The sequence below is a fragment of the Mustela putorius genome, unplaced genomic scaffold (genome assembly GCF_011764305.1).
Source record: "Mustela putorius furo isolate JIRA1106 unplaced genomic scaffold, ASM1176430v1.1 tig00000224_pilon_pilon_pilon, whole genome shotgun sequence".
NCBI classification, from domain to species: Eukaryota; Metazoa; Chordata; class Mammalia; order Carnivora; family Mustelidae; genus Mustela; species Mustela putorius.
The window spans coordinates 17,298,412-17,586,769 of NW_025421321.1; the positions used below are offsets into that span (position 1 = coordinate 17,298,412).

At 37.7% G+C, this 288,358-nt stretch overlaps 6 protein-coding genes, 2 long non-coding RNA genes and 1 pseudogene across 23 annotated transcripts; 3 read left to right on the forward strand and 6 right to left on the reverse strand.

Moving 5' to 3' along the window:
• Positions 1-2,303: 2,303 nt before the first annotated feature.
• Positions 2,304-153,778, reverse strand: TSGA10 (testis specific 10). Of its 6 annotated transcripts, none has more exons than XM_045077804.1 (20): positions 153,686-153,778; positions 140,098-140,184; positions 129,751-129,966; positions 120,240-120,305; positions 118,485-118,652; positions 117,938-118,093; positions 113,598-113,768; positions 113,431-113,508; positions 111,822-111,973; positions 101,875-101,990; positions 99,379-99,533; positions 95,476-95,531; positions 94,220-94,388; positions 90,539-90,649; positions 78,699-78,884; positions 47,307-47,516; positions 22,132-22,334; positions 16,808-16,912; positions 16,477-16,626; positions 2,304-2,631 (listed from the first exon to the last, which is right to left on the reverse strand). In XM_045077804.1, the coding sequence occupies exons 5-20, from the start codon at positions 118,533-118,535 to the stop codon at positions 2,607-2,609; spliced, it is 2,094 nt and encodes a 697-aa protein (XP_044933739.1). In that variant the 5' UTR covers positions 118,536-118,652; positions 120,240-120,305; positions 129,751-129,966; positions 140,098-140,184; positions 153,686-153,778; the 3' UTR covers positions 2,304-2,606. The 6 variants fall into 6 exon arrangements, 5 of the variants coding, with proteins under 5 accessions (XP_044933739.1, XP_044933738.1, XP_044933736.1 ...); XM_045077803.1 differs by having other exon boundaries at positions 140,056-140,184; XM_045077801.1 differs by lacking the exon at positions 153,686-153,778 and adding an exon at positions 153,423-153,547.
• LOC123391401 lies at positions 103,002-103,139 on the reverse strand (annotated as a pseudogene).
• On the forward strand, positions 153,558-168,516 carry CUNH2orf15. 6 transcript variants are annotated; one of them, XR_006606014.1, is made up of 6 exons: positions 153,558-154,300; positions 154,838-154,953; positions 157,990-158,113; positions 159,525-159,602; positions 160,871-160,940; positions 165,625-168,516. It is a non-coding gene; the product is annotated as a chromosome unknown C2orf15 homolog (long non-coding RNA). The 6 variants fall into 6 exon arrangements; XR_006606016.1 differs by lacking the exon at positions 160,871-160,940; XR_006606018.1 differs by lacking the exon at positions 165,625-168,516 and having other exon boundaries at positions 160,871-161,979.
• Positions 168,517-174,007: 5,491 nt separating this feature from the next.
• Positions 174,008-175,186, forward strand: LIPT1 (lipoyltransferase 1). The gene has a single exon (XM_004752873.3). The coding sequence runs from the start codon at positions 174,008-174,010 to the stop codon at positions 175,127-175,129; it is 1,122 nt and encodes a 373-aa protein (XP_004752930.1). The 3' UTR covers positions 175,130-175,186.
• Positions 174,140-191,322, reverse strand: MITD1 (microtubule interacting and trafficking domain containing 1). 4 transcript variants are annotated; one of them, XM_045077805.1, is made up of 8 exons: positions 191,090-191,322; positions 188,595-188,696; positions 186,702-186,838; positions 186,535-186,621; positions 185,721-185,836; positions 184,779-184,839; positions 183,400-183,585; positions 174,140-174,268 (listed from the first exon to the last, which is right to left on the reverse strand). In XM_045077805.1, exons 1-7 carry the CDS (start codon positions 191,238-191,240, stop codon positions 183,484-183,486), a joined length of 756 nt encoding a protein of 251 aa, XP_044933740.1. In that variant the 5' UTR covers positions 191,241-191,322; the 3' UTR covers positions 174,140-174,268; positions 183,400-183,483. The 4 variants fall into 4 exon arrangements, with proteins under 4 accessions (XP_044933740.1, XP_012911754.1, XP_004752932.2 ...); XM_004752875.3 differs by lacking the exons at positions 174,140-174,268; positions 183,400-183,585 and adding an exon at positions 184,285-184,674; XM_013056300.2 differs by lacking the exons at positions 174,140-174,268; positions 184,779-184,839 and having other exon boundaries at positions 183,424-183,585.
• Positions 191,323-191,341: 19 nt separating this feature from the next.
• MRPL30 (mitochondrial ribosomal protein L30) lies at positions 191,342-207,712 on the forward strand. 3 transcript variants are annotated; one of them, XM_004752870.3, is made up of 6 exons: positions 191,342-191,466; positions 196,229-196,306; positions 204,656-204,736; positions 206,986-207,132; positions 207,362-207,435; positions 207,515-207,712. In XM_004752870.3, exons 2-6 carry the CDS (start codon positions 196,256-196,258, stop codon positions 207,642-207,644), a joined length of 483 nt encoding a protein of 160 aa, XP_004752927.1. In that variant the 5' UTR covers positions 191,342-191,466; positions 196,229-196,255; the 3' UTR covers positions 207,645-207,712. The 3 variants fall into 3 exon arrangements, with proteins under 3 accessions (XP_004752927.1, XP_004752929.1, XP_004752928.1); XM_004752871.3 differs by lacking the exon at positions 191,342-191,466 and adding an exon at positions 191,488-191,775; XM_004752872.3 differs by lacking the exon at positions 204,656-204,736 and having other exon boundaries at positions 191,348-191,466.
• On the reverse strand, positions 199,441-203,369 carry LOC123391365. The gene is made up of 2 exons (XR_006606019.1): positions 203,329-203,369; positions 199,441-199,491 (listed from the first exon to the last, which is right to left on the reverse strand). It is a non-coding gene; the product is annotated as an uncharacterized LOC123391365 (long non-coding RNA).
• A 13,307-nt stretch (positions 207,713-221,019) lies between the features above and the next one.
• On the reverse strand, positions 221,020-230,565 carry LYG2 (lysozyme g2). Its single transcript, XM_004753062.1, has 5 exons — positions 230,523-230,565; positions 224,606-224,746; positions 223,398-223,594; positions 222,488-222,626; positions 221,020-221,138 (listed from the first exon to the last, which is right to left on the reverse strand). Exons 1-5 carry the CDS (start codon positions 230,563-230,565, stop codon positions 221,020-221,022), a joined length of 639 nt encoding a protein of 212 aa, XP_004753119.1.
• Positions 230,566-266,323: 35,758 nt separating this feature from the next.
• On the reverse strand, positions 266,324-271,680 carry LYG1 (lysozyme g1). The gene is made up of 5 exons (XM_004752869.2): positions 271,614-271,680; positions 269,525-269,629; positions 268,407-268,600; positions 266,790-266,922; positions 266,324-266,594 (listed from the first exon to the last, which is right to left on the reverse strand). The coding sequence occupies exons 1-5, from the start codon at positions 271,654-271,656 to the stop codon at positions 266,476-266,478; spliced, it is 594 nt and encodes a 197-aa protein (XP_004752926.1). The 5' UTR covers positions 271,657-271,680; the 3' UTR covers positions 266,324-266,475.
• Between the last annotated feature and the right edge of the window lie 16,678 nt (positions 271,681-288,358).

A 288,358-nucleotide genomic window follows, 5' to 3' on the forward strand; every position in this document is an offset into this window, starting at 1 on the left:
TCAGCTTTGTATTAACTTTTGAAATTGGGAAATATGGATCCTTCAACTTTGTTCTTCTATTTCAAGACTTTTTAGCCTATTCTGGGTCCCTTGCAATTCCACATAAATTTTCTGATTGGCTTTTCCATTTCTACAGCAAACAAACAAACAAAAAACACAAAACAAACAACAACAAAACTCCACTGGTATTTTGATAAGGATTATATTTAAACTGGAGATGGTTTGGGGGAATACTGCCATCTTAACAATATTAAGCCTTGTAATCCATGAATGTGGGAAGCCTTTTCACTTAATTAGGTCTTTCAGCAATTAATTTCTTTCAGCAATATTGTGTAGTAGGAAATGACATTTAAAGTTGACTGAGTGTGTGGAGTGAGAGGGGAATGGAGTGGCCTGAGATGGCATGTGGGCAAGGGCTCAGGCTTCTGACGTGGTAGCTGATGACACTCTACTGTGGGAAACAAAGGCAGAGAATGCAAGGGGGAGACATAGTTGAATTTAGTTGAGGTCTACTGAAACACAACACCCATGAGATATTTAACTTGGAGGGTTAACAATCTTTTTCTAAAATACCCTTACTTCAGTAAGAGTGGAAGCTTTGTTTTGAACATGACATTTCAAAGCTGAGAGCTCTTTTTCATATTTTTTTGTCATCAAGAAAAGAATATGTCTCATATAGTTTCTGCATTATGTATTTTACAGTCTCTACCATATCGATGGGCTATTACATATTTATCTGAAGTGATTAGAATCTTGTTTAAAATGATATGTGTTCTTAAATACTACCATAGAAAAAAATCCTTTCTTTGAGTTTTAACATAGAATACAGTTGCAGTTTCCCAACCTTTGGATAAATTGACCCCTTCATACTTAACATACAATTTTCCTTTAAATATTCTGTAATTAACAGCACAAATACAGTATACTTTGTATCAAATACAGAAATATTTTCTCATGTAGTTCATTCCTATTCTCTCACGCTCCTTTTCCCACATACTGCCCTCCACATATAACATATGTTAAATGCAAATGACAGGTGACACTCAGCTCCTTGTCAGCTCTTCTAGGAGGTAGATAGACTAAAGTTAATGCTATGGTGATCTAGTGCTTAGGCCACTGTATCACCTATCGAAGGTTAATTTTTCATATTTATCAGTATATTACTTAATAATAGCAAGAACAATTTTTTGTATATTATTCTCTAAAATGTTTATAAAAAGGATGTCTTATTTTAAATTATTCAATTTTTAAAAAGATTTTATTTATTATTTATTTGACAGACAGAAATCACAAGTAGGCGGAGAGGCAGGCAGAGAGAAAAAGAAGCAGGCTCCCCACTGAGCAGAGAGCCCAATGCAGGGCTCGATCCCAGGATCCTGGGATCATGACCTGAGTCAAAGGCAGAGGCTTTAACCCACTAAGCCACCCAGGTGCCCCTAAATTATTCAGTTTTTAAAACCAAGCTGTAATGACTGTCTTGAACTAGATGAGTAAACCTCAAGGTTTTTAAAACTCAAACTAAAGTCAATATATAGCATGGATTTATAGTAAAATATTAGAGTGCTAGTGATTAAACAAGACCTAAATCATTGCACTGTTCTATTGTAGTGATACTGTATAGTAACTACATAAAATGAGAAATTGTCTACTTCATATGAATATTATTAATGACAGGACTTTTTTTTATTAAAATGGAAAGAATACAAATAGCTCATATCAATCAGTAAAATACAGTAGTGTTCAGGCTTTAATATCAACATTAAATCAAAGCCTATGGATAGAAAAGGGAAGAGATTTAAGAAATTTTAGGAGAAATAAGAAAACATCACTAAACTTGTTACTCTAAGTTACAGACACCTGCCACAGGCAAAAAAGTTAAATGAATAAAATGGCAATTAAGTTGATTGCAGTACTTTAATATGGTAAAGAAAACTTATTAAAATACAGATTTTTAAAAAAATCTTACATTCTTGACAATATAGCATCACCTACCTTTCTAAAAATAGTATGGGTAAACACAATTGCAGAAAATGTATGTTAATTAGTGGTACAATACTATGGATTTAAAAACTCTGAAACACTCCTACTATCTGCTGCTTTGAAATCAGATTATGGCCTGGAAATTATGTCAGGTTGGTTCCCAAATGGAATATTAGGTTCCAGGCCAGTATTAGTAAACTTTGCCTATTTTGACACAACTTCTCCATCAATGAAAGCACAAATCACAAAGAAAAATTTAACCAACCAATTATTTGAGATATCAAGAAAGGAAAGCAAATCAGTTTTGTAAAAACACTTTTCCCTCTTTTTATAAGCTTCTTTATTTACTCCGGATAGTTAACATAACAGTGTTCAATAGTGAAGTAAGCAGATTTTACACTCACTATTACTGCACGGATAGAAAGCCATATGCATTTTTGTTTTTATAAGTCATCTCAGATCACTGCAATATGGCACATGAGAACAGAGATTCAGAGGCACAAAGTTAATAAATACATTTAACATTGTCAAGCATTCAAAAGATAAATGCAATCATGTAGCAAAAAAAAAAAAAATCAGTTTGTAACTTTGACCTTTCCCAAGGATGTGAAGAATCTTTTCCTGTGTCAGAAATCTCTATAGCAAAGATTCCTATGAGAGAGAAAAAAATTGCAGATTAATAAATTTAATAAATTTAAGATTTCACTGATGTACAACATGTATTCTGACATTACTTTATTAATACTTAAAAATATTTTCCCAGCCTCTGTGAAGGAAAACATAGACAATGTATTTTTTTATTCAGCTTTCATAAACTGTGATATATCCATAACATGGAATAATATTCAACAATAAAAAGAAATGAACTATCTTTTTCAAATTTAAATTCAATTTAGTTAACATATAGTATATTATTAGTTTCAGGGGTAGAGTTTAGTGATTGATCAGCTGCATATAGCAACCACTACTCATTGCATCAAGTGCCCTCCTTAATGTCCTTCATCCACTTACCCCATCCCCCTACCCAGAGCCCCTCCAGCGACCCTCAGTTTGTTCCCTATAGTTAAGAGTCTTTTATGGTTGTAAATACAACTTGGATGGATCTCAAGGGCATTGTGCTAAATGAAAAAATCCAATCTCAAAATGTTATACACTGTGTGTGATTTCATTTATATCACATTCTCAAAATGACAGAATTAAAGATATGAAGAACATATTAGTGTTTTCCAGGGAGGAGGAGGGGAGGGCTGTGACTTATAAAAAGGTTATCACAAGAGGGAGCAAATTCCTTGGTTCTGATGGACAATATAGTATGGTACTCCACTTGTAACTGTGGTAGATGAGTCTTATTTAAAAACAAACAAACAAACAAACAAACAAAACAAAACCGGGACGCCTGGGTGGCTCAGTTGGTTAAGCCACTGCCTTCAGCTCAGGTCATGATCCCAGGGTCCTGGGATCAAATCCCACATCAGGCTCCTTGCTCAGCAGAGAGCTTGCTTCTCTCACTGCCTCTGCCTGCCTCTCTGCCTGCTTGTGTGTACTCTCCCTCTGTCTCTGGCAAATAAATAAAAAATCTTAAAAAAAAAAAAAAACAACCAACTGCACCCACACACATATATATGAGTGTATGTAAAAATGAAATCTGAATAAGGCCTATGGCCTAGTTAATCATTTTGTACCAAAATCAATTTCCCAGTTTATAAGATATTGCCATTGGGGAAGTTGGGATAAGGATATGTAAAATTATCTTTTTAAAAAAAAATGTAGTTACATAAAATTTTATTATACATTTATCATATATATATGTGGGATTATCTGTATTATTTTTGCAACTACTTGTGAGAATGTAGTCATTTCAAAATAAAAAGTATAACAAAGCAAACAAAGCTGTGGTGTGGACATACAAGGAAATACTGCTCAGCAGTTAAAAGGAACATGCAACAAAATCTGATCCATTTAACAACCTGGATATATCTCAAATATATTATGCTGCATGAAAGTCAGCCACTAGAGGATATATATGTGATTCCATTTATCGGACAACTTTGAAGAGTTAAAAATATAGGGGTAGTTAACATATCAGCGGTTGGGGAAAGTAAATTAAATACATTGACTGTTAATAGGTGGCAGTCAAAATATACCATTTAAAACTAACAGCAAAAGGCTAAGTAATAAAAAGGAGAATTAATGGCATTCTTTAAATTATTAAGAGGAAGGTGACTACTATAATAAAATACAAGCCTTGAATATCAAAAGAAATGACCAAAAGCGAAGAATAACCAAATTGAGAAATGCAGTAAATGTCACACAATAAACACAGTTATCATATGATAATATGACAGAGTTGAGACCAAATTTTAAAGTCATGTCAATAATGTGAAGAAGCTTACCTCATCCACTATTTTAAAATGGCTCATAAAGCAAAACTTAAATCCATACTATAAATAAGAGAGACACTTAAAATTCAGTGACTCAGAAGAGCTAAAAATAAAGAGATGGACAAAGATTTGCAAGGCAGATGGAGATATTAAGTACCTGTAACTCTAATACTAGATAAGTAGACACCAAGTCCCTCCCAACTCCAAAAAATTAAATGTATTGGAAAGGCACACTTCATAAAATCCACATTCCACAATGAAGATACGGCAGTTCTGAATATCCATGCAGCAAACAAAACAGCAAACTTACATAAAACAAAATTTATAGGAGATAGATAAAGAAATAAAAACAATACTAACAGGAGATTTTAGAGCACCATTCTTAGTAAAACAGGTCAAGTGAATAAAAATTAAGAAATGACATAAAAGAACTAAATAAAATTAAAAAGGTAAATCTTTTATATGTATATACACACACTAGAAATATATATCTTGATAAGAAAGAATACATTTTTTCAGGGGCACATGAACTATCCACACAAATTCATCATGTAGTAAAGTACAAAGAAAACATCAGTAGTCTCCGCAATAGAAACATTATAAACAATACTCTCCAATCACAATGCAATAACACTAGAAATTTAAAAATGAAATGGAAACACAAAAAGCTCTTCTAACTGGAAATTATAAGATTTTCTATCAAATAACTCTTGGGTAAAAGTGAAAACACAAACAGAAATTACAGAACTTCTAAAAAAATGATAATAAAAACAACATATCAGAATCTATGGGATACATTTAAAGTAATGATCACTGGAAAATTCATAGTATTTATATCAATAAGAATGAAAGAATGGCAATAAATGAATTAAATTCCTAACTTAAAATACTGAGGGAACAAAACCAACCAAGTAAATAAAAAGATAGCAGAGGAAAGAAATAAGATAAATGAAACCATAAATTAGTAAGATAAAATAAATCAATAAATCAAAAAGCTATTCTTTGAGGCAATAAACAAAGTAAACAAGTCACTGGCTAAGGTAACAAAGAAATAGAAGAGGAAAGCACATATCTACAATTAAGAAATGCCAATGGGATATAGCTATTTATAAAAAGGAAATTTAAAAATTCACAAGATAAAGCATTGGTTTCTTCTGTGCAAATAAATTCAAAAACTGAGAGGCACCTCATGGCTCAGTTGGTTAAGTATCTGCCTCCAGCTCAGGTCATGATCCCAGGGTCTCGGGATGAGTTCCATCTTGAGACTCCAGTGGGGAGTCTGCTTCTCCCTCTCCCTCTATCCCTCCCCCACTCATGTATACATTCGTGCTCTCTTTCTTTCAGTCTCTCAAATAAATAAAATCTTTTAAAAAAAATTGATCCTATGAGACGCCTGGGTGGCTCAGCTGGTTAAGCAGTGCCTTCGGCTCAGGTCATGATCCCAGCATCCTGGGATCGAGTCCCACATTGGGCTCCTTGCTCTGCAGGGGGCCTGCTTCTCCCTCTGCTTCTGCCTGCCATTCTGTCTGCCTGTGCTCTCTCTCTCTCTCCCTCTCTCTGACAAATAAATAAAATCTTAAAAAAAAAAATTGTTTAAAAATAAATAAATAATTGATCCTAGAGAAAATAGATTATTTTTAGACAAATAGAGATTAAAAGCTTAAAACAACCCCCCCAAACAGAAAAATTTATCAAGGAAATATCACAAAAAAGAAAGAACCAAGACTGTGTGGTTTCAAAGGTGAACCCAAACAAATCCTTAGAGATGATCACAAACTACATAAATTGTTTCAAAGCACTGTAAGTGAAAACTCGCAAATTCCTTTTTTGCAGCAAATATAACACTGATATCTAAACTTGCTAAGAGAGTAGAAAGAAAAAAATTATAGACCAATATCACAAATATTGATACACAAATCTACAATAAAATATGAGTGAACATTAAGAATAGAATACATTAAGACCAAGTAAGGTTTATACCATAAATTCAAAGATGGTTCAATATCTGAAAATCTTTTCAAATAATTCACAAAGTTATAGTTCTAAAGAGAAAAACCATATCTCTACAGATGCTGAAAAAGCCCTTGAAAAAATTAAACACCCATTCCTAATAAAATAGAAAATCTTGAGAAAATAAAAATGGGCAGATATCATAAAACATTTACACCTCAGTCCTAAAGCCAGCATCTTACATTTACTTGACAAACCCTAGAGGCATTTCCACTTAACGTCAGAATCAAAACAAAGGTGCCCATTTTCTCCACTACTGTTTATCACTATTCTGAGGATACTTGCTATTGCAATTAATTAGAGAATACAATTCAAGAGATAAAAATAGGGAAAGAAGAAATAAAATGATCTCTTTTTTGCAGATGACTTGATAACATATCTGGACTCCTCTAATGAATCAATAATAAAACTCAATGAAACAATAAAAAAATCTAGCACAATAATGTGATGATAAATTAACATGCAAAAATAGCATTTTTTGAAGAGAAAATGAATGGGGAGAAAAAACTAAAGATAAACTATTTAGGAATAAACTTAAGAAATGTTCAAAACCTATATAAAGAAAACTGAAACTCATTTTTAATTAAAAAAAGCTTTTGATTTTATTTATTTATTTTTTTAATTATTCTTTTTTTATTAAGATTTTATTTATTTGACAGAGATCATAAGTAGACAGAGAGAGAGGAAGGGAAGCAGGCTTCCCACTGAGCAGGGAGCCTGATGCAGGGCTTGATCCCAGGACCCTGAGATCATGACCTGAGCTGAAGGCAGAGGCTTTAACCCACTGAGCCACCCAGGCGCCCCTATTTTTTATTATTCTTGAATGACACATGTGAGTTTGAAAAAATGGAAGGAAATCCTTGTTTTTTGGTTAGGACAGCTCAACATTACCAAGATGTCAGTTCTCCCCAAGTTAATTTATAAATTTCATGTGATTCTAATAAAAATTCCAATGGGCTTTTTAAATTGGAGCTAGATAAGCTAATGCTACTTTCAGATGCAACATTCTAAGTTTTTGTTGTAGTGTTCAATGATTCATTAGTTGTGTAACATACAAAACAAACTCACATGAAAATATAGGCAAATACTTAAAAGGAAGTGCTCCTATAGGCGGTAGATTATCAGTATGCTGGAGCTGGCTCACAGCTGATTGTAAATATTCAGAAATTTTGTGAGCTGGTGGTTAAACTAGCTTGGTAGCTTGAAACTGTACAATATATTTATAGAATATGTAGAATTGTGTAATCACTATATTGTACACCTGAGACTAAGATAACACTGTATATCAACTACACATTAACATAAAGAAAGAGAAAGAAAAAAAATTATCTTTGAAAAACGGGTTAGTCATTTGGAAAAAAGTAAAATTAGACCCATTTTTCATACCATATATAAAATTAACTTTAAATGAAGCAGAAATCTAAATGTAATAAGTGTTTTATATATATATATAATACTTATTTAAGTACTAAAACATTGAAACTAAAAACACTGATTTTCTCTGTTATGTATCTGGGTATAAGAAAAGATTTTTCTAACTATAAACAGAAAGTGGATGTTTAAAATATATTTAAAAATTTGACTACATAAAAACAGAAACTTTTCCATATAAAAAATAGTTTAAGTAAATTCAAAAGAAAAGTGACAAAATGGAAGAAAATATTTGCAACATATATCAGTAATAAAAAGTTAATTTCCCATTATTCTTTTATAATGTGAAATAAATCTATTGTTGCTCATTAAATATGTTAGCAGAAAGCAATGTGATTCATTTCTCAGCAAAGTCAATGGGGGTGGGGGTGGGAGGATAAAGATAATAGTTTACTTTTTGATAACATTGAAAAATTCATGTACTAAAAGTAAAAGTGAGAAATAAAAACTGCTTTGTAAATAAAAAAAGTTAATTTCCCACATTTACAAAGAAAATTTAACAAAAAGAGAACATTCCATTAGAAAAATGGGCAAAAGAAATGGCTAATTTTAAAAAAAGATATAAAACAGCCCTTAAACATATGAAAAGATATTAAAATTCACTCATAAAAAGAGAAATAAATGCAAATTACAACTACACTGAAATACCATTTCTTACCCACCATACTCACAAAAACTCAAGAACTTGACAGTATACTCTGTTGATGATGCTGTAGAGAAACAGGCACTTTAAACCATAGTTGGTGGGAATGAAAAATACTACAACCCTGGCAGAGGGGGATTTTGGCACTATTTAACCAAACTATATACATACACATTTACCCTTTGACCCAGAAACCCTGCTTCTAGGAATTTATCCTGAAGATACACCTCCACCAATATGAAAATACATTCATTGTAGTCTTATTTGTAATTGCAAATTGTTGAAAACTACCTAAATGTCCAAATACAGGAGGTCAGTTGCATAACTATGGTATGGAATACTATGCAACTATAAAAAGGAACAAGGGGAAACTGTATGAATATAAAGTGACTACTAAAAGAAGTGAGAAAAGAAAAGTGTAAAGAAACATATATAGTATGTGACCTTTTGCATATGAAAAGAAAAATATACCTGAATGTCATTATATAAACCATAAAGCAATATGGGGGACACGGGATGGAGGGTATATAAGAGAAAGTAATACTTCTCTGGTTATTACTTTTTGCAGAGCTTTGACTTTTAAAAGCATATTAATCTACATATTCAAAAATAAAACTAAATCAAGGAAAAAAACTAGGAAGGGGAAAAATGAAAAGTGAAAGCAAATTGAAGTAAATGAAACTAGTGTTATTTTAAATGCATATGATAATCAAGCAAAAGGGGAAAAAAGGAATTAATCTAAGTAATTTATAAAATCAGTATTTGACTGTATGCCCTCAAGTTTTATGCAGAGTAGTATATGGAGACAGGAATTACAGATAGATCATAAACTTTAATATTGGTCTATTTAATGTAGTGATATAGGTGAAGAAATTTCGAACCTATTTTAGATGCACTCTGGGATTGAGCAAAAGAGTAACTGCGTACATATTGTTGATAAACACAATGTTGAGCCAGGGTTCTCACTGTAGAAGAAAGGACATACAAATACAAAATGGAAAAAAGAAAGGAAGATACCTGGGGAGGTACTGGAACTGGAGGTATTTCAGGTTTTTAAAATGTGTGCGTGTGCATGTGCGTGTGTGCACTCATGATGCATGCAAGGAAAGAAAACATATGTAGAAGTGTGAGTAAATAAGACAGCAAATGTGTTATCTCAAACATAGAGAAAGCAAATGGAGTGAATTTTAATGATGAGCATGGGTAAAAGGTATAGAGCTGTGCTGTGCATTACTTTACTATTTTTTTAAATTTTTTATTTTTTTATAAACATATATTTTTATCCCCAGGGGTACAGGTCTATGAATCACCAGGTTTACACACTTCACAGCACTCACCAAAGCACATACCCTCCCCAATGTCCATAATCCCACCCCCTTCTCCCAAACCCCCTCCCCGCAGCAACCCTCAGTTTGTTTTGTGAGATTAAGAGTCACTTATGGTTTGTCTCCCTCCCAATCCCATCTTGTTTCATTGATTCTTCTTCTACCCGCATAAGCCCCCATGTTGCATCACCACTTCCTCATATCAAGGAGATCATATGATAGTTGTCTTTCTCTGCTTGACTTATTTCGCTAAGCATGATACGCTCTAGTTCCATCCGTGTTGTCGCAAATGGCAAGATTTCATTTCTTTTGATGGCTGCATAGTATTCCATTGTGTATATATACCACATCTTCTTGATCCATTCATCTGTTGATGGGCATCTACGTTCTTTCCATAGTTTGGCTATTGTGGACATTGCTGCTATAAACATTTGGGTGCATGTGCCCCTTTGGATCACTATGTTTGTATCTTTAGGGTAAATACCCAGTAGTGCAATTGCTGGGTCATAGGGCAGTTCTATTTTCAACATTTTGAGGAATCTCCATGCTGTTTTCCAGAGTGGCTGCACCAGCTTGCATTCCCACCAACAGTGTAGGAGGGTTCCCCTTTCTCCGCATCCTCGCCAGCATCTGTCATTTCCTGACTTGTTGATTTTAGCCATTCTGACTGGTGTGAGGTGATATCTCATTGTGGTTTTGATTTGTATTTCCCTGATGCCGAGTGATATGGAGCACTTTTTCATGTGTCTGTTGGCCATCTGGATGTCTTCTTTGCAGAAATGTCTGTTCATGTCCTCTGCCCATTTCTTGATTGGATTATTTGTTCTTTGGGTGTTGAGTTTGCTAAGTTCTTTATAGATTTTGGATACTAGTCCTTTATCTGATATGTCGTTTGCAAATATCTTCTCCCATTCTGTCAGTTGTCTTTTGATTTTGTTAACTGTTTCATTTGCTGTGCAAAAGCTTTTGATCTTGATGAAATCCCAATAGTTCATTTTTGCCCTTGCTTCCCTTGCCTTTGGCGTTGTTCCTAGGAAGATGTTGCTGCGGCTGAGGTCAAAGAGGTTGCTGCCTGTGCTCTCCTCAAGGATTTTGATGGATTCCTTTCACACATTGAGGTCCTTCATCCATTTTGAGTCTATTTTCGTGTGTGGTGTAAGGAAATGGTCCAATTTCATTTTTCTTCATGTGGCTGTCCAATTTTCCCAGCACCATTTATTGAAGAGGCTGTCTTTTTTCCATTGCACATTCTTTCCTGCTTTGTCGAAGATTAGTTGACCATAGAGTTGAGGGTCTATTTCTGGGCTCTCTATTCTGTTCCATTGATCTATGTGTCTGTTTTTGTGCCAGTACCATGCAGTCTTGATGATGACAGCTTTGTAATAGAGCTTGAAGTCTGGAATTGTGATGCCACCAACTTTGGCTTTCTTTTTCAATATTCCTTTGGCTATTCGACGTCTTTTCTGGTTCCATATAAATTTTAGAATTATTTGTTCCATTTCTTTGAAAAAGATGGATGGTACTTTGATAGGAATTGCATTGAATGTGTAGATTGCTTTAGGTAGCATAGACATTTTCACAATATTTATTCTTCCAATCCAGGAGCATGGAACATTTTTCCATTTCTTTGCATCTTCCTCAATTTCTTTCATGAGTACTTTATAGTTTTCTGAGTATAGATTCTGTGCCTCTTTGGTTAGGTTTATTCCTAGGTATTTTATGGTTTTGGGTGCAATTGTAAATGGGATTGACTCCTTAATTTCTCTTTCTTCTGTCTTGTTGTTGGTGTAGAGAAATGCAACTGATTTCTGTGCATTGACTTTATATCCTGACACTTTACTGAATTCCTGTACAAGTTCTAGCAGTTTTGGAGTGGAGTCTTTTGGGTTTTCCACATATAGTATCATATCATCTGCGAAGAGTGATAATTTGACTTCTTCTTTGCCGATTTGGATGCCTTTAATTTCCTTTTGTTGTCTGATTGCTGAGGCTAGGACCTCTAGTACTATGTTGAATAGCAGTGGTGATAATGGACATCCCTGCCGTTTTCCTGACCTTAGCGGAAAAGCTTTCAGTTCTTCTCCATTGAGAATGATATTTGCGGTGGGTTTTTCATAGATGGCTTTGATGATATTGAGGTATGTGCCCTCTATCCCTACACTTTGAAGAGTCTGGATCAGGAAGGGGTGTTGTACTTTGTCAAATGCTTTTTCAGCATCTATTGAGAGTATCATATGGTTCTTGTTCTTTCTTTTATTGATGTGTTGTATCACATTGACTGATTTGCGGATGTTGAACCAACCTTGCAGCCCTGGCATAAATCCCACTTGGTCGTGGTGAATAATCCTATTAATGTACTATTATTGAATCCTATTGGCTAGTATTTGGGTGAGAATTTTTGCATCTGTGTTCATCAAGGATATTGGTCTGTAGTTCTCTTTTTTGATGGGATCCTTGTCTGGTTTTGGGATCAAGGTGATGCAGGCCTCATAAAATGAGTTTGGAAGTTTTCCTTCCATTTCTATTTTTTGGAACAGTTTCAGGAGAATAGGAATTAGTTCTTCTTTAAATGTTTGGTAGAATTCCCCTGGGAAGCCGTCTGGCCCTGGGCTTTCGTTTGTTTGGAGATTCTTAATGACTGTTTCAATCTCCTTACTGGTTATGGGTCTGTTCAGGCTTTCTATTTCTTCCTGGTTCAGTTGAGGTAGTTTATATGTCTCTAGGAATGCATCCATTTCTTCCAGATTGTCAAATTTGTTGGCATAGAGTTGCTCATAGTATGTTCTTATAATTGTATTTCTTGGGTGTTAGTTGTGATCTCTCCTCTTTCATTCATGATTTTATTTATTTGGGTCCTTTCTCTTTTCTTTTTGATAAGTCTGGCCAGGGGTTTATCAATCTTATTAATTCTTTCAAAGAACCAGCTCCTAGTTTCGTTGATTTGTTCTATTGTTTTTTCGGTTTCTATTTCATTGATTTCTGCTCTGATCTTTATGATTTCTCTTCTCCTGCTGGGTTTAGGGTTTCTTTCTTGTTCTTTCTCCAGCTCCTTTAGGTGTAGTGATAAGCTGTGTACCTGAGACCTTTCTTGTTTCTTGAGAAAGGCAGCTTGAACCACTATATATTTTCCTCTCAGGACTGCCTTTGTTTTGTCCTACAGATTTTGGACCGTTTTATTTTCATCATCATTTGTTTCCATGATTTTTTTCAATTCTTCTTTAATTTCCCGGTTGACCCATTCATTCTTTAGAACGATGCTGTTTAGTCTCCATGTATTTGGGTTCTTTCCAAACTTCCATTTGTGGTTGAGTTCTAGCTTTAGAGCATTGTGGTCTGAAAATATGCAGGGAATGATTCCAATCTTTTGATACCGGTTGAGTCCTGATTTAGGACCGAGGATGTGATCTATTCTGGAGAATGTTCCATGTACACTAGAGAAGAATGTGTATTCTGTTGCTTTGGGATGAAATGTTCTGAATATACCTGTGATGTCTATCTGGTCCAGTGTGTCATTTAAGGCCTTTATTTCCTTGCTGATCTTTTGCTTGGATGATCTGTCCATTTCAGTGAGAGGAGTGTTAAAGTCCCCTACTATTATTGTATTATTGTTGATGTGTTTCTTTGATTTTGTTATTAATTGGTTTATATAGTTAGCTGCTCCCACGCTGGGGGCATATTTAGAATTGTTAGATCTTCTTGTTGGACAGACCCTTTGAGTATGATATAGTGTCCTTCCTCATCTTTTATTATAGTCTTTGGCTTAAAATCTAATTGATCTGCTATAAGGATTGCCACTCCTGCTTTCTTCTGATGTCCATTAGCATGGGAAATTCTTTTCCACCCCCTCACTTTAAATCTGGAGGTGTCTTCGGGCTTAAAATGAGTTTCTTGGAGGCAACATATTGATGGGTTTTGGTTTTTTATCCATTCGGATACCCTGTGTCTTTTGATTGGGGCATTTAGCCCATTAACATTCAGGGTAACTATTGAGAGATATGAATTTAGTGCCATTGTATTGCCTGTAAGGTGACTGTTACTGTACATGGTCTCTGTTCCTTTCTGATCTACCACTTGTAGGCTCTCTCTTTGCTTAGAGGACCCGTTTCAATATTTCCTGTAGAGCTGGTTTGGTGTTTGCAAATTCTTTCAGTTTTTGTTTGTCCTGGCAGCTTTTAATCTCTCCTTCTATTTTCAATGATAGCCTAGCTGGATATAGTATTCTTGGCTGCATGTTTTTCTTGTTTAGTGCTCTGAAAATATCATGCCAGCTCTTTCTGGCCTGCCAGGTCTCTGTGGATAAGTCAGCTGCCAATCTAATATTTTTACCATTGTATGTTACAGACTTCTTTTCCCGGGCTGCTTTCAGGATTTTCTCTTTGTCACTGAGACTTGTAAATTTTACTATTAGGTGACGGGGTGTGGGCCTATTCTCATTGATTTTGAGGGGCGTTCTCTGAACCTCCTGAATTTTGATGCTCGTTCCCTTTGCCATATTGGGGAAATTCTCCCCAATAATTCTCTCCAGTATACCTTCTGCTCCCCTCTCTCTTTCTTCTTCTTCTGGAATCCCAACTATTCTAATGTTGTTTTGTCTTATGGTGTCACTTATCTCTCGAATTCTCCCCTCATGGTCCAGTAGCTGTTTGTCCCTCTTTTGCTCAGCTTCTTTATTCCCTGTCATTTGGTCTTCTATATCACTAATTCTTTCTTCTGCCTCATTTATCCTAGCAGTGAGAGCCTCCATTTTTGATTGCACCTCATTAATAGCTTTTTTAATTTCAACTGGGTTAGATTTTAGTTCTTTTATTTCTCCAGAAAGGGCTTTTATATCTCTCGAGAGGGTTTCTCTAATATCTTCCATGCCTTTTTTGAGCCCGGCTAGAACCTTGAGAATTGTCATTCTGAACTCTAGATCTGACATATTACCGATGTCTGTATTGATTAGATCCCTAGCCTTCGGTACTGCCTCTTGTTCTTTTTTTCGTGTTGAATTTTTCCGTCTTGTCATTTTGTCCAGATAAGAGTATATGAAGGAGCAAGTAAAATACTAAAAGGGTGGCAACAACCCCAGGAAAATATGCTTTAACCAAATTAGAAGAGATACCAAATAGTGAGGGGGGAGAAAGGGGATAAAAAGAGGTTCAAAAAGGAAGAAAGAAAAAAAAGAAAAAAGAAAGAAAAGAAAAGAATTTTAGAAAACGAATAAAGAAAAATATAAGGAAGAAAAAATATATTTATTAGATAAACTAGTTTAAAAAACGTTAAAAAAGAAAAGGGTAAAAGTTAAAAAAAAATTTACCAGAAGCCGAGAAAAAAAAAAAATGAAAAAGAAAAAAATTAAATTAACTGCAAGACTAAAAAAATCACAGGGAGAAAGCCATGAGTTCCGTGCTTTGCTTTCTCCTCTTCTGGAATTCTGCTGCTCTCCTTGGTATTGAAACCGTACTCCTTGGTAGGTCAACTTGGTCTTGGCTGGATTTCTTGTTGATCTTCTGGGGGAGGGGCCTGGTGTAGTGATTCTCAAGTGTCTTTGCCCCAGGCGGAATTGCACCGCCCTTACCAGGGGCCGGGCTGAGTAATCCACTCGGGTTTGCTTTCAGGAGCTTTTGTTCCCTGAGCACTTTCCGTAGAGTTCCAGAGGACGGGAATACAAATGGCGGCCTCCTGGTCTCCAGCCCAGAGGAGCCGAGAGCCCCGGGCCCCACTTCTCAGTGAGCCCTCAGAGAACAGTGCCCAGTTACTCCCGTCTGCCTGACCTCCGGCCGCGCTCCTAGCTCACCGAGCCTGTGGCTGGTTCAAGGTAACACCGAGCTGTGAGCTTACTGTCAGCTCTGTCTCTGTAGCCAGTTTTCCCGTTCCAATACCCGCAAGCTCTGCAACACTCAGACACCCCCGATACTTCTGTGACCCTGCAGGACCTGAGGCCACGCTGACCGTACATGGGCTTCGCCCCGGTTTAGCCTCTGGAGCAATGTCCCTCAGTGGAACAGACTTTTAAAAGTCCTGATTTTGTGCTCCGTTGCTCCGCCGATTGCTGGGAGCCGGCCCCTCCCCCCGGGGCCTATCTTCCCTTCCCTTTGGATTCACTTCTCCGCCAGTCCTACCTTTCAGAAAGTGGTTTTCTGTTTCCAGAATTGCTGTTCTTCTTCTCTTCGATCTGCCGATGCATTTGCAGGTGTTTGCAATCTTTAGATAAGCTATCTAGCTGATCTCCTGCTAGCTGAAGTAGTCTCAGCCTGCTACTTCTCCGCCATCTTGACTCCTCCCCCGCATTACTTTATTTTTATAACTTTTTATAAGTTTGAATTTATTTCGAAATTCAAGCATTTGTACAAAATTTGTGACACATCAGAATATATCTAAAATATTTTCCTCTGAAAAATAAACTGCTTTCCTAAAGCATAAGCATTTTATAGTGCTGTAATTATCTAATATTTTGTTAACGTGAGCATATGGAAAAATTTAAGTTTTAGAATAAGAATAAAATTACATTTTAAATATATAACTTATATAAACATTAGATAAAGATCTTTTATTTTAGTAAATTTACATAAAACTAATCATCAAAATATTTCAGTTTTATGTCTATATACTTAATGATGTAATTGTGTTTAAATAGCACTATTAATGATAGACTGATTTGAACTTCCTTACTTCCTCAAATTTTATATATGGTCTCCAGAGAATGGATCCTTGAACTACTTACTCTTCTAATGATCGATCTAGGCCTCGGTCAGGAGATCGATGGTGAGCACGTTCTGGTGAATGACATTTTGTATTTGGCTTTATTGTAGAACTCATATGATAAGCATTACTTGAGTAATTCTGGCGGCGAAGTTCTTGTACAGCCCTTTCCCTGAAGCAAAATAGTGAGGCTTTTAAATTTTATATCCAGTGATGTTACTAATACCATCATAAAACTATAGTTCAGTTCATACTTTAAAAGCTGTCATGAAATTATCAAAATCTGTTGTTATGTAAAAACAACAACAACAACAATGCTTTCCAGACTGAACACTGCATAGAGACGAACTTACCTTTCAAAGCGCTCTGTCCCTAGTTGTCGTTTGGTAATGTCTAAATCAGCTTCCAACTGTGTTACAACATTTCTGAACTGGGCCACATCTCTACTCTGGATGGCCCTGTATTAAAAAAAAGTAAGAGTGACAGCTGATTAAATTTAAAATATGGCTAGGACTTACCACATTAAACCATGTTGGCAATGGTTGCTCAGTAGGAACCATGCCAGACTGATTTTTATGGATGTATTAGTACATCTAAAATATGCCAATTTTAGAAGTAGTGAATATGAATATAGCCTACTTGAAAAGGCTAAGCTCTCTCAGTCCCATTCAATTAGTTTTTTCAAATTTTTTATTTCTTTTCAGCATAACAGTATTCATTGTTTTTGCACCACATCCAGTGCTCTGTGCAATCAGTGCCCCCTCTAATAGTCACCACCTGGTTCCCCCAACCTCCCACCCCACGCCCCTTCAAAACTCTCAGATTGTTTTCAGAGTCCATAGTCTCTCATTGTTCACCTCCCCTTCCAATTTCCCTCAACTCCCTTCTCCTCTCCATCTCTCCTTGTCCTCCATGCTATTTGTTATGCTCCACAAATAAGTGAAACCATATGATAATTGACTCTCTCTGCTTGACTTATTTCACTCAGCATATTCTCTTCCAGTCCCGTCCATGTTGCTACAAAAGTGGGTATTCATCCTTTCTGATGGAGGCATACTACTCCATAGTGTATATGGACCACATCTTCCTTACCCATTTGTCTGTTGAAGGGGATCTTGGTTCTTTCTACAGTTTAGCGACTGTGGCCATTGCTGCTATAAACATTGGGGTACAGATAGCCCTTCTTTTCACTACATCTGTATCTTTGCGGTAAATACCCAGGAGTGCAATTGCAGTGTCATAGGGAAGCTCTATTTTTAATTTCTTGAGGAATCTCCACACTGTTCTCCCAAGTTGCTGCACCAACTTGCATTCCCACAAACAGTGTAAGAGGATTCCCCTTTCTCCACATCCTCTCCAACACATGTTGTTTCCTGTCTTGCTAATTTTAGCCATTCTAACTGGTGTAAGGTGATATCTCAATGTGGTTAATTTGAATATCCCTGATGGCTAGTGATGATGAAGAACATTTTTTCATGTGTCTGATAGCCATTTGTATGTCTTTATTGGAGAAGTGTCTGTCCATATCTTCTGCCCCCCCCTTTTAATATGATTGTCTCTTTTGTGTGTTTTGAGTTTGAGGAGTTCTTTATAGATTCTGGATATCAACCTTTTGTCTGTACTGTCATTTGCAAATATCTTCTCCCATTCCATGGGTTCCCTCTTTGTTTTGTTAACTGTTTCCTTTGCTGCGCAGAAGCTTTTGATCTTGATGAAGTCCCAAAAGTTCATTTTCGCTTTTCCTTTGCCTTTGGAGACATATCTTGAAAGAAGTTGCTGTGGCTCATATTCAAGAAGTTACTGCCTATGTTCTCCTCTAGGATTCTGATGGATTCCTATCTCACGTTGAGGTCTTTTATCCATTTTGAGTTTATCTATCTGTACGATGTAAGAGAATGGTCGAGTTTCATTCTTCTACATATAGCTGCCCAGTTTTCCCAGTACCATTTATTGGAGAGACTGTCTTTTTTCCACTGTATATTTTTTCCTGTTTTGTCAAAGATTATTTGCCCATAGAGTTGAGGGTTCATATCTGGGCTCTCTACTCTGTTCCACTGGTCTATGTGTCTGTTTTTATGCCAGTACCATGCTGTCTTGGTGATCACAGCTTTGTAGTAAAGCTTGAAATCAGGTAACATGATGTCCCCAGTTTTATTTTTGTTTTTCAACATTTCCTTAGCTATTCGGGGTCTCTTCTGATTCCATACAAATTTTAGGATTATTTGTTTCAGCTCTTTGAAAAATACTGGTGGAATTTTTATCAGAATGGCATTAAAAGTATAGACATTTTAACAATGTTTATTCTTCCGATCCAAGAGCATGGAATGGTCTTCCATCTTTTTGTGTCTTCTTCAATTTCTTTCACGAGTGTTCTGTAGTTCCTCGAGTACAGTTCCTTTACCTATTTGGTAAGGTTTATTCCCAGGTATCTTATGGTTCTTGGTGCTATAGTAAATGGAATCGATTCTCTAATTTCCCTTTCTGTATTTTCATTGTTAGTGTTTAAGAAAGCCACTGGTTTCTGTACATTGACTTTGTATCCTGCCACATTGTTGAATTGCTGTATGAGTTCTAGTAGTTTGGGGGTGGAGTCTTTTGGGTTTTCCATATAAAGAATCATGTCATCTGCGAAGAAAGAGAGTTTGACTTCTTCATTGCCAATTTGGATACCTTTTATTTCTCTTTGTTGTCTGATTGCTGTTGCCAGGACTTCTAATACTATGTTGAACAAGAGTGGTGAGAGTGGGCATCCTTGTCGTGTTCCTGACCTCAACAGGAAGGCTGCAAGCTTTTTCCCATTGAGGATGATATTTGCTGTGAGTCTTTCATAGATAGATTTTATGAAATTCAGGTATGTTCCCTCTATCCCTATACTTTGAAGCGTTTTAATCAGGAATGGATGCTGGATTTTGTCAAATGCTTTTTCTGCATCAATTGAGAAGACCATGTGGTTCTTCTCTCTTCTCTTATTAATTTGTTCTATCACATCGATTGATTTGCAAAAGTTGAACCATCTTTGTAGCCCAGGGATGAATCCCACCTGGTCATGGTGGATAATCTTTTTGATGTGCTGTTGGATCCTGTTTGCTAGGATCTTGTTGAGAATCTTAGCATCCATATTCATCAGTGATACTGGTCTGAAATTCTCCATTTTGGTAGGGTCTTTGCCTGGTTTGGGGATCAGGGAAAAGCTGGCTTCATAGAAAGAGTCTGGAAGCTTTCCTTCTGCTTCAATTTTTTGAAACAGCTTCAGAAGAATAGGTGTTATTTCTTCTTCGAAAGTTTGGTAGAATTCCCCAGGGAATCCACAAGATCCTGGGCTCTAGTTTTTTGGAGGTTTTTGATCACTGCTTCAATCTCGTTACTAAATATTGGTCTATTCAGGTTGTCAATTTCTTCCTGGTTCAATTTTGGGAGTTTATAGTTTTTCAGGAATGCATCCATTTCATCTAGGTTGCTTAGCTTATTGGCATATAACTGTTGATAATAACTTCTGATGATTGTTTCTACTTCCTTGGTGTTTGTTGTGATCTCTCCCTTTTCATTTATAATTTTATGAATTTGGGGCTTTCTCTCTTTTCTTTTGGATTAGTGTTGCCAATGGTTTATCGATCTTATTGATTCTTTCAAAAAAAACAGCTTCTAGTTTCATTGATACATTCGACTGTATCTCTGGTTTCTACCTCATTGATCTCTGCTCTAATCTTGATTATTTCCCTTCTTATGTGTGGAGTTGGTTTTGATTTGTTGTTGATTATCCAGTTCTTTAAGGTGTAGAGACAGCTGCTGTGTTCTGGATTTTTTAATGTTTTTGAGGGAGGCTTGGATGGCTATGTATTTCCCCCTTAGGACTGCCTTTGCTGTATCCCATAGGTTTTGGACTGAAGTGTCTTCATTGTCATTGGTTTCCATGAATTGTTTCAGTTCTTCTTTGATCTCCTGGTTGATCCAAGCATTCTTAAGCAAGGTGGTCTTTAGCTTCCAGGTGTTTGAGTTCCTTCTAAACTTTTCCTTGTAATTGAGCTCCAGTTTCAAAACATTGTGATCTGAGAATATGCAGGGAATAATCTCAGTCTTTTGGTATCAGTTGAGTCCTGATTTGTGACCCAGTATGTGTTCTATTCTTGAGAAGGTTCCATGTGCACTTGAGAAGAATGAGTATTCTGTTCTTTTAGGGTGGAATGTTCTGTATATATGAGATCCATCTGGTCCAATGTGTCATTCAATGCTCTTGTTTCTTTATCCCATTCAATTAGTTAAACCTTCTCTCTATTAACCCTATGTTTAGATGGGTAATATTATTATTATCTATCTATATTATCTATTTTTTAAAGTACTTTAAGGTATTATATACAAAGTAGTATTAAAACCAAATAATCAATACCATTATTATTCCTACTATGTATATTTATTAAATCAAGTGTCTTGTATATACTTATAATGAAATTTGATTCATGCAATTTATATTTGCATATACAAACTGTAAAAAACAAAATCTCTTCAATTTAACAGGATCCTCCTTAGAGCCAAACAATGCCTCAAAAACTCTGTGATAAGGCACACTATCATAAGGAAGATGGTGAAAGCAATGAATGCTGCTTGCACAGAACATTCTATCCTCTTTGCCTGCCGGACAGCACTGCTGACTGCTGAAATCTAAACTTTAGAGATTAAGAACATAAGAGTTTATTATGCTTACCAGTTCTAAGTGATTATACATTCTAAAACAAAATGCATCCCTAAAGGTAAGGGGGTTGGGCATATTTCACCAAGGTGGATTTCCAAATACCAGCTTGAGAAAGTGATCCTGCAGAACCAGTTGAACATATTACAAAAGCCCAGCTACTGTGACTGAAAAGAATGACTCACAGCTGCCATAACCTGAAAATAGTTTTTCAAGGAAACTGGCCCTGGCTTTGCAACCCTTCCTCAGTCAGGGGGTCCTAGGAGTGACTGATTCCTAAGACCATGATTCCTATCCTCCCCCCGGGTCCCATTCTAGGATGGGAGGACAGAGTTGAGGGGATGAAAAAGTATTATAGATGGGACAGAAAACAATGAGGCTAAGGGTCCCCATTGGTTTTTGTGAGAGGTCACCAGGTTTAATAATAAAACATTCACTGTCCAGGCAGGCATTTCTACTACCTCCTAGCCAAGGGTCTTGTAATAAGATGGTAATGGAGCTAGGAATGCTTAAAAAAAACAAAAAACCCAAAGTCAGTGCTCTAAGGGAAGTCTTCAGTATTCTGTAAATATAAGAGTTCTTCCAGGTACCCAATACTAAGGAAATACTAAGTGACAAGTCTAAATACTCAGCAGCAACCAGGTGCATCCATAAACAGAAAAATTCCTCTGGTTTCAGTAGTGCTCATTTTTTTTCCTAAAAATTTGTTATAATATTTCTAAAAGGTAAGGTTTTAGGTCAGACATTTTATTATATCCAAAGCTCTGTTGGAAATAATCAACAAAGATGGTTCAATTTAAATTTAGATAAACATATAATAGAAACAAGTACTAAATCTTAGGCAAATCACAGTATTTCTGATTCTCAGTTTAATTAATGGCAAAAGATGGGCACTAAATTGTCTAAATTCCAGCTTTTAAATTCTACCAACCTATAAAGTATAAAAAAAATTTAAAATACGAATTCATGCTACTGTATTGCTAACCAACTCACATTTTATTTTCTGCCAAACAAAGGTGTTCTTTAAGAAGCTGAATTTCAGATTCTTTTTCTTGAAGCGCTATCTGAGACTGATATTCTTTGTCTCGATTGGCCACCAGCAAAGCTTCTAGATTCTGCATGGAGATTCTCTCATTTGTCATCTGACTCCTGAGGAGTTCTATTTCAGAGCGAGCAGAATCTAACTCATTCTCCATCTGTATGATAATAGGAAGATATCTATACTTATTCCCATTCATTTAACTGATCTACTATGAGACTCATAAAATTTCTATATAATGCTATAAATTGACAACTTCTTTTTATAAAGATTTTGTTTATTTATTTGACAGACAGAGGTCATAAGCAGGCAGAGATGCAGGCTGGGGGTAAAGGGAGCAGGCTCCCCACTGAGCAGAGAGCCTGATGCGGGGCTCAGTCCTAGAACCCTGAGATCATGACCCAAGCAGAAGGCAGAGGTTTAACCCACTGAGCCACCGGGGGCCCCCTGAAAACTGCTTTTAATTTCTTAATTAGAAATTATGTCTTCCTTCCTACCAAACACACACACACACACACACACACACACACAGTATCATTTTCTTCAATTCTCTGATCATATAAAGAATTCATTAATTTAACACTTACTAATAATCCCAAACTGCAAAGGATTTCCATTCCCAGAAATTTTTTTTTTAATATATTTCTGCAAGACTGACATGGTGCTATACATGACTACTGTTTTGTCCTAAGTTAGGTGAGTTACTAATGGCTAACTACCTTGTAGAATATTATTGTCCCTCATAGTTAAGGAAGATAAGGAGTTGCACATTCTCTCTCTTGCATAAAGCTGTGAAAAGCTTAGTTTTTTTAAGATTTTCTTGAGTCTCAAAAATGCTCTGTAAGCCAAATGTTTCTTCAAAAGGAGGAAAACCAGATATTTTTTTAGAAAAAAAGGTGTTCTTTATCTCATAATACACATTATAATAAATTATAGATGTATTTAAAAAGTTAAATGTGGAAAAAATAGAACCTTAAGAAAAAAGAATTTAATAAAGATGAAATTATGAGGGAGGAGTGAGCAGATAGGGGAAGGACTGTCTATACTAGATACAATTAAGAATGATGTATAACCATATAAAAAATAAACATAGCAATAGTCAATATAAACCTAACCAAAATTTGGAAGGAAACAACTGGAAGAATATAAACTCAGTTTGTATGGTGACAAATGGTAGCTGCAATTGTGGTAAGCACAGCATTTGTATAATCTTATTGAATCATTGCATTGTACACCTGAAACTAATTAAAATTTTGTGTCATCTATACTCAAGGTTTTTTCATTATGTTCAATTAGCCAATATATAGTACATCATAAGTTTTCGCTGTAGTGTTCAATGATTCATGAGTTGCATATAACACCCAGTGCTCATCCCAACACATGTTCACATTTTAAAAAATTTATTTTAAAGAAACTCAATAAGTAAGATGGTTAAATCTTATACAAAAAGGAACTATGTGAATTGATGAGAAATATGAACAAATCATACAAACAGAAGATTTACAAAATACAACTCATTAGAAAACATATGGGGAAAAACTACCCTTACTAATAATCTAATAAATACAAAATGAAACAAGATGCTATTTCTAGTCCATGGTTTCATAATCTTAACACTACTGACCTCTTGGGTTGGAAAATTATTTGGTGTAGGGAGGTGTTTTATGTGCTGTAGGATATTTAGCAGCATACCTGGTCTCAACTCATTAGAGGCCAATAGCATCCTCCTACCCCACTTGTGACAATCAAAACTAACTCCAGGGGCACCTTAGTAGCTCAGTCAGTTAAGTGTCTGACTTAGGATCTGGTCATGATCTTAGGTCTGGGATTGAGCCGTGTTGGGCTCGATGCTCAACAGGGAAACTGCTTCTCTCTCTCCCTCTTCCCTTTCTCCCACTTGTGCTCTCTCTCTCTCTCTTTATCTTTCTGTCTTTATCTCAAATAAATAATAAAATATCTTTTAAAAAAAATCTCCAGACATTGTGGAATGGTCACAGGGGAGCAAAATCTCTTTCAGTTGAACCATTGTCCTAGTTTATCAAATTGGCAAATTTCTTAGTGTGTATTGATTAACATTAAAGTGGGCAATGGCAATTTCATACACTCTGCCAGGAGGAATACAAAATTTTTTTTAGAATCACTTCTTTTGGCAATAGCTTTATTGAGATTATAATTTACATACAACTCATACAACTCACCCAATTTCCATTTACTTACAATTCAACTGTTTTTTTTTTCATTTGTTTGTTTTTATTTAAATTCCAGTTAGTTAAGACATAGTGTAATATTAGTTTCAGGAATAGAATTTAGTGATTCATCACTTATATATAACACCCAGTGGTCATCACAACAAGTGCCCTCCTTTATGCCCATCACCCATTTATCCTATCCCCCACCTACCTGCCCCTTAGCAACCCTCAGTTTGTTTTCTGTAATTAAGAGTCTCTTCTATGCTTTGCCTCTCTCTCTTTTTTCTTTCCCCTATATTAATGTTATGTTTCTTAAATTCTTCATATGAGTGAAATCATAACATATTTGTCTTTCTCTAACTGACTTACTTCATTTAGTATAATACATGCTAGCTCCACCCACGTCATTGCAAGTAGCAAGATTTCATTCTCTTTTATGGCTAAGTAATAACGATGCAGAAAAAAGCATTTGACAAAACACAGCATCCTTTCTTGATAAAAAACCCTCCATAAAGTAGGGATAGAGGGAACATACATCAACATCATAAAGGCCATATATGAAAGACCCACAGCTAATACATCCTCCATGGGTAAAAACAGAGCTTTTCCTCTAAGGTCAGGAATATGACAGGGATGTCCACTCTCACCACTGTTATTCAACATGGTAGTAGAAGTCCTAGCCTCAGCTATCAGACAACAAAAATAAAGTGCACCCAAATTAGCAAAGAAGAACTCAAACGTTCACTCTTTTCAGATGACATGATACCTGTAGAAAACCCAAAAGACTCCACCAAAAAATTGCTAGAACTGATGCAGGAGTTCATCAAAGTTGTAGGATATAAAATCAAAGCACAGAAATCTGCTGCATTTCTATACACCAACAATGAAGCAACAGAAAGAGAAATCAAAAAATTGGTCCCATTTACAATTGCACCAAAACCCGTAATATACATAGGAATAAAACTAACCAAAGAAGTAAAAGATCTGCACTCTGAAAACTATGGAACACTTATGAGAGAAATTGAGGAAGACACAAATAGAACATTCCATGCTCATGTATCAGAAGAGCAAATACTGTTATAATGCCTATAACTACCCAAAGCAATCTATACATTTAATGCAATCCCTATCAAAACACTACCAGCATTTTTCAGAGAGCTAGAACAAATAATCCTAAAATTTGTATGGAACCACAAAAGACCGCAAAGAGCCAAAGAAATCTTGAAAAAGAAAACCAAAGCTGGAGGCATCACAATTCCAGACTTTAAGCTCTATTACAAAGCTGTCACTGGCACAAAGACAGACAGATCAATAGGATGGAATAGAAAACCCAGAAATGGACACTCAACTAATCTTTGACAAAGCAGGAAAGAATATACAATGGAAAAAAAGACAGTCTTTTCAACATATGATGCTGGGAAACTTGAGGAAATCCTTTTAATCTATTTTTTTCTGTTGTGGCTTGTGCTTTTGATGTGGATCTAAGAAAGCATTACCTAACCCAAGGTCACAAAGATTTACTTAATGTTTTCTCATTAAGAGTTTTATAATTTTAGCTCTTACATTCAGGCCTATAATCTATTTTAAGTTAATTTTTGCATATGGTATGTGGTAAGAGTCCAGCATTATTCTTTTCCATGTGGATGTTCAATTGTCCCAGAACCATTCACTGAAGAGACTACTCTTCCCTCATTAAGTTGTATTGGCATCAATTTTCTGAAAATAATTTGAGCACAAACTTAACACTATTTCTAGATTCTCAATTCTGTTCCACTGGCCTGTATGTCTTTCTTCATGCTGGTATTACTCTACCTCGATTACTGTACTTCTGTACCCAGTTTTGAAATTGGGAAGTGTTAGTTCTCTGATTTTATTCTTTTTCTTCTCACTCTACCTCTTTTTAAAAAGATTTTATTTATTTGAGAAAGAGAAAATGAGCAAGGGGGAGGTGGAGAGGGAAAAGCAGACTCCCTGCTGAGCAGGGAGCCCAATGTGGGGCTTGATTCCGGGACCCTGAGATCATAACCAGAGCCAAAGGCAGATGCTCAACCAACTGAGCCACCCAGGCACCCCAGATTTGTTCTTTTTCAGGATTGTTTTGGCTACTCTGGGGCACTTGAACTTCATAGCACCCTGCCAATTTCTATAAAGAAACCAGCTGGGATTCTGATAGGCATTGTATTGAATCTATAGATCAATTTGGGGGTAGTACTGCCTTTTTAACAATGTATAATCTTCTAATCCATGAATACAGAATGTCTTTCCATTTACTTAGGTCCTCTTTAAAATTTTTTAAGCAATGTTTTGTAAAGTACAAATTTTGCACTCCTTTTGTTAAAATTACACCTAAGCATTTTATCTCCTCTTGGTGCAATCCCTTTTGATGCAATCTCATCTGATGGAATTGTTTTATTTTCATTTTTTTGGATTGTACATTGTATATAGAGATGTAATTGATTATTGTATATTGATATACAATATACTTGGCCTGCCAAGTTTCTGTTGACAGATCTGCTGTAAACCTAATTTGTCTTCCCTTATAGGTTAAGGACTTTTTTCCATTGCTGCTTTCAGGATTCTTTCCTTGTCTGTGTATTTGGTGAATTTGAATATGAAATGTCTTGGTGGAGGTCAGCTTTTGTTGAATTTGATCAGAGCTCTCTGTGCTTCTTAGATTTTGATGTCTGTTTTCTTCCCCCAATTAGAGAAGTTTTCAGTTCTAATTTTCTCAAATAATCTTCCTGCCCACTTTTCCCTCTCTTCTTCTGAGACTCCTGATACAAATGTTATTATGCTTTAAGGAGTTACTGAGTTCCCTAAGGCTACATTCATGATTCAATACTTTTCCTCCCCTCTTCTTTTCAGCTTTATTATTTTCCATAATTTCATCTTCTATATCACTGATTTATTCCTATGCTTCAGCCATTCTCATCCTCATTGCATCCAGTCAGTTTTGCATCTCAGTTATAGCACTTTTTTTTATTTTGGACTGACCATTTTTTAGTTCTTTTATCTCCACAGTAAAGGATTCTCTCGTGTCTTTGCCACTTTTCTCAAGCCCAGCTAGTATCCTTATGATTGTTGTTTTAAACTCTGGTTCAAGAATCTCATTTATATCTGTTTTGATTAAATCCCTGGCCATTACTTCTTATTCCTTCTTTTGGGGTGAGTTCCTCAAACCTGTCATTTTGCTTAGGTCACTTTTTTGTGTGTGATTTTTAAGAAAGACTGTTACATTCCTGCTCCTGAGAGTAATAGCTATGTTAAGAAGAGGTCCTATATGTGCTGGGCCTGGTGCTTCAGGAAGTGTTTCAAAGTGTGCACTCTGCTGTTTTATATTGGCTGCTCTTTCCCTCAGGTCAGTCCTCTGCAGAGCTTCTTCTTGCCTGCACTGGGGGAGTGTCTGGACCTTGTCCACTCTGCCAAGTTTTAACTGGGTGTGTTTTGGTCTGCTTGTTAAAAGAAGATGGATTCTATTTTCCTTAGACCTGAAGCTTTGCAACACTCTATGACTTGGTGTGTGCAAGGGGTTTGTGCTGGTCTTTTGGGGGAAAGGCCTGCTGTGCTGATATTCAAGAAGACTTGCCCTATGGAGATGCACCTGCAGGGCACAAAGGGGTGGGTCTTATTTTAAGTAGGGCCAGCATCCACTGGGGGGGTGTTTTGTTGCTGTCAAGTTGGTCAGTGCTGTTGGGTTTGGCAGGGGGTGATGCCATTCTCTCTTGACCCCAGACCAGGGAGTTTGCTCCCACCACTCTTCAAGAAGCCCCCCAGAAGAGCAAACAATCTCTCCCCTTGTGTCCCCAGCTTTCATCAGATTGCTGCCTGTCTGTGTCTGATCTCATGTGTTTTATCTCAGACATGCAGCTAGGTTCAAAACTCCAAATTTTAGGGACCCACACTGATCTGCTGGGGGAGGGTCTTGCCATGCTGTTGCTGGTGCTGGCTTGTCCCTGAAAAGCAGTTGCATGACCACGCAGTGGTTCAGAGTTTATGTTAAAGCACAGTAAAAAGCTAGCACCCAGGTTTGCTGCCCTTAACCAGTTTCTTTGTTCCTATGCCAGTAAGCAGGGCAGCATATTAGTGCCTGCCAGCTCTTTTGTTCCCAGAGAGGCCATGCCACCCTTCCCAAATGCACTCCAAGAAGGGCAAATGTTTCTCCCTGTGGGACCCAGGGGATCCTCAAACCATACTGTCTGCTCCTGATCTCTAGCCTCCTTCCTCACTGGAGCACTGCTAAGCCCACCAGTCATTACTGTGACAATGGCACAGGCTTCTAAAGCTTCAGACTTTGAGCACCACTACTTGTGTAGGCATCCCCTCTCCTTTTCCCAATCAATAGTTTTGAGGAATAGTTTTTCTTGTGCAATCCCTTGTGTGTTGCTTTAACTCTTTCTCTCTCTTTCTCTCTCACCCTTCTCTCTGTGATCAGGGCTCCCACTTTCCTGCAGCACCTGCAGTTCTTTTCTCCCTCAAATCAACTCTCTGTAACTCCTATTTTCTACCTCTACATGTGCAGTTTGTTTTACCAGTCTTCAGGTCAATTTCTTGGGTATTTGGAGTGATTTGATAGTTATCTAGCTGTGTTCGAGAGATGAGACAAACTTATGGCTTCCCTATTCCTCTACCTTAACTCTACAGGAAACCATGTTTAAAGAAGTAAAGGAATGTATGATGACAATGTGTCAGCAGTAGAGATTAATAATAAGGATATGGGAATTATGAACTGTTCTCAAAGGCAGTTTCTTTTGCTTGCTTTATTTACCTGTAGCTGAGTCACACTTTCTTATTTCTTTGAAAGTCAAATTCTTGTCATTGATGAACACTGGGCATTTAAGCTTCTATATTATAACAACTCTGAATACTGACCCTCTCCATGTCAGGACTTACTATAGTCCTTCATTGCTTTCCTTCCTTCCCTACCTTCCTTTCCTTCCTTCTTTCCTTCCTTCCTCCTTGCCTCCTTCCCTCCCTTCCTTTCCCTGGACAGTTCCCATGAAGTCTATTTCCCTTGCAGTGTACAACTTCTGGTGTTATTCCTCAGGGTATATCCATAATCACTCTGACTCATTTACCATCAGCATGTTTACAGTCTCTCTAAAGCTTTCTATTGAGATGACAGTGGATTTAGTCAGGCTATCTTTGATTGTCTCTCTCCTTGATCTTCCTGTTAAGTTTCTAGCTGGTCTGTTTCTATTGCTATCATCTAAATGCTAGTCTCCATTAATTGTTGACTAACTGCTCTATTGATTTCACAATGGCCTATGGGTATAAATTGCTTTACAGTCTGATCCAATTAAATTTGGACTCCTTTGCCAGACGGTAGGGATAAGTCTTTAAGGCTTGCTCTAACTCTAAAGGGGGACTCTTAGCTATCACTTTCCATGGTTCTTTTTTTTTTTTAATTTTTTATTTTTTATAAACATATATTTTTATCCCCAGGGGTACAGGTCTGTGAATCACCAGGTTTACACACTTCACAGCACTCACCAAATCACATACCCTCCCCAATGTCCATAATCCCACCCCCTTCTCCCAAACCCCCTACCCCCGGCAACCCTCAGTTTGTTTTGTGAGATTAAGAGTTCTTTATTAAGCTTCTAAGTAGCATATTGTTTTGCTTCTTATTATCATGAAGTTACTAGTTTTCTTTAAAAAAAAAGTTTTATTGCATGACTAATTGCTGAAATCCTTAGGATGAACTGGATAATGCAACAGCTGCCATTCTGGGTTTAGGTGTTGCTTCTTCATGGAATCCATGCCTGAATCTCTGATATACAACTTTTACATGCCTCATTGAACTGGTCCCAGTGGTATTTCACCGTTTAGACTTTGCACTCAAGTTATACTTTCTGTTCTACTTGGCAGGGCAACAATAATTTGCCACATTGACTTCTAAAAGTGGTAGGCCTTAGAGCCACAGCAGCAGCACATGTGCGTCTCCTTGCTATGATTTCCACATGATGATATTCACTTCATCATCTCAGTTCTATGGCTGATATCAAAGAGAAGACATTTCTGCTACATCATGCTCAGAACATCTGCCCATGAGAGCACCACTAGGTTCTTTGTAATTGTGTTTCATAACTTTCTGAGAGCTTTCTGACTATATATGCCCAAATTCCCACTTCTGGGAATGCATCTTAAGAATATAAAGCAAAATATCTGTGAATTGCCGGTTTACACACTTCACAGCACTCACCATAGCATATAACCTCCCCAATGTCACAGACCTGTACCCCGGGGGATAAAAATATATTACATGTTTATAAAAAATAAAAAATTTAAAAAAGAATATAATGCAAAATGTGATAAAAGTTTTATGTAGCAAAATAATACCATGTTGTTTTATACACACAAAAAATCTGAAAAACCCACCACAAATATCATTCTCAATGGAGAAAAACAGAAAGCTTTTCTGCTAAGGTCAGGAACACGGCAGGGATGTCCATTATCACCACTGCTATTCAACATAGTACTAGAGGTCCTAGCCTCAGCAATCAGACAACAAAAGGAAATTAAAGGCATCCAAATCGGCAAAGAAGAAGTCAAATTATCACTCTTCGCAGATGATATGATACTATATGTGGAAAACCCAAAAGACTCCACTCCAAAACTGCTAGAACTTGTACAGGAATTCAGTAAAGTGTCAGGATATAAAGTCAATGCACAGAAATCAGTTGCATTTCTCTACACCAACAACAAGACAGAAGAAAGAGAAATTAAGGAGTCAATCCCATTTACAATTGCACCCAAAACCATAAGATACCTAGGAATAAACCTAACCAAAGAGGCACAGAATTTATACTCAGAAAACTATAAAGTACTCATGAAAGAAATTGAGGAAGATGCAAAGAAATGGAAAAATGTTCCATGCTCCTGGATTGGAAGAATAAATATTGTGAAAATGTCTATGCTACCTAAAGCAATCTACACATTCAATGCAATTCCTATCAAAGTACCATCCATCTTTTTCAAAAAATGGAACAAATAATTCTAAAATTTATATGGAACCAGAAAAGACGTCGAATAGCCAAAGGAATATTGAAAAAGAAAGCCAAAGTTGGTGGCATCACAATTCCAGACTTCAAGCTCTATTACAAAGCTGTCATCATCAAGACAGCATGGTACTGGCACAAAAACAGACACATAGATCAATGGAACAGAATAGAGAGCCCAGAAATAGACCCTCAACTCTATGGTCAACTAATCTTCGACAAAGCAGGAAAGAATGTGCAATGGAAAAAAGACAGCCTCTTCAATAAATGGTGCTGGGAAAATTGGACAGCCACATGAAGAAAAATGAAATTGGACCATTTCCTTACACCACACACGAAAATAGACTCAAAATGGATGAAGGACCTCAATGTGTGAAAGGAATCCATCAAAATCCTTGAGGAGAGCACAGGCAGCAACCTCTTTGACCTCAGCCGCAGCAACATCTTCCTAGGAACAACGCCAAAGGCAAGGGAAGCAAGGGCAAAAATGAACTATTGGGATTTCATCAAGATCAAAAGCTTTTGCACAGCAAAGGAAACAGTTAACAAAATCAAAAGACAACTGACAGAATGGGAGAAGATATTTGCAAACGACATATCAGATAAAGGACTAGTGTCCAAAATCTATAAAGAACTTAGCAAACTCAACACCCAAAGAACAAATAATCCAATCAAGAAATGGGCAGAGGACATGAACAGACATTTCTGCAAAGAAGACATCCAGATGGCCAACAGACACATGAAAAAAACGCTCCATATCACTCGGCATCAGGGAAATACAAATCAAAACCACAATAAGATATCACCTCACACCAGTCAGAATGGCTAAAATCAACAAGTCAGGAAATGACAGATGCTGGCGAGGATGTGGAGAAAGGGGAACCCTCCTACACTGTTGGTGGGAATGCAAGCTGGAAAACAGCATGGAGATTCCTCAAAATGTTGAAAATAGAACTGCCCTATGACCCAGCAATTGCACTACTGGGTATTTACCCTAAAGATACAAACGTAGTGGTCCAAAGGGGCACGTGCACCCGAATGTTTATAGCAGCAATGTCCACAATAGCCAAACTATGGAAAGAACCTAGATGCCCATCAACAGATGAATGGATCAAGAAGATGTGGTATATATACACAATGGAATACTATGCAGCCATCAAAAGAAATGAAATCTTGCCATTTGCGACAACACGGATGGAACTAGAGCGTATCATGCTTAGCGAAATAAGTCAAGCAGAGAAAGACAACTATCATATGATCTCCCTGATATGAGGAAGTGGTGACACAACATGGGGGCTTAAGTGAGTAGAAGAAGAATCAATGAAACAAGATGGGATTGGGAGGGAGACAAACCATAAGTGACTCTTAATCTCACAAAACAAACTGAGGGTTGCTGGGGGGAGGGGGTTTGGGAGAAGGGGGTGGGATTATGGACATTGGGGAGGGTATGTGCTTTGGTGAGTGCTGTGAAGTGTGTAAACCTGGTGATTCACAGACCTGTACCCCTGGGGATAAAAATATGTTTATAAAAAATAAAAAATTTAAAAAAAATCTGAAAAATTCTTACTGCCCAGCAATAGGGAAGTAGTGAAAAGTAGAATACTAAATTTAATATGCTACTATTGCAAATATGTAAATGAACACAAAAATTTGGCTAGGAAAAGAAAAGAGCTTGAAGAAAATATAGCAAAACATTTATAATAAGAGAATAGTTCTCATTCTAGTTTTAGTTTCTGAAATTCACTGTAGTCTAAGAAGATTATTATACTTTTAAAAATCTTTTGTTTCATTAAAAATTATATGAGATTCTCCAAAGCACATTTCATATTATTCTTTTTTTTTTAAGATTTTATTTATTTATTAACAGACAGAGATCACAGACAGAGAGGCAGGCAGAGAGAGGAGGAAGCAGGCCCCCTGCTGAGCAGAGAGCCCGATGTGGGGCTCGATCCCAGGACCCTGGGATCATGACCTGAGCCAAAGGCAGACGCTTTAACCCACTGAGCCACCCAGGCGCCCCATATTATTCCTAAGAAAATCATCTACAATACAAGTATTAATTAAAGAGCATTAAAGGATGTATATTTGAAATTCATATTCTTGACATTCCTCTTAAGAAGAGTTAGATAAGAGACAGATATACTGTATTTATTTGAAAAATAGAAAACCAAGGCCTGGGTGAATTGGTATGGTTATACATATCTCAGTGTTGGGGAACATCCTCATAAATATGTGACTACCAATTGACCTATGAACTGGACCTAGATACTCAAAGACTCCCTACCCTCTCCCCTATACCTAAAATGTGGGTTCTATTAGTCTTTCCCATTCCCAGAGGCTGCTCCAAAGACACAGAGGTGGTATATTGATACAATGTTGAAAATACTCACACAGTATATGACTGAATTCAGTTAGGACCTCTTTATAAATGTTTAAGATTTGGTAGGTTAGTGCAAAGATCCATTCATCCTTCTTATGTCCAAGACAAGCCTCATATGTAAGTTTCCTTTGCTTAATAATACTACCACCTATCAGTCTGGAGTAGCTTGTCTCTTTTTGTGATCTATCTATCTGCTCTGAGTACAGGGACTATTTTCAAATTACACCCAGAAAGCTTCTAGGTGTGTTACAAACCAAAATGATTTTTTTAAAGAAGAAAAGTAAACTAAGACTGTAAAAGATTCTAAAACCCTTATTTCACTGGAGAATGAACATAGATGTATAGATCTTTTCCCCTTAACCTATACTTCCTTGTTTAAAATCATCTGAGTGATTCCAGGAATGCAAGGCTGGCTCAATTTTCAAACATTAATCAGTATAATCTATCATAACAACAGGCTAAAGAATAAAAATGAGTATATTAATTGATGTAGAAAAAGCATTTAACAAAAATTCAATACTCATTCATGATAAAAACTCTCAGAAATACAGACATAGACAGAAATATCCCCAACTTAATAAAAAGCATCTACAAAATTTGACAGGTAACAGTATGCTTAATGGTAAAAACTGACTCCTGGAATAAAGCAAGAACTTTCACCCCTCTTATTCAACATAGCATTAAAGTACTAACCAGTATAATAAGGCAAGAAATAGCATAAAGATTGAACATGAAGAAATAAAATTCTTATCTTCAGATAACATGCTCATCTATGTAGAAAACTGCAAAGAATCTACAGAAAAACCACTAGAACTAGTAAGTGAATTCAGTAAGGTCACAGAATATAAGATAAACATTCAAAAATCAATACTTACATATATTTGCAATGAACATATTCCTAGCAAAATTAAAACTACAATACCATTTATGGTAACTCAAAAAAAAAAAAAAAGAAGTATTCTACATTTTGTAGTTGTAAATCTCACAAAACAGATACAGAACTTACATGCTGCTACACCAATCTGATAAAAGAAATCAAAGAAGATCTAAATAAAACATGCCATATTCATGGATTGGAAGTCTCAATACAGTAAAGATGTCATTTCTTCCCCAGTTTAATGTGATTCCTATCAAAATCTCAACAAGATTTTTTATGAAAATATATACAATATCCTAATATTTATATGGAAAGGCAAGGAAACTAGAATAGCTAAGAAAATTTTGAAAAAGCAGAGTAAAGTGGACAAAATCAGTCTACTTGAAAAAAATATCAGTCTACTTGATTTAAAGACATTATATAGCTACAGTAATAAAAATTGTGTGGTATTAGGGAAGAGACAGACACATAGATAAATGTAAAAGAATAGAAAAACAAGAAATAGGCCCACTCTGTATGTCCAATGATTTTTCACAAATGTAAAGAATCAATTTAATGGAGGGAGTAATTTTTAGAAAAAATACTATGACAATAGTAAGCTACAAACAAATGGTACTGAAACAATTGGACACCCATAGGCAAAAAAGTGAAGCTTGATGTAAAACTCACACCCTTATGTAGAAACTGACTCAAAATGGATCATAGCATTAAATGTGAAACATAAAATTATAACATTTTTAGAATAAAACCTAGGAAAAACCTTTAGGATTGAGAGCTATGTAAAGAATTTTTAGACTTAAAACCAAAAGCACAATCCATAAAAGGAAACTGATAAACTGCACATTCCCCAAACTTAAACTTTGCTCTTAGAAAGATGCTGATAAGAAGATGAAAACACAAGCTACATACTGGGAGAAAATATCTACAAACCACATATCTGATAAAGGACCAGTATCTAAGATGTATAAAGAATGCTTAATATTCAACATTAAAAAAGTAAATAATTCATTGAAAACATGGGCAAAAGAGAGAGCTGTTTCACCAAAGAAGATATATAAATGGCAAATTATCATATAAAAATATGGTCTGCTTCATTAATTTAGGAAAATGCAACTGGACGATGATATATCACTATACCTATATCAGGATGGTCAAAATAAAAAATAGTGACACCACCAACTATGGACAAAGATGTGGAAAAACTGATCACTCACATATTGTTGGTGGGAATGCAAAACGGTATAGACTGGGGGAAAAAAGTTTGGCACTTTAAAAAAAAATGAATTATGCAACTACCATATAATCCAAAAGCTGCATTTCTGGGCATTTAATGAGAAATGAAGACAGGTTTCACACAAAAACATGTAGACAATGTTTACAATGGTTTTATTTGTATGATCTAAAAACTAGAAATAACCCAGGTATTCAATGCATGAATGGTTAAACAAACTGTGTTATACCCAAAGCACAGAATACTGCTTAACAATGAAAAGGAATGAACTACTAATACATGCAATAACCTAGATGACTCTCCAGAGAATTATGCTGAGTGAAAAAATCCAAGCCCAAAAAGTTACATACCATATGATTCCATTTATGTAACATTCTTGAAGTGATAAAATTAGAGAAAGGAAGACTAGATTAGTGGTTGCTATGGGTTAAGGGGGTGGGTAGGGACAGAAGGGAAGAAGACAGGGCTACAAAAGTGCAACATGATGTATCCTTGATGGAAATGTTCCATATCTTGCCTGATTCAATGTCAACATCCTGGTTGTGATATTATACAATAATTTTACAAGAGGTTATAATTGGGGAGACCAGGTAAATGATACTTTGTATCATTTCTTACAATTGCATGTGAATCTATAATTATCTCAAAATCAAAATTTAATTTACAAAATTATTTGGTTATAGCCTATACACATAGCTGAGGAAATACAAATGTAAATAAGATGGTCCCTGCATTTGAAACTATAGCCTAAAATGGGGGTAAACATATATACATAAATAACTAACTTTTAAGGCAAAAAATTTATGTCAGGAGTATTTTAAAATACAGTTAGACTTAGCCTGACCATTTCACAACCACTAGGATAACTATTATCAAGAACAGGGGAAAAAAGATATAAAATAGGGGTAGGCAGGGGGAGACAAGATGGCGGGGAAGTAGGAGGAGGCGCCTGTTCAACCTGCACCCTAAAGTGAGCTGATTACCTTCCAAAGATCTCCAATCACCCACGAAATCAGCTTGAGATCAGAGTTATACATGTCTGGATCTCTACTGGAGCAGAAGATGCCAGTGGGCAGGTAAAGCAGAGTGAGAAAGTCGGACTGATATTGGAAGATAAACAAAAGGGGGAGGGAGCCACCAGAGGTGACCCTTGGAAAGTAATACCCCAATACGAGAGTGCCCTGTGCCTGGGGACTAGCATTAACTCGGGAGTCTGGTAGAAAGCACTCAAAAAGAGCAAAGGATCACGGGGGGAAATTTCAGGAATAGGGTTGTTTGTGTTGGGGCTTAAGTCCCCATACCCAGGACAGCCACCTCTGGCACAGAGCCTGAGAGAGTGCGGCAGAGAAACCAGGTCAGCGCACCTGAGAGTGCATGGCCCCCAGCTCCCGTGAGAGGCTGGGAGCCTCCCCAGCCAACAGAAGCACAGCCTTTTTGCAGTCCCCACGCAAGTGTCCTGCTGTGCCATCAGAGTCCAAGTCATGCCCAGCGCCCTCCCCTGAGAGAGGTGCACACAAATGCCAGCCCGGTGCTCTCGGACCTGGAAAGACCAGGCACTCTTAGCCCTGGCCAGCGGGAAAATCTCAGTGTGTGATTCCCTGCTTGGAACTTCTCTGGCAGTCTGGAGCTGCCCAGACAGCTGCCGCTGCTGTGGTTTTGGGTACAAGCAAAAAATCCTGAGTCCCCAGGGACGGTGACTGGGAACCTGCTCTGCCAGCAGCCAAGGGGGGATTTATCTGGGCTCTGCAGCCAGACTGAGGCTTCTCTCTGAGAGGGAGGTCAGGGTGCAGTTTGCTTTCCTCTAAACCTACAAAAACCATCAAAAGCTGTCAAGGTGAGAAAGAAAAACAAAAGTGAACAAATATAAAAGCCTCCAGAGAACAAAAGCCTGAAAAAAACCAGTTTCCTCAGAGCCCAACCCCTTGAGGGGGGCGGGAGGACTTAGGTGAGAGAACTTCAGGGACTGAAAACCCACGTGGCAGGCCCCTTCCCCAGAAAACCAACCAGGAAAGGAAAAAAAAAAAAAAAAAGACAACAAGAGAACAACCACCACTACTTCATAGGACAATTTTTATTATTAATTCGATCCCACTATTCTGGCTCATTTTTTTATATAGTTAATTTTTTATTATTATATAGATAATTTTTTAATCTATTTACCATCACAGTGAGATGTCTAGTACATCAAATTCCATAATAACCTTCTAACCTGAACCTGTGTTTTCCTTTTGCATTTCTATTTTTTAAATTTTTTTTTTAAATTTCCTTTTTTTTTTTAAATTTTAGTTTACTTTAGTTTATTCCTTTTTTAATTTTTATTTTCTAATACTCATATAGAGTTAAACTTCAAGGTAATCCCCTTTCCCCAATCATTGCCACCCCTATAGGTAAATCAATTCCTAATCCCCTCTTATCTTAGGAAAGTTGAGTCCTTTAACAAAGATATCAAGATACATCCAGGAAGAAGCAAAACAACCTTCCTCACCCACACTGAGAATTTACAAGCACTCTCCCATCTTTTCCTTCCACCAGTATTTCTGTGTTTTTGTGTTTGTCCTGATAGTATATAAATCTTACACTCAGGGTTCTTTTTGACGAGGTTCTTCCTTTATTTGCATATATATATATGCAAATATATATATATATTTTTTTCTCTTGTCATACACTTTTATCAGTCTTTTTGTTTGTCTGCGTCTGTTTGTATACTTCATAAATCTTACCGTGGGGCCCATTTGGACTAAACCTTCTCTTTTATCTCACCTTTCTTTCCTGTCTCTCTCCCTCTATCTTTTTTTTTCTTTTTCCTCTCATTTGGGTGGGGAACGCTGATTGCTCAGAAGCATTCCAGGGTGCACCTTGACTGCACCACAGTCCATACACCCAGCTACACCCGTTCAGCCATCTCTCACCAAAATGACTAGGAGGAGAAATGCCTAACAAAAAAAAATACAGAGGATGGACCTTCTGCACCAGAGCTAATGGCTATCAACATAGACAATATGTAGGAAAGAGAATTCAGGCTAACAATTATCCAAGCAATAGCTAGGTTGGAGAAAGCCATGGGTGACCAAACGGAATTGATTAGGGCCAAACTGAAAACGACCACAGATCATATTTTCAATATTAGGGAAGAGCTGAAAGCTACCAGGGATGAGCTTCACAATGCTCACAATGAGTTCCAAACTAATCTAAATTCTCTCAACGCTAGAGTAACTGAGACAGAAGATAGAATTAGTGATCTGGAGGACAAACAGATAGAAAGAATCAGGAGGAAGCCTGGAACAAACAGCTTAGAAGCCACGAAAACAGAATCAGGGAAATAAATGACGCCATGAACGGTTCCAACGTCAGAATTATTGGAATCCCTGAAGGGGAGGAGAAAGAAAGAAATCTAGAAGATATAGTGGAACAAGTTCTTCATGAAAATTTTCCAAATCTCGTGAATGGAACCAGCGTTTATGTACTAGAGGCCGAAAGGTTCCCCCCCAGGATTACAGATTCTCAAAAGTCCTCAAGACACCTAATAGTAAGAATGAAGAATTATAATTGTAGGCAGAACCTCTTGAAAGCAGCTAGGACAAAGAAGATCCTTACGTACAGAGGAAAGCCCATCAGAATAACATCAGACCTGTCCACAGAGACCTGGCAAGCCAGAAAGGGCTGGCAAGATATATTCAGGACACTGAATGAGAAGAACATGCAGCCAAGAATACTTTATCCAGAAAGACTGACATTCAAAATGGAGGGAGAGATAAAGAGTTTCCAGGACTGGCAAGGCTTAAAAGACTATGCAACTACCAAGCCTATACTGCAGGAAATATTAAGGGGGCTTCTTTAAAGGAGGAAAAAGCCTAAGAATAGCATTGAACAAAAATATAGAGACAATCTACAGAAAGAAAGTCTTCAAAGGTAACACGATGTCAATAAAAACGTATCTATCAATAATCACCCTCAATGTGAATGGCCTAAATGTGCCCATAAAACAGCACAGGGTTGCAGACTGGATAAAACGACAGGGCCCATCCATATGTTGTCTACAAGAGACCCATTTTGAACCTAAAGGTACACCCAGACTGAAAGTGAAGGGATGGAGAAGCATCTTTCATGCCAATGGGCCTCAAAAAAAAGGCTGGGGTAGCGATTCTCATATCAGACAAATTAGATTTTAAACTAAAGACTGTAGTCAGAGATCCAGAAGGACACTACATCATTCTTAAAGGGACTATCCACCAAGATGATCTAACAATTGTAAATATCTATGCCCCCAATATGGGAGCAGCCAATTACATAAGAAAACTATTAATCAAGATAAAGAGTCATCTTGATATGAATACACTGATCGTTGGAGATCTTAACACACCTCTCTCAGAAATAGACAGATCATCGAAGCAGAAAAATCAATAAAGAAACAAGAGCATTGAATGACACATTGGACCAGATGGACCTCATAGACATATACAGAACATTCCACTCTAAAACAACAGAATACTCATTCTCAAGTGCACATGGAACCTTCTCCAGAATAGACCACATACTGGGTCATAAAACAGGACTCAACCAATACCAAAAGACTGAGATTATTCACTGCACATTCTCAGATCATAACGGTTTGAAACTGGAGCTCAATCACAAGGAAAAGTTCGGAAGGAACTCAAACACCTGGAAGCTAAAGACCACCTTGCTTAAGAATGCTTGGATCAACCAGGAGATCAAGGAAGAACTGAAACAATTCATGGAAACCAATGACAATGAAGACACTTCAGTCCAAAACCTATGGGATACAGCAAAGGTGGTCCTAAGGGGGAAATACATAGCCATCCAAGCCTCCCTCAAAAACATTCAAAAATCCAGAATACAGCAGCTGTCTCTACACCTTAAAGAACTGGGAAATCAACAACAAATCAAACCAACTCCACACATAAGAAGGGAAATAATCAAGATTAGAGCAGAGATCAATGAGGTAGAAACCAGAGATACAGTAGAATGTATCAATGAAACTAGAAGCTGGTTTTTTGAAAGAATCAATAAGATTGATAACCATTGGTACATTAATCCAAAAGAAAAGAGAGAAAGCTCAAATACATAAAATTATAAATGAAAAGGGAGAGATCACAACAAACACCAAGGAAGTAGAAACAATCATCAGAAGTTATTATCAACAGTTATATGCCAATAAGCTAAGCAACCTAGATGAAATGGATGCATTCCTGGAAAACTATAAAATCCCAAAATTGAACCAGGAAGAAATTGACAACATGAATAGACCAATATCTAGTAACGAGATTGAAGCAGTGATCAAAAATCTCCCAAAAAACAAGAGCCCAGGACCTGATGGATTCCCCAGGGAATTCTACCAAACTTTCAAAGAAGAAATAACACCTATTCTCCGGAAGCTGTTTCAAAAAATTGAAGCAGAAGGAAAACTTCATGACTCTTTCTATGAAGCCAGCATTACCCTGATCCCCAAACCCAGCAAAGACTCTACCAAAAAGGAGAATTTCAGACCAATATCTATGATGAATATGGATGCTAAGATTCTCAACAAGATCCTAGCAAACAGGATCCAACAGCACATTAAAAAGATTATCCACCATGACCAGGTGGGATTCATTCCTGGGCTACAAGGATGGTTCAACTTTTGCAAATCAATCAATGTGATAGAACAAATTAATAAGAGAAGAGAGAAGAACCACATGGTCCTCTCAATTGATGCAGAAAAAGCATTTGACAAAATCTAGCATCTGTTCCTGATTAAAACACTTCAAAGTATAGGGATAGAGGGAACATTCCTCAACTTCATCAAATCTATCTATGAAAGACCCACACCAAATATCATCCTCAATGGGAAAAAGCTTGCATCCTTCCCGTTGAGATCAGGAACACAACAAGGATGCCCACACTCACCACTTTTGTTCAACATAGTATTAGAAGTCCTGGCAACAGCAATCAGACAACAAAGGGAAATAAAAGGTATCCAGGTTGCTAATGAAGAAGTCAAACTCTCTCTCTTTGCAGATGACATGATTCTTTATATGGAAAACCCAAAAGACTCCACCCCCAAACTACTAGAACTCATACAGCAATTCTGCAACATGGCAGGAAACAAAGTCTATGTACAGAAATCAGTGGCTTTCTTAAACACTAACAATGAAAATACAGAAAGGGAAATTAGAGAATCGATTCCATTTACTATAGCACCAAGAACCATAAGATACCTGGGAATAAACCTAACCAAAGAGGTAAAGGATCTGTACTCAAGGAACTACAGAACACTCATGAAAGAAATTGAAGAAGACACAAAAAGATGGAAGACCATTCCATGCTCTTGGATCGGAAGAATAAACATTGTTAAAATGTCGATACTGCCTAGAGCAATCTATACTTTTAATGCTATTCCGATCAAAATTCCACCGGTATTCTGCAAAGAGCTAGAGCAAATAATCCTAAAATTTGTATGGAATCAGAAGAGACCCCGAATCGCTAAGGAAATGTTGAAAAACAAAAATAAAACGGGGGGGGGCATTACGTTACCTGATTTCAAGCTTTACTACAAAGCTGTGATCACCAAGACAGCATGGTACTGGCATAAAAACAGACACATAGACCAGTGGAACAGAGTAGAGAGCCCAGATATGGACCCTCAACTCTATGGTCAAATAATCTTCGACAAAACAGGAAAAAATATCCAGTGGAAAAAAGACAGTCTCTTCAATAAATGGTGCTGGGAAAACTGGGCGCTATATGAAGAAGAATGAAACTTGGCCATTCTTTTACACCGTACACATAGATAAACTCAGAATGGATAAAAGACCTCAACGTGAGACAGGAATCCATCAGAATCCTAGAGGAGAACATAGGCAGTAATCTCTTCGATATCAGCCACAGCAACTTCTTTCAAGATATGTCTCCAAAGGCAAAGGAAACAAAAGCGAAAATGAACTTTTGGGACTTCATCAAAATCAAAAGCTTTGGGGCACCTGGGTGGCTCAGTGGGTTAAGCCGCTGCCTTCGGTTCGGGTCATGATCTCGGGGTCCTGGGATCGAGTCCCGCATCGGGCTCTCTGCTCAGCGGGGAGCCTGCTTCCCTCTCTCTCTCTGCCTGCCTCTCTGCCTACTTGTGATCTCTCTCTGTCAAATAAATTAATTAATTAATTTAAAAAAAAATCAAAAGCTTCTGCACAGCCAAGAAAACAAAGAGGCAACTCACAGAATGGGAGAAGATATTTGCAAATAACAGTACAGACAAAAGGTTGATATCCAGGATCTATAATAAACTCCTCAAACTCAACACACACAAAACAGACAATCATATCAAAAAATGGGAAGAAGATATGGACAGACACTTCTCCAATAAAAACATACAAATGGCTATCAGACACATGAAAAAATGTTCATCATCACTAGCCATCAGGGAGATTCAAATTAAAACCACATTGAGATATCACCTTATACCAGTTAGAATGGCCAAAATTAGCAAGACAGGAAACAACATGTGTTGGAGAGGATGTGGAGAAAGGGGAACCCTCTTACACTGTTGGTGGGAATGCAAGTGGTGCAGCCTCTTTGGAGAACAGTGTGGAGATTCCTCAAGAAATTAAAAATAGAACTTCCCTATGATCCTGCAATTGCACTCCTGGGTATTTACCCCAAAGATACAGATGTAGTGAAAAGAAGGGCCATCTGTACCCCAATGTTTATAGCAGCAATGGCCACGGTCACCAAACTGTGGAAAGAACCAAGATGCGCTTCAACAGACGAATGGATAAGGAAGATGTGGTCCATATACACTATGGAGTATTATGCCTCCATCAGAGAGGATGAATACCCAACTTTTGTAGCAACATGGACGGGACTGGAAGAGATTATGCTGAGTGAAATAAGTCAAGCAGAGAAAGTCAATTATCATATGGTTTCACTTATTTGTGGAGCATAACAAAGAACATGGAGGACATGGGGAGTTAGAGAGAAGTGGGTTGGGGTAAATTGGAAGGGGAGGTGAATCATGAGAGCCTATGGACTCTGAAAAACAATCTGAGGGGTTTGAAGTGGTGGGGGGATGGGAGGTTGGGGTACCAGGTGGTGGGTATTGTAGAGGGCACGGATTGCATGGAGCACTGGGTGTGGTGAAAAAATAATGATATTATTATGCTAAAAATAAATAAATTAAAAAAAATTACAGGGTAAAAAAAGCTAAAATATAATAAATGTTGGCAAGGATATAGAGAAACTGGAACCTGTTTGTGCTGTTGTTGGGAATGTAAAATGATGTATTCATTGTAGAAAACAGTACAAAATTCCCTCAAAAAATTAAAAATAGAATTGCCATATGATCCAGAAATCCAGCTTCTGAGTATAAATCCAAAAGAATTGAAAGGCTTGAGGAGCTATTTGTAAACGCATTCATAGCAGCATTATTCACAATAGATAAAACATGGAATCAACCCCAAGTGTCTATGATGAATAAATTTTTTAAAATGTAGTACACTGAGGAATTAACTGAGGATTTTGGAGGCGTGGGAGGTTGGGTGAGCTTGGTGGTGAGTATTGTAGAGGGCACGTACAGCATGGAGCACTGGGTGTGGTGCACAAACAATGAATTCTGGAAAAATGAAAAGAAATTTAAAAAATAAATAAAAATTTTAAAAAAGAAAAAATGTAGTATATTCATATAATGGAATATTATTCGGCCTTAAAAAGAAATTCTGTAATACGTTACAACACTGATAAACCTTGAGGACATCACGCTAAGTGTAAAAAGTAGTCACAAAAAAACAAATACTATATAAATCCACTTACATGAGATACTTAGAGTAGTAAAAACCATAAAGAGAGACAGTATAATGATGGTTTCCAGGGGCTGGGGAAAGGGGAAAATAAGGAGTTATTGTTTAATAGATACAGTTTCAGATTTACAAGATCAAGTGAGTTATGATGGTGAAGGCTGCACAACAATGTGAATGTATGTAATACAAATGAACTGTACACTTAAAAATGGTTAAGATAGAAAAGGTTATATAATATGTATTTTAAAATAAAAGAAAAAATAGAAAAAATACTATGAGAATAGAAAGCTACAAAACTTGAAGTAAACATCCTTAATGGTTAAAAATTCATATAAATCACTTTCAAGTTTATATATTGTCCTTCTACAGGTAATGAATTTAAGGCTTAAAGAAAATTACTGGTACCACTACTGGTATATACGCTACTTGGTCATGGTGTATTATTATCTTAATAAGCTTTGAGATAATATTTCTGGCATTTCATCTTAATATTGTTTCATTTGCAATAACATGTATTACTTTTCCAATTTGAAAACAGCAAGTAAAAAAATATTTTTAAAGAAAAAATTGATGTTTTTTGAATTTTTACAGTGAAAATATATTCATGAGTTACTTCCATCATTAAAAATTCTTGTTAAGCTGCTAAAAAAATTCTTGTTAAAATAAGAAAAATAATTTAAAGGAAGACTCAGAAAATCCTTACATATACCACTTCATTAATAAAATATTAACAGTGGATTCTTATAGAAATCAACAGACTCGTGATTCTTAAATGCATCATATCCTCCTAGCGAATAATAGATTAACAAAATTAAAAAACTGGAAATGTAAAGACCAAAATTTGTTGACTTTAAAAAGTTTTAAAATTCCAGTTAGTTAACATTCAGTGTAATATTAGTTTCAGGTGAATGGTATAGTGATTCAACACTTCCATACAACACCCAGGGCTCATCACAATAAGTGCACTCTTCAATCCCCATTATCTATTTAACCCATCCCCTCACTACCTCCCTTCTGGTAACCATCAGTCTGTTCTTTACAGTTAAGAGTCTGTTTCTTAGTTTGCCTTTTTTCGTTTTTCTTTTTTTCCCCTTTGCTCATCTGTTTTGTTTCTTAAATTCCACATATGAGTGAAATCATGTTGTATTTGTCTTTCTCTGACTTATTTTACTTAGCATAATGCTCTCTAGCTCTATACATGTCATTGCAAATGGCAAGATTTCATTCTTTTTTATGGCTGAGTAATATCCCATTGTGTATATATATTCCATATCTTTATCCATTCATCCAATGGTGGACACTTGGGCTGTTGCCATAATTTGGCTGAGACACATATGGGGGTGCATATATCCCTTTGATTTTTTTTATTATTTTGGGTAAATTCAATTACCCTGTGCAACTTGTACACATATTCCTTTAGGATCCAGGCTCCAATGATCTCTCCAGATACAACTCTAGCCACTTTCACCTGTGCATGCCATTGTAAATCACTTACTATTCACTCGAGAATTCATTTATAACTCCATGCCATCGTCTATGTTGTTCTCTTTGAATAGGATGCCTCCTCTCTTTTGAGCTCAGTAGTACATCCTTATGAAGTCCTCCCTGACACACATAGACTGATTAGGAATTCCCTCTCTCAAGCCTTGAATATTTTTTATTAGTATAACATTCATACCACACAATTTGTATCTCAATACTGGGAGGTCCTCAAGAGCAAGGACCTGTCTTTTTCTTTTTCTCTTTCTTTTTCTTTTTTTCCCTTTCCTTTCCTTTATTCTTTCCCTTCCCCTTTCCTTTCCCTTCCTTTCTTTTCTTCTTTCTTTCTTCCTTTCTTTCTCTCTTCTTCTATTTTTTTGAGTATATATGACACATGATGTTACATTAGCTTCAAGTGTACAACATAGTGGCTCATCAACTCTATTATGTTAGACTATGCTGAGTAGTTACCACCTGTCATCATGCTATCCTATTACAATACCACTAACTACATTCCCTATGCTATAGTTTTTTATCACCATGACTTATTTATTCCATTGCTGGAAGCCTGTATCTCTCACTCTCCTTCACCCATTTTGCCCACCCCCACTCCCACCCTTCCCTTCTGGCAACCATCATTTTGTTCTCTGTATTTATGGGTTGGATTATTCATTTGTTTTGTTTTATAGATTCTACATATAAGTGAAATCATTTGGTATTTGTCTTTCTCTGATATATTTCACTTAGCGTAATATCCACTGGGTCCAACCCTGTTTTGAACATTATGTTCACAGTGGCAAGCACAATGTCAGTATATACAATCAAATGAATTATAGCTTAAAAGAACCCACCCAGTTAAATAAATTTAGGCTAAAAGAATATCATTAAAGTTATAGTTTAGCTGAATAAACCCCAACTTCACAGTTCTTTGCTGATTGCTATGTTAATGTGTTTTATAATTATTCTGGCTATAAGTAAACGTTACATACTCAAAGAAAAAGTTTGTTACTTTCTTTAATTGTTGGAATACAGCTGTCATCAATTTATATTCTGGACTTTAGAAATAAAATCTAAAGTTTATAGACATGGTTTGATATAATATTTTATAAAAAAGAATTTGATTTTCTAAAATTGTAGTAACTTTATAGTAACAATAGTATTTTAAAAAACGATTTAAAAATGTATTACATACCATTTCTATTTCTTGATCTTTGGCAACCAGCTGTCGATTAAGAAGTTCTTTGCTCGAGTCAAGTTTAATACAAAGTTCCCTTGTGGAAGATAAATCTGCAAGGGCAGACACTTTTTCAAACTGAACCTTCTGAAGTTCCTCTTCCATCTTTACAACAGATTTGTGTAAGGTAGAAATCTGGGACTTATAAGACCTTTCTGCATTTAAGTGCTGCAAGGACAAAATTATTATTTTATATATCTGCATACATATATATACATCTTTTTAACTTGAAAAGACTAAAACATGGAAAAGTGGGGAAAATCTTTTGATGGCACACTGAGATTATAAGGAACTTTATACAATATAGGTGGTAATAATATATACAGAAACACCCTGGGAAAAACAAATTCGACTTTCAAACGTCTGTGTATAAAATCCATGAGTAAACTGGTCAACTGGTCATTATTTTAATGTGTTTAGTAAACAACTTCCCCCCCTCATAAAAGTCTCAACCTGAAAGTTAGTTGAGATACATACATGTTTGGTCTGTAGTTCTATTTTTACCACAGTTTCAATTATTCTAAAAGATAAACATTATTGTTGTTAAAGATAAAACATTAGCCACCACTGTTTCACTCACAATACCCACTTTCCAATTCTTAAATGGCATGTTCACCTAAATCATAATATCATAAAATGAGGACTGATATCTCTCTGGTACTTACTAATAACTCTAAGGGAAAAAGACTCTAGACTAGAATAAATTAAGGATTAATCCACATTATGGGAAATAAGAGCATGTTTTAAAAATTGTACAATGAAATTCAAGTTATATAAATGCTTTTAAAAGTTCAAGATAATACCACCCTATTTTTTTGTTTCAGAGAAATATCTTACATAAGTACACTGCCACCTACAGAGAAGTTTTTGCTATTATGTGAAGCTGACAGAACTGAGAGACAAAGAAATTTTTCTGCTTTTAAAAGTACAAAACACCAAAAAAATTGCTCCTAGAAGTTACTTGGCCAAAATTCTGCCCCCCCTTACTTCCTCAGTCATTCTTCAAACAACCTTCTATCCATCTACCCACCCATCCATCTATCCATCCATTTCATATTTTTTAGTATATTCTATGTTCCAGCCAATGTGCTTAGATGCATACCCAGTGATACCAAAATAGTCTCTGTTCTCATGACACTTCCATACTATGAGGGAGCCATACATCAGTCAAATAATCACACAAATGACTATATAAATACATATTAACCAAATACTTCTAGAGAAAAAAAAGTATATAACAAAGTAAAGTGATCCAGACTAGGAGGGTCAGAGAAGTCAGGAAAGTCTTCTCTGAGTAAATGACACATGAGTTGAGATCTGAATGGTGTGTAGATAGATATACAGTGTGGGTTGGGGAAGGTGGTTTTTCAAACTGAAGGAATGCTAAATTCAAAGACCCCAGAGGGAATGTGTTGAGGGAGGGAAAATGACATGCTCCAACAACAAAGAGAAAACTTGTATGGCTAGAACTCAGAGAAGAGTGATAGCATATGTATTAAAAAACTCACAAGACAGAGCCTGATAAGCTGGGTTAAAATTTAAGTCTTTATCCATGGAAAAAAAGAGGGAGGTAATAGGATCAGTTTTGTTCCTTGAAAAGATTAATACTGGATATTTCAGGTTCTAGTAAGATAGCTGATTAAGCTAAGAGGAAAACTTTTTGGTAAAATAGAAAAAAATTTTACAATTCACAGCTGAGCTTGCAGAAAATAAAAATAAATTTTCATATTTGCTGAAGACAATGATAAAACAAATTCAGAGCAGGAAGAAATTTAGAAGGCCTGAAGCTAAAAGTTGGGGGTAGGAAGACACAGTGACAGTGAAAGGCTTGTGTTTAAACACTGAATAAAGGACAGGAGAAAAGAAGTTAGTACTAATGGGTAATTGGAACTAGGTCCTCTTCATAATCCGGAACACTTGAAAAGAGGTTCCAGAGGGAAAATCCACTCACCCTCACAGAGATACTACTGAAAGATTTATCTTCTCCTACTCTCTAAGTAGGGAAAAAAATGTATTCTGTAAGAAACCTTAGGTCTAACTTTATTCAGTTTTGGAATCTGATGCACAGTACTGACTACCAATTCTAAACTTTAACATAAAGTTTGTCCCATTCCAATGATAACACAGAATCCCTTTGTAGAAGCAAACCCATATTCCTGACCATAAAAAATTCTGCAGGAAAATTCTCATTTAAAGGAGTTTACAAACTTGGGGTGACTTAATCCACCATGAGTGAGAGTAGGAGCAACATAACACATAGCAGGAACAGAACTCTAGAACATCAAGTTGTTAAACAAAATATTTTAGAAGACATGAAAAATATGCTTATAAGTATTAAAGACATTAAAGAAGAAACTGCAAAGAATGAGACTTAGGACAAAACAAGAAAATTTGAAGAAGAGCCAATAGAACTTCTGGAAAGAAGGGAAAAGCAGTCAAGAAAATGAAAAACATAATGAATGCATCAACAGACTAGTACAGCTGAAGAGAGAAGAATGAACTAGAAGAGAGATATCAGCACAGAGAGATAAACACATGGAAACTATAATAAAAATATTAACAATCATTTAGACTAGGAGATCCAACAAGCATATTATAAAAGTTGAGGGAAAGAGTAGAGTGAATTTAAAGGTGATAATATTCAAATAAGTAATATCTGAAAATTTCCAGACCTACTAAAAGTATTAATACTCTGACTGAAAACCCTTCCTTTTGATAAACCCCAAAACAATACCTAGACATATATAGTAAAACTACAAAGAGAAAAAAGAAGACTGTAAAAGAAAACAATGGCAAAAGACTTACAAAGAAAAACAATTAGAATGAGAACAGACTTCTCAATAAACTATTTTTGAAAGTTATGAAAGGAAAATAACCCACAACCCAGAATTCTATACTCATCTACACTAATACTCAAGAATAAGGGTAAAATAAATCTATTTTCAGGCAAAGACTGAGAAAATTAACTCATAAATCAAAGAAAGGAAGTAGTCTCAAGAAAGAAATTGAATGTAGAAGTAAGAAATAGAATGCAAGAAGCAATGTTGAAAAATTTTGTAGACATATAAGTGGATACAAATAAGCATTGACTGAAAGAATAAAAACAGGAGTAGTGATTTATTTTTAATGCTATAAAAAGCCAATGTGAATATAAGAGTATGCAACTATATTATAACAGATTGGGGTTGTGTAAGGTGGGAGGGAGAGCATAAGAAAACACATTCATTAGTAAGCAGGATACTGTGTTCAATATTCAAATATTCTTAGGAGCACATATTTTTTAGGAGGAAAGTTGGAAATACTAATAATAGACTTTTAAAAAATATGCATATTACAGATGTAACTTCTAAAAGACTAGGTTGAAAATCTATAGCTTCCAAACCAATAAGTAGCTGGGTAGAAAGTGGGTAAAGAAACAAATATATAAAAGATAAAGGATATGTTTGCCTGTTTTGTGTGTGTTGAGTTTGAGGAGTTCATTATAGATTCTGGATAACAACCTTTTGTCTGTACTGTCATTTGCAAATATCTTCTCCCATTCCGTGGATTGCCTCTTTGTTTTTTTGACTGTTTCCTTTGCTGTGTAGAAGCTTTTGATTTTAATGAAGTCCCAAAAGTTTATTTTTGCTTTTATTTCCTTTGCCTTTGGAGACATATCTTGAAAGAAGTTGCTGTGGCTGATATCAAAGAGATTACTGCCTATGTTTTCTTCTAGGATTCTGATGGATTCCTGTCTCACATTGAGGTCTTTTATCCATTTTGAGTTTATCTTTGTGTACGGTGTAAGAGAATGGTCAAGTTTCATTCTTCTACATATAGCTGTCCAGTTTTCCCAGCACCATTTATTGGATCTATAATGAACTCCTCAAACTCAACACACATGAAACAGACAATCATATCAAAAAATGGGAAGAAGATATGAACAGACACTTCTCCAATAAAAACATACAAATGGCTATCAGACACATGAAAAAATGTTCATCATCACTAGCCATCAGGGAGATTCAAATTAAAACCACATTGAGATATCACCTTATACCAGTTAGAATGGCCAAAATTAGCAAGACAGGAAACAACATGTGTTGGAGAGGATGTGGAGAAAGGGGAACCCTCTTACACTGTTGGTGGGAATGCAAGTGGTGCAGCCTCTTTGGAGAACAGTGTGGAGATTCCTCAAGAAATTAAAAATAGAACTTCCCTATGATCCTGCAATTGCACTCCTGGGTATTTACCCCAGCGATACAGATGTAGTGAAAAGAAGGGCCATCTGTACCCCAATGTTTATAGCAGCAATGGCCACGGTCACCAAACTGTGGAAAGAACCAAGATGCGCTTCAACAGACGAATGGATAAGGAAGATGTGGTCCATATACACTATGGAGTATTATGCCTCCATCAGAGAGGATGAATACCCAACTTTTGTAGCAACATGGACGGGACTGGAAGAGATTATGCTGAGTGAAATAAGTCAAGCAGAGAAAGTCAATTATCATATGGTTTCACTTATTTGTGGAGCATAACAAAGAACATGGAGGACATGGGGAGTTAGAGAGAAGTGGGTTGGGGTAAATTGGAAGGGGAGGTGAATCATGAGAGCCTATGGACTCTGAAAAACAATCTGAGGGGTTTGAAGTGGTGGGGGGATGGGAGGTTGGGGTACCAGGTGGTGGGTATTGTAGAGGGCACGGATTGCATGGAGCACTGGGTGTGGTGAAAAAATAATGAATACTGTTTTTCTGAAAATAAATAAATCAATTTAAAAATAAATAAATAAATAAATAAAACTTTTAAAAAGATAAAGGAAAGAAAGATAAAAGAATCAGGAAAAGAATAAAGAATAGAGAGACTATGGACTCTGAAAAACAATCTGAGGGTTTTGAAGGGGCGGGGGGTGGGAGGTTGGGGGAACCAGGTGGTGGGTATTAGAGAGGGCATGGATTGCATGGAGCACTGGGTGTGGTGCAAAAACAATGAATACTGTTACACTGAAAAGAAATGTAAAAAAAAGAATAGAGTATAAATACAAAAAAATGGAAATAATAAATATAAATGAGTCAGCAATTCAAACACAAATGGTAAATTTACTAGTTAATAAAAAGGTATTCTAATGGGGGAAGGGGGTGGGGTTATGGACATTGGGGAGGGTATGTGCTATGGTGGGTGCTGTGAAGTGTGTAAACCTGGTGATTCACATACCTGTACCCCAGGGGATAAAATATATTATATGCTTATAAAAAAAAAAAAAATAAAAAATTTTTAAAAAAGGTATTCTAAGATAGAATTTTTTAAAAAAATTAGAATATATGATGTTTATTAGAGACAGTTGAAAAGGATTAAGAAAATATAGATTATACTTCTGTTTCCAGCCTTGATAGAATAACTGAGACTGAACTTATCCTCCCACTGCTAATAAGTGTAAAACTAGAAAGGAAGGGAAAGGAAAAGAAATAGGAAGAAAGAAGGAAGGAAGGGAGGGAGGGAAGAAGGAAAGGTGGGGGGATTGCGTCTAGATATTGAACAATAGGCACCACAGGGTTGTGATCTCTGAGAGAAGGAAAACAAACAAGATGAGCAATATGATCATTCCAGCTTTCTGTCAGGAGACGATTTTCCAGTCTTCAGGGAAAGAAACTTCAGTCAGAGCACAGCTGATTTGCAGAGGAGACAGAAATAAGCATCTGAAATATGTGGGATAGAGTTCTAGAAATGAAGGGTCTACACACACAAAAAAAGACAACCAGAAATTTGCCTAGGAGTCTCCTTGAGTCTGTTGCTGAATATTAAGCCTTGAATATATATTGTGAAACTCCAAAAGGCTAGGAAAGAAAACCAGAGAGCTCTAAAATAACCAAAACCACAGCTGATACACAGTTGGAAAAATCCTATGTTCGAACCTGCCAAAGTGGGGTCCTTAATGAACACCCCAGATTGGGCATTTAATAGAGAACAAAGAAAGGTCCCGCCATAGTTGTAGGATTAAACTAGTATTACAGAAGAGGCTACTTTAAGCCTGTGCCATCAAAGCTTAAAGACAATCACAAAAGTATCGGTTTATTTGCAAGTAATTTAACAACCTGCCAGAACAAATACAACACTCTTAAAAGGAAGGCACAAAGTCTGAAATTCAACAAAGTAAAATTCCCAGTCTCCAGAACCCAATTGAAAAAATACCAGACAGGGGCATCTGGGTGACTCAGTGGGTTAAGCATCTGCCTTCGACTCAGGTTGTGATATCTTGGTCCTGAGAAGGAGCCCTGCTTTGGGCTCCCTGCTCAGCAGAATGTCTGCTTCACACTCTCCCTTTGCCGCTCCCACCATCCCACCCTTGCTCATGGCTCATGCTCTCTCTCAAATAAATAAACAAAATATTTTAAAAAAAATACCAGATATGTAGGGGCACCTGCATGGCTCAGTGGGTTAAAGCCTCTGTCTTCAGCTCAGGTCATAATCCCAGGGTCCTGGGATCGAGCCTGCATTAGGCTCTCTGCTCAGAAGGAGCCTGCTTCCCCATCTATCTCTCTGCTTGCCTCTCTGCCTACTTGAGATCTGTCTGTTAAATAAATAAATAAATAAAATCTTTAAAAAATTACCAGATATGTAAAGATGTAGAAATGTGACCTATATCCCTATACTTTGAAGCGCTTTAATCAGGAACAGATCCTAGATTTTGTCAAATGCTTTTTCTGCATCAATTGAGAGGATCATGTGGTTCTTCTCTCTACTCTTATTAATTTGCTCTATCACATTGATTGATTTGCGAATGTTGAACCATCTTTGTAGCCCAGGGATGAATCCCACCTGGTCATGGTGGATAATCTTTTTAATGTGCTGTTGGATCCTGTTTGCTAGGATCTTGTTGAGAATCTTAGCATCCATATTCATCAGAGATATTGGTCTGAAATTCTCCTTTTTGGTAGGGTGTTTTCTTGGTTTGGGGATAAGGGTAATGCTGGCTTCATAGAAAGAGTCTGGTCCGGGGCTCTTGTTTTTTGGAGGTTTTTGATCACTGCTTGAATCTCATTACTAAATATTGGTCTATTCAGGTTGTCAACTTCTTCCTGGTTCAATTTTGGGATTTTATAGTTTTCCAGGAATGCATCCATTTCATCTAGGTTGCTTAGCTTATTGGCATATAACTGTTGATAATAACTTCTGATGATTGTTTCTACTTCCTTGGTGTTTGTTGTGATCTCTCCTTTTTCATTCATAATTTTATGTATTTGAGCTTTCTCTCTTTTCTTTTGGATTAGTGTTGCCAATGGTTATCAATCTTATTGATTCTTTCAAGAAACCAGCTTCTAGTTTCATTGATACATTCTACTGTATCTCTGGTTTCTACCTCATCGATCTCAGCTCTAATCTTGATGATTTCCCTTCTTATGTGTGGAGTTGGTTTGATTTGTTGTTGATTCTCCAGTTCTTTAAGGTGTAGAGACAGCTGCTGTATTCTGGATTTTTGAATGTTTTTGAGGGAGGCTTGGATGGCTATGTATTTCCCCCTTAGGACCACCTTTGCTGTATCCCATAGGTTTTGGACTGAAGTGTCTTCATTGTCATTGGTTTCCATGAATTGTTTCAGTTCTTCCTTGATCTCCTGGTTGATCCAAGCATTCTTAAGCAAGGTGGTCTTTAGCTTCCAGGTGTTTGAGTTCCTTCCGAACTTTTCCTTGTGATTGAGCTCCAGTTTCAAACCGTTGTGATCTGAGAATATGCAGGGAATAATCTCAGTCTTTTGGTATCGGTTGAGTCCTGTTTTATGACCCAGTATGCGGTCTATTCTGGAGAAGGTTCCATGTGCACTTGAGAAGAATGAGTATTCTGTTGTTTTAGAGTGGAATGTTCTGTATATGTCTATGAGGTCCATCTGGTCCAATGTGTCATTCAATGCTCTTGTTTCTTTATTGATTTTTCTGCTTCGATGATCTGTCTATTTCTGAGAGAGCTGTGTTAAGATCTCCAACGATCAGTGTATTCATATCAAGATGACTCTTTATCTTGATTAATAGTTTTCTTATGTAATTGGCTGCTCCCATATTGGGGGCATAGATATTTACAATTGTTAGATCATCTTGGTGGATAGTCCCTTTAAGAATGATGTAGTGTCCTTCTGGATCTCTGACTACAGTCTTTAGTTTAAAATCTAATTTGTCTGATATGAGAATCGCTACCCCAGCCTTTTTTTGAGGCCCATTGGCATGAAAGATGTTTCTCCATCCCTTCACTTTCAGTCTGGGTGTACCTTTAGGTTCAAAATGGGTCTCTTGTAGACAACATATGGATGGGCCCTGTCGTTTTATCCAGTCTGCAACCCTGTGCTGTTTTATGGGCACATTTAGGCCATTCACATTGAGGGTGATTATTGATAGATACGTTTTTATTGACATCGTGTTACCTTTGAAGACTTTCTTTCTGTAGATTGTCTCTATATTTTTGTTCAATGCTATTCTTAGGCTTTTTCCTCCTTTAAAGAAGCCCCCTTAATATTTCCTGCAGTATAGGCTTGGTAGTTGCATAGTCTTTTAAGCCTTGCCAGTCCTGGAAACTCTTTATCTCTCCCTCCATTTTGAATGTCAGTCTTTCTGGATAAAGTATTCTTGGCTGCATGTTCTTCTCATTCAGTGTCCTGAATATATCTTGCCAGCCCTTTCTGGCTTGCCAGGACTCTGTGGACAGGTCTGATGTTATTCTGATGGGCTTTCCTCTGTACGTAAGGATCTTCTTTGTCCTAGCTGCTTTCAAGAGGTTCTGCCTACAATTATAATTCTTCATTCTTACTATTAGGTGTCTCGAGGACTTTTGAGAATCTGTAATCCTGGGGGGGAACCTTTTGGCCTCTAGTACATAAACGCTGGTTCCATTCACGAGATTTGGAAAATTTTCATGAAGAACTTGTTCCACTATATCTTCTAGATTTCTTTCTTTCTCCTCCCCTTCAGGGATTCCAATAATTCTGACGTTGGAACCGTTCATGGCGTCATTTATTTCCCTGATTCTGTTTTCGTGGCTTCTAAGCTGTTTGTTCCAGGCTTCCTCCTGATTCTTTCTATCTGTTTGTCCTCCAGATCACTAATACTATCTTCTGTCTCAGTTACTCTAGCTTTGAGAGAATTTAGATTAGATTGGAACTCATTGAGAGTTCTCATTGAGAGTTCCCTGGTAGCTTTCAGCTCTTCCCTAATATTGAAAACATGATCTGTGGTCATTTTCAGTTTGGCCCTAATCAATTCCGTTTGGTCACTCATGGCTTTCTCCAACCTAGCTATTGCTTGGATAATTGTTAGCCTGAATTCTTTTTCCAACATATTGTCTATGTTGATAGCCATTAGCTCTGTTGCAGAAGGTCCATCCTCTCTTCATCAAATCTATCTATGAAAGACCCACACCAAATATCATCCTCAATGGGAAAAAGCTTGTGTCCTTCCCGTTGAGATCAGGAACACGACAAGGATGCCCAATCTCACCACTCTTGTTCAACATAGTATTAGAAGTCCTGGCAACAGCAATCAGACAACAAAGGGAAATAAAAGGTATCCAAATTGGTAATGAAGAAGTCAAACTTTCTCTCTTTGCAGATGACATGATTCTTTATATGGAAAACCCAAAAGACTCTACCCCCAAACTACTAGAACTCATACAGCAATTCTGCAACATGGCAGGAAACAAAGTCTATGCACAGAAATCAGTGGCTTTCTTAAACACTAACAATGAAAATACAGAAAGGGTTATTAGAGAATCGATTCCATTTACTATAGCACCAAGAACCATAAGATACCTGGGAATAAACCTAACCAAAGAGGTAAAGGATCTGTACTCAAGGAACTACAGAACACTCATGAAAGAAATTGAAGAAGACACAAAAAGATGGAAGACCATTCCATGCTCTTGGATCGGAAGAATAAACATTGTTAAAATGTCGATACTGCCTAGAGCAATCTATACTTTTAATGCTATTCCGATCAAAATTCCACCGGTATTCTGCAAAGAGCTAGAGCAAATAATCCTAAAATTTGTATGAAATCAGAAGAGACCCCGAATCGCTAAGGAAATGTTGAAAAACAAAAATAAAACGGGGGGGGGGGGACATTACGTTACCTGATTTCAAGCTTTACTACAAAGCTGTGATCACCAAGACAGCATGGTACTGGCATAAAAACAGACACATAGACCAGTGGAACAGAGTAGAGAGCCCAGATATGGACCCTCAACTCTATGGTCAAATAATCTTCGACAAAACAGGAAAAAATATCCAGTGGAAAAAAGACAGTCTCTTCAATAAATGGTGCTGGGAAAACTGGGCAGCTATATGTAGAAGAATGAAACTCGGCCATTCTCTTACACCGTACACATAGATAAACTCAGAATGGATAAAAGACCTCAACGTGAGACAGGAATCCATCAGAATCCTAGAGGAGAACATAGGCAGTAATCTCTTCAATATCAGCCACAGCAACTTCTTTCAAGATATGTCTCCAAAGGCAAAGGAAACAAAAGCGAAGATGAAATTTTGGGACTTCATCAAAATCAAAAGCTTCTGCACAGCAAAGGAAACAGTCAACAAAACAAAGAGGCAACCCACAGAATGGGAGAAGATATTTGCAAATAACATTACAGACAAAAGGTTGATATCCAGGATCTATAATAAACTCCTCAAACTTAACACACACAAAACAGACAATCATATCAAAAAATGGGCAGAAGATATGGACAGACACTTCTCCAATAAAGACATACAAATGGCTATCAGACACATGAAAAAATGTTCATCATCACTAGCCATCAGGGAGATTCAAATTAAAACCACATTGAGATATCACCTTACACCAGTTAGAATGGCCAAATTAGCAAGACAGGAAACAACATGTGTTGGAGAGGATGTGGAGAAAGGGGAATCCTCTTACACTGTTGGTGGGAATGCAAGTGGTGCAGCCTCTTTGGCGAACAGTTTGGAGATTCCTCAAGAAATCAAAAATAGAATTTCTCTATGACCTGCCTTTGCACTCCTGGGTATTTACCCCAAAGATACAGATGTAGTGAAAAGAAGGGCCATCTGTACCCCAATGTTTATAGCAGCAATGGCCACGGTTGCCAAACTGTGGAAAAATCCAAGATGCCCTTCAACAGATGAATGGATAAGGAAGATGTGGTCTATATAAACTATGGAGTATTATACCTCCATCAGAAAGGACGAATATCCAACTTTTGTAGCAATATGGACGGGTCTGGAAGAGATTATGCTGAGTGAAATAAGTCAAGCAGAGAGAGTCAATTATCATATGGTTTCACTTATTCGTGGAGTATAACAAATAGCATGGAGGACATGGGGAGTTAGAGAGGAGAAGGGCGCTGAGGGAAATTGGAAGGGGAGGTGAACCATGAGAGCCTATGGACTCTGAAAAAACAATCTGAGGATTTTGAAGGGGCGGGGGGTGGGAGGTCAGGGTACCAGGTGGTGGGTATTCTAGAGGGCACGGATTGCATGGAGCACTGGGTGTGGTGCAAAAATAATGAATACTGTTATGCTGAAAATAAAAAATAAATTAAAAAAAAGAAATGTAGCCTATAGCAGGATAAAAATTTGTCAATATAAGTGGATGCAAAATTCACAAAGACAATGGATATTGGAAACAGTTAACAAAACTAAAAGACAACTACAGAAGGGAGAGAGATATTTGCAAATGTCTTATCAGATAAAGGGCTAGTACACAAAATCTAGAAAGAACTTATCAAACTCAACATGCAAAATAATAATAATAATGTGGGGTATAACAAATAACATGGAGGATATGGGGAGATGGAGAGGAGAAGGGAGTTGAGGGAAATTGGAAGGGGAGATGAACCATGAGAGACTATGGGCTATGAAAAACAATCTGAGGGTTTTGAAGGAGAGGGGGATGGGAGGTCGAGGGAGCCAGGTGGTGAGTATTATGGAGGGCACGTATTGCACAGAGCATTGGGTGTGTTGCATAATCAATGATTCTGTTACATTGAAAAGAAAAAAAAAGTTAAAAAAAATAGTTGATATCCAGGATCTATAATGAACTCAACACACACGAACAGGCAAACATATCAAAAAATGGGAAGAAGATATGAACAGACATTTCTCCCATCAAGACATACAAATGGCTATCAGACACATGAAAAAATGTTCATCATCACTAGCCATCAGGGAGATTCAAATTAAAACCACATTGAGATATCACCTTACACCAGTTAGAATGGCCAAATTAGCAAGACAGGAAACAACATGTGTTGGAGAGGATGTGGAGAAAGGGGAATCCTCTTACACTGTTGGTGGGAATGCAAGTGGTGCAGCCTCTTTGGCGAACAGTTTGGAGATTCCTCAAGAAATCAAAAATAGAATTTCTCTATGACCTGCCTTTGCACTCCTGGGTATTTACCCCAAAGATACAGATGTAGTGAAAAGAAGGGCCATCTGTACCCCAATGTTTATAGCAGCAATGGCCACGGTTGCCAAACTGTGGAAAAATCCAAGATGCCCTTCAACAGATGAATGGATAAGGAAGATGTGGTCTATATAAACTATGGAGTATTATACCTCCATCAGAAAGGACAAATATCCAACTTTTGTAGCAATATGGACGGGTCTGGAAGAGATTATGCTGAGTGAAATAAGTCAAGCAGAGAGAGTCAATTATCATATGGTTTCACTTATTCGTGGAGTATAACAAATAGCATGGAGGACATGGGGAGTTAGAGAGGAGAAGGGCGCTGAGGGAAATTGGAAGGGGAGGTGAACCATGAGAGCCTATGGACTCTGAAAAACAATCTGAGGATTTTGAAGGGGCGGGGGGTGGGAGGTCAGGGTACCAGGTGGTGGGTATTCTAGAGGGCACGGATTGCATGGAGCACTGGGTGTGGTGCAAAAATAATGAATACTGTTATGCTGAAAATAAAAAATAAATTAAAAAAAAGAAATGTAGCCTATAGCAGGATAAAAATTTGTCAATATAAGTGGATGCAAAATTCACAAAGACAATAGATATTGGAAACAGTTAACAAAACTAAAAGACAACTACAGAAGGGAGAGAGATATTTGCAAATGTCTTATCAGATAAAGGGCTAGTACACAAAATCTAGAAAGAACTTATCAAACTCAACATGCAAAATAATAATAATAATGTGGGGTATAACAAATAACATGGAGGACATGGGGAGATGGAGAGGAGAAGGGAGTTGAGGGAAATTGGAAGGGGAGATGAACCATGAGAGACTATGGGCTATGAAAAACAATCTGAGGGTTTTGAAGGAGCGGGGGATGGGAGGTCGAGGGAGCCAGGTGGTGAGTATTATGGAGGGCACGTATTGCACAGAGCATTGGGTGTGTTGCATAATCAATGATTCTGTTACATTGAAAAGAAAAAAAAAGTTAAAAAAAATAGTTGATATCCAGGATCTATAATGAACTCAACACACACGAACAGGCAAACATATCAAAAAATGGGAAGAAGATATGAACAGACATTTCTCCCATCAAGACATACAAATGGCTATCAGACACATGAAAAAATGTTCATCATCATTAGCCATCAGGGAGATTCAAATTAAAACCACATTGAGATATCACCTTACACCAGTTAGAATGGCCAAAATTAACAAAACAGGAAACAACATATGTTGGAGAGGATGTAGAGAAAGGGGAACCCTCTTACACTGTTGGTGGGAATGCAAGTGGTGCAGCCTCTTTGGAGAACAGTGTGGAGATTCCTCAAGAAATTAAAAATAGAACTTCCCTATGACCCTGCAATTGCACTCCTGGGTATTTACCCCAAAGATACAGATATTGTGAAAAGAAGAGCCATCTGTACCCCAATGTTTATAGCAGCAATGGCCAAGGTCGCCAAACTATGGAAAGAACCAAGATGCCCTTCAACGGACGAATGGATAAGGAAGATGTGGTCCATATACACTATGGAGTATTATGCCTCCATCAGAAAGGATGAATACCCAACTTTTGTAGCAACATGGACGGGACTCGAAGAGATTATGCTGAGTGAAATGAGTCAAGCAGAGAGAGTCAATTATCATATGGTTTCACTTATTTGTGGAGTATAACAAATATCATGGGGGACAAGGGGTGTTAGAGAGGAGAAGGGAGTTGGGGTAAATTGGAAGGGGAGGTGAATCATGAGAAACTATGGACTCTGAAAAACAATCTGAGGGGTTTGAAGTCGGGGGGGGTGGGAGGTTGGGGTACCAGGTGGTGGGTATTGTAGAGGGCATGGATTGCATGGAGCACTGGGTGTGGTGAAAAAATAATGAATACTGTTTTTCTGAAAATAACTAAATTTTAAAAAGTTTAAAAAAAAAGCAAAAAAAAAAAAAAAAAAAAAGTTAAAAAAAATAATCCCAGTCAAGTAATGGGCAGACGCCATGTACAGACATTACACCAAAAAGACATACAAATGGCCAACAGACACATGAAAAAATGCTCTACATCACTTGGCATCAGGGAAATACAAATCAAAACTACAGTGAGATACCACCTCACACCAGACAGAATGGCTTGAATTAACAAGTCAGGAAACAACAGGTAGCTATTGGCAAGGATGTGGAAAAAGGCGAACTGTCTTACACTGTTGATGGGAATGCAAACTGGGGAATACAACTGCTCTGGAAAACAGTATGGAGTGTCCTCAAAAAGTTAAAAATATTGCTACCCTAAGACTCAGGAATTGCACTTGTATTTACCCAAAGAATACAAACATAGTGATTCTAAGGGTCACAGGTATTATAATGTTTATAGCAGTGATGTCCACAATAGCCTAACTATGGCAAGAGCCCAGATGTCCCTCGGGAGATGAATGGATAAAGAAGATGTGGTGTGTATATACATACACAATGGAATATGACTCTGCCATCAAAAAGAATGAAATCTTGCTATTTTGCAATGACATGGATGGAACTAGAGGGTATTATGCTAAGTGAAATAAGTCAATCAGAGAAAGACAACTCATATGATTTCACTCATATGTGAAATTTAAGAAACAAAACAGATGAACATAGGTGAAGGGAGGGCAAAATAAAATAAAATGAAATCAGAGAGGAAGACAAACCATAAGAGACTCTTAACTGTAGGAAACAAACCGAAGTAGCGGGAAGGGATATGGGTAGGGGTATGGGGTAACTGGGTGATGGGCATTAAGGAGGGCACTTGATGTAATGAGCACTGAGGTTTTTTTTTTTTTTTTTTTAATAAATCTTTTTTTTTTTTTTTTAATTTGACAGACAGGGATCACAAGCAGGCAGAGAGGCAGGCAGAGACAGAGAGAGGAGGAAGCAGGCTCTCCGCGGAGCAGACAGCCCGATGCGGGGCTTGATCCCAGGACCCTGGGATCATGACCTGAGCTGAAGGCAGAGGCTTTAACCCACTGAGCCACCCAGGCGCCCCTGAACACTGAGTTTTATATGCAGTGCTAAACTCTACTTCTGAAACTAATAATAATACATTATATGTTAATGAACTGATTTTAAGTAAAATGTAAAAAACAGCTATTATCCATGATACAAGAGTCTAAATTACTTCGTTGCCACAAACAGCTAGAAAATTTGACAAAATATAGGAAGGAAAACTTGTTTTCATACATGGATAGCAGGTAGCAGAGAATTCTGATCTCTAAAGGAAAGAAAACAAAGTAAATACAGTTCCTGTAGCATCTTGCTTACATACAAATTCTGGACCATGAGGAAAAGGAACCAGTCTGGTTACCTCAATGAGTTCAAAAGACAATTATCAGCTTTCAGGAAGCTGAAGTGTTTAGAATTTGTGGAGCAGAACACCAGAGAGAAGGGAGCTAAGCAAAGACAGAGTTCCAGAAATCTGCATATACATGGGTGAAACTGTGAAGCCAGGCAAAGAACAACTTCCTAGGAAAAAACAATAACCAAGAAAACTGGGCCAGGCAATTCCTACATCTGATATTGGACCAGGGAGTATATCATCATCCAGAGTGGAGACACTTTGATATGTCACTGACTATACAAGGCATTCAGCAGAAAACTAGGAACTCAATAGAAAACTCTATTGAGAATAGAAGATCACACCTTAGTGGTAGGGATAAGTTAGCCCTAGAATAAAGACTATTCTAGAGCTAACCTGAAGAACTTATAAATAATCCTTGAAAAGATAAAGTGAAAGTCAAGTAACTTAGTTTGACAAGGTAAGATATATCCAACAATTTCAAAATCCAGTTCTCAAGGATATGAAATTAACAATAGCCAGAATACAATTAGAATTTACTAAATGGGCCAAAAGTAGGAAGATGAGATCTATAATAAAAGAAAAATCAGTCATGGTGTGCCTAGGTGGATCAGTCAGTTAGGCATCTGCCTTTAGCTCAGGTCATGATTCCAGGGTCCTGGGATCAAGCCCTGCATTGACCCTGGGGTCAATCTCTGCTCAGCAGAAAGCCTACTTCTCCCTCTCCCTCTGCCTGCTGTTCCCCTTGCTTGTGCTCACTCTCTCTATATCTCTCTCTGATAAATAAGATCTTAAAAGAAGAAAGAGAGAAAAATCAATCAACACAGTCAAATGTGGAAGACATAACGAAATTAGCAAACAAGGACACTGAAATAGCTCTTATAAATGCACTCAATAGGCTCAAGGATTTAGAGGAAAAAATAATGAGGAAAAAATAGACTTCTTAAAGATGAAAATATAATCCACAAAGTAAAAATTTCACTAAATGGAATTAATAGCATATTATATATGTCAGAGGAAAAAAAAAATCACTAGATTTGAAGACACAAAAATGGCAACAATACAAAATGAAGCAAAAAGAAAAAAAGACCAGAAGAAAAATGTAATGTTAATGATTTGTGGAACAATATCAAGTATCTAATGTACTTTGAATTGGAGTTCCAGGAAAATATGAGACAGAGAAAAAGTGAGAAGCCAAAAATATTTGAAGAAATAATGGCCAAGGGGCACCTGGGTGGCTCAGTGGGTTAAAGCCTCTGCCTTCGGCTCAGGTCATGATCTCAGGGTCCTGGGATTGAGCCCCGCATCGGGCTCTCTGCTCAGCAGGGAGCCTGCTTCCCCCTTTCTCTCTGCCTGCCTCTCTGCCTACTTGGGATCTCTCTCTCTGTGTGTCAAATAAGTAAATAAAATCTTTAAAAAAAAAATAATGGCCAAATATTTTCTGAATTTAATGAAATAATGGAGTATAACAAACACAAGGAAAACAACATAATTTCAACTGTGCAAAGTGCTATTGCTAAAAACCAGTGATAAATAGAAAAAAATTAAAAATAGCCAGAGTAACTCAGGTCATGATCTCAGGGTTATGAGATCAAGCGCTGTGTTGGGCTGGCTCCGACTCAGTGTGGAGTCTGCTTGAGATTCTTTCTACCCCCTTTTCCCTCTCCCTCTGCCTCTCCCCCTGCTAATGTGCTCTCTCTCTAAAATAATAAAATATTCAAACAATAAAAATAAAAATAGCCAGAGTAAACAAAAAGAAAGAAAAAAAAGGAACATTTTAGAGAACTAAAAATAAACTTGACTTCAGATTTCTCTCCAGAAACTACATAAGGCAGATAAGCAGAATATTAGGAAAAGAGAAAGAAAGGCAAACCAAGAAAGAGAGACACTTAACTATAGAGAACTGAAGGTTACCAAAAAGGAGGTGGGGGAGATGTGTTAAATAGGTGATGGGGATTAAGGAGTGTACTTGATCAGCACCAGGTGTCGTATAGAAGAATTGAATCTCTATATCAAATTGAATCTCTAAAACTAATATTACACAGTCTGTTAACTAACAGAAATTTAAATAAAAACTTTAAGAAAAAAGAAACAACAATGCTAAAATGCTAAAAAAATTTCTACCAACTTAGAATTCTCAATTCTCTATCCAGCAAATATCTTCTTTAGGAATGAAGGTGAAACAAACACTTTTTAATGCAAATAAGATCCGAGTTTAATGTCAACAAACTGCAAGAAATGTTTAAAGGAAATTCTTCTAGCAAAAAGAAAATAATAATAGATGAAAACTTGGATCCAACCAAAGGAAGGAAAAACATAAAAAATAGTAAATATGTGGGTGAATTTTAAAAAGCCGTTCATTCATCACATATTTTAATTTCTTTAAAGTGAAATAATGAACTTAAAGTGAAAATAATAAAAACACTATGGAGTACACAATAGATGAAGAAATAGGATAGGTGAAGAAGTAGGATAAATGATGGGAGGGAACAAATAGGGAAGAAATAAAAGTGTACTATGTAGTAATATGTTATTTGAAGACAAACTATGACAATCAAAAATGCATGGTATATACTCTTAGAGCAATAAATATAACAAAAAATGATGTATAGTTTATACGAGCATAATAGAAATATAATAGAATATTTCAAGCTCCCTATAAATGAAGGCAGGCAAGATGATTCAGGAACAAAATACCTTGGAACACTCCAAGGCCATATCTGCATTGGCTCCAAAAACCTTGACAAGGTGCCCCAACTACGGAGCACCCAAGAACTCCCCAAATTGCACCCACTTCAGGTTGAGCCATCATATCATAAGGTCCTCTGTTTAGAGAGCTCTGGGTCTCCCTAAGACTTATAGCCACTTCAGCTTCAGCTGTCCTGCCAGAGAGCCCTCTGTGTAGGGAACCCAGGACCTCTCAGGTTTCCACCCACCTCAGCTTCTGCTGTCCAACCAAGCTGCCCTCTGTGCAGAGAATCCAAGGACAGCCCCAACCCATGCCCACTTTAGCTCCATCCATTCCATCAGTCTCAGCACTGAGTGTCCCAGATCCCCTAGCCCATTCAGCCACAGCTCTAGCCAGCCAGAAAAATTTACTAGGCACATTCTACACAGAGAAAGATCACACACAAGAACATTGCATCAAGTTTATGAAAAGTAGCTGTTCTGCCTAATTCATAGAAACAAACACAGAAAGGCAAGGAAAATTAAGACAGAGGAATATGCTCCAGATAAAAGAAAGAGATAAAACCTTAAAGAACAAAATGAAATGGGAGATAACCAATCCATCTGATAAAAAGATCAAAGTAATGATCATAAACATACTCACTGGACTAGAGAGAAGACTGGATGAACTCAGTCAGAACTTCAGCAAAGAAACAGAAAATATAAAAAAGAACCAATTAGTGTTGAAAAATACAATAACCAAAATGAAAAAATACACTAGAAGGAATTAACAATAGACCGGAGGGACACAGAAGAATGAATCAGCAATGTGGAAGACAGGGTAATGGAAAGCACCCAACCAAAACAGAAAAAAAAATTAAAAATGAAGATGGGGTGCCTGGCTGGCTCAGTGGTTTAAACCTCTGCCTTCGGCTCAGTTCATCATCTCAGGGTCCTGGGATTGAGCCCCGCATTGGGCTCTCTGCTCAGCAGGCAGCCTGCTTCACCCCCGCCCCCAACCTGCCTCTCTGCCTGCTTCTGATATCTGTCAAATAAATAAATAAAGTCTTTTTTAAAAAGGAAGATAGGTTAAAGGATCTCTTAGACAACATCAGGTGAACAAATAATCTCATTATAGGGATTGCAGAGGAAATGAGAGGAAGAAAAGGGTAGAAAGCTTTTTTAAAGAAATAATAGCTGAAAATTTCCCTAACTTTGGGAAGGAAATAGACATCCAAGTTCAGGAATCACAGAGAGTTCCAAACAACATGAACCCAAGGAGGTTCACATCACGACATAGTTAAAATGTCAAAGATAAAAGATAAAAAATTTTAAAAGCATCAAGAGAGAACCAATTAGTTATATACAAGGCAAACCCCATGGCATTACCAGCTGATTTTTCAGCAGAAACTTTGCAGAAGAGAACAGAATGATATATTCAAAGTGACAAAAGGAAAAAAAAAAAAACCCTACAACAAAGAACTCTCTACCCAGCAAGGTTATCATTCAGAATTGAAGGAGGGATAAAGAGTTTCTGAGACATACAAAAGTTAAAGTAGTTCATCATTACTAAGCCAGCCTTACAAGAAAAGTTAAAGGGACTTTGATAAGTAGAAAAGGCCATAATTATGCCCACTCTCCCACTCTTGTTCAACATAGTATTAGAAGTCCTAGCAACAGCAATCAGACAACAAAGAGAAATAAAAGGTATTAGGGGTGCCTGGGTGGCTCAGTGGGTTAAAATGTATTCAAATTGGCAATGAAGAAGTCAAACTCTCTCTCTTCACAGATGACATGATATTTTATATGGAAAACCCAAAAGACTCTACCCCCAAACTACTAGAACTCATACAGCAATTCAGTAATGTGGCAGGATATAAAATTAATGTACAGGAATCAGTTGCTTTCTTATACACTAACAATAAAAATACAGAAAGGGAAACTAGAAAATCAATTGCATTTGCTATAGCACCAAGAACCATATGATACCTGGTAATAAACCTAACCAAAGAGGAAAAGTATCTATACTCAAGGAACTACAGAACACTCTTGAAAGAAATTGAAGAAGACACAAAAAGATGGAAGACCATTCCATGCTCATGGATCGGAAGAATAAACATTGTTAAAATGTCTATACTGCCTAGAGCAATCTACACTTTCAATGCCATTCCAATCAAAATTCCACCAGCATTTTTGGGGAGCTAGAGGGGAGAAGGGGGAAATTGGAGGGGGAGACAAACTATGAGACAAACTATGAGAGACTGTGGACTCAGAAACAATCTGAGGGTTTTGGAGGGGAAGGGAGTGGGAGGTTGGGTGAACCTGGTGGTGGGTATTATGGAGGGCACGTATTGCATGGAGCACAGGGTGTGTTGCATAAACAATGGAATTCTGGAGCACTGAAAAGAAACTTAAAAAAATAAAGGTAAAAAAAGGCCATAACTATAAGAAAATTATGAAAGGAAATAATTTCATGAGTAAAAGCAAATATACAGTAAGGTTAATAGATCAGTCACTTATAAAGCTAGCATGAAGGTTAAAAGGCAAAAGTAGTAAAATCAATTATATCTTAAAATATTATTTAAGGCAACTCACAAAATAAAAATATGTAAAACATGACAACAAATTCATAATATATGAATATGGAAGAAGGAGAAAGTAAAAATAAAGTTCTTTTAGAATGCATTAGAAGTTAAGTGACCATTGGGACGCCTGGGTGGCTCAGTTGGTTAAGCAGCTGCCTTCGGCTCAGGTCATGATCCCAGCGTCCTGGGATCGAGTCCCACATCGGGCTCCTTGCTCCGCAGGGAGCCTGCTTCTCCCTCTAACTTTGCCTTCCACTCTGTCTGCCTGTGCTCGCTCTCACTCGCTCTCTCTCTGACAAATAAATAAAATCTTTAAAAAAAAAAAAAAAGAAGAAGAAGTTAAGTGACCATCAATTTAATACAGACTATTTATACTTACAGTGTTATATAGAACCTTATGGTAACCACAAACCAAAAACCTATAAGAAATACACGAAAAAATAAAGAAAAGGAAAGACAAGCATAATACCAATCACAAGGAAAAGGAGCAAAAGGAGAAGAAACAGACAAGAACTACCAAACAACAAGAAAACAATGTATAAAATGGTAGTAAGTACATACCTATCAATAATTACTTTAAATGTAAATGGTCTGAGTGCTCCAATCAAAAGACAATATTAACAGTAATAACCTGGTTATTGAGGTTAATGAAGTACATACCTCATTAATCTGTAAGGCAGATAAACAAAATCTGACAATGATGAAATTGCAGACAAATCCCCATGAAACATATACAAAGATCCACAACAAAATATTATAATTTAACAATTTCTTTAAAATGTTAGCAATCTAATAATTTATTTTAAAATTCTAGCAATATAAAAATTTACTTAAAAAGTAATATATCATGAACAACTGGTATTTATTCCAGGAATAGATTTTTTAAAATCAATCAATGTAGTAACCATTTTAACTGGCAAAAAAAAATTTTTAAAAAGGTATGACTATCTCAATAATTATAGAAAAGGTATTTGATGAAGTTCCATACCCATTCATGATAAGAAACTCTAAATAAATTTATAAGAGGTCTTCAACCTGATCAAATATTTCTACAAGAACATATAGCTAATATCATATTCACAAAAGAAACACTGAATCCTTTCCTCATAAGATGACAAATCAGGCAAAGATGTCCACTCTCACCACTTTTATTCTTACCAGACAGAAATAAAAAGCATTCAGATTGGGAAAAAAGTTAAACTGTATATGTGAAGGACATGATTGCTTATATAGAAAATCCTTTAAAAATCTACCAAAAATAACCCTACTAGAACTAAAAAATTTAAATTCAAGCAATACTACAGAATAAAAGACAACAAAATCCCCTCTATTTCTGTGTACAGGCTACCAAACACTGCAATACAAAATTAAAAAATGACATATCATTTATAGTGGTACTTTAAAGACCCATGAGATGATAGGATAATAACAAAATATATATATCTATTCACTGAAAAGTATAAAACATGTGGATATACTATATGTATGTACTGGAAGACTCAGAATCATTAAGATCTCCACTCTCCCCATATTGATCTGTGCATTCAATACCAGGCTATCAAACTCCAAGTAGGTAGGGTTTTTTTCTATAGAAAACGACTCATTCTAAGATGTATATGAAAATGAAGAGGCCCCATAGCAGCCAACATTCTGAAAAAGAACACATTTGGAAGACTCATACTAACTAATTTCAAGACTTACTATAAAGTTACATGAAAAAAGATTCTATGATACTGGCTAAGAATGGACATTGTATATCCATGAGACAGAAGAGTTCATAAATAGATCTATACATATAGGATCATTTTGTTTTTGCTAAAAGTGCTAAAATAATTCAGTGGTGAAAGGACAGTTTTTGACAAATGGTGCTGGAAGACTTCAAATCCATGTGATGAAAGAAAATAAACTTTGACCATTATCTTCCATCATACATAACTATTAATTCAAAATGTATCATAGACCAAAACATAAAAGTGTAAGATTTCAAGAAGAAACATAAAAGAAAGCCTATGAATCTTGGTGTATGCAAAGATTCATTAGATAGGACACAGAATTATAAAGTATGGGGAAAAAATTGATAAACTGTGGACTTCATAAAAAATTCAAAACTTTTATCTTGGAACACTATATCAAAACCTAATGATGTATTACATTGACTAATATAACACAATAAAAATTTTAAAATAGTTAAACTTTTGCTAAAGATCTAAAATAAAAAGGCAAGCCAATGACAGGGAGAAAATATTTAAAAATACATGTATCTGACAAAGGAACATCTAGAGTGTTAAAAAAAAATTCTTACAACTTTGGTAACAAGAACCCCAATAAAAAGATTAGCAACAGATTTGAACAGATACTTCACAGAAGATATTTTCATGATCAATAAGAATGTGGATAGATGCTCAACACCATTAGTCAAAAAGGAAATGCAAACTAAAACTATAGTGTGATAGCTGTACACATCTATTACCAACACATGTGTTTTGAAAGGTGTAGAACCACTGGAACTCTAATTCAAGTCAAGTGGGAGTGTAAAGTGATATAATTTGGAAAATAGTTTGTCAGTCTCATACAAAATTAAGCACACTTATCATATGATCCAGCAAGATCACTGCTAGTTGTTTATCCAAGAAAAATAAAAACCTACGTACAAAGACTCACATGTGATGTTCATAGCAATTTTATTCATAATGGCCCAAAACTACAACTTGTTATGGACTAAATTTTTCCCCCTCAAAATGCATCTGTTGAAGGCCTAAGCACCCAATGTGAATGTATTTGGAGATAGGGCCTTTAAGAATGTGAATGTATTTGGAGATAGGGCCTTTAAGAAGGTAATTAAGACTATGATGTCATAAGAATGGGGCCATGATGACTGGTAAACATACAAGAAGAGAGAGTCATCACGGATGTACAGGCACAAAAGAAAGGCACTGTGAGGACACAGTAATAAGGTGGCCATCTGCAGACCAAGTTGAGAAGCCTCAGAAGAAAGTTAAACTGCCAGCACCTTGATCTTGGACTTCCAGACTCCAGAAATAAGAGAATATAAATCTGTAATTTCTATTCTTTAAGCCACCCAATTTGTGATAGTTTGTTATGTCACACTGAGCAGACCAATGTTCAAATTAAATGTCTGTCAAAAAGTGCATAAACAAATTGTGAGATAGCTCTACAATGGAATATTCTACAACAATATGAATGAATAATGAAACTAACACACAATAACATGCATGAACTTCAAAATCATTATGTTGAGAGAGCAAAGTCAAGATTCAAATGAATACTTACTACCTGATTTCATATATATAAAATTCTAGAGAGAGCAAATCAGTAATAGGGACAGGAAGCAAATCAGTAGTTGCCTAGGGACTAGGATGGATGGACTGACTGCAAAATGGCTTGAAGGAAGATTAGGGAGGTAATGGGGTGTTCTAGGACTTGATTATAGTGATTGTGAAAATGTATTAATTTGTCAAAAACCATCATATCACACTTTAAATTGTTTTTTATTGCATGTAAATTATAGTTCAATATAGTTTTTTAAACAATTTTACTTATTTATTTATTTGAGAGAGAGAAAGCAAGCTAGAGCCTGAGTGGTGGGGAGGCAGAGGTAGAGGGAGAAGCAGACTCCCTGCTGAGAAGGAAGTCCTGGGATCATGACCTGAGCTAAAGGCAGAAGCTCAACCAACTGAGCCACCCAGGCATCCCTACTTCAATACAGGTGATTAGAAATTAGATATCTAGGGGCACCTGGGTGGCTTAGTTGTTAAGCATCTGCCTTTGGGCTCAGGTCATGATCCCAGGGTCCTGGGGTCAAGCCTCACAACTGAGTCCCGACTCAGCAGGATCCTACTTTTCCCTCTCCCACACCCCCTACTTCTGTTCTCTCTCTCTTTCTTTCTGACAAAAATAAATAAATAAATAAATAAAATCTTTTTTAAAAAGTTAGATATTCAGCAGTTTGTGAACAATAAACAAACCAGATAGCTTTATTAATATATAAAACACAATTTTAAGCAGAAAGTATTATTCAGGTAACTTGCTACACATTTACATTTTCATCATAAAGATATAAAATGCTGAACAAACAGAAGTCTTAAAAATACAGCAAAATCAGTTATCATTCAGAGAAAAATAGACAAATCCACAATTACAGGACAATCTTAACACATTTCTTTCAGTAACTGAAAGATAAAGAATACAAAAGTGTAAGGATTTGTAAGAAGTGAATGACACTATTAATAAGTAAGCACATGTATATATAAATCTATACAACATACATACATTCCCCCAAAATAAGTTCATACACATGCTTTTCAGGCTCATGCAGAGTATTACCAAATATTAATTGTGCACCTTACCACTAAGCAAATTTTAACAGATACCAAAGAATGAATATCATATAAGCCATTTTATTTCATCATAATGTAAAACAAAACTAGAAATCAAACAAAATAACCTCAATTCCCCTATACACTGAAAATTTAAAAAATAACTTCAGTGATCATAATTATTTTGAATGTAAATGGATTAAATGCTCCAATCAAAAGATATGAGATGTTGGAATGGATAAAATATCAAGACCCATCTATATGCTGCCTACAAGAGACTCATTTTAGACCTAAAGACATCTGCAGAGAAAATGTGAGGGAATGGGGAAATATTTATCATGCCAATGGATGTCAAAAGAAAGATGGAGTAGTTATACTTATCTTAGACAAACTAGACTTTAAAACAAAAAGTATAAAAAGAAACATAAGAGGCATTATGTAACCAAATAGGGGACAATCCAACAAGAAAATATAATAACATAAATATTTATACACCCAACATGGAAGCAAAATATATAAAACAATAACAAACACAAAGGATTTAATTTTTAATAACATAATAATAGTAGGGACTTTAACACCTCATTTACATCAATGGACAGATCATCTAAACAGAAAATAAACAAAGAAACAATGGCTTTGGATGACACAATGGACTACATGGACTTAATAGACATATTGAGAGCATTTCATTCTAAAGCAGCAGAATATACATTCTTTTCAAGTGCAAATGGAACACTCTCCAGAACAGATCACATATTAGGTCATAAAACAGGTCTCAACAAATACAAAAGATGAAAACCATACCATGAACCTTTTCTGACCAAAACACTATGAAACTAGATGTCAACTACAAGAAAAAATTTGGAAAAAGCACGTATACATAGATGTTAAACAATATGCTACTAAACAACTAATGGGTTAACCAGGAAATCAAGGAAAATTTTAAAATACATGCAAACAAATGAAAATGAAAACACAATACTCCAAAACCTTTGGGATGCAGCAAAAGCCGTCCTATGATGGAAGTATATAGCAATACAGGCCTACCTCAAGAAGCAAGAAAAATCTCAGATACACAACCTAACGTTATACCTAAATGAGCTAGAAAAAGAACAACAAATGAAGCAAAGACAGTAGAAGGAAGGAAATAATAAAAATTTGAGCAAAAATAAATCATATAGAAAAAAAATTTAAAAACAATAGAACAGATTAATGTAATCAGGGGTCAGTTCTTTGAAAAAATTAATAAAATTGTAAAACTCTGGCCAGACTTATCACAAAGAAAAGATAAAGGACCCAAATGAATAAAATCACAAATGAGAGTGGAGAAATAACAATCAAGACCACAGAAATACAATTATAAGAAAATATAATGAAAAACTATATGCCAACAAATTGGACAACCTGGAAGAAACGGTAAATTCCTAGAAATATATAAACTACCAAAACTGAAACAGGAAAAAATAGAAAACTTGAACAGCAAAGAAATTGGATCAGAAATTAAAAAAACTCCCAAGAAACACAAGTGCAGGGCCAGACGACTTCACAGGTGAATTCTACCAAACATTTAAAGAAGAGTTAATATCTGTTCTTCTCAAATTATTTCCCCCTACTCCCAAAAAAAAGGAAAGGAAAAAAAAGAAACTTCCAAATTCATTCTGTGAGGCCAGCAGTACCCTAATACAAAGTCAGATAAAGACTCCACTAAAAAAGAGAAGTATAGGAGTGACAGGAGTGTGTGGTTCAGTCAGTGGAGTGAGAGACTCTTGTTCTCAGGGTCACGAATTCAAGTCCCACATAGCATAGAGATTACTAAAAAATAAATTAAAACTTTAATAAAAAGAGATAACTACAGGTCAATATCCCTGATGAGCCTGGATACAAAAATTCACAATAAAATACTGGCAAATACTGAATCCAATAACTTACTAAAAAAAAATCATTCACCATGATCAAGTCTGATTTACTCCTGGGTTGCAGGGAGGTTCAATATTTGTAAATCAATCAGTGTGTTATACCACATTAATAATAAAAAGTATAAAAACCATATGATCACTTCAATAGATGCAGAAAAAGCATTTGACAAAGTACATCGACTCATGACAAAAAACCCTCAACAAAGTAGGTTTACACAGAACATACATCAGCATAATAAAAGCCATATACAAAAAAAAAACAAAAACAGAAACAGAAAAAATCACAGCTAATATCCTCAATGGAGAAAACCTGAGAGCTTTTCCTCTATGGTCAGGAAAAAAGATAAGGATGTCCACTCATATCACTGTTATTTAACATAATACTGGAAGTACTAGCCACAGCAAACAACAATAAATAAAAGGCATCCAAATTGGTAAGGAAGAAGTCAAACTTTCACAATCTGCAGATGACATGATACTCTATATAAAAAACCTGAAAGACTCCATCAAAAAACTGCTAGATGGGAATTAAAGAGGGCACGTGATATGATGAGCAACGGATGCTATACTGAACTAATGAATCACTGAACACTATATCAAAAACTAATGCTGTACTATACCTTGGCTAATTGAATTTAAATTCAAAAAGGGGAAAAAAAAACACTAGAACTGATACACAAATTCAGTAAGGCCACAGGACACAAATATCAACATACAGAAATCTGTTGTATTTCTATACCCAGACAAAGAAGCCACAGAAAGAAAAATGAAGGAATCAATCCCATTTACAAATGCACCAAAACCTAAGAATAAACCTAACCAAAGAGGTGAAAGACCTGTACTCTGAAACTATGAAACACCAATGAAGGAAATTAAAGATGACAGAAAGAAATGGAAAGACATTCCATGCCCATGGATTAGAACAAATATTGTTAAAATGTCTATATTATCCAAAGTAATCTACACATTTAATGCAATCCCTATCAAAATACCACCAGCATTTTTCACAGAGCTAGAACAATCCCAAGTTTGTATGAAACCACAGAAGACCCTGAATAGCCAGAGGAATGTTGGAAAAGAAAACCAAAACTGGAGGCATCACAATTCCAGATTTCAAGTTATACTACAAAGCTGTAGTGATCAAAACAGGATGGTAATAGCACAAAAATAGGCAAATCAATAGAACAGAATAGAAAACCTAGAAATTAACCACAGCTATGTGGTCAATAAATACTCAAAAAAGCAGGAAAGAATATCCAATTTAAAAAGAGAGTCTCTTCAACAAATAGTGTTGGGAAAAGTGGACAGCAACATGCTAAAAAATGAAACCAAGACATTCTCTTACACCAAACATAAAGATAAATTCAAAATGGATTTAACACCTAAATATGAGACCTGAAACCATAAAAATCCTAGAGGAGAACACAGGCAGCAACTTCTCTGCCACATGCCATAGCAATTTTTTTCTAGATAGTTCTCAATGCAAGAGAAACAAAAGCAAAATATACTACTGGAATTTCATCAAAATAAAAGGCACAGCAAAGGAAACAATCACAAAACTAAAAGGGCAACCTTGGAATGGGAGAGGATACTTGCAAATGACATTAACAATAAAGGATTAGTATCCAAAATACATAAAGAACTTATAAAACTCAACACCTCCCAAATAAATAATCCAATTAAAAAGGAGCAGAAGACATGAATAGATGTTTCCAAAAAGACCCACAGACAGCCAACAGACACATGAATAGATGCTCAACATTACTCATCATCAGAGAAATACAAATCAAAATTACAATGAGATATCACCTCGAACCTATCAGAATGTCTAGAAACAACACAAGAAACAACAAGTGTAGGCAAAGATGTAGAGAAAGGGGAATGCAAGCTGGTAAAGCCACTCTGGAAAACAGTACAGAGTTTCCTCAAAAAGTTAAAAATAAAGCTACCCTAAGATCCAGTAATTGCACTACTAGGTATTTGCCCAAAGAATACAAAAATACTAATTCAAAGGGATACATACATTCCAATGTTTATAGCAGCCATTATCTACGATAGCCAAATTATGGAAATAGCCCACATTTCCTCTGGCTGATGAATAGATAAAGATGTGGAACAGGGGTGCCTAGGTGGCTTAGTGGGTTAAGTGTCTGCCTTCAGCTCAGGTCATGATCTCAAGGACCAGGGAGGGAGCCCTGCTCCCGGCTCCCTGCTCAGTGGGGAGTCTGCTTCTCCCTCTGCCTCTCACCCACCCCCACTCATGCTTACACACACTCTCTCTCAAATAAATAAATAAAATTTTCAAAAACATTTCAGGGGAGAGGAGCCTGGGTGACTCGGATAGTTAAGCATCTGCCTTCAGCTCAGGTCATGATCCTGGGGTCCTGGGGTCCTGGGATCAAGTCCCACATTGGGCTCCCTAATTCTCTGGGAGCCTGCTTCTCCTTCTCCCTCTGTCTCTGCCTCTCTCCATTTCTCATGAATAAATAAATAAAATCTTTAAAATATTTTTTTAAAAATGGGGGGAACATTAATCCCAGATATTAAGGCTTAACATAAAACTATAGAAGCTCCAAGGATTTATTGTTAGAAAACAGATAAAATGGCCAATGGGGCAGAACAAATGGAAACAAAGTAGACAAAGTAGACTTATAATTCAGTGAAGAAAGGATGCTGGATATCCATCCACAAAGACAAAAATCACATCTCTATTTCAAACCATACACACATCAATCTCAAATGGATTAAAGGTCTAAATGTGAAGGGCAAAATTTCACATACTTTAAGAATTTTAGAAAAACTTTTAAAATATAAGAAAATATCTTTCTAGTCTTGGGATAGTAAAGTATTTCTTAGAGAAGACATAAAAAAAACCATATGGGAAAAGACTGATGATAATTCTGACAGAATCAGAATTTAAAGCTTCTGTTTATCTTGCAAGCACAGTGAAAAAACATGCCACAGAGAAAGGATAACCATGGTGTCTTTAAAAGGAATATTATCAAGAATATATAGGTAATTCCTACATATCAATATGAAAAAGATAAGTAACCCAATAGAAAATGGGCAAAAGTTTACAAAAATGCATTCAAGGGAGAATCAAGAGAAAATTTATACAGGAGGTATTCTGAATGGCCAAGAAAGATGAAAAGATCCCCAATTTCATTTTTAATCAAGGAAAAAGAAAACAGACTATATAGGAAAAAGAAAAAACAAGAATCTGAACACATCAAGTATTGATAACAATTCCATGATTTCTATTGAAAGGGTAAAACTTTGGGAGAGCACTTTGACAATATACATAAGAGTTAAAACTGTCCATATCTTGGATCCAGATATTCCACTTCCAGGCATTAACCCAGAAAATATACACCCAAGAAGAAATGTAAAAGAATGTATGCTGCAGCATTTTATTATAGAAAATGTGAAGACAATTAAATTTCCTTTAATATCAGAATGAATTTTAAAAATAAAATATTTATACAATGACTACAGATGCAACTGCTTGGATATATACTGTAGGTATCAAAATGGATAAATTTCAAAATATAATATGGAACAAAAAAGGCAAAATGCAAATGGATATCTAGAGTATCACTTAAAAACTTAAATCACACAAAACAACATTATACATAACGTATGGGTAATAAATATGCAGAAAAAGTATAAACACATACCAAAGAGTTACACAACTGATGAAAGTTATCCATGCCAACCATTAGGGAGAGAGGTGGTGAAAGGATAAATTGTTGTATCCATAATATTTTGTTTTGTTTTGTTTTGTTTTTTTTCACAAACAGAGAGTCTTGAAGAAACTTGGGAAAATGTTAGTATCCTTCAACTAGGGAGATGGGTATATGTGTGCTATTTATATTACCTTTTTTTTTAAAACTTTCTTAGTATGTTTGAAATAATTCCTAATTTTTTAAAATGCCAGATTATTCCAGTTGTAGGGCAGGTAATAGACTAAAGCAGAACAAGAGTGGATATAGGAGAATAGTTAGTCTACAATTCACAGTATATTTAAATAATTTAAATGTTTATTTATATATTTATAGAATGTCAAACAAAACTCTTTTAACAATGATGCAGAATGTCCTACAAGTATATTTTCCCAAACTTACCTGCTCAACCTCTCTGTTGAGAGAATCTACTTTTTCTTTTAATCTGTTACCCTCTGCCTCAGCAGTGATAAGTTCTAATTTGAGAGTATTGTTATCTGCTTCTGCTTGACGGGCCTTATTTTCCCAGTTTTCAGCATCTTCATTGGCTTTTCGGAGTTGGTCCATCATTTGCCGGTTCTCAGATTCCTAAAAAAGCAAATCTTAGGTATTACTTCAAAAGATGTAAAATGGTCAACATATGAGCAAATCAAACATTATTTGCCAGGTCATTGGAAATTTATTTGCTACAGTATGATTTATAACATAACCTCAAGGAATCCTATCCATACTCAATTTAGAATGTCAGACATCTTGTAATTAAGAAAAGGAAGTGGTACCAGGATCTGTCCTGGCTCCTGAGTCACACTCATCCATCTAGTAAAGTTAAGCTGTTTACTCTTATCTTTAGAACCTGGGTGAATATGTTCTTTATTTATATTTATTTGCTTTTGTTCAAACAAAATCCTTCATTGCCTCCTTTTCCTATATATCTGTTTACTTACTACTTGTTGGTCTGATTTTTGAGTCTCTGCCTTTTGTATCTGTGTATTCCCTTGTTCTTGACTGCTTTTCTAGGCTGTACTGGTCACAGAACTTCTGACTGTTTACATATCTCAGGCATCAGCTTCTGATATTTTTGTTGGTTTGGCACATATCCTGTCAACGCCTGACATTCATTCATTACCCCAACCTCAATTTTCTCCATCATGGACTAAGTTCTATGATTCACTTTTATTCACCACCCTATTAATTTGCCCAAAATTACTAAGAAGTAAAATACCAAACCTATGCCAATAAACACTGTTCATAAATATACAGTCACAGTGGTCATTTGATATAGAACCACATTTTTAAAACTTTAAAATGTCTATCATGACAGACTGACTACAGTGGAATCTTATTTCTCTCTCTCTTTTTTAATATTTTATTTATTTGAGAGAGAGAGAGAGGTGTGTGTGTGTGTGTGTGTGTGAGGGGAGGGGGCAGAGGGAAAGGGAAAGACAGAATTTCAAGCCTGACTCAGGGCTTGATCTCAGAACCCTGAGCTCATGACCTGAGCAGAAACCAAGAGTTGGTCATGTAACCAAATTGAGCCACTGGAGTGCCCCCAGGGCATCTTATTTCTTTCTTTCTTTTTTTTTTTTTTTAAGATTTTATTTATCAGAGAGAGAGAGAGAGCGAGCACAGGCAGACAGAATGGCAGGCAGAGGCAGAGGGAGAAGCAGGCTCCCTGATGAGCAAGGAGCCCAATGTGGGACTCGATCCCAGGACGCTGGGATCATCACCTGAGCCGAAGGCAGCTGCTTAACCAACTGAACCACCCAGGCATCCCGGGCATCTTATTTCTAAAGGAAAACAATCAGCTCCACAAATGACATACTATATTGAGTAATCATTATGAGGATAGTTTTAAAAACATATTTTAGTATTACAGTTTGGTCAACTCCTTCTTAAAATGTCATTTATAATTTTGGTAATTAATTAAAAAGGAACTACGTCTCTTTCTCTCCTAACCTGTTAATAAACACTGAATATCTCTATCAGAACTATAAAGTGACCAAATTGTAATAAGCAATGTCTCACTGTAGTAAGGCTTTCAAGTCAGATTTAAGTTTTTACCAATATGATTAATCACAAGCCTGGTTGAAATTCAGTTAATATCTCCACCTTGTGGTTTGGTTACCTATAGCTAATGCAAAAGATCTTTGCCAATTCTGTTAGTAAATAAGTTAACATACTATACTACTGCATTGGCTTTCAAGATTCAGATATTCTGAAGGTGCCACTAAAAATCTGATGTGTTTTCCATCATTCTACTAAAAATAACAGTTGTGTACACAGTGTGTACCTCGGAGGTACAGAGTACAGTATACATAAACTAAATGTTATCCCTATTAATCTCCACTCTCTTTAACTTTCTGTAGTACTCACTATCTCTTAACACTGCCTTATTGCTTTACACTATTAGGTGAGGGTGTCCAGTCTTCCCACTAACATCTGAATTCCTTGAAGATAGAAACCATTTTTTAAACACTACATTTAGTTTTCTGACTAAAATATGAACCATCCTTTTTATTAAATGTAGTTTTGTGATTCCCAGGTCACATGGTTCAAAGTTTAAGTTTAAGCGGTAAAAATGATTGGTATTAAATGTCTCTTCTGGCCACCAAATACCGACTGCACCTCCCTCTGGGCAACCAGAGACCCTATTTTCTCTTTTTTGTACCCACTCAAAGCAGCCAGAGCAGTGGGGGGCCCAAGACAGGCAACATTTGAAAGAAAGTGAAACTATTCCTTGGTATTCTCCAATTCCCTCTTTCAGGATCTGTTTACCACTTTCTGGGGCTATCCCCATCCCTGTACCTCTCAGCTCCCTCTGATCTAAAACTGGGCTCATTGCAATACTCCCCCACAGCAAAGCTGGGGTTGTCTCAGCTGGAATTCTTTGTGCTACCTGACTGAATTATGGATATAGCCCCTGCTAAATGATCTCTCTCTTTGTGATTTTGTTACCCTTCTCATTTATTCTTGCCAACATTGCCAGAACTATCTCTCTAAAACGCCAATTCTTCAAATAACTTCTGTGCTCATGTTGCAACAAAAGGTTCCTAAAAACAAGAGTTCAAACAAGTGCTTCTCCCCCTGCATTATTACCCACTTACATACTCCCCTTGAGCTATAGAACCCACTTTTCCCGCCTTACACCTTTGCTCTTGTTGTTCGCACTGATTGGGGTGCCATTCTCTTTCCTGTTTGTCATGTCTGGCACCTACCTCAGCACCTAGCATACTGAATGAATGAGTGAATGAATCAAGTATTCAACAATTCTTAATGGACCTATGGTTTGTTCTCTTAAGGGACTGCTGGATCCACACAGTTTTGTGTGAAATGAATCTCTTTTAAAAACCTCATACTAGGGGTGCCTGGGTGGTTCAGTGGGTTAAAGCCTCTGCCTTCGGCTCAGGTCAGGATCCCAGGGTGCTGGAATCAAGCCCCACATCAGGCTCTCTGCTCAGCGAGAAGCCTGCTTCCCTTCCTCTCTCTCTGCCTGCCTCTCTGCCTAGTTGTGATCCCTGTCTGTCAAGTAAGTAAAATCTTAAAAACAAAAAACAAAAAAACAAAAAAACCACCCCTCATACTAGCCTCAAGACATTAAAAAATAGAGCTACCCTATGACCCAGAAATTGCACTACTAGGTATTTATCCCAAAGATACAGATGTAGTGAAAGGAAGGGACATCTGTACCCCAATGTTCACAGCAGCAATGCCCACAATAGCCAAACTGGAAGAAGACAAGATGTCCTTCAACAGATAAACAGGTAAAGAAGATATGGTTCAAATATACAATAGAATACTACTCAGCCATCAGAAAGGATGAATACCTATCATTTGCTTCAACATGGATGGAACTGGAAGAGATTATGCTGAGTGAAATAAGTCAAGCAGAAAAAGACAATTATCATATGGTTTCATTTATATGTAGAACATAAGGAATAGCACAGAGGACCATAGGGGAAGGGAGGGAAAACTGAATGGGAAGAAATCAGAGAGGGAGATAAAGCATGAGACTCTAGATTCTGGGAAACAAACTGAGGGTTTCAGAAAGGAGGAGGGTGAGGGGATGGGGTAGCCGGGTAATGGGTATTAAAGAGGGCATGTGTTATGATAAGCACTGGGTGCTACATGCAACTAATGAATCGCTGAACACCACATCAAAAACTAATGGACTCTGGGCTGGCTAACTGAACATAATAAAAAAAGTATTAAAAAAACAAAACTAATGATGTACTATATTTGGGCTAGCTGAACATAATATAAAAAAAAAAAAAAAGCATTCTTTTCCTGAAAAAACAAAAACAAAAACCAAAAAACCCTCATACTAGGATGCCACCAGCTGAGAGCAGCCTTATGTGTGATGTCTGAAAATACAATTCCACAACCTAAAAGACCCAGTACTTAATGGTGGAATTTCAGGTAATGTGACAGGCTAGGGAGAAAAGTCTAACACTGAATGTACTGAATGTACTGAAATGAATGTACTGAAAGCTTAGTACATTAAATGTTCAGATATTCATTTATTTATATTCTACCTTCTTCCAGAATATACTTAAATGGTTCACTATGTTAGGTCTATCTTTCTCACTTGGGCCTTCTTTCCAATTACAGATGGGCCACTGAGACTCAGAAGGGTTGAGCAGCCCATCTAAATCCATGTTATTAGTGAGAAGAGGGGTCAGACTTATCTGACACTGAAGCTTCCAACTGTTTATGGTATTATGTTGTTGACACCTTAAAATCAAGACTTGTAGGAAACCATCTGCTTTGCCAATGTAAGGCTGCTGCCTTACTGCCTTACTTGCAGTTTAGGTGTCCTCAGAATTTCTTCTCTCTCAAGGTTTTTGGTTTTTTGTTTTTTTAAAAAAATCTTTTTTTTTAAAGATTATATTTCTTTATTTGTCAGAAAGAGAGGGGGAGAAAGCACACAAGCAGTCAGAGAGGCAGGCGAGGCGAAGAGAGAGGCAGGCAGAGAGAAAGACAGGCTGAGCAAGGAGCCCAATGACGGGCTCAATCCCAGGACCCTGGGATCATTATCTGAGCTGAAGGCAGCGACTTAACCCACTGAGCCACCCAGGAGCCCCTCTCTCAAGGTTTTAAACAGTCTCATATACATCAAAAATGTTCAGGAAATGTTTGCAGACTGATAATAAATGAGATGTTATATAAAACAAGGAAAACAGTTTTGGGGTGCAAAGTTCCTATTAATAGTCTGAGTGATATGTAGGGAACACTATACCTATTATAGTCATCAATCCAGTTACAGTATTTAATTTATTTTAAAAATTTAATTAGCCAACATATAGTATATAATTAGTTTCAGATGTAGAATTCAGTTTTTTCTATCAGTTGCATATAACACCCAGCACTCATCACAACACATGCCCTCCTTACTGCCTACCACACAATTACCGTAAGTTTTTGTCCTATAGTTAAGAGTCTCTTGTGGTTCTCCCTCTCTGATGACTTCCCATTCAGTTTTCCCTCCCTTCCCTTCTGATCCTTTGTGCTATTTCTTATATTCTACATATGAGTGAAACCATATGATAATTGTCTTTCTCTGACTTATTTTGCTTAGCATAATACTTTCCAGTTCCACCCACATTGATGTAAATGAAACTATTCATCTTTTCTGATGGCTGAAAAATATTCCATTTATTCCATATATACTAATTTTCCAGATATACCACATCATCTTTATTTATTCACCTGTCAATGGACATCTTGTCCCCTTCCACAGTTTGGCTATTGTGGAAAATGCTGAAATGAACACTGGGCTGCAGGTGTCCCTTCAGACTACTACATTTGTATCTTTGGGGTAAATGCCCCATAGTGTAATTGTGGGGCTACAGGGTAGCTCTATTTTTAACTTCATGAGGAACCTCCATACTGTTTTCCAGAGTGGCTGTATCAGTTTGCATTCCCACCAACACTGTAAGAGGGTTTCCCTTTCTCCACATCCTCACCAACATTTGTTGTTTCCTGTCTTGTTAATTTTAGCCATTCTGATTGGTGTGAGATAGTATCTCACTGTGGTTTTGGTTTGTATTTCCCTGACGCTGAGTGATGTTGAACACTTTCATGTGTCTATTGGCCATTTGGATATCTTCTTTGCAGAAATGTCTGTTCATGTCTTCTGCCCATTTCTTGATTGGAATATTTTTCTCTGGGTGTTGAGTTTGATAAGTTCTTTACAGATTTTGGATACTAGCCCTTTATTTGATATGTCATTTGCAAATATCTTCTCCCATTCGTTCAGCTGTCTTTTGGTTTTGTTGACTGTTTCCTTTGCTGTGCAAAAGCTTTTTATCTTGATGAAGTCTTGATGAAGTTCATTTTTGCCCTTGCATCCCTTGCCTTTGGTGATGTTTCTAGGAAGAAGCTGCTGCGGCTGACGTCAAAGAGGTTGCTGTGCTATCTGTGTTCTCCTCAAGGATTTTGATGGATTCCTGTCTCACATTGAGGTTTTTCATCCATTTTGTGTCTATTTTTGTATGTGGTTTAAGGGAATGGTTCAGTTTCATTCTTCTGCACGTGGCTGTCCAATTTTCCCAACACCATTGTTGAAGAGACTTTTTCCATTGGTCATTCTTTCCTGCTTTGTTGAAGATTAGTTGATTGTGGAGTTGAGGGTCCATTTCTGGGCTCTCTATTCTGTTCCATTCATCTCTGTGTCTGTTTTTGTGCCAGTACCATACAGTCTTGATGATTACAGCTTTGTAATAGAGCTGGAATTGTGATACCGCCAACTTTGGTTTTCTTTTTCAACATTCCTCAGGCTATTCAGGGTCTTTTCTGGTTCCACAAAAATTTTAGGATTATTTGTTCCATTTCATTGAAAAAAGTTAATGGTTTTTTGATAGGGATTGCATTAAATGTGTAGATTGCTCTAGGTAGCATAGACATTTTTACAATATTTATTCTTCCAATCCATGAGCATGGAATGTTTTTCTATTTTTTGTGTGTCTTCCTCAATATCTTTCACGAGTATTCTATAGTTTTCAGAGTACGGATCTTTTAACTGTTTGGTTAGGTTTATTCTGAGGTATCTTATGATTTTTGGTGCAATTGTGAACAGGATCAATTCCTTGATTTCTCTTTCTGCTGCTTTATTGTTAGGGCATAGAAATGCAACAGATTTCTGTGCATTGAAAAATAAAAAAATATATATATAGTCATAGGATTATGACTTTGCTGAATTCCTGTATCAGTTCTAGCAGTTTTTTGGTGGAGTCTTTTGGGTTTTCCAAATAGAGTATCATGTCATCTGTGAAGAGTGAATGTTTGACTTCTTTGCCAGTTTGGATGCCTTTTATTTCTGATTGCTGAAGCTAAGATTTCCAATACTATACTGAACAACAGTGGTGAGAGTGGGCATCCATGTCACGTTCCTGACCTTAGGGGAAAATTCGTTCAGTTTTTCCCCACTGAGAATATTTGCTGTGGGCTTTTCATATATGGCTTTTGTGATAATGAGGTATGTTCCCTCTATCCCTACATCATGGAAAATTTATATCAAGAAAGCATGCTGTATTTTGTCAAATGCTTTTTCTGCATCAACTAAGTGGGTCATATTGCTCTTATCCCTTCTTTTATTAATGTGATGTATTTCATGTTGATTGATTTGTGAATACTGAACCACCTTTGCATCCCAGGAATAAATCCCACTTGGTTATGGTGAATAATCCATTTAATGTACTCTTGGAGCCTACTGTTTAGTAGCTTGGTGAGAATTTTTGCATCCATGTTCATCAGGGATATTGGTCTGTAATTCTCCTTTCTGGTGGGGCCTTCCTCTGGTTTTGAGATCAAGGTAATGCTGGCCTCATAGAATGAGTATGAAAGTTTTTCTTCCAATTTGATTTTTTGAAACCACTTCAGAGGAATAGGTATTAGTTCTTTTTAAAATGTTTGGTAGAATTTCCCTGGGAAGCCCTGCAGCCCTGGACTCTTGTTTGCTAGGAGATTTTTGACTACTGCTTCAATATCTTTGCTGGTTATCAGTCTGTTCAGGTTTTCTATTTCTTTCTGTTTCAGTTTTGGTAGTTCATATGTTTCCAGGATTGTGTCCATTTCTTCCAGATTGCCTAATTTGTTGGCATATAGTTGCTCATATATTCATTATATTTCCTTGGTGTTGATCATGATCTCTCCTCTTTCATTCATGATTTTATTTGGGTCTTTTCTCTTTTCTTTTTGGTAGATCTGGCTAGGGGTTTATCGATCTTATTAATTCTTTCAAAGAACCAGCTTCTAGTTTCACTGATCTGTTCTACTAGTCTTTTGGTTTCTATTTCCTTGATTTCTGCTCTAATTCTTATTGTTTTTCTTCTCTGACTTGGTTTAGGTTCTATTTGCTGTTCTTTCATGAGCTCCTTTAGGTGTAAGGTTGGCTTGTGTACTTGAGACTTCTCTAATTTCTTGAGAAAAGCTTATATTGCTAGGTACTTCCTTCTTAGGACCACCTTTGCTAAATCCCAAAGGTTTTGAACAGTTGTAGTTTCATTTTAATTTGTTCCCATGAAATTTTTTAAGTACTCTTTAATTTTCTGGTTCACCCATTTATTCTTTAGTAGGATGCTCTTTAACCTCCAAGTGTTTGAGTTCCTTCCAAATTTCATCTTGTGATTAAGTTCAAGTTTCAAAGCATTGTGGTTGGAAAATATGCAAGAAATAATCCCAATCTTTTGGTACCTGCTGAGACCTGATTTGTGACCCAGTATGTGATCTATTCTGGAGAATGTTCCATGTGCACTCCAGAAGAATGTGTATTCTGCAGCTTTAGGATGAAATGCTCTGTCCATTAAAAAAAAAAAAAATTCAAATTTCCTTGTTGATCTTCTGCTTAGATGATCTGTTTGTTGCTATGAGTGGGGTTTTGAAGTCTCCTAATAATATTGTATTATTATTAATGTGCTTCTTTAATTTGGTTATTAATTGGTTTATGGGATTGGCTGTTCCTAAATTAGAAGCATAAATATTTATATTTGTTAGATCTTCTTGTTGGATAGACCCTTTAGGTATGATGAAGTAGTCCTCTTCATTCCTTACTATGGTCTTTGATTTAAATCTAATTTGTCTAATGTGAGAATTGCTACCTCAGCTTTCTTTTGATGCCCACTGGCATGATCAATGCCACCCCCTCACTTTCAATCTGGAGATGTCTTTAAGTATTTGGATGTCTTTAAGTATACAGTATATGGATGGGTCTTCTTTTTTTATCTAATCTGATACCGTGTGTCTTTTGATTGGAGCATTTAGCCCATTTACATTCAGAGTAACTATTGAAAGATATGAATTTATTGCCATTGTATTACCTGTAAATCCTTTCTGTAGATTGTCTGTTTCTTTCTAGTCTATGTTACTTTTGGGCTCTCTCTTCACTTACAGGATCCCCTTTAATATTTCTTGCAAGACTGGTTTAGTGATCACAAATTTCTTTATTTTCTGTTTGTCCTTATAGCTCTTTATCTTTCCTTCTATTCTGAATGACAGCCTTGCTGGATAAGATATTCTTTGCTGCATGTTTTTCTCATTTATTGCCCTGAATATATTACGCCAGCCCTTTCTGACCTGCCAGGTCTCTGTAGATAGGTCTGCTGCCAGTCTACTGTTTCTAATATTGTAGGTTAAGGAGTTCCTGCCTCAAGCTGCTTTCAGGATTTTCTCTGAAATCTGCAAGCTTCACTATTATATGTTGGGGTATTGATCTATTTTTATTGATTTTGGGGGGCATTCCCTCTACCTCTTGGACTTGAATGCCTGTTTCCTTCTCCAGATTAGGGAAGTTCTCAGCTATGATTTGCTAAATTTACCTTCTGTCCGTCTTTCTCTCTCTCTTTCTTCTTCCTCTAGGACCCCAATTATTCTAATATTGATTCACTTTATGGTATTGCTGATTTTTTGAAGTCTCCCCTCATGGTCCATTAGTTGTTTTTCTCTCTTTTCATCAGCTTCCTTCCTTTCCATTATTTTGTCTTCTATGTCACTGGCTCTCTCTTCTACTTCATTTACTCTAACTGTTAGAGCATCCAACTTAGTCTGCATCCCAGTTAGAGAATTTTTAACTTTGGCCTGATTAGATTTTATTTCTGCACAAAGAGATTCTCTAGTGTCTTTCATGCTTTTTTCAAACCCAGCTAATAACTTTACAATCATTATTCTGAATTCCAGATCTGACATTTTATTTATATCCATATCACTTAGATATGTGGCAGAAAGTATTACCTCTGGTTCTTTCCTTTGTTTTGAATTCTTACTAGTTATTTTGCCCACAGAAGAATGGACGAACAAGAGAACAGAACAAAACAAAACAAAATCAACCACAGTAGACATATCCAAAGAGGTCAGAATCCAAAAAAGGAAAGAAAAAGAAAAAAAGGGTGAAAAAAGAGAATATAGAATCCCAGGTGGACAAAACAGGGTGATCCACTTTGTCCTGGGTGTACTGGGGTCTGTTTGTTAGAAGATACTAAATCTCAAAATTGTAAAGAAAGCAAAACTTATATATAAACAAAAATAAAATTTAATACAATGAAAGGAAACCAGAAATGAATATATCTATAAAATATAAATGTAAAAATGTTAAATATTAAAAATTCATGTTAAAAAATAACTTAGAAACAGAGTTGATAAAATAAGGAAATAGTTGAAAAGGGGAAATTTTTAAAATTGAAAGATAAAAGAATAATGAAAAAGAGCCCTCAAATTCTATATAATATTTTCCACTAGTGCTGGAGTTTTGCAATTCTGTGTGCTTGGTAAACTTGATATTCTCCTAATGCTATATAGCTGGTCATCTTGTGGAGGGACTTGCTGTGCTGATTTTCAGGAGTCTTTGCCTGGTTAGAGTTGTACCACCCTTTGCCAAGGGGCCAGGCTCAGTGTAAGCTGCTTTGGGTTCTTCTATGTAGCTTTCATTCCCTGGAGGCTTTCTGTACTACTTCAGAGGACGAAAATAAAAAATGGCAGTGTGCTGATCTCCAGCCCTGGAGCTGAAAGATGGTGGCCCCCTCTCTTTCTTAAAACCTCAGGGAAAGGCAATCTTCACTTTTCAGAGTGCCAAACTCTGCAGACTCCTGCTCTATGCACCCACAACAATCCTCCTGCCATAGGCCTGCAGGGCCCCTGCATAGACAGCAGGTTTGTGGTTTATGGCAAACCAAGCTGCAAGCCCACTCCCGGGCTCACTGACCATAGCCACCCTGCTCCAGTGCTTGGGAACTATGCTAGCTCAGGCATCCCTGTTCTTTCTGTGACCCCAGGGATCCCGAAACCACACTCTCCCATCTAGGATTCTGCCCCACTTTGCCACCTGAGCACCTTTCAGGCAGGGACATCTCTCAGTGGGGCAGACTTCTAAAACTCCTGATTTTGCACTCTGGGGCTATATCACTTTACAGTAGCTGATTTATAGCGGCTCCCTCTCCCCACTGTTTATCATACTATATTACATCTCCTCAGATTCACTTCTCCACACCACTTCTTGCAAAAAATGGTTGTTTTTCTATTTGTAGAATTCCAGCAATTCTTTTCTTACATCTCAGGTTGAATTCGTAGGTGTTCAGAATGCTTTGACAGTTATCTAGCTAAATTAAAGGGACTAGATGAAACCAGGTCCTTTATTCTTCCACCATCTTGCCCCCCACAACTACCGCATTTTAGATAATATTTTACCAAATGGGCTAACCTAATATCCTTGGTCAAGCTGTCTATTCCAGCGTTGCCACCCATATACCCAGATTTATTTGGTATTGTCTGATGTATGCTACAAATGTTTGGTCAAATGATTACTAACAGAGAATTATAGAGCAGAGTCATATATTCTCAGGTCCTAAGAAATAGATGGCCCCATAACAGGGCGATCAATTCTGATCTGCTACCAAATCTGGTGGAGCCTCTTTTGTCAAAGGTTTATACACTGAAAACTACCATTTTTCAAATATAAGTGAATTTTGTCTTTTTTCCTTCACCTATTTAGCAGGATTCTACTTATCTAGAATGGCTGAGTGGCAAACTAAACGTGACATATTCTTGAGTTATCTTTCTGGACATTGGTGTCATTCTAAATATATGGTCACATTTACAATGACATTTACATATACAGTAAACATACAACCCATCATTGTCAACACAAAAATATGCTATGTATTAAGGAAAGACTTGACTCAGTTGGTTCCTATGATCAATAAGTTTAGCAAACTCTATTAGGAAATAGAGCAAAGAGGAAAAAACTATATACATACTTCAGATTTTAATATATTCTTCAGCTTGTTAACCTCCAAATTAGTATCTTGGACCTTCTGTTTTATGTCATTAAGTTCATTGTGCGTATCATTCAATTTTTTAGACAGGGCCTATAAGAAAAAGATAGCTAGATTTGACTATGGAAAAAGTAAAAAAAAAAAAAAAAAAACAAAAAACAAAACAAAACAAAAAACCCTCTGTGTCAAAAATCACCATAAATTTTAAATATTTTTAATAAATAGTGATAAATAAAAGTTAATATACCTAATATACAAAACTCATAAAAACCTAAAACACCCCAAATTCTCATGCCTTTTAATATCACACTCTTCACCTTAAGACCTTGCAACTCCTTCCAATGAGTCGAAGTCCATTTAACCACACCTCTATCTAAACTTGCCTTCACAATTTGTTTGGCTAATGGAACAATAAACAATAAAACACAAATACAGACTTGAAAATTATTTATTTATTTATTTATTTATTCATTCATTCATTCATTTATTTATTTATTTTCTGGGACTTTTGTTTGCTGCTTTTGAGAATACTGCAACTATTACCATGTGAATAAATCTGGGTGAGTCTGTGGGATTATGGGTGACATGAGGCCCATTATCCTACTAGTGAAAAAACAAAACAGAAAACACAAGAATCAAAATAGTAAATAAGCGAAGAACCCAAGCAGAAAATTCACAAAAAGTATGCACAAGTAGATAATACTTGAAAAAAGTTAAAATTTACTAGTAATCAAAAATATGTGTTTAACTTTTTAAACTTTTGGATTTTTAAATTTTAATTTTAAAAATAATTTTTAAAATCAAATACTATGTTGCCTATCAAATTAGCAAAGAATTAAAGTTACTCTGTTATGGCAAGGAATAAGCATTTCCATGTATCTTGGTGTAAACATAAATTTGCATAAAGCAAATCTGTGGTCTGCTACCTGTTATCTATCATCTATTTCAAGAAACATTTTTAAATGTTCATAAAAACAGGAAAGACAAATATGTTGTTTTGGAAAAATATTTTTTGAAGGTGGGACATTGATACATAAGTATTCACTACCTTTGAAAATGTCCACTTAGAAAAGTTTTTTTTTTTAATTTATAAAACGAACTTCATAAACTCTGATTTGATTTAAAACTAGAAAAATTTAACATAAAGGATGTTCACTAAGGCAGTATCTGTTATGGTGAAAATATTCACATTAAGTAAATGATGTCATAAAAAATAGTATCTACATAGTCCATATACAAGATATCTATGATAAATGTTTAGAGTAACTTTTTAAAAAGATTTTACTTATTTATTTGACAGAAAGAGAGAGAAAAAGCACAAGCAGGGAGAGTAGAAGGAGAAGCAGGCTCCCCGCTGAGCAGGGAGCCCGATGCGGGACTTGATCCCAGGACCCCAAGATCATGACCTGAGCCAAATGGGGCAGTCGCTTAACCATGTGAGCCACCCAGGTGCCCCTAGAATAATTTTTAATAACAAAGGAAAATGTTCATCTATATTTTGTGAAAAAGTCAGGATAAAACACTAAAAATACTTTCTCCTAATTTTTTTAAAAATTGTGATTTTGAGGATGATATTTTTTTAAAGGCTTCTGCTTTTTAAATTTTCTATGATATGGTACTAAACTTGTGGTCCACAGAGTGATCCGTCTTCTACCCCTTGGGCCTATAACTCAAACAAAGGGAAAAAACTATTCCTGAACAAATGTAAATTGTTTAAACAACAATTTTCTTATGATTATTAAAAAACATTTATGAAGTTTACAAAGCAGAGGAGTGCATATGATGTCACAGTAAGCTAATAATAGCTACAAGAGATTTATCCAGTGATTACGTTAGATGCTCCAATGAGTGCTTTTCAGGAATATTTTCATTTGCTTTCCATTTCTACATATATAAACTGAGATTCAGAGAAGTTAAATGGTATAATCCCACAGCCAGGCAGGACATTCAAACTCATGAATCTTAAATACTCCACTCTACTGCCTTATCATGTAGAAAAAAGCTTGATATAAAATGGCATGTGGTTTTATCCCAGTTACATTAAAAATTCATGTAAATGAAAGTATAAAAAGTATTTAAAACACATGGAAAATCAGTAAAAAAAATACGTTAACATATTTTTACCATTTTGCCATTTACCATTAACATGGTAAAAAGTGTTCAATCTAGTTTTTCACAAATATAAGGTATATTTACTTTTAGTCTATTTGCTCTAGCTATAAGTAGAGTATATAAAAGTAGATCTTATTCATATGTTTTTTATTGCTATACATTAACTCAAAAAAAAACTTTCAGAATAATTTTAGATTTACAGAAAAGTTGTGAAAATGGTACAAAGAGGGGCGCCTGGGTGGCTCAATGGGTTAAAGCCTCTGCCTTTGGCTCAGGTCATGATCCCAGCATCCTGGGATCAAGCCCTGGGATCGAGCCCGGAATCGGGCTCTCTGCTCAGCAGGGAGCCTGCTTCCTCCTCTCTCTCTCTGCCTGCCTCTCTGCCTACTTGTGATCTCTGTCTGTCAAATAAATGAATAAAATCTTAAAAAAAAAAAATAAAGTGGTATAAAGAGTCCCCATCTACCCTATACTTGATGTCTTCTTACATCAGTGTGGTATAATTATCACGTATTAATGAAACAATATTGATATATTACTAACTAAAGTCCATATTTTATGCAAAATTACTTTGTTTTTATATAGTATGCTTTTTCTATCCCAGGGTCCATTATTCATTAATTTTTTTTAAGAAAATATTTTATTTATTTATTTTCAGAGAGAGGATGTGTGAGCAGGGAGAGGGGCAGAAGGAGAGGGAGAGATAGAATCTCAAGAAGACTCCCTGCTGAGTGTGGAGCCTGATGTGGGCTTGATCTCACCTGGGCTCAATCTCCCCACTGTAAGACAATGACCTGAGCTGAAATCAAGAGTCAGAACCTTAACCAACTGAGCCACCCAAACATTCTTCATTAATTTTTGACCAAAGTATTTTAACAGCTCAGGCAATTTTTTTTATAATAACAAATTATTGCAGTTTTATATCTGTTTATATAAATAAAAAATATTTAACAATTAAAACTACAGACTTTCATGATGCAAACTAAACACACTGAGAGTGAAAGCAAGTGAGGGCACCATTTAGACAAAGTCATTTTAAGTGGGGTAAGAAAGCTTCCAAAAAGAGTTTTTTATGCTCAAATTAAAATAATGATATTGGAAATGAAGAGTGGATATACTGAAATATATTGGCTTAAAGAGGGAATAATTATAAAATTTCCCAAAGAATCACAGTGCTAAAGAGGACCAAAATATGTAGCGTAGTCCATACATTCATACTTAAAAAAATAATAGTCCATCAAATAAATCTATCGGTCTCTCAAAAGTTTCTGAAGACTTTTATCGTCCTTTGTTAATATGTTCAAATATTTATTGTCAAGGAAGTACTTCCTAAGGTTTAATATAAATCTATTATATCACCACTCCCTCTTTCCTTTAATACGTCATGTCTGAAAATTTCATTTAGAAATTATGTGGCATATTCTGTGTAATAAAGATTTAAAAAATGGCTGATTCCAAAGTCTGAGCTCTTCTACAAAATGAAATGAGGACTGTGTCTCAGAAAAAAACAAAAATTGTCTTGGAGAAAAAAGATTCTAGGTGGAAATATACCTGGTTTTCTTGTTTAGCTTTAGAAAACTGTTCTTGGAGACCGTCATTCTCATGAGCCAAGAGATCCCTTTCCCTGGCAATCTGAGCCAGCTCATCATTTGTTTCATCCAATTGCCGACGCATTCTGGAAATGTCTTGTTCACACATAATTAGGGCTTCAGTAGACTGTCTATTCCACAGATCAAATAATACATAAGAAGAGACATTTTACCAAAAACAGAATAACAAATTCTCATAAGATAGAAGAGTGACAGTTAAGCAAGAAAACATTTGACATTTTAAACACATTTAAAATTTAAATATAGCTCACAGGAATTTCTCTATGTTACCTACAGTTCACAATAAAAAGGGAGGTTAAATATACATAATAGTCAATGATTTGCTAAGTATTTCAAAACTTCTGATGTTCCAAGTATAAGAAAGCCTTCATTCTACCTCTAGCTGCTATAGCTTAGCCTTCTTTGCAGGTTCTTTGTCCTTTGTCCTCTTAAAAATTAATGGTTCTCAGGGCTTAACTCTCAGCCTCCTTCCTATTCTCACTCTACCCCTTACTCAGAAAATCCATTCATAGCCATGGCTCCCAGCCCCATCTTCAGATGACTCTGAAATCTTATCTCTAGCCTCAGCCTCTTCCTTAATACTTCAGACTAATATTTAACTGATTACTAGACATATCTACAGAAAAGTCTCAAAGGCTCTTCAAATTCAGAGGAAAATCATGTGTTTCCGCATACTTTCTTAAAGCCCAGTTCATCCCTAGCCAGAAACCTGGCATTCTCCTAGATTCTCTCCCTCATAAACACCTCACTCCTCTCTCCCAACCCATCTACCCCAATCTAGCATCATCTCTTCAGCCTGGGTAATTTTTCTAACACAAAAATCTTCCCAATTTTCTTTAATGATTTCTTATTGTCCAAAAGATAAAATCAAGACTCATTTGTCTATACCACAGGCCTCTGCCTAGTTAGACTTTCCTTCTACTGCTTCTCGTATACTTTGGGTTCCAACACACTTACCTACTTGTCATTCAAGAGGCTCTTGAATGTGATCTGTGGTTATTTGCTATTCCTTTTACCTTTACATGGCTAACACCATGTTTTCTTTTACTTCCCTAGACAGACTTATGCTTCCTTTCAACATTAGAAAGTTATCACCTCATAGGTAATACTAAGCCCCTTGTCTCCTACTGTCTTTGTACCTAACATTGTACTTTGCCCCCAATAAGAGCTCAAATTTTGGTGGAGTGAACGATTTACCTTGATGCCTGTTCCATCTCAGCAATGATATTCTTCATGCCTGAAATGGTCTTTTCCTTGAAAAATAATACAAGTATTAAATAAAAAAATTATTTTAAACAATTTCTCTTAAAACTACATGAACAAAAAGAAATCCTCCCTTTCTGATTCCCATTCAGTTTTAAACATTCACATCTATTCTTTTCTACACTTTAAAACTAAAGCATATATATCAGTGTACATGTACTGGATAAAAGCAAGATTATGCTTATAAAAGACCACACTTAGGTACATTGGTATGAAATCAATATAGCAAATACTTTGTTAAAATGTTCTGTGTAGTCACCTAGCAACACAAAGACCCCATAATCACCCTGTTCTTGTTGGCAAACCAGTGGTTTGACATTGGAGTGTTGTATACTGGGAACAGAACTGATTTACCTCCTCACTTCTCCATGTTGTAAAACCCAGCAAAGTGAATTATGTAACACTAATTTTAATTCTGAGCAATAATAACTGTGATCAAGTAAATTATTTATATTAGTCATCAACATCATCTTCAAAAAGCTATTCCAAATGAATTACTTATAGAAGTATACTATTAATTTTAGATGTAAGCTAATAAAGAGATAAGCATTAGGCATAGAGCAAAAATGTAAAAATAAACTACTGACATTCTCCCTTTTTGGGTATAGTGAGGGAGAATTAATGGAATCGGTTAAGGCTTGGGGTGTGAATATCCTAATGCCATCAATACCATCCTTACACCTCATCTTTCTAAAACTCCCATTGATCCTGAACTAGTTATATATAACTATACACAAATAATTAGGGCTACATTAGATCTTAAAAAAAAAGGAAGAAAATTATTCTTTCATTAAGGAACTACATTTCATTTTGCCCTTTGAATTTTCAAATCCTTAGTAACCAAGCAGTAAGATGAAAAACTAAATCCGTATTTCCCAACCAGTTCTGTTCCTGTTCTTTAGAGAGACAGTTGTGTGTATGTGAGTGTATGTTAGTTATCTTCCTTTATTCATGTGCTCCTCTTGAGGGTATTTTAACTCCAGTTTCCCATTCTGCTTTCTGGTAAAATGGTGCAGAGTCCACATCTGGCAGTAATGAATAGCAGGATATAGTTAAAATACGTATTAGCAAAACAGTTAAACCCCTTTAAGAAGCACAAACCAATAAAGAGAAAATACTGCCTAAAATGGAATATTTACACAAGGTTTTAAAATATAACAATACATTTCTAAATAAATTCTATCATCTAATTCTAAAAAACTAACTGAACTTCTAGTGTTTCTGAAAGCCATTAGTTGGTAAAACTTTAAATATGGGTTATAATGACATCCTTTATCAGCAGAAATTTATATTGGAAGTAAGATTCTCTGAGAACATTGTAAAGCATCCAGACAATAAAAATCACTGGGTAAAATCTAATATCCTCTTACCCTATTTTTCTCTTAATATGACCCTAATATCATTATTTCCTAAATTGTTGAGATCTATGCCATCATTATCAATGTAATATTCCTTGTACAACCTCAATATGCTTATCCAGAGATACAGACTCAATTATTAAAAATTCAATGTGAAAAGGATGGTCATAAATCTACTTGGAAAAAAGAAATGAACTAAAATGTTTCACAAATAGTTCTGTTATTATTAAAAAACTGTGAACTTGCTATCGAGTTTTCTAACTTTAATTGGTAGCAACTAGTAAAATATGCTTTAAAACTATGATTACCAGAAAAAAACTTCTCCTTATTCACTATAATGTAGGCTTTTTCTATAGTAATCTATTTATGTAATCACCAGATTAGACTGTAAAGTTACTGCTTTTTACTGAAGGGTATTTGCAAATTCAGTTCTGAAATACTATTGTAGAGAATATTTTCTCTTTTGAATGTCTAACACTGTTTTAAAAAGTTATTTTCCCTTCAGAGGATGGATGTGCTTACATTCATGATCTTTTTTTTTTTTTTTTACATTCATGATCTTATATGAAGGTCTTGATTTTGAGATGGATTTGCAACTCAATATTTCTCATGAAGAAAAAAATAATGTTGGCAAGTTAGCAGAATCGAAAATACATGAAATATTAGATATAGCAGAGGAAATCAATTTAGAAATTTCTAAATAATTTGTTTCTAAATGTAAGTGTTTTTAAAGAAAATCGTGCCAAACTATTCAAAAAGTATTCTGAATAAAATGAGAAGTAAAACTCCACTTCCCCAAACCCATAAAATATCAAAAATATTAAGGCATAACTATAAAGTAATGAGTCAGCCTTTTCAACAAATCAAAATTTACTATCTCATGAACTTAGATAGCAAGATCTCAATTGTGCTCATGATTCCCAAATCTATTAACTTCACTTCAACTTTCTCTCCAAACTTAAAAATCCAAGAGTCTATGACTATTTCAACTATGTGTTCCAAAGACATGTCAATAATCTTCCTAAGCCTGTTTTATTTGTTTCTTAGTTCATGCACAGGAACTATCCATGTAGTTTCTAAGTCAGAAAGCACATCTTGTCAATCTTCCCTAAAAGATCTGTTTTCTTACAGATACTGCTACTATCCTAACAAAATTCTTATTGTTTTACTCATGGCTGGTATCCTTGTCACTACACTCATTTCCCTATAGTCCATTCTTTACATGGATTAACAAGCGCCAGAATATTTGTTTCAACAAAAATATCTAACTGTGACACATCTTTTACAGTATTTAAATGATCCTCTATATCCATGATGATAGAGTCTAAACTCAATATCACATGTATTTCTATGATTTGTTGCTTAACCGTCCCACATCATCTTTTGCCACCCAGCCCTCCTCCCATACTGACTTCTCTTGAGATTCTTTTATGAAAGTCACTGGGCTTTCACAGAAGCTGCTTAACCTGTCTGGATCTCCCATTCTCTCACTGTCCCCTTTGTCTAAATCTTGTCCCGGCTATTCCTAGTCATCAGACAGCAGCCCAGGCACTTCCTGGAAGGCTCTCTAGATCTTTCTCCTCCCCTAATCCAACCCCCAGCCTGAATAAGATGTGTTTCTGCCTAACTCCATTTGCACATTATGTACATATTGTTATTGCACTTAGCACATTCCATCATGATAACATCTTAATTTATCTTTCTCCCAATTATACTGCAGCCTTATGGAAGGCATACCAACTCAACCTCAGTTTCTAACATTGTACCTGGTACATGCCAATAAATGTTTGTTAAATGCATGGATGGGTGGATGGATGGACAGAGGGATAAATGAATAAATTAGATCCCTTAGAGAGGGAAAAGATTATTATTATAATGATGCTACCTTCACTTAAATCATTCGTGGGAAACAGTTTAGGAATTGTCTTCAGAATTGGTTTATGAAATAGAAAAGGGTATCAATATTTCTCTGCCTTTTTGGCAACACCTTTGTTAGCGTTCTTTGAACAACAAAAAATGTGGGATGGAGCTTATCATCCATCTTTATTTACCAGCTACATATGATCTATTCTCAAAGGCTGAGGAGGATGCAAAAATATGCTTCTAGTTTTGAGCACAATCACAAAAGGCAGTTTTAATGGACATATTGCTTCCCAAAATGGCTGTCTGAAAATATAAGTTCTGGTGTTCTTTTAAAAACAAATCTGTCTCACCGTTTTATTACTATGCTTCACATTTTGATATTTGAATTAGTTATTACCAGTGAATGTTAATCACAAATTTATGAGAGAAAATCAATTTTAAAAAATTAGTGGATTTGAACACTCAGTTCCCAAGATTATCTTGAAATTATCTTTGAAATTTTCCAAATCAGATTCTATAGTTTCAAATCTCTAGAAAAAAAAATTGAGAAAATTCTATTATTTTATTCAGATTCAAGTTCAAACATTTCTTTTAAAGCACAGTTCTCAGAACATACTTTCATTGCCAAACTCTCTCCAAGGGATGCAATATTCTCAGATTTTTTATCCAAACATGCTTGCAGGCATTCCTTTTCTTTAGCCAGATCGTTGAGGGTTGCACCAAGAATGCTGATTTCTTCTCTCTGGGCAATACTTTGCCTGGTAAAATTGTCTAAATATGTAATCATAAAGGCATTGCTTTAATCAAGATAATTTTTTTTCTAGTTCAAGCAGATTAAAATGTTTTTCAAAGTAAATTCTCCTATATTGTGTTCAATGACTAAAAATAAGTACTGTATCCCAAACAAAAAATAGCTTTCGTTGTTAGTGATTAAAAACTAAGATGAATCATGAAATTCTAAATGACTCATAAATGTAAAAGCACAATTAACACATTTAAATTAGAACAGCAAAGGAAAGCTCTCTATCACAAGTTCTTGAAGTAGATTTACATGTGTGGTGGAGGAAGAGATGGTGCATGAGTAGTCAAAATAACCTCTCTCCCTCTAATTTCTCCACCATTGTACAGAACTTGGTAACTAAAATAATATAATATTTAATTAGTTCATCTTCAGAGTCAAATGTCTCCTGATATTTTGATTTTTCTAAAGTTGGGTTATAAAAATTCCAGGGGGGAAAAATCCCATAAAGTCTGATTTGATTTGTGATAATAGTGTTAGTGTTGTGCCAACAGTGTCAGTGTTGAAGGCTTGATTGACTGATATAGAATAGCAGTTTTCAAATTGCGGTTTTTCATCCAGCACCATCAGCATCATCTGGGAACTTATTAGAAATATAAATTCTGAGGTCCCATACCAGACATTCTGAATCAGAAATTCTGAGTGGGCAGAGCAATTTATATTTTCAGAAACACCCCACCCATGTGATTCTAATGCATGACAAAGTTTGAGAACCACTTGAGGATTAGTAAAGATACAAAATCCTTGGCCATATCTTACTTCAAAGAGCCTAGCTCCAGTGATGTTTATTAGCTCTTCAAGTCATTCTGACACACACCAAAGTTTGAGAAACCCTGGTCCACAGCTCTACAAGGGAAGTTTGTTACACCATACCACAAGGTAAATCCTTGGCAACAGTCATCCAGAGCAGTGCTAAGGGAGGTAAAACCATATGCCAAGAGGATGATCTATACAGTACTTAAAAATACATCATGTCCCTTTTCCAGAGAGTACTGTCTTTAAGGTAAATCACATGCTTTGGGTATTCTGTTATTTGAGTTCTTTCTCAATGGCATAAAATAGATACATTTTAAAACTCTAAAACACCTCTACATATCTCCTTGCTTAAAAAAAATTCTCGACCTCACATTCCACTCAAGCTACCATACTGTTTTTCTGCTTCTGTTAATAGCTAAGTTTAAGAAACTTCTATTCTCTCCTGTCACTACCTCCTCGCTTCCCAATCATTCCTCAACCTACTCCATCTTCCACATCCAACACTCCATTCACACTTTTTTTGGTCAATGTTACCAAAACCTCCAATGTGCCAAATACAATCAATATTTTTCATTCTTACCTTCTTTCTCAAAGATATCTGAATATTGATCATACCTTCCTTTTAAAAATATTTTGCTCTCTTGCCTCCCAAAATAACACTCACTTCTGGGTTCTCTTACTTCTTTTGCTGCTTCTTACTGAGTCCTGGATCCTCTTCTCTTTCTCTACATTTTCCCTAGGCAATTTCATGGTTTTAAAATATCATTTATATGCTGATGTGTCCCAGATGTTTATCTTTAGCTTAGATTTCTCTTCTGAGATAAAAACTTATCTCTTTAACTGATTACCTTACATTTTTATTTAGACTTAAAATATCCAAAAATGTCTTCTTTAATATTCCCCTTCTACAGTTCTCTTGTAATATTTACTATTTTAATAAAAAGCATTTCTACTCACCTAATTGTTTATGCCAGACATTTTTTAACTACAAAACAGAAAATGTTTAAAAAAAATACTCCCCATTTTAAGACGGGCTTTTTAATAGTCCTGACCAAAATTTTACTTTACAATTATAAGAAGATTAAGTTATGACCACATTTTCACAGAAATCACTGGTAAGAAACATAAATAGGTTATTTCATAAAGACAATTTTCTCTATGAACCCAAGTGATAGCATATAGTCAAACATATGTACATTTGCCACCAAAATAATATACAGATATGTATTATGTTTTATTACAACACTATGGACAAGCCATAATGTAGTATGAACAGTTGTAAACTTACAAGGGATCAGGACAAATTTACAAAATGTCACTGTTTTGTTCAGCAATTTCTTCACTGAAAAATATGAAGCCATGTCTAAATATTTATGGTCCTAAATATAGTAAAAAAATTTTTACTATCAAAGAAAAAACACATTTTTCCACAATTCTTAAGTGATAAATGTTTAATTTATGGGCTATTTCCAAGTTTATGTTATAACTGAAGAGAAGAAAACACGTTTTTCTACCAGATTGTAAAATATATATATTTATCATGGGGAAAAAGCTCACCAATTTTCTCATCCAAGCACATAATTTTCTCCTGAGTTAGCTGTAGCTCATACTTTTTCTTAGCAAGATGTCGCTGAGTATCCGAAAGATCTTTTTCTGTGTTTTCATATAAAAGTCTGTAAACATTTTAATAATAAAACTAATTCTGAAATTTTTATGTTTTATCAACATTTTAGCGTATTTAAATATAAAAACTGGTAAGGACAGTAATACACATTTTTTTCTTTTTGATTTTTTAAAATAAAAGTACACTAAAGGAAGTTTGGAGAATAAAGAGTAAAAAGTTCTCCATCAAAATCTACTATTAGGAAAAAAAAAGCTACTATAAAAAAGCATTTTTGTGTTCAGTATTCAGTACTTTTTCACAATATATTTTTTAAAGTTATCATACTATACATTCAGAATTGAATCCTGTTTTTTTTTTTCACTTACACTTAATCTTTAATATTTTTTAGTCCTATAATACAGCCCTCCAAATCACCATTTTATGGCTGGAAAGTATTACATGAACAATAGCCTTTTTTTTTTTTGAGATTTTGTTTATTTATTTGTCAGAGAGAGAAAAAATGAACAAGCAGTGGGAGCAGCAGGCTCCCCACCAAGCAAAGAGCTGGATGTGGGACTCCATCCCAGGACTCTGGGATCATGACCTGAGCTGAAGGCAAATGCTTGGCCAAATGAGCCACCCAGATGTCCCAAACATAGAGTACTCTTTTTTTTTTTTTTTTTAAGATTTTATTATTTATTTATTTGACAGAAAGAGAAAGCGCGCAAGCAGGGGGAGCAGCAGAGGGAGCAGAGGGAGAAGCAGGTTCTCCACTAAGCAGGGAGCCCAATGCAGGGCCTCAGTTCCAGGACCTTGGGATGATGACTCGAGCCAAAGGCAGACGCTTAACCAACTGAGCCACCCCAGGTGTCCCAGCATAGAGTACTCTTGACACAATACCCACAGAAAACCAGGTTATCAGAAATACCCCACCACAACCGAAATTATAAAAACAAACCCCCGCTCCAGTATATACACACCAACAGAAGTTACCAAAAAAAAAAAAAAAAAACATAAAACAAAAAACCACCGACTATCAAAAGCATAAAAAACTGGTCTTCACTTCAACAAAGAAAAACCAGAGGAAAGTACAAATGCAGTCTCCCACTACCACAAATTATGCTACGGAATTCCCCACATTTGGGGGAAATCATGCGGGTTACCACATCTGGAGTGCAATGGATAAGCCTTGCCCTGGGAAAACCACCATTGTGAGTATAAAAAATTTTTGGAAAATATAGTGAAATTCCACTGTAGTCCAAATGAAGAATCTTTTCATATGCCTTGACAAAGTATTTTCTTAGCTTTTTTTCTTGTAAAGCAGCATTTAAAATTGCATGCTAAAGGGTCCCTCACTGGCTCATTCAGTGGAGTGCACAACTCTTGATCTCAGGGTTGTGAGTTCAAGCCCCACACTGGGTATAGATATTACTTTAAAAAAAAAATCCTTTAAAATTGCATGCTAAAATCAGAAGTATAAATGTAACAAGCCTATCAATTCACATAATGATGAGTCCTGAAAGAGGCATATACCTTCCAAGGCATAGTGTGGCTACTCTTATGCTATTAAATTGCATTGCAGCCATACACTTTCCAAAATAGCCATATTCCCCAGCACAACACAGGGATCCCTCTATTAAGAAAAACAAAATAGAAAATTACACACATAAGCAGAATTTCTCAAATCAGACCTTTAAATCACTGACCAACAAACCCACACCTAAAGCAGACATTTAATAGCAACTTTAGAAGTAAAAGCTCTTAGCTTCTTTTGCAGACTATTTTAACACTGATGTCAGAAAAGACTCTTACAACTCCTCTAAGATATATTTAGAACTTTAAACAACCGACTTTTCTTTTCTCCAAGTGCTCAGATTCATAGAGAAGATTTTTGGTTGCTTCCAAGCTTGGGCAATTATGATTAAAGCTGCTATAAAATTGTGTGCAGGTTTTTGTGTGCACATAAGATTTCAACTACTTTAAGTACAACAGAGCGCTATATGGTAAGAGTGTGTTTAGCTTTGTAGAAACTGCTGAACTGTCTAATAAAGTGGCTGTACCATTTTGAATTCCCACCAGCAATGAATAAGTGTTGTTGTTGAACCACATCCTCACCAGCTTTTATTTTCAGTGGTTGGGATTTTGTCCATTCTAATTGGTATGTAATGGTATCTCACTGTTGTTTTAATTTGTATTTCCCTGGTGACCTATGATGTAAAACACCTTTCATATGCTTATTTGCCACCTGTATATCTTCTTTGTGGAGATCTGCTAAGGTCTTGGCCCATTTTTTAATTGGGTTGTTTGTTTTCTTATTGTTGAGTTTTTTTTTTAATATAATTTTTTACTTTTTATAAACATATATTTTTATCCCCAGGGGTACAGGATTGTTGAGTTTTAAGAGTTCTTTGTATGTTTTAGATCCAGTTCTTTATCAGCTGTGTCGTTAGCATAGCAAATATTTTCTCCCAGTTGTGGCTTGGCTTCTCATATTCTTGACATTGTCTTTTGCAGAGCATAAGTCTTTAATTTTAATGAAGTACAGTTAATCAGTTATTTCTTGCATGGACTGTGCCTTTGCTGTTATACCTAAAAAAGTCATCAACATACTAAAGTCATCTAGGTTTTCTCCTGTTATCTTGTAGAGGTTTTATAGTTTTGCATTTTACATTTAGGAATGTGATCCATTCAGAATTAATCTGAAGGTTGATATCTGTGTTGCAACTATCTCTGCTCTATTGTATTGCTTTTGCTCCTTTGTCAAAGATCAGTTGACTATATTTATCTGGGTCTATTTCTGGCGTCTCTGTACTGTTCCACTGATCTATTTATCTATTCTTTTACCAATACCACACTGTCTAAATTACTGTAACTTTATCTCAAGTCTTGATGTCAAGTATGACCAGTGCTCCAACTTAGTTTTTCTTCAGTGTTCTGTTGCCTACTCTTTTGCCTCCCCTTATAAACTTTAAAATCTGCTCACTGATACCCACAAATAATTTGCTGTGATTCCAATTAGAACTTACTGAATCTGTAGATCAAGTTGAGAAGAATGGACACCTTGAAAATATTATGTTTTCCCATCCATGAATATAGAATATTTTTCTTTCTTTTAGATTAATTTATTTTCAGGGGAGGAGGGAAAGAGAATCCTTAGGCAGACTCCCTGCTGAGCACAGAGCCCAATTCAGGGTCCGACCTCATGACTCTGAGATCATGACCCAAGCCAAAATCACGAGTAGGATACTTAAGCAACTGAGCTAACGCTGGCACCCCTAGAATATTTTTCAGTTTATTTAGTTCCACTTTGATCTCTTTTGTACTTTTTTTTTCTTTTGTACCAGTCTTGTACTTTTTCTCATATAGATCTTATACATAATTTGTTAGATTTATACTTAAGATTTCATTTTGGGGGAGGTACTAATATAAATGGTACTGTGTTTTCAATTTTAAATTCTATTTCTTCATTGCTAGTATCAAAAAACAACTGATTTTTTATATTAACCACATATCCTGCAATACTGTAGCAACTGCTTATTAGTTCTAGATTTTTTGTTAATATTTTGTATTTTTGACATAGAATATCATGTCATCTACAATAGATTTTAATACTGAAATCTTTTTGGTCTCAAATACCCAGACTCAAACTGAACTGGTCTTGGAATCACTGGACACAAAGACCCAAACTAACTTTTTATTAACAGAAAGCTCTATCAATCATTCAACTATATGGAAAATTCTTCTTGGACCTACAGATGTTTGATACACTGATGCAGACACACAGGTTTTGTTTTGTTTCGTTTTTTAATCTACTTCTAGGAAATGTTCTGAAAATACTCTAGCTTTTTACTATCATTGTCTGACACAGAAACCCAAAGAGAAGGACTTGTGCTACACTAAAATATACCTGTTTGAAAGAAAAGTTCACCTAAGCAGTATAGGAACACAGATAATGAGTATTGGTTTTGAAACACTGGGAAATTTCTTCTTCCACCAGCAGTGAAACCCAATCAGAAATGGATTAATTTCTTTTTGGCTGATTTGGCTTGGAATACTATGGAACTTCAGTTTAGAGATACAGGAATCCAGATATGTGTGCTGAATGGCGCTTACGACTCAATTTCTAGTGTATGTTCACACACGGGACAAAACATAATTTTCTTACCAACTGACAAAACAGAAAACAGGAACAACAATATTTTAATTATAATCAATGTAGTTGGATTATGTAGCTTCTAATTAGATTATCTGTAATTCCTTGCCTTTTGTAAATGTATATAATATGAATATATTATAAGGTATAAGATATTGATTTATAAAAAATAAACTGACAGCTGACTTCTCAGCAGAAATAATGTACATCTAAGATAGTAGAAAGATATTATCAAAGTATTAAAATAAAAATAATTCCCAACTTTTAGAATTCTCTACCTAGCAAAAATATCGTTCAATATCAGCAAGGTTACAACAGGGGTGGTGAGAAATGCTCAGCTTTTGAGTATATTTTGAAGACAAAACAAACTTCATTGGATATGGATATATGAAGCCACAGATTATTCAAGGTTTCAGGCCAAGAATTGCATGAACAGACTTCCCAGACTAAGCTGGGAAGATTGAAAAAGCAAATTTATGTGTGTTGGAGGGTGAATGAAGGGTAGTGGGTAGCAGAACTCCAGGTTTGAAATGTATGTTAGACGTTCCAGTGAAGATGAAAAGGAGGGGTTGGACATTCAAGTCCTGAGTTCAAGAAAAAAGTTCATGCTACAGATATATATTTGAGAGTCAAGAGTAAATACACGAGACTGGATGAGGGATAAGTACACATACACAAAAGAAGCAGTCTAAGGACTGAGCTGAGGAACACTCCAACATTTGCAGATTATGGAGATGAGGAGGAACTAGCAGAAGAGCCTTAGAAGGACATCCAAAGAGATGAAAAGAAAATCAAATGAGCATGGTACCTCAGAAGACAAATAAGGAAAGTATTTAAAGGAACAGAGAAAAAAGCACAACTGAACATCTTTATCAAATGTTGCTGATAGGTCAAATAAAATGAAGACTGAGGACTGACTACTGAATTGAGTAACATGAAAGTAAATATTACCTTGAAAAAAAAATATTACCATGAAAAAAAGTTTTCATGACATGGTAGGAGAAAAAGGCAGATTACAGCAGGTTTAAAAGAGAACAAAATGCAAGACACTGGAGCCAGAAGTTTAGACAACTCTTTCAATAAAATCCCTGTAAATAAGATAAAAAATTTACTACAAATATGTAATTAGCAAAAAGTCAATCAAAAAGGTAAGTGAAAACTCATTATGTTTTTGGATACTTAAAATCACACTAATAACTAAAAGTTCAATTAAGAAGTAATGGTGAAAATTAGAAAATATTTTATAAGAAGTACATAACAAAGCTTGTAAAACACATTCAAGTAAGTATTTTGAGGGAAACTTATGGCCTTAAATGTCTATATGAGAAAAAAAGCCTAAAAAGTAATAATATAAGCATTCATCTAAAGAAATTAGAAAAAAAATTTTTAAAAATCTAAAGAAAATGCAAGGAAATAATAAAGAACAAAACTTAATGAGGATCACCAAGCAAAATGGTGGTTCTTTGAAAAGACTAATAACAACAGACTAAAAAGGAAGAAATCACTATAAATTCGATAGACATTAAAATGTTCATAGGATATTATAAACAACATCATCCTAAAAATGTTTTAAAATAAAAAAAAATGAACAAATGCCTTAAGAATATATGTTGAATGGCATAAGAAGAAATTTCTAATTGTTCTTTTACCCATTAAACAAATAAAAGAAAAACTTCCCTCAAAATAAATAAATAAATAAAAGTCAGACCCAAATGGCTTCATTGGTTAATTTCTGCTCTGCAAAAGATACCATTAAGAGAATGAAAAGACAAGGCACAGATGGGGAGGATATATCTGCAAATGACCCAATAACAAGTATCCAAAATATTAAAAGAATTCTTAAAATTCAATAATAAGTAAAAAAGAAATTGAAAAATGGCAAAGTATCTAAACAGATACCTTACCAAAGAAAACATAAAGATGGCAAGTAACAATATGAAAAGATGCTCCACATCCTTTGTCATTAGCAAACTGCAGATTAAAACAATGAAGTATTGCTACACACCTGTTATAATGGCTAAAATACAAAAATGTGACAATACCAAATAGTAACATGGATATGGAGCAAAAGAAATTCTCATTCATTTCTGGTGGAAAAGCAAAATGGTACAGTCACTTTGAAAGAGTTGGCCACTTTCTTATAAAGCTAAATGTAGTTTCAATCTATGATTTAGCAATTGTGCTCCTAGGTATTTACTCACCTGATCTGAAAACCTATGTCCATACAAAAACCTGCACATGAAAGATTATAGCAGCTTTATTCATAATTACCAAAAACTGGAAGCAACCAAGATGTCTTTCAATAGGTGCACGATAAACACACTATAGTATATACACATGATAAATTATTATTCAGTGACAAGAAATAAGCTATCCGGGTATGAAAGAAACATGAATGAACCTAAGATGCACATTGTTAAGTGAAAGAAGCTGGCCTGAAAAGGTTGTATACTGTGTGATTTCGATTATATGACATTCTGGAAAAGGCAAACATTTCCTCAGCCAGATGATAAAGGTCAAAATCAACAGTAATAAATCCAGTACATACCCATAATACCCTAGATAGATATGTACCCTAAAATGGCATTTTACCTCTATGACCTCTCTCTCAAAAACAAATTACCCAGTCTAATCATGACAAAAACAGCAGAAAAACCCCAACTGAGAGACATTCTACAAAATACCTGATCAGTATTCCTCCAAACTGTCAAGGTCATCAAAAACAAGGACAGTCTGAAACTGTCATAGTGAAGAAAAGCCTAAGGAAACATGACAACTAAATGTAATGTAGTGTTCTGGATGGGATCCTGGAACAGAAAAAGGACATCAGGGGAAAACTAAGGAAATCTGAATAAAGTACAGACTTCAGTTAATAATATATCAAATAATTCATTAATTCTAACAAATGTATTAATGTAAAATGTTAATAAGAGAGTAAATAGGGTCTGAGATATGTAGGAGCTCTACCTTCTTCATAATTGCTCTGTTAATCTAAAACTGTTGTAAAATACAAAGTTTACTTTTAAAAACAACTATATTTTCATATATAAACAATAAGCAATCAGAAAGTGAAATTTTAAGATTCCATTTACAACAGCATCAAAAAACATAGGAAATACTCATATAAATCTGAAATAAGTAGTACAGGACCTATACACTAAACACAGCAAAACATTGCTGAGGGAAATTAAAGATCTAAACAATGAAGAGATATACTGTTTATGAGGGGGAACACGTGAAATTCTTTAGATGTCATTTTCCCCAATTCTAATCAAATTCCCAAGCAGGTTTTTTTTTTATAAACTGTTAAAATGAATCTAAAATTAAAATAAAATACAAAGGAATTAGAATAGGCCAAAACTATTTAGAGAAAGAACAATTTTGGAGGGCTAACATTACCTAATTTGAAGAGTTAAAAAAAAAAAAAAAAAAAAAAAAAACAAAGTAATCAGGCAGGTTATACTGGGATTAAGATACATAAATAGATCCATCAAATAAAGCTGATCATCAAGAAAAGAGCTATACATATATGGATAACTGACATTCTATAAAGCACAAAAACAAAAAAGGATAGTTTTTCAACAAATTACAGAACAACTGGATATCCTTATGCAAAAAAAGGTGAACTTTGACTTATACCTTGACTATATATGAAAACTTTGACATGAATAGCAGATTTAAATGTTGAGAACTAAAAAATTGCTAGAAGAAAACACAAAACAAAAGTCAGTGACCTTACGTTTGACAATGATATCTTTAAAAGAGTACAGGAAGCTGGATATAATTTTTAAAAAATCAATAAATTTCACTTAATCAAAATGAAAAACATTTGCTCTTTAAAAGACAATTGCTATAAATGTAAGCCAGAGTGGGAGAAAATATTTGTAAAATAAAAAATAAAAAATAAACAAATAAATAAATAAATTTATGTACATAAGCACATGCTCAGATGCTCAAAAGCATCAGTTATTAGGGAAGGTGAATTAAAACCATAAAACATACCTATTAGAATGGTTAAGATTAAAAAAACAATGCATACCAAGTGTTGATGAGGCTACACAACACCTGTGACACTCATATACTACTGGTACAAATGTAAAATAAAATAGCACAACCACTTTGGAAAAATTTAATAGTTTCTTCAAAATTAAACATATATCCGTCACATAACTCAGTCACTCTACTCTTAGGTATTCACCCAAGAAAAATAAAAGCTTATGTCCATACAAAAACTCATATAAGAATGTACATAAATGTTTTGTTATAGGCCCAAACTGGAAACAACTAAAATGTTCATATATTCACATATGGAATACTACTCAGGAACAAAAAGGAATAAACTATTGATTATACAACAAGGATAAATTTCAAAATAATTATGCTGAGGGAAAGCAGCCCACTAAAAAATATATATATACTATATGATTACATTTATAAAACATTTTAGAAAACCCAAACAAATCTCTAGGACAGAAAGCAAATCAGTGGTTGTCTAGGGATTGGCAGCATAGTTGAAAGGTTACAGAGGGGCACAAGGAAACTTTTGGGAATGATGGGTAGGGCCACTATCTTGATTGTGCCAGTATACTTACCAAACTGAACACTTTAAATATGTGCAGTTTACTGTATGTATGCCAACTAGATTCTAATAATACTGTTAAAAGAAAACAAATTATGCAAAAATCTTCCAAAATATTATACACCTATCAGATAGAATTTTTTAGTAAACTACTAAAATGCTTTCCAGGAATTTCTAATGGCATGGACAATGCTTATCATATACAATTAAGTGAAACTGGCCAAATATATAACCTAATAGAATGACATCAATTACATAGAAAGCTTACATAACACAGATGGAACTATTCCTGGTTAGAAAAAGATCTATATTAATAATAGCTTTTACTGAGTTATGGAGTAATAGATGATTTACATTTTCTTTACACTTTTCTCTATTCTCCAAGGTTTTTGTTGTATTGTTGTCTTATTTTATTATTATTTTTATTTTACCTGAGTCTGTAATATCCTTTTAAACAGGAAGTTTTAAAAAAATTAATGAAGGGAAAAAAATTTGAGTCATTATCTGTCCTGACAAATCATTTCAACATACATACCACAGACCCCTGAATGATCAAAGAGGGGAATCTAGGAACTCTTATGTGAACCAAGTATTATCTGTAGACTTAATATTTCACACTCATATGAACTACTATTTTTCAAAGGTTCACAGATGCACTGTAATTCAATATTACTAAATTTGTAGAGCTCTATCTTTTGTATCAACGGATACTAAAACTGCTAACATGGTCTTCAAAAACTTATTCCCTTATATTTATTGCCTGTAGGTTGCTTTAATTGGAATTTCTTCTGCTACCATTCCAGTATGTAGGAAGGGCTAAGAACCTACTTTGCATTCAATTAAAAGAAGTTCCATTACATTTTCCTACATATTCAAACGCCAAAGTCAAATATGCTCTGTGCTCAGAAGGACGCTGTGAAAGGTACTTCAGTTAAACATTAGGCTTTCTGCAAATGTAAGATGATTACTAGAAGTCTGATTGCTAGTTTAGTATGCCATTACTAGTCTGTAAGTGATCTCTGGGATATCATTTAATGTATGCCGAGACTTCTACAACTCCTTCATAATAATACTCTCAGAAATTAAAGTCAACAAATAACTTAATTATCATTATAAAATACTCTACAAAAAGCAGATCTAGTAGTTATAGTAAACTAAAAGTAATTTACCTCAAAGAATTATTCTCTGCCTTTTGCCTGCCAAGTTCACTTTCAGTATCCATTGCCTTTCTTGCTAGTGATTTCATTTCTTTTTCCACAGTGGTTATGGTTTCCTTCATCAAAGTCATATTTGACATTTGCTCCATACGTTCATCATCAAGCTATGCAAGTAGAATGACAAGGTTACTGCCACCACCAACAAAATCTTCCTAAAGAGACATCTTTTCTGTGCAAACTGTGGCATATGACAAGATTTACACCAGGAGATGATCAGATTAGACCTGAATGTTGTGGGAGGCTGTATGGGCAAGGTACTGTGAAATACGATTAAGAACAAACCACTGCTATAAACATTGGGGTACAGATGGCCCTTCTTTTCACTACATCTGTATCCACCAAACTGTGGAAAGAACCAAGATGCCCTTCAACGGACGAATGGATAAGGAAGATGTGGTCCACATACACTATGGAGTATTATGCCTCCATCAGAAAGGACGAATACCCAACTTTTGTAGCAACATGGATGGGACTGGAAGAGATTATGCTGAGTGAAATAAGTCAAGCAGAGAGAGTCAATTATCATATGGTTTCATTTATTTGTGGAGCATAACAAATAGCATAGAGGACATGGGGCGTTGGAGAGGAGAAGGGAGTTGGGGGAAATTGGAAGGGGAGCTGAACCATGAGAGAATATGCACTCTAAAAAACAATCTGAGGGTTTTGAAGGGGGGGGGGGGGGGTGGGAGGTTGGGGTACCAGGTGGTGGGTATTATAGAGGGCACAGATTGCATGGAGCACTGGGTGTGGTGCAAAAATAATTAATACTGTTATACTGAAAATAAATAAAAAATAAATTAAAAAAAAAAAAGAACAAACCACTGCACAATCTGTGCATAGAGCCTATCACAGTACATGCATCTACATTTTCAATCTGGTTCATTTTGACTGTAGTATACATATCTTATTTGCAAAAGGATTTATTTATTGTTCAACATTAATAAGTTATACATATAAAGTGGAATTATGAAAAAAAATTTTTTTCTCTCCTGAAAAATGCTTTTTATTCTCATCATGACAACACAGATGAATGTATAAATATATTCAATTAAATTTGATAACAGAACTCAAATTGTTTATATAGTCATAACATCTCAAATTCATAGCATCTAGAATTCTTGATTAGTGAAAAGGTGATGCTTCACATTTAAATTCAGTTTAAATATAATCTTCTCATAACTTTTCATGTCATAATAATTTCTTCTACCTTAGCTACACTTTAGATAGAATAAGCCAGTTTCTCTGTATCTGGCAACGCTATGTTTAATGAAAGACAGAGATAAGAAATCTGCTAAAATCCCACAGATGTATTCCTAATGGATTTTTTTTTAAAAGAACACATTTTTCAACCTAAAAGAAAAAAGACTTTGCTTACATTTTTTGGAAGGACATAAACAGTGAAAAAGTGATAATTTATACTACACATACTACTTAAATGTTTTAGGATTATTAACACTATCTCAGAAAAATAAAAGAACTTCTCTGAACATAGAAAAAAACAAAGAAAAGGGGGAAGCTTTGACAGTTTATAGCTGAAAACACAAAAGTGATTTTTCTTTACATTATGAACTGTACACTCCAGCTCTTCTATCCTTTGTTCCAAATGAGCCTTCTCATTAAATGCTGTCTCTTGGGCAATCTGTTTAAAAAACAAAAACAAAACAAAATGTTTTCAGTGTTGCTACACGGTGTTTCACAAATGGTCATACTGATAAAATTCATCCAAACCTTTAGTCTTTCCCTCAGGCTATCTCGTTCTGTGGTCATTCTTCGTAAATCAGTGAAGGCCACATCTCTTTCAGTCTCCACCCGCCGGAGGATGGCATGTGCTGTTGTTGATTTAGGAGACTTACAGTTTTTCATCATTTCTCTTCGAAGTCGAGCAATTTCTTCCTGTGCCTATTATTTAAATACACAGATTTCTATTTAACAAGTTTTAGACCAGACATAAATACAGCAATCTTCAATCCAGCTAGTTAAAATACAAACCATTTATAAAAATGCATGCAACAGGATGTTTTTTTTTTAAAGATTTTATTTATTTTATTAGACAGACAGAGATCACAAGTAGGCAGAGAGGCAGGCAGAGAGAGAGGGGAGGAAGCAGGCTCCCTGTTGAGCAAAGAGCCCGATGCGGGGCTCGATCCCAGGACCCTGGGATCATGACCTGAGCCGAAGGCAGAGGCTTTAACCCACTGAGCCACCCAGGCGCCCCAACAGGATGTTTTTTTTAATGAGTTTATATAAAGGCAAATGATGTCCAAAAATGCAAGTGATGAATAAAAATAAAAGTTTGGTTTATAATATCTTTGCCAAATTTTTTTAATTTGGAGGAAGTCAATATAAGAGAGAATGTTTTACTAATGTTTCATGATATAAATTTGAATTCAGCAAAATTCCAGTAAAATACTATTTTAATAAATATTACAGTGTTCCTATCTTTCTCTAATAAATGTATATGCCATTTCCATGTCCTAGCTACTTCTATCCTGACAGAAGGCTCATCAATCCTTACTGACAACCCAATATACTCTCTCATACTATTTCAACCATCCTCAGGTCCTAAACCTATTCTACACCTACAGATGATTTCATATCCTACTGGGCTACTTAAAAGTCCCTAATCTTTCTTAATTTTGATCACTACCTATTCACTTGGCCTCCAAGTCTCAGAGGAAGATATATTACTTCCTAATTTCCATAGCAAAACTTTGACCAGAATCCTGGACCTCATCTCCTAAAATGCCTAAAATGCTTTCTAAGATACTCTTGACTCAATTAGAGTTGACCCTTGAAAAACATGGGTTTGAACTTAAACACATACTTCTTCAACAATACAGTACAATATTGTAAAAGTATTTTTTCCTCCTCATGACGGAAAAAATAGCTTATTTTATTGGAAGAATAAGTGTATAATACATACATAAGGAATGTGTTAATTCACTATGTTATCAGCAAGCTTCTGGTCAACAGTAGGTTAGTTGCAATTAAATTTGGGGGAGTCAAAAGTTATACAAAGATTTTCAACCATGGGATGCCTGGGTGGCTCAGTTGGTTAAGCAGCTGCCTTTGGCTCAGGTCATGATCCCAGTGTCCTGAGTTCAAGTCCCACATAGGGCTCCTTGCTTGACAGGGAGCCTGCTTCTCCCTCTGCCTCTGCCTGCCACTCTGCCTGCCTGTACACCCTCTCTCTCTCTCTCCCTCTGACAAATAAATACATAAAATATTAATTTAAAAAAGATTTTCAACTGTGCAGGAGGGTTGGCACCCCTAGTCCCACCTTGTTCAAGACTCAGCTGTATAATTATTTCCTCTCACTTTGAATACCACCCTCTCCACTGGCTCTTTCTCCCCTCCCTCTACCATAACACACAGCTCCCATATCTTAAAAAACTGCCATTTAATCTTGCTGCCCCATATCTCTTTTGCATTAGACATTTTTTTTTTTTTTTTTTTTTTTTACCCTATGGTTTGTACCCATTTGCCTGTTCCTCAGCACCTACTATCCCACCCCAGTGTAAACTACTTGGCTCCTATACCTATCACTTTGCAGAATTTCAAATAATGACCTCACCAAATGGCCTTTTCTCAGTTCCCATTTTTAATATTTGGCAACATTTGACATTATCTTCAACACCCTGTTTTAGACTCATTCCTTCCTTGGGCTTAGTATTTTTCCACCTTAGTTTCCTATCTTCTTATTCTTTCACATATTCCCATACTAATTGGAAAAAAAAATCCCAACATTTCATTTGTTCTTCTATAGCTTTCCCATTCAGAGACCTCATCTACTCTGAAGGTCACAAAGTCACCACTAAGAAGATGAATTCCCCATCTACACATTCAGTTCTTACCTCTCTCCCCACTGTAGTCGCACATTCTCTTCTGCCTAAATGCAATTACCACCTGATTGTATGACCATCATCTTACTCCACCTGTCTGAAATTAATACATCTTTTCCCTCAAATCACAAATGGCTTCACTATTTCTTTTTCTACTACTAAAATTCTTCAGTCATTCAAAAAAGAACTTCAGTGAGGTCCGTTTATCCCTCCTTTTTGCTAAAACCAAATCTTGTCAAGGCTTCTGCTACAGTATCTATTGCATCTCTCCCTATCCTTATTTCCACCACTGATGGCTTAATGCATATGGACTGCTTTTTAGCCTTCTTCTTAATGCCTCATTGCTCATGGCCGCTGCCTTCGGCTTTCAGGCCCGCATCGGGCCTTCTAAAGAGTCCACAATTCTCTCCCCTGCCTGCCTCTCTCCAATTCTCTTGAAAAAAAAAATCTTTTAAAAAAAGATAACACAAAAAGATATAAAAAGATAACAAACAGATTATGAAAACAATATATAAAATTGTTAACAGGTTTAAATTGTAAAAATGTGGCATTGGTCATTTCTTCTATCCTAAAAAAGCAAAACAAAACAAAACAAAAAATAGATTGCCCATTGCTTATAAAGCAAAGTATAAACCCCTTATAAAGCCCATTAAACAGCCTCTACATGTACTTCAGAAGTTGGCAAACTACATGTAGTTCACAGGCCAAATCCAGCCTGCCTACTGTTTTTGTAAGTCTGTAAATTGAGAATGTTTCTTACACTTTTAAAAAAATGATAAAAAAAAAACAAACAGATTTCATAATATTTATCATAAGTAAAAATAATGTGAAATTCAAACTTCCATGTCCAAAAGTAAAGTTATATTGTAACACAGCCAAACTCATTCATTTGGTAATTGTCTATAGCTACTTTCACACCACGACAGAGCTGAATAGCTGTGAAACTGTGTGGCCTGCAGAGCCCAAGATACTTCTTTTCTGGCATTCACAGAAAAGGTTTGCAGACCCCTGCTCTAAGCTCTAGTTCAATTTACCTCTCAAGACTTAGCTCCCCCTTACTCCAATGGCATATAGATTTTAGTCTAGTCTTAACCTGATCCATTTATCTACTGATTTTCCTGCCTTTATCATTTGCCTCTCACTATTCCTTTGGTCTGGAATGTTCCTTTCCCCTTTCAGGATAATAGGAACTCCCTTCTTCCTTTAGGACTCAAATTCCATATCATCTAGCAAAGATTTCCTTAATCACAACAACTAAAAATACCCACTTCTTTTATTTGTTACAACATTTTCTAGACTACTTATACTTAAGTAATAAAAAATACATACAAGACTTTACTTTATACTATACTATACTTTATCTCCCCAAGTAGACTGTGAACATAGAAAACACTGTTGGTATTTTTCATTTTTTTCTATCTCTTAGAGTGGCAAGCTCAGAACCCTGCATACAGTAGTAATAATTCTTTTTTTTTAAAAGATTTTATTTATATGATAGAGAGAGACACAGTGAGAAGGAACACAAGCAGGAGGAGTGGGAGAGGGAGAAGCAGGCCTCCTGCAGAGCAGGGAGCCAGATGCTGGGCTCCATCTCAGGATTCTGGGATCATGACCTGAACCAAAGGCAGATGCTTAACCGACTGAGCCACCCAAGCACCCCTGATAGTGATAATTCTTAATAAAATTTGATATTTTTAAAAGAAATTGTTAGTGATTTATGAGGTTTAATATTTGTTGAATAAATAAGCTAAATGATTAATAAGGGATATATATATATATATATATATATATATAACTAAGCTAAAAATGGGTATAAACTACAAACTGATTTTACTCTCCTAAATTAAGAAAATTATAGGCATTTCCTAAAGTGATTGATATCAAAGTAATATTAGCATTCTCTAACCCCAAATCTCAAGTTTACCTTGAACTCACCATTTCCAGTCATTTAACAATTTCTTCATTTCTCATGCCAAAAATCAGAATATTTCTATACATGTATATGATCTTTTTTGGATATAAGGAAAAACATATATTTGTGTATGTACACATACACTTATTGTATTAGAAATACATTACATTTCATTAAGAATACCTTAAGAACAAAGTAATTCCCAAATGTTAGGTTAATTTGATTGGCAGATTTAAGCATTCTTATTCAACTTTAAAAATTACATATCTCAAAAATTGATTATTATTAGATATGTTATTTATAAATAAATTTACCTGTTCATAAAGAAGAAAGGTCTTGTCTCTCTCAGATGTAAGAACCTTGACATTACCCTGAATTTCTGCCAAATGACGCTCATATTTTTCCAGCATGCATTTTAGTTCTTCACGGTCTCTTGTTGTTTTCAAAAGCTCTACATCACAGTTTGTACCCTAAGATTATTATATAAGAAATCTGAAATTCTTCTTTGACACGTGGCTCTAAAAAAAAGCACTACACGATCTCTACTCAATCAAACATGACAATACAATGAAAAGAAATGATAAAAAAAAAAGTTTTAAAAAATCACTTCTCTTTTAAACAGCTTTGTCCCAAACTGGTCCCCATTTATCTGATTACCTCCCAACTACTACCAATACTGGGGATACAGAACCAAATTCAATGGTCCACTGTGCCATCAAAGAGATCTCTGTCTCCCCAATTCTTGGATATATCAATTCATGCCAAATCAAAATGAATTGTTTGCATATTAGGTAAATCAAAGAATAAAAGTCAGTGTTTGAGCAACAAACTCCAAAATATTTGTAAGTTTCCAAAACCTACCCGGGAAGATGGAGATGGGCGTCTTGGACTTTTAGATCTACTTCTCATCATCTTTCTCAAATTTTGAGCTTCACTCTTGTAGTAATCTCTGTCTGCTTCTAAAGTCTTGACAAAGGAATCAAGTCTGGAAGGAGATTTATTTTGTCCTTTTTCAGTCTCTAAAATTATCTTGCCAGGGAGGAAAAAATTAGGTTATTATTTCAAGCTATACTATAGCGTCATTTTCTATATAAAAATGAATAAACAGGATCCTTAAAAATAATTAACTTGGTATTTTAGAAGATAATTCATCAGTACTCTTTAAAAAACAGTTAGCTGCCTTCTTTTTCTAGCATATGTGAATGTACTATATTTTTATTTAACTGAAAGAACCCCTAAATTTATTCAATGTGGGAAGCTGCAATAAGGCTTGAGTTGAGGACCAAACCAGGCCCTGACTTGTGCCCCCTTTAAAGTCTGAATAACCTAACAAAAGGTTTAGGACGGAAAAAGTTGAGTAGCGCTGAGAAAGGTTATGTGCTATGTGTTGTGCGCTCGCCTATGTGACTTCCCACATGCTTGCTAAACAAATGAGAACAATTCAGTTGGGGTCAAAAGTTCATTGCTGGTCTTTGCTGCCCTAGTACTGCTCATAAATTACTTTCAGGTTTGCCGTATCAATACAGAACAATTGTACTAGCATCAGCTGTTTGGCGTCACGAGGTCTGCTTATAGTTAAATGTGAAACTTATTATGGGAACTCATGGTTGTTTAACTGAACACAGGTGTATTGTTTCTCCTACACTATACATATGGCCTTAATGCTTTGAATAAACTTAGTACTGTTGGACATCATCCTCAGTGCTCCTCCTGCCCTCATCTCTTTGTCTCTTAATTTCTTTTCACCATCCTCTTACCCTCACGTTTCCTGGTCGATTTGTCGCACTAGTCACGACAATTCAATAATTTTAAGGAAAAATGGTAAAGAAATTTTGGGGACAGAAATGCACACAGATCTAGTTGTAAGTCCTAGAAATTGAATTAATTTCTATTAGGAAATTAATAAGAAATTTCCTGCTTAGGAAACTTGTATGCTAATATTAGAGCTTCTATTTACGGCATCTAAATTTTGTTCAATAATTCAATGAATGAATAAATTAAATGAATGCTGGATATTTTATACTTGTATACACTTTCAGGTACATTCCCATTTACCTTAATGTATTTAGAAGCAGTTTTTCTTTTATAATCTTTATTTTACCAATACTTTATTGGGAGAAAATTACAGATATGCTTTCAGAGAGGGTGTTCCAAATGATATTTTAAATGATAACATTAAACAGTCTAAAATGAGTTTTCATTTCACATTGTTAGAAAAAAAAACTCACTACTCTGAATTAACTTACAACATCTGATTTAATATTTATTATTAAGAGGGATAAAAGTTAATGTGTAAACAAATGTACCTTATATTTTGAGAATTAAATTACTCATGGTCATCATTTTAAATCAAGTAACAGCTAAGGGTACTAATAAAACCAACCAAAGTTCTCTCCACCTCTGGGAAAGGAAGGCATAACGATGAAATGGAGCAGGAACAACAATGCTCTTACAGATGGGAAGCGCCCCTGTGCACCAAGCAGAGTGCTGATTTTAGAAAGCAGACATTTTTTAATGTTCACAAAATGCAGAAGAACTAAAACACATATACCATTTTTCACAGTCTAACAGAATAAAAATGACTCCGCAACTTAAATGTATAAAAAATGTACTTACAGATCTAAGCCTTTTTATTGTATCTTCCAATACTATTATATTATTTTGTTGGCAAATGAGTTCAATCTGAAAAATAAGCCAGAAAAAAGGTTATTTAGATTAAAAATATTTAAAAAAAGATTAAAAAGAGAACATCAAAAAAGGAAGCCACTTGAAACAGGTACTGGCAAGGATGTGGACCAAAAGGAATCTTTATGTTGGTGGGAATGCAAACTGGTGCAGACATTGCAGAAACAGTATGGTGGTTTCCAAAAAATTAAAATTAGAATTACCTTATGATCTAATAATCACACTACTGGGTATTTACCCAAAAAATATAAAAACACTAATTCAAAGGGATACAAGAACCCGTCTGTTCACTGCAGTATTATTTACAATAGCCAAATTATGGAAACGGCTCAAGTGTCCATAGATAAATGAATGGATAAAGATCTGGTTACATATACATACATAAACACACACACACACACACACTGAATATTAATCGGCCATAAAAAGAATGAAGTCTTGCAATTTGCAATGACACAGATGAAGTTCTAGAGTATAATGCTAAGCAAAAAAAGTCAGAGAAAGACAAATACCATATGATCTCACTCATATGTGGAATTTAAGAAACAAAATAAATAAGCTAAGAGGATAAAAAGAGAGAGAGAAAAAACAAGAAATAGACTCTTAACCATAGAGAGCAAACTGTTACCAGAGTTGGGGGTGGATGAGGTAGGTGAAAGAGGGGATAGAGATTAAATAGTACACTTACCATGATGAAAAAATAAAATTAAAAAATAAAAAAGGGAAGCTACTTAAAAATAAAATCATGTAGTGAACAATTTACAAAAGAAATGATAATCTAGCCTTTCTGTTCACCTACCTTTGGATGATAAAAGAACATAGAATAAAATATAGCAGTTCCTTTCCATTAACCCAAGTTTGTTATGAAATAGTAATTGGTTATATTTTACCAAATTACTCCCTACAAACTGCAACAAAATGTCAATACTAATTAAAATTCTGAAGACAATAATAGGGAAGAGACAAAAAAATGAGTAGGATAAAAGTATTCCCAAATCACCAAAGTCAGAGTGACTGCTTTCTCTTCTGAACTCTTTTAATAGTTTAGTTCAATCAAACCTATAAAATACTTTTTGTATCAGTTTTAGAACATTGAACATACCCAGTCCTATAGTATAGCTACCCGTAGTCATGTAGTTAGTATATGACTAGATTGTATGTCTCTATAAGACAGTGACTATGTTTTCATGCAAAGATTTATTTGATATAATCTATGCTAAAAATGGCATATTAGTTTAATAAACTTATTTTTCAATTCATAAACCTTCCACTCATTATTCTAAACTGTTCCCTGCTATATTTTAAATTTAACTTTTCTGGAATTATTGCTCCTCATTTGTTATTTAGACCCAAATTCTTTTCTAAGATTTCTCTGAAAGTCATATCTTTTGTAATCCATGAAATACTAAGGGGCAATGGTATGAAACAAAACTTATGTATAGTTTGGATAAGCTTATACAGTTTTGGATAGGCAATTTTCAATGCTTTAACTTACACTATTATGTAGATGCCAAAAAAATAGATCTATATTAAATTATGTATAAAGATGCCCACATTAAATTAGGTATAAAAACTCACACTGCCAAAAATTTTATCTGAGATATCATTGTAAAAAGGAAATTTATACACACATATCATAGATACAGATGGAACATAACCAGTAATATGTACACTCAGCAAGATATCTAATTATAGTACGATGTTATTTTCTTCATTATACTCCTCTATATGAAATTAAATTTTTATGATAAACATATATTACTATTACAGACATAAAAAACATAATGCTGTGAATTCTGGAACACTGAAAAGAAATTTAAAAAATGAATAAAAATTTAAAAAACCAAAAACATAATGCTGATTCTAATCTGAAAAACAAAATTATAACTAGCCCAAATGAAAAGATGTTTACCCAGTGTTTTCATTTATCTGACAAATGATTAATGAGGACCTATTATGCACCTGACATTGTGTTTCATGCTGGGAATAGCAGGGAATAAAATAGACAAAAACCTCTGCCTTCCATCTGCATCCCAATGTTTACAGCAGCAATGTCCACAATAGGAAAATTACGGAAAGAGCCCAGATGTTCATCAACAGATGAATGGATAAAGATGTGGTATATATAAACAACGGAATATTACTCAGCCATCAAAAACTGAAATCTTGGGGCACCTGCGTGGCTCAGTGGGTTGAGCCTCTGTCTTCGGCTCAGGTCATGATCTCAGGGTCCTGGGATGGAGTCCCGCATTGGGCTCTCTGCTCAGCGGGGAGCCTGCTTTCTCCTCTCTCTCTCTGCTTGCCTCTCTGCCTACTTGTGATCTCTGTCTGTCAAATACATAAATAAAATCTTAAAAAAAAAAAAAACGGAAATCTTGCCATTTGCAACAACATGGATGGAACTAGAGGGTACTATGCTAAGTGAAATAAGTCAGTAAGAGAATGACAGTTGTCTTTTGATTTCACTCATGTGTGGAATTTAAGAAACAAAACAGAGGAGCATAGAGGAAGTGAGGGAAAAATAAATTAAGATGCAATCAGAGAGGGAGACCAACCATAAGAGACTCTTAACCATATGAAACAAACTGAGGATTGCTGAAGGGGAGGAGTATCAGGGTGATAGGCATTAATGAGGGCATGTGATATAATGAGTACTGGGTTATATAACACTGTTGAGTCACTGAACTCTACCTCTGAAACTAATAATACACTCTATGCTATTAAGAGAATTTAAATTAAAAAAAAAATCTCTGCCCTCATGGAAGTTATATTCTAGCTGAAAAGAGAAGAAAAAGATAACAGGTGAAATATATATCAGACAGTTACTGTCTTATTAAAAAAATACATAATGAGCATTCACATCTATTCTAAGCAACTGAGATAAGAAAAAAATAAAGATTCCTGCCTTTGTGGAGCTTACAGTCCATCTGGGCAGACAATGAAAAATAAACCTAACAAATAAATTATATAGTACATTAGGGTAAAAAAAATGAAGAGTTAAGGATATTGAGAGTGTTTATGAAGGAATAGGTTGGAATTTTAAATAGGGTTATCAATTAAGTCCTCTTTGAAAGGAGACCTGTGAACAAAGGGAAAGGGGGTCTTCCTGGTTCAGTTTTGGAAGTTTATAGTTCCAAGAGCTGGAGCAAACAAAAAATCCTTGAGAAGAACACAGGCAGCAACCTCTTCAACCTCAGCTGCAGCAACATCTTCCTAGGAACAATGCCAAAGGCAAGGGAAGCAAGGGCAAAAATGAACTATTGGGATTTCATCAAGATCAAAAGCTTTTGCACAGCAAAGGAAACAGTTAACAAAATCAAAAGACAACTGACAGGATGGGAGAAGACATTTGCAAATGACATATCAGATAAAGGGTTAGTGTCCAGAATCTATAAAGAACTTAGCAAACTAAACACCCAAAGAACAGATAATCCAATCAAGAAATGGGCAGAGGACATGAACAGACATTTCTGCAAAGAAGACATCCAGATGGCCAACAGACACATGAAAAAGTGCTCCATATCACTCGGCATAAGGGAAATACAAATCAAAACCACAATGAGATATCACCTCACACCAGTCAGAATGGCTAAAATCAACAAGTCAGGAAATGACAGATGCTGGCGAGGATGTGGAGAAAGGGGAACCCTCCTACACTGTTGGTGGGAATGCAAGCTGGTGCAGCCACTCTGGAAAACAGCATGGAGGTTCCTCAAAATGTTGAAAATAGAACTGCCCTATGACCCAGCAATTGCACTACTGGGTATTTACCCTAAAGATACAAACATAGTGGTCCAAAGGGGCACATGCACCCAAATGTTTATAGCAGCAATGTCCACAATAGCCAACTATGGAAAGAACCTAGATGTCCATCAACAGATGAATGGATAAAGAACAGGTGGTATATATACACAATGGAATACTATGCAGCCATCAAAAGAAATGAAATCTTGCCATTTGCGACAACATGGATGGAACTAGAGCGTATCATGCTTAGTGAAATAAGTCAAGCAGAGAAAGACAACTATCATATGATCTCCCTGATATGAGGAAGTGGTGATGCAACATGGGGGCTTAAGTGGGTAGCAGAAGAATAAATGAAACAAGATGGGATTGGGAGGGAGACAAACCATAAGTGACTCTTAATCTCACAAAACAAACTGAGGGTTGCTGGGGGGAGGGGGTTTGGGTGAAGGGGGTGGGATTATGGACATTGGGGAGGGTATTTGCTTTGGTGAGTGCTGTGAAGTGTGTAAACCGGTGATTCACAGACCTGTACCCCTGGGTATAAAAATATATGTTTATAAAAAATAAAAAATTTAAAATAAATAAATTAATTAATTAATTAATTAATTTAAAAAAACAAAACTAAAATTTATATGGAATCAGAAGAAACCAAGAATTGCTAAGGAAATGTTGAAAAAGAAAAACAAAACTCCGGGCATCCTACTGCCTTATTTCAAGCTTTACTACAAAGCTGTGATCACCAAGACAGGATGGTACTGGCACAAAACAGACACATAGACCAGTGGAACAGAGTAGAGAGCCCAGGTATGGACCCCCAACTCTATAGTCAAATAATCTTCGACAAAGCAGGAAAAAATATCCAGTGGAAAAAAGACAGTCTCTTTAATAAATGGTGCTGGGAAAATTGGATAGCTATATGTAGAAGAATGAAACTCAACCATTCTTTTATACCTTACACAAAGATAAACTTGAAATGGATATAAAAGACCTCAATGTGAGGCAGGAATCCATCAGAATCCTAGAGGAGAACATAGTAACCTCTTCAATATCAGCCACAGCAACTTATTTCAAGATATGTCTCCAAAGGCAAAAGAAAAAAAAAGCAAAAATGAATTTTGGGGACTTTGCCAAGATCAGAAGCTTCTGCACAGCAAAGGAAAGAGTCAGCAAAACAAAGAGGCAACCCACAGAATGGGAGAAGATATTCGCAAAAACAGTACAGATAAAAGGCTGATATCCAGGATCTATAAAGAACTCCTCAAACTCAACACACACAAAACAGATAATCATGTCAAAAAATGGGCAGAAGACATGAACAGACATTTCTCCAATGAAGACATACAAATGGCTACCAGACACATGAAAAAATGTTCATCATCACTAGCCATCAGGGAGATTCGAATCAAAACCACATTGAGATACCACTTTACACCAGTTAGAATGGCCAAAAATAACAAGACAGTAAATAATGTGTGTTGGAGAGGATGTGGAGAAAGGGGAACCTTCTTACACTGTTGGTGGGAATGCAAGTTGGTGCAGCCACTTCGGAAAACAGTGTGGAGATTCCTTAAAAAATTAAAAATAGAGCTTCCCTATGACCCTGCAATTGCGCTACTGGGTATTTACCCCAAAGATACAGATGTCGTGAAAAGAAGGGCCATCTGTACCCCAATGTTCATAGCAGCAATGGCCACAATCACCAATCTGTGGAAAGAACCAAGATGCGCTTCAACAGACGAATGGATAAGGAAGATGTGGTCCATATACACTATGGAGTATTATGCCTCCATCAGAAAGGATGAATACCCAACTTTTGTAGCAACACAGACAGGGCTGGAAGAGATTATGCTAAGTGAAATAAGTCAAGCAGAGAGAGCCAATTATCATATGGTTTCACTTATTTGGGGAGCATAAGAAATAACATGGAGGACACGGGGAGATGGAGAAGAGAAGGCAGTTGGGGGGAATTGGAAGGGGAGATGAGTCATGAGAGACTATGGACTCTGAAAAACAATCTGAGGGTTTTGAAGGGGCAGAGGGTGAGATGTTCGGTGAGCCTGGTGGTGGGTATTATGGAGGGGACATATTGCATGGAACTCTGGGTGTAGTACATAAACAATGAATTCTGATACACTGAAAAGCAATTTAAAAAAATAAAGATTAGGGCGCCTGGGTGGCTCAGTGGGTTGAGCCGCTGCCTTCGGCTCGGGTCATGATCTCAGGGTCCTGGGATCGAGTCCCGCATCGGGCTCTCTGCTCGGCGGGGAGCCTGCTTCCTCCTCTCTGTCTCTCTGCCTGCCTCTCTGCCTACTTGTGATCTCTCTCTGTCAAATAAATAAATAAAATCTTTAAAAAAAAATAAAGATTATTATATTTAAGAGAGAGAGAGAGAGAGGAGATCAACGATATAAAAATCTGAAAGAACATTCCAGGCAGAAGATAAAATAAAAGCAAATGTCCTAAGGTAAAAGAATGTCAGCTAAATTCCAAGGAATAGTAAGGAGCTAGTGTGGCTGAAGTAGTGTGTGCATAGGGAAAAGTAGTTGGAAAGTACTACAGAGTAAAATAAAGCAGAAGGAAGAGGGGGGAATCAGCATGAGGAGTGGAAGGACTTAAATAGCCTTTATACTTTATCTTTCAATGGTAAACTTTGAAATATTTTTGATTGATGAAACACATACCAATGTAACAATGACAAGAGCTATTGAAGATCCAGTCCAAGAATAGCCCTTATGTTAATTAAAATATAAATTGTATGAAGAAACTAGTAATGGTAAAATTGCAATTCTGCTTATTTCAAAAACTTATGTTGAATCAGCTGAGAAACACTGTATTATTAAAATATGAATGATTAAAAAACTTCAAAATGAGAAGATAAAAGGAGGCATATAATTCTGGTGGTTTTAAAATACATTAATAAATTTTGATATTCCTTACTTTAAATGATGGAGCTTAATTCCCTTCCCCTTAAATGTGGCATATACTTAGTAATTCACTTCTAGTGACCAGGATATGATGGTTTGTAACTTTTGAGACAATCATAACAGGCATTGCAGATTCCTCCTTTCTGCCTCTCTTGGATGACTGGCTCAGGTTAAGTAAGCAGATATAAAACTATCAAACAACCTTAAGGGAGGTGCACCTGTCAAGGAACTGAAGCCTCCCGCCAAAAGCCAACAGTCATCTGAATATGTTATCTAAAAGCAAACCCTCCAGTACCCATCAAGCCATGACTACAGACTAGCAACCATTTGATTACAATTTCCTGAGAAATGGTAAACCAAAACTACCCAGCTAATAAGCTATAATTGATGAGAAACAAATGTTTGTCATCTGAGGCCACTAACATTTAGGAATAATTTGTTACACAGAAATAGAAAATAAAATAGTAAATATTCAATACATTTTAAAGTAATAAATGATGGAAGAAGTCGTTCTCTTGATCTTTAAAAATATGACTAAAAGTAAACTCTTGCAAATAAATACACTGAATATTATCTACCTCAATTCCAGATAAACTGACTTAACCTCAAACTCTACCTCTCTAGAGCATAAGCCCAAAGAGTACAGGAATACAAATATTCTTTCTCAACTCTCAAATCAGAAATTCTGTTTCAAGCTTCATCCCACAAATCAGACAAGGAATCTCTCCCCAGTAATTGGATACCTAAACTACATACCCAATGACATAAGAATGATGACAACATGCACTGGTGTTCATATCCCCAACACTGGCCATGTACTTTCTACTCCCCATTCTACCTGTAACATTCACTTACTGAGGTTGGTGACTTCATTTCAGTACATTCAAACAACCCATTTTATCCCCTCTTATTTACTATTCAATGTCTTTCCTGCATCAGCAATGCTATCTCTACTCAAGCTTTCCAATTCTCAGATATACCAAACATTCCACATCATATGTGAATGTCTATTTCCTGGAAATGCTCTTTTTGAAGCTAGGCAGAATTTCCATCTATGGGCTTAACATTTTCAGTTTTAGGTAGATCCTAGCTCTTTTATTTTAAATCTTTCCCATTCCTTAAATTCTCTTTTTGATAGCAGAGGATTCACCCTGACAGAGTACTCACTCTCTAGCACAGATTTTAAGAATCCTTTAAAATTGATGACTTCGAAACTGGGTACTCTCTTCAGGGGAATTTAGCTAGCTAGGCCTCCTAGACTGGGAAGCAATATAATTTTTAATTTGAGGAAGAAAACAAGAAAATAAAACATTAACCCAATATTCTTTAATTTGATAATCTTTATTATTTTTTAAAGATTTTATTTATTTATTTGTCAGAGAGAGAGAAAGAGGGCACAAGCAGGAGGAGTGGCATGCAGAGGGAGGAGTAGGCTCCCCTCCAAGGAAGAAGCCCAATGGGGACTCAATCACAGGGCCCTGGGATCAAAACCTGAGCTGAAGGCAGATGCTTAACCAACTGAGCCACCTAAGCATCTCGATAATTTTTATTATTAAGACTAAACTTAATTTGACACTAAATTGTTAATGAAGGATAACTATTCTTAAAAGAAACAGTATAAACGAAAAGAATTTATTGAAAAATGTTTAAAATATTCAAGCTACCTTTTAGTGTCCTTCAAATACTTTAGTAGCAATCATCTGCCTTCGGCTCAGGTCATGAAGCCAGGGTTCTGGGATCGAGTCCCATATCAGGCTTCTTGCTCAGCAGAGAGCCTGCTTCTCCCTCTGCATGTTACTCCCCCTGCTTGTACTCTCACTCTCTCTCTCTCACTCTCTCTCTCTGGCAGATAAATAAATAAAATCTTTTTTAAAAAATTCAATAGGTTCTGCCTGGGTGGCTCAGTGGGTTAAAACCTCTGCCTGCGGCTCAAGTCATGATCCCAGAGTCCTGGAATGGAGTCCCGCATTGGGCTCTCTGCTCAGCAGGGAACCTGCTTCCTCCTCTCTGCCTGCCTCTCTGCCTACTTGTGATCTGTCAGATAAATAAATAAAATCTTCGAGAGAAGAAAAAAAAATTCAAAAGCTTCATTCTGGCTTTGAAATACATTGTATCTTGCTTATAAACTGTTAGGCAAAAAAATTATAATTGTGAGAAGTTATAATTTCCAACATTTTTTACATTAAAATATTTTCCCCCTTCCCATATGTTCATCTGTTTTATTTCCTAAATTCCACATATAAGTGAAATAAGATATTTTGTTTTTCTGACTTAATTTGCTTAGTATAATACTCTCTAGTTCCATCCATGTTGTTGCAAATGTCAAGATTTCACCCTGTTTGATGGCTGAGCAATCATCCATCATATATATATATATATATGGCTCATACAGAACATTTCTATTGCCTGCCAGTTTTTATCATGACTACATATTACTTCGGAAATTTTTTGAGCAAAACTTTTTAAAAGAAATTAAACGTGCAATATAATTTAATCCCTAAATATTGAAATGTAATGTCAAATCTAAAAAACTGTCAAATGATATAAATGTGAACGTCACTCTTTCTATTGTATTCAATAACTGCATGATGTTTAGAGTAGAATTAAAATCCTTATCCTAGAGTAGAAATAAAATCCTAACTAGAATTACTGCATTGATCATTTCGCAATATACAGAAATACTGAATCATTATTTTGTACAACTTGAGCTAATGCAATACTATATATCAGTTAGAACTCAATAAAAAATCCTATTGTGGTAAATGTAATACCTTTGCTTCTTCAAGTTCTTTGTCAGCGGTATCCACCACAAAATTTTTCTCTTTTTTTAGTTGCTCTGCTAGTTGGTCAATTTTAATCAATTCTTTACAAAGATGCTCATTGTGGCTGGTTAAATCATCTACTTGACTGCTTACCACCTCCTTACTATCCAAGAGTTTCCTAACATATTCTTCCAAGCCATGATTTGTCTGTTTGAGATCTTCAATCTGTTATAATTAGAAAGAAAATAAACATATTAAAATATTTCCTTTATTTCCCTCTGAGGAGAACAAGCAGGCGACTGGAATCAGGAAAAGAGGTTTGCGTCCCTAGAAGGAGACCTACCTATATATATATTTTTCACTTTCTGAATTTTGTACCATGTGAATGTAATACCTATCTGAAAAAACATATTTAATGAAAATTCAAAGGTTTATAGCTACATCTTCCAAAACAATTTACAATTAATAAACTTAATTACTATTTCTTTTTAGCCAAAACTATTAGAAAAATAGCCAAATATTTATATCTACACAAAAGAAACCAATCTTGAAATTACTTAATTTTAATACCAATTAGATGTTCTTCAGAATTAAATTTCTAATTTTTGTTGCCAAAATATGTTAACTCAAAAAAAAGTTCTTTTGAACATATCAATAACTTACTTGACTAAGCTAAATACCAAATCAATCAAGTATTTGCTGACTAATGTGGAGGACCACAGCTTTCCTTCCCAGCCCACTATCAAAACATCAACGGATGAAGAAAAGGGCCTTTTCTATCACGGAGGTATCCAAATGCCTTTAAAGGAAAAAAAATATATTAGACCCATTGAAAATGACTATATGTCAGGACATATGGTGAATTATTTAAATAAAGTTTCCTTTTTTGCCCTGGCCTCAAGATATTTTAAAGCCTACCTGCAACCCACCTCTAGAACCCACAGAACCTGTGTGCAATGATCTCTTGTCTGCTATTCTTGTCCCGTGCTTTCGTTAAGTTTATTTTCCCGTATTCTTATTACCTAAGTTATTTTTATTTCTTGTATCTTTTTTAAAACTATAGGATATAGGATAAACACACATAAACTTCAATTTATCTATCCATATGTCTTTTTATCTTTGTTCATGGCTTCTACAGTGCTATATTTCTGAGCAATAAGGACACACTGAAAATGTTTGCTAACTTTCCACTGCACCAGGAGAGGTTAAACGCTTTTCCTCTCTGTGCCACCATAAAGCTCTTACACAATTTAATCTTGGTATCTGATAACATATATTATTGTTTACTTCCTTGTCCCTTCCACTAAATTCTAAGCAACTTTAAAGGGATTATCTCTAACTTCAGTATTAACACACCTCTAACTTCTATATCATTTCCTATCTACCTAACATATAATCTCAAATTTTTAAAATGAAATAAAACTAATAAATTATAAATTAAAAACCCAGTCTCCTCACCTCTAGCATCAAGCCATACACTTTTACTAAATTCCAAGATACAACTATTTTAGAAGAGGCAGTTTCAAGTGGTAGAAAGGATGTAGGCTTTGGAATTAGGCAGACCAGTTCAAGTCCTATTGTAGTTCTTCAATCAGTTACTTAATCCTGACAATTTACCATATTTTCTTGATCCTAAGAGATTCATCTGACTTTAGGAAAAATAAATGGAAGCCTCTGGACTTTCATCTGCTAAATGGAGAGAATACCTACAATTTTCAGGATTGTAGTCAAGTATAACAAGTATAAAAGTTCAAATAAAATTTCTGGAAGATGACAGTACTCAAAAAGTAGCTTTAGAAAAAAACCTTTTTATTTTGAAATAACAAAGGAGTCACAGGAAGTTACAAAGTATACAAAAGGATTTCTTTGGCCCTCAACCCACTTTTCCCAATAGTTCCATCTTAAATAATTATAATGCAGTATCAAACTCAGAGATTTGACATTGGTACAATGCGATCCCATGTAGAGTCAGCATCTCGGTAAGATATACAATTATTCCATTATCACAAAGATTGCACTCCTGTTACCCCTTTCAGTCACATCTTCTCCCCTCCCCATCCTTAACTCTTAGCAGCCACTAATCTCTATAATTTTGTCTTTTCAGGAATGTTATATAAGTAAAATCGTGATAAAGATCATAGTATGTGATCTTTTGACACTGTCTTTTTCACTGAGCACAATGTCGTTGAGATCTATCCAAGTTACATGAATGCATTGTTCAATCTTTTTTGTTGCTAATATTCCATGGTATGGATTAACAGTTTGTTTAGTCATTACTAATTAAGGGAAATTGTAGTTATTTCCAGTCTTTATGACAAATAAAGCAGCTATGAACAATCACATACAGGCATTTGAGTGGACATAAGTTTTCATTTCTCTGACATACCTAGGAGTGCAATTGCTGGGCTGTAAGATAAATATATCTTTAGTTTATAAAGAACAAACTATTTTCCAGAGTGGTTGTACCATTTCCCATTCCTACCAGGAATGTATGAGTGATCTCTCATCCTTGCCAGCACTGGGTATTGTCACTATTTTCAATCCTAACTGTTCTTATAGGCATGCATTGTTGTTTCATCTTGGTCTAAATCTGCATTTCCCCATCCTCTTTAGAAAGGATGAACTTCTTTTTATGTGCTTATCAACATATATCCTTCTATGAAATATCTCTTCACATCTTTTGCTCATTTTCTAATCGGATTGATCCTTTTTAGTGCTGATTTTAAGAATTCTTCATGTATCTTACATATGAGTCTTCTGGAAGAAATATGATTTGTAGCTTGTCTTGTCATCCTGTTAGATGGATTTTTCAAAGCAAAAGATTTAAATTTTGATGAAGTCCAAATTATCAATTTTTCTTTTATCAGTCATGCTTTTGGTGTCATACTGAAGAACTATTCACCAAGCCCAAGGTCCTGAAGATTTTCTATATTATCCTAAAAAGTTTCCAGTTTTATGTTTTACATTTAAATTTATGATCCATTTGGAATTAATTTTTTGTGTTAAAGTGTGAGTTTAGGTCTAGATTCATTTTCAACTGTTTTAGCACCGTTTGTTGAAAAGACTATCTTTCCTGCATTAAACTGCATTTGCACTTCTGTCAAAAGCCTTTTGGTTTTACTTGTGTAAGGGTATTTCTGGATTCTCTCTTCTGTATCATTGATCTGTCTATCTCTTTGGTGATACCAGTCTTAACTACTGTAGTTATATAATAAGCTTTGAAACAAAAGAGAATGACTCTTTCCACTTTATTATCCTTTTCAAAATTGTTTTTGTTGGGGTTTTGATGAGAACTGTATTAAATGTATACTGATTTGGAGAGAACTGACATCTTTACTATGTTGAGGCTTCCAATCCATAAACATGATGTCGCTCCATTTGTTTAGACCTTCTTTGGTTTTTCATTAGCATGTTGTGGTTTTCAGATTAGAAGTTCATACTTCAAATATCTAAGGATTCAATTTTCTATTTGAGTAATTGTAAATGATATTGCATTTTCTGATTTCCACATGTGAATTGCTAATATAAAGAAAATGAACATGTATTGTGACCTTGATGAACTCATTTGCTAGTTCTAGTTTTGTACTGCAGATTTCATGAAATTTTCTAGGTAGAGGATCATGTCATCTACCATTAGGGACGACAGTTTTATTTCTTCATCTCCAGTTTGTATGCCTTTCAACCTTTCAACCTACATGTACAGTTATATTTGAAGTGAATTTCTTACAGATAGCGTTAAGGCTAGATTAGGTTTTTAATCCAGTCTACTAGTTTCTGTCTTTTAATTGTTATACTTAGACTGTTATATTAATATTCAAGAGTCAACTATACTTCAATTTAAAAAAACATTCAAGTGTGACTTCTTTTTGGTCATTTGTGGGTTTTTTTGCTTTTTTTTGCTTTTGTTTGTTTTTTCTGCCTTCCTGGGGGTTACTTGAACTTTTTAAAAAATTCCATTCTGAATTACTTATAGTGTTTTTGAGAAATCTCTTTGCACAGCTTTTTAGTGGTTGCTCAAAGCGTAATTTATTTGTAACTTAGCACAGCATTTTACCAGTTCAAGTGTAGAAAACTTACTTACCTTTATACCCCTTATATCCCTTACCCTCTTCTACTAATAAAATAATTATCTTAGATATTTCATCTACATCCATTGAGAATTACATTTGACAAACACAATTTAGAAAACAAAAAAGGAAACTGTATTGCATTTGGCCATACATTTCTTTGTCTTTCTTTTCTATTCTTTCAAGATTCTCTTATCACTTCCTTTCTAGTTAGAGAAATTCCTTTAGCTATTCTTGTAGGATAGTTCTGCTGGCAACCAATTATCTATCTTAGTTTTCTTTATCTGAGAATGCCTTGATTTTCCATTAATTTCTGAAGGATACTTTCACTGAATACAGAATACTGTTTAAAATGTTTCACCTCTTTTCTTTTGATGGCTGCATAGTATTCCATTGTGTATATATACCACATCTTCTTGATCCATTCATCTGTTGATGGACATCTAGGTTCTTTCCATAGTTTGGCTATTGTGGACATTGCTGCTATAAACATTCGGGTGCACGTGCCCCTTTGGATCACTACGTTTGTATGGATGGAACTAGAGCGTATCATGTTTAGCGAAATAAGTCAAGCAGAGAAAGACAACTATCATATGATCTCCCTGATATGAGGAAGTGGTGATGCAACATGGGGGCTTAAGTGGGTAGGAGAAGAATAAATGAAACAAGATGGGATTGGGAGGGAGACAAACCATAAGTGACTCTTGATCTCACAAAACAAACTGAGGGTTGCTGGGGGGAGGGGGTTTGGGAGAAGGGGGTGGGATTATGGACATTGGGGAGGGTATGTGCTTTGGCGAGTGCTGTGAAGTGTGTAAACCTAGTGATTCACAGACCTGTACCCCTGGGGATAAAAATATATGTTTATAAAAAATAAAAAATTATAATAAAAAAAATGTTTCACCTCTTTTCAACCTCCATGTTTTCAGATCTGCTTCTGCTGTTATTTGAATTGGTGCTCACCTATAAGTAATGAACTGTTATTTTCAGGATTACTTTTTTTTGTCTTTAGTTCTCACAAGTTTGAATACAAGGTGTCTCGGCATGGGTTTCTTTGAGAGATTCCTGGTAAGTGTTCACTTACCTTCTTTAATCCATATTAAATCTTTTGCCAAATTTGGAGAATATTTAGCCTTCCCACTTTATTTTCAGCTTCCTACTTTATTTTCTTCTGCTTATGGCCTATTACACATCACCTGTTGGTTTTGTTTTCATTCTGTCTGTTCCGTGTCCTAATTTTGTTTCTGAAATTTCAGTCCAGCTATTATTTTAGAATATACTGTATGCCAGGCAGTATTCCATTCCATTAATGCTCTGAATATTTTTTCAGTCTGATTCTCTCTTAACTTTCTTTCTGGGACTCCAGTGATCTAAATATTAGACCATTTGTTATAGTCCCACCTGTCCTGAGCCTCTCTTCACTTTTTCAATCCATTTTCTCCCTGTTCAAATTAGGTTATTTCCATTTTCTATTTTCATGTTCACCAACTCATTCCTATCTCCTTTCCATCCTGTTGTTTGAGAGCACTGAGTTTTTCATTTCAGTTACTGTATTTTTTAAAATTTTCATTGTGGTAAAACATACATAAAACTTACCATTTTAACCACTAAGTGTGTGAATTGGTGGCAGTAAGTACATCCACAATCCACAATATGTTGGAACCATCCCACATCCATTTCCAGAATTTTTTTTTAATTATCCCAAAATCTGTACCCACTAAACAATAACTCTCTATGAATTTGCCTATTCTAGGTACTTCATATAAGTGGAATCACATACTTGTCCCTCTGTGCATGGCTTATTTCATTTAGCATAATGTTTTCAAGTCTCACCCATGTTGCAATATTGCATCACAATTTCAGTCTTTTTAAAGGCTGAATAATATTCCATTGTATGTACTCACCACATCTTGTTATGCATCTATTGACAGACAGCTAGGTTGCTTCCACCTTTTGGCCATTGAAAATCATGCTACTATGAATGTCAGTGTACAAGTATCTGAATTCCTATTTTCAATCTTTTGGGGCTATATCTAGGAGTGGAATAGCTGGATCATGTGGTAATTCTATATTTAACTTTTAAAGGAACTGCTAAACTTCTTCCACCACTGCTGCACCATTTTATATTACCACTAACAATGCACAAGGGCTTCAGCTGTTCCACAACATCACCTGCACTTGTTATTTTGTTTTGATAAGAGCAATCCTAAAAGGTATGAAGTGATACCACATTGTGGTTTTGATTTGCATTTTTTCAATGGATCATGATGTTGACCATCTCTTCATGTGCTTACTTGCCATTTGGAAAAACGTCTATTCAAGTCCTTTGCCCACTTTTGAATTGGGTTGTTTTAGTTTTTGATTATTGAGTTGTAAAAGTTCTTTATATATTCTTGATATTTACCCCTTATCAGCTATATGATTTAGAAATATTTTCTCCTGTGCATTTTTAATAGACTTTATTTTTTTTAAGTTTTTTTTAATTATTTGAGAGAGAGAGACACACACACACACACACGCAGGGGGAGGGGAAGGGAGAAGCAGACTCCAGTCTGAGCAGGGAGCCAGATGTGTGGCTTGATCCCAGGTCCCCAGGATCATGACCTGAGCTGAAGGCAGATGCTTAACTGCATGAGCCATCAAGGTGCCCTTACACATTTTTCTTCTGGAGTAGTTTTAGGCTTACAGAAAAGTTAATCAGGAAATACAGAGTTCCCACATACTCCTTCTCCCCATGGGACACAGTTTCCCATCTTATTTATGAATATTGACACATTAAATAAAGTCCAGAGTTTATATTAGGGTTTACTCTTTGCATTGTAGATTCTACAGCTTTTGACAAATGCTTAGTGACATGTATCTACCACCATTGTATCATACAGAATAGCTTCACTTCCCTAAAAAATCTTGTGCTCCACTCACCCTTCCCACCCTTTCTTCCTTCAAATTCCTGGCAGTCAGTGATCTTTCTAATGTCTCTATGTTTTATCTTTTCCAGAAGGTCAAATAGTTGGAATCATGGAGTATGTAACCTTTTTGGTTAGCTTTTTCTCACCTAGCAATTTGCTTTCAAGTTTCCTTCATGTCTTTTTGTGACTTGATAGTTCATTTCTTTTTATCAATGAATAATATTCTATTGTACAGATATACCACAATTTTTTAATCTATTTACCTACTGAAGAACATCTTGGTTGCTTCCAAAACTTTCACTTGGTTCTTCTTTATATCTTTTATTTCTTGGATGAGATTTTCTAGCTTTGTGCTTGTTTCAAACATGGTCAGAACTGCTTGGAGCATGTATATGATAATGGATCTAAAATCCTTGTGAGATAGTCTCTAATTCACCTCTGTGTTGGCATCTTCTGGTTGTCTTTTCTCATTAAGGTTGAGATATTCCTGATTTTTGAGATAAGAAGTGATTTTTTTCATTGAGATCTGCTCTTGTGTTTTTAGTAGGCTTCTTCTCACACTTCTGTGACTTTAGTTCCAGCTAATAAATGGGGATGCTACCTCTTATTGCCAGGTGAAGGAAGTCCAATTTCTCTACTGTGCCTCTATTGATACCTGGGGAGGACTGGTGTTCTTGTTACTATTAGGCAGGGATGGGAGTTCAGGGTCCCCACCAGAACTCTGCTGATACCACCACAGTAAGGAAGAATACAGGTACCTTGTTATTATTCTCATGTGTCCTCCACCAACTCTGTGGGTAGGTGGACTTGTTACTGCTAGAAAAAAGTAAAAATCCTGAATCTGCCTGTGGTCCCCTCTGAAACCACGTCAACAAAAAGGAAAGGGGAAACCTGTTACTCTCAGTGAGGGTGGATATCCAGGCTCCTGATGTGGTCTTTGCTGACACTAGGTGGTTGTGGGGGATACTTACTACCTAGTAGACAATATAGTCTTGGCTCCGCAGCATACCTTTTTGATATCACCTTGGTGGGATGTGGGGGCTTGGAGAGTGAGCCATGAGGTATGGCTGGGACTCCTTGTCACAGCTTGACAAGGATGGAAGTCTAGGCTCTTTACTCGGATTTTTCCAGCAGGAATGAGGCTACGGTTTTTTTTCATGGTGTTTGAACAGGTAGTTATTGCCCCCAAACGGTCTTCATTAGAAACAGACCCATAAATACAGAGAACAAAATGATGGTTGCTAGAGGGGAGGAAGATGAGAAAGTGGGTGAAGGGGCGTGAGAGGTATAGGCTTCCAGTTATGGGATGAGTAAGTCATAAGGATGAAAGGTAAAATGTAGGGAATTTAGTCAATACTATTATAATAGCACTGTATGGTGACAGATGGCAACTACACTTGTGGTGAGCAGAGCATGAAGTATAGAGTTGTCAAATCACTATGCTATATATCTGAAACTAATGTAATACTATGTGTCAACTATACTTTAATTAAAAAATAATTAGTAGAGCAAAAAGAGGAACTTCACCAGGGAATAGCCCAGAAGATAACACTTTAAGCAAGGGATCCAAATAAAGATCATTAGTAATGGGACAAATTGAAATTTTGTGCTATTTGATAGGAGGCAATGAAAAGAACCCACCATCACTTCTGTGGTATTCCTGTCTGTATTCATTTTGTATCTTAAGCCAACAATTATGTCACAGTTGGTATCAGGGATCTGAAGTGGCTTAATTTGGTAATTTTGGTTTAAGGTCTCTCACTAGGTCAAAAGGAGTCAGTCAGGGTGACTGTCACTATAGGAGGGTTTAAGTGGGGCTACAGAATCCCCTTCCAAACTCACCCAACATACTTGGTAGACCTCAGTTTCTCACTGGCTATTGGCTGTTTCAGTTCCTTTCCAGGTGGGCCTATCTACAGAGCTGCTCACAACATGGAAACTTGCTTCCTCTAGAGCAAGTGATCCAAGAGATCACTTTATAACTTAAATACTTCTGCTCTATGCTCTTGGGCACAAAGATAAATTCTGGTACCATGTGCAAGGAGACTGTATTAGAGTGGGAATAAAGGAGATGGGCCAATTTGAAGGCTGGTTTCCACACAGCCAAAGGTTCATAACATAAAGATGATCATAACAAACCCAAATCAATAACCATTCTATAAAATAATTGGCCTGTATTCTTCAAAGTGTTGTGGTCATGAAAATCAAGGAAGAATGTTTCTGAATGAAGAAGATAAAGGGCCACAATAGCTAATTGCAATGTGTAATGCTGGATCTCTTTGTTATTGCTGACATTATGGGACAACTGGAAAACACTTGAATGGGGTCAGAGGATTAGCTGGCAGTAATGTATTCAAGTTCATTTCCTGATTTTTACTAGGTTGTATTGTGATCTTGTAGTAGAGAGTTCTTATTTATAGGAAAGACCCACTCAAACGTTAGGGATATCAGGACATCAGGCCTGCAACTTACTCTCAAATGGTTTGGGATTGTGGTGGGGGATATTCTTTGTTCTGTAATTGCAACTTTTAGAGAAGTTTGAGATTGTTTCCAGATTAAATATATATATAAACTATAAAGACCCAGGACAGAAAAAAAAGTGGTCTACATTGCTAGACTGCCCCCTTCCTAGTTCTTTTTTGTCTGCATCCATTCTAGATGCCAGTTTTTCTAGCAATGAGATACATGGAGCAAAAGGAAAACCCAGAAATTCATTAACATGTCAATTATTGTATGCTGAGGTCCCTAGCCAGTCTTCCTGCTCCTGCCCACCTTTCAGAATGTCCTTATGTTTGTTTTATAACAAAATGTTCAGCATTTTTAGTTGTACTAAGTAGGACAAATAGGGTAAAGTAAGTCTACTCCATCTTCCTAAAAGAGGAAGTTTCTTTTAATAGCCTTCATTAGTAGGGTTACCACAGATCAGGCACCAGGAAAACAAATATCAAGCCTGGAACTGGGTTCCAGAGAACTGGGTTCAAATCCTAGCTAACTTGGGAGTCCAGACAAATGCTGCCTAGCTCTGTCACTTATTAGTCAAATATAATTCTATAGCTTCTTGGAATTTTAGCTTCCATGTCTGTAAAATGGAAATCACAGCACTATTTCACAAGGTTGGAATTAAATAAGATTATGTACATAAAAGCACTGGACACAACACTTCCACATAGTTTGCACTCATATATATCTGAATCTTCATGTATCAAAATGATTAGGATATAAATGGAACGATTTTAGACCCATAAAATTCTAAGGAGCACTGAATTAGTATTTATTCTCTATCTTCGTGTTTCAAAATTGGCCCTCATCTCAAATTAATTCAGGGAAATAAATGTAACCTGTAATTTCAGTGCAGAGATGAATTTATCTTGATTTCTCACTTCTTGTTCTAGCTGCAGAGTATTCTGGTATTTTTCAGCTTCAGAAACTGGAGCCCCTAGACCAAAATCATGTTCTTTGGTGGTAACCTAGTGGAAAAAAATGGGAATGATACAGAGGCATTCAGTTTAAAATAGTTTTGTAATTTTTCACAACTGTCAACGATACTTGGAAATTAACAATATTCTTAGATAACTATTTTTAACTCTGTCTTACCAGCTAAGAGGATTTTCATCAAACTTTACTTTCTTAAAATCCCATGTTATGAAACTTTTTCTGTTTTCCAAATATAAAACTACAATATTCAACATGCTTTTCAAAAAAACAAAACAAAACAAAAAAAAACAACATATCCCATCCTATCCCATTTGTAACCACCGTTCTAAGGAAATATGGGTCATCAGGAAATAATGATAATACTTCTAAGCCTGTGTTGACCAATATAATAGCTACTAGCTACCTATTTATTGCTGCCTTTGTATATTAACAAAAAGGTTTGCTACCCATACCACAAAGGGCTAACGTTCCTAATACAGAAATAACTCGTATAAATAAAAAAGGAGATGAAATACCCTAATAGAAAAAGTGGCAAAGAATATGGATATTTCATAGAAATGGCATTTTAAACAGATTTAAAGATATTCAATCTCACAAATTAAAACAACACTGAGATACCATTTTTTAACCTCACACTGGCAAAGATCAGGAAGTTGGATATATAATTTAACATTCTTATACATCACTGATGGCAGCATAAATTGATACAATATTTCTGGAGAACAGCTGTGCAAAATCTAGCAACATTACAAATGTACAAAGCTCCTGTACAAATAATTCCAATTTTAGGAAATTTTCCTAAATACATATTTGCACATGTGCAAAATAATATCATTAAAATATTTTTCACTTTAGAGTACTATATGTACTACCCCATACTGTGCTTTTTTAATATAACAATGTATTTCAGAAATTATATCATTTAGGGAAATAATTTGTTCTTTCCCTGAATCAAGGCTGCCTGCTGTTATGTTAAGGAAGAGAGAATTTGCTATAAGAATCCTAGATCTCTCCTGGCAACACAGATGCTATTCTACAAAAACTAGCATTTGGGAAATTATAGGATCAGGATGCCCCAGTCATTGACTTTCTATTACACCCTGTATGACCCACTACTTAGCAGTCTGACAGACTTATTTTCTTTTTCCCCTCCCTTAAACCAGACATAAACCTGCTTTTCAGTTCTTCATTTCAGCACTTATTGCCTCACCTGGAATTTCAGCACTAAGTCTCACAGAGTATTTCTAACTTATGAATCATTTAGGCCTATATAGCTTAGGCCAAAATCCGAAGTATCTTTTTTTTTACATAGTTTCTGTTGAAAAATGTGTTCCTACATGCTAACTGAACATTAAAAAAAAAAAAAAAAGGTGTTCTTACTCATAAACATTTGACTTAGAATACCAGATTCAGACTATACACTATAATAGCACTTTTCAAATCTTACTGAACATATGAATCACTTATGAATTTTCTTATTTACAGTAGGTCTGAAATACTGCATTTCTAAAAATGCTGCTCAGTAATTCCTTATTTGGCTAGTACAGAGACCACTTTGAATAGCAAGGATCTCTTCAATTAAAGTTGTAACCTGCCATGCATTCAGAGCTCTTCATAATTTGGTCACCTCCCACTTCTCCAATCTTATCTCCTAGTTGGTACCTCTAAGAATACCTCTATAAAAGACAAACTATTCTCCATATTCTTTATACATACGTTCATATTATCATTACAAATATACAATAACTTTTGCTCATGAGCCTTGCTCTTTTCTCCGTTTAAAGACACTTTTGAGGCTCAGCTTGAATTCCATATTCTATTAGGACGTGTTCTCAATATTCTCCATCAAATAGTGATCACTTCTTCATTGAAACTTCTGTAGGTATTGGTTATAGAATAAACTGCATAGCTATATTTTTCTACCAGATAGGTCTTCCTCACACAATTATTAGAATATATTTCTTGTGGTGCTTGGGTGGCTCAGTGGGTCAGGTCATGATCCCAGGGTCCTGGGATTGAGCCCCGCATCGGGCTCTCTGTCTCTCTGTCTACTTGTGATCTCTGTCAAACAAATAAATAAAATCTTAAAAAAAAAGAATATTTTTCTTATTGTGTTATGTTAGTCACCATACAGTACTTCATTAGTTTTTGATGATGTGTTCCATGACTCATTGTTTGCATATAACACCCAGTGCTCATTGCAATACATACCCTCCTTAATACACATCATCAGGCTAACACATCCCCCTGTCCACCTCCCCTCTGAAACCCTCAGTTTGTTTCCCAGAGTCTCTCATAGTTCATCTCCCCCTCTGATCTCCCCACCTTCATTTTCCCTTCCTTCTACTAATGTCCTCCATGTTATTCCTTATGTTCCACATGTAAGTGAAACCACATGATAATTGTCTTTCTCCACTTGACTTATTTCACTCAGCATAATCCCTTCCAGTTCCATCCATGTTGAGGCAAATGGTGGGTATTCATCCTTTCTGATGAATATTCCATTATATATATTCTAATATATATATTCTAATATTCCATTGTACATAAAGACCGCATCTTCTTTATCCACTCACCTACTGAAGGGCAGCTCATCTCCTCCCAGTTTGGCTATTGTGGATACTGCTGCTATGAACAATGGGGTGCATGTGCCCCTTCAGATCACTACATTTCTATCTGGGGTAAATACCCAGAAGCATGATGCTGGATCACAGGGTAACTCTATTTTAATGTTTTGAGGAACCTCCACACAGTTGTCCAAAGTGGCTGTATCAACTTGCATTCCTACCAACAGTGTAACAGGGTTACCCTTTCTCCAAATCCTCATCAACATTTGTTGTTTCCTGCCTTGATAATTTTTACCATTCTAACTGGTATAAGATTTCAGTGTGATTTTGATTTGGATTTCCCTGGTGGCTAATGATGCTAAACATGTTTTCATGTGTCTTTTAGTCATGTGTATGTCTTCTTTGGAGAAGTGTCTGTTCATGTCTTTTGCCCCTTTTTTTCACTTGGTTATTTGTTTTTTGGATGTTGAATTTGAGAAGTTCTTTATAGATCTTGGATACTAGCCCTTTATCTGTAGTGTCATTTGGAAATATCTTCTCCTATTCCATGGATTGCCTCTTTGTTTTGTTGACTATTTCCTTTGCTATGCAGAAGGATTTTATCTTGCTCGAGACCCAAAAGTTCATTTTTGCTTTTGTTTACCTTGCCTTTGAAAACGTGTCTTGAAAGAAGTTGCTGTGGCTGATGTCAAAGAAGTTACTGCCTATGTTCTCCTCTAGGATTTTGATGGATTCCTGTCTCACATTGAGGTCTTTCATCCATTTAAAGTTTGTCTTTGTGTATGGTGGAAGAGAACAGTCAAGTTTCATTTTTCTGTATATAGCTGTCCAATTTCCCCAGTACCATTTATTGAACAGACTGTCTTTTTTCCATTGGATATTCTTTCCTGCTTTGTTGAAGATTAGTTGACCATAGAGTTGAGGGTCCATATCTGGGCTCTCTATTCTGTTCCATTTATCTATGTGTCTTTTTGTGCCAGTACCATACTGTCTTGGTGATCACAGCTTTGAAATATAGCTTGAAATAAGGCAATGTGATGCAATCAGCTTTGTTTATCTTTTTCAACATTTTCTTGGTGATTTGGGGTCTTTTCTGGTGCCATATAAATTTTAGAACTTTTTGTTCCAGCTCTTTGAAAAATGCCACTGGTATTTTGATCAGGATGGAGCTGAAAGTGTAGAATGCTCTAGGCAGCATAGACATTTTAACAATATTAGTTCTTCCAGTCCATGAGCATGGAATGTATCCCCATCTTTTTGTGTTTCCTTCAATTTATTTCCTAAGTGTTCCATAGTTTCTAGATCCTTTACCTCTTTCATTAGGTTTATTCCAAGATATCTTATGGTTTTAGGTGCTATTGTAAATGGAATCAATTCCTTAATTTCTCTTTCTACAGTTACATCATTAGTATATAGAAAAGCAACTGATTTCTGTGCACTGATTTTGTATCCTGCCACATTACTGAATTGCCATATGAGTTCTAGTAATTTGGGGGTGGAGTCTTTTTGGGTTTTTCGCATAAAGTATCATGCCATCTCCAAAGAGAGAGAGTTTTATTTCTCTTTGCCAATCTGGATACCTTTATTTCTTTTTGTTGTCTGATTGCTAATGTTAGGACTTCTAGCACTATGTTGAACAATAGTGGTGAGAGTGGGCATCCTTGTCATGTTCCTGATCTTAAGGGAAAAGCTGATATTTGCTGTGGGCTTTTCATAGATGGCTTTTAAGAAACTGAGAACTGTTCCCTCTATCCCTACACTCTGAAGAGTTTTAATTAGGAAAGGATGCTATATTTTGTCAAGTTTTTTTTTCTGCATGAAATGAGAGGATCGTGTGGTTCTTGTCTTTTCTTCTATCACACTGATTGATTTGTGACTATTGCACCACCCTTCTATCCCAGGAATAAATCCCACCTGGTCCTGATGGACAATCCTTTTAATGTACTGTTGGATCCAATTGGTTAGGATCTTGTTGAGAATTCTGGCATCCATATTCATCGGGACTATTGGTCAGTAATTCTCCTTTTTGATAAGGTCTTTGACTGGTTTTGGGGTTAAGGTAATGCTGGCTTCATAGACTGAGTTTGGAAGTTTTCCTTCTGTTTCTATTTTTTGAAACAACTTCAAGAGAATAGGTATTATTTCTTCTTTAAATGTTTGGTAGAATTCCCCTGGGAATTCATTAGGCCCTAGACTCAGGTTTTTTTTTTTTGGGGGGGGGGGGTTTGAACATTGCTTCAATTTCATTACTGGTTATTGGGCTATGCAGATTGCCAATTTCTTCCTGTTTCAGTCTTGATAGTTTTAGGTTTTCAGGAAGGCATCCATTTCTTCCATGTTGCTTAATTTATTGGCATATAGTTGTTGATAATAATTTCTAATAATTGTTTTTATTTCCTTCGTGTTAGTCATGATCTCTCCCCTTTCATTCATCATTTTATTAATCTGGGTCCTTTCTCATTTCTTTTGGATAAGTCTGGCCAGCAGTTTATCAGTCTTATTAATTCTTTCAAAGAACCAGCTTTTAGTTTCGTTGATCTGCTCTACCATATTTCTGCTCTCTAATTCATTGATCTCTTCTCTAATCTTAATATTTATCTTCTCCTGCTTGGCTTAGGCTTTATTTGTTGTTCTTTCTCCGGCTCTTTAAGGTATAAAGTTAGCTTGTGTATTTGGGATTTTTCTATTTCTTTGAGTGAGGCTTGGATGGCGACCTATTTCCTTCATAGGGCTGCCTTTGCCATATCCCATAGGTTCTGGACTGGAGTGTTTTCAGTCTCATTGGTTTCCATGAATTGTTTAAGTTCTTCTTTAATTTCCTGGTTGACCCAAACATTCTTAAGCAGGATGGTCTTTAGCTGCCAAGTGTTTGAATTCCTTCCAAATTTTTTCTTGTGATTGAGTTCCAGTTTCAAAGTATCGTGGTCTAAGACTATGCAGGGAATAACCTCAACTTTTGGTATTGCTTCTGACTTGATTTGTGACCCAGTATGTGGTCTATTCTGGAGATAGTTCCATGTGTGTTTGAGAAGAATGAGTATTCTGTTGTTTTAGGGTGTATCTGTATATATCTATGAAGTCCATCTGGTCCATTGTGTCATTCAAAGCTCTTGTTTCTTTGTTATCTTCTGCTTTGATGATCTGTGTATTGCTGAGAGTGGAGTATTGAGGTTTCCTACTATTAAAGTATTATTACCAATGATTATTTTGGTTAACAGCTGTCTTATATAGTTGGCTGCTCCCATGTTGGGGGCATAGATATTTACAATTGTTAGATCTTCTTGTTGGACAGATCATTTAAGAATTATAGTGTTCTTCTGCATCTCTTACTATAGTCTTTAGCTTAAAATCTAATTTTAAGCTAAGATTCTCTGATATGAGAATTGCCACCCCAGCTTTCTTTTGAGGTCCGTTGGCATGTAACGTGGTTCTCTATCCCTTCACTTTCAGTCTGGATGTATCTTTAGATTCAAAATGAGTCTCAGGTGCCTGGGTGGCTCAGTGGATTAAGCTGCTGCCTTCGACTCAGGTCATGATCTCAGGGTCCTAGGATCGAGTCCTACATCGGGCTCTCTGCTCAGCAGGGAGCCTGCTTCCCCCCACTCTCTCTCTGCCTGCCTCTCTGCCTATTTGTGATTTCTCTGTTAAAAAATAAATAAAATCTTTAAAATAAAAAAAAGAATATATCTTATAGATTCAAAATGAGTCTCTTGTAGACAGCCTATGGATGGGATATGTCTTTTTATCCAACCTACAACTCTGTGCCATTTCATGGGAGCATTTAGGCCGTTCAGAGTATTATTGAACGTGAGAGTATTATTGACAGAAAAGATTTTATTGCCATGATGTTGCCTGTGAAGTCCCTGTTTCTATAGACTGTCTCTGTAAATTTCTGGCCTATATTACTCTTCAGGTCTTTCTTCTTTTATAGAACTTCCCTTAATATTTCTTGCAGGGCTGGTTTGTGGTCACATATTCCTTCAGTTTCTGCCGGTCTTGGAAGTCCCTTGTCTTTCCATCCATTTCTGAATGACAGACTTGCTGGGTAAAGTATCCTTGCCTGCATGTTCTTCTCATTTAGTACCCTGAATATGTCTTGCCAGTCCTTTCTAGCTTTCCAGGTCTCTGTGGATAGGTCTGATGTTATTCTGATATTCCTTCCTCTATACATAAGAAATCTCTTTCCCCTAGCCACTTTCAAGATTGTTTCCTTGGATCTAAGATTTGTGACTTGTACTATATTATATGTCAGGATACTTGTCTGTTCTCTTTGATCTTAGGAGGGGTCCTCTCTGCCCCTTGAACATGAAAGCTTGTTTTCATCCCCAGATTAGGTAAATTCTCAGCTACAATTTGCTCAAATATATCTTCTACACCACTCTCTCTCCACCTCCCTCAGGGATCCCAATAATTCTGACACTGGAACATTTCATGGCATTATTAATCTCTCTCAGTGTGATCTCTTGGGCTTTAATCTGTTTTTCCCAGGCCTCCTCAGTTTTCTTCTTTTCCATCTTCTTATCTTCCAGCTCACTAATTCATTCTCCTGCCTTGTTTAGCCTGGCAGTCAGAGTATCCAATTTAGACTGCATTTCATTCATAGCATTTTTAAGTTCCACCTGATTAGATCTCATTTCTGCCCTTAGAGATTCTATATCGTCGCTTGTATTTTTCTCAAGCCTAGATATCGACTTCATAATTGTTACTCTGAAATCTATTTCTGACATCTTGCTTATATCCATATCCATTAGGTCTGTAGCAGAGGACATTTATTCTTTTCTTTGTTGGGGGTTCCTCCTCTTAGTCATTCTGTTGGGGGGTGGTTGAGGGAATGTACAGAGTTCAAAGTATTAACCATGCCGCAATCAAGATGCACCTGTTTTATAGGGACCTTTGCGTTGTCGTCCTCTTGTTCTTCCAGCCTCTCTTCTTGGGGAGGGGCCTGTCAGGCAACCCTGCTTGGGCAGAGTTGCCCTGTCCCCTGGGGAGGGAGTGGACTTAGTGAAAACCATGGGGCGGGGCACTTTTATTCTCTGGCAGCTTTCCTTGGTGGCTTTCCATGTCTCTTCCCAGAGTCAGAGCAGAGTGACTGCATCTAAATCTGTCTCAGAACAAAGAAATTGCAGTCTGCTCTTCACTGAGCTCTCTATGCCACACTGTCTCCATTTCTGTCTGCACTGCTAAAAACTGCAGGCTCCCTGGTCATGTGCCCCATAGCAACACTCCCAGTGGTAGAACCCAGTGCCAGGCATGTCTTTGCCCTTTGTGCTTCTAAAATTGAGCGCAGCCCCTGGTTCACTCATGTGCACCCACAGGTCCTAGATCCTATCTGGGGGCTGCACTGAAATCCTTTCACCTCTGCTACTGGTCTGTGAGTCTGTACATGATCCCCAGTGTGGGATGCTTTTTGCACTCCAGTGTTATATCACCTTCCTGGCATCAGCTTATGGTGGCTCCCTCCCCTTTCTGTTTATCTTCTGATATCTGAGTGCAGAATCATGGCTCCCTGCTTCATACCTCAAGACCACTGGAGATTTTCTGTTTGTACAGATCCAGATATATATTCTTACATCTCAGGCTGATTTCATGGATGTTCAGAATGGTTTGATAGACAACTGGCTAAATTCAGGGGACCAGTAGAATTAGGGTTCCCTACTCCTCTGCCATCTTTTCCCACAATCCCAATTATTAGAATCTTAAGAACAGGCAATGTCCTAGAGCTCTCCATACTCCTACAAATCTACATAGAATTCTTAGAATCTTACAAGAACAGGCAGTGTACAAAAGCAGATAAAGTTGAACTTTCCTTCTTCTCCTAAACAAATCAGTCAGTTAGAGATACATAGAATTACCTTTGCATTAGTAAGTACCAAAAATGACAAGTTTACAATGAGATTGATATTAAAGGAGTGTACAAAAGCAGATAAAGTTGAACTTTCCTTATCTGAAATGCCCATGTCTCTTCTGCCACGTTCCCCACCTCAGGCCACCTGAATATCCTCCACATTTCCACAATCTCTATCAAAATGGAACTTGTATTCCTGTACAGATTTCAGAGAATCAAGTAAAAGTACTTTGGAAGCAGCAAATCATTACGATAAAAACCCAAGCTAGAAGCACAGTCTCAATGAGGAAGCAACATAGCATAGTAGTTAGGAACTTGTTCTTTAGCCTCAGAGTGCTTATGTTCATAATGCTAGCTTTGCTGCTTCTTAGCTGCATGACCATGAGCAAGTTACTTCTCTGGCCATGGCTTCATCTATAAAATAGGAATGATAATAGTACTTGCCTCCAAGATCTGTTGTGAGGATTAAATGAGTTACAGTAAAGCATTTTAGAACACCACCTGGCAAGAAGTGCTCTATATATATTATTGGCCATCAAGTTCTACTTATCTTTTCACTAAAATCACTCTTAAGTACATTTCTTCTGTATCCACTGTCCCTGTTTCAGTTTGTAGTTTCACATTTTAACACTCACAGTTATTCACTTGTCAAACAAATTCATAAACAGCTAGAATAAGAATGAACCAATATTAGATTCTATGGCAATCTAATATCGCCATAGAATATTGGGATGCCTGGGTGGCTCAGTCAGTTAAGCATCCACCTCTTGATTTCGGCTCAGGTCATGATCTCAGGGTTGTGTGATTGAGCCCCATGTCATGCTCTGTGCTGGGTATGGAGTCGGCTTGAGATCCTCTCTCCCTCCTCCTCTACCCTTTTCCCTCTTTCTCTTTTCTCTCTCTCTCTCTTCCTCTCAAAAAAAAAAAAAAAGAATGAAAGAAAGAAAGAAAGAAAAGAAAAGAAAAAAGAAAAAGAAACATGAAAAACAAATAAAAAACCCTCTCAACCCTCAATGGGCCTAGGGAAGTCCAGAAAAATAAATTAAAAATTACAGTAAAACAGGATTAGTGCCATATCAGAGGAATGCACATGAATGCTAAGGGAATATAGAGAAAAAGACCACAAAAAAAGTAGTTATGACTTCAACTCCCCTCAACAAAGACTTAGGATGTATTTTCCATATTTCCCCCAAACTATGAATATACTCCTACTGGAGCACTTAACACATTGTATTGTGTCTACTGAATGTCCAGAGCCATCACAACTTTAACACATCTAGAACAGACCTCTTAAGTTCCCCACTTGCACTTCTGCTCTCAACCCTGCTTCTACTATGTTCCTTACCAGTCTTTCCCATGTGAAATGTACCATCATTTGTGCAGTGCCCAAGGGATTGTCTTTGTTTCCTCTTTATCTAACCCCCCAAAATGAACCCTGTTAGATTGACCTCTAAAATATTTTCCAAATCCATCCACTTCTCAACATGCTTATTACCACCTCCGTATTCCTCTCCTACAAGACTACTGGTACAGTTCCCTAAGTGGTCTTTATATTTATACTATTGCTTGCTACAACTTTTTTTCCAAATCAAAATCAAAACTATCACTTTAAAATCATAAGATCCTGCTCAAAAGACTTCAATGTCTTCCTACTGTAATTAGAATAAAAATCCAAACTTTTAAAGGTCCTACATAATTTGGCCCTTGCTTTCAGTTCCCTAAGTAGATCTAGTACTCTCTTTTTCACCCATCAGCTTTATTGGTTTTCTTTCTGTTCCTCCACTGTGCCAATCTCATTCCACTTCAAGGAATGAAGTGGATTCTTGCTTTCCCTCTCTTCAGAACACTCTCTCTCCCAGCCCTGTGCATGACCGGCTCCTCCTCTGGCTCAAATGTCAGCAGGTCTTCCCTGACCTCTTCCCTAAAGTGACCTCTTCCCTAAAGTAACCTCTCTCCTAGATACTCTCTCATCAGGTTATTTGCACTTAACACTATTTGAAATTACATCATTTATTTTTCACTTGTTTATGGTCTGTCTCCCCACTCCTAGAAGGTAAACTCCAAGAGATCTAGGCTTCTGTCTGGTCACTCTTATATCTCTAATGCCTACAGAAGTACCCAACACAAAGTTGGTGGCCAAAAGAACATTTTCAAAATAACAAAATTCTGATGATCCAAAGAAAGTAGTTTCAATAGTACAGAAGGAGTAGAAGCACGTTCAAAGAGGACTAATAGATGAATAATGAACAAAAGGAAATAGAAAATGTAGACTTCTTTTAGGAAGCATGATCATGAGACAAGAAGTAGAGCAAAAGGTAGAAGACCCTGTTGTTGAAGAGTTATTTACAAAGGAGAAAAACTTATTTCTTAATTCTCTTTATATCAAGGATCCCCTTCAGAATTAAACAAAAGCCCAAGTCCCCTCTCCTCAGTAAAATAAAAACACATACAAAACTTTACAAACAATTTCAGGGGGTTGAAGAACTCCCTAAAGTTTTTGTGCTCTCGGTTAAGTCCTACAGTATAAACACATAGAAGATTTCTAAGACAAGGGTTAATGTTAACTAATGGGAAAAGTCACAAAGCCAATTAAAGGAAACCCAAATAAATGGCAGATGCACTATCCTTGGAGACAAGAAAGAGGAAAGCAAGGTCAGGTGAAGATTTAGATAAGAAGGGGTAGAAATCTGAAGAGAGTCTTGCCTGATAGAATTTTCATTTTTCATGAAATAGGAGATAAGATCATGCACTAAAAAGAAAAAAATACCAATCCTGAGCAAAATATCACACATATAACACACACTCAACAAAAGTAGAATAATTAAAAATACTACAGTATTTTATATGGGCTTCTGAAATCTGGTTCCACAAAAAGTCAACTTGTTTTCTTTTTATAAAAAAAGTTTACAGATCCTTTGAAGTAGGAAGGAATAACATCAAAGAAAGAATAACATCAAAGAAAGATGTAGAAAACCACACAGTTTCATGAATAATTTTGAGATAGGTTTTTCTATTATAAAAATAAGTGAATAAAGGTTTTGAGAACTCACTTCAAACAAAACAATAACGACACAATGCTTAACCTTTCTTAAGAAAAAGAAATAATCTCTCCAGTTATCCATTCAAATTCAAGCTCTTTAGTTATCTTCAATGCAGACTATTCTGTAAAGAAATAACTTGTCTTTTTAAAGGAGCATAAAATAATGGCCCCAGGAGAAGTATCATTTACCAAGACTTCTAAGAAACATAGGGGATTAAGGAGTTGTTTTCAAGAGGCTTTCCTGAACTAAAAAATATTAATAATAAACTGATGTTAATTCCCTAAGACAAATACAACTACCTTACTAACTAGGTCAATTCAAAAGATTATAATGGGGGTACATGTATGAGAAAGTCCACAGCAGTGGTTCATATTTACCAAAACTGTAAAAACCTTAATAGTAGAGTAGGTAAACACTAAACAACAAACTATAAGCAACAAGCATAAATCTTAAAAAACATAATGTTGATTAAAGAAGCAAACTAGAAAGGAATACTTAACTACAATTCCATTTATATGAAGTTCAAAAACAAGCCAAAGTAGAATGTGCGTGTTCCCATATACAAAAATGGTGAAACTCTAAGGAACAGCAAGGAAGTGGTTATCATAGAAATCAGGATGGTGGCTACATCTGGGAAGAAGAGGGAGCATGTGATGAGAAAAGAGAATGAATGATAACACCTGCTCTGTCTTCATATATGGAATACTCTAAAAGTAAATTACCCTAAAACTGATCTAAGCAACTAAAAAAGACAGAAAAGGAGCCAACAAAATCTCTACATCTGATTATATGCTGGACTACAAACAGTGATTTCCAGACAATAAACAAAATAAGATCTATTTTGCAAGCTGCCACTAAATAATGCCAAAGTTTGTTTACAATAAATATTTCATTCATATACCTTCTAGTTATTTCTCACTAATTAAAATGGAATGGTTCAGTTCCTTGAGCAATTCTGATACAAACAAGAATCTGTTTTATCCTGAAGGCAGATTTGAATGTGCCACTTTCCATTTGTTTATAATTAACCTAGTTTCCTCTAGCTATAAACCAGTATTATTCCATTTATTTCTATATAGGTTTTTTTTAAAAGTGTACTTTAAATGCTGAAAACCAGTAAAGGAAATTTAAAACAACGAATATCCTGGAATGTTAGAAGGAAAACTCCGGGGCTGTGTCATCTGTGCAAACCGTTCTTGAAGCCCTGATTCTTGCCTTTAAAAAAATAATAACAATGTATTCCTATGCATATTTAATTGTCAGGTCCATAATCGCCGCTGTTACACTACTTTAGTCTCAAATATTTTTTTCATACGAAACCCAGCTTATCCTGCCTTTCCTGTGTACAATTTCTACTGAAATTTTATGAAATATTCATGCAAATGCCTATGTAATCTCGGCCCTTCACCTCCCAAAGTCTATAAAGAGGCTTGGAAGTGAGAGGCTGGGAGTCAGAAAGGGCAGGTTGAACTACCAAATCTTTGACTTCCAAATCCCTCACTTCCACTCCAAGCTTTCTAAACAAAACAGTCCCCGCAACAACCAAGCGGAGAGCTGCGACAGGAAGCGAAGCGGTCACCATAGGAACTGGACTCAACCCTAAGCGCCCAAGAAACGACAACAGCGGCAAAGTTTGCTCCTGGAGGGCTTCCCTGGACTGCAGCTCAGCCCGCTACCGTCCCTCACAGCCGTCAAGCAGCGAATCCCCACTTCAGAGATCACCCTCAGCCCCTAATCCCCGTCATATCCTCCCTGTTGCAGGGCCTTCTGGTCCAGGAGCTGCTTTACCCAACCCGGCGCATCCCTGCTGCCTCTACCTGGAGCTGCGAGTCCCTCCCCGGGTTTCTCCGCCCATCATCCTCCCCGGAGCTCATGTTGACGACTGGCAAGTTTTGGCCTGTGCCAGGGATCCAGGTCCTTCCCCGTCTCCATCCTCCGCCCTTTTCCCCTCCCCTCCCACCCCCAAATCAACCTGGCCCCACCCCTCTGGAGGCAGAGGAAGGAGGGACCCAGAGGGAAGGAGGCGGGGGCGGTTAGCGTCGGTCGGCGCCACCGTCGGCCCCGCCCTCACGCTCTGTACCTGAGGGGGGCTCGTCCTCCACCTCCCCGGCGCCTTCGCTCCGCTTCCGTCCCGCGCGCCCCCAGTTCCCGTGCGCACGCGTACCTGGCTCGACCTTCCTTCTCGCGGGGACTAGAAGCCGTGCGTGCGCAGCCACGCACGTAGCGACGCGTACGTCCACCTGCCCGCCGTACAGGGTGCGTAGTAGAGGCCTCTTCGTGGTCCATCCGCGCCGCGCAGGCGTAGGCCCACGCTGCGCTTAGCCTTCCCACACGAGCGTCCCGTCTCCTAGTAACCAGCCGCTGCCCTCTTCTTCACCACTTAATTCCCTGCTTGCGGCCGCACCTGAATAGAACACGCATGCGCAGGGCTGCATCTCCGCCAGCCTCCCTCACTTGGCTCTAGAACACCTGCTGCTTCGCTATTGCCGCTTTGTAGCATTTTTTTTCCCCCCCCTAGGGATATATTACCGTTTTGGACCCGCTTTCAGTGAACTCGTTACTCCCCAGAGCTGCTTTTGGGCAGTGGGAGGTTGTTGAGCTCTCCTGCCGTGGCAAGGGGCCGGTTTTCAGGGAATCTCCTAGGTTGGGTTCTGCTGCTGCATCCTCTCAGAAGGGAGAAGTTCTTTCTGTTCGGGTAAGGAGCCAGCGAACCCACGACCCGGTCAACCCTGCACGATTCAGTCATGGTTGAATTAGGAAGTGGCAGAACTTCATTGCTATGCAAAAAGGCACAGATTCCTGACTGGTATTCCTTCTCCACATGCCAGTTCTTCTCCAAGACCCCTTTCCAGAAAAACTGGTGATGATTAACAAAAGAGGAAAGGGTATACTCTCTCACTTGATATTTAATATTGTATTGATTGTTTGCCTGTTTAATACCATTTACATTTGTCTGCTCCCGAGTAGGAGCCTTCAGTCTTGGAACATTCCTTTAATTTAGCCAGGTGTAATATTTTTGGCCATCCATCTATGTTAAAATTAACCGTATTACCTAAAAGTGGAGAAATTAGCTTTTTAGTGAAAAAGAATGAGGACTGCATTACTCTGCCAAATTTTGGGAGCCCGGCTTGAAAATAAATACTAGTTTTAACATTTCTTAATATGAAATAAACTGTCTTAACCCAAGGGCTTCTGAATTCTAATGGCTTTATCTGCTTGTCTCTTCCGACAGATGAAATAGGTAACTAGATTTTTATAGCTGTTCTCTGATGATCTTGATAAAGTTTGCACCTCTGTATTTCAAATAATTTCACATTTGAAGAGACTAACAATTCCTGTTTTTGCCAGGTGAGTACCCCCCCAATATATTGGCAGTCATAAACACGTTAGAACAAATTTCTTCGTAGAAGTACATTTAATTATAAGGGCCATATGTTTTCCCCATCTCTGCTCTTTCGCCATTACTTGTGCCATTACATCTCCTAGTTTTTTTGCATTTATTTCAGCTATCGTATACTTTGTAAGTATAGCTAGACACTAAAATTTACCTTGAGTGTCCTTGTTCTTTTAAACAAAGAAGTCACAGATTTCAAGAGGTACATATAATTATGCCTAACTGATAAAATAAGTTACAAAGAAACATGAACTGGAGCACCTGACTTGCTCAGTTGGTAGAGCATGTGACTCTTGCTTTTGAGGTGGTGAGTTCAAGCCCCATGTTTGGTGTAGAACTAAAAATTTTTTTTTTTAAGATTTTATTTATTTATTTGACAGAGATCACAAGTAGGCAGAGAGGCAGGCAGAGAGAGAGAGAGGAGGAAGCAGGCTCCCTGCTGAGCAGAGAGCCCGATGCGGGACTCAATCCCAGGACCCTGAGATCATGACCTGAGCCGAAGGCAGTGGCTTAACCCACTGAGCCACCCAGGCACCCGAACTTAAAATGTTTTTAATTAAAATTTCTTTTTTTAGATTTTAAAATTAGGGGTGCCTGGTTGAGTGTCTGCCTTTGGCTCACGTCATGATCCCAGGATCCTAGGCCAGTGCAGGGAGCCTGCTTCTCCCTCCCCCTCTGACTTTTGCCCTGTTCATCTTCTCCCCATCTCTCACTGTCTCTCAATTAAATAAAATAAATAAAATCTTTTGAAAAGTACTTTCCTACCTCCCATGTTAGTACTTCTCTAAGGGAAAAAATAAGAAAAGCTTTAGCATTTATGTGCACTATCTAGATGTTACTGATGATTCTTTGGAAAGACTATAGGGAAAAGGACATTTTAAGGCCAAACCAGGGCATGAAGATTTTCCTTTCCTTTCTTATCACTTTTCTTATTAACTTTGTCCCCTAACCCAAGACAGTGAATATTTTCTTCCCTCTCTAGAAGTCCAAAGAGTGGTTAGTGCTCCATCCTGCCTCAACTAATCCTTTTATATACCTGTGCTCTCCAACTGCTACAGACACTCCTGTGTAATTCTAAGGCCTGTGTTTTCTGCTCCCTTAGTTTCTCTCCATCATTTCACAGTCTTCACTATGAAAGACTATTTTGGGGTGCCTGGGTGGCTCAGTCCATTAAGCTTCTCCCTTTGGCTCAGGTCATGATCCCCGTCGGGCCCCCCCGTGTCAGGCTCCCTGCTCAGTAGAGAGCCTGCTCCTCCCTCTGCCCCCCACCCAACTTGTGAGTTCTCTCTGTTTTGTGTATATAAATATATTATATATAAAAATTATATATATTTATAAATATATATAAATAAATTATATATAAAATTATATATAAAATATATAAATAATATATATATAAATTATATGTTTATATATAATTTTATAAATTTATATATAAATCTTATATATTATCTTAGATAAATCTAATATTTATCTAAGTTTTATCTACTTTTATTAATAAAAACTCAAAATGCCACATGTATATGTATTTATATATTTATAATATATATTTATATATAATTTATTTATAATTTATATATAAATATTAAAAATATATATTTATATTATTTAAATTTAAATTTATAATTTATATATAAATATATAAGATTTATCTAAGATAAGATAGATTTATCTTAGATAAAACTTAGATAAATATTAAATAAGGTTATATAATATTAAATATTTATATATAATATAAATAAGGTTATATAATATTAAATATTAAACAAAATTAGATAAAACTTAAACTTTCATCTGTACTATGTACATTTCAACTTCCAAAGCCACATGGGGCTAGTGGCTAGTATAGAGGACAATAGATAGATAATATTTAAGTAATTGAGGAAAGTTCTGTTGGAGAGCGATGCTTTAGAAAAAATTTTTTTTTAAGATTTTATTTATTTATTTGACAAGGACACAGTGAGAGAGGGAACACAGACGGGGGAGTGGGAGAGGGAGAAGCAGGCTTCCTGCTAAGCAGATGCAGGGCTTGATTCCAGGACCTTGGGATCATGACCTGAGCCGAAGGTAGACATTTAACGACTGAGCCACCCACTCGTCCCTAGAAGCTTGCTTTTAAGCTTTGTTAGGTCCAAATACTCTTTAGGGCTAATCTGTTCCCTTTCTGAGGACTCTGATCAATGCCCGATATATTAGTTCTTTACATTCAGGCTGGTGGGAACGCCATTCTTGGCCCTGTGCAAGCTCTACAGACTATTCAGCCTTCTCCTTTTTGGTGGTTCTTTCTCAGGCCTCATTAGTTTCCTTACACATGTGTTTCCTAATTAGTATTCAGCCAATCCTCTGCACATTTCTGGAGCTCTTCCTCTCACTGCCCCTCCTTCCACAAGAATTTCTGTCTTCTCAACTCATTGAAATAACCGGGCACACTTTGGGTTCCCCCTCCTGTGCAGAAGAACTGAAATTTTCAGGCAGTAAGCACTTACAGGGCTCACCTCGTATATTTCCTTTCTGTCAGGGATTACTCTCCTGCACTGCCTTTTATACATTATCTAAAAACCATGTGTTTTGTCTGTTTTATAACAGTGGTTTGAAATTTAAAAATTGCTTCAGACTGAGGGAACTGTAAGCGTATGAGCCCTAAAGCAGAAGACGGGTTGGCACAGCATATACTTAGGAATGGCAATGAATACATGGGGCAGAATAAGTGAGAGAGGTAGGAGTCTGAGAGGACACAGTGTTAACTGGCATATCAGTCTCCTATTGCTGCTGTAACAATTTACCACAAACTTGGTGGCTTTAAACAGCACAAATATATGATATTTGTGGTTAGGAGGTTAGGAGTCCAAAATGGATCTCACTAGTAAAGTAAAAGATGTCAGCTGGAAGATTCCTTCTGGGAGTTCTCCGGGAATATCCATTTTCTTATCTTTCCAATTTCTGCAGAATGCCTGCTTTGTTCGGCTCATGGTGTCCTTTTATCTTCAAAGCCAGCAATAGCCAGTCAGGTCCTTCCCACCTTGCATCATTCTAGCAGTGACGTTCCCACCTCTCTTCACCTATGCAGACCCGTGATCACCAGTGATGAGTCCAGGATAATCTCGCCACCTTAAGGTTGGTTCAATGGGAACCTTAATTCAATCTGCAACCTGAATTTCCCCTTGCTATGTGACATATTCACAGGTTCTGGGAATTAGTATGTGGACATCTTTGGGGACCTTTTTTCTGCCTAACACAGCTGGTGACTCAACATGTAGACAATTTGGGTTTCACTCTGACATGGATGGTACCTAGAGCAGAGTGGTGAGCAGAGGATTGATGAGATCTGGTTCATGATTTAAAAGACTCATTCCAGATACAGTCTGAAGAACATACACTGGGAAAGTATAGAAACAGAAACAAGATTCACTGAAGGATTGGATGTGTGGAATGTCAATAGGAGCTAGAAATTACTCCACCAGCAATGCACAGGTTTTCCCATCATCCTATATTCTCCTTAAATCTCCATGTTATCCACCTTTCTAGTATGCCATTCTGATGGTAGTAAACTTGCATTTCTCTGATTCTTAGTAAGTTTGAACATTCTCTTTATGTACTTATTATCTATCTGGGATTCTCCAATCTGTGAATTATATCTTTATACCCTTTGCCCATTTTTCTATTGGATTTCCTTTTTTCTTGTTGGTTTGTAGTTATTCTCATATTCTAGCTGTAAATCCCTTGTCTGCTTTCTATAGCACATCTTCCAATCTCCATCATTTTAACTTTTTTTATACTTTATTGAAGTGCTTAATTATGAGTAGTCAGGTCCATCTGTTTTCTTCCTTATTCTTTAAGCCCTTCAGTTTTTATTCAATAAATCCTTCTCCACCCAAGGTGACAAACATATTGTCCTACACTTAAAAAATTTCATTTATAGTTCTATGATACCACATATAGGTCTTTACTGCATTTGGAGTCTACTTTTGTTTATATCTAAAATAGGGATCCTGCTTTATTTTAATCCCCATGATGAGTCGATATTCACAGTATCATTCTACTAACTTGGTCTATTCTATCCCCCTTTGTTGTATGGTGCCACTTTTACCATATGTGAAGTTCTGGCACATAACTAGGTCCAGATTAGAACTCTGTCATGTTCTGTTGGTCCTTTATTTGTTCCTTCACCTGTACTAAACTGTACACTTTCTTTTTCACTTTCACTTTGTAGCATACCTTAATGATAAGGCAAGTCTCCTGTTGTGTATGTCCAAATTTATTTAGTTTTTTTTTTTTAAGATTTTATTTATTTATTCGACAGAGAGAGATGACAAGCAGGCAGAGAGGCAGGAAGAGAGAGAGGAGGAAGCAGGCTCTCTGCCGAGCAGAGAGCCCGATGCGGGGCTTGATCCCAGGACCCTGAGATCATGACCCGAGCTGAAGGCAGCGGCTCAACCCACCGAGCCACCCAGGCGCCCCCAAATTTATTTAGTTTTTAATGGAACTTTATTCTTCCTTATGCATTTAAGATTTTTTTCTTGAATAGCAACGTGAATGTCAGGCCAAAGAGGCCCCAAATACACTTGTTCTCCCTTCGTGTCCACAAGATTCCAGACAAGTTAAGGTGAGACTCAAAGGGCCAAATCTACCTTACTGCTTTTCATCCCTCCTCAATCCCTCTATTAAACTGAAATTTAATGTGCTATTTGAGAATCTGTATGTTACCATTGTTGATTTCAAATGCAGTATGTTGTTGTTTTACAGAGTTTTGTTACTATTGTTGACTCAACAATGCAGGGGTGGGAGGCACCAACCCCCTGCCCATGCAGTAAAAAATCTGCATATATCTATCAAGCCCCCAAAACTGAACTAATAGCCTACTGCTGACTAGAAGTCTTACCAATAATATAAAAATTTAACACATATTTTGTATGTCATATCTATTACATACTGTATTCTTATGATAAGTAAACTACAGAGAAGAAAAGGTTATTAAAAAAGTCTAAGAGGAAATACATTTACATTACTATGCCGTATTTATTGAAAAAATTTGCATATAAGTGCATACATGTGGTTCAAATGTGTGTTGTTCAGGTGTCAATTGTATATTATTTTTAGCTTTTTTCAACTTTGTATTTTGAAGTTTTAAGCATACAGAAACTTAACAAGAATAATACACTGAACAATTTTTTATCCTTTCCTACCAAACTGAACAATTATTAACATTTAACACATTTATTTTCTCTTCATATCTATCTATTGCTAGGTAATTTGAAAGCAAGTTGTAGATATGATCCTTTACTCCTATTTCAGCACGTATCTCCTAAGAACAAGAACATTCAGTAATATAACCACAGTACAGTTACCAGATTCAAGGCATTTCACATTAATGCAATATTATTATTTAATAAACTATCCATATTCAAAATTTCCAATTGTCTAAGAAATGGCCCTTACGATACATTTCTCCCCCACCTCCCCAAATAAGGATCATTCATTGCATTTGGAAATCATGTCTCTTTATTCTTCTTTAATCTGTAACAATTCTTCAGTTTCTCTTTGTCTTTCATACATTGACATTTTTTAGTAGAGGCTGTTTTATATAATATCTCAATTTGGGTTTATCTGATTGTTTCCTCATAATTAGATTGAAGTTATACATTTTTAACAGAAGGACTTCCTTTTTAAGTAATCAAAGAGGACAGACCAAAGAATAGAAGAAATACAATTTTATTAATTCGAAGATAATATTAGATATATATTTGATGAGAAAAAAATTCACCTTCAGTTTCCAACTCTAAGAAAGAGGTATACCTACATTTTAGAATGTCATCAGAGAGATCTGTCCGTCTTTTAAAGCCCAACTCTTGACCTTTGGTTCCCTCCTTTCAGAACCTTTCCAAGTCCTCCCTCCATGTTGCACACTCATATCTCCTGACCGATTGGGTATCTATACTAAGAGGTACTGTATCTTTATTGGACTTTTTCTTTTTTTGTACCGTGGTAAAATATACATACAATTTACCATCTTAACCATTTTTAAGTGTACAGTTCAGTGTATTAAGGACATTCAGCATGATGTTAAATCCTTTTAAGGGTAGTTTTCTCTTAGGGTGGGAGGGCCCCCTGTCCCTCCCGCCTGCCTTCCAGCTATCCTTCATCATTTCCCCCTCTGAAGAGGTAACCCTAACTGCTATTAGGGAAGAAGGTTGATGACCAATTGTAGCTACTTCCTGCTGGTCAGGGGCATTGGATGGGTTAGCAGTCAGGGTTCCTCTCATCTCATTCTATCAAGGGGTCCCCTGTAGGTGTCTGGTTTGACTTTTATGTGAGGCTCCACCTGATCCACCATTTGGAATGTGATGACCTTTATTCTGGAAGATATAAAGCCGGTTAGGGCACTTAGGAGGCAAAGCCCAAAGCACAATGCAAGACCGAGTATAGCCAGGGGTCTAGTGAGAGATAGGGGATGTTTTAGTGAACTCCCCCACACACTCTGAGGAGAGGGCAGGAAAAGGGAAACCCATAAGGACTATGATTTTGATGGGCTAAAGGGAAGGTAACATTTAAGAAGAGTTATCTGTGACTTGTATCTTCAAGTCTAGTTTGAGGTCCTTTCTGGGTTCATAAAGGGATTTCAGTTCCTTATTGTTAGTTCCCATTGGGGACCAGGGTTTGACTGAAATAGTGGATACAGGCTTCAAATTTAGGCACTTAGATTGCTATTGGAGTGGCTAAAATCACTGTTTGTATGCCTTCCCAGATAGGTTCTAGCAAGCAGTTGGTAAATATCCCACTTGCTATTAAGCTGGTCCCCAGGCCTGGGTTAGAACATCCAAGGTCATTCCCTTTTAAAGCTGGGGCATGGAATAAGGTCTTCTTGAGATTTTAAAAAGTTTTTTCTGACTCTGGATCCCACATTAATAGATGGGTACCAGCTGTCTAGGTGTCCAGTTTTATAGTTTTAGATCTTACATTTAGGTCTTTGATACATTTTGAATTAATTTTTGCATATAGTGTTGGGTAAATATCAATTCCTTTCTTTCTTTCTTTCTTTTTTCTTTTTGCACATGGATATCCAGTTTCCCCAGCACCTTTTGTTGAAAATATTGTCCTTTTCTTCATCAAATTATCTAAGCACCTTTGTCAAAAATCATTTGACCATGTATCTGAGGGTTTATTTCTGGGCTCTCTATTCTGTTACATTGGTCTGTGTGTCTGCTTTTAGGCCAGTGTGAATCTTCCAGCTTTTCTTCTTTTTCAAGGTTATTTTGTTTATTCATGATTCCAAATGAATTTTTGGATGGATTTTTCTATTTCTGCAAAAAGTGTCACTGGGATGTTGATAGGGATTGCACTGAATGTGTAGATCACTTTGAGTAATATAGACATCTTGCAATATTAGGTCTTCTAATCCATGAACATGGGATGTGTTTTATTTATGTCTTCTTTCATTTCTTTCAATAATGTTTTAGTTTTCATCATACAAGTCTTTTACCTTGGTTAATTCCTAAGTATTTTTTTTTGTTCTATTTACACCATTGTAGATGGATTTATTAATTTCCTTTGCAGATTATGCATTGTTAGTGCATAGAAATGCAACTAAAAAATTTTTATTCAAATTCAATTTCATTAACATGTAGTGTATTATTAGTTTCAATGCTAGAATGTAGCAATTCATCAGTTCCATATAACACCCAGTGCTTATTATATCAAGTGCCCTCCTTAATGCCCATCACCTGATTACCACATCCCCTTCCCTTCCCTCTAGCCAACCTAGTTTCTTTCGTATAGTTAAGAGCCTCTTATGGTTTGCCTCCCTGTTTTTATATTGTTTTATTTTTCCTTCTCTTCCCCTTTGTTTGTCTGTTTTGTTTCTTAAATTCCACATATGAGTGAAATCACATGGTATCTGTCTTTCTCTGACTGACTTATTTCACTTGGGATAATACTCTCTAGTTCTGTCCACATTGTTACAAATGATAAGATTTCATTTTTGATGACTAAGTAATAGTCCATTACATATATATACACATGACGTATTCTTTATCCATTCATCTGTTGATGGCCACCTTGGCTTTTTGCCTATTTTGGCTATTGTGGATATTGCTGCTATGAACGTTGGGGCGCAGGTGCCCTTTTGAATAACTATGTTTTTATCCTTTGGATAAATACCTAGTAGTGCAGTTCCTAGGTCATAGGATAGCTCTATTTTTAACTTTTTGAGGAACCTCTGTACTTTTTTCCAGAGTGGATGCATGAGTTTTCATTTCCACCAAGTGTAAAACGGTTCCCCTTTATTTGTATCCTTCCCAACATCTGTTGTTTCCTAAGTTGTTCAATTTAGCCATTCTGACAGGTGTGAAGTGTTATCTCATTGTGATTTTGGTTGTAGTTTCCTGATGTTGAGCATTTTTTTCATGTGTCTGTTGGCCATTTGTATGTCTTCTTGGGGAATTGTCTGTTCATGTCTTCTACCCATTTCTTGACAGGATTTTTTTGGGTTTTGCGTGTAGAGTATGTAAGATTTTGGATACTGGCCCTTTATCTGATATGTCATTTGTGAATATCTTCTCCCATCCTGTAGGTTGCCTTTTAGTTTTGTTGATTGCTTCCTTTGCTGTGCAGAAGCTTTTTATCCTGATGAAGTCCCAGTAATTCATTGTTGCTTTTGTTTCCCTTGCCTCTGGAGAGGTGTCTAGCAAGAAGCTCCTGTGGCTGAGGTCAAAGAGATTGCTGGCTCTGTTCTCCTCTAGGATTTTGATGGATTCCTGTCTCACCTTGAGGTCTTTCAACTATTTTGAATTTATTTTTGTGTGTGGAATAAGAAAAGTGGTCCAATTTCATTCTGCGTGTGGCTGTCCAATTTTTCCAACACCATTTATTGAAGAGTCTGTCATTTTTCCATTGGATATTCTTTACTGCTCTGTAGAAAATTACTTGACTGCAGAGCTAAGGGTCCATTTCTGGGTTCTCTATTCTGTTCCATTCATCTATGTGTCTGTTTTTGTGCCAGTATCAACTGCCTTGGTGATTAGAGCTTTGTAATACAGCTTAAAGTCCAGAATTGTGATGCCCCCAGCTTTGGTTTCTTTTTTCTTTTCTTTTCTTTCCCTCCCTCCCTTCCACATCTCTCCCCTCACCCCGCCACCTTTCTTTCAGATTTATTTATTTACTTGAGAGAGAGAATACAGAGGGGAGAGAAAGAATCCTCCACAAGTGTGGAGCCTGACACAGGGCTTGATCCCAGGACCCTGAGATCATGACCTGAGTTGAAATCAAGAGTCAGATAATTAACTGAGCCACAAAGGCAACCCGGTTTTCTCTTTCAATATTACTTTGGCTATTCGGGAGTCTTTTCTAGTTCCATACAAATTTTAGAATGGTTTATTCCAGCTCTGTGAGAAATGCTGGTAGTATTTTGATAGTAATTGCATTAAATGTGTAGATTGCTTTGGGTAGCATAGACATTTTTAACAATATTTGTTCTCCCAATCCATGAGCATGGAATGTTTTCCCATTGCTTTGCATCTTCCTCAGTATCTTTCATGAGTATTCTATAGCTTTCAGAGTATAGATCTTTTAACTCTTTGGTTAGGTTTATTCTGAGGTATCTTGTGATTTTTGGTGCAATTGTGAACAGGATCAATTCCTTGATTTCTCTTTCTGCTGCTTTATTGTTAGGATTTAGAAATGTAACAGACTTCTGTGCATTGATTTTATATCCTATCGCTTCTCTGCCTTTTGGCTAAGATCAAATGTGATTTTATATCCTATGACTTTGCTGAATTCCTGTATCAGTTCTAGCAAGTTTTTTGGTGGAGTCCTTTGGATTTTTCAAATAGAGTATGTGATCTGTGAAGAGTGAATGTTTGACTTCTTTGGTAGGATACCCTGGGAAGCCAACTAGCCCAAGACTCCTATTTGTTGGGAGATTTTTTTTTTTAAAAAGAATTTATTTATTTATTTGACAAGAGAGAGATCACAAGCAGGCAGAGAGGCAGGCAGAGAGAGAAAGGAGGAAGCAGGCTCCCCGCTGAGCAGAGAGCCCGACTTGGGACTCCGACTTGGGACTCGATCCCAGGACCCTGGGATCATGACCTGAGCCAAAGGCAGTGGCTTAATCCACTGAGCCACCCAGGTGCCCCGAGAGATTTTTGATTACTAATTCAGTTCTTTGCTGATCATGGGTATGTCCAGGTTTTCTATTTCTTCCTGTTTTAGTTTGGTAGTTCATAGGTTTCTAGGAATTTATCCATTTCTTCCAGGTTGCCTAATTTATTGGTATATAATTGCTAATACTATTCTAATTGTTTGTATTTCTTCAGTAATTATTTCTTTAATCCATTAATAATTTGTTAAAAGTTTTTGATAGCAAAAATGATATAATGGACTAAATAGAGAAGTTCTTTTATTTTCTGAAAGGTGACAAAGCATAAAACCTGATAAATTCCTTTTTAAAAAGACTTTCAGAGAATCTATAGAGCCTGCAAACCCTTCCACAAAGAAAATGTGAACACAGAGATGGAAGGCAATTTTGCCTTATATTTTTGGCTTCATCCTCATGATGTTTCATGAAAACAAGCATTGCCATGAGGTTAGTTGAAATTCCCACTGTATTCACTTGTTGTTATTTCTTTTCCAAGCAATCAAGTTGAAGAAACGTTTCCACTACTTAAAGAGGTATCTGCAAACTATATTTATTCAACCATCCCCATGGGATTTTCCCTTAGTAAATCTGCTACTCAGGTATCTGCTATGCACATGGATTCAAAAATGGATGATCATTTGATGCAAGGAACTGAGAAAAGCAAGTTGGAACCAGTGACTCGATTATTTCAAAACACCAAGAAAATCAGATTAGAAGACACAAACCAAGAAAACTTTACAAGAAGTAAAGAGATTGGCTCAGGATCTCTTTCAGAGAAGACCTCGGGTTCTGTGGTATATGTTAAAGAAAGTGATGGAATAGAAATGACAGATGTGGAATGAAGTTATTTGTACATACTACCAAAGAAACCAGAATTTGCTTTTGACTACGAGTGCATGTTGAATGAGAACTTAATCTTACTAGGAAAACCTAATGAAGGAAGACAATTGCTTATTTTTCACTATTCACAAATCACATTAGGCTGCACTTTTTTGATACATATTTTTAAAAGTTAATTTTTTAGGGGAAAAAAAACTTTCCAAAACTCAAGGCAAAATTCTCTGGTATTACATTCTATCCTTGTCAAAAATTAGAATTTTTTGAATAACAGTATTTAAATGGTACCAAAATATTTTAATTATAATGTATTTCTTTAACAAGTGATCAAAAAACAGTGCCCAAACAATTTGACATCTGTATTTCACACTACATATGGTGTACCAATTTTGTAAGAGTTCTAGTTTGTGATTTTGCTTTACATTACTTTATCTTCCTACATTTTTGCATTTCTGTTCTATAAGTGATCACTTCAGGTAAACTCTGCAAAAGATCAGTAAATTACATACCTTGTGAAGCATTTCACATTTTAAATCAATCACCCTTTTAAAACTGTTTGCCTCCACATTGAATTCATTTCAAAATTACAAAATAGTTATTTTCAAGTGTAACAGTTTATCTTAGATACTACCGTTTTATACTACCAATATTTAATATAAGAAAATAGCCTAGTGTTAAAAAAATCTTGTTTTTATATATATATATGTACAGATACATATATATATCAGTTTCTCATTCTTACTGAAATGTCTAGTAGTTTGAGATAGCAGTATTGTCCCAAGTATTATAAGATGAAATTAAAACCATTTTGTGTCTGGACGTATAGTGACCTGTAACTATATTATGTATGTTTTGAACATTTTCCTGTACTTTAATATTTATTGGCTATTTCTAATGCCCAATTGTGAGTTATCTCCATAATAGCCATAAAAACAAAGATGAAAAGGCATCTTCTCTTAGGGGAATCAACATTTTATGAATCAGAAAAACACAAATGTAGTATATTTATAGGGAATATTAAGCTTAGAGCTAAATAAAATTATTGAATGGGATATAAGCCAATAGGATGATGCTTTTATCATTTACAGAACATAACTCTTTGGGACAGAAAAAAAAACTAAATTATTTCATTTGTTCACGTAACCTGGCACTGTGCTTGTTGCTAGAGATATAGTGGTGAATAAAATAGGCACTGCCATCATAATGTTTACTGTCTGTCTGCCAGAAGATAGAACATCAGACAGTAATTATATAAGATAAAAATTATGATGTGCCATGAAGAAAAAGTAAAATGTCTAGAGGGACAGGACACATAAACTTGATTTTTAATTGTGGGAACTAGGAAGTTTTCTCTAAGGTCATGTCATTTATAGCTTTTGCAGTGAGATAGTTGTCCAAGTAAGATGATGGTAATGGTCAAGGTCTTGAGAAGTAGAGAGAGTCCTGGTGAAGGTTAGCAGGACAGAATGATGGTTTGAAAGTGAGAAGTGAGGAAAAAGAAAGGAATTCCAGCTAAAAAGGCTATGCATGGAGGTTCTCTGGGGAAAAGATTGAGCTCAGGAGCATGGTTTTGGGACATAACACAGTTTCCAAGGCAAGAAGACAGTTATATGTGTGGAATTAAAAATATGAATTTTGAAGTTGTATGTAGAAATGGTATTGAAAGCCTTGGGAATGAATAAGATTGTTTAAGGTGCATGTATAGTGTGAGCTAAAGTCCTGAGGAACTCAAACATTTAGGAGCTGGTCAGCATGGGGTAGCTAGCAACGAGAACTGAGGACTTGGCAGTGAGATGGTAGAAAACTAAGACAAGGTAATGTCAAGATTGCCCACAGTAGTTGTTATGGTGGAGGTAGTCAACTGAAAGGTCAGGCAAGGATGGAAAGGTCCATTGGATCCAGCAGTATGAAATGTTGCAGTAACCTTAGCAAAAACTACTTTCCTCTTTTTTTTTTAAACAGGGGCATGGCTCAGATATTTACAGCCTTGTTTTTCATCTCCATGAGTGTCAAAAAGAACATTTGATAGTCATGTTGGGTGCTGAATTTGGGATGATCTTTCATTGTGCTTGATGCCTCCTGCATTGCAGGATGTGAAATACAGTGTCACACTCCAGTCATTGAGACTATAAAAAATGCAAACATCAATTACTCTCATTGAGAACCACTGCTGCTAAGACAACAGAAAATTGGAATCCCCAAATCCAATCTAACCATAGTTTTAGCAGCCCGCTCAAGAAGGGAATTCCACAAAGACTTCCTTGAAGAGATAGAATGGACCAAGCTCAATAAGGACAATAACCTCACTTAGATGTTCTGGGAAAATTCTACAAGTGGTATCTTAAAGTGACTACTTTTCAGAGTTTTGTTGTTTCTACTAAGATAGCAAATTCTCCATATTAAAAAGTGTACTTCAGCAGAAATAAGGGTGTTAGGAGACTTTAAATCCAAAATATCCATAAAATAAGATATCTAAACCTATTATACATGCATTGGTATCGCATCTATTGGTGTTGTCATGATGCTAATAATAAAAGCTTTCATTTTTTGAGCTAGTGTGGACTGTCTTAATTGGGACTCCCAGAAGCTACCTGAGACAGGGATTTCAGGTACACATGATTTTTGAGAGTATGCTCTGTAGGAAAAGCATTTAAGGGAGTGAAGACAGCAAGATGGGGCAACATGAAGAGTCAACTAAGGATGCAGAGCTTAGATAAATTCTTGGCCTGATCCACAGGGTGCTCTAGAAGGACCAGACAGCACAGTTGTCCCGTTACTCACTTTGAGGCAAAGGGTGGGATGATTGTACCCCCTACTGGTCTTGGTTGTCACCACAAAGCTGAAGAGGGAAGCTGGAGGGGCAAGGAGGTGGCATGAATCACTCAGGTGTTTCTGGGCACAAAAGCTCCTACACTCATGGCAGCTGAAGAATGAAAGCATGGATTAAGGGTAAAGGGGACATGGGCAGGGCACTAACAGTCTTTATTACAGTATAAGACACCTAACATATTATTTTCCTTTTATTTTGAAACAATGTCAAATTTACAGAAAAGGTGCTAGTTCAAAGAACTTTCCCTCTCCCACAACCATCTGAGAATAAGTAGCTGACCTCATTCTTCCTCAACCCTGAATAATTTCTATAATGATTTAAAGAATTTTATTTATTCTTTATTTCTACTTTTACTGAAAATGTAATTGACATGACATTGTATTAGTTTTAGGTGTATGACATAATGATATTTTGTATGTATACAATGCAAAACAATTAACATAATAAGTTAATATCCATCACCACGAGAACTTTTGAGATCTACCTTTTAAATATATAAGACAATATTGTATAGACACCACACTGTAAATTAGATCCCCAGGACCTATTTATCTTATACCTGGAAGTTTATACCTTTGACCACCTTGACCCATTTCACCCTCATCCATCCAAAAAGCACTATTGACGGAATAGGGACAGAAGAAATGTTGGAGGAGGCTGCTTATGAATGGGAAGGAAGGAAGTAGATACTGAATGTGCAGCAAGTCCTTGAAGAAGCTCTGCCCTAAAGGGAAGTAGATGGGATAAAAGGTGGAAAAAGAAGTGAGGTCACTGGAGGATTATGATGAGTCAGAGTTTACATCTGAGCATCAGTGGAGAAGGTGCAGTAGGAGAGGGGTTAAGAATAACCAAAGGACAAAAGTGGCACCTGGGTGGCTCAGTGTGTTAAGCCTCTGCCTTCGGCTCAGAACATGATCTCAGGGTCCTGGGATCAAGTTCTGCATCCAGCTATCTGCTCTGCAGGGAGCCTGCTTCTCCATCTCTCTCTGCCTACTTGTGATCTCTCTCTGTCAAATAAATAAATAAAATCTTAAAAAAAAAAAAACCAAAAGACAAAAGTCTCAAAGCAGAAAGGAGGGAATGGGATTTTCAGAGAAATGAAATTTAGGGAAACAGTTCTGTGTGGCTATTTTTAATAACTAGGAAAATTCCTCCTGGGGCTCACTCTGTACCCAATTTTTTCCATCTGCATAATACAAGGAAGGAGCTCAGAGTGACTTCAATCAAAAGGGTAATGGTAAATGAGGAGCCACTGTATCTTTATTGTTGCTTTTTAGGGAGACCCGCTCAGAGTCACCAAATTGTGAACCCTGGAAGCTTCTAATTCCAAGATACAAGTCTTGGTAGTTTCTATTCGAACTGAAAATTTTCACTTCTGTGGAAGATTGAAAAAGATGACTCCAAATTATTTGGGGTCGTCTCATTAAGAGGTGGAGTCCACTGCTCCACCCTTTATTTTCGGCCTGACTCTTGCTCTGGACAATAGAATTGTGGCTGCAGTGCCTCTTCCAAGGCTACACCTGATCTGAGATGTCCCAGCAGCCACTAAGTGTCAACTGCCAAGGGCATGAATATTCAGGACTATTCTGGACCTTCCAGTTCAGCCAACCCTGGTTGAATAAAGCTCGGGTGAAACCATATAAATGTTAGAAATAAGCCGTTTTAAGCTGCTGATGTTTGAGGCAGTTTGTTATGCGGCAATAGTTAACTGAAACTTTGGCTTGCTGGAGGAATTGCCCCCATCTGGCTGGGCAGAAAGTATTTTCTTGCCAGCCGCAGATGGGTAACATTCATTAGCCCCAAAGTGTGTGTTTTCTGACCCCCTCCTACCAGTTACCATCTCTCCACTGGGAATAGCAGCGTTTATTCCTTTAAATGCAACCTATCTTTTAAAACGGATTTCAGTCTCCTCAGCTTCCAGCTGTTGTTACGTGATCTTTGCACCATGAGCAGATGCGTGAAGACCTGGTTCCAGGCCTCAAGTTCAGGAGGTGTTTGCTGGTCTGGAGCCTGGAGGGGCCAGTGAGCTGACGGCCCCGACTTCCTGGCGCCCTCCCCCTGGCCTCGCTCCGCGAGCGCCCTCCCCGCCCCCCAGCTGGACCCAGCCAACCTCCTACCTTCGCCCCGGTGACTGTTAGCTCTGCGCCGTCACACGGGGACCTCCATCGGAACGGGGGGCGCTCTGACTTTCCATCCTACCATTGGAACGTGGCTTGCGTCCCCGCCTCTACTCTGGCTTGGCGCCGACGGGGCGGCTCCAAAGGCCCCTCGGGAGCCCCGCGGGCAGCGCCAGCCCCAGCGCGGAACGCCGGAGAAGAGCGAGGCCGGAGGGGCGCAGCCCCGCCCCGGCTCCCGGCGCAGCCCCTCCTCCTCTTGGCGTTTCCGGCTGGCGGCGCTCGCTGCCTGCTGACCGCGGGGTCACACGCGTCCTTCTCCCGCAGAACCCGCGCGTGGCCGTGGGCGCCACCGGAAGCAGCAGGTGGGCGAAGCTGGAAGCGGGGCTCGCGGGGCGCTGGGGCAGGCAGCCTTTTGGGGACGGGGGACGGGGAACAGGGAACGGGGGATGGGGGGGGGCATGGGTCCCTAAGACCGCGTCGTGCGCACACACCGCCCCGGGCCGCGGCTGCCGGTGGTGTCCATGCCGTGCTTTTCGGCCCTTGAAAAGACCTAACTTCTCGGTTAGGTACGGCGTATCCCCAACATTAGAGGGTAAAAAAAAACGTATTGGGTGCCAGCTCTGTGCATTCCCACCGGGAGCCAAGAAGGCGAAATAAAACAAGCACATAACCGTCGTGAGACTCTGGATAAATTACATACTGTCAAAGATGGGAGAGAATAACTTAATAAGGTGTTTTGAAGTAGCCGGGCCTACCTAGGACGATATATAGGATTGTTATTTTTTGCTTTCTTTTCAGTATTGAAGAAGCATGTTTGACAATGCAAAGTGGTGATAGCAAAGTGTCCCCCTAGAACATGGGTTGTTCTCTGGGGAAAAACGATAAAATCATTCATTAAATGGTGAGAGTTGACTTAGAGTTGATTTAAAGAAACAGCGTTTCACCAGGCCTTCAAGGCTGGACTATATCCTGGCAATTAAAGACTATCATTCAGCTAGAGGTCTGATCTGTTACTGAAGGACTGAATAAAGGAGAGATGCATCTGTCCCAGATGAATCCAGGCCTCCTCTTGGAGAGAGAGGATATCCTGGCTCTTAACAGGATCTTTCCAGAGCCCAGAAGTTGAGAAGGTGGCTTCTTCAAGGTTCACCCCATCAGACATTGAAGTCCTATAACTCAAGTCCTTTTGTTCAGTTTCTGTCTTCACCTACCAAACTTAGGATAAGTTGGCTTATCAGTAGTTCTACACAGAGTATTTGGACAGGCTGATCTGATCCAGCTGATAGCCTTCAGTTCTCTTGGTAAATTAATAAACTGGCACTTGGGGTTTTTTCCGATATCCTTTTGTTTCCCCATTCTTTGTGTGATTATCCTTCAGGGCTCAGTTGAAATGTTACATCCTCAGGGGAGCCTTTTCGTTTGTGTGTTCAGGTGTCTAGAACAGTTTCTAGCACATAGTAGGTTCTCGGCCTAACTCACTGAGCTCTTAGTCTTTACTCAAATGTCACCTTTTTTTTTTTTTAAAGATTTTATTAATTTATTTGACACAGAGAGATCACAAGTAGGCAGAGGGGCAGGGGGGGGGGGGGGGGGGGGTGGGAATCAGGCACCCTGCTGAGCAGAGAGCCTGATTCGGCAGGCAGGACGCTGAGATCATGACCAGACCCGAAGGCAGAGGCTTTAACCCACTGAGTCACCCAGGTGCCCCAACACCATCATATTTTGAGACTCAATTCAAGTACCATTCTATTAAACCTCTCCTGACCTTTCTAGACACAGAAAATATAAATTAACTTTTCTGTAATTTATCAAAATGTATGAAGAGTGATGAAAATATGAAGACTCTCTTATTTGTGCTTGTCGGACACTACTGAACTACGGAAGATTTTGACCTAGTTTTGAACTTTAGTAACACATTTTATCCCGGTTCTTTATGCTAAAGAAAAATTATGAGAATCCTAAGTTATAGAGTTGGAATAGAATGGTTTCTTTACAAACATACTAGTCAAAATACTTATTATAGCTAGTATTTTCAGCCTGTTGCCATCAGCACTGCTAACAAAAATAACATGTAAAGTGTCCAAACATAATGAAATTGTCCATAGCCTTTCCATATAACCTGGATACTCTAATGGCCTCTTCCCCTAAATTCGGGGGGGTCTATTCTAATTAAATATTAAACTAAATAAAAGAATTATATTGTAACTGAATTATACTGAGACTTAGTAAACCAAGTCTCAAAGTCATATAGGAATTTTTTTTTAAGTATTTTAAGGACAAAATTAAAGCTTTCCACAGAGATGTTCATTAATATATCATTGATAACACCAGAAAACTATAAACAACCCAAAAATTACAAACTAAGAGACTGATCTGGTAGTAAACTGTGGTATATATGACAATGAGATATTACACATTAAAACTGATATAAAAATAGCTTTAACATTGAAATAACAGTATGGTTCCAATTTGGAGGTGTGTGTGTTTACACATGCACAGAAAAAAGGTACACACCAAAGTGTGAACAGTGGTTATCCACAGAGGGTATTATTATGGATTCTTTTATTTTGCTTTTTATATGTATTTTCTCAGTGAACATGTATTACCTGTGAATTCAGGATAATTTGTTTCGCTTTGAGATATTAAATAATGAATTTGCAGATTTATTGTTTGAAAACTCTGTGCCCTTTGTTTCAACTGAAATTATTTGAGGTTTGTCTTTGTTTATTTTTTTGAGTACTCTTATAGAGTTGCTAAAGACTAAGGATAAAGCTAAAAGACAAGAAAAGCGGCTGGATACTTGGAAAAGTTTACCTAAAATGACCAAGAATCAATAGCTAGAAAATATTTTTTTCTTTTTCCCAATCGATTAATTTTGTCTTCCATTTTTTTATTATTATTTTTTTAAGATTTTATTTATTTATTCACAGAACAAGCAGGGGAGCGGCAGAAGAAGAGGGAGAACCAGGCTCGCCACGGATGAGGAAGCCGAATGCGGGACTTGATACCAAGACCCTGGGATCATGACCTGAGCCAAAGGCAGATGCTTAACCAACTGAGCCACGCAGGTGCCAGAGTCTTCCATTTTTAAAAGCATGCTGATCCCATTTTCCATGAAGAACTGCTTCCAGTTACTTTGTAACTACAAGGTCCCAGCAGCTGGGTTTAAAAACAAAGTAAAAAGTGGGCTCATTTTCCAATCAGTTTCCAGTGATATTTATCAAAATCTGGCTGTAGAAGACTGGATCCATGACCATGTGAATCTAGAAGGCAAGCCGGTTCTTTTCTTGTGGAGAAATTCTCCTTCTGTTGTAATAGGCAGGCATCAGAATCCTTGGCAGGAGTGCAACCTGAATCTGATGAGAGAAGAAGGTGTGAAACTGGCTCGGAGAAGAAGTGGAGGAGGAACAGTCTACCATGATATGGGTAATATCAATTTGACTTTCTTTACAACCAAAAAAAAGTACGACAGAATGCAGAATCTAAAATTAGTTGTGAGGGCTCTGAATGCTGTCCAACCCCAGCTGGATATACAGGCCACCAAAAGATGTGACCTTTTGCTAGATGGGCAGTTTAAAATCTCAGGAACAGCTTCTAAAATTGGCCGGACTACTGCGTATCACCATTGCACTTTATTATGTAGTACCGATAGGACCTCATTGTCATCTTTGCTGAAGAGCCCTTACCAAGGGATCAGGAGCAATGCCACTGCAAGCATACCTTCCATAGTAAAAAATCTTTTGGAAAAAGATCCCACTCTGACCTGCGAAGTACTCATGAATGCTATTGCAGCAGAGTATGCTGCTTATCATCAAATTGATAACCATATCAATCTAATAAATCCAACAGATGAGACCCTGTTTCCTGGAATAAATAACAAAGCCAGAGAACTACAGACCTGGGAGTGGATATATGGCAAAACTCCGAAGTTTAGTATAAACACTTCCTTTAATGTATTATATGAACAGTCACACTTGGAAATTAAAATATTTATAGACATAAAGGATGGAAGGATTGAAATCTGTAATATTGAAGCACCTGATCATTGGTTGCCACTGGAAATATGTGACAAATTAAATTCAAGTTTTATTGGCAGTAAGTTCTGCCCAAATGAAATTACTATGCTAACAAATATTTTACATAGAACATGTCCAGAAGATGATGAACTACACAATAGATGGAATATTCTCTGTGAAAAAATTAAGGGAATAATGTGATTCCAAATAAATTTCTTAATATTAACAATTTTATGAGAAAATAAAATGTTTAAGGTACCTTGTATATCTTTTTTTTAAAGTAATCTCTACACTCAATATGGGGCTTGAACTCACAACCCTGAGATCAAGAGTCATATGCTCTACCAACTGAGCCAGCCAGGAACCCTCATCATAAGTCTCTTAAAAAAGACCTAGTCTCTTTCAGTGACTATTCACTGTTAGGAATTGTCACCTAGTCTGTGTTTTCTTAAGTCCCCTTTTTTCAATGATTTTTTTTTTTTCATCTAGCACACATATATCTGCTCCTTTTTGTTACCATCATGGGGGTGTATATGATACTCAACACTATGATCTCTGAGTTAGTTCTTTTTCTCACCCCTAAGGAATATAACCCAGGCTTCTTGTCACCTCTGATAATTTAAACTCTAAAATTCTTCCTTTTATTATACGGTTGACCCTTGAATAGTGGGTTTGAACTGCATGGTTTCAATTACATGTAGATGTTTTACAGTGCTATAAATGTATTTTCTCTTACAATTTTTTTTAAAAGATTTTATTTATTTGAGAGAGAGAGAGAGATCACAAGTAGGCAGAGAGAGGCGAGGAAATCAAGGCTCCGCAAGGAGCCTAACACGGGGCTCAGTCCCAGGACCCGAGATCATGACCCAAGCTGAAGGCAGAGGCTCAACCCACTGAGCCACCCAGGTGTCCCCACTTACGATTTTTTAAAAAAAATATTTTATTTATCTGAGAGAGAAAGAGAGAGCGAGCACATAAGCAGGGGGAGAGGCAGAGTGAGAGGGAGAAGCAGGGCAGGGAGCCCAATGTGGGACTCAATCCCAGGACCCTGAGATCATGACCTGAGCAAAAGGCAGACGCCCAACCAACTGAGCTATCCAGGGGCCCCTCTCTTATGATTTTTAAGTAACATTTTTTCTAGCTTCATTGTAAGAATACAGTATATAATACATTCAAAATATGTCTTGATGGTTACTAGTAAGGCTGCTGTTCAGTAGGCTACTAGTTACATTTTTGGGGGAGACAAAGTTTTATGTGGATTTTCAACTGCCATGGTCAGCACCTCTAACCCCCACATTATTCAAGTATCAGCTGTACTTTCTCATCCACTGTCCTCTCCTGTTAAATTAAACCCACTGTACTTTTCTAAGCTCTTAACCCTCAAAATCTCTTGCTTCATCTCCCTTCCTACCCAACCCTGAATTCTTTCAAGTATATTGTCTTATCTTACCAGCATTCTCATTTGCTTTTCTCTCTTGACCTACAATGGCCTTTGTTATATTATTATCCCATCAGCTGAATTTTTACTCCTGTCATAGGAGTAATGACAGGCAATGGTGGAAGAAAATTCACATAATCATGCAAATTAAACCAATTTCATATTTATATTTATCCTTTATTGGTGTCAGATTCAGTTCGTCTCCATTGACTCCCTCATGCTTCAGAGGCCTTATTCATAAGTGTTTCCACTTTTCTTTAACTCAGAACTCTACTCCTCTTGTCACAAATCTTGACTCATAATTTGACAGTGGAAGCCTTCATAAATGAGCTCCTTCTGCACCTCACTTCCTCTAAACATTTCTCATTCGTTCTCAAATAACACCTTTCCCTTAAGGCTAGTTGTACCTGGATCTTTGTCCTTTCCAACCTTTTTGGGCCTTCTACTATTAAATGTTTATATTTTTTATCTTACGTTTTCTGTCTCCACTTACTGGATCCTCAGACATAGTGAATAAACATGCTCATGTCTCTTCTCTCCCCAGAATCCCTGCTTAAGGTTTTGTTGTATCTCTACATCTTGTTGCCAAATTTCTTCAAGGAGTAACATCGCCGACAACCACTTTGTGTTTTTATAGTTCGCTCACATACTCCTCTGATTTCTACAGTACTTTGGGTGTGTTTTCTGAATGCTTACTATGTGCGAGGTACTTTGTAGTTGTTGGATGTTCATGGTGAGTGAAAGAGACACTGAGCTCAGGAATTGACAATTTATATATCAAACTCCTTAAAGACTAGAGTAAAAAAATATGTTTTATATAATGTACTAGCACAGATATTATCTATACCTAACCAGTTTTACAATGCAATGTTTATCCTATACTAGTTACTTACTTGACATTTTATATTTGGTTTTATTTCATCTTTTAAAAATGATTTTATCACCACTATTAGGTCAAGACTGGAATTTAAAAAACATGAGCCTAACACAAACAAATCAGCATATAATTTATAAGGCAAGAAAAGCCCTGGTAGTTAAAACGGACAATAATAGGGGCTACCTAGCTAGAGCTATCAGGGTGAGGACATTGAAATGGAGACCTGAAGAATGAGAAGCAGCCAAGCCAAGTGGCATGGGGAGGAGAGCATTCCCAGTTTTGTCAGTTATTTATTGCCTCTTAACAAACCACTCCAAAACTTAGTGGCTTAAAACAACATTTATTTTATTCATAAATCTACAATTTGAGCTTTCATGGGGATAGTGCGTATGATCCAGTGGCATAGGCTAGGACAGCCTAAAGAACTGGAAATACCTGTTTCAAGATGGCTCACATGGCTGGCAAGTTGGTGCTGGCAATTGCCTGGGAGCTCAGCTGGACCTATGGGTTGAAGGCTTCAAGTCCTTTCCACTTGGGCCTAATCAAGGCTGCCTGAACTTCCTCACAGCATGGTAGCTGGATTCCCAGAACAAGTGACTCAAGAAAGCCTAACAGAAATGATTTCCTTTTATATCTTATCCTGGAAGCAACCTGCACATGCACCCAAATCCAAGAGGAGAGAACACCAATAACCACCTCTTCATGGGAGGAATGTTAAAGTCATTATAAAAATTACTACTGGGTCTGAGAGATCTTATTGCAAACATTTTTCTAAAGTATACTCTACCACACAACAGCACTCAGAGAGCTCTAAAGCAGGTAAAAGGTTATTGCAAAGGAAGTATAAGCAAACTGAAGTGTGAGAACAAGGGGGAGAATGGAGCAAGATGGGGATGGAGAGAAAAGAGACCGGATCATGTAGGGACAGACAGCCCAAGGTAGACATAGATCTTATTTTAAGTGCAACGATACTGCAGTTGTTATAGACTCTTCCATCTGCTCTGTGGAGAATGGATTGGAGGAAGAGAAGACAGAAAGCAGAAAGTCTTTTAGGAGACCACTGCAGGAATCCCAGCAGAGGTAATGCTGGCAGTATCCGTGGAGAGATGCTGACATTGTGTTAAGCCTTGTCAAAAATTAAGGATGACTTCCATTTTCAGGACAAGGTTTCATTCTGATTCCTTTTAAAGGGAAACAATAAAGCAGTGTATATTAGTTTGCTAGGGCTGCCATAACAAAATACTACAGATTATGTGGCTTATATAATAAAAATATATTTTCTCACAGTTCTGGAGGCCAGGAAGTCCAAGATCAAAGTGCTGAATGGGTTTGGTGTCTCCTGTGGCCTCTCTCCTTGGCCTGCAGACAGCTGCCTTCTTGCTGTATCCTCACATCATCTTTCTGTTATCGGAGAGGGGGCCATGTGCAGAAGTTGGTGCTCAGCAGTTAATCATCGGTCTTCTAAAAATCTTAAAGAATCCTCTGCTCTACCAATAATCAAGGCTCCTAAGTGTCTCTCAGTAAAGGATGCCCCTGCAGCCCAATGAGCCATATCCTGCAAAGCAGTATGGACTCCTCCCCCTGTACCAGGAATCAAGGCTCCCATATGTCTCTTAATGAGGATGCCCCTGGTCAGTGGTGGCTATTTTTAAGTGTGGTCAAGCCTTATCTTCTGGAAAGTCTGGTTCTTTGTTCCTCAAGTTCCTCAGTGTGCAGGATCTTAAAGGAAGTAGGTTAGTACTGCTATAAACTTGGATTTAGGACAGCAAGCAAGAAGTGCATAAGTTTGAAGCACATTAACCTTTAACGCCAACTGGGGTGCTGTTAGGTTTCCTCTGAGTGTGCATATCCATGTCAAAATTTCCACTTCTTATAAGGACACCAATCTTACTGGATTAGGGTCCACTCTAAAGACATCATTTTTAACTCTATAACTCTTTGAAGACCTTATCTCCAAATACAGTTACATTCTGAGGTACTGGGGGTTAGGATTTTAACACGTGAATTTAGCTCTTATGAGCTCTTGTAACTGAGTGGATCCACATTTCACCCCTTTTTTTATGATGAAGGGGAGGGATAGAGGAGTGGACACACAGGGTTTTGCCTGTAGCTGGTTCTCTCAGTGTGGGAGTGGAATAAGTGAAGAGGATTTTACTTTTCAAGGGGCTCCTGGGACAAACATAATTGGCAGTCTAACCATTCTTCATTTGAGTCAGGTTTCATAGGCAGGTCCTTCTGTTCTTCTCCAGCAATATTAAATAGCAAATAAACAATTTTGAAGAAATTTCTCATGGGCATATTTTTTATGCATTATATTTGCTGCAATGTGTTAAAATTGCTTTCCAAGAAAGGTGTAAAAACCTGGCATGATGTGCTTTGTGACAATAAAGAACTCATGCTTTTCTGATACCACTTGTTTCTTAAAAGCAAGGATATCATCAGTTGAAAGGTGATTAAAGACTTCAAGTTCCAAAAGGGAAATTTAACAAACATCACCTGGAATAGAAAAGGTATGTTTTGCAGTGAGAGTCCACAGAATTTTCTGATTGCTCCCATATGAGGATAAAGGAGATGAGGAATCAAGAACGATTCCTAGATTTCTTATTTGAGCAACTGGATGGATACTCCCATCCCACTCCCAGTGGGGGAATGTGTTTCTGAAGTTCGGTTGCAGCATCCTGTATTTGAAATGACTGTGTGCTTCTGAAATGCCAGAAAAAATGCCAAATAGGCAGCTGAATTTATAGGATCACAGCTCCAAGGAAAGCTTAGGCTTAATTTATATATTTAGGAGGTGACAGCACATACATAGTATTTTAAGTCATGAAAATGGATACTTGTGAATCTTTATATTCATCTTAAAGCATAAGTGTTTAGCACCTGAGTCCCCTCACTCTTTGAGGATTTCTCCAACTTAAAAAACCTTACTGCAAGGCAGAACCCACCTGTTGGAGACGTCAAAAGGATGTGACTGCAGTTGACCCCTGAACTGGATATGGGCAATCAGTGGCTCTTTACACCCTCCCATCCTTGGAATGTGTGTTCTGCCCAGTGCTCCCACACTAGAAGCCACTTCATGGACTCAGCTTTGAGAGAGTAATATGTTACTGAGACTATCCAGATTGTGTATGTGACTTGTATCCCATCAAGGCCTCCATGAATTCTTGACCACCTCTCCACAGCATGTGTGGAGATTACTTATCTTGTAGCCACCCAAGACAAGCCTCATTTGTAAGTTCCATTGCTTATTAAACCCCACCTACCAATCTGGAGTGGTCTGCCTCTTTCTTTAGTCTCTCCTTTCCCTGAGTGTATGGACACCAGTTTTGAATTTCACCTGGGGAACTCCAGAGGTTAAAAAACAACATCACTCCCCTCTGTGGACACTGAAATTTTCACTGTACTCTCTTCCTAAGCCTCTCTTGAATCTAGGGTGAGGGTACATGACTTAGACCAATCTGATGTGCTTGCTTCAGACTCTGAATGGAACATGATGAAGTGAACCTAGGGTGGGGAAAACCCTTCTCTGGCAGTAGTACCAGGGCCTGAATTTCTGGGGTGTAGGTGCTAAGCATGGCAGCATTTAAGTGCCCAATAATTTAAGTGACAGAAGTGGTAATAAGGCTACTTAAAGTTCAGGCTGCCTTAGGGTCAGCAGTAGTACCAACAATTAGTTCTGTGATGTGATTCTAGATATGGGTTTTTTTCACTGCAGCACTTCCAAGGCCCAGTCTGTAACTCTTGGGGTGATGGTCAGAACTACCCACTATCTTTATAATCTCTTTTTTGCTTACATCAAGTAAAAGCAGTTTCTGTGGCTTTTCAATAAGAAATTACTGGTATAATCACGTGAGGGAGAGTGTAGATTTTTTTTAAAAAAAGTGGTTCTACTTAATATCTAATTTAGGAGAATATCAATATTTAAAAAACAGGATGGAGGAGAAGGAAAGTATGTTTCATGGAATTTAAGAATTTTAAGAAGGGAGTGGCCAATTGGGTCAAATACTCCTGAAAGTTCAAGTAATATGAAGGTTAGGAAGTACCCATCAGATATTGTAATAATGGAAGTCACTGGTGACCTTAGCAAGAGGAATTTCAGTGGAATGATGGATAGCCTGGTTAAAGTGCACTGAAGTATTAATACGTGGTAAGGAAATGGGGAAAACTGTATAGAGAACTTTAGGGAGTTTGTTCACAAAGAACAAAGAAATAGGGTGGGCAGGTCTGTACTGGCAGAAACAATGCAGCAGAGAGGAAAAGATCGCCCCAAGTCCTTGGTAAGGCTAAGGGAGGCAAGGTTGAACTCACTTCTGGAAAATCTGGCTATCTTCCTTATGTATTAGTACTATTAACCCTTTATATGCTATAAATTTGATGTCAACATAACTTTTTATGGTTCTCTCAAGTTTTCAATATTTACATGATCAAATCTTTTGCCTTTTCCTTTCCTTGATAATTCCTGGGTTTTGTGTTATCCTAGTATATTTAGTTGAGTGTTAACTTTTCAGGGCACCTGGATGGCTCAGTCAATTAAGCATCTGCCTTAGAGAGGGGTACCCTCCTACACTGTTGGTGGGAATACAAGCTGGTGCAACCACTCTGGAAAACCATGTGGAGGTTCCTCAAAAAACTGAAAATAGAGCTACCCTATGACCCAGCGATTGCACCACTGGGTATATATCCTAAAGATACAAACGTGGTGCTCCAAAGGGGCACGTGCACCCGAATGTTTATAGCAGCAATGTCCACAATAGCCAAACTATGGAAAGAACCTAGATGTTCATCAACAGATGAATGGATAAAGAAGATGTGGTATATATACACAATGGAATACTATGCAGCCATCAAAAGAAATGAAATCTTGCCATTTGCGACGAAGTGGATAGAATTAGAGGGTATCATGCTTAGCGAAATAAGTCAATCAGAGAAAGACAACTATCATATGATCTCCCTGATATGAAGAAGTGGAGATGTAATGTGGGGGGTTGGGGGAAGGAAAAGAAAAAATGAAAGAAGGTGGGATTGGGAGGGAGACAAACCATAAAAGACTCAATCTCAAAAAACAGACTGAGGGTTGCTGGGGGGAGGGAGGATGGGAGAGGGTGGAGGGGATATGGACATTGGGGAGGGTATGTGCTATGATGAGTGCTGTGAAATGTGTAAACCTGGCAATTCATAGACCTGTACCCCTGGGGATAAAAATACATTATATGTTTATTTAAAAAAATAAATAAATTTAATTAAAAAAAAAAAAGCATCTGCCTTGGGTCAGGTCATGATCCCAGAGTCTTGGGATGGAGTCCCACATCAGGCTCCCTGCTGAGCAGGGAGCCTGCTTTTCCCTCTATATCTCTGCCCTTGCTCTCTGTCTCTCTCTCATGTTCTCTTTCTCCCAAATGGATAAAATCTTAGGGAAAAAAAAAAAATTTTTTTTTTTCATTTAATTAGCTCTTTAACAGAATAACCTCTATGTGAGGTAGAGATCTAATGTTTTTTTCCAAACATTTATTGTATAGTTTACTCTTTCCCCACTAATATGAATCATACCTTTGTTGTGCATTAAGGACCCATATACACATTTACTTTCTCTCTCCGGTGTTTCCAGACTCTTTACCCCACTGATTTGTCCATTCTTATGCTCATACTTTAAAAATATATATAACTTTTTGTCTCTAAACTTATCAAGCAAGTCTCCTAGTGTTAGTCTCTTTGTCATTTAATTTACAAATTAGGGAGAAATAACATCTTATTAAGCCTTCCCATTCAAGAATATAATTGTCTTTCCTAGTTTTCTTTTACATTCTTCCATAAAGTTTACAGTTTTATCACACAGTTCTTGCACATTTCTTGATGTATTTAATAAGTAACTTGCATATGGTAGTCTTCTAATGTTTTAATTGAATCTGGGGATAGATTTCAAATATCTAGAATAATGGATGCATTACTGTTTTATCCATTACTATAAAAAATGGATAGGTGCTCTTCCTTAAATATCAGTACCTCTTAGGCAGTATCCCTATGTAGGTTGGTTAACCCAAAGTTAATTTCATAGGGTTGTGACTGCTGAATCTCTATAGTGATAGATTCACATGCTCTAGAAGAAATCAGAGTGGTTATTTTAACATAAAAAGGAGGAGGTCTAATACATGTTCTCACCTGAATGAAAAGCCCTTCTACTTCCACATCCTGATAGGCACCTGGCAAAATAAGCTACAATACTTTGTAGAAAGTAACTTCTGATTAAGTCCAACACTTGCTCTCCTGAGACCCTGAATTTCCATATGAAAAAGCTTGACAAACTGGCTTGAGACTTTTCAGATTCAGCATTACCAGCACCTGAACCTGAAAATATTAAACAAAAACATTAGGAGCTTTTTTGGAATCCCTTGTTGGTCTTTTATGTCAACTAAGTCAGGTGACTGCTGGCTCCCAGAGGTAAAACATAAACCTGGTGTCCAAGTCACCCAGGACCACTCTGCCTGACCTTGTTCCCATGGCTTCTACCTGGCTTTGGTCTTACACACTATTTAATCTTGAAGGTAATCTTCAGTCTTCTCCAGATATGATATTTATATGCATGTATTCCCCAACACGAGTACTTCTATTTCCCTCCACAGACTGGCTTACCTTATTCTTTAAGCTTCTGGACTGCCCGTTACTTCTACCTTTATTCCCAATCCCAGCCTATCTCCATGGAACCTAGTCTTCATCCCCAACCAGTCAACTGGCATCTGGATGGATAAGCTTACCCGAACAGTTGATTATAAGCTGCAAAGCTTTACAAATGTGCCAACCAAGGTTGAATAAGATGCAAAATGTATCTGCATAACTAAGCAGGTTGATTTGCCTTTACAGAGTAAAGTGATACTGGATAAATGAATGTTGGTGAATTTCTAACAGGGACACGTAATTGTAATAAAATTAACATTTTTTTCCTGGTTATTAGACCCACAAGCCCATCTGCCTCTTAAAAGAATACTCTAATCCATGATTTTTCCTCCCAGATGCTAAATTCCCGGGGCAAGATTAATATCCAATTCATTTTCATAATTGGTGCTCATTATTTATTGATTCATTCTCCAACAGTCAAATAAGAGAAAAGCTAGTAAAATGTTCAAATTAATCTTGTGACTGGAAATGCTGTAAATCTACTGAATAATGTATTTATAAAAATATTTAGGATTGGTTACATAACTGAAAAATGGATCCATAAATTAGTAGAAATGTAAAAATTTATTGTTAAATTCATAATTATAGGAATGATCTGTCCAAAGTAACAAAATCAATATTCACTTAAAATAGAAATATATAATGCAAATTAAGCTGCTACCCATCATATTTTTTTTGTGTGCTTATTATGAAAAATGTCCACTGTTGTTTCATGACATGGTCTTAAATCAAAATCACAATATCCAAGGGAAAAAAACGACTCTAAGAAGAGAAGAAAAGAGGTTTTTTTTAATTAAAAATACCCACAGCCATGTTGTTAAAATGATACAAAAAGAGTATAACATACTCATAAGACTATATCCTACCTGTGGTTTCTTAAAATAGTCAAGTCCCCTTCCAATCTTAATCATCCATCCATTATTAAACCTATTGAATACAGTATTATATTCCAGAAATTTAGGTCAGACAGTTATCAAAGGTGTAGTGTAGCAAGCATCAGCAACATTTCCTCCTAACAAAGAAAATCACTTTCTGCAGTGCCATGAGTTGAACAAAACCAGGGGTTACTCATGGGCTATGTCTACAATGAAATAAAAATATCCAAAGAAACCATGAATTGATTTGATTAGCCAGTAACAAGTGTGACAATTCAATTAAATCTTACTCTTGAATTTCAGATTTCTGACAAAACCTTCCTGTTTTGCTACATGTATTCAGGCAGACTATAGTGTGTTACAGGGGTTACCTAGAGATGGAGGACATAAGCAAGAAGAGCTCTGGATGCTGACCTCTGCTTCAACCACAGCACTGCACTTTCACCTGCTCTGCATTTAGGTTGTGCTTAAGTTTTCATTAAAACTAAGGGTGCAGTTACTATAAACGTATGAAAGCCACTGTGCTAAATAGAGGAACACACTACTAACATACCTGCATATACTGTTTCCTTCTGACACTGTCGCATACTATCACACCTATGAGATTATTTAATAAACTGTAAGAATACTAAAATCATCAGAATATTAAATATTATCACCAGAAAATTATTCCAATACCATAACACTACCTACTTGAATAGAAAAGTATTTCCTCTTCTAACATGAAATAGAACACGTAAACTTTATTCCATTATGAATTCCATTATGAACTCAGACATAAGCCAGATTTTTTCCTCAAAAGTGAAAAGATACTAAAATTGAGCTTTACTTAAAATTTTAATAATATTTATATACAATTATATAAATGTATTAAAAGAAATAAAAATAAGTATTTTCAACAGCATAAAAATTAAAATATTGGTATACACTAACCTAATTTCTCGGTCATGAACTGAAGAAGAATATTCTATTTCCAACAGCACCCCATGATTCTGGAGTGACTCTTTTATTTCTTGCAGACCACTACTTTGCTGCTGTTTCCCACTACCCTGTTAATAGGAAAAATACAATTTTCTGTTCAGTTACTAGTATTTCAAATCATTATTAAGCTGTGCAATGTGTATCATGGGTGAATTAAAATGGGAAAGATTCCATATTAGTTTCAAAGTCTATTAACCAGAGTATGAAGCAGTTTAATAGCACTTGTTTTTGTGAAAATGTCTTTTTCTAATGTGTACATAACACCATTCTGTCCCTTCTCCTAAAATGTGTTTTAGTAATGCTGTTTAGTTATTCAGATGGGGCTGCTTTCTTTTCAAATTAATCCTAGGAATCTGGTTTATTTAGAAGCATTCCTATTTAAGTCAAAATCAAGATGGAAATGCTCACTATCATGCTATGATCCACCCAAAGGCCAAAACAATAAATCAAGAAAAAGAGATATAATCACTGGTAAAGAAGAGACAAAACTACCAATAGTGCAGGCATGTGATCATCTCCTGGAACATATAAGAGACTAAACTGATGAGCTACTTGAATCTGAGAGTTTAGCAAAGTGGCCAAACCAAGGTAAAACAAAATCAGAAAAAAATCAACAATATTTCTTAGCAGGTATTTTAGGCCTATTGTTAGATAATTCCCAAAGAAATAGTTCTAGCTGAAATGTATCCACATTTTCCTTACTCAAACTACATCTCGTAACTGAATAAAGTTAACGAAGAAAGAGTAAATGCTTCCAGATACCTACTTCATCCAGAGAGGTGAGAAGATGAATAGTTTTTACTTTACATGGTTTCTTAATAAGCATCTCACAAAATCGAAGAAAGTTATATAGCTGAAAGATATTGGGATAGGTTATTATTAACTCATACATTTTAAATAACATTTCATCATACTTTTGTACACTTCACTTACCTGATGAATCTGTCTAATATAAGGATCTTGTATCCAAACTTCTGTAACTGTTTCATTAAGGTATTTTTGAAAAAGCGACTCATAACTGAAACCTGTTGCATTCTCTTCTATTTTAATCTGCTCGTGATATTTTCCATCTACAAAACAATAATCATTTCAATAATAATTTCAATAATGAAATAATAATAAAGATCGATAATAAAATAATAATAAAATCAGCGACCATTTATTTTCTTTTTACACATATTTACATACAGTGATTAATCAGGATCAGGTACAAGTTCATTTTCTTAACTTCTCCACTCAGCAGACATATCTAAATACCTACTACAGATATACGAGAGATAATAGAAGATGCTATACGCAGAGATAAATAAGGCAAACAATTCCGTAAGTGACTTCTATCTTCATGGAGGCCAAGTAGGAAAGTTACAGAGATTTCCTGGAACATGTTCTTGAGTCGAATCCTATAAACCAGGCAGTTGATTCAAGAGAAGCCTAGATGTATGATAGCTGACATTCTGTCACCGTGAGTAGAACCGTAAGCTAGAACTCAGGGGCTACCTTATCCTCTTCAGATTTAAGTATTTTATATCCTCAATTTAATAGCTAAAGTATGAAACATGTAAATGCAGTATTATATGGAATTTAGAAGTCTTTCTTAGAACTTACAGAGAATATTTTACGCAGAAATTTATAGCACTTCTTAACAACCCAAGCCAATGACTAGGATGCCACAGGATCAGTAAAATAGTTCCATTGTTTTTGTTTCTTCCAAATGAATAATTATTAATTCATTATCACAGACCCTTAAGATTTTTTAACAATATGATCCCTAATGGCAGTTCCTAATTTATATTATGGTTGCATATTTAAAGTTTATTTAAAAACCAGAAGTTTGGATTCTGTTCCTAATGTTTCCACAAATATAATATTAGCAACTATGCATCAGTTTTCAAGCCAATGTATTCAAAACACAATGCTGATGGTACTATATTTCACCCATGTTCTAAAAGGAAATTTCATTGTACATTTCAATTTAGGGTGAAGAAAATACCATTTTGTTCCAACCCAACAGAAGAGCTTGGGGAGGGAGACACCCATGGTATGGGCTCATACAGAATACTAGGAAGGTGGGGGGGGGTTGCTGTATAAACAGTAAGAAGAGCAGCTGAGGGCTAGAGCCACTGATGTGGGTTGGTTTTTTTTTTTTTTAATGGATCTTTTGAAGATTTTATTTATTTATTTATTTATTTATTTATTTAGAGCAGGGTGTGGGGAGGGGCAGAGGGAGAGAGAATCTTAAGCAGCCTCTATGCTGCCTGCACACAGAGCCCAACACAGAGCTCAATCTCACAACCCTGAGGTCAAGACCTGAGCGGAAACCAAGAATAAGACTACTAAGTAGAGATGGACACCTACGGCATCTCTAGTCATTAGGAATACTTAACTCCTGAAATGTTTTGATTCAAAGCAAAATCCTAAAGAAGTTCCAGGAGTTTCTTTAGCTACTTCAACATTTTGGTCCTTTTCTAACGGGAAACACAAATAAAATACATGATTTACATTCCCTATTTCTGTGCAGTATTCTTTCAAGTGCAGTTCACACTAAGCTTCATGGGGGATCTGTGAATTCCTTAAAACAGCATGCAGAGTTTGCAGTATGTATAGCTCTCATCAGATTCTCAACAGGGTATGTGAAAACCACCTCCCCCCTGGTCCCACAAAAAAGGTTAAGAATAGATTATGTATAGGGAAGTGGAAGTGCAGAGTAAATCTCTAGGTTTAAACGGTCCAGACCACAAAGAGTTCCAAAAGGCAGAGCCAGAAACAAGGCACAAAATGGGCTTTGTTGCAACAGTTTATAGACACATTCTGTAAATCAGCCTTTACCTTCTTTTTCTTGATCCAAGTATTTCTTCACTATTTCTGCTCTATCCATGTAGCCAGTAATTTGCTTTCTGAGATTAGATTTCTTTGTGTCATCTTTGGTACCTACAAATTTAAAAATACATTCTCAAATTTCCAAAAAAGTTTTTCTAATTAGTACAGGAATTATTTCCAGTTTCTCAAGTCTTCTACAAATTTCCTATCCTTAGACATGGTTTGCCTCAGTCCTAAAATGCACAAATGGGCTCAAATTTGCCCTGATCACAAAAGACCTTCATTTTTTACACTAAGCCTCTGAAACAGCTTTATATAGGAGTTGAGATTCTGAAATTGTGACTCACTGGCAGGGACCCCAAATTTGGAGAGGTGACAAAGGGGGCTTATTACACGTCAAAGCTGAGTATGAGAACTATTTTGTCTAATCAACCACAAGCCTGAAATCTTAGCATAATCAAAACACACCAAACAATATCTATCTTTCTTCCACAAAACCAGCTTCTCTTTCAGACTTCCCCATTATAATTCATGTTCAATCATTTTCCCAGCCACCCCAAAAATGTAAGGTATTTTTAAAATATACATTATCAATAAAATCTTACCCCAAGCCCCACCCCCCAAAACTCAGTCATCAACTCACTTCTTCATTCCATCCTTTTGATATTGCTTATATTTTCCATAATAATTTCATTTTTAAACTCCCATCAGTTTATTCTCTATAGTTAGGAGTCTGTTTCTTGGTTTGCCTCCCTCTTTTTTTTGTTTGTTTGTTTGTTTCTTAAATTCCACACAGAATCAGCAGAGCACACTGGAGCAAAACTGTGATTCTCCTGATTCAGATTCCCAGAGTGCCAGAACTTGAGCAGTGTTCCAACAAAACAAATCCTAAAACACCAGAACTTTAGCAGAGCAACACCTGCCCCAACAGGGTACACTGTCTTTTGGGCAGTCAGTATACCTGAGTCTTTAAAACTCTGGGCTCCAATTGTGACCCAACTAATTGTGGTAGAACTGAAAAGCTTAATGTTATGCTGCAAATGAGGATGATATCACCTCCTATTTTATAGGGCAATTGTAGGGATGAAACAAGATCATGATTTTGATGTGCTCCGCACAGTGCCACCACTCAGCACTTATAAATGATAATTACTTTTATCATCACCATCACTATCATCATCACATGGGCTTTCCCAAAGCAGCTTTTAAATTTTTATTTTAAGATTTTATTTATTTATTTGACAGACAGAGATTACAAGTAGGCAGAGAGGCAGGCAGAGAGAGAGGAGGAAGCAGGCTCCCTGCTGCGCAGAGAGCCGGATGGATGTGGGGCTCCATCCCAGGACTCTGAGATCATGACCTGAGCAGAAGGCAGAGGCTTTAACCCACTGAGCCACCCAGGCGCCCCCCAAAGCAGATAGTTCTTTTTTTTGGTTGGATTTTGAGAGAGTATGGGCACTCAGGAGTGGGGGGGAGAAGCAAAAGGAGAAGCAGAGTCTCAGCTAGCTGAGTGTGGAACCCAGTGGGCTGCTCTATCTCAGAACTCCAGTATCATGACGAGCTGAAGTCAGAGGCTTAACCATCTGAGTCATCCAGATGCTCCTGTAGTTTCACAGATCTGACCAAAGCACCCCACTCTCTGCTGTCTTTTCAAAGCTTCTTTAACACTTACGCTAAAAGGCACAATGGGGAGATCTTAGGCCAGACTGGGAGCCCCAGAGGGTGTGGAGCAGGGACCAGTCTAAAATCAGTTTAATACCTAATTACTGGTGTCTACTACAGGCCAGGGATTGTACTAGCTGTTAATGGTTGTTTGGGTACTTCTCAAAATTGAATAACTATGGGACAGATAAATTCTCACTGCCCCACCCACAATTATGCATTTCTCCCACTGAAATTCAGTATACATGTTTCTTACAAATGTTTTTTCTTTTACTGCTACATGATTTTATTTTTGTTTACTTCTAACCAAAATGTCTAAACAGAAAAGTAATCATAGTGTAATGAACACCCTTATTACCCATCATGTAGATCTGCCACATTTGCTCCACCTGTTTTTTTTTTGTTTGTTTGTTTTTTCTTAAAATTAAATTCAGCCATCATGACAAATTCTTCCCAGGACACTTCAGTCTACATCTCTAAAAACCAAAGACAGTTTTCAAAAATACCATACTGCTTAACGAAGTCAGTAATTTGAGTGTTACCCAATCCATACTCAAACTTTCCAAAACTGCTCCAAAAGTCTTTTACATTTTGCTCAAAACTAGTCCTATGAAAGTTTATATATTACATTTTATTCTGTCTCTTAAAAATCTAGAGTACTGTCCCTCTTTTTTGATGACATCTATTAAAGATATAAAAGAAACCAGTCCACTTGTTCTGTAGAATATCCACCTTCTGTATTTGCTTCCTTTCACAGAAAGGATCTTTAACTTTCACTCCGCCCCCAGATAAAGGGATCCAGTTCCTTTCTTCTCCTCCTCTCTCCACGGCTCCCTGCTCACCTCTCAGAACCTGCATGAGCAGGTCTATCCCCTCTTGGTAACAAACCAGAGCCTGCTGGTACCGGGACTCCGAGTCTAGCTCCACCGCCCGCTTTAACACGGTGAACGCAGCCACGCTCTGGGCATCCACCTCCCTCCCGGACTTCGCCATAGCTCGGAAACTCTCCTTCGCTCCCAAGCCCAACCAGAGCCGAGCCAGTCGGTCGCGCTTCCGGGGGCGAGCACGTGACACCAGTGCGCTTGCGCTCTTTTTTATGGCCCGTAAGTGGGCGGGACAAAGCCGGAACGAAAAGTGCGTGTTTTCGCCATCGGTGCGCGCTGTGACGGCTGGGGTTGAGTGTGGCGCTTCCTTTTCTTAACTGTTCACTTTTCACTCGGTGAGTAGGTTCGATTTGAACCAGATTGAGCGGTGGCTGGTGAGAGGGGAATGAGTGGAGGAAAGTTTTGCCTTTTTTCTTGGAGTTCGTAGGTGGGAACGCTAGGGAGATGCCGGTTGGTTTTCCTGTTGGATTCTGAGTTTGCGGGTCGCAGGAGCCTAACTGGCCCTGGGCCCATGTACTGTCCCACGGCCTCGCGAAAAGCCAGCGGTCGACCGGATGCCGTTTCCCAGTTCGCGAGCCCCTCGGTTTGTGGAGCCCGAGGGCCGGGCCGCCTAGGCGCGAGAGCTAGTGAGGAGGGGGGTTCAGGTTGGTTTGAGCAGTTTCTTTGCTTCTGTTTTACTATTTCGGTTTCCCACTGGGGGTCAGCGTAACTTGATTTTTGTTAATAAAGATAAAATCTTACCCAATTGCATTTTAGAAGGCAAAACTTCCAGGGTTGGCAGTTAAAAAATCTGCCGTTTTACCCAAAGCTGTCATTTTGCAACCCTGTTTTGATCACCACCTCGCCATAGCGGCCTGTTCTGTGTCCTTTTGCCAGGAGGCGCGGATGAGGAGGAGGACTGCCCATTACTTGATAGGCATGAGGAATTACAAGAAGAGACATTTATTGCCTTCAGAGATCTCGGTTTATTGAAAGGGATATTCTGTGTTGTGCATTTTCAGTTGTGTTTCCCCTCCATTTGTTGTTAAATAGATGTTTTTTTAATTAAAAAGCTATTCAGACATTAACTGGGATTGGAAAATCGCCTTGATAGCCTTCCCCGCAAGGGTATGTTAACATTTGCTTACCGATAGCCTTCCAGAGATTTTCTCTATATACACACATTCTTTTTTTTTTCTTTTTTTAATGGAAAAGGGATCATATTCCTCATGACGTATGTATTCTTCTTTTGCATCGGTGCAACAGAAGTTATTGTACAGTAGAAGATGGTATAGTTACTTCAAGGTCCAAGAGTTGTGTGCCTTATTATTAGCAATAATCTTTACTTTTTATTAGAACTTATAACTTTTGACTGTTACTCCTTCTGAAGTCGGTGAATTAAACTTAGTTCAACAAAAACCGATTGTGTGCCTAGTCCATGACATGTGCTGTTTTAGGTATATACTTGGGATACCTCTGTGAAGAGACAGGGCAGACCAAAAACAAAATAAAATATAAAAATTATTGTCCTTGTGGAATTAACATGTTTCTGGGTGGAGACAGACGGTAAACAACAAACCTAATAAACTGTGTTAGAAGAAAAGTGCTATGGAAAGAAAATCAAGGGAAGTAAAAAGTCTGACAATTTGGGGGTCCAACAGAATATTGAATAATGGAATAAGGGTAGGCCCCACTGAAAAAAGATTTGAGCCAAGAATTGAAGGAACTAAGAGAATTAAGTATGAATATCAGGAGCATTCCAGGAGAAAGAACAGCCTGTCCAAAGGAGCATGGCTGCCTGGCAACTTGGAGGACCTGTAAGGAGGCCAGTGTGTGTATTAATTAAGAGTGAATGGAGATGAAGTCCTAGAGGTGGGGGTTAAGGACTCGCTGTCACTCTCATGCATTAAAGCTTTTGGGTATTTAATAAATTAACTTTTTTATTTTAGAATAATTTTGGGTTTATGGGAAAGTTGTGAAGATAGTACAGAGTTCCTATATACCCCACACCTGATTTCCCCTTTTATTAGTATCTTACATTAGTATGGTACATATGTTATAATTGATGAATCACTACTGATGCATCATTAACCAAAGTTCATACTTCGTTCAGATTTCTTAGTGTTTACTAGATGTCCTTTAACTGTTGCAAAATCCCATTTAGTTGTCATGGCTCCTTAGACTCCTCTTGACTATGGTAGTATCTCACTTTCCTTGTTTTTGGTGACCTTGACAGTTTTAAGGCACTCAGGTATTTGACGAGGTACTGGTCAAGTATTTTTCACAATGTCCTTCAAATGGAGTTTGATGTTTTTCTCTCAGCCTGGTGTTAGGGGTTTTGGGAAAGAAAACCACAGACAAGAAGTGCCATTCTCATTCCATCGTATCAAGTGTGCATGCTATCAACTTGACTTTTATAACAGTTGATATTAACCATGATCACCTGGCAGACATAGTGTTTGTGAGGTTCCTCTAGTACAATGTTATTTTCCCCCTTTCTATACTGTACTTGGGGAGCAAGTTATTAAGCATAGCTTATACTTAAGAGATGAGTGGTTTTTCTCCACCTGTTTGAGAGGGAAGTATCTGCATAAGTTATTTGAAATTCTCTAAGGGAGATTTGTTCTCTCCCATTAATTTACTTCTTCATTTATATGAGTATGGAAATGGTTATTTTATAGTTTGGATTATAAGCCAATACTTTGTTACTTACTTTGTTGCTCATATTGGTCCAGCTTTAGCCACTGGAAGCTCTTTTCCTATGTCCCTTTGACATGGTCCAATCATTTTGATTTTCTGATTGGTTCCTTTCTAGTGCTACAAGATGCCCTTGTTTGTATATTTCCTGCTGTAGCCCTCCAATCAGCCATTTTATCTTTTATTAGAGAATGCCAAGATCAGGGTGCTGGGTATGCTCATTGCTACTGGGATGCCATTGCTTTTTGGTCTTTTTTAGCTAACAGCTAACCCACATGTACATACGTGCCTGTGATTATTTCTTTATCCATCACTATATTTAACTAAACATGAGCTCAAACTCTAATCTGTGTCATTGGATCACATGTATTTATTCTGGCTTTTTCCTCTTGTTTATATGTTACTTCTTAATCCAATGGTGAGAAAGGCTGGCTCACTGGAAGGTTTTGAGAAAAGGAGTTGACATGATCTGATTTAGGATTTTATTTTATTTTATTTTATTTATTTATTTATTTTAAAGACTTTATTTATTTATTTGACAGACAGAGATCACAAGTAGGCAGAGAGGCAGGCAGAGAAAGAGGAAGGGAAGCGGGCTCCCTCCCGAGCAGGGAGAGAGCCTGATGCGGGGCTCGATTCCAGGACCCTGGGATCATGACCTGAGCTGAAGGCAGAGGCTTTACCACTTAGCCACCCAGGTGCCCCTCTGATTTAGGATTTTAATTAGATGATTGCTGCCATGGAGAAGAGATCTTAGGGAAGTTAGAGTGGAAGCCAGAAGGCCATTGAGGAGGCTTTTGTTGACATTTAAGTGATAAGAAAAAAAGTAACAAAGTGTGAAGCCGGATGAGTTGGATTAGTATATTGTTTAACTTGGGAGGAAGTATGGTAAAGTAAATACTTTTTCATAACCTATTTGATTGAAGGGTGGGAGGATTAAATAAGCATCGCTTCTAAGGAAAATTAAGCATCTCTTCTAAGAGCCTTGATACAAAATATATATATAAACAACCAGCCAAGCAGTGGCTGATGATTTGAACTAGATGCTGATTTGAACTAGAAATTGATATTCTGTGTGATAGTGTTAGAGGTCTGAAGTAGGAATGACAGTCAAGGTATTTTGATGTACTTCTGAATTCTGAGTTGAGCAGATCATAGCTCTAACCCATTATTTGATTCAGACATTCAGAAACAAACACTGGATGCTTACTGTTCATCAGATACTGTGCTAGATACTGAGAGTAGAAAGTGAACAAGACAAAATTCTGCTTTTATGGTTCTAAGGATTTGGTAGTTAACTCTTCTAAAACTGAATACGTAATTAATTTAGAGAGACTGGTTCAGTAGCTAAAAATTTTTCTGAAGTCTGGCTCTTTTAATGGGACACCTTGCATTGACTCCCACAACTTCATTGCTTTGTCCACATCACAGGAAAGACTTGCAGAGCTTGAATGAGTCAGAATCTGGTGGATTCACTGAAATACAGCATTATATCCTATTTTGGTGTGTTAGAGTATTCTTATTACGGTTTTGTAATAAGAATGAGAAAAGGAGTTGACATGATAATGTCAACTAATAATTTAATGTTTTTGTTATAGTAAAAGCTACCATTTATTGAGGGCTTCTTATGTGCTAGATACTGTTTTAGGAGTTTTAGAATAACTCATTTGCAAGTTAGGTATTATATTCTTTCTTTTGGGAAAAAATTGAAGCACACAATTTAAATAACCTATCCAAAATATACATGTACTTCATAAACCTAATCTTCTCTGTTTTCAGTATATATCAGTATAGTAGTTGTAACTATTTGTGTCTAAATTAACATAACTTCACATCATAGAAATTTAAGAATAGTTTAAAAATACAAATAAGCAAAAAAGGAAGTTATGGTTTGCTTTTTATCAGAAAGGGGTTATGATTTAGTGAAAATGCACTGGACTAGGAACTAGAATTGGGCTCCAGACCATATACTCCTTGGATTGCTGGATGCCCTTGGGTAAATGATTGATATTTCATTTTCCACACAAGAAGATTGTTCATTCTAGTTGTAGGAGTCAGGATTTCTTCAGTCCCTTCTAGCCCTTCCATTTTCTGATTCTATAACAAAGCATTCTTTGTGCTCATTGTTGAAGAATATTTTTAAATAATAATAACCTCCTTTACCCATTTTTGTTGAGTCAGCTTAGGTTCTAACTCATCTGGCAAAAATGGGATGTGGTTAATGTATAGTTATTACCTATGGTTTTGCTGAACTCCAAGTAACATATTTGTTATAACTTAATTCTTACCTTTATTTTATTAAAATAATAAGATTTCACTGTGAAACTTAAATCAAGTTTATAATTAACTTGATTTCCAAGTTAATTAACTGTCAATTTCCAAGACGCATTTGACCCATGGATCTATTTCTGCTTGTCGTAGCCTCAGAAGAAAACCGTCACCACACTCATGGCGGGGATTTTGTGCTCAATAGTTCAGAGGCCCCCAGGCAGACTCCAAGTAAGTGTTCAAGTTCTCTCTCTCTCTTTGTTTTTTAATTCCTTAATAACTGTTTCTTTCTCTTTTGTAATTAACAAAACAGGCAAGTTAAACTGCACAAGTTCCTATATATATATATTAATGTTGAGGGTCAGTTTTATTTATGATTTATCTGCTGTTTTATCACTAAGGAATTGACATCACAAAAGGTCTTTTCCTAGAGAACATGCTGGTAAAAAATGTCCAATGTTGATTTCCCCTTAATCTTTTTAAAAGTTTAAGGGTTTATTGTCTTCAGTTATGAAAACATTGTGTTTTCAATCATAGAAAAATAAAAAACTATGGAAGAGCAGAAAGAAGAAATGTACTCTCCAGAAACCATTTATGCGTATATTTTCATGTATTTCCTTCTAGTCTTTCTTACAGAAATTAAGCAGCTCAGCCTAATCTGTTCATGAGGGCCAGAGTCTAGATACAGGTGTGCTGCTGGCTATAGATAATAATGTTAGGTGCTTTACATACATTACCTTAACCTTAGGTTAGTGTAAGGACCTATTTAGAAACTGTCCCTGTTCCCCTTCCCCAAAGGGATTTACTTGGAGACAAGTCCCGGAAACCAGCTTCAGGTAACAAAGCCCAGATACAAAGGGGGGTCAGGCCAGGTGGAGACATCCCATCAGTGGGGGTTGCATACTGTCTCCCTGGTTACCAAGGAGTATTGGCGGCGCCCTTTGGGCACCAATCCCAGTCAAGGTGTAATAGGCTGGTTCAAATGTCTACTAGGGTAAATTGTAATTCAGTTGGTCACCTGACATCACTGTGGAGTTTCCTGTGTGTGTTACAATCTCATCGGCCACCTGTGCGTGGCCAGGCCCGACCGCATGGCCTTTGTCCTTAAAAGCTAGTCTGAAACAGAAGGGTCGCCCTCTCTTGTAAGAGGTGCAGCCCCGAACATTTGGTTAGATTCTTGATGCTTGGCTCGAAATAAAGCTTTGCTTGACCTTCGCTTTGTATCAGTCTCGCTCCTTTAATCATGGACCCATTATTGGGGCATAACAATTAGTCCTGTGGTGTTAGTATTATTTCCTTTTGAAATAGCTGAGGCAGTTGATTCTCTGAGAGGATAAGTGTCTCATTTCTTACAGATGATAAGCGCAGAATCAGAATTAGAAGCCCATATTTTTCCTTTCCATCTCTCATTCACTCCTACTTACTCTTTAATTATGTATGGGTCTCTGCAGGACAGAGAAGGCATGAAGAGAGTGAATATTGCCCATCCAGAGAGGAGTTTCCAGATATGAAGCATTGGCAGTGAATCCTTTCACTTGAGCCAATTGAAAGCAACAGGACTGAAGATTGCTGAAGGGGAAAAAGAGATAGGAACTAGGAGTGATTGTAAAGTTTTTTCTGGCGAGATAAACACAACACCAGGCAGAGTGGGTGCAAGGCAAGATTTATTAAAAACGCTCTCCGGCGAAGTTTCAGGGCTCAGGAGAAGGGGAGCCAGGAAAGTTGCGCCGGGAGGAGGTGGGCACCCTCGGGCGAGGTTCCGCCACTCTGGAAAGCAGAGTGGCGGAAGTCGCACCCAAGGCAGGGAGGAGGGGGCTTTTAAGGGGTCTCGGAGGAAGCTCAGGGGTCTTTTGGAAGTTTCCCTTATTTGGATATCCCGCCTGCTCATCGGGATCCCATTGGTCCACAGGAGCCCGGGGCGGGGGTCTCAGATTCCTGCTTGGGCCTTTGTTCTCCTGTCCGAGCTCAGGTCTTGTGGCGGGAACTTACGCCATCTTTGGTAGCCCCCTTCCTGCCAGCCCAACATTCCGACCTTTTGCTTAATATAATGGTGTCAGGGGCGTTGACTCGGTTCTGGCTACTTCCTGCTGACAGGGGGCGTCGTCGTAGGGGTAGTCGGAAGTGGGCAGGCGAGAGTAGGGCTGGAGGAGGAGTTGATTGACAGATACTCAGGCAAGTTCTTGTAGGCGACCCTGCAAGTACCGGAAAAGACAGGGAGCAACTGAGATTAGGAGGAGGATTATGCTTACAGGTCCCGCCAGAGGGAGCTGCCAGGTTACCCAGTTGTAGGGGTCCAGGCCCCAGGAGGATGTGTCTCGCCACTGTGCTTGGATCCGATCCCTGAGTTCTTTGATCCTGGAGGTAACTATATGATTGGTTAACAAAGTAACAACATTCTTCATTTAATAATAGGCAGGTCCCCCCCTTTTTCGGTGGTCAGAAGGTCTAAGGCCCGTCGGTTCTGTAGAGCTAAGGCTGCCAGGCTGGTGACTTGCGTCTGTAGGGCTGTGAGGGAGTCAGCAACCCGTTCCGTGTCATCATTCAGGGCTTGGGAGAGTTTGTAAGAAAAAGTCTATGGAGGTTCCTATCCCCGCTGTTCCAGTTGCCACCCCTGTGGCTATTCCTGCCCCTGTTATGAATGGGAGGTGGGCAGCCCTTCCTCCATGGTGTTGGGGAAATAGGATGGACAGCAGCTGGGATTCAGAGTAGATGGTGGTAGGAGATAGTAGAATGAATATACAGCCCAGGGAGTCATTAGTGGTCAGGCAGCGATAGATCCCTGAGGGCACAAGAGAAATATTCCCGAGGGAGTACAGTACAGGAGGGAGGAGTTAGTGATATGGCAGCTGCGGTGGTAAGGGAGGACACATTAATAATAGGTATGTTTCCCCCGATGGGGCCCATATGGACCGTATTATTTGTGGCCCTGAAGTTGGGGAGTGGCCAGTCAATAGGGTGGGGTATCCCTACGACAAGGAGTGAGGTAAGGTAGATAGGATAAAAGAGGTGGGGAAATGGCTGGAGGGCTGTGATTTCTAAGAAAGGGCCGGATGTATAGTAATTCAAATGGGCTTAAGCCTGAAGACCCGCGGGGCGTAGCCAGGAGTCTGGTGAGAGCCATAGGCAGAAGTGTAGGCCAGGAAAGACGGGTTTCTAGAGTAGGTTTGGTGAGTTGGGCTTTGAGCAGCCCATTGGCCTTTTCTACCTTACCAATGACTGTGGGTGGTATGGGATGTGAAGTTTCCAGGTTATGTTGAGGCTCTCAGCTACCTGTTGGGTTACACTGGAGATGAAGGCAGGTCCGTTGTCCGACTGGAGGGTCTGGGGCAATCCGAACCTCGGGATGATGCGCTCGATGAGTATTGTAGCCACTACGTCTGCTGTTTCCTGGGCGATGAGGTATGCTTCGATCCAGCCTGTGAATGAATTTTATGGCAAGGCATGGGAGTGAAGTCCAGGTGTCAGTCTTCCCCCGGCTGATGACCTCGGAGCTGTTGGTTAGGCCCTGGTCTGCAGATTCCTCCTTGTGAATTCACAGCAGAACAGGTTTTGCAAGCCCTGTGGACAACTTCGATTACCTTAGATAAGGAAGGATGATAGAACAATGGCTGAAGAAATTAGTGGAGAGCCTATGGGCCACTATGGAGGGATTGGTGGATGTCAGTAATCAAGGTGTGCACCAGATTGCCTGGCAGGGCAATCCTGTCCTGGATGTAGATCCACCCCTTATCTGGCAAGGGTGTAGGCAGTAAAGTTGCAGGGTTTAAGCGGGGAGAGGTAGAGAGAGAGAGATGCGGGTTCTCTAGGAATAGCAGATGGAATAGCTGGAGACGAGGAGTCAGATGGGCCAGGGATCGGTGGCTAAGGACTGTGAGTCAGCAGAAGAGTAGACCGTGATGGGCTGCCCTAAGGTCATGTTGAGGGCCTTAGAGGGGGGTACTTGATATCCCTTGGCCCCCAGAAAGTTAAGTAGGGTGGAGGTGTCGTCTTGGGAGACCGAGAGGGAGGGGCTGCAGAGGAGGAGGTCATCCACATCTGTAGGAGAGTCCTGGCCTTAAGGACGCACTGCTGTTAAGTCTGTAGGCCTGGCCGACAATGTGAGGGCTGTCCCTGAACCCCTGGGGTAGAACAGTCCAAGTTAATTGTCCCGAAGCATGCGTGTCAGGATCCTCCCAGGTGAAGGCAAAAAGAAAATAGGAATCAGGGTGCAAGGGGACGGTGAAAAAAGCGTCCTTGAGCTCCAGTACAGTAAAGTGAGAGGTGTTTTTGGGGGAACGCGAGACAGTAGGGTTAGGAACGACTGGGTGGAGGGGGACCACGACCTCGTTGATAAGCCTAAGGTCTTGTACCAGTCGATAAGCCCCTGAGGGCTTGCGTACTGGGAGGATGGGGGGTGTTACAGGGGGAAATGATGGGGATCAGGAGTCCCTGACGTTAAAGCCGTTCTATGATAGTTTCAGGCCCTGGAGGTGGGCTAAGGAAATAGGGAACTGAGCTTGAGGGAAACTTAGAGTTATCCTTAAGCTGTACTTGAACCGGGGTAAGGTGGGAAGCAATGATGGGTTCTGAGGTGTCCCACACCTGAGGGTCTACAGTAGGTAGGTCATCTGGAGTGGGGGTCGAGGGAGTGGAGAGGTGTAGGATGAGACGGGTTGAGGTGGATAGAGGGGAGGAAGGGGAGAGGCAGATAGTTGCCCTTAGTTTCTGGAGAATGTCCCTACCCAGTAGAGGGACCAGGCAGGAAGGAATCATAGGAACGAGTGGGGGAAGGGAAACCCATCCAGGCTACAGGTAAGGGGAAGGGTCACCCTAGGATTGGAGGAGGTCCCATCGATCCCCATAACAGTAATTGGTGAGGTTCGAGTAAGTCCCGAGTAGGAAGGCAGAACAGAGTAGGTAGCCCCCGTGTCCAGCAAAAAAGAGATGGACTTACCCGCTACCTGGAGCATAACCCTGGGCTCGGCCTGGGTGAGAGGGGTGGCTGAGTCTGGGCTTCGTCAGTCGTCCTCCAATCCAAGCAGTTGAAAGGCCAGACTTACTATCTCGGGGGGTCCCCCACGTTGAGGCGTCGAAGATACCCCGAGGTTAGGGCAGTCGGATTTCCAGTGGCCCATCAAATGGCATTGAGGGCAAGGCCGAGTTGGCGGCTTTGGATTGGGGCACTCACGAGCCCAATGTCCCTCGGCCCTGCATTTGAAACAGGCCCCCCGACGGGGGTGCGATTGGTTTCCCCTCTCTGCTGGCTCCCAGAGCTGGCCGGCCGCAGGGCTGCTACCAAGGCTTGGGTCTGCAACTGAACCTTTTGCTGGAGTCTGGCTTGTCGTTTAAGCTCAGCCGCCTCCTCACGGGAATTAAAGACCTTAAATGCCATTTTCACCAAGTCAGAAATGGGGGTCTGAGGGTCCTCCTCAGCCTTCTTTAACTTTCTCTGTATATCCGGTGCCGATTGAGAGATAAAATGAGTAGCCAGTACCGTGGCCCCCCGCAGGAGAGGCAGGGTCCAAGCGAGTGTACTGGGTTAAAAGTTAGGTCAACTGGTTAAGAAACCTGGTGGGGTTGTCGTAGGGGCCTGGACAATATCCCTAATCTTGTCGTAATTAACGGCCTTATTAGAGGCTGCCCTCATGCCGGCTATGAGACACTGGACCATGCGGTCGCGGTGCCAGTGGCCATCTTGGCCATCCTGATAATCCCAACCTGGTTCTACAGCTGGGACCGCCCGGGCTCCAGCATCAGTGAGCTGGACCTGATCCGCGTGCTCCTGGGCAGCAGCCTGGATGGGTTCCCTCTCCTCTATGGTGAGGGTGGTGGTCTGGACCACATGTAAATCATGCCAGGTGAGGTCATAGGCTTGGGCCAGATACTGGAATTCTTTAATGTAGTTATCAGAACTGGCCGAAAAGGAGCCCAAACGTTTCTCAATTTGGGAAAGGTCCTGTAGAGAGAAGGGCGCATGAACTCAAACTTCCTCAGCTCCAGCAACCTCCCTTGGGGGTCAGACTAACTCAGCGGGGGGGCTTTCGAGCCCTAGTGCGGCTGGAGCCACACAGACACATTCACGCAGTCAGGCACTCTTCAGATTCAAACAGATTGGACACCCTCCCCTTTGGGTATCCCTGGCTAATGGGAGGTGATCAGTCTCCCCTTCCATTCTTTACGAAAGCATCTAGCTCAAACAGTAGCCCTGCGGCTGTTACAAACAGAATTCAATTAAGCACAAAAGGTGTTTACCAACAGATTTCAAAAGCGTAAACCTAGTTCTGGCGACCAGCGCTCGGGTATTTTATCCCATTCTGTTAAAGGTTACCAAAGACTTTGAATGCTACCTTAAGAATGACCCATTAAAACTCTGAGACACAAGTAACCAGCAGTTCTAGTCATCTCTTTGCTAGCAGATTTTAACAAATAACAAGAGCCTATTTGACCTTCAGTAAGCTTTGATTGGAGTTTCCCGTTTACTGCGGATAAATTTGTCAGGAGTTCGGATAGGAGTGGGAGGGGGAGAAGGAGGGGTAGACGAGAGCGCTGGTTCAGAAATCCTGAATTTAAGGGACCTTGGGGTGAAGGATCGCGGTAAAGAGGAGGAGGAGGAGGAACCAGAGGCCCTCTTGTCAGTGGATGGGTGAAGCTCTCCGGGGGGTTCAGAGAGAGGAGACGGGGAGGAGAGGTCCGAGTCTTTGGGAGCAGTGGGTGGCAGGGTAGGGGGAGGGGAGAGCGGGCCAAGAGGACCTGTGAGGTGGAGCAGTGAGAGCAGAGGAAGGGGCGAGAGTGCAGAGTCCAGAAAGCTGGACATAAGGGACCTTGGCCCATCTGCCTTGGTGCCTGCCGAGGTTATTTAGGTCCATGAAAGTCTGATAGTTAAACGTGCCTTCCGGAGGCCATTGGGACTGATTGTCTAATCGGTATTGTGGCCAAGCGACAGTACAGTAACGTCGTTTTCGCAGGTCCTGGTCCAGTTCCAGGGTTTTAAGATTGGCCAGCAGGCCTAAAAAACACCCCCGGGATGTTTTAGGGTCGAATTTGGATTGGGAGGTCCCCACGATTCGTTGCCGGGCAACCCGAGGGCTGGAGGAAGGCGTCCCCTCGTCCACCACTGGGTTGCGGAAAAACTGTGTCGACTGCCGTAGAGGTTAGGACGTCTCCCAGCCTCTCGGAGTCACGGAGGTCACCTGGTGACCGGCGGGGTCCACCCTGACGCGGCCGCGATTAGGGCAGGGCTTTCCGGAAGGAGGCGCGGAATCGGGGAAACTCACCACAGCTTCGGAAGTGGCGTTCGGAAAGGCAGGTCCGGTTCAGCCAGGGAAAGGAGAGAGCCTCCATACTGTGTGGGGGCTCAATCTCCTTTCCGGGTGCCGGCACCAAATGTAAAGTTTTTTCTGGCGAGATAAACACAACACCAGGCAGAGTGGGTGCAAGGCAAGATTTATTAAAAACGCTCTCCGGCGAAGTTTCAGGGCTCAGGAGAAGGGGAGCCAGGAAAGTTGCGCCGGGAGGAGGTGGGCACCCTCGGGCGAGGTTCCGCCACTCTGGAAAGCAGAGTGGCGGAAGTCGCACCCAAGGCAGGGAGGAGGGGGCTTTTAAGGGGTCTCGGAGGAAGCTCAGGGGTCTTTTGGAAGTTTCCCTTATTTGGATATCCCGCCTGCTCATCGGGATCCCATTGGTCCACAGGAGCCTGGGGCGGGGGTCTCAGATTCCTGCTTGGGCCTTTGTTCTCCTGTCCGAGCTCAGGTCTTGTGGCGGGAACTTACGCCATCTTTGGTAGCCCCCTTCCTGCCAGCCCAACAGTGATGACATTATAGGGATTAGAAAGAAAACGATAAACTCATTTCTTTTTACAGAGTATTGTTGAAGATTATTATTCCACATTGTATAGAGCAGGAGTTGGAAACCACCGTCTGCAGATTGAATTCAATCCACCACCTACTTCTGTAAATCAGGCTTTATTGGAAGTAGCCACGCCCACTTATTTACATACTGTTCCGGGTTGCTTTTGTCCCCCATTAGCAGAGTTGAGACTTGGCAGTGGAAACCATGCAGCCCCAAAGCTGGAAATAACTTCCTGTTTGATCCTTTACAGAAAAATATTGCACCCCTGGTCAGGAAGTCTCTATTTCACTCATATGTGGAATTTAAGTTACAGAACAGAAGAACATAGGGGAAATGAGAAAAGAGGGGCAAACCAGAAAACAGACTCTTAACTCTAGAGAACAAACTGAGGGTTACTGGAGGGGAGGGGTTGGGCTAAATGGGTGATGGGAATTAAGGAGGACACTTGCAGTGTGTACCAGCTGTTGTAAGTAAGTGAGGAATCACTAAATTCTACACCTGAAACTAAGAGTACACTATGTTAACAAACTGGAATTTAAATAAAATCTTGGAAAAAAAAACAGAAAATCTGTATGTGCTTTTTGCTTTCTAATGTTAGTGGTAAGATGAATATATTCTTTCAGCTAAGGGGCTGAGATAAATGTTTGATAATTATAGGTTAGGTAAAAACAGACTTGTCACCTAAAAATTGGTAGGTATGGATTTCTGCACTAGACTGAGTTCTTTAAAGAAATGTTTTATATCATGTTTTAGATGATGACAAAAGGTATGGAGTCTCTTATTTACATGGATTGGATTCGTCACAAATTTACCAAGTCAAGAATTCCAGATAAAGTAAGAATAAGGGTTGGGAGAAGGGGGTGAACGTTACTATTTTTTTAGCAGGTGATGTTTTAAAAGGTACCTGCTTTTGTAATATTGAAAACTTTTATGTTAAGTAATTTGTGGAGGTTGGTGGTAGGGTAGAGTTTAAATAAAACATGGTAAAATTTATCTAAATAATGATTTTTTTTTATCTTTTTAAATGTACTACTTGCCTTTGTAGTAGTAGGTTTTTATCATTCTGGAATCTCTTTATTCCTGCTTATGGTTTTTTGCCTTAATATTTTGTGTTTTCATATTACCATTGTCCTCAGAAAACAGTGAGTCTTCTTCCTGCTCAGACATATGGTGGCTCTGTGTTCACTTCTATATCGAATATTGCAACTTGGGATCTTTGAGTTTTCTCTGCTAGATTTATCTGTACATACCATTCTTTAGGAAAATACAAGCTACATTGCTTTTCGTGTTTTTTTTTCCTACATTAGCCATATAGAACCACTTGATTTTCCCAGGTATTCCATGCTCTTTACACTGTTTCTTTCTTTCTTCTCTCCTTCTCTTTGGGATGCCTGCCCCATCCTCTGTCTTCCACCATTCTTCTCACCCTGGGTCTCTTCAAAACACCTAGAAAATCCAAACAAGCAATAACAACTGAAAAGCATACTTAATCCCACCTACCACAGCTACCACATCCTTTTCTGTTTTATATTTTTAAAGATATGAATCCTCTCATGTATAATGTTTTTCTAGTTGCTTTCTTCATTTAGCAATATAGTGGGAACCTCTTAGCAGATAAGTTTCTGCAATATTATTTTCATGATTGAATTATATGCCCCTTTTTTTGACAGAGAGAGACATAGTGAGCGAGGAAACACAAGCAGGGGGAGTGGAAGGGAGAGAAGCAGGCTTCCTGCTGATCAGGGAGCCCGATGCGGGGCTTAATCCCAGGACCCTGGGATTGTGGCCTGAGCCAAAGGCAGATGCTTAACGACTGAGCCACCCAGGTGCCCCTGAATTATACGCTTTTTGATTAAAGTGCCATCTTTTGTGCTTGTGATCCCCAGGAGTTATAATTCTTAATCTAGTATCTTTGAAACCTTTACAGGTACCTAAGTGTGTGTGTGTGTGTATAACATGATTTCTTAGAATCAGTATTTATGTAATGTATCATAAATACAAACCTGTGTATTTTGGTACAGATGAAACAAATCCAAGAGCCTAATACAGGGGTGCCTGGGTGGCTTAGTTAAGTGTCTGACTTTGGTTCAGGTCATGATTCTGGGGTCCTGGGGCTTCAGTCCTGTGTCATGCAGGGGGTCTGCATCTCTTTCCCTCTTCCCTTTCTTTCTGCTCATGCTCTCTATCTCTTCTTTTTCTCTCAAATAAATAAAATCTTTTTTTAAAAAAATCCTATTACACATGGTTGTATGGATTTTATTTTTTATTATTATTTTTTTGTTTAAGAATGTTTTGTGGCCATTCTTCAAAGTTAGTAGCTGCTAAGATAGTAGACCTTATTTTAATGGCAGCATTGTATCCTATTGGATACATCATTATTTAGTTGTATCATATTTTGTTCGGTTTTGTTATTGTTAGTTTTAGTTTTATTTAGAATGTATACATTGTAATTCATACAGTTATCCTATGAGGAACATGGATGTGACCTTTAAATTTTTCAGTATTACAAATAGTATTACCATATACGTCCTTATTCAGTACATTTTATGTACGTAGGGAAGTTTTCCATAGGATAGCTTACTGGAACTTTTTGATTCTTAGAGAATCAGTTCTGTGGACCCATTTCTAATCCTTCATAGGGAATCATTTGTACTCTCCTGGTGCTTTGTACATACTTTTTAATGATCCTCATGTGTTACTGTTATTGTAGGCTTATCTTTGTTCCCCTGCTTGAATAGGGTGGAGGATGCAGCTGTGCTGAGCTTTTTTAGTGCTAATACAGTCTCCAGGCATTTGAACTTTTTAGTGTCCTTTGATTGCTCCTGCTTCAATCTTAAAGCAATCTTTTGTGCGATATTTTTTTCAGAATATGAAATTATTAGACTTAGTCTATCTAAGTAATCAAATGGGTATAAATGTTCAGTTTGAGGCTAGGATTACAGAAAGATTTGGGATGAGATCATTATGTAGTCATTTTTTTTTTTTAAGAAAAAAAAGATACTTAGACACATAGATACATAGAAGTTGAAATACATACATATATAGAAGTTGAAAATTTACCATTTATAATTTTTCCTTCTTAGGTATTTCAGCCTTCACCTGCAGATCATGAAAAATATGGTGGGGATCCACAGCATCCTCATAAACTGCATATTGTTACCAGAATAAAAAGTACAAAAAGACGTCCATATTGGGAAAAAGATACAATAAAGATGCTTGGACTAGAAAAAGTACGCAACTATTTAAGTCATCTTATGAGAGGTTTAAATTTGCTTTAAAGTTTATAATTCTTAAACTTTAAGGTGTATTTTTACTATTTCTTTTGTTTAAATATATTATTTAGTGTAATTTATTTGAAACTTTGATTTAGACATAATAGGCCTTCATTTTCACATTTTGCTGAAATATGGGACCATCTGTTCTGAATCCAATCCATTACATGGTTTCCTTTCTTTGTAGGCACATACTCCTCAAGTTCACAAGAATATCCCTTCAGTGAATGCAAAACTGAAAGTGGTTAAACATTTGATAAGGTTTGTTGTTTGCTACTTCAGCATTTTTTAAAAAATGTGTTACCTGGTATAATTCTAAAAGCATTTCTTTATGATATAGGATCAAGCCCCTGAAGTTACCCCAAGGACTTCCAGCAGAGGAGGACATGTCCAACACGTGCCTCAAGAGCACTGGGGAATTAGTGCGGTGGCATCTAAACCCCATAAACCAAGAAGCAGTTAAGTCCTAAGGCTGGAGCAGTTTCATATTAAGAAATGTAAATCATTGTGTTCTCATTAAAATATATTTTAAATACTAGTCCTTTTCACTGGCTAAACATGGTGTGATTCTTCCTTATATAGGCTTGAGATTCAGTGCAGAGGACTGTAGTGGAAGGGAGGGGAAACTGAAGGGAAAGAAATCAGGGAGACAACCCATGAGACTCTTAACTCTAAGAAACAAATGGAGGGTTGCTGGGAGGGAGCTGGGTAGGGAATGGGGTAACTGGGTGATGGGCATTAAGGGGGGGCATGTGATGTAATGAGCCACTGGTGTTATATGCAGCTGATGAAGAACTGAACTCTGCATCTGTACATCAATGACGTACTGTATGTTGGCTAATGGAATTTAAATTTTATTTTATTTATTTTTTTTAAAAGATTTTCTTTATTTATTTATTTGACAGAGAGAGATCACAAGTAGGCAGAGAGGCAGGCAGAGAGAGAGAGAGAGGAAAGCAGGCTCCCTGCTGAGCAGAGAGCCCAATGTGGGACTCGATCCTAGGACCCTGAGATCATAACCTGAGCCGAAGGCAGCGGCTTAACCAACTGAGCCACCCAGGCGCCCTGGAATTTAAATTTTAAAAAAAGATTTATTTATCTATTAGAAAGAACAGGGAGGAAGGGCAGAGGGAGAGAGAATCTCAAGCAGACTCCCCACTGAGCGTGGAACCCAACAAGGTACTCAGTCCTTTGACCCTGAAATCATAACCTGAGCCAAAACCAAGAGTCAGATGCTCAACCAACTGCTTCACCCAGGCACCCCAGGTATCATTAATTACTTAGCTTGAACAGTTCTAATTCAACAGTTATTGAATATCCTATAAGTGTAAATCCTAGAGGGGCTATAAAGCCAAAGGACACTAAACAACTTCAGGGAGCTCATTCTCATTAGAGAGACCTCTGTGCTACAACAAAATGTGTCCTTGCTGCAGGCAGGTTGAGGATAGCTGTGTAAGTAAAAGCTCATCACTGCCAGGTTTTTGTTTTGTTTTGTTTTTGCCATTTCTTTCACTGTACTAATATTAGTGTTGTTTAAAATGGGGAAAAGAACATTGGTTAATTTTTACCCAAAGAGTCTAATAAACTTTTTTTTTAAAAAAAGATTTATTTATTTGAGAGAATACGAGCCACAGGAGGGGCAGAGGAAAAGAGAGAATCCTTAAGAGAGAGAATCCTTAAGCAGTCTCCTTGCTGAGTGCAGAGCCCAATGTGGGGCTTGATCTTACGACACTGAGATCATGACCTGAGCTGAAATCAAGAGCTGGATGCTCAACAAGCTGAGTCACCCAGGCACCCCTGGCTCTAACGTTAAGGACCATATCAGTTCTCTCATTCTCCTCTACCCCTCAGCTTAGGCACAGAGATACCTGCTGAGGGCAGATCACCTGGCCACTGGCTCCTTAGTGCATTTTGCTCCAAAGCCATGCTCCTGCACTCTGATGCAGCTGCCCTTCAGGGTCAAACCTGCACCTTCCCCAGAGGATCAATGCAGATCCCCACCATGCCAGATCCCTAAAGTTTAGAATTTTAAACTTAGTCATCCTGACTGGGATAGAGCCCGAAGTACACTATGCTGCTCAAGTGGGCAAGCAACCGAGACACAGTGAAAACAGCGACCTGAAAAACACCTACAACACACAATGATAAATTATTTGCTCAGGGACTGCTTCCCTGATAGCAGTGAGCATGTACTCTCTTTTCCAGAAATAAAGGAGCTAGCTTCCCCACACCTAAACATAAACCATCTACGGTTAACAACACAATATTGGATGCTTAAATTGCTTACACAAAAACCTGCTGCCCTGCCCTCTGCTGTTACTGCTTTCCCCAGGCAAGTGTGTCTGAGAACCAGCACATTGACCCCTCCCTCAAAAGACCAGCACAAACACCTGCATATACCAAGTCTACTGATCATAGGGTACTGTGAAAATTCAGCTCTAGTGGGAATAGCTTCATGTCTCTTTTAACAAGCAGACCAGAGTACACCTAGTTAATACTCTGGCCAAGGTCCAAACAAACCACTGCAGACAAAAGCCCTGCAGAGGACTGACCTGAGGGAGAGAGGAACTGTAACACAGCAGCAGAGTACACACAGCATACACACACAGAGACATTTCCTAAAGCACCAGGTCCCTGAACATTATACGACCTCTTTATAAAGCTATTACTGTCAGGAGCAGGGAACATAATAGGCTTCCTAACACACAGTAGAAGACAGAGACCTATACAAAGTGGCAAGATGGAGGAATTTATCCCAAAAGAAAGAACGACCAGGGTTCTAAAGATACAAGTAATACGCCTGATCTAGAATTTAAAACAATCATAAGGATACAAGCTGGACTTGAGAAAAGCATAGAAGACATGAGGGGGCCCCTTTAACACAGAGATAAAAGAGCTTAAGACCCATCAGACCAAAATGAAAAATGCAATAACTGAGATTCAAAACTGACTGGATATAATGACCACAAGGATGGAAGAAGCAGAGGGATGAATAAGTGATACAGAAGATAGAATTATGGAAAATAAACTGATCAAAAGAGAAAGGAAAATCTTGGATCAGAAAGTGGAATTGGGGAACTCAGTGTTTCCATGAAACATAGTAACATTTCTATCATAGGAGTCCCAGAAGAAGAAAATAAAAAAAGGGAGCAGAATGTTTATTTTAGGAAATTATAGCTGGAAACTTCCCTAATCTGGGAGAGAAAACAGGCTTCCAAATACAGGAAGCACAGAAAACTCATATCAGAATCAAAAGTAGGCCAATGCCAAGACATATAGATAAATTTGCAAAATATAAAGAAAAAATCCTAAAAGCTGCAAGACAAAAGAAGTCCCTAATTTACAAGGGAAGACAAAGGTAGCAGCAGATCTTTCCACAGAAACTTGGCAGGCCAGAGAAGACATATTTTAGACAAAGACACCTGCAAATTGAAAGTGAGGGAAGGGAGTAACAGTTTACGTGGCAATGGATGTCAAAAGAAAGCCAGAGTAACAATACTTCTATCAGACAAACTAGATTTTAAACCAAAGACTGTAATAAGAGATGAAGAACAGCACTGTATCATAATAAAGGGGTCATTCCCGGGCACCTCGGTAGCTCAGTTGTTATGTGTCTGCCTTCAGCTCAGTCATGGTCTCAGGGTCCTGGGATTGAGCCCCGTGTCAGGCTCCTTGCTCAGTGTGAAACCTCCTCCCACTCCCCCTGCTTCTGTTCCCTCTCTTGCTGTGTCTCTCTCTCTCAAATAAATAAATAAAATCTTAAAAAAAAAAAATAGAGGGGTCATTCCAATAAGATCTAACAATTGTAAATATTTATTCCCCCAAATTGGGAGCACACAACTATATAAAACAATAACATAAAGGAATTTATTGATGATACAATAATAGTAGGGGTCTTTAACACCCCAATTACATTAAAGAATGGGTCATCTAAGCAGAAAATCAACAAGGAAACAATGGCTCTGAATGACACACTGAACCAGATGGACTTAACAGTTTTATTCAGAACATTTCATCCTAAAGCAGTAGGATACACATTCTTTCCAAGTGCACATAGGACCTTCCTCAGAATAGATCACATATTAGGTCACAGGTCAGGCCTCAATTAATACAAAAGTATTAAGGACACACCATGCATATTCTCCAGCCACAATGCTATGAAACTTGGGTCAACCACAAGAAAAAAAAATTGGAAAGACCACATATACACGGAAGCTAAAAAACATCTTACTGAAGAATGAATGAGTCAACTAGGAAATTAAGAAATTAAAAAAAAAATATGGAAATAAATGAAAATGAAAACACAACAGTCCAAAACCTTTGGGCTGCAGCAGTCATAATGCAGCAGAAGTAGTCATAAGAGAGTAATATAGGCCTACCTCAGAAAAGCAAGAAAAATCTCAAAAACAATCTAACCTCACATCTAGAGGAGCTAGAAAAAGAATAAATGAAGGCTAAAGCCAGCAGAAGAAAGGAAAAGCAGAGCTGCAGGCATCACAATTCTGGACTTAAAGTTATATTACAAAACTATATATAGTTACCAAGACAGTATGGTATTGGCACAAAAACAGACATAGATCAATGGAAGAGAAGAGAAAACCCAGAGATAAACACAACTATATGATTAACCAATCAAATGTTTTAAATGATTTTTTAATTTTTAAATTGAAGTATAATTGACATATAACATTGTGTAACTTTAAGGTATACCATGTGTTCATTTGATACATTTATATATTGTCATACTGTTGCCTATTGTATAATGTCCTATGATTACCACTGTAACATTAGCTAACACCTATGTCATGTCTCATTAAGTATCATTTTGTGTGTGTGTGGTGGAAACAATAAAGATCTAGAACTCTAAGCAAGTTTGAAGTTTAAAATACAATCTTGTTGACTCTAATCCCTATGCCTTTGTTCTTCAGAATTTACTTATCTACCTATTCCCAGTTTGTACCCTTAAACAATGTGTCCCCAATTCCTCCACTCCCGTCTCTGGTAACCATCATGTTACACTCTATTTTTATGAGTTTGGTTTTTTTAGATTTCACATTTAAATGACAGTATTTGTCTTTCTCTGCTGACTTATCTCACTTAGCATAAACACCCTCAGGGTCCATCCTTGTTGTTGCAAATGGCAGGATTTTCTTTTTTTTTTTTCCCCTCATGGCTAAAGAATATTCCATTATATATATACACCACAACTTCTTTATCCATTCATCTGTCGATAAATATTTAGGTTGTTTCCATATCTTGACTATTGCAATTAATGCTGCATATTAACACAGGAGTGCATATATTTCTGGTATCCTGCTTTCAGTTCCTTTGGATATATACAGAAGTGGGATTTATAGTAGTTTTATTTTTAACATTTTAAGGAACCTCCATACTGTTTTCCATAGTAGCTGAACCAATTTGCATTCCCATTTCTTGAGGTTCATCGTCAATGAATAGTAATATTTTCTGGGATTTTTTAAAAAGATTTTATTTTTAAGTAATCGCTACAGCCAATGTGGGGCTCACACTCACAACCTCAAGAGTCACATGCTCTGCCAACTGAGCCAGCCAGGGTCCCCAGTAGTAATATTTTGAAAGGAATCTTTTTTTTTTTTTTTTTTTCCCTGACCAGTAGGTCTCAATCATGGGCCTAAAATATGCAGTGAACTATATTGTAAACAGATGCACTGTCATCCAGGCCTTGTCATTCCATTTATGGAGAATAGGGAGAGTAGATTTAGCATAATTCCTAAGGGCCCTAAGAATTTCAATTTTCAGAATGATAAATGTTAGCAAGTGAAATCCAACAACATATAAAAAGAATTGTACACCATGACCAAGTGGGATTTACAGATACACAAGGCTGGTTCAACATTTGAAAAAAATTTTATTATTATTATTATTATTCTTCTTTTATTATGTAAGTCACCATACAGTACATCATTAGTTTTTGATGTAATGTTCCAAGATTCATTGTTTGCATATAATATGTACCCTCCTTAATACCCATCACTGGGCCAACCCATTCCCCAACCTCCTCCCCTCTAAAACCCTCAGTTTGTTTCTTGAAGTCCATAGTCTGTCATGGTTCGTCTCTCCCTTCGATTCCCCCCTCTTCATTTTTACCTTCCTTTTCCTAATGTCCTCCATGCTATTCCTTATGGTCCACAAGTAAGTGAAACCATATGCTATTTGACTTTCTTTGCTTATTTCACTCAGCAAAATCTCTAGTCCCATCCATGTTGATGCAAAAGCTGCATTCGTCCTTTCTTATGTGTATATGGGCCATATCTTCTTATCCATTCGCCTGTTGAAGAACATCTCTGTTCTTTTCACAGTTTGGCTATTGTGGAGGTTGCTGCTATGAACATTGGGGAGCATATGGCCCTTCTTTTCACTACATCTGTATCTTTTGGGGTAAATACCTAGTAATGCAATTGCTGGGTCATAGAGTAGTTCTATTTTTTAATTTTGGGGGGAACCTTCACACTGTTTTCCAAAGTGGCTATACCAACTTGCATTCCCAACAGTGTAAGAGGGTTCTCCTTTTCAACATTTGAAAATTAATTAATGTAATTAATCACATCAACATGTTAAAGAAGAAAAACCACACAATCATATTGATAGATGCAGAAAAATCATCCAAAAAATCCAATACACATCACAGGAAAAACTCTTGGCAAACCAAGAATAGAGGGGAGCTTTCTCAACTTGATTAAAAAAACAGCCACAAAAAACATACATATTTGATGGTGAGAAACTCAAAACTTTCCCAGTAAGATCAGGAGCAGGCAAGGATGTCCCCTTTCACTATTGCTTTTCAACATTGTACTGGAAGTCCTAGTTAATGCACTAAAAAGATAAAAGGTGTACAGAATGTGAAGGAAGAAATAAAGCTGTCTTTGTCTCAGATGACATGTTGTCTATGTAGAAAATCCTAAAGAATCAACTAAAAATTTCCTAAAATAAATTAGCAATTATGGCAAGGTTTCAGCATACAAAATTAATATACTAAAGCCATTCGATTTCCTATATGCCAGCAATGAATAAAGTATAGTATAATTTGAAATTAAAAAGACATGGGGCACCTGGGTGGCTCAGTGGGTTAAGCCTCTGCTTTCGACTCAGGTCATGATCTTAGGGTCCTCAGATCAAGTCCCGCATTGGGCTCTCTATTCAGCAGGGAGCCTGCTTCCCCCTCTCTCTGCCTGCCTCTCTACTTGTGATCTCTCTTTCTCTGTCAAATAAATAAATAAATAAATAAAATCTTATAAAAAAGACATTGCCCTTTACATTGGCACTACACAAAAATGAAATACTTAGGTATAAATCTAATAAAATATGTATAATATCTTTATGAGAAAAACTACAAAACTCTTGTGAAAGAAAACAAAGAGAAGCTAAATCAGTAAAGAGATGTTTCATGTTTATTAATGGGAAGACTCAATTTGTCAAGATGTCAGTTCTTCTCAACTTCATTTATAGATTCAAAGTAATCCCAATCAAAATCCCAGCAAGTTATTTGTTGAATATCAGCAAGCTGATTCTAAAGTTTATATGGACAGGCAAAGACCCAGGAATGGCCAACTCAACATTAAAGAACAAAGTTGGAGGGACTGATATTACCTGGCTTCAAGACTTACTACAAAACTACATTAATCAAAACAGAGTGGTTCTTTGAGAAAGAATGGACAAATAGATCAATGCAACAGGATAGAGACAGCTCAGAAATAGACACATAAATACAGTTAACCGATCTTTGACAAAGAGGCAAAGGCAATACAAGGGAGCAAAAATCATGTACTCAAAAAATGGTGCTGGAACAATTGGACATCCACACCCAAAAAGAGAGAGAGAGAGAGAGATTTAGACACAGACTTTACACTCTTCACAAAAATTAAGTCCAAATGAATCTATACATCAATGCAAAGTGCAAAACTAAAACTCTTAGAAGATAACATAGGAGAAGATATCATGTGACCTCAGGTATATTGATGACTTTTTAGATACAACACCAAAGACATGATCCATGAAAGAAAACACTGATATGCTGGATTTCATTAAAACTAAAACCTTCTGTTCTGTCAAAGATAGTGTCGAGAGAATGACAAGACAAAACACAGACTGGGAGAAAATATTTGCAAAATACACATCTGATAAAGGACTATTATTCAAAACATACAAAGAATTCTTAAAAGCCAACAACAGGAAAATAAACAATGTAATTAAAAGATGTGTCAAAGACATTAATAGCACTGCACCAAAAAAGATATGTGATGGGAAGTGAGCATCTGAAAAGATGTCCAACATCATATATCATTAGGGAATTGCAAGTTAAAATAAGATCTCTACATACCTACTAGAATGGCTGAAATCCAGAACACCAACAATATGAAATCCTGACAAATATGTGGAGCAACAAAAGCTCTCACTCATTGTTAATGGGGAAAAATGGTACATCCAATTTAGAAGATAGTGTGGCAGTTTCTGAACAAAACATACTTTCCCAGGTGATCCAGCAATCATGGTCCTGGTATTTACCCAGATGAACCAAAAACTATGCCCACAGAAAAACCTGCATACAAATGTTTATAGCAGCTTTATTGATAATTACCAAAAATTGGGAGCCACCAAGATGTCTTCAGCAGGTAATGGAAAAATAAATTGTGGTATGTTTAGATAATGCAATATTATTCAGTGCTAAAAAGAAATGAGGTATAAAGCCTTGAAAAGATATGGAGGAAACTTGAATGCATATTACTAAATGAAGAAAGCCAGTCTAAAAAGACTACACACTGTATGTACACACTAAGACATTCAAGAAGAGGTAAAACTATTGAGACAATAAAATAATCAATGGCTGAGGGTAAGGCAGAGGGAAGGATGAATAGGAGTTTTAGGGGCAGTGAAACTATTTTGTATGATACTCTAATGATGGACACATGTCCTTATATATTTGTCAAAGCCCATTAAATGTACAACACCAAGAATGAACCCAATATAGACTATGGACTTCAGATGATAATGTGTCAGTTTAGGTTCTTTGATTATAACAAATATACCACTGTGGTGTTGGATATCGATATTGGGGGAAGCTGTGCACATGTGAGATTGGGGAGTAGATGGGAACTCTGGTACTTTTTCTGCTCAGTTTTTCTGTGAATCTAAAACTTCTTTAGAAACCAAAATTTATTAATTAAAAAATACTAACAGTTGTTTTTCTGGAAATTGACAAGCTAATTGTAAAATTTATATAAAAATTTAAGGAGAAAAACAAGGTTAGAAGACTTGTCTTACCAAGAACCAAGATCACAATTAAGCCTACTAACTCAGTTTCTTCTTAGTAGAAATAAGTAAACAATGAGCAGAAGAGAGAGATCAGAAATGGAGATGGTAATGCAGGACAGTGAGGGAAAGACGATCCTTTCAATAAGTGTTTTTGAAACAATTTTAGATATCTACAAAGAAAAATATTTAAATTGGATCTCTGAATCACACCACACCAAAAACCCAGTGTTGTATAAACCCACATGTGAAATACAAAGCAGGCATTCAGAAGTAAGGTAAGAGAATATCTTCATAATGTGATGATGGAAAATACTCCTTAAATGGGGCATGAGAAGTATTAAGAATAAGGAAATATTTATATAAGGTACTTAGAATAGTCAAAATCATGGAGACAGAAAGCAGAATGGTAATTGCCAGGTGCTGGGCAGGCTGGGGGTTATTGTTTAATGAGTATAGATTTTATAAGATGAAGTAAGTTACAGAAATGGGTGGTGATAATGATTGCACAACATTATGAATATATTTAATGCCTCTGAACTGTACACCTAAAAATGGTTACATGGTAAATTTTGTGTTATATATTTTACCAAAATTTAAAAATTGAAAAAAAATCAAGAAAAAAATTAAGCAGGACAATAAGTGCATAATTTAACATATGAATTGTAGGATTTGAATTTCCAGTGGGTTTTTTTTTTTCCTTCATGAGACCTGGAATAAAATATTAATGAAACTTCATTTAAAAAAACTTTATAAAAACCAATTAAAATATCACTTTGGGTCCCATAAAAAGGGAATAGATTGATTCATTAGACTACAATAAAATATTTACCTACTTGTTGAAATACCTTCTTCTGTTCTGTGGCTAGTCTTTTTTTTAATAATTTATTGTGCTAAACAGGTTTGTTATTACACAAACTCTTCCATATGTATATTGATTCACAATTTTAAAAAGTTTTTTTTTAAAGATTTTTATTTATTTATTTTGAGAGAGTGAGTGAGAGAGAGAGAGAAAGCATGAGAGGAGAGATGTCAGTGGGAGAAGCAGACTCCCTGGCCAGCAAGGAGCCCAATGTGGGACTCGATCCCAGAACTCCAGGACCATGACCTGAGCCGAATGCAGTTGCTTAACCAACTAAGCCACCCAGGTGCCCCTAAAACAGCTTTTTTTTTTAAAGAGAGGATTTTAGGGGTACCTGGGTGGTGTAGTTGGTTAAGTGTCTGACTCTGTTTTGGTTCAGGTTGTGATCTCTTGGTTTGTGAGATTGAGCCCCGGGTTGGGCTCCATGCTCAGCATGGAGTCTGCTTGAGATTTTTCTCTCCCTCTCCCTCTGCCCCTCCCACTTGTGTGCACGCATGCTCTCTCTCTCTAAAATAAATCTTTAAAAAAGTGGATTTTAAATTGAATACAAATAAACGTCCAGATGACAACTAAAAAGAAGTAACCGAGAGATAACTCCACTCTCTTTTGTATTCACTAGGCAGACAAACTAAGGGCTGCCTCACAGGCTATACCCACCCAGTGGGGCTGGCAAAGAAGAAAACTGCAGTCAGTCATTTTACCTTTAGAGTCTTTGAACTTTCAGAGCTCCCTCTCTCCCAGGAATCCTGTGTCTTCATGACCCCCCACCCTGCTTGCAAAGCTTTTCATTCTGGGGATGCTACCACCATACCACCACCAATGACTGACTGCTTAGTAATTTTTCAAATACTTTTTCCTTCAGTCTCCACAATACTCATAGTTAGTCTTATTAGGGCCATTAGTCATGTATGTCCCTTTAGCATAATGCAGAGGAAGTAAGGGAAGGAAGTTCTTCCATATCTGTGACCTCTAATAATGTTCTTAGCACTGATGCTTAAAGTCCTGTGAGGTATTGATTGCCAAGAAAGGAAAAGATGAGAATTTTTGTTGTTGTTGTTACTTTCAAAACTATTTATAAGACAATCTTTCTTCATTTTCCAGAGAGAGCTTAGTTTTTAGACAACAAAAAGAAGTGACATTGTATACACTGGAATGTAAACAGAGCCATTCATTATCACTGAAGAAGACATAGGCAAAAAAAATTACAAAGAAAGTTGAGGATGACTGAAAGAATATTTAATGGAGCCACATTTGAATCTAACATCTTTAATATTGTTCTTAGTATCAACTGGAAAAATAGACTGGGACAGTTCTATCATATTTAATTAGTAATTCTAATAGATTATGGAAAAGCTTGGCATGGAAACCATGAGGCATAATGAGGCTTGTATTTATTTCCATATTGTTCTTACTACATTGTTAGGTCACAGAGGAAAGCAAGCAGTGTTGAAAGGTACCCCAGCCTCCAGCTATATCTGACCTTTGTGAAGCAGATGCTTTCAGTACCTTTCCCATATTCCTAAGAATTTCTGGATCCTCAGGTAATTTCCAACTGACATTATCTGCATTTCTGTGCTTACAATCTCTTTTCCTTGGAATCGCAGAAAAGTGTGCTGCCTATTTGCATGATGGAGCAGAGGAGCACAGAAGTAACGTGCCTTCCCCTAGCCCCCAAAAGGGAAATCCCCCAATCAATGACTCTTTAGAGTAGATGTATAAATACCCCAGCTCCTTATCCCCTAGGTAAAATAATCCTGAACTCTATGTTTTGTACCATTTCTTGATGTTTGCTTGGAGGATTGAACTCCAGTGCCCACCACAGTAGGTGGTTCGATGACCACATTTTACTGTCTTTCTTCCCTTCCCTGTATCACCAAGTCCCTACAAATCTCAAATAAGCTTCCTGGACCTGACTCCCTGTCTCAGGGTCTGTTTCGGTAGGAATCAACCTTAGACACCTTAAATATGGACTCTGCTATAGAACATCTCTTGTTATCCAAGTCATAAAGAGAATACTGGGGGAATTGATTCAGAATCTAAGTCAGCATACTATTTCTTGTTTTTCAAGTTACTTGGAAATTTTCTCACCTAAATGTACTTTATTGCTTTAGTAGTGACATTGAAGGGGCTGGCAATTGAAGGGGAGTACATGCTTGTGGTGGAAAGCCCGGAGGAAATCAGTTTTAAGTAAAGTAAACATTCTGGATTGCGACATGCAGGGACAATGTCAAAATCTTTAACAACTGGTACAGTATGGTCTTCAACCAAGTATAAGAGATGTTGGACTCTATTCTGCAGGGCTGCCATACTAGCTGACCATTGACTCTGCCCAGTGTAATACAGGGTTCCAGTTCTGCCTGAGTCAAATCTTCAGGCTAGGTTAAAAGGTTGTTGCACGGAGAAGGTTTACCGAGCTTTCTCCGTGGGCACTCGGAGGTAGGTGGGTTTAATTTTGATTCCTTCTTAGAAAGAAAAGTAATGGGTAGAAATTTTTATCAAATATTCCTCCCAAAAGCTAAAAGCCAAGCAGGAGCCATTGTCGGCAAGGACTTTGAGGGTTTTATGCTCCAACATTATTATTTGTGCCCTCTCCTGAGGATGGTAGCAAAGCCACAAACTGCACCAGGTTTTTCATTCTAGGGAACTTTTTCCATTGTGAGTAGTCTGGACAAGACCTAAGAGCAGAGTAGCCAAGGTGTAGGTATGTATTTGACCCAAGATAAGCCCATCAGAGTCTCTCTCCTGGAACTACGAAAGTGAAGCAGAATGATGAAAGGATGGAAGAAAAACTCTCTGGAGTACATTTATGCAAGGAGAGTGCTTATTCATTCATGCATTGAGGATGCTATCAAGTATGGTCAGCTGGTTCCTGCTGCACACAGAGTTGCCTGGTTTCTCTTCATGTCTTTGACCTTGTTGTTTCTATGAGTCTTTTGATAGCCTTCTAATAATTGCCTTTTATTCCTTCAACTTTCCAGAACTAGTTACTTTTGCTTGCAATTAAAGAACCATAAACTCATTCAGGTCCTATATGCTTATCTTCAGCCATGTTTTGTGGGGATGGACTCCTTGAACAAGTGTGTGGCAGAAATTCCTGAAAATAGAAGAAGCAATTCCCTGGATCTTCAGCAAACAAGAGGAAGATGACACAGAAGGTTGGTGTGAGCCAGGGACATGGCATTCACTTTTGGAAGATCAGTTTCACCACAGTCAGCTCTCAGTTACTTGTGAAGCTAGAATTCCATCTCTTGTTTCTTCATTGTCCCACAGGTTGACTAGCTTATGAGTTAATCATATCTCACAATCAAAGCCCTAGTGGCTTGGACAAATACTTGGAAAAGGACAAAGGCTCAGGTCAGACTCTCCTGTTAGCAATTTGGTAAAACAGAGTCAGCAGGCATTGAAATCATGGAATAAAATAGGGTCCATTGAAATATGTAGATGTCACATACCATGATATTCACATTTACTATAAAATAATTGTGCATATATGTCTGTGAACATTTTATGGAAATCATATTATGAACTGGGTAGATTTCCTTTTCTTTTTCTCTTTTTGATGCTTATTTGCATTAAGAAAACTGAATTTTGTCATAAGTGCAACCATTTCTTTGTGTTGACTACAACACATCCATATCAAACTCACAAAGAGGGGCCATCTGAACACCTGTCAACACTGCCCCCCGCAGAGCTTTTGCTTAGAAGCCATGTCTTTTATAGAATTTAGCTCGGGCAAGAAGATCATTGACCAAGTCATTGTCTATGTCCGTTGGGGTGACAATGGAATCAATTCCTGACTTAAAGGCTGAGAGACCACCTGAAATGAAATAGAGATTCAGATTGAAATATTAACTTTCAGCAGAAATAAGAAATGAGCATTCCCAGGATGTCAGCCCTCCAGGCAAGTTTTTTCAAAGCAGGCAGTCCCAAATTCTCCTTCCCCCTCCCTCCCTTCCTGAAAAGTTCAACCACCTCAAGAATCTCTGGGAAAATTCCAGATTGTTTTCCTTCTCTCTCCTTTTAAAAGACTTTTGTTTTTCTTCCTGCAAAATCCATATTTGCTTCTAATATAGTCCAGGCCTGGCAAAACTTGATCCCCAGCAAATCTTCAGTCTGAGAATATTTATAGCATTCTCCCAGTCATTAAATAACTTACTCATTTTTTAAAAATTTACTCATTTATTCACTGCCTCATTCAGTCATTCAATAAATGTTTTTATGCACCTACTATGTGCCAGGATGGGTGCCACACGAGTGCAGGTACATAATGGTACCCAAGACATAATCATTTTTTTTTGTAGGGATATGTGTGCGTATGCACGTGTGTATGTGATTTTACCTCAAAATTTTAATCTTCAATAATTATTTATGTGTATACATGACTGTGCTTTGCTCTGAGATATAGAGAAAAAGACCCCTTATCCTGATCCCTGATTTCAAGGACCTTGAAACTAAAAACAGAAATTGTTTATTCTAAATTAAGGATGGTAAATGTGGGAGGAGAAAGTTATATGTACACCATGGGTCTGTAAGAGGTACACTTAATAGGACTTGATGTGGTTGGATATAAAAACAGAATGAACCAGAGAACATAAAAAAAAATCTGGTTTTCTGGCTGGAATGACTAGACATATTATGGTGCAATTCACAGAGACAAAAAAAAAAAAAAAGAGAGAAGAGACAGAAAAACAGAAAAAAGAGCAAGCTTATGGTGGGAAGCTAGTGACTTAATTCAATCTGGATGATGCGGAACTTGAGGTCTGTGATCAGCCAAGCAGAGATCTCCACTTAGATACGATACTGAAAGCCCTGGTATCACAGCTCAGAGTAAACATTTGTTCAAACAAAGAAAGTGGTTGATTTCTTGCATTAGGATAAAAACTATCAGAGGAAGGCAAACATTCTTTTTGCAATAGTTTTTGCATTAACTGATGTGAGATATGATATGAATACCAACATCTGGCAGGAGGGGAAATGGAAGTTGGGGAGGAAGACCCCTCAAAGTAAACTCAGTTGTTCAGAGAGCATTAGTGCAGCCTTTTGGCAGCCCTGTCCCGCCCCACTGCTGACCCCTTGGGAATACTCCCAGGGAGGCCCAGGGCACATCTGGCCTTCAGGGGTCTCACGCACTACTCTTTTAAACAAAGCTCCACAAACATGACCTACCTTTCAGGTGTTGAGCCACACTCCACGTGGGGAATTTTTTCTGGATTGCCTTAATTTTGTCTGCTAGAATTCCAACACCCTGCAAAAGGTGTTCTTTGCTGTCCCAGGTACCAACAGGGTGATGAATTTTTTTATCAAGCTAGAAAAATCAGATAATAATGTCAGCATCTGGATGAAGCTGCACATTTTTCTACTATTCCTGATTTCTATTCCTTGTGTTCAAGTACAGAGCCACTGGCCTCGGCCCCCTTACTTTATCTCCAAAGAATCAATTCTACCTTCTCTTACAGAAAAGAGAGTCAGATAAACAAAGTATGATTTGGGAGATGTGGGTGTGGCATAGTTTTCATTAAACTCTCATATACATATATGAAAATTTTGCAAAACAAATAATTAGCATTCAATGACTAGACATTTGCAATCAAAAATAAAAATTCGTTTCTAATTAAGATAGTTCAAAGCTTAGGTCTCCACAGACAATTTAAAATAAAAATTCAAACAGCCAGATAATTTGGATCCCCTTCCTCCAATTTGCCTAAAGAACCGTTTGATTCAAGTAGAGCTTAATTACAGTGTTTTGATCCATAGATAAAATTCACTACTTTATGAACCCCAAATGTACACCTCTAATCAGTGCCCTTTGTAAGATTTTCTCAATTTAAGTGTTTTGCATATTATTAATTGCAAACTGTAGTTTTAAAACTGATAAAATACTTTTCCTGAAGATACCCCAAAACTGCTAAATCTGGAATTAAATACCAAAGACATGTTACAGAATACAGAAGTACAAATTATCTGAAATACCATGGTGTTCTGAAGCCTGAAAGTACTACCAATAGACATCTAGTTTGGTTTGAGCTTGCATAAGGAAGGATAAAGTGGGGCTGACTGAAATTTTCTGGCCAAGTACCTGCATCAAGCCAAATTTAAGTCCCCTGTGGTCCCAGCCATCTTGTAGGACAGCTCCACCATGGCTTTCTCTGGAGATTATGGCTGCGATGAGAGCAGGGTCCACACAGTACCTCAGCCCAACTTCTTTGATCAGAATCTGGTAAGGTTTTAAGGCCCTCAAATCCATCTCAGCAAACATTTCAGAACCACGGATCCCTAAGTCAATAGAAAATAAAGTGTTTACTCCAGAAGAGAACCCTTTTTCAAAGTTTAGTAAGTCAATCACAGTCCCCGACCACAGACCACAGCTTGGGACAACTATTCTAGGACATTTTTTTAAATCTTTAATTGCATAAACCCAGAAAGGTCCACAACCCCAGGCAGTACCATTTCTGCTCTCTTTCTTGTTCTTCTGTTACCTGCCACATTGGTGCCTTGGGAAGACTCGAACTAGAAGTCAGCCAACCTAAATTTGAGTCTGGTTCTGCTACTACCTAGCTCCAGGCCCATGAGAAGTCTCTTCTTGCTGAGCCTCAGTTTTCAGATCTATAAATTGGGGAGGTAGGATTAGATTGACCTTGTAGTTGCTTCCAGCGCTGATGTTCTAATACTGGGATAACATGAAGAATACTTTGGAACAGGATTACAAAAGAGAGGATGTACAAAAAGCAAGAGACTCTCTTAAAAAGCTCATGCTATAACATGAAGTAAATACAACAAACAAAAAATAAAGGCAGAATTTAATATTTTATGTAAGCAATCATTTAATTATGTAGAAATAAACAAATTTAGGTAAGGTTTGGAAAGACTGAGGGAAAATGAGTAGAAGTAGTTTGCTAGGTTTGTCAAGATTCTGCTTACTTCTAATTTTATTTTATTTTTTTAAAAAGATTTTATTTATTTATTTGACAGACAGAGATCACAAGTAGGCAGAGAGGCAGGCAGAGAGAGAGAGGGAAGTGGGCTCTCTGCTGAGCAGAGAGCTCAATGCGGGGCTTGATCCCAGGACCCTGGGATCATGACCTGAGCTGAAGGCAAAGGCTTTAACCCACTGAGCCACCCAGGCACCACTTACTTCTAATTTTTAACTTTGATCTTTTGCTATAACAGCAATTATATCTTTTCAAAATTAAGCTACCTCCTAAAAAAGAATATGAAAATGATGAAAGGGAGAATATGAAAATGATGAAAGGGGGAAAGCCAAATATTTGCTTTGCTTTCACTTACCACAGTTCATCAACCTGGTTATATCACAGGTGGCACCAGAGGTCTCCATGGTCATGATATCACCATAGCAGCCATGGTACAAGCGGGGATGCAGGTGAGGGTTCATTGAGTGAGTGAAGGGGTACGAGCCCCTAGAAGTGCCTGGGGGGGAGAGAATGATAATTCTCAGGAAACTTGTGAGAAATATTGCTCGAGTTGCTGTAACAAGCATTACTAAACCAAGGTGAAGGCTCACCAACGTGAAACTCTTTCCTAACATGCTCTCGAAGACCCCTAGGATAGCTCATCAGAGAACACAAAACAGAAGATTCCCCCAAACCCGTTTTCTCCAACCTTAAAAAAAAAATTTTTTTTTAAAGCATCGTGGGGCTCAAACTCATGACCTAGAGATCAAGTGTCACCTGCTCGGGATGCCTGGGTGGCTCAATCAGTTAAGCTGCTGCCTTCAGCTTGGGTCATGATCCCAGCTTCCTGGGATGAATCCCACATCGGGCTCCTTGCTCGACAGGGAGCCTTCTTCTCCCTCTGCCTGCCACTCTGTCTGCCTATGCTCTCTCTATCTCTCTCTCTGACAAATAAATAAATAAATAAATTTTTTAAAAGACACTAAAAAATCAGATATCAGTTAAAAAAAAAAAAAAAAAAGACTCACATGCTCTACTGACTGAACCAGCCAGGAACCCCCCAAAATTTTTAAAGAAATACTTAATTCTAAACATTGTAAAAAGTATTATGAAAACCAATTTTTATAGGTCTCAAAAACATTTTCTGCAATCTTGATCAGAATTAAAATCGCCACTAGAGTTTTAAGCAGGAACTCTGAGAGAAATCTTAAGACACTTCTACCACTTCTACATCTGGGGATGTAAACATCTGGATTAACAATTGCCTTTGCTTAAGAAAATAAGAAAGAAGGGTACTAATACCACTTACGTTAAAAAAGAAGGGTACCATTAACTTAAAATGTCCATTTTGTATCATGTTTCTGTGAAGTTGAGCTTCTAAGTATAATTAGTAAAATTGGAAATAAAATTCAACCTACCATAAAAACTTAAGTTAAATCCTATTCTTATTTTTTTATTTTGTCCTTATGAAGTGACTTACTGTCCAAGTCTATTTACTAAAGGAGATAAAGATCTTTTCTGTAAATTGAAAAATTTGTTCTAATAGCTCCTGGAACTGTTGATTTATATCTTAAGACTACAAATACTTGTTATAAGAAATATATTTGTTAAAATATTTGATGTAAAATACTACATTGTTCCACTTAGCATTGTAAATGGTGTTTTTTAAAGAGAGATGGATTTTATCCATTCACTGTAGGTCTAGTTCTGATTAACTTGACAGTATAAAGAAACTGTCTTAGAATTAGGCACACAATCATTGGAACTACTCCATATAAATATGGATTTTAGAAGGAAAACAAAGCAACTCTAAAGATTAACTTTTTAAAAAGCAAAGCTTATCAAAACAAATGAAAATACAGGTACAATCTACTTTCTCCCAACTACAAACAGGCAATAAATAAATAAATAAATAAATAAATATAAAAAGCTATTATAAATGCGTCAGAAAGTCAGATGGTGAAACTGTCAAGTAACTCAGAATACTTAGAAAACCTATTTAGGTAACAAAAGCAGTAGAAATCAGCAAAGCCATTAAATTTCTCTAAGTAGTGTGGATTTCCATGTGATGCAAAAAGCATGGCATTGGCAGTCTCCATGGCCCTCAGCACAGAACTTTGTGCATCCAATATGTGTAGGAAATACACATGAGTGAATGAATAGATAGATTTCCATGACATAGATCATATGTAAGATAGAGGTGTAGAAGCTGTGAGTGAGGGTGCAGACTGACAACATATAACCAAAATATGACCACTTTTCACCACGCCTGCTACCACCAGGGTCCAAACTACAACCATTGCTCATCTTGATTATTATAAAACCTCCCTAATCGATCTTCCTTCCAAACCTTTGCAGTCTGTTCTCCAGCACCGAGACTGGTTTCTGGAAACATGCATGGGATCATATCATTCCTCTCTCCGACCCTTCCAGTGGTTTTCCGATCATTCATTTGTGGACATCAATCCCTGACTGATCTGGTCCCTGCTCACTTTCCGACTTTTCCCTCCCTTTCCTCACTCTTCTCCAGTCACATTTTTCTTGATTCTCCTTCAGCATCCCAGGCAGGTTTCTGCCTCAAGGCCTTTATATTTATAGATCCTTTTGCCTAGAATGCTATTTCTCCAGGTATGTACATGATTTGCTGCCTCACTGCCTTCAGGATTCTGTTCAAGTACCACCTATCAGTGAAAGATATGAATAAACAGTTCATAGACAAAAAAGAAAGGAATCCTTAAATGTATAAAAAGGTGCTCAACCACACTCAAAAGAGAATACTATAATAAAACATCATCAAGACACTACATTTTGCCTATTTAATTGGCAAGAATCCAAAAATTTGACAATGTATTGTGACAATGAGGCTGTGGGGGAAGTATCAGTCTTACACATTGCTGTGGAAGGAGATTTTGCAATAGGCTGTTGTTTCAGCACTATTTATAGCAGGAAACGTCTAGGAACAATGCACGTGTCATCCATATAGGGACTGAGGAAGCTAAGCCACTTCCACACACAGATTACTATGCAGTTGCAGAAAGGAAAGAGGAAGAACTGTATAGATATATGATTCTATAACATTCTATAGCATTATTTCCAGGTACAGAATAATATTTCTAGAATTATATTCTTTCTTTGAAAAAAGGAGAAAATATGATTGTATGTGTTTGTGTATGTGTGTGTGTGAGAGAGAGAGATTTCCCTATATATTCAAAAGAAACAATACAAAGATGAACCAAAAGCTAGTAAATATTGTTAGTTGTGGGGCAAGATAAGAAGAGGTAAAAGGGACAGGGATAGAGGCGAGACTTCTCTAAATGTACCTTTTTTATAGTTTTTATTTTGGAGCCATGTAAATATTTCTATAATTTAAAATTTTAAATTGAATAGAAAAAATCCTAAAAAGTAAAAGACAAATCTAACATTATATCAAATTGAAAATTTAATTAACACATAGAGGAGGAACATTTCTGGCTACTTAAAAACAAGTCAGTGTAAATATATACCACTAGTGGAATACATCCTATAAACATGAAGAATCATAAGTAAATCTTAAACTATATGCACAGGATCATCGTTGGTTGGTAATAGTGCCATAGTTATTTTGAAACTAATATATGTAAATAACTAATCATGTTAATGTTATTAGGAGCCAGGATTTTAGTATATCCTTTGTATTCATAAATATTAATATGGAATATCAGTATGAATACATAATTATTTTTCTCTTTAAAAAATATATATATACTGTCTAAGTTCTCCCCACTGAAAAGACCTGGAAGGAATTACACCCTATAGCAATGGAGCACCCCTGGGACTTATACTGTGGTCTCTAAATACTATTTCCCACTCAGAGGAACCAGTGCACTTCAGAAAAAGTCTCATTTCTGGTCTGGGGCAGGAAATGGTTCAGGTGAACCAGGAACATCTTCATGTACCAGAGCTGGTCCTTACACATTTTAGACACATACAAAAACATTTGTAGATAAAATGTTTTGATCTTTTGGGTTGTCTTACAATATTCTAACCTCCTCCCCTCCCAAAAAATGCAGAGATGAGGGATAGATAAAATAAGAAAGCAAAGTGTTGAAAACCATAGACGTTTGCTGATGGTACATGGGAGTTATACTGTTGCCTCCCCCATTTTATGTGTTTGAAACATTCTACAACAAATATTTACTTACCTTATTAAAGAGTCTTTTTTTCTACCTACATTAAAAAGGCAACACATTCATGCCTCATTCCTTATCACCCATTACCTTACATTATTTTATTTATATCACCTGTCACCACCTGACATGTCTTCCTTCCTTCCTTCTTATATTTCTTTCTTTCTTTTTTTTTTTTATCTATTCCTCTCACTAGAATACTTTTTTCCCTATCCTATCTCCTCCTCAGCACCTAGAATAGTGCCTGGGACAAAGTGGACATTCTTTTTAAAAAAAAAAAAGATTTTATTTATTTATTAGAGAGAAAGAGAGAGAGCAGGGACAGAGGGAGAGGGAGAAGCAGACTCCCCACCAAGTGAGGAGCCTGTTGTGGGACTCGATCCCAGGACCCCAGGATCATGACCCAAGCTGAAGGCAGACATTCAACCGACTGGGCCACCTAGGCGCCCCACAAAGTGGACATTCAATAAATATTTGTGAATGGATATTGGATGGATGGATGGATGGATGGATAGATTTATGAATGAATGAGAAGTAAAGGAATTATCTAAGTTATCTGGAACAAGCCCATATGTCAAAAGTTTACATTTGAGAGACCTGGTGGCTCAGTCAGTTAAGCATCTACCTTTGGCTCAGGTCTGGGATCAAGTGCCACATCAGGCTCCTTGCTTGGCGAGGACCCTGCTTCTCCCTCTGTCTGCTCCCCCTGCTTGTGCTCTCTCTCTCTCTCTCTCTGACAAATAAATAAATAAAATCTTGAAAAAAAAAAGTTTTGATTTCTTTTTACTGGAGAGCTGGCCTTTGCTATGCTCCATGTGTAGCCCACAGACCACAGTTATCAGTGTGATCTGGATGCCTATTAAAAATGCATATTTATGGACTCCTCATACTAGGTCTATTGAACCAGAGTCTTTAGGTATAAGGTGTAGGTTAACCAGGATTCCCAGCTTACATACCTAAGTTTGCTTTAAGGGGATTAGAATATGACCATGGACTTTACACTACTTGTGTTGACATCATAAACACACAGGTCTTTCTTAATTATAGTCCCCTTTCAGTTAAACATAGGTAGTAGAGTAGCTCATAATTAGCCTACTTGTTATATAACTCTGCTCCTACCTGGAAATTAAAGAAGGAATAAAAATTTAAAACTATGTTCCTCTGCCTTTGACCATATAAATAGTCGGAAATTATCAGTTTTCTGTAACCTCACTTTTTCAAATTTAGAATTAAACATTATAGAAACACTTTCTTCTCAATCTTCACTCTATTCATAAAGACAACTTGAACATTGTTTACAATGGCTTTTCATTTTTCCTAAGCCAAATTTTCAATCTTTTCTTATTCAAAGTCCCTCAGCATCTCACCAGCCTACTTTTCTAGCCTTATCCTCAGAAGTCCTCACTTCTGTATTGTTGCACTGATCTATTTACTGTACTCCCAATACTCTTTTTTTAAAGATTTTATTTCTTTATCTGACACAGAGAGAGAGATCACAAGTAGGCAGAGAGGCAGGCAGAGAGAGAGAGAGAGGAGGAAGCAGGCTCCCCACTGAGCAGAGAGCCCGATGCGGGACTTGATCCCAGGACCCTGAGATCATGACCTGAGCCGAAGGCAGAGGCTTACCCCACTGTGCCACCCAGGTTCCCCCTCCCAATACTCTTCATGCATTTCTGCCTCCCTATACAAAAGGCATTCTACCCATCCAGCAGACTCTTTTCTTCTCTTATCAAATAATACCAAACATTCTTCAACTATTACATCCTCCACTTTTTGGTCTCAACATCCTGACTAGATGTGAACTCTTTATCCTAAACTCTTCCCAGACTAGAGTCTTTTTCTGTCTATACTCATTTAACTCTTATTTACTGCCTGGTATTAATAATTTTATCTTCATATGTCTTGCCTCCGAAGGCACTGTTCCATAAATTCCCACTAGCAGTGCCTTTACCTGCTTGGCAAGCAGAATACACTGTTAATTATAGATGTCAGCAGCTGATTGATGGCCAGGCTGATTAGAAGAGCCCTAATGATTACATGTAATCATTGCTATTTCTGATTCATGACTATGCTACACGTTTTTGTAGATACCTTGCAAAAGATGCTAAATGTCAATCAATGACTTACCAATGAGGGCAATAAGTCCCCAATACAGGATAAAGGACAGCATGGTTGTGAATCTTATCCTACAGCTCCTATTATAATTTGAAAGAGAAACTGGTTAATTTTAAAACTTAAAAGTTTCCTGAAGGAAATGTGTTTTAACTAAAAGAAAGTATAGAATCATTTCCAGTATAATACCTTTTTGCCAGTTCCAAGATATTAGTCTCATAGGCTTGGTATTATGATTCATTGGATCACTCTTCCCTAAGTATAATCTTCCAACTCATTTTAATCCAATTTCATGTTGACATGAAAGTACAAATATCTTAAATATGTTAGGCTAACACATATGCCCATCCTTTCTCCAGTCTTGCTCATATCACAATTTTGTTCCCATTCTTCTACTGTAGTCTCCTTAGAAAACCAAGGTAAGCCACTGAGAGGAGCATCAGAGATCATGACTCAAGAGGTTTGCTGTTCCCCCCTGTGCTTCCTCCATCAACTCTATCTTTGTTTTCATTCAAAAGACAACTTAATTATTCTACATAATACAAGAAGGTGAGCACTAACCTGGTTTGTGACCTTGCAGAGAAAGTCTCTCCCCTCTGTTTAGGAAAGTCCCCTGTCTTCAGCACTACCCTGCACGCCAGGCTTTAACAAAGCAGTGGCTTTTGCCCTAAAAGACGAGTTAAACAATTTGAGAACCGATTAGTTGGTAGCTTTATGATTACCTTTCTTTGATCCAAGTAAACTTCAATGTGGTTCTGCCCCTATGGAGGAGATTCTAAATGCCAGTACGTAGACTTACCTGCCTCTTCTTACCTTCATCCTGTACCACTGATGGTTGGAGGAGCTTTATATATGGTTTTAAAACCCTCTCTTTAAACCACTGACCTCATTAGACCTGATTATAATGACACTTTGTACTTAGGTGGCCCTTTTAATAAAACTATTTCAAAGCATTTATTAACCACTATTAATTAATTAATCTAATGAACCCCCCCAAGTTATATTGGAGGCATATATTTGGTGGATAGTTTCTGGGTATCTAAAATTGAGCTGGGTCAACAGCTTCTAAATTTGAGAACAAGAAACAGATAATTAGCATTAAAAAGATAAACAGAAAATATGAGCAGCTCTCATTCCCAGATTGGTTGTTCGCCTGAAGGCTGAGCCTCCTGCTCTTTGTTCCTCATTCCATCATCACATGATCTGCATACCAATATGTCACATGGCTCCTTGTTCCAATTATACTCTAACAAATAGAGCCAAGAGTGCCCACCTGCTCTGGGAGATCAGTACAAAGCCAGAGAGTAGCACTAGTTTCCCAAACTATCTGAGGAAATGGGAAAAAAAGATTTGGCCATGGATGAACATTTTTTCAAGGATGGAGTGTCTCTCTCTTCACACTTATGTCTGAAAGAAAAGATAAAGCACATTGTGCAGTCCTGGGAATAATAAATGGAAAGGACATTCTTGAGATAGGCAAGCACATTTTCCAAAGGGCAAGAAATTTAACACAGATCCTACTACAAGTGTCAGAAGTTTCTAAGACTGTACACAATCCTTCCATAAACCCACCAGGTGAACACAGGTATGAGAGAGACTGAGCAGGAGGTGATGAAGATGAAGGCCTTAAGTAAACAACTTGCTAGGCTCCCTGACCATAAATAAACCACAGCTTCTAGGAGATCATGCCCTCATGAAGCTGATCTCTGCACTATCTCATTGTATTCACTTCTGCCCTGCCTGCCTTCCTGTTTGTAGAATAGATTTCCCTTTAAGTGTCCTCCAGCCTTCCATTCCAGGGAAGAAGGGTGGGGATATTCTGAACCAATGTTGATTCCTGCCTTGACTATCATGAAAATGATTCATGGCAGGGGCTGGCTCTACCACCATCAATGCTTGCAGTCAGGGCTACTCTTTAATAAGGGGTTTTGCATGAGTCCAGCTTCTCCAGCATGGTCCTCAGGAACACATGGGCCATCACTAGTTACAGTGGCAACATTACACTGACATTGTGCTCATGACCCTCCCCACCCCCCCTTTCCCCCACTCCCCTGCTCCCCTGCAGGACAAGGTGGGAGAAAGAAGAAAGGAAGAAGAAGGAATAAAGGAAGAATGAAAAGTATCTAAAAGATTCTAGGTAGATGCTCCTATAGAACAAAAGTAAAAACAAAACATTGGAAGTACTGTTAAAACATTGGAAGCCTATTTTATTCCTCTCCCTGTTTTCACATAGTGGGACTGCAAGTCCTTCTAGGTATGAAGTTCTTAATGTCCAGGCCCTCTGTAATTTAAGTAAATGCCTTCAAACTGATGTGGATCTTATTAAGTTTTCTTCAAATTTTGAGAATACAAATAAACATTTATTTGACACCCATCATACATCAGGTTCCTATGTACATATATCATTAAATCCTCCAACAACTCTGTAAGATAGGTGTTATACCTATTTTAGAGATGAGGAAACTGAGACTCAGAGAAATTAAGCAACTTGTCAAAGATGGCACAGTCAGGACATGGCAAAGCTGGGATTTGAGCCCAGGTCTATAAGATTCCAAAATCCATGCTTTCCTACTATGTCCAAGATACTAGTGCTATGGACTGATGACCCTTCAGAATAATTATTACAACAGGTTCAAATCAATCAATTTGCACACAAAACATTGTCTGTGATCTGAATAAATCACTCCGGTTGCAGATATTTAGCAGTCATTTGTCTGTAGATGTTGTAGTAATTTTTTTTTTTTTTTTGAGAGGGGAGAGAGAAAGAGTGAAGGCTAAGGAAAGCAGATGGAGAGAGAAAGAGAATCTTAAGTAGGCTCCGTGCTCAGCACACAGCCCCAACATGGGGCTCTATCTCACAACCCTGAGATCATGACCTAAGCTGAAAACAGATGCTTCACCAGCTGAGCCACCCAGGCACCCTGATGCTGTTGTAATTTTTAAATACAAATATGAATCAACTGCATTTACAGGCTGTCACTTTGTATCTTCACCAATAACATGCATTGAGTTTCTATAGTAGGCCTGGCAGAACAGTAGTAAGGGGTATAGCCTAGGTCTGCACCCAGGTTTGTTGCATTCCAAAGCTTAACTTTTAATTAATAACCTAAAACTCAATGAATGGTTAAGTGTGGATGCTATCATATAAGGGTCTGAGGCAAATTTTGATATTGAAAAGTAATTTACAGAATGAATGATTTCCCCCATCTCCTCCCAAGGGTGCTAACAGTGACTGTACATGTGGGTTGTACTGATGGTGCCAGGAGGAACTTGGATGGATGAGTCATTTGTTATAATCTACATCAGACCCCCTGTTTTTCCAAAGTAACAATATAATCTATATGCAAAAAAAACATCCTTTCTCGTGGCATCTGGGTGACTCAGTCTGTTGAGCATCTGACTCTTGATTTTGGCTCTGCTCATGATCTCAGGGTCATGGGATCAAGCCTGGCATCAGACTGTGCACTTGGCATGGAGTCTGCTTGTCATTCTCTCTCTCCCTCTCCCTCAGCCACCCACCCCCCACCTCCCGCTCATGCTCTCTCAATCTCTCTCTAGTTTAAAAAAAATTATTATTATTTTTATTACTCCTCCTACTACTACTACTACTATCTTAAGATTTTATTTATTTGAGAGAGAGAGAGAGAGCATGAGCAGTGGGGAGGGGCAACAGAAGAAGCAGACTTTATGGTGATTAGGAATCCTGATGTAGGACTTGATCCCAGGATCCTGGGATCATGACTTCAGCCAAAGGCAGATGTTTAACCAACTGAGCCGCCCAGGCACACATCTCTGTCTCTCTAAATGAAGAAATAAAATCTCTTTTAAAAATGTCCTTGAGGCACCTGGTTGAAGTCAGTTAAGCATCTGAATCTTAGTTTCAGCTCAGGTTGAGATCTTGGGGTCATGGGATAGAGCCCCATATCAGCCTCTGAACTCAGGCCCCCACTTAGCCTGGAGTCTGCTTGAGATTCTTTCTTCCTCTCCCTCTGTCCTTCCTGCTCTCTCTCTCTCTCTCAAAAATAAATAAATACATCTTTTTAAAAGCAAGTATTCTTGCTATACAAATGAAGCACTGTGACCAGTCCCTTGAGTTCCATCAACCTCCCAAACAGTTGTTTACCTTTAAGACTTTTCAAGATAACAGTTCTCTAGTTGTGGTTCCTGGTCCTAGGGGTGAGGACTCCAATCATCCCTAATCTGAATGACCTCGCCAAGAGACCTTAAGCCCAAATGTACGTAGCTTCCACAAAAACAGCTTGCTTTCCCTCAGTGTCACCAAAGCAGGGTGTGGCAGGAAGATCATCAATAGATGATATTCAGCCCCTTTTCTGGCTCTAGCAATCTATTGGATCCAGAAGAGGAAATAAATATGGGAGGTCAAACAGAGAGGTTTAAATATGGATTAAGTCTACATTACAATTTTTCAGGGTAACTTGGACTGCATTTTAGTTCTCATCAAAATTACAAATGCCATGCAATTCTTCCTATGTTTTAGGGTGGATTCAAAGTAAATTTTCCTCTCTATCTCATAACTGACAAGTAGTAGAACTTTTGAGTTCAGGATCCTGATCATCAATCATTTTCATATTGACAAGGGCAGCAAGAAAGGGATGTTATTTGTTTGCTTGCTTGCTTACTTGTTGGTCTCAGCCATAGTAACAGATTTCCCTGTCATGCTGGGTGAGCTGCAGAAGCTATGAGCAAGACCCATGAAAGTTTTAACTTTGCAATTGTCAAAAGTAGTCCCAGAATTGCTAAAAATAATATAAATGACTTAAAAATACAGTACACTGAAAAACCAAGATTGCTTTTGTCGTAATAGTCAGGAGACTTTTAGATCCAAGTTCAGATTGCTGTATCTCATAGACTGGGGCTAGATGGGGATCACAGTCTGGGGAATCATTATTCCTGTCACAATGCCTATCACTGTGATTCTGAAGCCCAAGACAAGACTCAAATCCTCTGGCAAATTCACAGAATTTTTAACTTTTCTTTCTGTTGCCTCTCTGCTTCCTAAACCAGTGTCCTGCTCCCCCTTAGGTTAATCTGATAACAGAATTATATTAATTAATTAATTAATTAATTAATGACAGAAACTTAAAGTGATATCATTTGCAGGTAAAATTTAATTTTAAATTTTAACTGGTGTCTTCAATACCTGAAGTCTTGTTTTTTCAAAGTGAGAAATGAGTCTGTTTGCCAAGGGAATGCAGAAACTAGAGGACAACCATCACACAGGCACTTGCACACACACACACAGACCTCTTTGCAAAAAAAATTATTATTTTTATAATAAAATACATGCATTTTGAAAATATATGCCTTTATTGTGGGGAAAAAAGTTAAATCTGCTTTAATTTTTAAGATAAAAAACCAGATTCAGAAAATTCTCTCTTTCAGCTCCCACTTGGAACTCTATTCCAAACCACCATCTACCCAGGATAGCCTTTCTATGCCTATGCCATTGAGAGAGTTTCAGTGGAAAATTTTTAGAAGTATTGTCCTATTTAATAGAAGCAAAGGAATGATGGTGGAATCTAAGGCAGTGTGCATGCCCCTGGAAATAGATTTTGGTGGGAGTTCCTTGAAGGACTCCTCAGAACACATCACAGAGAGAGCTGCACTTGTGCCATGTGCTGGCCTAGGTCAGCACTCTTGGGAGTTAAAAGAGCCCAGTATCTCAAGCTGGGTTGGTCCTCTTTTCTTCCTCATCCCCGTTTACCTTCCTCCTAATACTGGTCTATGGTTTTAGAGCCTGGGTTGCCCCAGCATGTCACCATTTGGGAATCCCAGTCTCACCTCTCCTTTCTCAAGAACAACCAGGGATGATTACCATGGGCAACTCATTTAACCTCTCTGAGCCTTAGTTTGCTTCATCTGTAAAATGGAGATGATAATGATGCCCCATGACTGTTTTGAAGATAAAAATAAATTATATGTGTGAAAACATGTTATAAACTGCAATGCTTCATATACATGCCGGTTATTACTATGATGGTGTTGCACACAAATCCTGATGGTTTAGCTTCTTGTTGATTTATTCATTTGTTTGTTTATTTGTCCATGGGACACCAGGAAACATAATGAAGAGTTGACTTATAGGACAGGAAATAACAAGTAAAGCTTCACTTCAACCAGGAAGGACATTTTGGCAAGACAAGCAAAGGCTGTTGCTGCAACTCTGCACTCTGCCTGGTGGTGTTGGAGGAATGACGATATCAGAAACAGTCACATGTAGTCTAAATGTCCACTGCACAACTTAGAAACTGCAGAATGAAGGGGCTGCCAAAGAATACATGGCAAAGGTACGATAGGAATAATGGCTTGTGGGAAGGCAGAAGGGGAGCCCTTTCACAAAATTTCACTAAAAAAGCTGAATTTAACCTCAAGATATTTTAGTGCCTGGGCTTAAAACTGCTGTATTCTTTTCTTTTCTTTTCTTGTCTTAAGTTTAATCTGTTCTATAGTAAATAGAATACTGTACCCTGATGAAAGTACAAAGTCTTCCAGTGTCAAACATTTGACCAACAGTTCGGAAGAGAAGATATACAAGTCATCAAAAAGCTCATGAAAAGGTGCTCAACATCATTAGGCATCAAGAAAATACAAAGTAAAACCACAATGAGATAACATTCCACACTTTTTAAAAAGGCTAACATCAAAGAGTGCTTATATCAAATAATATTGGTGGAAATATAAATGAAATGGAACACTTGTACATTACTGTTTAGAATGTGAAATGGTATAATTGCTTTGGAGAACTGTTTAGCAGTTTTGTAAAGTTAAACATATGTTGGAGAGGAAAATTTTTTCTCCAACCTTCAGAGTTCTTCTAACAAGTCTAAGAATTAAATTGACATGAGACAGATTAACAGAATAAAAAATAAAGCTTAATTACATGCACAAAGAGGCCCAATAATGAAATTGAGACCTAAAGAATGACCAAGGCAGGCAGTTTTTTATAGTTTTTAGACAGAGACAATAACTATGTGAGGAATTGACAGGACAAAGATAAATTATGTTTGGGAGGTTTAGTTAATAAGGAATTTTGAACAGAATTTGGGCTGGGGTAGTAAATTACAAAAAAGTACAAGGTTTGTTGGTATATTGCCTTCTTGGCCTGAATTCCCTGTCTCTGTTAAGAAGGATGTCTCTTTACTTCTTGGTACAGGGAGGGTACTTTTCACATGGGAAATTTCTGCTTTCTGGAGGCAAAGGGAGATCAGAATGTTCTTGCACTAGCTCCTTTTAACTAACTTTAATTTTAAATAATTAATTTGCCAAAGTGGCACATTTTGGAGTGGTCTACTCTTGGCTCTTATGCATCGAACATTTGCATACATCTAACATATTACCCAGCAATTCCAATCCTGGGTATTTATCTAAGAGAAATGGAAACAAATACAAAGACTTGCACAAGAATGTTCATAGTAACTTTATTTACAATAGCCCAAATACTGGAAACATTCCAAAACTTCTCCAACAGGGGAATGGATTAACAATCATGATATAGCTGCATAATAGAATAATACCAAGATTAATAAACAAATTAGGGAGGAACTCCAAATAACCTAGGTTGGGTTAAGTGCCCACCTCTGGACTATTCAACTGTGTCTAGGAATACATTTGCTTGAAAAGGAGAAAGGAGAAGTCTGATTCTTTTTAAAATGTGCCACAGTTGTTCTCTATACCTTGTTAGAGAGACGAGGTAGGGCAGTATCTGGAGGAAGGCTTGGATCCAGTCACTTTGTTATGGTTTATCATGGGAGTGACTTAATATTTAAGTGTTGTAGAAGATAATGAGGATATGGGAGTGGAAGCATTATGTGATCCAATAAGGCTAAAGGCATGAGATCAAATGCCTAGGAATAGAGATTGGCCTGAGGCATGCATGGTAATGTTTCTCCCATTGTAATTGAACGAAAAGAGGACAAAATCAGAGAGTAATGCAGTTCAACTTATAGAGTCAATTGGGGAAAACAGAGTTATCTATGATTTGTAATTGCCATATGAAACAGAAGGTTGGATCATGTGCTGAGAGTAAAAATTATGTCAAATTAGAGGTTTAGGCAAATGGAGAAAATGTGGGAAAGCAGCTGTGGAGAAAAAGAGACCTCACAAGAGAGTCAAAAAGATTAATAGAGTCCAGATATGGACTGGTTGAGGTCAGAGTCCATAAATGTTTTGGAAGCACCAAAATGCTAGGCCCCTCAAAGTGTAGAGAGGGGAAGCATGGGTTAGGAGCATTTGCTGGAGGCTTTTTAATAATAAGTTTTCTTGTTTAGCAACAGAAAAATGTTCATGATGTGTCTTTAATCTCTTTACTTAAGTAGGATATAAATTGTATTAATGAATGGTTCCAATTTTATTTTAAGTGTATGTGTATGCAGTCATGGAAAATAAGCTGAACTGCATCTTTACCCGTACCAGATGTTATAGAATTTTCTTCAAAGAAGCTACACCACACCTACTCTCTAAAGTAGGGTATGAGTGTTCCCAATCCCCCACGTCTCCCCCAAACTTTACTATTATCAGACTTTTAAACTGAGTGGGAAAGTCTCATTTTCTTGATTGAGGTTGGGTGTCTTTTCTTTTATGCATATTCACCATTCCACTTACAGCTTCTCTAAACTACCTGCTTATATCTTTTGATAATCTTTTACTGGATCATTTGCTTTTTTCTCATTTTTAAAAAGTGGGAATCCTAAGTACATTGCAGTCTGGATCCTAGTCTTTTGTTGTTGTTTTTGTTCTGGGATAGGGTGGAGGTTTTTTGCCTTTTATTAATTATATGAAATATAAAAAAAAGGAATTACAGAACATAAAACAAAATAATGAATAATTTATGCAGGTGTAATCATAGTACCTTTCAGTAACTTTCAAGTATTCTACAAAGAATATGTATGAATTTAGTTATCAGAAAGAAGCACTGTTTTAAAATTTCCTAGAGTTTTAAAGAACTCTATGTGTTCTCCAGCGTGTAGCTGAGCCTTATCCAACAGATGAATACTGTATAGGGATTTCCTTTAGATGGCCCTGGGCCCCTGGAGTTTTGTGAAGACTTCAAGGTCACCTCCTAGAATTCCAACTCCTGGAGCCTTACCTCAGAAGGTGACTGGGAATGTGGGATCATCAGAGGCCGTTTACATTTGTCCATCCTCTTTGTATCAAATTGAGGGCTGAGGGAATAGAGCCTGAGTTTAATTCCAGATATGTACAGCAACATAGAGACCCAGGAGAACGTTGGCCTCCCTGAGGGTACAGTCCAGAACAAGTAATGGAGAGATGTAGGAGGAGTCATAGCTGTCAGCAGTCACCCTTCAGGTTGATCCAACCTCAGCCCGTATTCCTGAGGCTGACAGAGGGGTAAGAATGCCTCAGGCACCCCTGGCTTCTCTGGGCTCCTTTGTAGGAACTTCTGACAGGCCTGGGAAACTGATTGTTAAAGAAAAAATGGGGAAATGGCCCCAGCTGGTCATGCCACACTGTTAACAACACAGAGAAGCATTGTTCTGCCTTTGCCTCTGAAAAGAGCCAACCCAGGAAGATGCCAGCTTGGGTGGAGTGAGTAGCTCAGCCTGAAACATCATCCTACAGCAACTTTTGTTCTATTTATTATCTCAGCCTGATTTACTTGATTTTGCTGTGTTCCAGAATTCTCATCCAAAGTTCCTTAGGGAGTTATAACTATGATAGAAAAAAAGAAGAAAAAAATGGAAGCTATTGGCTTTCTTCATCTTCATTTCTTTTTGCTCTCCTGCATAAACAGAAGCATAAACACACCAATATATTCAATGCCAAATTGTCTTTAAAGTAATTATACACTTTGAAAATAATCAACCTCTCTCTGTACAGCCAGACTGAGCCAGTATTATAACATAAGCAGTGTTTTTTAAATATCTTATATTTGCACAGTGCTTCAGAAATTTAAATGAGCTTTTGAGTAGTATTCATTCCCATTGGAAAATAGACCTTTGGGAGTTCTATGTTCAGGGATTTTCCAGACCAGCACTGTCTAATAGGTATGTAATATGAGCCATGAATTTGATTTTAAAATTTCTAGTAGCCACATTGAAAAGGGGGGAAAATGATAAGATTAATTTTAAAGTATATTTAACCCAATACATCTAAATTATAATTTCAGTATAAGGATTGAGATCTTTTATAATATCTTTCATATTAAATTTGTGTATTTTAGAATCACAGCACAGCTCTGTTCAACCTAACCACATTTCAAGTACTCAGTAGTCACATATGGCTATACTCAGGTTACCATGTTGGATGACACAGTTCTGAATGATGACTTCACATGAACTTTTGATGCCTTAAGACAAATGAGTCACCTAACACAGATATAAAAAAGAAATTTTTTATATCTATAGAGGAGATGTTTTTAGGTATTTCAGGTTGCACTATACCAGGTCATGTCAACCCCAATCTCCCTTAAAGTATTTGTAGTGCTGAAACCTTAGACCTTAGATCAAACCCTGATCTGCCCTTAACTGGCCATTTGACCTTGAGAAACTAACTTAACCTCCCTGATTAACTAACTTAACCAGAATACTATTATTTAGTTATGGTGTTGTAAGAATTATATTTAATTCTATATAAAGCACCGATTATGATGCCTATCATACATAGCAATCATTCAACAAATGGTAACTCTTTTTTTAAATTTTAAATTTTTTTATAAACATATAATGTATTTTTATCCCCGGGGTACAGGTCTGTGAATTGTCAGGTTTATACACTTCACAACACTCACTATAGCACATACCCTCCCCAATGTCCCTAACCCCACTCCCCTCTCCTAAATCCCTTCCCCCAGCAGCCCTCAGTTTGTTTTGTGAGATTAAGAGTCACTTATGGTTTGTTTCCCTCCCAATCCCATCTTGTTCCATTTATTCTTTTCCTACCCCCCAAACCCTCCACATTGCATCTCCACTTCCTCATATCAGGGAGATCATATGATAGTTGTCTTTCTCTGCTTGACTTATTTCGCTAAGCACGATACCCTCTAGTTCCATCCATGTTGTCACAAATGGCAAGATTTCATTTCTTTTGATGGCTGCATAGTATTTCATTGTGTATATATACCACATCTTCTTGATCCATTCATCTGTTGATGGACATCTAGGTTCTTTCCATAGCTTGGCTATTGTGGACATTGCTGCTATAAACATTCGAGTGCACGTGCCCCTTTGGATCACTACGTTTGTATCTTTAGGGTAAATACCCAGTAGTGCAATTGCTGGGTAGTTCTATTTTCAACTTTTTGAGGAAACTCCATGCTGTTTTCCAGAGTGGTTGTACCAGCTTGCATTCCCACCAACAGTGTAGGAGGGTTCCCCTTTCTCTGCATCCTCACCAGCATCTGTCATTTCCTGACTTGTTCATTTTAGCCATTCTGACTGGTGTGAGGTGATATCTCATTGTGGTTTTGATTTGTATTTCCCTGATGCCGAGTGATATGGAGCACTTTTTCATGTGTCTTTTGGCCATCTGGATGTCTTCTTTGCAGAAATGTCTGTTCATGTCCTCTGCCCATTTCTTGTTTGGATTATTTGTTCTTTGGGTGTTGAGTTTGCTAAGTTCTTTATAGATTTTGGACACTAACCCTTTATCTGATATGTCATTTGCAAATATCTTCTCCCATTCTTTCAGTTGTCTTTTGGTTTTGTTAACCACTTCCTTTGCTGTGCAAAAGCTTTTGATCTTGATGAAGTCTCAATAGTTCATTTTTGCCCCAGAGGTTGCTGCCTGTGTTGTCCTCAAGGATTTTGATGGATTCCTTTCTCACATTGAGGTCCTTCATCCATTTTGAGTCTATTTTCATGTGTGGTATAAAGAAATGGTCCAGTTTCATTTTTCTGCATGTGGTTGTCCAATTTTCCCAACACCATTTGTTGAAGAGGCTGTCTTTTTTCTATTGGACATTCTTTCCTGCTAACAAATGGTAACTCTTTACCATTATTACCATTATTGCTTCTCCTATGCTGCTCAGTTGTGCTGGACTTTCTATGACTAGATCAGGCCAGGGGACGGCTGTTATTCAGGGAGGAAGAGTCCTTCTGGGTTGTCTCTCTCATAGTCTGTTAATTCATGTTCTGTCATCTTGCTATCCCCAGTACTTGGCATAGTATTCGGCGTATCACAGGCCCTAGGAGTGAAGTGAGAAAGCACATGGGGAAAAGCAAGTCTGATAAACATGTAAAGGTGTCATTCTACTTTTGATAAATCTCTAAGATGAGCCGGGAGAAAAAGTAAGTTTGAAAAAATCTGTGGGTAATTGTACTTGAGAACAATCAATGAAGCTCTGATTGGGAAGGTTTTGGTTTTGGTTGGTTTTCCTGATTAGAGAGTTTTGTTGTAAGGTACAGAGAGTAGAGTAGCAAGAAGCAGAAAAATCCACAGAAAGAAGGCAGGAAGCAAAAGCCACGAGGCAGGAAAAGACTTGAGTGAGCAGACAGGAGACCAGAGATTAGTCAGAAAAATCATTTTGGCTGTCAGAGGTAGTAGCTTTTGATACAAAGATGAAAGGAATCCCAAGAACAGACCACCAAGAGCTGCTCCTGGGCCACTAGGGGGCTGTAGTCTTCTGGAGAACATTCTAGTTCTCCATGCCACCTATTCATCCTCTGCTGAACCAGCTTCCTCTGCTTTCTCACTTACTTCCTTATGAATCTTGACAAGAGAGAACCATCATCTGAAGTAACCTGAGCATTTTCCTCAACTGCAGGCAGATATATATATATAATTTTTAAAAAGATTTATTTATTTATTTGAGACAGAAAGTGAGCATGAGTGGGGTGCAGGAGAGGAGTAGAAGGAGAGGGAAAGAATTTCTAGCCAACTCCCTGCTGAGCACAGAGCCCAACATGGGGCTTAATTCCAGGACCCTGAGATCATCACCTGAGCCCAAATTAAGAGTCAGACATTTAACCGGCTGAGCCATCCAGGTGCCCCACTCCTAAATATATTTTAATTCAGTTTGACTATTTCTAGTGTTATTTTTGCTTTATAGATGAGGAAATTGCAACTTATATTAGCACACTGGTGGGTTTAAATCTTTCTCTTTCTCTCCCCTTCTCTCTCTCTCTCTCTCTTTCACTATCTTTCCTACTCTCTTTTAGTTAGAAAGCAGAGAGAAAGATATAGAGAAGCGAGGCAACAGAGGTGCATTTTGATGGAACAAGGTAGATATTCATGTGAGAAATCATTATTAGGAGGCTAATTGGTCCTTGGATGAAGGCAGCAGGGCAGCAAGTCCCCCACAGGAAAGAAATGCTTGAGGATAACTTCCCAGTTTGCTTAGGAATACTTTTTTTTTTTTTTTTTTTTTTTTTGTTCTGGGACCCCAGACAGGCTCTGCAAACTATTTCCCACAGAAGTCAAGGAGAATATCAGAGTAACAAAGCCCTTTTAAAAATGTTTTAGTTTAAATGTTTAAATGTTTCATCATTGTATTTTCACTCTGCTGAGTTTTGAAGGTAATATTATAGAAGCAACTCTGAGAGTCCTGTTTCCCTGCCATGCTATAATCAGTGTTGCTACCTTAACCTATAAGGGAATTTATAACCAGTTTCCTATCCTGGGATGTTTCAAATAAGGTGTCCCCATGCAGCTTCATCAAATAAGGCAGCAGCAGATTCTGAGACCATATAAACACTTTTTTTTGAAAGATTCAATTGCATAATTCCAGAGACATGGATATCTGTGGTCTCAGGCAGATGAAAGAACAAAAGATGAAGTTATATGGGGTATGGTAGAGACAGTCTTTCATCTAAGAAGCAAAGAAAGGGCTTCCCTTCAGGACTGACAAATAACAAACCCTGTTCCCCAGGAAATTGAAATCACAGCTGCAGCTCTGAATGCTAATGTTGGACTGGGAGCTTAGAGATCTCCCTGAAAACAGGCTTCCCAAGGGCAGGGCAGGCATTTTGTTCTTTACTATATACAACTTTAGTTTTTTTGTTTTGTTTTGTTTTGTTTGTTTTTGTTTTATCTTCTCTCAGAACATGGAAATGGAATCATACCAGTGCTAGCAAGAACAATTGTTCTTTATTTTTCTAAGTTGATTTCCCCTCCCTAAACTCTTAATCCATAAACAATGCCATCTCAAGCCCCTCTTTAATTTTCTGCTAGGTAATGATATTTGTGTGACAGCATTCAACCCAAGAAGAGAGGCTGTCTGGGGTCCCAGTGTCGTAATTGATCAGTGCAGCCTTGGGCTTTCATAAAGATTTCATTCAAATGAGAGCCTAAGAAAATCCTATTTCTCCCAAGAGTCCTGCTATGCCTTCCTCAGACAAGCTTCTCTATGAGTACGTGTGAACTCTATCACATGCAATCTTGACCCCTTGTTACCAGGGGGTTAATGGATTACACATCTATCTCATATAATAATAGTTATTTTTGTCATTTATTGAGTCCCTACCCATTTCAGGGACTGTAATCAGCATTTTACACACATTATGTCCTTTAATTCTCATTCCACAGATGAGGAAATTCAAGCAGAGACATGGAGTGACTTCCCAAAGGTCTTTTGTGAAGATACATCTCTCTTTCTCTCTCTCTTTTTTAAGATGCATATATTTATTTTAGAAAGACAGAGAGAGTTGGGGGGAGAGGCATAGGGAGAGAGAATCTCAAATAGACTCCTCACTGAGCACAGAGCCCAACATAGAACTCAATCTCACAACCTTGAGATCATGACCTGAGCCAAAATGAAAAGTCAGACACTTAACCAACTGAGCCACCTAGGCATCCTATATTTCTGTTGTTGCTTAAGGGCAGCTGCCTTTGTTAAACTGGCATCCAAAAGAATTTCCCAATATAAAGTTTAGTAGAGGTGGTTATGCCATATGAGCAAATATTTAGCACAACAGGTAGTCAAAACAATTACCTAGCAGCAGGATAATTATATTAAATGAAATTTACACCTGGTAGGAAGTTCAGAGTATCAACCTGTCCAACTATTTAATTTTTAAGTAAGAAAACTGTGGCTCAGAAAGCTTAAGTTACCATAAAAGTGTATACAATAAATAGGAACAGTCTAGACTTCTGACCAAAGGTGTGTCGTGACCATATGCCTTCTTCCCTTAAGACAAAATATACCTTTCTCTACTCCCCAGCTAAGAGCTCAGGGCTGGTAGGAGGCAGGGAACCTTGGTACTAAGAATTCATTGCTGCTTTGCACCCACAAGCTGTGTGACACCATGCCAGTCACTGAGTTTTCTGAGTCTCAGGTTTCTGTCTTATAAGATGGGAATAACATGATTCTACCTATCTCACAGAGTTTCTATGGAAACACAGTCCAGTAATAGATATGACAGCAGTCGAAAAGGGAAAATGCACTATTGGATATATGACATAATTATCATCAGTGATTCAACAAAGTAAAAATTTACTTCTCTCTGATGAATCATCCTTCTTCTATGTTATTGCTCTACCATCCCTAAGTGTTTTTTTTTTTTTTTTCCTCATGGTCTAAGTTGGGCCATCTCCATGCTATCAAAAAAAAAAAAAAAAAAAAAAAAAAAGAAAAGACAATAGACAGAATGGGAGAAAATACTTACAAATCATAAACCTGATCAAAGGTTTATATCTAGAATATGTAAAGAATACTTACAACCAAAATTGAGACAAGAAAGTCAATTGAAAATAAGCAAGGTATCTGAATAGGTATATCCAAAGAAGATATACAAAAAGCCAATAAAAGGATGTTCAACATTATTAGTCATTAGGAAAATCAAATCAAAACCACAATGAGCTTCCACTTGACCCTCCTTAGATGGCTAAAATCACAAGATGGACAATCATGACTGCCAGGGATGTGGGAATAGGAACTCTAATTCATTGCTGGTAGGATTATAAAATGGTACAGCCCTTTTGGAAAACAGTTTGGCATTGCCTCCAAAAGTTATCCATAGAGTAACCACATGACCCAGCACCTCTTCTCCCAGGTTTATAACAAGGAGAACTGAAAACGTATATGTCCACACAAAAAAACCTGTGAACAAATTTTCTTTTCTTTTTTTTTTAAGATTTTTTATTTATTTATTTGACAGACAGAGATTACAAGTAGACAGAGAGGCAGACAAAGAGAGGAAGGGAAGCAGGCTCCCCACTGAGCAGAGAGCCTGATGTGGGGCTCAATCCCAGGACCCTGGGATCATGACCTGAGCCGAAGGCAGAGGCTTTAACCCACTGAGCCGGCCAGGCACTCCTGTGAACAAATTTTCATAACACTATTATTCACAGTAGCCAAAAGTAGGAAACAATCAAAATGTGTATCAACTAATGAATACATTAAATGCATATATCTATACAGTGGACTATTATCCATCTATAAAAAGAAATTAATTACTTATACATAGTACAACAGGAATGTACCGAAAAACATTATGCAGGATGAAAAAATCCAGACACTGAAACCACATATTATTTTTAAAAGATTTTATTTTTACTCCTTTATTTTAGAGAGAGACAAGAGAATGTGTGCACAAGCCGGTGGGGGGTGAGGGTGGTTCAGAGCAGGGAGGGTGTAAGAGAATCTTAAGCAGACTCCAGGCTGAGCAGGGACCCCAATGCAGGGCTCAATCCCATGACCCGACACCATGACCCAAGCCCAAGACCAAGAGTCAGATGCCCAACCAACTGAGCCACCCAAGCACAGCACAAAAAACACATATTATTTTATTTCTTTTATGTGAAATGTACATTAGACAAATCCATAGAAAAAAAGTAGATTAGTGGCAGCTGGGGGATGGGGTATTTGGGGGGAATGGGGAGTGACTGATTTATAAATATAGGGTTTATTTTGGGGATGATGAAGATGTTCTGAAATTCATGGTGATGGTCACACAACAGCATGAATATGTAAAAATCACTAATTCTATACTTTAAAAGAGTAAATTGTATGATATGTGAATTGTATCTCAATAAAGCTGCTATTAAAAAGGTACGACTGAGGGAACTGAACAAGATTGCAGAGGAGTAGGAGACCTAAATTCTTTCTGGTTCCAGGAGTTCAGCTAGATAGTTATCAAACCATTCTGAATACCTACGAACTCAACAGGAGATTGAAGAAAAGAATAGCAGCAACTCTATGAACAGAAAAACGACCACTTTCTGGAAGGTAAGACCTGAGGAGATGTGAATCCGAGGTGATATATGGAAGATAAACTGCAGGGGGAGGGAGCTTCTGTCAGCCGGCTACCAGTAAGTGACAGAGCAGTGGAGCACAAAATTGGAGCTTTTAAAAGTCTGCCCCACTGAGGGACATCACTCCAGTGGCTAAGGGGGGTGGGGTGGGACGGTGGAACCCTCAATGGGACAGTGTGGTCTCCAGACCCTAAGGGTCACAGAAAGACTGGGGGTGCCTGAATGCGACAGAGCTCCTGAGTGTCAGAGCAGGGAAGCCAGCTGCAGAGATGGAGCCAAGGAGTGGGCTCTTAGCTCCGGGTTACCTTAAACCATGATTTGAGGCAGAGTTGGGCCACTGCTCTTCGAGCAGGGAGATCTGAGGAGACTCCCTTTCCTCCCCTGGGAGGAGCAGCATGGGAGGGTACCACAGGAATCTTCTGAGTTTGGAGACTACAGGGCCATGTGCCAGAGATAGAAATGCTTGGTCACAGGCCCAGCAAGCACAGAGCACGGCCGGAGACCAGGGCGACAGGGGTGATTGACTGCTTTTCTCTGAGGGCACACTGAGGAGTGGGACCCCAAGCTCTCAGCATCTCTGGGACCAGAGATTGCCATTTTCATTTTCCTCCTTCAAAGTGGTATGGAAAGATTTCAGGGAACAAAAGCTACTGGGAACAAACCTGAGCAGAATACTTAGCCTGGCCCCTGGCAAGGGCAGTGCAATTCCATCTTTGGCAAAGAAATTTGAGAATCACTGCAACAGGCCCCTCTCCCAGATCAGCAAGAACATCCAACCAAGACCAAGTTTACTGATCAATGAGAACTGCAAAATGCCAGCATTAGTGGAATATAGTACATAGAATTCATAGCTTTTTTCCAATGATTCTTTAGTCTTTCAAAGTTAATTCTTTAATTTTTAAATTTTTTTCCTTTTCTATTTTCTTTAAAATTTTCTTCTTTCTTTTTCAACCAACATCTTATCAATTCCTTTTTAAAAATCTTTTCTTCTTCTTCTTCTTTTTAATAAACATATAATGTATTATTTGTTTCAGGGGTACAGGTTTGTGATTCATCAGTCTTACAGAATTCACAGCACTCACCATAGCACATACACTCCCCAGTGTCCATCACCGAGCCACTCCATCATACCCATCCCTCCCTCCAGCAACCCTCAGTTTGTTTCCTAAGTTTAAGAGTCTCTTATGGTTTGTTTCCCTCTCTGGTTTCATCTTGTTTCATTTTTCCCTCCCTTCCCCTATTATCTTCTGTCTTGTTTCTCAAATTGCTCATATCAGTGAGATCATATGATAATTGTCTTTCTCTGATTGACTTATTTCACTTGGCATAACACCCTCTAGTTCCATCCACTCATTGCAAATGGCAAGATTTGGGAGTTTTTTGATGGCTGCATAATATTCCATTGTGTATATATACTACATCTTTATCCATTTATCTGTCGATGGACATCTAGGGTCTTTCCATAGTTTGGCAATTGTGGACATTGCTGCTATAAACATCAGGGTGCAGGTGCCCCTTTGGATCACTACGTTAATAACTTTGGGAGGTACATACCCAGTAGTGCAATTCCTGGGTCTTAGGGTAGCTCTATTTTCAACTTTTTGAGGACCCTCTGTACTGTTTTCCAGAATGGCTATACAAGCTTGCATTCCCACCGACAATGTAGGAACATTCCCATTTCTCTTCATCCTCACCAACACCTGTCATTTCCTGAAATGTTAACTTTAGCCATTGTGATTGGTGTGAGGTGGTATCTAACTGTGGTTTTGATTTGTATTTCCCTGATGCTGGGTGATGTTGAGCACTTTTTCATGTGTCTGTTGGCCATTTGGATGTCTTCTTTGCTGAAATGTCTGTTCATGTCTTTTGCTCAGTTCTTGATTGGATTATTTGTTCTTTGGGTGTTGAGTCTGATAAGTTCTTTATAAATTTTGGATACTAGCCCTTTATCTGATATGTCATTTGTAAATATCTTCTCCTATTCTTTCAGTTGTCTTCTGGTTTTATGGACTGTTTCCTTTGCTGTACAAAGGCTTTTTATCTTGGTGAAGTCCCAATAGTTCATTTTTACCCTTGTATCCCTTGCCTTTGGTGATGTTTCTAGGAAGAAGTTGCTGTGGCTGAGGTTGAAGAGGTTGCTGCCTCTGTTCTCCTCTAGGATTTTGATGAATTCCTCTCTCAAATTCAGGTCTTTTATCCATTTGGAGTCTATTTTTATTTGTGTTGCGAGGAAATGGTCCAGTTTCATTCTTCTGCATATGACTGTCCAATTTTCCCAGCACCATTTGTTGAAGAGACTGACTTTTTTCCTTTGGACATTCTTTTCTTCTTTGTCTAAGATTAATTGACCATACTGTTGAGGGTTCATTTCTGGGCTCTCTATTCTGTTCCTTTGGTTTATGTGTCTGTTTTTGTGCCAGTACCATATTGTCTTGATGGTGACAGCTTTGTGTTGGGGTCTGTTATCAAAGGAATGAGACTGAGACAAAGTTAAAGTTATGCAAAGTTTTATTCTATGCCAAGCATTGGAAGTTAGACTGACTGGCCAGGGGAACAAGACTGAGACAAAGTGAAAGTTATGCAAAGCTTTATTCTATGCTAAGCACTAGAAGTCAGACTGGCAGGCCAGGGCTGCCTCTGAAGAAAGCCATCCCCTCCCAATCTCACAGTCTGGTTTTATAGGGCATAACTGCAGACCCAAGGTACGTGGCTTCTATTGTTAAGGTGTTTACTCCCAGAATCGATACCCAGAACTGATACCAGGAGCTAATGGGGTGTTTATTCCTGGAATGAAGTCTGTGGTTGTAAACAACAATTTGGCTACCTAGGCAATATGGAGTCACTATGGCTAAGCAGGCCCTAATAGTTAAACAGGTTTTATAATTAAATTGGCCCTAACACTTTGTAATAGAGCTTGAAGTCTGGAATTGTGATGCCACCAGCTTTGGTTTTCCTTTTCAACACTCCTCTGGGTACTCAGGGTCTCTTCTGGTTCCAAATAAACTTTAGGATTATTTGTTCCCGTTCTTTAAAAAACGTTGATGGTATTTTGATAGGGATTGCATTAAATGTATAGATTGCTCTAGGTAGCATAGACATTTTCACAATATTTGTTCTTCCAATCCATGAGCATGGAAGATTTTTCCATTTCTTTGTATCTTCCCCAATTTCTTTTCTTTTCTCAAGATTTTATTTATTTATTTGACAGAGAGAGAAAGAGAGATCACAAGTAGGCAGAGAGGCAGGCAGAAAGAGGGGTAAGCAGGCTTCAAGTCTGTTGGGGTGCAGCTGCACACCAGAAGTAATGTGTTCTGTGTGAGTAGTAAGTGACTTCCAGGGGGAAACACAATAGGGAAGAATTCAGGTTTTCCTTAGTAGGAGAGAAAAAGAAAGAGTTCTTCCCTTACAGGTATCCATCAGGAAAGCTATAAAAAATAAAGGATTAAAGTGTTTGCTCCCAGGGAGTGTGACTAGGAAGGAGGTGGGATAGAGTGGGAGGCCCATGCTTTTTATTATAAACTCTAATCTCTCTCTTTTTTAAAACCACACAAGTAGGGGCACTTGGGTGGCTCAGATGGTTAAATGTCTGCTTTCAGCTCAGGTCATAATCTCCAGGTCCTGGGATCAAGCCACAGGTAGGGCTCCTGGCTTAGCAGGGAGTCTGTTTCTCCCTCTCCCTATGCCTCTCCCCCTGCTCTCTCTATCTCTCTGTCTCAAATGAATAAATAAAATCTTTAAAAAATATATTGAGTTATAAATTATAAACTATAGAATTTATTATTTTAAAATGTAAAATTAAAAAAAACATATGTGTATTTGATTTTTTTTAAAGGGTGGGGCTACAAGAAATATAACAGAGAGGCTGGTGCATCCCCCTCCAGGGTCAAGTTCGATCCCCCAAGGTGGGGTGGGACTGTTTTTTAAATGTTATGTGTTCAGATGAGGCCTGTACTGCAGGCAGCCAGGCTGATTGGAGAGTAAAATAGGAGGGAACTGTTCAAGTTTTAATCTTGCTTCCAGACCATTCTGTGTTACCTTGGGAAAAACAGGGCCTGCTAACACCTGCAGCCTGGTTCAGTTGTTCCCCAGTGTCAAATTAAGCCAGACAGAATCCCTGGGCTTTGGAGGAATAGAAGCAGGTAATGACCAACTAACCTTCTCCTACCCTCTTCCTCCTGGAACAAATGATTGGCTGCGACCCAAGACTCTCTCTCCTGGGGCCCTTCCCACCCTACCCCTTCCCAAACCTCAGCACCCATGGGGGCCAACTCTGTTAGGTCTCTGATTTCTGAAGCTGCCTGCAGAGAAATACCCTGGGGCAAATGGATTCACAAACTAGGATTATTAGAACTTTGAGGGAGCATTTCAAAAGGAAAATAACATAGATTCCATCAAAAGCAAAAATATTAGCAGAGATCAATAAATAATTTTAAATTTAGGGAAAAGTGAAAGGTATGATAGCTAGAAACAGAAGTATTATTCAGATATTAATCTATATAGCAGATGTCCCAGAAAGAGAAAAAAATTAAAATGAAAAGAGGACTTATTTGAAGAAATACTGGATATTAGTTACCTAGAATTTTAGAAAGGTGGTAAGCCTCAGATTGAAAGCACTCAGAGAGTGCAAAGAGGAAGGATAATAACAAATTCACATGTAGATACACTATAGGATAATTCAAGAATATTAATAATGGGATAATAGTGAAGAGTAGTGATAGAAACTAATTTAGGACATATAACTTTATACCTAGCCAAATAGAAGAGCACGATAAAAAAATAAATCCTCATGCAGATATGGCCTCTAAAGAGATGCTGCACTAAAAGTCTACATTGGAGAGCTTTGGATGACATACTTAAAAAGAAGAAGAGTAGTATATCCAGGAGAGACCACAAAATAAATAAATAAAATATATTATTTTAGATAAATAAAATATTAATTAAAAAACAAATGAAGGAAAGATAATGAAATATGTTTGTAGTGGAACCAGAGGATATGAAATAGAGGATCTTACATATGCACCTTCAAAAAAATGGAACTTAAGAACTGAGGGACTGATTTCCTGTAAATGCCTGATTTATAGAAGATGGAGACTATCTCCTCACCAATGATATTATATCCACCAAGAATCTCTCCCCATCCCAAGCCAATAAACTCACTGCTTGGACTATTTAGTGGGCTTTCCCCTCTACACTTTTTGCCCATCAAAACAACCTGCAAACAAAATCAAACCCTCAACGGACTTGCCTTGTAGCTTGCTATACTGCGTTTTCCGAGTTGTAATTTCTCTACCATTCCTGAATAAACTTGGTTTCTGCTAATTTGAACTTCCCCCGGTTTACTTCATTATTTAGGTTAACAGTTCTTGTCTTAAAAAACAATAAACAAAAAACAAAGGAGTAAAAATAAATCCATAATAACTCAAAATTGAAAATCTAGAAAGTACCAACCTGATAGGGTTGCAATAGGGAGAGACCTATGAATGTGAGAGCCTGCTAGTTTCTTGTGTTATTTAGGGAGAGATATCAATATCAATTTTTTAAAAAAATTTAAATTATAAGAAAGAATTAAAAAGAAATGTAGGGTGTCTGGGTGGCTCAGTCAGTTAAGTGTTTGTCTTCAGTTCAGGCAATGATCTCAGGGTCCTGGATCCAGCCCCACATTGGGCTTCCTGCTCACTGGGAGTCTGCTTCTCCCTTTACCTCTGCCTCTCCCCCAGCTTGTACTTTCTCAAATAAATAAAAGCTTTTTTAAAAAACAAAAAAGCAAAACAAAACAAAAAAAAAAAACAAATGTAAATTGAGTAGGCAAATCAAAATAAATACATTAAGATGGTAAAAGTAGATCCCATTTCATGATTAATTATACTAAATGTAAATAGAATAAATTCACTATTCATTGAGTTTGTTGACAAATTAGACTTAAAAAATCTAGGTATAATCTGCTTATAAGAGATATCTACATTAAGATCAAAAGTTTCTGCACAGCAAAGGAAACAGTCAACAAAACAAAGAGACAACCCATGGAATGGGAGAAGATATTTGCAAATGACAATACAGACAAAGGGCTGATATCCAGGATCTATAAAGAACTCCTCAAACTCAACACACAAAAAACAGATGATCATGTGAAAAAATGGGCAGAAGACATGAACAGACACTTCTCCAATGAAGACATACAAATGACTAACAGACACATGAAAAAATGTTCATCATCACTGGCCATCAGAGAGATCCAAATGAAAACAACATTGAGATACCACCTTATACCATTTAGAATGGCCACAATTAACAAGAGAGTAAACAACATGTGTTGGAGAGGATGTGGAGAAAGGGGAACCCTCTTACACTGTTATTGGTGGGAATATAAGAGATATCTAAAATATAAGGATATACAATAATTGAAGTTAGACATTCATGGCAAATACTAGCTAAGTAAGACTGGTGTGGCAACATTGCATCAAATAAAATAGTCCTTAAGATAAAAGCACATTATTAAAGATAGAAATACTACATGAATGACAGATTTAATTCATTAATAAGATATATCAATTTTAAACATGCAAAGGCTCATAAAATAACCTCAGAATATATTAAATGAAATGTGATCTACAAAGAGAAACTAGTAGGTTTACCATCATAGTAAACAAATTTCAATTTTCTTCCCTTTGTTATTGATAGACTATTGTTAAGAAACAAAATCCAGGGGCACCTGGGTGTCTCAGGCATTAAGCGTTTGCCTTCAGCTCAGGTCATGATCCCAGGGTCCTGGGGTCAAGCCCTGCATTGGGCTCATTTCTCAGCAGGGAATCTGTTTCTCCCACTTCCCTCTGCCTGCTTCTCTGCCTACTTTTGCACACACTCTCTCTCTCTCTCTCTCTCTCTCTATCTCTCTGTCAAATAAATAAAATCTTTAAAAAAAGGTAACAAAATTCGAACAAGTAAAATTGAAGATCTAATTGTTTATTAAACAATCTTTTGATACCGGTTGAGTCCTGATTTAGGACGGAGGATGTGATCTATTCTGGAGAATGTTCCATGTGCACTAGAGAAGAATGTGTATTCTGTTGCTTGGGGATGAAATATTCTGAATATATCTGTGATGTCCATCTGGTCCAGTGTGTCGTTTAAGGCCTTTATTTCCTTGCTGATCTTTTGCTTGGATGATCTGTCCATTTCAGTGAGGGGAGTGTTAAAGTCCCCTACTATTATTGTATTATTGTTGATGTGTTTCTTTGATTTGTTATTAATTGGTTTATATAGTTGGCTGCTCCCACGTTGGGGGCATAGATATTTAAAATTGTTAAATCTTCTTGTTGGACAGACCCTTTGAGTATGATATAGTGTCCTTCCTCATCTCTTATTATAGTCTTTGGCTTAAAATCGAATTGATCTGATATAAGGATTGCCACTCCTGCTTTCTTCTGATGAGGAAGACACAAAGAAATGGAAAAATGTTCCATGCTCCTGGATTGGAAGAATAAATATTGTGAAAATGTCTATGCTACCTAAAGCAATCTACACATTTAACGCAATTCCTATCAAAGTACCATCCATCTTTTTCAAAGAAATGGAACAAATAATGCTAAAATTTATATGGAACCAGAAAAGACCTCGAATAGCCAAAGGGATATTGAAAAAGAAAGCCAACGTTGGTGGCATCACAATTCCGGACTTCAAGCTCTATTACAAAGCTGTCATCATCAAGACAGCATGGTACTGGCACAAAAACAGACACATAGATCAATGGAACAGAATAGAGAGCCCAGAAATAGACCCTCAACTCTACAGTCAACTAATCTTCGACAAAGCAGAAAGAATGTCCAATGGAAAAAAGACAGCTTCTTCAATAAATGGTGCTGGGAAAATTGGACAGTCACATGCAGAAAAATGAAATTGGACCATTTCCTTACACCACACACAAAAATAGACTCAAAATGGATGAAGGACCTCAATGTGCGAAAGGAATCCATCAAAATCCTTGAGGAGAACACAGGCAGCAACCTCTTCGACCTCTGCCGCAGCAACATCTTCCTTGGAACAACGCAAAAGGCAAGGGAAGCAAGGGGAAAAATGAACTATTGGGACTTCATCAAGATCAAAAGCTTTTGCACAGCAAAGGAAACAGTTAACAAAATCAAAAGACAACTGACAGAATGGGAGAAGATATTTGCCAACGACATATCAGATAAAGGACTAGTGTCCAGAATCTATAAAGAACTTAGCAAACTCAACACCCAAAGAACAAATAATCCAATCAAGAAATGGGCAGAGGACATGAGCAGACATTTCTGCAAAGAAGACATCCAGATGGCCAACAGACACATGAAAAAGTGCTCCATATCACTCGGCATCAGGGAAATACAAATCAAAACCACAATGAGATATCACCTCACACCAGTCAGAATGGCTAAAATAAACAAGTCAGGAAATGACAGATGCTGGCGAGGATGCGGAGAAAGGGGAACCCTCCTACACTGTTGGTGGGAATGCAAGCTGGTGCAGCCACTCTGGAAAGCAGCATGGAGGTTCCTCAAAATGTTGAAGATAGAACTGCCCTATGACCCAGCAATTGCACTATTGGGTATTTACCCTAAAGATACAAACGTAGTGATCCAAAGGGGCACGTGCACCCGAATGTTTATAGCAGCAATGTCCACAATAGCCAAACTATGGAAAGAACCTAGATGTCCACCAACAGATGAATGGATCAAGAAGATGTGGTATATATACACAATGGAATACTATGCAGCCATCAAAAGAAATGAAATCTTGCCATTTGCGACAACATGGATGGAACTAGAGCGTATCATGCTTAGCGAAATAAGTCAAGCAGAGAAAGACAACTATCATCTGATCTCCCTGATATGAGGAAGTGGTGATGCAACATGGGGGCTTAAGTGGGTAGGAGAAGAATCAATGAAACAAGATGGGATTGGGAGGGAGACAAACCATAAGTGACTCTTGATCTCACAAAACAAACTGAGGGTTGCTGGGGGGAGGGGGTTTGGGAGAAGGGGGTGGGATTATGGACATTGGGGAGGGTATGTGCTTGGGTGAGTGCTGTGAAGTGTGTAAACCTGGTGATTTACAGACCTGTACCCCTGGGTATAAAAATATATGTTTATAAAAAATAAAAAATTAAAAAAAAAAAAACAGTTCATGATTTGGGCAGCTTCCCATCTAGGAAGTAGAGAAGAACTCCACTAGTTAAACAAAAGAAAAGTTTTTAAAGGCAAAAAAAGGGCATTTTAAAAAAAAAGGAAGAAGAGAGGAATTTATTAGTAAAGAATGTAATATCTGGGCAAGTTTGCCCTACTAAGGGGATGCAAAAAGGGTCTATCAGTAAATTTCCCAGGATTGACCAGGAAATTCTATGTTGACTGGGTAAAGGTGACATTCCTAAGGGTGTTGAAACTGCTGTTAGGTTAGGTATTATGTCTTGCATTACTGACTCGGGGTTCTAACATATGTGATGCCAATTTTGGCCTGTGGTTTTGTGTTGTCTTTTTAAAAAGATTTCATTTATTTATTTACTTCTTTGAGAGAAGGAGAGACACAGAGAGAGAGTGTGTGAGTGAGAAGAGGGGCAGAGGGACAAGCGGACTCCCAGCTGAGCACAGAGCCCAAGGCAGGGAGGTCTCAATCCCAGGACCCTGAGATCATGAACAGAGTTGAAGTCAGATGCATAACCAACTGAGCCACCCAGGTGCCCTGTGTTTCTCTTTTTAACAATGACTTTTAAGCCATGTATAAAACTCCTTAGGAGAAGTGTTTATACAGGTCCTTGGTCCTTTTTTTTTTTTTTTTTTAAGATTTTTTATTTTATTTATGAGAGAGAAAGCAAGAGAGAGAGAGAGGACAAGTGGGTGAGGAGCAGAGGGAGAAGCAAGCTCTGGGCTGAGCAGGGATCCTGATGTGGTTCTCCATCCTGGGAATCTGGGATCATGACCTTAGCAGAAGGCAGATGTTTAACCGATTGAGCCTCCCAGATGCACCCCCTCGGCCCGTTAAAAAAAAATTTTTTTTTTTAATTCTTGTTGATTTTAAGAGTTATTGTAACGAGTATGAGGTGGTGTCTCATTGTGATTTTGCTTTTCATTTCCCTAATGACTAGTGAAGATGAATATCTTTTCATATACTTAGTGGTGTTATTTGGTTTTTGTTGTTGTTGTTGAGTTTGGGAGTTCTCTAAATATTCCGGATATTAATTTCTTTCCAGATATGTGATTTGCAAATATTTTCTTCCATTCCATGAATTGCCTTTCTTCTCTGGGACAGTGTCTTTTGATGGACAATCTAAAAAATTTTGATGTTTTGATGATTTTTTTTTGTTGTTGTTGTTGTTGGCTATGCTTTTCATTGGCTGGATTTTGATAAGAAATCATTGCCAAATCCAATTATCATAAATATTTCTCCCTATCTTCTGAGATATTTATAGTTTTATCTCTTATGTTTAGGTTTTGGACCCATTTTAAGTTCATTTTTGTATATGGTGTAAGGTAAGGGTCTAACTGCTGCTGCTGCTGCTTCTTCATCTTCATCTTTGTCTTCATCTTCATCTTTGTCTTTTTTAATTCATGTGATTGTTCAGTTTTCCCAGCAACATTTGTTGGAAAGACTATCCTTACTCCCATTGAATGGTTTTGGCACTCTTGTCAAAAATCATTTGACTATATATGCAAGACTTTATTTTCAAGCTTTTTATTCTATCCCATTGGTCTATAAGTCTGCCTTTATTCCAGTAGCACACTGATTTAATTACTGTAGCTTTGTAGTAAGTTTTGAAATCAAGAAATGGGAGACCTTCAACTTTGTTCTTTTTCAATAATATTTTGGCTATCCAGGGTCCCTTGAGATTCCATTTGATTTTTTAAATGGGTTTTTCAGGCACCTACGTGGCTCAGTTGGTTAAACGACTGCCTTCTGCACAGGTCATGATCCTGGAGTCCTGGGATCAAGTCGAGCATTGGGGTCCCAGTTCCATGGAGAATCTGCTTCTCCTTCTGACCTACTCCCCACTCATGCTCTCTCTCAAATAAATAAATAAAAATCCTTAAAAAAATAAATAAAATCGGTTTTTCAATTTTGAAAATAACAAAAACAAAACCAAAACGATCTTGGGATTTTAATAAAGATTGCATTGAATCTGTAGATCACTTTGGGTAGTGTTCATAACCCAACAGTACTAAGTTTGCTGATCTCAGAACATGGGATGTCACTCCACTTATTTGTGCTTTCTTTAATTTCAGCAACATTTTATAGTTTTCAGCATATAGCTCTTTTTCCTGCTTAATTAAGTTCTTTAGTATTTTACTCTTTTTGATGATACTATAAATGGAATTGTTTTGTTAATTTCTTTTTTGGATCATTCATTATTGGTGCATAGAAATAAAACCAATCAGAAGATACTGATTTTGTACCCTGCAGCTTTACTGAATTCATTTATTAGTCCTAACAAGTTTTGTGTATATGTGTTTATATGTGTGCATGTGTAATCTTTAGGGTTTCCCACATATAAGATCTTATCATCTGCAAACAGACATAATTTTACTTCTTCCTTTACATTTTGAACGTCTTTCCTTTCTTTTTCTTGTCTGATTGTTGTTAAGTAGGGCTTCCAATACTATGTTGAACATATTGCCGAAAGCAGGCAACCTTGTCTTGTTCCTGATAGTAGAGAGAAAGCTTTGGGTTTTATCACTGAATGTATTGATAGCTGTAGGGTTGGTTTTTTTTTTTTTTTTTCATATATGGCCTTAATTATGTTGAGCTAATTTTCTTTTGTTTCTAGTTTGTTGAGTGTTTTTATCATAAAAGGGTGTTGAATTTTGTCACACTATTTTCCTGTATCAGTTAAGAAGATCATGTGGCTTTTTCCCCCATCATCTTTTTTATAATGCTGAAAACTAAAATAAGAATGAAAAGCTATATGTAAAGGAAAGCAAGGGAATGATGAACACAAGATTCATGTTGATAGTTATCCTGGGTGGAGAGCTGCAAGGAGGTACAATGGTGAAAGAAAAGGAACAATACATGTAACAGTATCTTATTTATTGTTAGAACCCTAGCTTTTATTCTGGTGTCAGAGTGAGCCTGTGTGATTATTAAATTGCTAAAAACACCCAATTGTATAATTAACTATATCTAACTATAACAAGAAAATAAGACCACATTTGAATTATTTGATAAGAGATAGTCTTTAGCCAGTATTTATGAATTAATACTGATTACTGAGGTCTGGGAAAAATTGTAATATAAAAGTGATAGATAATGGGAAAATTACTTATTACTTATTATTACTTAGCATTAAGAAGTTTACCATAAGGACTACAAAGGAAATAATTAAAAGTGATTGCTTTGACTCAAAAATTCCTCTCCTGGGGTTGGCTCAGAGAGTTAAGCATCCAACTCTTGATTTCAGCTCAGGTCATGATCTTAGGGTTGTGAGATCAAGCCCTGCATTGGGCTCTTTGCTGGGCATGAAGCCTGATTAAGATTCCCTCTGTCCCCTATGGAAAGAACCTAGATGTCCATCAACAGATGAATGGATCAAGAAGATGTGGTATATATACACAATGGAATACTATGAAGCCATCAAAAGAAATGAAATCTTGCCATTTGCGACAACATGGATGGAACTAGAGCGTATCATGTTTAGCGAAATAAGTCAAGCAGAGAAAGACAACTATCATATGATCTCCCTGATATGAGGAAGTGGTGATGCAACATGGGGGCTTAAGTGGGTAGGAGAAGAATCAATGAAACAAGATGGGATTGGGAGGGAGACAAACCATAAGTGACTCTTAATCTCACAAAACAAACTGAGGGTTGCTGGGGGGAGGGGGTTTGGGAGAAGGGGGTGGGATTATGGACATTGGGGAGGGTATGTGCTTTGATGAGTGCTGTGAAGTGTGTAAACCTGGTGGTTCACAGACCTGTACCCCTGGGGATAAAAATATATGTTTATAAAAAATAAAAAAATTAAAAAAAAAAAAAGATTCCTTCTGTCCCCTTCTTTCTCACTCGCTTCTAAAAAAAAAAAAAAAATCATCATCAACAAATACCGAACTCCTGTTAATCTTATACTGACTAAAGCATCTGGAAGGAAGTAAAAATAATCTCTCTAAATTAGTCTGAAATGCATAAAAAAAACAGATGGATTGATGGATGAGTAGAAGATGGATAGTTGAGTAGATATGTAATAAAGCAAGTATAGTAATACATTAAGGGGTAGAATCTAGGTGGTGGTAATGTGGGTGCTCACTATAAAAGTTTTCAATCTTCCTATTTGTTTGAAAATTTCCACAATAATATTCAGGCATAGAGAAGGATGTCGATGGTCCAAAAATCCATTAAGAAATTTATTAAATAATGATATATCCACATAATGGAATGAAATAACCATTAATTAAAAGAATTTTGTTGCCTTAAAGCTGCATGAGGAGGGGTGGAGTAAGGCTATTTCTGTTTTGTTTTTTTTTTTAAGATTTTATTGATTTATTTGACAGAGAGAGACACAGTGAGAGAGGGAACACGAGCAGTCAGAATGAGAAAAGGAAAAGCAGGCTCCCTGGGGCTCAATCCCAGGACCCTGGCATCATGACCTGAGCCAAAGGCAGACACTCAATTACTGAGTTACCCAGGCACTCCTCTGCTTTTTATTATTTGCACAATTCTATTTTTTGTATATTTTTATATTACACTGATAAAAAGGGAGCAATACAAAAAATTTTTAAAATAAAAGATAATTTTTTTTTGTTTGGGAAACAACTATACTTCCCTAATATTTATCTAATTAGGTAATCTTCTTGATTCTGCACTGATTACCCTTCAAAAATATAACTGATTTTGTTTGGCAGTAGGGGCAGACCCAGCCATTATTTTGATAGTGGTGGTATTACTTGCTACATAACATATTACCACGAACTTAGTGACTTTAAAAATGCATTTATTATCTCAGTTTCTGTGGAATCCAGGCACAGCTCACCTAGATCCTCTGCTTCAGTGTCTTTGATAAGGCTGCAAACAACCGGGGCTAGAGTCTCATCTGAAAGCTTATGTTATGGAAGGACCTGCTGCAAAGCTCACTCATATGGTTTGCTGGTAGGATTCAGTTCTTTTGGGTTGTTGAAACAAGGTCCTCAGTACCTTGCTGACTGTTAGCCAGAGGCCACCCTCTATTCTTTGCCACATAGGCTTCCCAAACATAGCAACTTGTTTCATCAAACCCAGCTAAAGAGAGAGTTGGCTAACAAGATGGAAGTTACAGTCTTTTGTAATGTAATCACAGAAGTAATATTCCATCATCTTTGCCATATTCTCTTTGTTGAAAGCAAGACCCAGTTACCACCCAGAGTGAAAGGAAGGGAATTCCACAAGAGCATGAACACCAGGAGGAGAGGACCATAGACAGCACCTTAGAGCCTGTCTGCCACAGTGATCTACTAGGATCTACCAGAACATAAATCCACAGCATGAGAAATCTACAAACTTTGCTCAAAGTGTGACATACAAAAAGCAGAAAAATTCTGGTTGAAAACGCCTAGTCCTTGGAGACATTTCTAGACTCTGATAGATAAAAGCAGCAAAATTATTAAAGCTGGAAAACACTTGGACAAGTAGACACTGATAAAACAGGCTTAGGAAGTAAAATCCTTACTTGGCAGTGAGAAAGCAAAGAACCAACTTGATTCATGTTGTAAAATCCTCAGAAGACTCAGACTTGATGGCATTGGCCACCTCCAGAAGTGAGGGAAACTGGAGGTAAGAAAAGATATTTACATTTCAAAGATGATTTAGAAGCAGCTGAAACCCTGGATCTCTTCCCCAATCCCAGCAGAGATTTTGTCTGTGGAGAGGATAATACAGAAGGTCTCTGGGCAGGAAAATGCATGGCATATTTGGCACAGGGGCCATATAGAAAAGAGGAAGACCCAGTGAAATGCATATTGATGCTGAGTTTCTTGGCCTGTTACTTCCACTTGGATTCCAGAACACAGGCAGCCAGGTCTTTACTCTCTAGAAAAGCCTAAAAACTATGTTTCCCCCCCCCCCAGGCATATGAACAGCCAAAAGAAAATATGTAAAGATACATAGATGTAGGGGGTTTCCAAACAAATAGCCCAGCAGGATCACTTTATGGGGTTGTTCATACAAGCTCCACCCACGTGCTCAGAGTTTCTGATGAACTCTCTAGTTCCCGCACTTTTAAATATGTCCAGATAACAAAAAATTCCTGATATTTGACTAAAGCCTCCAACAGGAAATAGATGTCAGCACAAACAGAAAAATGCACCCAGGAAGAAACAGAGGTTGTTCAAGAAGAAGACTTTGGGCAGTGGGGAGGACTCTCAATAATACACTCAGAGAAGTAAGAGAACCAAAACAAGATGCTCTGAAGAGAAACATTCATAGAACAGCAAAAAACCAAAGTAAAACAAAAAACCTCCTGGAAAATAAAACATGATAGCAGAAATGAAAAGCTTATTGGAAACATTAAGAGATAAAGAAATTTTCTAGAAAGCAAAAGAGATAGAAGTGAAAATTAAGAAAGAAAGAAAAAAAAGTCAGAAATCTAGAGGACCAGTCCAGAAGGTCCAAGCTTAATAACACAAGAGAGGACAGAGAAAAATGGAGGGAATGAATTTATCAGTAAAATTTAAAAAAATTTTAAATTAAATTTGAAAGCACTGACTGACTGAATGCCTACCTTAATGGATAAAACCAGAATCCTACTAAAGCACATCATTGTGAAATATCAAACGTGTGACAAGAAAAGATTCTACAGTCTTCTAGAAGGGAGGAGGGGATGTATTATATATAAAGGATTAAAACTAATATGACCTCAGGCTTCTCAAGAGTAACCCTGGAAACCAGAAGGACAATGGGTAATGCTTTCAGAATTTTAAAGAATTTTAGAATTTTTTCCACATTACAGTTTTGTACCAGGTCAAATCACCAATTCACGTGACAGTTGAAAAAATGACATTTTGCATATGAGAGGTCTCAAAACAATTTCCCTTCCACTCACTTTTCTCAGGAAGCTGCTGGAGGATGTCCTCCATCAAAAGGGTAAGCTAAGAAGGATGCAAAAAATGGAGGGAGCAGCACAGGACAGCCGCAAAGGGCTAATGGTGGCGGGGATCCCACGATGCTCTCAGAGCCTTCTGATTTACCTCCGATGCGAGGTAAATCATGTCTGCCTTGAGCTCAGGGTATGGTTCCAGGGTCCTGGGATGGAGCACACACCCTACCCACCATGAGGAATCCCTTTAGAATTCAATTCTAGATAAATACAAAGAAAAGCAAGGCAGTAAGCAAGTAAAAGACAATTATTAACTTCATGGAAAACCAAAATTATTCAAGAAAGTAATCTTGGGATACTACACAGCTTGACCGTGAACTGTGATTGCATAGTGTCTGCTCTGGGGACAAAACCATTTTGTGTGTGACAAGATTCACAATCTCTATGAGGAAATCTCTGGCATCTTGATGACAATCTTGTACTGGGAAAAGAGAGAAAAACCAAAAGAACTGTGATGTGATTAAGACATTTTGGGACGCCAGTTTCCTCACACAGGAGCTGACTGACTGTCAGCCCAGGACTGAGTGATCTTTAACCAAACATTCTTTTCTTTTTGTGTTGTTAGGGAATGAAAAATCTACACAAAACATCAAAATGAAAGAAGTTTATTATTGAATAGGCATAAACTGGAACATGGACATGGTTGATCACCTGCAAAGAGATTATAAAGAAAGAAATTCTATCCTATGTAAGCAGCCCAAGAAGTTATGATGCTTTTTTTGTTGCTCTCTTTTAGCCATTACATACATATAAGAAAACTTAACAGCACCATTTCCTGTATATTCTTTAGTAGTTTACCCTAAATTCACCTTTTTCAGAAGAAGTAATAAAATTTTCTTATTTCTATGACAAGTAGATGCCTAGAGGTTAAACTACTACAGTGACAGGTGCATAGGTAAGCTACCTTCCTGGATGTTTACATTTCAAAGGGATGGCTCCCAGACCTCTTAAAAAAATTCTGAGTTATAAAGTTGATAAAAAGCTAACTCAGGAGGAGGTTTTAAAAAGGTGTACACAGGGCTGTCTGGGTGGCTCAGTCACTTAAGTGTCTGACTCTTGATTTCGGCTCAGGTCATGATGTCAGGATTGTGGGACGGAGAGTGTATTCACAAGGTTTCTCATCACGTTTTTGTGGTGGGAATCTCTTAACTGAGACGAGGAAGGAAGTCAAGGGCACCAAAGATCATGAGCATGTAGGTTCCACGAGCCCCTGACACAGAAGAAGAGCACTTCACTGTTCTCCCTGAGGGAGGCACTGAGTCTGTAACTTTTGCACTCATGTGGTTGGCTATGATCCCCAACTAAACTGTGTGACTTAACTGTTTCTGAGGCCACAGACTCTGGTATAGTCTTCAAGTAGTGCTGAGCACACAGTAGTTTCTTAAAAGCACTTCTGCCTCAGATGATGACAGTGATCCTAAAATGACACTCTGCAGAGTGTTGACATCCTATACTTTGTAGAACAGGACACTCATTACATTGACAGAACACACAACCCCTTGAATTAAATAATTTACCAGCATAGTGCTGGGCAGCATCCTTGAGGGCAATTCTGACTGATGAAGCACTGTATTATGCCTTGGCTCTGTTAGTCTTAACTGCCCCAAACCAGGGAATAGTTCAGCTGAGTTGAGGGAAGATGGGTGTGGGAGAAGATTCTGTGGCCCAGGGTCCAAGAAAGGAGGTAAAATGAGATAACAGAGAGGCTCTCCTAGGGCTAAGCTAATGCTGTGGAGTTAACAAGTGACTCTCTGGGGCAACTGGGTGGCTCAGTAGGTTAAGCATCTGCCTTTAGCTCAAGTCATGATTTTGGGGTCCTGGGATTGAACTCTGTGTGGGGCTCCCTGCTCAGTGGGAAGCCTGCTTCTCCCTCTGCTGCTCCCCTTGCTTATGTTTTTTCTCTCTCAAATAAATAAAATCTTAAAAAACAACAACAACAAAAAAACAAGTGACTCTTCTGAAACCTTTCCACCCAGCAGATGGAGCTAGCCACCATCTCACCTTTTTCTCATCAGAAGTTTTCAGTGAGGTTTGGTGTCTGCCTTGAGCTCAGGGTATGGTTCCAGGGTCCTGGGATGGAGCACACACCCTACCCACCATGAGGAATCCCTGTTCAACTGGAAATCTGCTGCTCCCTCTCCTTCTACCCCTTCCCTCACTTTCTCTTTTAGCTCACTCTCTGTCTCAAATGAATAAATACAATCTTAAAAAAAAGTTTTTAATTAAAATTTGCAACTATGATTTTTATCAAAGAAATCAGTGATGGAGTTTGCCAGATAAAATATCAGGTACCCAGATAATTTAAATTTCAGATAAACTGTGAATAATTTTTTAGGATAAATGTGTTCTAAATATTGCATTGGTACTTACACAAAAAAAATCATTCTTTACCTGGAATACAAATTTAACTGGGCTTCCTGTATTTTTATTTGCTAAATCTGGCAATGCCAGTCAATGAGGAAGAGGATTCATTTCATGGAAATCCACATTGCAGCTAACTTCCATGGGAGTAACTTTAATTAGAGACACAGTCTTTCATTTACACACTCACCACACCACAAAATGCAGACAATTCCTCCTTTAATGTGCTTCATGTTATTTTGATGAACTTCAGGTCAAATTCAGATTCACAGGTACAAGCCCCATTGGCTAGTTTTATCTGTGTAACAGCTGAGGTCTTCTATGTGATAATGACCTTGGATTTGCTCTGAAACATTAGAAGCCATGTCTCTTGAAGTATTTGGCTCGGGCAAGGACATCATTGCAGAAATCACAGCTCAGGTCCTGGCTGCTTCTGATGTACTCAGGAGCTCCAGCATAAGCACAGAGTCCACCTGGAATTTTGTGAGATCGGTTAATGCTGACCTTGTAGCCCCTCATCGCTCCAAGGTCTCAGTGGTTAACTTAGATTCTCTTTCCTAATTGGTCATCAGAAGGCAACTGAGGTTTGGGGGAATCTTGTGCAAGGTCTTATATTTGTTCTGATTAATTCCATGCTGTGAAATCACCAAGTCCTGTGTTACACTTACCTCTTAGATACTGATCAGAGTTCCAGGTTGGAAACCTCCTCTGGATTTCTTTGATCCTAACAGTTAAGACCTCGGTTATTTGAGAAACCCGGGACTCGCTGATCCAGGATGTTGGAGCATAAAGACCAAGGTCCTAGAGGGAGAGAGGCAGAGGAAAAATGATGTAAGCCATGTGGGAGGGTGACAGGACTTAATGGGACCAGTACTGCATTCTCATTTCCCTCCTTTTTTCTCTCCTTCTCCTTTAGCTAAACTAATGCCACCTCTAATCTCCCTGCAGATAAACAGTAAAGCTACAAGGTTTGGGCAAAGGAAGGATGAGCAGACATTTCACAGCTGCTTCATTATAATGGTGAGCGGAAGAGTTGGAAGTCAAAGGTGATAGAAGTAGTGGACATACCAGTCTGATGCCCTCTTTCAATGCTGCAAGCACAAGCCTTCCAAATAGGTCAGAAAGGGGGTTTTCTATCTGTACTTGTAATTCTCCTTCCAGATCTTCTGAATGTCTAAAAGTGCTTCTAATTTTTCTTATACAACTTTGTTTCAACATATTTAGAAGAAATGTCTGACTCTGGAGAATTCTTTCAACTTCAAAGTAGATGGAGGCATCATTTTCCCAAAAACAAGATTTTACAAAGAAGGCAGAGTGCTAAGTGATGCTGACCCTAACATCGCCTAAGTTGCTCTTGGTCCTGGTTCGGCATTTTCCAGCTGCCATGTGACTTTGCAGGAACGACCCTCTCCTTGTAAGTAAGTGGTTACTTCCTCACTTGGAAATGATGGATTGCATGCCTTCCCTCATCCCATCCTCATCCGATTATTGGATGCGGCCCCAAGTAAAAAAGATAGAGTATTTGAAAGTACTTTTAAATTGGCAAGTGTCATTCCACTTTAAACTGGGAAGCCAGTTTAAAGATCACTGAGGAATATATTTTCCTAAAAGCTTAAGAAATGACTGTACTACATAAAGGCTTCTCAACTGCTGCAACAATGATGTGAAATGCAATAGAAAAAAATCACTGTGCCACTGTCTCCTTGCTATCACCGATTCCCCCAGTACACAGTTAATTCAACTGTGGGGTTAATGCCCAGTTCCTTGGGAGATTTTCTGGGACAAGTGAAACCAGGCAGAATTTGTGCAAAAATAAAGCTGGATCTTCAGAACTCAGGATTGAAGACAGGAGGAAGAAGGAGAAGACAAAGGAAGGAAGAAGACAAAGGAGAATGAATTCAGTATTTGCTAAAAATCTGCCGGATACTAAACATGTTTTCATAACATTCCATTGAGTCTTCATTAACAGTTCCAGGAGGCTGGTGTTTCATAGGTGAGGAAATTGAATCCTAGGGAGATTAAATGAGGTCACATGGTAGCAAAATAACAGAGCAAGTATTCAAGATAGGGTACCATGGATAAGATCCTGGAAACACAGCACAGTTGATTCTGAAAAGAAACCATGGCTCACGAAGCCATGATGTTGCTACTGGTATGGAGTACCTTTCACTCTGTATCCCATGGCACTGTGCTCCAGAGTGTCAACAACAACAAATGTGAAGATGTCCCCTTAGCATTGCACCATGCAGCACGACGGCCATATGCCATAACTGACAGGGGTTTACCTGCACAGCCCCGATGCCATCGCCCATGTTGCCCACATTGGTCATAACGTTGCCGCCATGAGACTCCCTGGACAAGACACCAGCAATCACTGCAGGATCCACACAGTACTTTTGGCCAGCAGTACGAATCACAGGCTGGTATCTCAAGAGGTATGGCATGTCTATTTCAGCCAGCCTTTCAGAAGCACGAACTCCTAATGCAAACACAGAAGGAAGGATGTGGCTGTGTGACTTATGCTGACGTGGGAGCTCAAGAGAAGAGAAATCACACTGCAGGTATCTGGGTAGTGGTCTAGGACCAAGAAGTCCTTGCCTCAGTCTGAAATCCCTTGAGGCCATTCCTAGACCTGAGACTATGATTCTCCTCCTTTAAGCTTGAGTTGGCATCCACACAGGCAATGTTCTTTATGACTGCCAGTGCCCCTTGCTGGTCTCTCAGAGGCTGCTCTGGCCCATGCAGGACAATTCCCTGGGCACAAGCACACTGACTCCATCCTAAGCACCCCAAAGAGAGTTACCCAGTAAAAAGTACTTGTCCATTAGCTACAATGAGCACCATATATAAAAGAGAGATTCTTCCAACGCCTTCAAGAAGTTGTTGGAGAGTTTCCCTGACAGATTTGCTCACTCTTGCCCACCTTTCCACCCTAAAATGACACTCAGAAATTGCATGAGCTTAAATCTTCATAAAATAACAAGGGTACTGGGCAAAATGAAAACCAATGCTAATTTACCTGGCTAGCCCACTCACCTTGTAAGCATTTTTTTTGGTTTCAAAATACTCTCATCCACATTCTATCAACCTGAGTTTACAACAAAATTGTAAAGTGAGTATTTTTAACCCCTTTCTGTGGAGGCAGAGGAGAACTAAGTGACTTGTTGAAGAACCAGAGCCCACACTCAGACAAGTTCTTTGGATTCGATGTTTAGTGCTCTTCCTGCCACTTGGTAGTGTAGGGTTGTGGGAAATAGTGGGAAATGAAGGAGAAAGAGAGGGACACATGGGTGTGGGATATCAAGGGAAGGGGCAAAATCCTGTTAAAGCCACCCTTGCCAAAAGGAGGCATCTTCTGAGAGAAAGAAGAGGAGGGGAGGTGGACAATGAGATTATAACCTACCACAGTAGTTCAGGCCATGACGCTTTCCAATCCCGCAAGAAGCCCCAGGGGTCTCAAAGTTTCGGATATTTCCATAGCATCCCCAGTTGCTGCTTTCAGATAAATCTACAAATTGAGAAATTTTCGGCCTAAGGCATTGAACGGCTTTGATCATCTTCTGTCCACAAATGAAATGCCATTAATAAAAAGAATTTTACCAAAATCAGTAACAACAAGAAGTTCACTCTGAACTGAAACATTTTGAAATTTACAGTACAGTGACTAGGAAATTATCATAGAAACTTCCTCAATACTAAGTTGTCACCTCCTATCCTACAGGCATGAGCAACTGTTGTAGCAGCTATATTCCTCGCAAAAAGCCCTGAACTATCCAGTGCTGTTGAGTTGGTGTCTTGGAATCAAACCAGAGGATCTGTTCCCTGTAAGTAGTCTTCATCCTATATCTTAGGTAAACCCTCAGTACTTCTTCTCCTTCAAATATTCCTGTCTGGCTGGTCTGGTGAGATATTTATCGTTGCTCTAGAGAAACATGTACAAAGCCTGGTCTTCCCCGGGGTCTCAAACCAGACCCAAAGTAAAGGCACAGTGACTTGGAGCTGGCTTTCCCTGGATGTGTGTTCTTCTAGATGGGGGTGCCTAAGACAGCAAAGAGGGGAGGACATCTAAGGGAGCACAGGACCAGGTCTCCACAGGGGGCTCCCTCTTTCCACTTCTTCCTTTTCAGTCTTTGCATTTCCATCTCTCTCTCTCTACCTGCTGCTATCCTTCCAGGGAGGAGAGATTTTTCACAAAGGCCACTGAAAAAAGGACATTTCCTAGTATTCATAATTCAAACTAGAAGTACACATGAGAGTAATGAACAGTAATGAGATACCTACAGGGGGGCAGGAAGGTGCCCATTGAGAAAATCATCTCACTGTGATAAACCTGTAAGGACTCCTCATTAGATTACTCTTTTTTATTTGCTTTATTCTTTGCTCATATCATCAGATCTTAATGGTTTGCAAGTCTTTGGCAACAAATCCATTGCACATCATCATGTGTGTATTGTATGTTCATGTAAATGCCTCTTAAGTTTCTATTTTCTTATTAAGAGCTTCTTGGAGTTGACATCTGAAGATATTAATATTTTGGAGTAAATGCTTCTACTTCACAAACTTTTGATAAGAAATCTGAAAGAAATGTGGAGATTGAATGATCTGGTCTTTAAAAAAGTGTACCAAAAAATTAAACAACCCAATGTGTTCTTTCATATTTTTTAATTTGTTTATCTTTATAACTGGTGACAAATACCCTTAATATTGTAATGGATTGTGTCATTCATTGCTCTCTGCCCCATAGCCACTCCATAGTCACATTAGATACTCCTTGAAGTTCCATATTCCCAGAATATATTTTAGAAATTTAAAAATACTTGTCAAATAAATGGATCACTCAATGAATGAATGAATGTAAGACCCCATCAGAGAAATCATCAGAATTTAGAGCCAGGAAAAAGTTTGCTTCTCCAGAGGAACTATGCTTCTTCCTTTTTTTCTTTCTTTCTTTTTTTTTTTTTTAAATCAAAAGACATGTACTTTTCCATTTTGGTTTGCAAGGAACCTTAAGACCAAATCTGAAATGCAAGCATAGCAATTATGTCAGCTTCAGTGGTTAGCTTAGTCACATGTCCTCGATCCCCTTTGTGATAGTTTACTATTTGAAATTACATTAGTCTTATTATTGTGAACCATCTCAATCCTCTTATGGAAATACGTGGTCTATGAATAATTTCAGTAACTACTTTTGGTGAGATGGTTTTTATAGAGGGACAATGAGTACTTAACAATGATGTATATTTAAAGTCTAGTCTCCAGCAATGCTGATTTAAACCTACTCCACATTCTGGAGAGCCCCCTCCTTTTGCAGGGCACCTGGAAAGAGGCCATTCATCAGTGGCTGTTAGTAAGTCCAGTATTTATCGGACAACTTAAAAGAAAAACAACATTTTCAGCACAGTTGCAAGTTGCAAGTATCAGAAATACCATTCTGTTCCTATGCTTATCCTTCCCATCTCCCAGGTCAAATGGGAAACATTAAATACACTCACCAGTAAGGGCAAGAAGACCCAGAAGTAGCCACAGCACAGACATTTTGATGAGCTGGCTCTACAGGTCCTAAAATGATTTTATAATAGAAATTAGTTCAAAGATGTGATAACATCCATTATCATCAGAACAATATGTAATGTTTCTATGGAAAGAGGTAAAAAAAGAAAAGGAAAGAATAAGTTTCTCCATGTCTGAACTAAGAAAAGTAATGATCTGAATCATAATGAAAAAAGCAAAAGTAAGACTTGTGCTCCATCCATCCTTTGAATTAACTTAAATATGACGAGACTCCTGCTTGGCTCACAGAGACTCACCAGACCATTGAGCTACCAGAGAGAATTATTTCAGAAAGCCAAGATACTTTGATTCCCAACACTGAGAAACATAGTGACTTGAGTCCAGATCCTGAAAAGCAATTTTTTGGTGCATGTGCCTTATCTCGGTAGTAGAATTTTCCTTATCAAAAGATAATGTGAAAAGGAGAATTTTATATTAGTGTTTCTTTTCGTTTGGGTTCTTTTTCTTTCAGTGTAGAGAAAAGGTTACACATTCCTCAGTATCTTGGAACATACTCTGCTTTGGTTGGAGGAAGGAATTGGTAGACCTTTCCCGTTGCTCTAATCCCCGAGCCTGGGAGTCTCAGACCCTTTTGGCCACCTTGAGCCATTATCCACATTCCTCTTCTGCAAAACTCCTGTGCAGGAGAAAACCTAGTCAAATCCCCAAAAGTCGGGTCATGGGCAGGATTAAACTCATATGGTGCTAGCTAGATGGAAGAAGTGGTGACTGGTCATTGGCATGCATTTGCACTCACTCATTTTTTCTCTCTTTCTCATCCAACCATTTTCTTTAACCACCCTCCATGGGTACAAAGAGCTTTGGTTCTCCAAATGAATACACAAATGTCAAACAGAACACGTTGTAGTTGACCCCAGGCAATGCTGGAGGATCTGGCCTCCTACCCCCAAAACCTCCACCTCCCCACAACACCCCACTGCAGAGTGTTCCCAACCTCTCCCTGGGTCTGGAGAGCCTGGCTACCTATCATTTTGAATTATTACTGTCATTATAAGTAGGAGTAGGCATATAAAGTCGGTACTTGGTACTTTCTCACCTCCTTTGCTTTAAGGTTATTCTTATGAGTATTTCCTTCCAAACATCCAGAAGGAGATTTTGTCTCAAGATAAAGCAAAGGTGTCAAGGAATTCATTTAAATTACATCTTATGCCAAGCATTTGTGTGCTTCTCAGATATTGTCATTTTTTGTTGTTGTTGTTTTTTGTTTTGTTTTTCTTCCCCACAATGTTGAAATGGTCTACCTGATTTCCCTTAGCTGAACAGAAGATGCCATGCTCAGTCCCAACACCAGAAAGATACAGGAACATGGAATTTTAGCTGGGTCTGCAGAAATTCTCATGCTCAGTCACCAGACAAGAACCATTTATTCGACATCCACTGAGCCACCATCCCCAGCCCTGCCATACTGACTGAGAGAAGACACTCAATCCCAGGAAATATAATGGAGAAAGATTCACTTAGGCACAGAAAAAGCTCATATAGTCAGGAAATTTGATCTTTCCAGAGGCTTCTTCCTGGCTTTATGGAAAGAACCCTGCAGAAGAGAGTGCGGCTGGCACCCAGACACTAAACCCAGAGTCTTTTCCTTGTTGCTGCTTTCTCAGGGAAAAGACATACTTCTTCCTGGAAACCCAAGAGGAAAAGTACTTCAACTTCATGATGAAAGCTACCTCATGTTCCAAGCATTGAACTAAAAGCTCTGTTGAAAAGAGTCTATGTAATCCCACGTGTCAATTACTTAGAAACACAGAGTTCCTTTTTGTCACGTTTTAATTACATCAGGAAAAAGCAAGAAATGGCAATGGAAAAATAAAACACAGCATGTTGAAGCAACTCAAGCTTTGTGGGCCAACTTTACAGATGTCACAAAACTCTCTGTGTTTGGAAGAGACTATTGAGGCATGGGGGGAATGTGCTCAGGGAGTGTCCATTGGTTACCTGTGACTAAACTCTTAATGTCCCTGTGGCTCCATGCACTTGAAACTATTATTAGAAAGTCAGACCAAGACAGCACAGTGCTCATAATGCCAAGCACAGTGTCTCTGATGGCATCCCTCTTCTCCCTTCCTGGAGAGTGAAACAGTGACAAACAGCACAGGGATGTCAACAGGCTGGAGCCATAGCCTGCTGAGCACAGGGAAAACAAACAACCCAAGCATCCCTTGGGGCCAGTTCAAGTCCCTGGTGGCCTCTACCCCTTTCCCTCCACCGAGGACTTTGTCATTCCCAAAGCATCATTTAGATTTGTAAGGCGTAATAGACCATTTACTCCTCCCTTAAACTATTTTCCTGGAAGAGATGAAAATAAAGGTCCTTGGTCTTTAATCTCACCACAGAACTCCTGTGAAAATGTCTTTTTCAGGAATGCTCTCCTAGGTCTTCACCAGAACCCTTTTTTTTTTTTTTAAGATTTTATTTATTTATTTGACAGAGAGAAATTACAAGTACACTGAGAGGCAGGCAGAGAGAGAGAGAGAAGGAAGCAGGCTCCCTGCTGAGCAGAGAGCCCGATGCGGGACTCGATCCCAGGACCCTGAGATCATGACCTGAGCCGAAGGCAGCGGCTTAACCCACTGAGCCACCCAGGCGCCCCTTCACCAGAACCCTTAAACCATAGTCACTCCGCATCCTTAGGACCCTCCAACCAGCCTGGAAAATGTGCTGCATTAGCACCCTCAGGTGTTAATGTGTCCCTGTCCCATCATGGTCTCCCATTTGATCCTGAAAGAACTGAGGACTGCTCTACACATGCACATAGGTCTCCCACTCCACACTCTCTGCTCACCCTACTTTTACTGCTAACTGGTCTCTCCATCTGCTTGTTCCTTGTGAGCTGATAGGCCTTTCTAGCAGCAGCTCATCTTAATCGTCCACCCTCTTGCTACCCCATCCTTACCCTCCCTCCTCACACACAGCAACCCCCCAGCCCATTGCCCTGTGGATGGCTATACACCAAAATGTCCTAAATTAAAATGGTAGCAGTGACAGTCACAAATAATAAATGTTTCTGCCACTGTGATCATGTTTTCTTGAGGAAAAATCCAAAGGCTCCTTCTGAACTCACTCTTTGGCAGAGTTATGTGGTTTGTGAAAATAGACATTTCCTGAATTTGGATTAGGAGCAGATTATAAGCCCCAAAGTGCTTGGAGATGTGATAGCTTCTCTTCACTCCCTGCAGGCAAATCCTTTCCTTCTTTCCATAAGGCCTCTGTGCTTGTTCTCCTCACTTTGTCCATTTGGGATTCCCAGAGTTGAGAATTGCAGGAATTCTCTCCTGTGCTAGGACCTGTCCCAGGAATATCCCTTTCTGAACAAAATAAAATCGAAGAGACCATGGCTTCTCTGTTTCATCCAAGACTCCTGAAGTTTGTCTATCCTTTTACTCTGCCAGGCCTCAGCTATTAGACATGTAGGCCTTTGTCCTTTCAGAGCTTCCAGAGAAAATACCATATCACGCAAGGAATATGAGGTTAATGTACTGTTGGCAGGAGAATGAGGGTGGTGGAGAGATTGCTATGTGGCAAAATGCCAATACTTCAATCCTTTGGCTTTGAATTCACAGCAAAGACATCCCATTCAGCCTATTACAGCTTCCGTTAAAAGCACATGTATTTCTCCTCCTTTGCATATGTTCACAAATCCAAAAGTAACCATATACTTGCATTAACAGAAATCTAGGTTTTTATAGGTATAATGAACAGGAAAAAAAATCGTCCCATCATCTACATAATCTTTTATAACTTGGGCTTTCCTTGCAAGGTCCTTAAGTTTTATCCTACTCCAAATTGTCTTGTTTACTTGGCAGCAAAGACACAATCATTACCAACTGATCACCACAGACTGGATCTTTCATTCTCAATAAGCCTGAATGTAAGTCACCAGTCTGTCTGACACTCACCCGTCTTCTGTTACCTCTTGTCCTCAGAGGCTGTCAGTCTGCAACGCTTTATATAGAGTCCCTGTCCTGCTTCCTCTTTTTAAAAGTGTTGACTTCATCCTTTTATGAAAAGATTTATGGCCAAGTCTTACAAGTTATAGTAATAATCACAGTAATTACAAATACTTTGAACTTATATAGGGCTTTTTATTCAAGAATGTCCTGGCATTTTGCAAACATTAACCAACTAGTTCCCTAACAGAACCTTGGAAGGCAGATCATTGTTTGTAGATTCATGTTGGTGATTTCAATCCAACATTCACTTTTATTCACACCAGTTTCTAAGAATAAAGACAGGTAAGAAAAGAAGGAAGGAAGGAAGGAAGGAGAAAGGGAGAAGAAGGGAGGGAAGGGGGGGAGAAATGGAATTTGGAATGTCAAAAACATATTCTTGATCTGTATTTCAGGCAAGCAGAACCACACCTTAGGCTGAATGATCTTCTTTTATATATGGCTAGTACATACAGTTTGTCCCTAAATGTCTACCTCAATAAATACTTTAAGAGGTTTTATATGACGTTTCCAGGAAGGACTCATGGCCCTAGAAATGAGTTTCAAAACTAAGAGAGGGAACCCTTTCTATCACTAATCACACCCTTTGCCCATCTCTACCAAATGACTTGATTTTTCCCCCAACACAGCCGGAATGTTTGCTTTATGTCTTCTTTCTATAGGCTCTTACCCCGCCTGAAATACCCTTAGGGACAGGGACAGGGACAGGGACTTCGTCTCATTTGTCCTTATAACCCCACCACCTAACACCCTACCTGACACATAGGAAATACTCAATAAAACCCGTGGAATAAATGGCTTGCTCATTGCTAATTTGTTTATAATCTGTTTCCTATAAACCCCTTGTCTTCTCCCCCTGCCGCCACCCTGCCACAATCAGAATGTAAGCCCTGAGCAGTGACCTCGGCTGCTTCATTATGACTGGGTGTTCAGAGCCCAAATAAGAGCCTGGCACATTATAGTGCTCAGTAAATATCTGTTGAATCAATCAAGGCATGCAGAACTCCTACAACCCCACACAAGATTCAGATTGGGTCCCCAGCGCCAGGTCCCAGGGTAAGCTAGCATTGATCATGTCCCATGCAGCTCTGTGGATACTTCTATCACTGTATCTGTGACAAAAAAAAATTTTTTTTCAGTCTGTTCAGCCTGAAAACAACATGAGAACAAAGACTGGGTCTCTTTTCCTGTATCCCCTAAATGGCACATAGGAGATATTCAATAAATGTTTATGGAAATAATAAACAAGTGAATTAAAGAATACTTAGGACATAGGAAATCACTGACTGGTCATTTGCAGCTCAGACTTTGGGGATTAGGATTTTGTTGCTATCAATGGCTGAGATGATGAAGTAAGGAAGCAGGGCACTCTGAGCGAGGATCCAGAACTGGACACCCAGGGAGTACCTAACCTTTGAATCTGGGAAGGAGGATATGAGAATGCAGGTCTTCTCTCTCTTGTTGGCAGAGTTAGAGTAAAAAGCAGAGCAGTAATGTGCTCCATTAAAAACCATATCCCTACACTAAACTGAAATCCTCTCCCTTTATTTTGTCTAGCACACACTGGCAACTAAAATGCATTACAGTGTGAGGAAATGTGGGAACACCCTGACCCCCTCTGCCAAAGCACCATGTCACCAGGTCTGATCTAACCCAGTGCCCATGTTCATGTCCTCAAAGGTTCTCCCTGGAGGACAGCCAGCATGTTGCCAAGCAACAGCTCCACAGAGATGATGCCTATCTAAGCCTCAGGCTTATTCAGTCCTCAGCCAGTGCCCATATGGACACTTCCTTCCATAAACCTGGTGTACATCAGTAGGGGAGGTGATGGGAGTATCAGAAAAAAGCTTGCTGCACTTAGACTTGAGTGAGACTAAACAAACAGCTCAAGATATTCCCTGTCCTGCCCCCACAGCCAGGCGAGAAATGAGTGCCCTTATAATTCTGATGCCAATTCTGACCTGTTTTTTGTTTTGTTTTATTTCCCATACCAGGCAATTCTGTGACACCAGCTGGGTGTCCTACAATTCAGCTCAATTCCTACACTGTCTACCTGGAGACAACATCAGATTGCAGTTAACGGCTCAGTCCTCAGAGACTGCCCTCACCCATGTCAGACACCAATCACAAGACCTGGTTGTCACCTGTGCCTCTGACCAATAGGCTATAAATCTGAGGTTCTGAAGAACTCTCCTTAGGGTTAATTAATTGGCTAATGGCTTACAGATCTCAGAGAAACATTTTATAGTGCCTACTTACTGGTTTATTGTAAAAGGATGTAACCAGATGGAGGGGTTTCGTAGGGCAAGGTTTAGGGACAGGGTATGGACCTTCTGTGCTCTCCCCATACACACTACTGGCCCTGAATCTCCATGTTCACCAATCTCTTCCTCTTGGGTTGTTCTTATGGAGGCATTACTTAGCCATGACTGATTAAATCACTGGTCATGGAGCTTGAACTCAATCTCGAGTCCCTCTCCCTTACCCAGAGTTTGGGGTGGAGGGGTATTGAAAATTCTAACCCTTTAATCACAAGTTAGTGTCTACCACCCCACAACCCAGGCCCCATCCTCTGGAGCTTTCCAAAATCCACCTCGTTAACATAATAAAAAGCACCTTTATTTTTCTTAGCCCTTTGGAAATTCCAAGCATTTTAGGAGCTGTGTACCAGGAATAGGGATTAAGACCAAATACATATTTGTTATTGTTTTTGTTTTAATAATCCAGTCGTGTCTTTATAAGAATTGGAAGAGATACCAAGATGAATGCATGTAGACAAAAGGCCATTTGAAACACATCAAGAGGGTAGCTAGCCATCTGCAAGCCAGGAAGCAACGAGGGCTCAGGGCAATCCCAATCAGCCAACATCTCAATTTTGGACCCTCCAAAATGTGACAAAATAAATGTATGTTGTTGGAGTCCAAATATATATTTCTCATTACAAATCACAATAGCATACTCCCTCACCTCACTACCACCATAGCCTTACTTCACAGACACAGGACCTTCTCAGCTTGAGTATGTGCCTTAAATGAATTTAGCTTTCTTACTCTTACCTTAAGGCTGTGTTCTGCATAGTATCTCTCCAAAGGAACACAAATCAATTGACAAAAGCCCCGAAAACAAATAGATAGCTTACAGGAAATTACACTGAGAGATACCAAAATAGAATCATTCTGCACAACACCAAACTTCTTAAAAATCTTCTTTGCCCATCCGTCTCTCCAAAGTTCCAGAAAGTGTCTGTTCTCAACCATATTTTTTCTCTAAAATGTCTCCTAAATAATATTCTTTTCCCCATCCTTCTTTGCTCCTGGTGCCTCTTGGCATTTTCTAATAATCTAGTAAAATAATAAATATTACAAGATTCTGCTGCATATAGGTTTAAAGCGTTTACTGAGCAAATTGTAGAGTGTCCTGATTAGATGGGGGCCCAGCAGTATGGGCGGTAAAAGAATTCACCCAAGGCAGAACAAAGAAGATAGAAGTTAATTGAATACACTGCAAGGGAGCAGCAGGCAGGACAACAAAGGAGAGATTGTCTGCCAGGAGGAGGTAGTAAAGGGCCAGTTTTAGGATGGGGTAAGGGAGTATGGGGGCATATGGAATTTTTCCTTTTCAGGTAATCTTAGCAACTGTGCCTGGTTGTAATTGGCCAGTAGGGCCTCTGGCTATTTCAAGGTGAGTTGCTCAATGAACCTGTTTGCATCAGTTCCGTCACTGTGGGCCTTTCTGCCTTGATCATCATGTCTGTTACCTAAAAGTGGCCTTTACACAACTCAGAACCTATTGCAAATGTCATCTCTTTTACTCCTTACTTAAAAATCTGAGTTGACAGATGAGGAAAATACCTTGTTTGGGAATGAAGGGACTGAGTTAAGAACCCAGCTTATCTCTTCCCCTAGATGCTGACTGACTAAAGCAGCATTCAGCTCATAAATTCTGGGCCATCTCTTTTAAGCAGGTATTTCCTAGACTCCTGTTTCTTCAGCCTCCTGCCCTGCTCAGTGTTTAACCTTTCAACCACCTTCAGTCCTGAGTGGAGCTACTGTCTTTGGTTGCTATTCATGTCTCTGAGAAATGGCTTCTCATGGACCCTGCCAATTCTGTGATGACTTCCAACTCCTCTCCACTGAACCTGTGTCTTCCTAAGATTCCTAGTGATCTAGGGAAGCATTGTCTATAAACTCTCCTTGACACTGCAGAAAAATGACAGATTTATGTTTTAAAAGTATCCTGGCTGCCAATTAGATTGGAGTTGAACAAGAGTTGAGAGATATTGCAGAAGACCACGGGAGAGATGGTGGTTGCACTAACATGTGCATAAGGAAAGGACTAGACACAGAAGATGAGGGAAAGAAAGAGAGCATAAGCAACTAGCAGAATGGTGCTGAGTCTGGAATGTTAGAGATGGAGCAGCTTTGTGAAAGAAGACTAAGAATTGAGTTTTAGACATTAGAATTTTGCAGCATGATCTTTCTCAGGAACTGCCCGCATCTTCAATTCTCCTATAAAACGGGTAAGTACCATGAGAGTAGCTATTTGTAACTTGACCTGCCTCTTAGCCATACACACCCGGACCAGGCATGGGAAAATAACCTGAGCTGGACCAGGCATGGGAAAATAACCTGAGCTGGACCAGGAGGCAACTGAATCAAGAGAGAGGTGATAATTTCTCTCCAAATTGCTGAAATCAAGGACATGTAGATTTGATATCTGCTGGTAGTTTCAGGGGTGGGAAAACTGCATCCCAAGGGCCACTATTTGTTTTATAAATAAAATTTAATTGGAATACAGCCCATGGGCATTCATTTACATATTGCCTATGACTGTTTTTGTGTTATAATGGTAGAAGTGAGTATTTGCGACAGAGACCACCTGGCCCACAAGTCTGCCTGAGCCTTTAAGAAAAAGCTTGCCAGGGTGCCTAGGTGGCTCAGTTGGTTAAACAACTGTCTCCAGCTCAGGTCATGATCCTGGAGTCCTGGGATCTAGTCCCCTGTCAGGGTCCCTGCTCAGCAGAAGTCTGGTTCTCCTCTGACCCTCCCCCATCTCATGCTCTCTTTCTCTCTCGCTCATTCTCTCTTTTTCAAATAAATAAATAAAATCTTAAAAAAAAAAAAAAAAAAAAAAAAGCTTTCCAACCCCTGGTCTACAATTTCCATTTGGTCTGAGGAACTAAAACAAAAAATTTAGCTAGAGAGAAAAAATCAAGTAGCTGCACAGGAGGAATGAAGAAGGAATAATTGAAGATGTAAGGTTTTATAGGCAAGATAAACACGACACCAGGCGAGGTAGGCACAAGGCAAGATTTATTAAAGATTTATTAAACTCTCTGGCGAAGTTCCAGGGCTCAGGAGAAGGGGAGCCAGCAAAGTCGCTCCAGGAGGAGGTAGCACCCTCCAGCGAGGTTCCGAGACTCTGGAAAGTGGAGTCTGGGAAGTCGCACTAGGACGGAGTTGGCGGGGGTCTTTTATCTGGCCAAGGCAGGGCATGGGCTCACATCCACATATGGTAGGGTATTTGGTGATCAGAGAGTATGGTGTGTGTGGGGGGGGTCCTGATACTTCTATTTCCTGCATAGGTATGGGGTTACCTATGGAGGAGATGTGACCTGGGCATACATCCTTTTGGCGGTAGAGTCAAGGGTTGAGGAAGGGGGGGAAGGGGCTGGAAGATGGCAGCCCCACAGTCATTTCTACTGTCGCTTCTGCATTCCCAGAGCCACCGACCCAACAGAAGAGAGTCTTGACAACATCCTAAACCAAAGTTCCAAATGACCTTGAGGTCCAACCACATTCCTGTTCTCAAGTTCAGCTGAGACACCTCAATTGAATTATGTTATATTAAATTCCTCTTGTTATTTAAATTAGTTTGAGTTAGGATAATGATGTCTGCAACTAAATGGTACTATTTAGTTTACACACTTATTCAGCTCTCATTCATTCATTCAAAACTTTTATAAAGAGCTTATTTTGTGTCAGGCACAATGCTGGGAATGGGTTACACAGTGGTGAACAGCACAGCTATGGCCCCTGCCCTTTAAAAAGCTTATATTATAATATAATTAGTTAGGTTTCAGATGCCTGTGAGATATCAAAGTAAAGATATCACAGTGGCATTTGGAGCTCATCTGGGAGTCATTGCCACACAGAGGAAGTAAAGACAGGGAAATAGAAGACATTGCCTAGGAAGAAAGTTCCCTGAGGAACCCCAATATTTAGGGAACTGGGAAAAGAAAAACAGCTGGAAAAGGAGCCCCCCCCCAAAAAAAAGAGAGACCACAGGGAAAGGGAAAACAAGTAGAGTATTGTTAAAAAGAAAAAAGAGGTCCAAAATGGAATCACTTATGTTAAGCCCCATCAATACTTAATACCTAACATAACTGCAGTTTCATCATCTCCCAGGAGTGGAATTTTAAACCAATGGGTCTGGAGTTTCCCAGATCAGCACTAATAGGGTCATCTGCATGATAATATCCCCTGTTCTTTTCACTCAGGGAAGGTGACCCAACATTTTTTTTTTTCCTAATTATTTTCTTGTCTCACCTTCCTCCTTATAAATGTCTTCCATTTTATGCAACTCCTCAGAGCACCCTTCTATTTGTCAGAGGAAATGCTGCCAGATTCATGAACTGTTGAATAAAGCTAGTTAGATCTTTAAATTTACTCAAGAATTTTTGTTCTTTAACGATATGGTATCCTGGAAGCCAAGGAGTTAATGATATCTTTGTCAAATGCTGTTGAGAAGACAAGACTGAAATGAGATTATTGCATTTAGCTACATGGAGGTCTCTCAATATCAGGCAAGAGTAATCTTGATACAGGTGTACCAGGATTCATTCTGATACTGATTACCAGGATTCATTCTGTTGTAAGCAACTGAAAATTTGACTCAGTAAATATTTATTAACTTACATAACAGGATGCTCAGAGGTAGGCTAAGTTTCAGAGAGGGTTTAATTCAACAGTTCAACAATGTTGTTGTGCACCTGGAATTTTCTTGTCGTTTCATTCTGCTTTCTTTCTTTCTTCTTCTTTTTAAAAATTGGAATAGAATTGACATACAATGTTACCATCATTTCAAGTGTACAACATAGCGATTCTCTACACATTATGCTATGCTTACCACAAGTGTAGCTACTATCTGTCACCACACAACACTGTTATAATACCATTGACTATATTCCCTATGCTATGCTTTCATCCCTGTGACTCACTCATTCCATAACTGGAAGCCTTTACCTCCCACACTCCTCTTTACCCATTTTGCCCATCCCTTCACACTCCTCCCCTCTGACAACCACCAGTGTGTTCTCTGTATTTATGGGTCTGTTTCTGCTTTTTTGTTTGTTCATTTGTTTTGTTTTTTAGATTCCACATATATGTGAAATCATATGGTATTTGTCTTTCTCTGTCTGACATATTTCACTTAGCATAAAATCCTCTAGATCTACCCACGTTGTCACAAATGGCATGATCTCACTCTTTTTTACATCTGAATAATATTCCATTGTGTGTGTATACACACACATATGCACACAAACACATACACATCATATCTTCTTTATCCATTAATTATCGATGAACAGTTAGGTTTCTTTCATACCTTGACTATCATAAATAATGCAGCAATAAACATAGGGGTGCTTTGTATCTTTACAAATCAATGTTTTCTTTTTCTTTGGGCAAATATCCAGTACTCCACTCTGCTTTCTTCAGTGTCAGCCTCATCCTAATGCTTTCTGTCTCCCCTACACACCAACCAAGATGGCTTCCAACAATTCCCAGGGTTCATACTTTCTCATTCAAATCTAGAGGAGAGAGAGAGAATCACTTTAGCAATTTTCTCAGAAAAGTGAGATGATGTGCTAACTGGACTGAGTTGTAGAAGCAAAGGGGGAGTATTTATTACTTACTTATACAACAGGGACTATGAAGACATCTCTGAACACTAACAGGAAAAACCCAGCAAAGGAAGAGCTTGAAAATGCTTCAAGGGAGTAAGAAATGGAGTAGTCAACTTGAAGATGACTGAGAGTTTATGCCAGGGGTTGGCTGGGAAAGGAAAGCAGAGTGTCTGAAAGTAAGGACTTTGAGATCCCAGGGTTCTGGGTAACCTTTGGCTAATTAATCTCTTTTAGCCTGTTTTCTTGGCTGTTAAAATGGTGGTGGCAACCTCGCAAGGAGGCTTTAAGGATTAAATGAGATAATGTTTGTGAATGACAATGGTATTTTTGGCATTCTTTATAACTCCTCCTTTCCAGCTCAAATCAACACTACCAATTCATTTTAAGGTAGGGACAAACATTTTAAGGTAGCAACTCAGTAAAGAAGAGGAGGAGGGAAAAGGGAGAAAGACTGATAGAAATTTGTATTTGTAAAGCCTTTTTCATCTAAGAACTTCCAAATTACTTACTGGAATCTTCAGCTAAGTCCTGTGGAACTTTCTGAGGTGGCTATTAAACAAGTCCTGCTCACAAGGAGACTGGCTGCCAACAATGCTGTCAGCAGCGTCCTCTTCTCAGATAAAGGAGGGGCAAAGAAGTCATTATGCCTAATCATTTTTGACAGCTTTACTAGGCTAGGGGCAATTATGGCCACAGATGCCAGGAAAGTGCTGGTTTTAGACACCACTGATGTGCTGAATTGTTTTTAAATAGAAGAATATGGAAATATGGGTGGTATTTTTTGAGTTATCTCAGTCCTAGGGCATTGTTATTGGCATCCAGCACCCCCTTCAGAAAATGCTGTTGACTTCATTCAGTAGGGGCTTCAGCTGTGCCAGTCCTCTGAGTTTTATGCTATTGTATGTGTTCAAGCCCGGGAATGCTCCTGGTGGCTTCTTATAAGAAGTAACTGGATGGGGCAGATGCCTCAGTGTGTTCTGCTAATCTTTCCTAGGGAAAAAATTGGCAGCTTTTCTTGCCCTCCCCTGAGGCTGGTCCTAGACAGAGTTTTGGGGTACAGTCTCAGAGCATGTACCCAGTACATACGATATGACAAACACTCACTCGGTAGACAACCTCAAGAGGGCCTTCTGTTTCCATATCCTGGAAACATCTTTGTAGTATTTTAATGAGAGCAAAGTGCAAAATTGATCTGATGTGCACTATAGAATCTTTATATTCATTTGAAGAGACCCTAGGATCATATAAACCTTATCATTGCTCTTCACCATATGTTAGCTGAAACATCAGAAACAACAAAATCTGTGCAATTTCTTTTTATACATTGAACACAAAATGTACAGATTTTTTTTCTATTTCTTTTCACACTGTATGATGCCATCCTTAGAAACAAAAGTCTATATGTCACGCCAAGCATTATCATTACAAAAAACTACATCTTCCAGTTTCCATTAAAGTCAATGAAGGGGGCATTCAGTGGCTTAGTTAAGCCTCTGCCTTCTGCTCAGGTCATGATCTCAGGGTCGAGGAATCAAGCCCCATGTGGGGCTCCCTGCTAAGTGGGGAGTCTGCTTCTCCCTCTCCATCTGCCCCTTCCACCTGCTTGTGCTCTTGCTTTCTCTCTCAAACAAGTAAATAAAATCTTTTTTTTTAAATCTTTAAAAAGTAAATAAAAAAAATAAAGTCAATGAAGGAAAGCAACAACTGAAATCTCAGTGTAAGAGAAATTTGACTACCTAAAACCATCAGTTGGAAAAAGGTGTCTTGTCTAAATACACTGCTCGTTGTAGCAAAGACCACTCAAATATCTTGCTGCTATTCTTGTGTGGAATTGCTGGAGAAGAAGTAGATTGATCTCTCTTGCTCACAAGAAACCTCTTGCCAAATTTATGGCTCAGAGAGAGTTGACTTTTTCTAAATGTCAAACCCCAGTTCATTGAGAAATTCTACCATGTTTGTCTTTTTCTGTGGAAAAAAAAAAAAATCCTCTATTTTGCATTCCAGCTTTTTATCTTTGGCTTGGCACATCCCTGACTTGTGAAATTCCCTTGTGCATTGAGAACAATGATTTAATACCAATTTGTAAGTGTGTGGGTAATTATATAAATTTAGATATGTAAACACACATCTTTTATTTCCCCTTACTACTAATAAAATGTCCAAGAGAAGTACTTTTCAATTGTCACATGAGCCTGAAACTAATTTTGCCTAAAAGCATTTGGGGTATTAACTGTGAAGGAAGCCTGGATCTTTAGTGTGTTTTTAGTTTCTTCTGGTTTATGAAGAAAAAGAATGGAATTATGAACCTGGTACAAGTTTTTTTGTGTATTTTCAGTTTATATTCATATGATGTCTTTTCTCTAATAGGTGTAAAGTAAAATACTGACCCCATGTAACAACAACAACAAAATATAACACAAAATCAAGGCAAAAAAATAAATGCCTAGGCTAACCTTGGAGAGAGGCAAGTAGAGGAAGCAAGGAACAACGTTATTCCTTACAAAATATTTCTGTCCACTGATTAAATAAATGTTTACTTAGTGCCTACAGTGGAGCAGCCACTGGGCTACAGGCCAGGAATAAAATAAGACAGTCTCTGCCCTCAAGAAGCTCTCTGTCATAGAGTTAATGTGCTTTTTCCCAAGTTCTTTTGTTCAAAGGGGCTAAATTGATGGCTCCTCCTGAAGCCACATTAAACCTTTCATGTGCTGATCATAAAACTCCACAGAATCCATCAGCCATCCAGCAACAAAATGATGAGGCAATGCTAAGTAAATTCTTTATTGTCCAAAGGCATGGAAGAGTGAGACAAATAAAACTGTCTTATCCAGGAACCAATAAAACTTGAGGATACTGTGATTCATGCAATTTGTTTAAAATATCCCAAATATGGGAAAATGCCCAAGGGATCACTCAGTCACACCTCACAGTTGTGGATTACTTCCCAGGGTATAAAATACTTTCACATGTGCAGGCATAACTATTACCCATATTTTACAGATGAACAAAGTATGAAACTCAGTAATTAAATGACTTGTCTGGGTTACCAAATTACCAACAGGTCAATGGTTGATTAAGATAGATTTGTTTGCCTTCAATCTTTTTGTCCTGTGACTCCTCAGAGAACATAGGGTTCCTCTCTTAAATTTAGTGGGATCTCTGGGGAGTACCATGATTTGGGAACCAGCATCAGTCAAGGCCCCAAAACATTGCTTTTTATGTGGGCAGAATGGTCCACCATGATATAGAGGTGATTGTCCTCAGATGGTGACTAGGAACCCAGGGTTAGGATACATCCCTACCAAGGCTGGAGAGATTACTCTTGCCTCAGGTCAGGAAATGGAGCTGCGTGTCCCATACCTTCAGGATTTGTATTCAGGAATGGAGGAGATTGGATGCTCTCTATAGCTTCTGTAGAAGAGCATGGAACTTTTGTGGTTATTACATGAAGTCAGATGACAGGGGAAGCCCAGATCACGGAATCATTAATACCAAGTCAAGAATGACTGTGGAGGGGCGCCTGGGTGGCTCAGTGGGTTGAAGCCTCTGCTTTCGGCTCAGGTCATGATCCCAGGGTCCTGGGATCGAGCCCCGCATCGGGCTCTCTGCTCAGCGGGGAGCCTGCTTCCTCTTCTCTCTCTGCCTGCCTCTCTGCCTACTTGTGATCTCTGTCTGTCAAATAAATAAATAAAATATTAAAAAAAAAATAATGACTGTGGAAATACTGAAATGGAGGCTTATTTCGGTATTAGGATTTGTTTACCTTGAGAAGCAAAGGCCTGAGTGTCAGGAGCTCATTAGCAGCCAAAAATTCCACGTCACTAGGGTCTCTTTAACGGTGGCCACTTGACTAATGAAATCAGGAAATCCTATAATTCACAGGTAATCCTTTGAGATATAATTGCCTGATATCTTTTTTTCTGATTTTTTTATTGTGTTATGTTAGTCACCACACAGTATATATTAGTTTTTAATGTAGTGTTCCATGATTCATTGTTTGCATGTAACACCCAATGCTCTATGCAATATGTGCCCTCCTTAATACCTTTCACTGGGCTAACCCCGAATCACCCAGGAAATGTTGAAAAAGAAAAACAAACCTGGTTGTATCACATTGCCTGACTTCAAGCTATATTACAAAGCTGTGATCACCAAGACAGCATGGTACTGTTACAAAAACAGACACATACACTAATGGAACAGAATAGAGAGCCCGGATATGGATGCTCAACTCTATGGTCAACTAATCTTCGACAAAGCAGGAAAAAATATCCAATGAAAGAAAGACAGTCTCTTCAATAAATGGAACTGTCTGATATCTATATCAGAAGGAGCCTGTTGAAGGCTGCTAGGGCTTCCTATCACACTGGCTCTGAATTAACTTTAATTTAGGTTGAGACATGCCAATTGGCTATTATGCCTTAGGATCCTCAAATTAATAATTTATAATGGGATCCACTACACTTCTGGAAATGAGTGTTATTACATTATTTAACTCTATTTGGTTCTCCTTTATATATCTTTCCTCCTTTTTTCTTTTGCTGAGACTTTTTTCATTAAGTAGTTTCCCCAGCATGGAGTCCAATGTGGGACTTGAATTCACAATCCCAAAATCAACACCTGAGCTGAGATTGGGAGAGTCAGATGCTTAACTGACTGAGCCACCCAGGTGCCCCAGATTCTTTTCATTTGTTTACACGTATTTGTAATTGATGAAGCGCTTAGAAATCTTTGTCAGATAAAAAACCAAACAAACGGGACGCCTGAGTGGCTCAGTTGGTTAAGCAGCTGCCTTTGTCTCCCAGCA

Coding starts and splice junctions, on each gene's coding strand:
- TSGA10 (XM_045077800.1), bottom strand. CDS start 153,479: ATGAGCTCCGGGGAGGATGATGGGCGGAGAAACCCGGGGAGGGACTCG. Junction 101,991..111,821: donor GCAGAGAATAATTCTTTGAG/GTAAATTACTTT, acceptor AAATGTTTACAG/ACTTTTATATGAAAACACAG. Junction 47,517..78,698: donor TCAACAGAGAGGTTGAGCAG/GTAAGTTTGGGA, acceptor TTGTCCTTGCAG/CACTTAAATGCAGAAAGGTC.
- LYG1 (XM_004752869.2), bottom strand. CDS start 271,656: ATGTCTGTGCTGTGGCTACTTCTGGGTCTTCTTGCCCTTACTG. Junction 269,630..271,613: donor GGGTCTTCTTGCCCTTACTG/GTGAGTGTATTT, acceptor CTCAATTTGTAG/ATTTATCTGAAAGCAGCAAC. Junction 266,923..268,406: donor ATGGCATCGGGGCTGTGCAG/GTAAACCCCTGT, acceptor CTCTCCCTCTAG/GACCTTGGTCTTTATGCTCC.
- MRPL30 (XM_004752870.3), top strand. CDS start 196,256: ATGGCGGGGATTTTGTGCTCAATAGTTCAGAGGCCCCCAGGCAGACTC. Junction 196,307..204,655: donor GGCCCCCAGGCAGACTCCAA/GTAAGTGTTCAA, acceptor ATCATGTTTTAG/ATGATGACAAAAGGTATGGA. Junction 204,737..206,985: donor AGTCAAGAATTCCAGATAAA/GTAAGAATAAGG, acceptor TTTCCTTCTTAG/GTATTTCAGCCTTCACCTGC.
- LYG2 (XM_004753062.1), bottom strand. CDS start 230,565: ATGCTGTCCTTTATCCTGTATTGGGGACTTATTGCCCTCATTG. Junction 224,747..230,522: donor GGGACTTATTGCCCTCATTG/GTAAGTCATTGA, acceptor TCTCCCCCCCAG/GCACTTCTAGGGGCTCGTAC. Junction 221,139..222,487: donor TGTGGCTCAACACCTGAAAG/GTAGGTCATGTT, acceptor ATTTCATTTCAG/GTGGTCTCTCAGCCTTTAAG.
- MITD1 (XM_045077805.1), bottom strand. CDS start 191,240: ATGGCGAAGTCCGGGAGGGAGGTGGATGCCCAGAGCGTGGCTGCGTTC. Junction 188,697..191,089: donor GCTCATGCAGGTTCTGAGAG/GTGAGCAGGGAG, acceptor TTAAATTTGTAG/GTACCAAAGATGACACAAAG. Junction 185,837..186,534: donor TTCTCACCTCTCTGGATGAA/GTAGGTATCTGG, acceptor TCCTATTAACAG/GGTAGTGGGAAACAGCAGCA.
- LIPT1 (XM_004752873.3), top strand. CDS start 174,008: ATGCTGATCCCATTTTCCATGAAGAACTGCTTCCAGTTACTTTGTAAC.